General features: G+C 42.1%; 9 protein-coding genes across 18 annotated transcripts; 3 read left to right on the top strand and 6 right to left on the bottom strand.

Moving 5' to 3' along the window:
- Positions 1–8243: 8243 nt before the first annotated feature.
- Positions 8244–54027, bottom strand: fam49al (family with sequence similarity 49 member A, like). Of its 3 annotated transcripts, none has more exons than XM_012870904.3 (12): positions 53678–54027; positions 32983–33076; positions 26618–26697; positions 18596–18717; positions 17202–17307; positions 14694–14830; positions 14522–14599; positions 14172–14288; positions 13214–13293; positions 12760–12886; positions 12085–12155; positions 8244–10072 (listed from the first exon to the last, which is right to left on the bottom strand). In XM_012870904.3, exons 3-12 carry the CDS (start codon positions 26688–26690, stop codon positions 10009–10011), a joined length of 975 nt encoding a protein of 324 aa, XP_012726358.1. In that variant the 5' UTR covers positions 26691–26697; positions 32983–33076; positions 53678–54027; the 3' UTR covers positions 8244–10008. The 3 variants fall into 3 exon arrangements, with proteins under 3 accessions (XP_012726358.1, XP_012726362.1, XP_012726359.1); XM_012870908.3 differs by lacking the exon at positions 26618–26697 and adding an exon at positions 29088–29167 and having other exon boundaries at positions 53678–54026; XM_012870905.3 differs by lacking the exons at positions 32983–33076; positions 53678–54027 and adding an exon at positions 29088–29169.
- Positions 54028–72086: 18059 nt separating this feature from the next.
- On the bottom strand, positions 72087–73637 carry txnl4a (thioredoxin-like 4A). The gene is made up of 4 exons (XM_012870910.3): positions 73467–73637; positions 73071–73250; positions 72676–72779; positions 72087–72583 (listed from the first exon to the last, which is right to left on the bottom strand). The coding sequence occupies exons 2-4, from the start codon at positions 73221–73223 to the stop codon at positions 72412–72414; spliced, it is 429 nt and encodes a 142-aa protein (XP_012726364.1). The 5' UTR covers positions 73224–73250; positions 73467–73637; the 3' UTR covers positions 72087–72411.
- A 1080-nt stretch (positions 73638–74717) lies between these two features.
- LOC105931963 (E3 ubiquitin-protein ligase znrf2) lies at positions 74718–88038 on the bottom strand. Its single transcript, XM_012870909.3, has 4 exons — positions 87190–88038; positions 82536–82631; positions 78740–78845; positions 74718–75617 (listed from the first exon to the last, which is right to left on the bottom strand). Exons 1-4 carry the CDS (start codon positions 87518–87520, stop codon positions 75560–75562), a joined length of 591 nt encoding a protein of 196 aa, XP_012726363.2. The 5' UTR covers positions 87521–88038; the 3' UTR covers positions 74718–75559.
- Positions 88039–89629: 1591 nt separating this feature from the next.
- Positions 89630–101161, bottom strand: mturn (maturin, neural progenitor differentiation regulator homolog (Xenopus)). Its single transcript, XM_012870936.3, has 3 exons — positions 100473–101161; positions 94952–95074; positions 89630–92710 (listed from the first exon to the last, which is right to left on the bottom strand). The coding sequence occupies exons 1-3, from the start codon at positions 100629–100631 to the stop codon at positions 92603–92605; spliced, it is 390 nt and encodes a 129-aa protein (XP_012726390.1). The 5' UTR covers positions 100632–101161; the 3' UTR covers positions 89630–92602.
- Positions 101162–105116: 3955 nt separating this feature from the next.
- LOC105931967 (SH3 domain-binding protein 5) lies at positions 105117–122149 on the top strand. The gene is made up of 9 exons (XM_012870914.3): positions 105117–105275; positions 105541–105603; positions 110270–110398; positions 117415–117579; positions 117691–117821; positions 118085–118127; positions 119035–119251; positions 119375–119737; positions 120967–122149. The coding sequence occupies exons 1-9, from the start codon at positions 105195–105197 to the stop codon at positions 121137–121139; spliced, it is 1365 nt and encodes a 454-aa protein (XP_012726368.2). The 5' UTR covers positions 105117–105194; the 3' UTR covers positions 121140–122149.
- A 6031-nt stretch (positions 122150–128180) lies between these two features.
- Positions 128181–140990, top strand: zgc:110239 (C1 family peptidase). 2 transcript variants are annotated; one of them, XM_021320656.2, is made up of 11 exons: positions 128181–128351; positions 128799–128852; positions 128933–129025; positions 130398–130570; positions 132580–132841; positions 132930–133125; positions 133230–133423; positions 133508–133599; positions 135928–136089; positions 138312–138501; positions 140452–140639. In XM_021320656.2, exons 1-11 carry the CDS (start codon positions 128306–128308, stop codon positions 140637–140639), a joined length of 1650 nt encoding a protein of 549 aa, XP_021176331.2. In that variant the 5' UTR covers positions 128181–128305. The 2 variants fall into 2 exon arrangements, with proteins under 2 accessions (XP_021176331.2, XP_012726367.2); XM_012870913.3 differs by having other exon boundaries at positions 128182–128351; positions 128793–128852; positions 140452–140990.
- Positions 140991–144073: 3083 nt separating this feature from the next.
- si:dkey-166k12.1 (solute carrier family 22 member 13) lies at positions 144074–161103 on the bottom strand. Its single transcript, XM_012870875.3, has 10 exons — positions 160503–161103; positions 153895–153998; positions 150655–150809; positions 148784–148952; positions 148537–148651; positions 146517–146623; positions 146217–146428; positions 145224–145332; positions 144923–145135; positions 144074–144739 (listed from the first exon to the last, which is right to left on the bottom strand). The coding sequence occupies exons 1-10, from the start codon at positions 160860–160862 to the stop codon at positions 144643–144645; spliced, it is 1641 nt and encodes a 546-aa protein (XP_012726329.2). The 5' UTR covers positions 160863–161103; the 3' UTR covers positions 144074–144642.
- Positions 161104–168764: 7661 nt separating this feature from the next.
- On the top strand, positions 168765–193200 carry LOC105931980 (trafficking kinesin-binding protein 1). Of its 7 annotated transcripts, none has more exons than XM_021320674.2 (18): positions 168765–168871; positions 171291–171485; positions 175619–175695; positions 177277–177393; positions 177475–177575; positions 178577–178682; positions 178765–178843; positions 178951–179081; positions 179194–179268; positions 179354–179491; positions 179577–179653; positions 179732–179980; positions 180064–180326; positions 182622–182740; positions 184237–184444; positions 185433–185538; positions 186488–186613; positions 188163–193200. In XM_021320674.2, the coding sequence occupies exons 3-18, from the start codon at positions 175645–175647 to the stop codon at positions 188743–188745; spliced, it is 2529 nt and encodes an 842-aa protein (XP_021176349.2). In that variant the 5' UTR covers positions 168765–168871; positions 171291–171485; positions 175619–175644; the 3' UTR covers positions 188746–193200. The 7 variants fall into 7 exon arrangements, with proteins under 7 accessions (XP_021176349.2, XP_021176348.2, XP_036000817.1 ...); XM_021320673.2 differs by having other exon boundaries at positions 180061–180326; XM_036144924.1 differs by lacking the exons at positions 168765–168871; positions 171291–171485 and adding an exon at positions 174633–174984 and having other exon boundaries at positions 177475–177608; positions 180061–180326.
- Positions 193201–200807: 7607 nt separating this feature from the next.
- Positions 200808–204904, bottom strand: LOC105931947 (cholecystokinin). Its single transcript, XM_012870873.3, has 4 exons — positions 204802–204904; positions 204030–204150; positions 203788–203943; positions 200808–201213 (listed from the first exon to the last, which is right to left on the bottom strand). The coding sequence occupies exons 2-4, from the start codon at positions 204148–204150 to the stop codon at positions 201077–201079; spliced, it is 414 nt and encodes a 137-aa protein (XP_012726327.1). The 5' UTR covers positions 204802–204904; the 3' UTR covers positions 200808–201076.
- Between the last annotated feature and the right edge of the window lie 28728 nt (positions 204905–233632).

The following is a 233632-nucleotide window of genomic DNA, read 5'->3' as shown; positions in this document are numbered from 1 at the left end:
GTTTGGTTAGAAAGAAAGAGTGGTTAAATGACACACAGAGAAGACTTAATTTGAATATGTTAAAATTACAGGCCCTCTTTAAGTAAACAGAGTGTGATTAAAGGGTTGCACGCCTGGGCAGAGTGCCCTCGTATTTGCAAATCAAAATCCGGCCACCCCTACGTAAAACAGGGCTTTGTATGTAACTGTATTCACCGGGGACGGCACACCCTGAGGTGTGCGACGGGTGTCTCCCGAAGCGAGCGCAGGCCGTCGTTTCTTGATGCGTCTGTCTGTGGGGACGAGCGAGGTTCGGCGAGTTCATGCAGCGCCTTCTCCCTCCCTCTCCCTCTCTCTCTCCCTCTCTCTCTCTCTGACTCCTCGTCTCGCTGTCTGGCTCCTGCAGCGGCTTTCTGTACATGAAGGTTGCTGCGGATGGGAGGGCAGAGATGTGAGAAGCCTTTAAGGCAGAGGGCCGTAGGTGCGGTGTGAGCACGGCTCCCTATCGTCGCTCTGTCTCCGGGTTTGCGCGTTTCCCGCCTGCTTATGTAACGCGGGGGTCTGCACCGCTACTTTGCCGCCTCTTCCGGCCTCCCAAAGCCAGAGCGTTGGCACGTCTTCCTGTGTTTCCAGAAACCCGGCGAACTCTTTCCCGGGGCAGCACTTTGGAGACTTGGCTTCCAGCCACCCATTTAATTGTCACGTACTGGATGCAGGGAGCTTATTTTAGCAAAAAAAAAAAAAAAAGCTGTTAACCCTTTGTGTTTTTTACGGCTGCAGGGCTAAATAAATGCTATCGGGTTGCTTCTGCCTTCATAGCGGTCATGTCACCCACTAGTCTGCAGAAAGTGTCTCTTCTAGCTCATGAAAGGACGAATGCAAACACCTGGTGTGTGTAGGCATGCAAGTATGTGTGACTGTGACTGCAGTCAATGCTCACTGCAGTGAGCTCTGTGTGTGTGTGTGTGTGGGTGTGTGTGTGTGTGTGTGTGTGCGTGCGAGCATGTCTGCATCTGGGCCTCTCCATTGTCAGGGAGTTGAGCCGGCTTTTTTTTTTTTTCCCGCCAGTGCGGCGTTTGGTGGGTGGGGTCTTGGCTGGCTTCAGCAGCAGCAGCGCCACGGCTTCCCGCCCGATATGTAAATGAGTCCAGGCTGGGCGGGGTTTGGGAGCCTCCCATAATGCGGCGCTTAACGCTGTCGCTGCCAGGGCCTGCTAGCTGCAGAGCAGAATTACACTGCAAAAAGGGAACTAAAAGTAGGTGAAATCATCTTGAAATTAGTGTATTTGTCATCGATTTGAGCTGGTAAATCAGACTATTTGCCAATGGAATAATATTTTCACACTTAAAATAAGAACAATTCATCTCCATCATCTTACTTCAAGTGCAGAATGTCTAATTGTCTTATTTAAGGGGTAGAAATTCTCATTCCATTGGCAAATAGTCTTATTTAGCTGTTCAAATCAAGGAAAAATATGCTAATTTCAAGAAAATTTTACTTACTTTTAGTTGCCGTTTTGCAGTGCAACAGGCTGTGCGTGTCAGAACAGGCCCGGAAAATAAGGACGTGCAGAAAATTGGGAGGCCTGGGACAAAAAGAGGAGTTTTAAACGGGCGAGGTGATCTGCAGCGAGCACAGTCCCTTCTGCAGTGTCCCGTAAAAGTGTTCACGCCCCTGGAAATCGATCAAGAGATCCATGGTGGCTCTGGAGGAACCGCAAAGGATCCACGGCTCAGGTGGGAGAAACCGTTTCCAGGTCGGCTGTTAGCGGCGCACCGAGTAAATCTAAACTTCACGGAAGAGTAGCAAGAAGGAAGTCATGGTTGAAAGGACGCTACGAGAAGTCCTATCTGCTGTTTCCCCAAAAACCATGTGGGGGAACTAGGAAATATGAAGAAGGAACGTGCTCTGGTCAGGTGAGACCTAAGGACAAGTGTGGAGGAAAAAGAACATCACTGCACATCACCCTGACAATCCCATCCCCACAGTGAAACATTATCGTGGCAGCATCACACCCTGGGAGCCATGCTCAGCCTCCTCCAAAACACACTTTTTTTAAACCATGTCGCCTATTTTACTATCACTGAATCCTAAAAATAAATTGCGGCCACTGGGAGGGATTTCGACACCACATAAAGTGGACGAGCCAATCGGGATCACCGGGCGGGATGTGGCGTATCAGAGAAGCGACGGTTTGGATTCAGACAACGATGGCGGCTCACAGCGGTAACATTGATGCTGATATTTCACCAGTGTCCTATCTACTGAATATTAATTTGTTAAAAGAACACCAGAGAACGGCTTTGAAGGCTTTTGTTAGTGGAAACGATGTTTTCGCCCTTCTCCCGGTCACGTTTGGCAAGAGCTTGATCTTCCCTAACGTCAGCGGCACGGGTTGGTTTGGATGTGAAGGGTTGAAGTAGGGCGTCGCTAAAGATGGTCAGGTGGTTTATCCAATCATATGCAAGGATGTTTGATAAGGAGCCTCCTTCTGATATACATCGCTAATGGAGCGATCCCAGATGGACGTGTGGAGCTGTGCGGCACGAAATCCAGCTGGCAGGAGTCAGGTTGAGCAAAGTAAGGGTTTATGAGAAGAAGAAGATGCAAGGTGTGAAATACAAAGTGCTGAAACGAAGGGCTTAACACAAACGCTCGCCAAACTTTTCAGATATGTGGGGCAGGGGGGGCAATTGTAAACCTATTTTTCTTCCCTATAACAATTATACGCTCTATGTGCCAGCCTGTCACATGAATCCTAATAAAACTGAATGAAGTTTGGAGGACCTGTACTGTTGGAGGAAGTTGGAGTAATTGGAGGGGACCTAATGCCGACAGAGAGATTACGCAAACCCCTATTCAAGCCTGCTGCAAGGCACTGTTGCTGGAAAACATATTAAATAAAAACAGCCCCATTGTTCAGCCCAATACTGACAAGATGAACAATTAAAAGTAACATTACATAAGAAAGAACCTAACGCACCTGCAGTTTAAATGACTCACCCCCCCCCCACACACACACACAAGTTATTTTTATTTAATGCAGAAGTTTGTTTCTGATGATCACTATAGAATGTGCAAAGGGTGTCATTAAAAAAAGATTTCTATGTTTTTATCAACATTTTGTACAAAAACTTTAATGTCAAAAATGTATGATACTCTTCTCAATATTCAATAGAAAACCCTTCTCTGGTATCACCGCACCTTCTTATAAATTGCTGATGATTTATCTTTGATGATCTCCATGTCCACCTCACCATCATCCTGTGTTTTAGGTTCCTCAGTAGATTCTCTATCAGATACGGCGTTCTGTGGCTGGGTCACTCCACAACGTTAACATACAAGTCAGAATAAACATGTTGGTAAAACTAAGAGGTCATTTTATGTTAAATCTAAATTTGCCAGAGGTAGGAATAGTTTCTAGCTCAATTATGGATCTGCCATAATTAGCGTGTAACAATTCAGATGATATTCAGTTGATAAACAACATTGGTTTCACAAGTACAGGATGATATTAGCACTCTTTTTTGGGAAAGTAAGAATTCAAATTTTAGCCTACTTCTGAGCAAGAAGGTCTAAGGGCCTCATATTGATCCAGTCTGCGGGGATCGAACCGAGTTATTGCAACCTGGTCAGAACGCACGGCCGCTGATCCGGAGTGGTGGCCTTACTAGTTACAGAGTATAAAAACTGGTTCAAGGAAGGGAGGATTTTCTACACATGTATTTTATAAGATTTTTCGATTATTTCTTTCTTTTTTCTTCTTTTTTTTTATCATTTAGGACCTGGGCAGAATGTGCCAAGGTGTTTTTTTCCCCAGTGTTTTTGCCAGTGGATTTTTTTTTAGTTGTTGTTGCTGTTTGTTTGTTTAAATTGACATTAACAGCAAGTCACTCCTGAGGTTAGGCATGACTCTGTTCTACTGTTAGCAGCTGCACCATCCCGGGTTTACACCATTTTTTCCCAGGCGCTAACTGACCGGTCTCTAACCCTAAAACATGTACCTCTAAGAGGACAAGAGCCGGCGGTAGAATCCTGTCAAATCAGACTACGTTAAATCAACTTTCGTCTCCCTCTTTATTCCACTCTCCAACACCTCTTGAATCTACTCGGCCAGTAAAAAACGTAGACCCTCGGCTCAATTTTTATTTTTTTTTCTCACAAATATTTGAAACAGATGTGTGGCTGTTTTTAGCAAACGCACATGGCTCTCTCATGTTTTAAACGCGTTATGCAACCCGTCGTAACATTAGATGGCCTGTGGACCGCTGGCAAGTGTTGTGCGCACACGTGCGCTCGCCCACACCCTCTCATGGCCGTTTCAAGGGGCCCATTATGTGAAGCTCAAACAGGTTCAGCTGGATGGAGCACACCTCAGGGTCTCCTGCATCTCTGCGCCGAGATATTCCAAACGCTAAAAGTATGCAGAACCCATTGCCATTGCAACGAAGAGCTTCGGTCTGTCCAACACTGAAACCTTTACAACAGAAGCTGCATTAAAAAAAAAGAGCAAAATAAAGAAGGTCAGCATAACTTTGCTGAAACGGCGAGAGAAATTTAAGCAATTTCAAACCGCTTGTCATCCTTGGAGTGACATGCAGCTCAAACAATGAAACCACGCATTAGATGTCCGGCCAAAGTTGATCAAAGTTTAGAAAAAAAGTAACCAAGAGGCCTGCAGCAATATTAAAGGAGCATATACTGGCTAATTAAGACTCATTGTGTCAGTTTCTAATACTATTTTAAGTACTGGGCTATGATGTAGGTGCTTTTTTTTTCTTTTTCAATGGAGGAAAACATTCCCAGCTGGCTGAAGTTGCAAGAACATGCTAAGCAAAAACTCCCCCAAAAGAAATAGTGCAGGAAAAATTGTCGAAATCCGGCAAAGCAGAGGTTGAACTTTTTTTGGAAGGAAATCCCATAAAACATGCAAGAATGCACGTCACCAATAGAACACCGTACCCACACCGAGGCACGGTAGAGGCAGCTGCATGCTGTGGGCGGTTCCTTTCTTCATAGTCAGAGGGAAAGATTTGTAAACGGTGAGAGATTTCAAGCTGTCTTTCAATTGAGTTTTGCAGCTTATGGGTCCCATTAAAGGGGGGAAATGTTCTGGAATGATCTCGACATCCCAAAAACCGAGTACTTTACCAGGGCTGCGCATACTTTCTATGTCCACTTGGTGTTGTTCTTTTCCATTTTGCTCTGCAGACACAGTCAGAGGTAAAGTGAAAGGCGGCCGGCGGAGGGAAGCCGTTGTGTTTGTGTATCAGTCTCTGTTTGGATGATAAGGCGTTCCCTCCTCGGGGCGGTTAACGGCCAACTCTGGATCCGCCTGCTGCCGTGGCGGGAAACGGGGGGGGAGAACAACAAAGCGAGAGGTGGATTTGGAAAGCGTTTCAGGGGAACTGCGGAGTGGCCTTAGATAACGTTTGACTGTTAGGGTAACCGAAGCCGCTGCTCGGGTTTACTCTGAGCCATGCAAACATCGGCTCGTTTGTGGTTGCACTTTAAAGCCCTTTAAAGTCAACAATAAAACCCTGATTTGCATATTTTGACTTCCTCTTTTCATCCACGAATAGTGACGGATAGATTCCGAGTGGAAATACCCGGTAGTAAAAGTCAAATGAGGTTTAAACGGCGTGGAGGTGTGATGGAGACACGCCCACGCATAGAAGCCTTCTGTTATGTTGTAGAAAACGCTCTGCATTCAACGATGACAAAACACGCAGATTTACAATAATCATGCCGCGAGGGAAGTAAACGGAGAAAATAGTTCCTTGTTTGTGACACGGCAGTTGGGGACGCCAACAGGTTTATTGTTTCCAGCTTGAAGCTGAGGTTTCTTTTACTGGTCTAGGTTTCTGTTACATAAACAGTGTCTTGCAAAAAGTATTCAACCCCCCCATGGCATTTACCAAGTGTTGTTGTTCACAACCTGGAATCCACATGAATGGTTTGAGGGTTTGCTCCCACTTCCGGAACACACCTACGACCTTGAAGATGATTTTTTTTTTTTTATTGTAAAGCAAACAAAAAGAGGAATCTTCAAGTCTAACCAGAGATTCTTAATTAGATCGAGGTCTGGACTTTGGCTCGGCCATTCCAACACGTCTAATCATTTCCCCTGAAACCCTCCTGTGTAGCTTTAGAAGTCAGCTTCGGGTCATTGTCCTGCTGGAAGGTGGATCACCTCGATTTTAGTCTCATCTATTCAGAGATAAGATTGGAAAAACAAATTGTAACAAAACTGCTTTAAAACTGGGCGGTGAATAGATTCACAAGGCATTGCATTCCTTCTGACCAGTTCCACTAAATCTCCCGCCGCACTTTACGCCTCTTATGACAGACTGGAGTTGAAAAACCTGCAGTAATCGTCACGTTCTACAGTCTAAATGCATTTTTTTTTTTAAATAACGCTGATAGATTTTTATCACAGTCTCTCTGTGATGTTCTCCTCTGCTGATCCAGATTATGCAGGTTAGTGGGTCATGTATTTTTCCGACCTGGTGTCCTGCAGACCCGTTTACAATGATCCTTTGCTGCCCCCTGGTGGTAGGATGTAGCGCATACTAGAGGACGTTCAGGATGGTGTGCGAAATAAATAAAAATCAGGTTTTTTAAATTGGAATCAAAAGCTTTAAGGGTTTGAACAGAAGAGTATCAGTAATAGCTGATTAAAAAAGCTTTTTGGTTTTTACTGCCTTTCAAAAGTGCTCAAGTATCCTTTTTACATTTTCTCACTTCACTTTACAAACTCCAATGTATTTTACTAGGAGCTTTTGTGAGACCGACGCAGAGTAATGTATAAGTGTGAAGTGGAAGGGAAATAATCCAGGGTTTTCAAACTTTTTTGGCCCGTAGAAATCTGAAAAGCGTGCTTGTATTTTTAGTCGGTGAGTCAAAACTTTGTAGAACTACCTTCTGCTGGAGTTAGCTGCAAGGTTCAGGTTTATGACCAGCACACCATCTTTTGGATTTGGGGAGTGCATGACCAATAGTGGTCCTCTGGAGAGGGTCTCCCACCTGAGTTGTGGATCTCTGTAGCTTTGGAGAGTAAATGGGGCCTGAATACAAATGCCAGCCACCCAAACTGTTTTGAAAGCCGTCTCATTTTCCCTTTACTTCACGGCTAGGTCTATGCACTACTTTATGCTGGCCTATTTGGTAAATTCCTTTCATTAGTTTACAAACTTTTGCCCATTTTTAGAATTAACAGTTCAGCTGTTGCACAATATAGTTTGAATATATATATATATATATATATATATATATATATATATATATATATATATATGTATGTAATTTTTTTGTTTTTTTTTTGGGGGGGGGGGGCTTGCAAAATACCCCTTGAGCTTTTGTATTTTGTATTAATTTGTATACCACATTGTGTTGATCTTTCATTTAAAATTCCAATAAAATATATTTGTTGTGAAAAGGTTCAAGGGGTATGAATATTTTTTTTTCAAGCTACTGTATTTCTTTTAAAAATCAGCCAGCCAACAGAAGTTTTCTAAAGCTGATTCTATAGATTTTGTTGGGAATCATATCACAATTAACTACATGGGGAGGAGTCGGCAAGTTGTCACTTTAGCTACCTTGCAACTAGCTTTCACCAGTTATGGGAAAGAGGGACAGAGCAGCAGTGAATGGAAGCAGCTAAAGGTCTCACTTTTCTACTCCGTCCATAATCAGTCCATGTTTTACTTGGGAGGGTTTAATTACAGAAATGTCACTGTCTCCACAATATTTCTGCAACACGGTCAGTCATGCCTCACCGAATTGCGTGGTTTTCTTTTAAAACCAAATCTTAAATTGTCACTTCAAGCAAATATTACACAAATGGTGACTGGAAGAGAAGTCAAAATACTGATATACAATCAGTTGTCTATAATCAGACACTGAGGAAATAAAATGAGTTGCTCCTGCATTTTTGCCAATGAATTTCCACACAGCTCAGTAGATAAATCTGTTTTTGTCAAGAAAACAACCTTTTTATTATTATTATTATTATTAATAATAATAATAATAATAATAATAATAATAATAATAATAATAATATTTTTACAAGAATAGGCGGTCGCTGTCTGGTTCTGGATGAAAGTGCATCCCAGTTTCAGGCAGCATTCCTTCAAAAGGGTTATTTATTTTTACTTTCAAGATGTTCGGGTCTCCCTGCTCTAAAGGATATTTCCCCTTCCAGAAACAGGCTGTACCTTTAATTCCCAGATACGAGACACAGACGCACAACATCTGCGTTTGAATGTAATAAATGACAGCTTTATTGTTGCACAAAATATACAAAAGAACAAGCAAATGGAGAGCCCCTCCCCCTCCCTCCGGTTCATTTGCCTTAATGAAGCTGAATTTCTGAAACCTATGACTACGGCAAGTCCGATGGTCCAAGCCAAAACGCATGGTAATTCTGAGAGACAACACATACCCGAATTCAGCGTCACTGAACAATTAAAAATGAATAGAAACACCTTATTTACACACTCTTGTCAGAACTTTTACAACATGCCATCTATGTATGCGGTACAGGGCGCGGCCGGGCACGCACCCCTGTATAGAAAATATATTATAAATTAAATCCGACTAATGTCTATAGACATCCAAGGTACAGCACTTCTTCTCAAGCTCCTTTTTCTTTTTTTTAAAAAGTTTTCTTTCCAACTGGCTGAATGGCGTCGTCGGGTTCGTACAAAAAGAAAGAAGTCTAGTTGGGTGGAGGTGGGAATGTTGGCTGAGAATCCAAGACGAGTGTGTGAAGATGTCGGACAAGAGAAGCCTGGCTTATTTACACTGGAACGCTCAGATCTCCCTAACAACGCCTGATCTCTCCCTGCTATTTCTTCTTGTAGTTAAAAAAAATGACCGGTGATGTGTCAGGACTACAAGACCCCCATGTAGCCCGTTTTGATGACGTAGCGCGAGTGTAAACGAGTCGGCTTTTGGCACTAGGTGAGGAAGTGTGCTGTGGATTCCCAGTTTTCCCCTTGGATCTGCTTCCTTTAGCGCTAGCTTGGCAGCAGAGGTAACCTGAGAGCAGATCTGCTTCTCTCGCCTCGTTTCTGGGTATAATCCATCAGGAAAACATCTTTTCTTTTGGGGAGGAAGGGGGGATGGGGGGGTGCGTCTCTTATTTTAACCGGATGATATCTCTAAGAAGCTAGGGCCGTGAAATCTGAGAAACGTTAGCACCATGGAGAGGAAAATGCAGATGTGAAGATTTTCAAGTAAAGCCAGACGACAGCTCACAACGGTTTTTGTGCTGGAACGGGATGTTTGGTTTCTTTGTGCCAAAGGAAAACGGATGGATGGATGGATGGATGGATGGATGGATGGATGGATGGATGGATGGATGGATGGATGGATGGGAAGCAAATGGGGGGGGGGGGTGTCCTGTATCCCGCAGCTGTACTGATGCGGGAAAAGAAGGGACAGAGGCAGAAGCAAATCTCCGGAGTGGATCCATCACATTGCTTCGCTGGCCTGTGGGTGGAGATCAGTGCAGCTGAGGGATACCAAGAGGCCGAGCCACGATCCCCACGGGAACAGCAAAGTGTCCGGGAGCCAGTGTTGGACTTCAGGAGGAAAGAAGATGGCATTGTTTGTCAAAGGGTGTGTAAAAATACTGGTCTGACTACAGCGGGAACATGGAACTCTAGCTATTCTTACATTTTGGTTCGGACCTTAAATTTTTCCCAATATAGCTCCTTTCTGTTATCCTACCTACCGTTAATCTGCGTCTTTTAATAAATATCTATAATCTTCATTTCTGGCTTTTTTTTTTTTTTTTTTTTCCTTCTTGTCTTACTTTACAAAATGAGAGACAGAATGATTGACAGCTGATAATATATATAATTAAATTCTTCTTCTTTCCCATCGTCAGGTTGCTCCTGACCCACAGGTGGTTCTCCCCGTCCGTTGTAAACAAACAAGCTTTTTCAGCCTCCGGCGACCTTTTCTTCCCCTCCGTCTTCCAAGAGCGCGCCAAACGTTTTCTCCCTCTCCCCTGGAGTTGTTTCATTGCAGCAGGGCTCTGATTTGTTTGGAGGTGCTGTCGTCGTTTAGATGCCGTGTCGTGTACCTGAGGAAGGAAGGAAAAACCATTAGACCAGAGTGAGCTGACGGAACCTTTTCTATTACAGGACCGCCTGCGTTTAGTGGCACACATACACAGAAAAAACTTGCTCAATTAGGGGGTGGAATTAGGGATGCACAATTAATCGCATTTTTAATATAATCGCGATTTAAAAAAACGCAATTTCCAAATCGCAGAGGTCTGCAATTTTTGGCTATGTAACAATTAGGGAATTAGACACGTCCATTAGGTGTTGGTAAAATGTTTAAAGTGGGTTTGCTCCACATGGAAGGAAAGACAGTTGCAGCAGTCTAGATAGATAATCTAATTTTATTACTTGTTTTAGAGTTTATATAATCATACATAGCATTAAGTACTGGTCAATGGTTTAATACATTGACGTGCATGTTGGTTGGACTTTATATTCAACAAGGATTGATGTCCAAATCAATTAAAAGCTGTTCTCTTGAATAATATTCTGATCAATAGAAACATTAAAAGTTCATATTTAAAATAGTCCTTATTTACAAACATCTTTATTTAGAGGCCATTTTTGTTGCTTGTGGTTAATGCAGAGAAAAGTCAAAATTGCAATTTTGATTGAAATATATTGTAGGCAGAATGCAATCATTACTGCTCTGAGTTTAGATGCTGCGGGTCTTTTAGCAACTTATATGCACGGCGAGGAAACAAATTGATTTGTTGTTTGTATATGTTTAAGAAGACATGATAAATTAAACTGGAAAAAAATCACATTAAATCGCAATATTAAGATAAAAAAAAATTGCAATTAGATTTTTTTTCCAAAATCGTTCAGCCCTAGGTGGAATCTTGTTAGGACATGTTTTATAATTATTAATACACATGAAAAGTGTATCTGAAGCATTTTTGAGTTATAGTTTTAAGCTTTCTGTCGACAAACGCTCCACGTGGGTTCAGTGTGACACGAAGGGGGAATACTTAGAATGACACGTCATGGCCACTTTTAGGTACGGTGGAGGATCTGTGACGCTGAGGACCTATTTCTCTTCCAAAGGCAATGAGAAACTTGATGCAGGCCATCATGAAATCCTTGGAATTCCAGTGGATTGATGGCCTTTAACGGAAAACTGATGATGAGTCTCATTGGGTCTTTTTTTCAGGACGATGACTGGAAACATGTCGCAAGTTTAAAGCAGAAATTGTTTAAATTCTTGCAGAAAAGAGTTCTGTAAGTTATTGTACAGCTGAAAAATAAAATAAAATGTTTTGTATGTTTGTCTTACTAAAAGAAAGGCAAAGTAATTTCCAATTTTTTTTTTCAGTCAATTGTTTCTATTTCTTGGTCCAGGATAGTTTTTAGTGTATTCTCAACTAGAACAGAACCTGGCCCGGTCTTTCTTTGAACATGCTCGCTTTATTTAGCAACATATAGTGAGCCCGAATCTGCTTTAGGGTAAAAGTTTGTCGGTGACTGTGTTCTCATTAAGATAAAATCAAAATGCAAGCAATTATCACGTTTAAAAACAACAAATCCCTTGTTTTGTACCTAAAATGTTTTATTTTCAGATAAAAAAAATTAAAAATATGCATCATTTTCAAAAGGCTTTGCAGCAGTAAAAGAAATGTCCCTTGAATAAACCTTTAAAAAGGATCGGTCTGCATAAACCGCCTGAGCATGGCGGCCTAATATTGTAAATTTTTTTAATTGAACCATGATCCGAACTTTGATCATGCCAGATCTGGAGGGGTTGCTCAGAGAGGAGTGGTCAGGGATCATTCTCCCAGTGTGAATCCTACATGTGAAATGTTATGGCAGACCGAATCAAGTCCTTTATACTGACCAAAGGGAGACTGACAGAAGTTATGCAATTATGCGTGCCACAGGTCATTTTCATCTCTCAGCTTCACCCAAATATAGTATGTTACTTTTTCTAATTCAGATGATGCTACTGCAGTAATTACCATTAAGACTTTTTTAAAAAGACTTTACCAGAGGTGCGAGTAAGCTCGCCCCCCCCTCCCATATCCGTACTCACCTCAGTGCGTTCAGAAGTCCCTCCACGCTGTTGGACGGCTGCTCTTTCAGCACCTTGATGCAGCCTTTCATCTGCCGGAGAACAGAGACGACGCAGGACATTAGAGGACAGCATGGAGTAGGTCAGCAGCCTGGGGTCCACCTCTTCTCCAAGCTGCTGCTGATGTCTACCTGTTTACATTCTGGGGGGCCCCGGCACAGTTGAACTGGTCTCTCTAAAACCGTTTTCGATCTTTATGATTCCAAAAAAAGGTAAAAAACAAAGCAACTGGACTTGTATTCCGTAGTTGAAGACGTTTCGCTTCCTCTCCCGGAAGCTTTCTCAATTCAAAAAGTCTGGAGTAATGATGAGTAACAAGCTTTATACCATTACCAACCAAAGGCCTGTAATGGCTTAGATAACATGCAAATTCAATTTGCATGTTATCTGCATGTTATTTTGCATGTTATCAGGTTCTCTGATTAATGCTCTCCTTCTAAGCTTAGGATACTGTTTTTTTATAACCCAACCCTGCTTGGACTGCCTCCACTCCGGTATGTTCCTTAATCACCGTTGAACACAGCGAAGTTCGTCGATGGGACAAAATGTGCCATTTTGGCCTAATTATCCAAGTCACTGTATGTTTCCGCGGGGTCCGGCCACGTGAGTAATCCTGAAAGCGTGTACTGCACTCACGTCGATTTTGGAGGTTTTGGCGAAGGCTCCGACAGGATGAACGTGGTCGTAGAGGATGATGACGCCCACCATCACCCTCATGCAGAACAGCATGGTGTCTGTGTTGGTGAACCGGCAGCGGTACTCCCTACAACGCAGAGATGTCACAGAGAAGAAAGTGCTTATCGTCTGAAAGCAGGTATTACGTTCAGATTAAGGAGCAAGAAAGGGACATGGGGGGGCCAAGGTGACCCCCCCCCCGATGACAGAGAGCAAGAGACAAATCCAATTAAAAGGCGTTTTCGCAATCAGAATCTGTGCAAATTAGAGCGAGGTTATTGGATTAGCTTCTCACTGTTAGGATGGCCTCTTTGATTCACTTTGAAAGCCTGTTAATTAGAAATTAGTTCTCTGGCAGAAGAGTGAAAGAGAACGAGGAGAGAAAGTGACAGATTTGGAGGAAAAAGACACTTACGGAGTCTCCAGCATTACGCGGCACACACAGGCCATGGTGCTCAGGCAGTCTGTGGTGTCCTCTATGGGGAGGGTCTTATTCTGCACAGACACAACCACAGCACTTATGACCCTTTATTTGCACGTGGACCTTTTATGTGTGAAATCCTCTGACATGTTGCTCCGTTGTGCTCTGAAGTAGGGAACGCTTTAAATACTAGAAGGAGACAAAGCTCCCTCGAAGAGTAAATTATTAACTGCAAAGCGTTTTGGCTAAATGACAGTGGTGAGCAGCCTGCCCCCTGCATTTTACATGAGGCTCAGCGCCGTTCGTCAGATCCACGTCCCGTCAGCAGACACGTGTTTCTTTCTAGTTGATCACTTCATCCGACAAGAGACAACATCTTATTTTCATTCCAAGAGCGGCATGACACTGAAAAATACGTTCTTTATGATCTTTAAAATGAAATGAAAACAAAAACTACCAACTAACGTAGAAAGGGAACAAGACTGGGTTAAAACTAAGGTCCCAATTAGGCAGGGTTTGTTTTTAAGCAATATCACCGAACACATACTATGTCACCGAAAGCATGGGGTCCCCTGCCCTTAGACGCATGAACCGTTTGCACATTTAACAACTTCAAGTCTTCCGGGTGTGTTTAGAGGAATATCTCACCATGCATTTCTGAGGTCAGACATTGATGTTGGACGATGCTTGATCTTTAATTAATGGCATTGCTTGAGTCAGCACCATAATTCTTAAACAATACCTGGGTTTGTGCCCTGAAAGTCCTTGAAATCAGCTTCTTAAAATCCTTCCCCTGCATTTTGCATGTTAACTTCAACATATTTTGCCATTTATATATATTTTTTTGTTTTTTTTACTCACTATTCCTGCATAAAAAAAATCACAATTACTCACTTGACTTGTTTTTTTTTTTTGTTTGTTTTTTTCAGAGTTTCACCTCTGAGAACTGTACCTCTGAAACGAACTTGGTGGTGGCGTTGCTCAAGGTCTTCAGCATGGGTGTTGCTTCAGCGTAGAACAGGGACATCCGATTGGCCATCTCGTTGTTGACCTCGTTCTCTGCGTCCAGCTGCATGGACCCCAGGAAGAGATGCAACCGTTTGAGAATCATGTCTGGCAACAAGAGCTGCATGATTCTGCCAATCACGACTCCAGTGTTATTACTCAGTTGTCAGAAAGGATATTGATTGTACGTGTCTGTGTGTTGTTGGGAGGAAAAGCAGTGCTCCCGCTTTATTCATCAATAATTAAAAGGGAGGAAGTAAAGCCATTCTTCCTCGGTGAGCTTCGCTTTGATCTCACCTGCTGGTTGTTCAGCCTGTTCCTACTTATGGTCCTCCTGTAGTAGCTGAAGTCATTCTGAATGGCCGGATTTGTCATCTGAAAAACAGCAGGAAATGGGATATATTTGACATTAGGACTTTTTTTTTTGTGCAGTAGAGGTGATTGTCAGAACAAAAGGGATTCTTTTCACCTTCAGTTCATCAAAGCTGAGTGTAAAATGAAGGATCTCAGCAAACTGTTTGGCCAGGGCCTGCTCCCGCTCCAGGTGCTGCATGGGAGCGTAGGGCGGGCTCGTCAGCGCCTCCAGCAGGCTGCGCAGGGCATTCTCTGTGGAGTAAAACACGCCTCAGACAATCAAAACGAGCAACTTCAAGTCTATGTCTTTTTGTTCAGATTGTTACAATGTTGAGACCCAATGCTGTCACTTTAAAGCAAATATATAAACGGCTTTACAAAGTGGAATAAGCATTTTACGCTGGGAATCAGACATCAGAAAAAGCGGATATGATCCGATTGCCCAGTGGGGCAACCCCACATGCAACCACGTTACCAGCAGACCCCCATCTTGAATTCATTTCATGGGCATTTTAGGGGTTTACAGACCACCAGAGAGTAAAACAAAATGGTAAAGCAGAAGGAAAAAGTATACAAGGTTTTCAAATGTGTTTTATAAATATAGGACAACTTAAAGCTGTAAGTCCAGTGAAACTTGGATCCTCAAAGTACAAATTCAGAGGGAATGAATGCAAATGCAATGCATAAACTTTGGTTTGCAAATGTTTACACCGGTGTAGCATTTTTCTTCCATTTCATTATTATCCACTGCGTAGCATTGATCTTTGACACGGCATCACAGTAAAAAAAAGTGAAAACGTTCAAGCTATGTGGATTTGTAAGACTCTATGTTGAAGATGCATATAATTTGTATATATATATATATATATATATATATATATATAGATATATATATATATATATATATATATATATATATATATATATATATATATATATATATAGTTCTCCCCTTTTGTCGTGAATGACATTAAGCTAACCCTTCATCAGGTGTTGCTGCTTAAAGGAAACCTGACACCAGAGCCCGACCTCAGAGGCTGCGTGGTGTAGAGATGCATCAAAAGCAAAGCCTCCTGTGACCCCGTCTCTTCCTCTGCATTAAAAATGCATTATGTCCTTCTATAAATACAGCAGTGAAGTGTTTAATCTAAAGGGCCAGGGCAGAAGCCCCGGTCTCCCTCCCGCTGCTACCACAAAGCACCTGCTCTCCGATCTGTGCACTGACTCTAACTTGTTGGAGTGCATAAAGTATGGCTTTGCTGCAAACTGATCATTTCAGCTTTTTGCACAATCTAACAAGACGGGAAAAGGGACGTAGTTCAGGGTGCAGGAAGATGTAGGCGGAACCCTCTGGATCACGAGGATCTAATCCTTCCCGCTCCATCATGGTGGAGGTTGAGCAGATACATTCTCATCAATTATTAGCCAGTCCTCACTTTATGGTAAGCTGAGAACACTGTGTCCCTGAAATGGAGGTATTATTGGAAGGCAGCGCAGAGGCGGCTGCTGAACTCTGTTTTCACTCTCCCTGTCTCTTTCAGCACTGGACCAACCATGCACCGCAGTTTCCGTAGCAACGGCTACCTCGCGGCTCGGTCAGGATGCTGCAGAGATGCTGGCGAGGACGCGGCTGCGTTTTGAGTGTGCATGTGTGCTTAGGAATGCAGTTGTATTAAAAAAAATGGCATTATCAATGACAACGAGGGCTCTTAGTAGTTACTAACCTATTTTCGTCTCCCTCAAAGGAATCTCACAGCGAATAGATTGCATATTGCATGACAGTTCTGCCATCTGTCTGTTTTGTCCTCAAAATTAGGAGACAAAAGCTTGATTTCCTGTGCCCTGCAAGTTGTAGACGTTTCCCTCTTTGAATAAAGCTGATTTGAATGAATGGGTCATTAGCAGATCCTCTGTTGGATATACGTGTTTTAGAGCATGGACACATCTAGAATGTGCAGAAAATTGGCCCCTGAAGATGCCAGGATTAAATAGGGGGATGTCTTCATTTATTCTTCTGCAGAAGTTATTTCTTTTTTTAAATCACATTTTACAAAATGATGTAATAAGCCTTTTCTTTAGTCAATCATGAGTGTTGAGGAAAACACATAGGGTGAACATAGATGTTGTTAGCAGTTTGATGGCTTTTGGAGGAGTTGAACTAAATCTCAGCCTGGTGTTGCTGTTTATCTACATGCTAGTGTTAGCACTGCAGCACAGCTAGCTGCCGTAGTAACATAGAAAAGTAACCGATTAAAACTCCTGTCAGCGACTGCCTTCAAAGCCGTGGCATTATTTGTCATTGCTTTGCTAATTTATGCTTTTACACAACTGTGTAGACAGATAATCCTTGTGACAGTAATATCCGTAATTAATAGCAATGATTATGAAGGTTCCCTCAGCAGAACCCTTCCCATCACAGGTCACACGGCTCAGATTTTTTGCTGTATGCCCCTCCTGCTGCAGTTTTCTGCACATACGGCTTTGCCTCCTTTTTTACAGACCAGCAAAAAGCAGAAACTTTCTTCCTAGGTTGAGCTGCGGATAAGGCAGCCAGAGTGTGTTCTGTCACCCTCTGAGAGGATTTTTATTTATTTATTTTGTTGGTCTGAAGAAAATATCTCACCCAATCGGAGGGAGAACTCATAGAACCTCTTCAGCTTAGCCACCAGGGGACAGACTGCGTTCCAGGCCTTCTCCTGAAGAGCAAGGTCGCCTGGGTTCTGGATAGCCTGCAGGAAGGGGCACAAGAGCAGATGTCAAAATCAAAAACCGCTTTCAGCCCCTCGCCGTACCCTTCATCTCACCCATCAAGCCATATTTTGCATTAAAGAATCCTTTTTTTCCCCATTTCTGTCTTTACGGTACTTTCTTACCACAGCATCACCCGCTGACGGGTCACATTTCTAGATCTGACAGGATACAGGAATAGTTTGCAATACAACGAAGATACAAGAGGAGTCATCATTCCTTAAACGAGGGACATAATCATTTTAGGGATTTCAACAAATCCAACTAAATAAGTGTTACTTGCAGTAAATCAATCAAATTCTGTGGCATTCCTTGAGCTCATTTGGTACTTAATACTAGGTGATATTTAAATCTCTTTCTAATGAGACATAGGCAGGAATGTTTAATTATATTCATACTTCTGATCAAGAAGCCGTTTTTTTTTTGTAAAAAAAAAAAAAAAAACTCACTCGGAATAAGTGGAATTGGTAAAGCAATAATTTGCCCCAGTCTTTGCTCTGGTTGTAGTAGTAGCTGTATGTGCACAGCGCCGCTGCTGCAGCGCTTTGCTGACTGAACGTGCAATGTGAAAAAGAAGCCAGGTCCAGTGAAGCATGGATTTAAGGAGATTCTTGTGCTTAAATACATTTTCCCAAGGTCTTCTTTTGGCATTTATGCATGTACGGGACACTGTACACGTGTGCTGAAAACCTGAGAAAAAACTCTTGAATACTCCATCCCCAGGGTGAAACGCGGTAATGACTTCATTACGCTTTGGGAAGGCTTCTTTTTAACAAGGATAGGGAAGCTGGTCAGAGGGTTGGTGAGAAGAGGGCTGGAGCTAAACCAAACCAAAAAAAAAAAAAAAAAACTGCAAAAGCCTTGACCCTTGGGCTGAGGTTCACCTTTCGGCCACGCAACAACCCTGAGCTTACAGGCAGAGCTGCAACGGACGGGTTCACATCAATGAATATTCGTATGTGAGAAAGGTTTAGTTAAAGGTCGGATCTAAATCTAAGTGGCAAGACTTAAAAATTGCCGTGCAAAGACACTGTCCATGCAAAGTAGTTTTGCAAAAAAGAGAATGGGCAAATAAGGAGTCTTTAGATGTACAAAGCTGGTAGAGAGATACCCAACATACTGGCAGTGGTATTAGCAGTGGGAGAGTATAATTGGCTCACTTTGCATGGCTGGACCACATGAACTTGTTGTTGGAATGTAACCGGATGCGAAGAAGAACAAGGGGGTTGAAAACTTTTGCATAGCACTGTCGATGTTGTGCCTCCTCACCTCTCGTATCTCCTGCCCCGCGCCGTTATAGGACTGCAGCTCGGCCAGGATCCCGTGGGCCTCCTCCAGCACAGCACTGACCTGGTTCCACACGGCCGTCTCTGCCTCGGTGGGCTGGGCATCTGCCGCGGTGGGGGGGGGGGGGGAGAAGAGTGTGATGTAAGGTGCAGGGTAGGGATGAAAGTGTTCGCAGAGAGAAGACCGACAGAGAAATAGGGGCGGTAAAAAAAAAAGAGGAGAGAAGATCGGAGGAGAGAAGGAGGTTAATAAGGAAGAAAGAGGTGAAATGATGTTTCCCTAGAAAGAAGCTGAGGTGACTCTCTTTGCATTTCATCAGATTGGTGATTTAAATCTGCTCTGGGAACTGAAGATTCACTCGCTGACGTTTAAAAGTGTGTCACGAGCTTTTGGTTGGGATACCCTCCGTCACACAGCGAGGTCTGAACGCAGAGAGCGACTGCCTGAAAAACTAAATGACAGCTCTGTTTTTACTTCATCAGAGGAACGGTAGCGTTCAGAAGCCTGGAGCGCAATACCTGGGAAATGTGTCTCAACTGTTCATTAGGTCATAAGATCTGCTACTTTAATTTGCCTTTAAGGTTTAATTTCTGAGAAACGTTAAAGCAAAAGTCCTCCAGGCCCGCTCTGTTCTTGTAAACATAATGTTTTTGCTCTAAATTATCCAGCGTTGGTGAGGTGTTTACACGCGCGGGATTAGCATATTCATCTGGGGATTTTAGATGTTTATTTGAACCTTTCTGTTTTCCACGTTAAATCGACACAAAGCACACAACTTCTAGGAATTGTAAAAACAAGAATTGGGCGCACAAGTTTGAATTTATTATTGAATTTCTGCATGTTTACCTCAAACACAGACATAATGTCCCTTACCAAGTTGTAGAGAAATTATGCACTTTTTGCAGCCTGTTAGTCATAATCTTCTTCAAAGACCCATTTGAGTCCAGGTTTTACCCATTTTACCCCAACCGACCCCCTCCAATAAAGGAAGTTGGTAGGAATTAGGATTCAGAAGATGTCCACCAAGTAAGAAAGAAGGAAGAACCTGTCACCGAACCGACACCTTCCTTTGACAGAAATTTGCAGCGGATGGAAACGGCAGCTGCTTTCTGGAGAAAGGATTTAAGGTGCGAGGAGACAAAGTCTGAACTATTTGGCCACAGTGACTAGAAGTAGGCTTGGGCGATGTCAAGGGGATGCTTTCAAACCTAACATGACTGCATGAACTGCCCAGCATGGTGGTGGCAGTATCATGCTGAGGACCTGCTTCACTAACACTTGTACTAACACATCACTGATGCAAGCAAGTTTAAAACTTCACCTCAAACCGACAACTAGAAAGTGGAAACTTACATCCAGCTGTGTGTTCCCACAAGACAATGACATCAAACAACGTGTTTTTGGAAGGACCGAGGCGGACTAAGCTAAGCTCCTGTTCTGGTCCCAACCCTGTTAAAACTGATGCGGGCTGTACTGAAATGTCTTTATCTGCAGACCAACCAACATAAAAAAACATCCTTCTGTCTTACTGATGGCTACAAGAGGATGTGATTTCTCTGTAACATGTTGAAGTATACGCATTTATCCACATTATTAGTGGAGGTAAATGATTAAATTTGTATGTTTGATGTTGCCTCTGTATGGACAATAGAAACATATTCTTCAAATTGTTGTTGGAATAATTTGAAGTAGCTTGTGTGGGGTGCAGTGTGGAACATTAGTTTGGACTCTTGGCTGGCATTAAGGAGGTCCTGGGTTCAATTCTGGTCGGGGGCCTTTCGATGTGGGGCGTGTATGCTCTGTGCATGAGTGGGTTCTCTCTGGGTACTTCCCCACAGTCTAAAAACCTCACTCTTAGCTTAATTGCTGAATTGCAATCAGGTATGAGTGAGTGTGTGTGTGTGCTTAATTGCTTGACCTGCGTGACTCTGTGTTGCTCTGTGATGGACTGGCGACCCGTCCAGGGTCTACGTCGCCTTTTTGCCCAATTACTGCCGGGGGAGCCCCCTCAGCAAGGATTGACGGGATCTAAAACATAGCTAGACGTTCAGCGTGCAATCCCCCCTGCTCACAAAGCAGAAGGTTTAAAACTAGCCACTGAAGGAGCAGCGTTATTATGACCTTTATCTCGGTGATTAGCGGATGTAAAGTTCAGGACGCGTGCCGTCACGGTTCGGTTTTCCTCTTCTTGCCTGTCTCTGTGACTCAGGTGGGACGGGAGGGAGCGTGGGAGTGTTCCCGGGCAGCTCTCTACGCGCAGCAGCACCGCCGATGATTTCTGCCCCCCCCCCCCCGGAGGCGCCGCCGCCCTGCAGAGAGCCAGTAATCATGGGAAATGCGCTGTCCTAGGCGCACACCGGCTGCCCTATTAGGCACTGCAACCTTTTCTATTTTTATAACGCCTCATTAAAGCCTCCTTTATTCTTTGGATAAACAACATGCCATTTTAACTAGGTATTAATTAGGGAATGATAACAAACCAGTCTCAAGACCTGAATGGGAGGGTCGGTCACCCTCTTGTGAGCTATTAATACGCAGTGAGGGGAGGGTTAGTTTAGCTGGGATAAAACAGAAGAAAACAACAAGCAGCCTGACTAAGCTCCCTACAGGTTTGCTCCTCTCTCTTAGTCATCGATTTCCTGCAGCATAAGGTTCCATTTTATTCTTTCTATCAGATAATCACGTTTGCATTATTGTTATTTTCTGAATGAATCCAGTTGCTTGGTGTCTTCTACCACAACGTTCAGAATAATCCTGTTCCTACCATGGTTGTTTCTTTTTGTTTGTTTGTTGTTGGTTTTTTTTTTTTTTTTTTTGTAAAGGCACAAAAGCAATCTTCAACTTTGTGGTCCTTCAGAAATCTTAGAGATTTTTTGGCACAGCTCCGGGCAAAGAAATGCAGCAATGGAACTGACACTGGAAAATTGCTGAAACCCAGTCGTGAAGACATATTAGATGTCGATACAGGCAGGAGTTCATGGGGAAATCACCCTTCCAGGAGGGCCTGACGGTGCATTTGAAACCAACATCCTCTATAATAAAGTCACAAACACTTCCTATGCTCATAAATGTTTTTATACCCTTTAAACCTGTTCACATTTTTATATAGATTTCATTTTTTTATCTTTCTAATATTTATTTCTCATCAACAGGTTTTCTTCCAGGATGGCGCCAATATTCACGACCTATTACCTGGGTAGGATACCTGAAACAGTCCTCTATAAAGATAAGCACCTCCTTAAGATTCTTTTGGCAAGGAGCAGAGCGGCTATAACCCGAAACTGGCAGCAAATTGGACAAATGATGTGGGATCGTAAAAGAAACCTTCGGTAGGGAGAGACTTACATTTACTCTGAAAATGGAGCTAGAGAAATGTTCCAAATGCCGGAGAAAATGGATTGTGTACGGATTTATATCAATTCATGTTGAATCAAATCATGTTTAATGGAAAACATACTGAGAGTAAATCTATGAGCTAATTCTGTTTATAATGTGTGTGCATTCATACATATGTATAGATGTATTTTTCTTTTTTTACTGTAACACCCATGTCTCCATGTTCTTTGTCTTTAAATTTCAAAATGCATCAATATAAAGTAACAACAACAAAAAAGGAAGGCCCTGTATTAACATCCATCTATCTCACTATCTACGCTGCGCTGAAGAGAAGCGTCCCAGCAGCTTGCCTGGTGCTTGATGCCCGGGACTTTAAACCGCTTCACATAGCCTTCTGCTGTTAGGCCAAAATGTTCAACGTTGGTCTGGTCTGATGAGAGAAAGCACCGTCTGCCACGTTTGCTAACTTTAATGGCTTTCCTCTTGCTGTTCTTCCACAAGGTTTAGGTTTGTGGAGGCCATGGTTTGCATTTGTTTGCAATGTAAATCTGACAACACGTGAAGGGGTGGAATAAAAACTAAAAGGGGAATAAAAAGTAACCCAGGAGGCAAGGATGTGTCGTGTTTATCATGGTGATTATTCATTGCCTAAACAATCCCTTAACCCCCGTAAGTCATGGCTAACAGGAATTTTAACCACTGCTTTGCTAACTTCCTTTAGCCATTAGCTGTGCTGCAGAGCTAACACTAGTTTGTAAACGGCAATCAGTGAAACTTGTTACATTTTTATATTTTCTGTATCTAGCCATCTTTTCCAGCAACTGTTTCACTGTTAAATGAGGTTTCTATACCTTCCAGCTTCTTACTCCTGCACTTGCAGAGCTAATTATTATTACAAGTCATTCTCAAAACAGCGACCACGTAAGCTAGGTATATCACACCATGCCCTTGTCAGACCACTAATATTTTAGCCGATGCAAACACAGGCCACCTTATTAGTTACACCTTACTAGTACTGAGTCCTGCCATCAGAACTGACTCAATTCTCTGTGACGTATAGTTTAGACAGGCTGTTGGAAACAGTCTTCTGGTTATTAATGACAGCTTCACACGGTTTCTGCAGCTCTGTCGCGCATCCGTGATGCGAGTCTCCTGTTCCGAAGGAGCTCAGCTGGCAGTTCAGTGTTTTGAATGAACGCGTTCTTTCTGACGACAAGAACAATAAGAAGTTGGCCTTTATAAAGCGCCGTTTATGTGAACGACAGGAGAGAATAAACCAGGTTGGGGGGAGGGGGGGATTGTAAAGAGAGGATAACAAAACAAAACGCCTGTTGGATTGAGATCCGGTGGCCGTAGAGGCCGTTGGCGAACATTGAACTCATTGTCCTGTTCCAGAAAGTGGTGGGAGACAATTTGAGCTTTGTGACAGGGCGCGTTTTCTTAATGGAAGTATCTTTTAGAAGATGGATACATTACAGTCATGAGAACATGGTTAGCAGCAACACTTGCTTACTTAAACCGGGGTCGAATGCTACGTAGGGGGCCACACACCATCACCACCATCAATCTGAACTGTTAACACGTGGCTGCATGGGTCTATGCTTTCACTTTCACACCAAATTCTGAATCTACCATCTGAATGTGATTTGCTCCCATTTGATTGGCTGATTTGTTTTTCGTTTTTTTTGCGCATGTCTGGTCCCAAGAAACAGAAGATGTGTATCAAACAAAGTGGTTGGTTGGTCTTTTGTGCAACATTAAACATTCTGAAACTACTTAATTGTCCAAAAGGATGCTATTTATCCTTTAATTTTAAATTTCCATATACATGCTAGACTCTCTGGACGTTAGTTGGTTTTAGTAAAAGCCAGTTTGATGCAATATTTATGCAATTTTGACTTTTTTTTTTTCAAAAAATTCTATATTTAGGCGTGATGCCGTCATGCTGGAAACTTAAATAAATATAAAAAAGATTCCACACTTTGTTGTGTTTCATATCCCTAAGAGACTGTAGTTAACTTTTCAAGCAGAGTTCGCCTCGTGCGATAGCCGAATGCAGCTCAAACCGGACTTGTGTGACAGAGGTGAGCGCGTCCCCGCGGCTCAGCAGAGAGCTCACAGATGGCAAAGAGGTGGATGAGGAGGGGAAGGTCTTCTAAAGCTGCCATTCCCGACTCTGACTCATTCCTTTTTGCTTTTGAAGTCGAGTGAATCACCTTGCATAATGAAACGGGGGGAAATTCAGCCTATTTGACAGTTTGACGTCTGGAGCCAGCAGTGAACTCCCCCGGCTCTCACTCTAACACACAGCTGGCAAAGGAGGAGGAGGAGGAGGAAGAAGCCAGCTGTTTAAAGGGGGAAAGTGGCAAAGAAGGGACAGGATGTGAGAGGATACAGTGCAAATGCAGTGCAGTGAGAAAGTATTAGCCCCCTTACAGACTCCTTCTTTTTTTGCTTTCCAGTGTAAAATGCAAATTTCAAGATCAGAACTGAGAAACCTGAGTCAACCAAAAAAAAAAAAAAGTTTTAATAAGGGGAGAAAAGCTGTCAAAACCAACCTGACCCTGTGCGAAAAGGTTATTTCTTCACAAACCTACTGTTTATCCAAGCCTTAATGGTAAACGCTGCTAACAAGCGATAGCAGGCGAAGAATCTTGTGCATATCTTTGGAAGAACTGTGGCCCACTCTTCTTTCCAGATTTGTTTATTTAATCTTTAATAGAAGCGTTTAAGAGCATGTAGACCATTCAGGGGAGAATTTATGTCCATACTTGGACTAGACCACTTAAAAAATGTTTGTCTTTTGCTATTCAGAGGTAGACCTGCTGGTGGGCTGTGGATCATTGCTCTGATGCCTTAAAGTCAAACTAATGGTTAGACATTTTGATTCAGGATGTTCTGCTGGAAAGCAGAATTCAAGTCTCCATCAATCACAGCTTGTCCCGCAGGTCCTGAAGCAGCAAAGCATCCACAGACCATGGCTCCATCCGAATACATCTAGCTATAGCTCCTAGCTCCTGTTCCTTGGTCTTTCGTGGGGTCCACAGTAAGAACTCTCTGGTGGGGAGAAGAGGAGCTTCAGACTGCTGCGCTGATTTCGGACAGCCTTTAACTCTGACGTGATTATGTGACAGAAACGCACATGGATGATGCGGGCCTACAGGTTTGTGAAAATGTGCACGTTTTACTTTCTACGGACATTTTCGTTAATTACTGTGAGGTGGGCTATGCTTATATGTCATGTCACGCAAAGGATTATGGGATTCCTTATAGCTCCTTAGTGCCAGTAAGGGGCTGGAGGTTCCTGTGCTAAATTAGCTGTGAGAGGAAGCATCCAGGCTCCTTTTCATACCTCCTTCCTTACTGACTGGATTATTCGGACAGCACTCATCATGGCAACCGCTGACCCACTTCAGCTTTGGCTAAAGAGTCCTTACCCAAAAGACGTACTCGGATGGAGCCCATGTTTGACTGTATGAGGTATGATGTTCTCTGAGATGCTTTTAATTTTAAACACACCTTCCAAAAAGTTCCACTTTTGTCTTTTTAGTCCATCGTATATTGTCCTGCAGAACACTAATCTTAAATAAGGCAAGTGAGGCATTGCTATAGTTTAGATGTCATTTTTATCAATGTTATAAGTTGTCATAGTCCTATAACAAACATAACTGCAGTTAATTCATGATTTAACACACGGAGCAAATAGACTGACATGGGGTCAGGTTGGTTTGTTTAGCTTTAACCCTCATAATAAATGAAATCCTCATTTTAAAACTGCATTTTTTTACTTCCCCAACGTCTCTTTTCATGGCATGCTTGATCTGAAATTTTTAATTTGGGCAAAAAAAAAAGATAAATGAATCTTTAAGGGGGAAAATAGTTTTTTACCACACTGAGTATCCATCCTAACAGGCTCTTTGGTCTCGTAATCAATCTATGAGCTACCTCTGGGTAATAAAAGCGAGGACCGCTACAGAGGACAAGAGGTGTTTGATCAATAAGAATGGAAATAACTAGACAAAAATCTTTGCTTTGTCAGTTTCATTCGGTTTAAACCTAAAACCTAAAAGATCTTGTTAGGATGAATGATTTATTGTTTTTGCACTGCAACGTCTAAAGTTGGAGAGGGAGCACAAGGGATCATATTGACGGGTGTTTTCTCCACAATCACTCTCTCCCTTCCAGTCTCTTCAACACACTCTCATGCACGCGCATTGGTTAGTGAAAAGCAAACACGCAGGTAAGCTCCCACATCCAGCAGGGGAGGAGGAGATGAGGATGTGCTGGGATGACGATAGACGATGTGTGCGTAACATCGTCATCCGTGAGCAACACAAACCCACGCAGGACTGACATTTGCTGTTTATTTCTTCTCAGCTTTTTTGGCTGCCAAGATCAAAGCGCATTGTTTCCCCCACTTTGGAGCAATGTCGGCGTACTTTTTTTGTGAGGAAGACTTTTTCAGAAGAAGCCAAATGACTCAAAAAAAAAAAAAATGCCAGTCCCTGAAAGAAAAGCCAAAAAGCGGGGAGGAGGAAAAGGAACAGAGGAGAGGGGGAAACCAGGACGTAGAGATGGTTAGCGAAGATGGATGACGGGATGTCAAAATAAAAGGGGAAGGCAACAAAGAGAAAGGGATAACTCAAAAAAAGAAGCTGATGGTCTCACGTTCAAAGTCAAGGAAAACTATTGGCCCATGCTCAAGTTCGGCGCAAGCCAGCACTTTCAGGAGGTTTCCCATGAGCCCCCTGGAACAGAGAGAGGGGAGAAGTCTGTGGGTGATGAGGGGATGGCCGTGTCGGGGGGGGGGGGCGGGTTGTGCGCACATGGGTGTATGGATGTGTGTGTGTGTGAGCCGTATATGCGTGTGGCGTGCGGGAGGCGACGTGGTGGAGGTGGGCGACCGGATGAGAGAGTGGTTTGTTGGAATGGCATGGTGGGAGTAAGGCCTGGGTGATGCATGGCAACACTGACAGCAGAGCGTCTTCAGTCCCGCTCTCTAGTGTGAGGCTACATCCCTGCAGCTCTATCTGGCCACAATTACAGCAACTATGTAAGCGAAACAACAAAAAGCTGCTCTTTTTTTACATCTAACACGTTTCTAATCACCCTCAACTTAAAGTTTCTATAATTTTCCAGGATGGGCACAGGCTGGTTTTAAGGTACACCAATGTCTTAACGAGCCCTGTTTTTGAATTTATTCATATTTTTTGGATCGTAATGTTTGTGCAGTTTAAATCTCCTTTAGGTAAGATGCCTTTCTCAACCTGGAGTTTGCTCCTAATGAACACATCATACCGTTCCCCATCCCTCACCTGTCGCCGCCAACGTTCAGCTGTGTATGATGGTTGGAAGGAAGGGACTTCCCTTTAACTTTAGGACAAAAAAAATCAGGTCTAGTATGTTTAGCCTGTTGGTCAAAGAAAAAGTCTATTGTAGGGATGCTACCTAAGTAGATCACATGACTAAGATCTTAACCTTAAATGCAATAAGCAAACTTTTTTAAATAAATGTAGGGTGTCCCAGTACCTTCCACCCTAGCCTGCTAGCTCTGGTATGATGGCTAACTCACTACTTAAGACCAAATTTGGGTCTCTTCATTTGTTCTCTTTAAAAAGCTACCCCACCCTAGTGTTTTTATCTTCACATTCTGAATATCCATGATTGCAAACTGCACTGGTTAGCAACAGCTTGTGATGTTAGCACTGAGGAGAAGCAAAAAGTGTTGCTTTCCAAACAGATTATGATAAAGTAGCTGTTTGATGTTGCTGCATTCATATTCAGTGCAGATGGAAATGCTAGCAATACGCACTCAGGACATTTTTTTTTTTAGGACTTTTTCTACTCCCTGAGACTTTATAGCCTACTCAAGACAATGAGAAGTCATTTTGACGTTCTCATTTTCGATTTGACGTTCTAATTTTTTTTATATAACTCGGGAATGTGCAGAAGGTGTTGCAGTCAGAGAGGGATCTGTGGATGAGTCTTGATATGTATCAGCGCCCCCTACAGGTAGGAACTGTTGAGTTGTTTCTTGGGTTATTTGTAGATTTCATGACTATGAGGAACGAAGCTTTAAATATCGTCAAAATCCATAAGTATTTGACATTAAAGGTTCACTTAGCTATGGCTCTAAACTACATGGGTACAGCTATAACTACCAGGGCAATTAGTACCTGCTCAGGTGATCAGATACCAATGAAAACTATTTGATCTAAACATGAGCTGAGGAGATATTTTACATCAAACCAGTGACCAGCACATATTTCATGTGGATAGGCCCACCAGAGGGCTGCTTCACTGAACAGGTGAGATGGGGAAACAACTACAAGCTCTATCGCCACATTAGGATTTTAGTGATGTAGAGATGGGATTAATTCACTAAAATAAGCAAATTAAATGAAGTAGACACAGGTGACTGGGATCTGAAAGCGAGTCATCCACGTGTCTCTGCTGAATCGCTCTCTGAATACTTTTTATATCGATTGTAGGTTTGCAGTTGTATCAAAATCTGAATAACTAAAATGATATCCATAAAACTTTGCCTCTCAATAAAAAGGTCCAGGGTTTGGAGCCCAGATCAGGACTTTCTGTGTGGCATTGGCATTATTCTCTCTGAGCTCTCCCTGAGCATGTGTGGAACATTTCTGGGTACTCCAGTTTCGTCTTACATGTCTGGCCTGCTGCCTGAAACAGGCACCTGTCACCCCACCATCCCAAACAGGAAATACATGCATTTTTAATCTGATCACAGTAGTCACTGTGCATGCTTTACTTTCTTTTCTTTTTTTGTTTTTGCTAACGATATAATACCAAGGTTATCATGCCTATAGAGAGTCGTACCAGCCCATGCCTAGCCTGCTGCTGATAATAGAGAAATGCCAATGTCTAATAATGGTATCTACAGCATTATCTGTGTGAGAGTGGGACTGAAGAGCATCTGATAATGAGAAACAACACCCTTAACGACACTCCATCACACCATCAATGACTCAGCAGCTCGCATCCAAACATTTGCCCCTCCTACCCACCCCACCCCCCCCACCCCGTCCACCGACCTCCCACGGCGCCACCTTCCGCTCCACACTCACAAGTCAAGCACACAGACACGTGCACACGTACCCTGGCGCTCACTTACTTTCAAAGTCCAGGAAAAAATGCGGACAGTTCTCTAAATCCTTGCCAAGGACCTTAATGAGGTTCCCCATGGCCAGCGACCTGGACAGGAGGAAACAACAGAATGCATACAGAACCTGGCAGCCCGCGTGAAAACACACACACACACACACACACACACACACACACACACACAGCAGACACATGGAGAACGCCTCTGGCCCGTTAACCCGTCCGCATCGCTCCCCTCCGCGTCGTCTCCTCCGTCGTTCTGTTGAGGCGGCATCTCCAGAGCGGAAGCGGACATTCCAGCGATCGGTGACACTGATCACAGTTTATGGCCGATACGCTGTATCCACTTGCAGCCGGGTCTGAATCCAGCGCTGAATCATTTAGCTCACTTACTGGGAGCCACTAGAGCTGGACAGTGGTTTAAATGCATTTACATCACTATAGTAACCTAATAAAAAGCCGCCATGCACAGACTGCTCCCATCTAATGGTTTTTATAGACAGGGGTCCATTGATGCTTTCTGGAGATTTTTTTATTTTTTTTAAACCCTCGAACCAACAGGGCAGATGCCAGAGCTTAAGAAGCCACAGATTAAAATTATTAGAAGTGCAGCACTTTGCAAAAGTATTCCTGTGCAATGAACGTCCACGTTTTACCATGACAGACTCACAACGCGTATTTCACATCAGGGTTTTGTGTGATAGACCAACAAAGTAGTCCGTATGTGTGGTATCAGCTTTAGGTATCGAGAGACTTCTTTGGAGAGAGATAGAAGGTTTCCCTCATTCTTCTTTGTCCAACAATTCAAGCTCCATAGGGGCGGATGGAAAGAGTCTGTGAGCATTCATTTTAAAGTATTTTCAGGAGATTCTTGATTATATTTAAGTCTGGATTCTGACATGGCCGTTCTTAAACGTGAATATACTTTGATCCAACCCACTGCGTCGTAGCTCTGGCTGTAGATTTGGTCTTTGTCCTGCTGGACGGCAGACCAGCTGCCCTGATCTTCTGCATGCATGTGTGGGTTTTTAGCTTCATCCATTTTCTCATCAGGTCTTCCTTGATCCAATGGCCTTTTTTTTTCAACAATGGCTTCCTTCTTGCAACTCTTCCATAGACGCCAGATTCCCGGGCTGCATGACTAACGGTTGTCCTGTAAGGATCCACCTGAGCTGTGGATCTGTGAAGCTCCTCCCGAGTTACATAATTCAGCCGAGCCTGTCTGTTCAGCTGAACAGCCTTGTCTTGGTAGCCATGCTCATTCCGTGTTTGTTTGGATCGTAGCTTGCCCAGCGCTACCTGGGATATTGAAAGCTAAAGATTATTGTTTTATACCCTAACCTTGCTTTAAACAACTCTATCCCTGACCTTTCTGCTGCGTTCCTTAGTCTTCACGATGCTGTTATACTTCTCTAGTGTTGTCTAACAAAACTGGTTGGATGAATGTGAAATAGTTTTAAAGTCATGCATGTTTTAAGCAGACACTGTAGGTATTGTGTCACACTAACCCCAAACACCGGTTGTGAAAAGTGTGCTGCGATTCCAAAGGTTTCCCAAACAGATTAAGCCCGTTTGTTGGAGAACTAAGGAACCCTTTAGAACATCAGGAGGAACAGGAGAGTGTACGTGTATACTAGTTCGTATTCACTCTCACTAACCAATTACTAAGTTGTGAACCGAGCTTGGACATGTACAGTAAAAAAAAAAATCAACTCAGCTTTGTGAGTGTGATATCATTTCTTCCTATGGAACAGCAGGAGGACCTTGGCAACAGAAGCCAAGTTTTACTTCCTCTGCTGTCTTTATTTGCTACGTTAGCACTCAAGAGGGGCCTATTGGTTCCTGCGGGGAGGATTTATGGGCAGCATTAGCATGTTTAAGAGATGCCCGCGACACCGCGTGCAGAAAAAGAACAACGGCCGGCCTTGTCGTTGTTACTCAGCAAGAACGGCCGTTGCAATGCAGCGCCAGGACGCAGGCGGAAGATGTGGACGTTTGCTATCGGCTCCAGTGGTAAAAAAAAAAATATCCTTCCGCATCTACATTAGGAAAAAAGTACAGCTGGATGCAGAGTCCTGGCTGGAACATATGATCTTAGCCCCACACCTTGTACAACTTTGCCTTCTAACCCTGGAGATTTCGTGAACAGGAGAAGCTCTCGTCAGTGCGACAAGCGAGCCACGATGGAGGAGTCGCGCTGAGATTGGGACTGCGGCGTTGTACGAAGCGATGAAAACCCGGTGACGCAATGGTTTCTCTTTGTCAGAGGTAGCCTAGCGTCAGGCCGCATCCACACACACACACACACACACACACTTATCAGCGCAGATATGAGGAGCTGAGACTGGAGCAGCATGAGGTCCATGTCGAGAGCGGATGGTTGCCAGGATACTGTTGGCCTGGTAATGATGTCTGCTCGCCGCAGCTGAAGATTGAGGAAAAACGGTATCGAGCTCGCACACACGGACGCAGTCACCGCCTTGGATAGGTCTTTGAAACGAAACCGCAACTCGCTTGTGGCAGACAGGAGTGCACGACATGAGAATGAGAAAACTATAAAACCTTCTCACATGCACTCGCACCTCTGTCATCTTACCCTCTTTTGTCTGAATAGCTGCTCTTCTTCCTCAGTCACTTCTCTCCAACTCTCCTCTCCTCCGGTCTTCGTTCTCTGCGTGCCTCCCGAAAGCGTCGCAGCGAGTAAATCCCCAGTTATTCCAGCTCCCAATCCCACATTGGCTCAAGTTGCCACTCGCCGCCTCTCTGGAGATAGATGTAAACTCACGCTCTCGGTCTTTCTTCCTCCCTCTGTTTCGGGTGCGAAGTCCACTTCACACTTCTCTTTTCGGCGTCTATTTAAAGCGCCGTGGCTTTCTCTATTAGCTTCGAAGCAGATGCCACTCCGTTCTTTCTTTCTTTACTCGTGCTGTGCTTCTAAAAGGGGGATGCTCTGCAGGGTTGAGGTTTTTCACCACACTCAGACCAGACGCCGAGCTAGTGTCTTTGTATCTGACGCGTCTGTCGCCTCTCCCGTTGTTCTGGCACAGATAAACAAATTCTCTCTTTTAGTTTCTGATATCGGAATGGGTTCCTCAAGAAAAAAAAACCTCTCCTTTCAGCCTCACTTCTCCATTTCATCACTGAGCGGCGCTCTCCCGACCCCTTTGGCCTTGTTTTGTCGAAGGACATCTCTGTCAGGGGGGCCATTCATTCTTGCTGGTGGCCCTTGGGTGCAAAGCGGTCTAGTAGGGGGGAGGAGAGCCGTGGGGCCATGCATTGCATAATAGTGATTGGATCCATGACTGTTGGGAGCATTGAGGCATGGCTTTCTTGGAATCAGGAAGTGCGATCTGTAGCTTCTGGTTGCAGTTTCTCACGCACGCAAACAGACACAACGTTCACACAGCCAGTGTGAAAGTGGGGGCAAATAGCTCCTCTTATGCAACTTGGGAGCAAAGGAGAGAAACCAAACCAAGGGGCTCCTTGAGTCTCAATAAAGTCACATCTCTGCGACCACATGGGCCTGAAAAGGGGAACCTGGTTTAGACCGGGAGCCAAGCAGCTGAGCTAAGCCTTCCTGGCCCCTTTCAGCTCCCACTGAAAGAATCCTCCTGTTACAGCTCGGCAGCTGAGCAAAGACACAGCACGGACTCTCGTTGCCAAGTCTAACTTCTATTAACTCACCAATCTGAGCTTCCTCTACCCTCAGAGAGTCTTGCTGGAAACCACAAACTGCTCATAAGTAATGGAATACTTATTGGCTCGTGGATAAAACCCATTCTGCAGCTGCATTGGGTAAGCCAGATGAAGTATTTGTACACTCTCGGCTCTCGTCTATTCTCCAGCCAATTTAACTTTATTTTCTGCCGTTGCATATTTGCTCACTCGCTCCTTCATCCCCCTACCTTCTTTGCTTGTGTTTGTCCCGCTGGAACACTTCACTGCATCAACCAGGGCTTCTCAGCTCCTCACGCTGGTTACAGCATCCGCACCCAACACCTGGCAAAGACGGACAGAGGGAAAGACGATCATCATCAAATGCAACACCAAGGTGACATGACGGATGCTGCGCGGGCAGGAAGGGAGAAAACCTGTGTTTGCTACGCTGTGGCTAAACAACATCAATACATATATATATATATATATATATATATATATATGTGTGTGTGTGTGTGTGTGGAGCTAAATATGACATCATTATCAGGTGACATTCACACACTTCTCAAAGTGCAAATATTTTACAGGTTGAGGACTGTGGTATAAGACAGCTGTCAAGATTCAGTTCAATTAAATTTTTATTTATATAGCTCCAATTCACAACACATGTCATTTCAAAGCACTTTACAAAGTCAAATTCAATCAAATCATCCAGATTGGTCAAAAAGTTTCCTATCTAAGAAAACCCAGTAGATTGCATCAAGTCTCTACAAGCAGCATTCACTCCTCCTGAAAGAGCGTAGAGCCACAGGGAGAGTCGTCTGCATTGTCCATGGCTTTGCAGCAATCCCTAATACTGAGCAAGCATGAAGCGACAGTGGAGAGGAAAACTCCCCTTTAACAGGGAGGAAAACCTCCAGCAGAACCAGAACCAGTGAGAATGGTCATCTGCCTCGACCCCCTGGAAGTAAGAGAAGACAGAGCAGAGACACAAAAGGCAGAGAAGTACACATTGATCCAGGATCCAGATGATCTGCCTCCCATGGATGGTGTCACAGCTAACAGAACGTCAGACCAGCTGTACTTACTATGAACAGAAAAAAGACAGAGAGAATATACGGTTAAAAGTTGAAATAACAAACAATGCAAATTGGAGAACAGTAGGAGAACCCAGCAAAGTGAGAAAAATAGATGTTGATGTCCTCCAGCAGCCTAAGTCTATAGCAGCACAACTACAGAGATAGCTCAGGATAACCTAAGAGGTCCTCCTTTTTTGGTCCTCACTTTACATCAAAGTCCTCACTTTAGTAGTAAAATGAGCAAAACAAATTGTAAAGTAAACACACACACACACACAGACACAGACTTGCACACACTCCACCTCTCTCCCAATAGTACATACAGCATGCACCCATGCATGCATTCATACAGCCCACTTGTAAGTTCAACATACATGATGAGGACATACGCTATTAATTTCTGTGCATTGTTCATTACCTACATTTTACTCTTAATACTGACATTTCTGCTACAAGTATTCATGCATATTTGCGCACTTACCCTTATTTGTTGCTGTTCATAACTTACTCTACTGCAACTAAATCTAGACAAGTTATGTACAGTATCTCTTCTTCATGGCTTTGTATGCACTCAACATTGGCTTAGTGAGGATTTACTTGGAGCCTTAATTTTGAAATCAGGTCTATAGCTAAGTGGGTATATACGTTCACATTGGTGCAGGTCATGATGACCAGCTTGAGCGATTCACTCGGTGAAGGGTCTAGGCAGCTGAAAGAGGGGCTTGTCTTGGTGACCAATACCCTGATGGGGAGCAGACTCTAACACTGATACACTTTAGTTTAAATATACACAAGCGTCCAAGACCCTCTGGTTGGTTGACTTCAGGATCTAGTTTAAGAATGGTGATGGAAAGTTTCGCTATATTCTGTGAAGGCCAATAAACTCAGAGCTTTTAAACATTTATTAAATCAAACCTGATTTTATGAGGAACAGTAGTTCCCATGTCCTTTCCCTCTTTACATGTTAACTTACTTGTAGTAGGTGAAGACAATATGATTGCTCTGTGCTTAATTTGGTGGCAGTAATCTGGCCAGCAAAAACTTGGCCAGAAATTTCAACCATCGATTTGAGTCCTGTACTCGTTCGCAAGGTAGCTTCGATCTATCCCAGCAGTCAATAGTCAAGGGACCTCAGGGTATGCCCTGGACATGTCGCCAGGTTACCTCAGGGCAAACGGAGACCACTGGCATGAAGCAAAATATTGTCGGAGAACAGCATGCACTGGATAAAACGGGCAAATTTCACTCAGAAAGATTCCTGAGGTTATAACCAGTGGGCTTCTACCTATGAAGCAACAGAGCTAACACATACTGGCTCCAAGCTGTCAACAAACATGATCTGTTTATGCAAATGAAATGAGGTAGGTCATAATACTAAACAGCACTTTTTTTTAGCAAGCAGAAATTTGCTAAATTACGCTGAATCACAAAAAAAAGCTGCAGTCTTGTCATGCTTATCTGAGTCTAGCACTATGAGCTAAGAGCTCAGGTCATTTGGTGTAGTTGACCGGTAAAGAGAGTCTTCTATAGGTCTCTTGAAGAGGAAATGCTATTAAAGCTATAGTTCTCATAAATCAAAACGAGAACATCAACTGTGCAACTTTATTTCCAAAGTATGTGTGAAAACAATGCCTGGAAAGCAGAATGTGCATCCGTCTCTGTGCTTCTTTGAGCTGAGTCTTACCTGCTGACTGGTGTAACTATTAGCACTGCTGCTGCCGCCCTTGCATCATCGGAGCTCATCGGCAGAGAGTGCAGACTGGAGAGAGGTGGGATATTTGCAGAGGGGTTGCTAGGGAAACACAGCCTCTTATTCTCATGGCAACGAACAGTCGGGCATGGCTTGCTGCGTTGGGTACAGTGCATCGGTTGGATAACGGTTTGGTATTTTCTGTGTTCGGGGCGCTTAGAAAAGCTTCCACTCCTGGAATTCCACATGCAGTGCTTTGCAGCGGGAGCTTAACCATAACTGATCCAGGTTAAGCCCTTCATGACCGCTAATCTTCTCTGTGAATAGGTAAAATCTGCATCACTTTCAGAGGCCAAGGTGAGATCTTGATCTAAAGATTAAGGCACAGCAGGTCCCCCTGTGGACAGAGCGGAGGGGAACGTCATCTCTTAAGGGACATTTGCATGTTTCACATTTTTGTTTTCAGGAGTTATTCGAACATATGTTCAAAATCTATCATCTTCTGACAACATGCAAAGCCCGTGTTGTGGTGGTCTTTGGGACTTTAGCTTCATTTTAGTATTTCATGTCTTTTTATTCTGCTCTCTCATTCCCTGTGTGCTCTATGAGCCATTCCTCCCATCTCCTCTGTTGGAGCTGTTGCTTTTGCTATTAACGTATTCGATGTATCAAACTGAGTGCGGGTTTCCAGTTTTATCCCAACCCCAGGGCTCTTACTCCACTGATGGGAAACTATTTCCATTTCTTCTAATTAGTTAAGAGCTTCTGTTTGCTTTTTGAGCTCCAAACCTTCTGTTTGCAGTCTCAGCACTTTTTTTCATTTCAACCGTGAGCTATAGTTAGCGTCGTTGCACTTCCCATATACATTTTTATCCTTCGTGTGCAGAATAGTTTGCATCAGTGGCCTCTTTTTCTTCCACCCATCTAAAACGTTCATGCTTAAAAGAAATGTGTCTTTGTGGTGAAGTCTTCTTTTGAGTAAGGATGTGGTCCAAGGCGACTGGTAAAGACTGCATGATCATGTTAAAGCATCATAACTCTGAGAAACTTAATCAACAGGTTGGACGGGTGGACGCACTGATGAAGCTATTGCTGTATTAAGTATGTGGATGCTCCTAGTTTTTTACTCATGCAGTAAGTACTCCTGGCCCAGTGGTTCCGGGTTTAGCTGTGTCTCCTTCTCCTTCTCCTGGATGAAATTGTGGAAGGGACTTGTTTTTGTTTCTATTTCTTCTCAACCACCAGTCTTACTGGGCTTGGTTCTGCTGGAGGTTTCTTCCTGTTAAAATGGAGAATGGTATTTCCACCGTCACCACATGTTTGCCCAGGATAAAGCATTCCTGCACAGTCGCTGACTTGATGTCATTGGCTGAGCTTAACGAATAATGTGGGAAACCACAGATGATCCACTATACCATTGCTAAATCTAACTGCATTGCATAGTAATTTGGACTAATAATAAAATAATTGCACTGTGCGTACCCGGATTTGAAATCAGATTATGGCACTGGATCGTTTTAGAATGAATTGGATGAATTTGTGTCGAATGCGGACCAAACAGAACTGGACCTTTTCACCTTGCGTGAAGTTCTTTGAGATTTTTGTTGGGAAAGTATGGTCATGGATTCATCAAAAGTAAAAAATAAAATTAAATATTGCCAGTTATCCAGAAGGGAGGACCATATTCGGTCCATCAAATCCATCAATATACAGGACTGTCTCAGAAAATTAGAATATTGTGATAAAGTTCTTTATTTTCTGTAATGCAATTAAAAAACATGAAATGTCATACATTCTGGATTCATTACAAATCAACTGAAATATCGCAAGCCTTTTATTGTTTTAATATCGCTGATTATGGCGTACAGCTGAAGAAAACTCAAAAATCCTATCTCAAAATATTAGAATATTTCCTCAGACCAAGTAAAAAAAAAATTATAACAGCAAAACAAAATCAAACATTTGAAAATGTCCATTAATGCACTGAGTACTTGGTTGGGAATCCTTTTGCACAGATTACTGCATCAATGCGGCGTGGCATGGAGGCAATCAGCCTGTGGCATTGCTGAGGTGTTATGGATGCCCAGGATGCTTCAATAGCGGCCGTTAGCTCATTTGCATTGTTGGCTCTGGTGTCTTTCAGCTTCTTCTTCACAATACCCCACAAATTCTCTATGGGGTTCAGGTCAGGGGAATTGGCAGGCCAATCAAGGACAGTAATGCCATGGTCAGTACACCAGTTACTGTGAGAATCTTATGTCGTCTCTTAACCACTACCATACTTGTGATTTAGTTTACTGAACCAAGCTGAGTGTTTTTCAAGGCTCAGGAAACCCTGCAGTGTTTCGAGTTAATTAGACGATTCAAGTGATTAGTTGAATAGCCTACTAGTATACTTTTTCACGATATTCTAATATTTAGAGATAGGATATTTGGGTTTCTTCAGCTGTACGCCATAATCAGCGATATTAAAACAATAAAAGGCTTGCGATATTTAAGTTGATTTGTAATGAATCCAGAATGTATGACATTTCATGTTTTTTAATTGCATTACAGAAAATAAAGAACTTTATCACAATATTATAATTTTCTGAGACAGTCCTGTATAGTGTACAGCTTGTCTGGGCAGCAAGTGAAAAATAAAAACAATCTGCACTGTGCAGCGGCGGTATCTATGGGGTTAGAATGTATTTCTGAAGTCAGCAAAACCTAATCAGTCAGATCCCCGGAAGACTTTGATATTGACACTGCACTCATGAGCGCCATCATGAATCAGTGTCCCGTTAATCAAATATTAGGCCGCTCTGCTGTCTCCGGAGAGCAGACACCGTCAGGAGGGTCTGGTCAGCTGGAGGCGAGAAGCGATAACTGTACAGTAGCTGAAAATCCACATTTACTCTTGCTATGCGTATTTTTTTTATTCACCTCATTATGTTATTTGTTGAAAAAAGGGGAAAAAATCACTAGGAATGTACTTTTTTGATCCCATCTGTAGTTGAGTCTTTCCACTCCAGCCACCATTGATCTTGAAGCTCCTCTTTCATGCATCCTGCTTAATCCACCTGCTCCTCGCGCACCTGTTGGACCCGTTCTGATCCTCCGCCCTCGTCAGCATATTCTCTTCTAAAGATAGAGACGATGGCAGGGGGCAGTGGCTGTGTCATGGATGAGGCCAGCGCTATAGTCAGTTGTTTTACCATGTAGTGGGATTTCTTTGAACAAGTTGCTGATATTTTGGGAACTTAAAGGGTGATTACATAGGGAAGCTCAGGTTAGTTTGACAGAAAGGAAAGGAAGAAAAAAAAAACAGTATGTGTGACAAAGAGTGAGTTTCTGTATTAGCATGGGAGCTAACGCTGTCAAATGCAGCTAACCCATCACTGCTAATGGCATCCTACAGCCATCTGGCCTCCAGCCAAAGACACACTTGCACACTGATAAGCAACTCAAACAAACATCCTGAAGAAATGTTGGAGATGCCTGCCACTTACAGTGTTGCTCTGTGTTTTACCGAAATGTCTTTCCAAATCTGATTTAGACCAAATAATATCAGCTTTAGTCTTTAAAGCCCAAAAAGGAATCCAGAATCTTCCTTTATAACATTAGAGCAACGAAAATACATTTTTTGACTGGTCTCTGTGAGCTTTAGTTCGAACAGCCAGCATAATCATATTTGTATAGCATGGTTAGTTCACTTACTAATAGTGAGGCATTTATTTTGAAGTATTAAACTTTATTTTGAAAGTCCAAATACTCCCCCTGTTGGTTTAAATTCATAGGAAATTGGAATATTCCAACAATTTAGCGCATATGTGAGATTTATTTTAAAGGGTCAACAGATTTTGTTTTAATGCCAAATTTTCAATAATCTATTCCATTAAATGTTGAGGCTTTTATTTTTCAAAGAGTGTTTGTAAAATTAAATCTGTAACTCCAAATGGTTAACCTTGATGAAAAGCTAAAAAAAACGATTTTCCTCATGTTTGCGTTCCTTTCTTTTGCAAAGTGGAGCCTACTAATATAATAAACTAATCTGTGAAACATGAGGTTTCAATTTTTAAGAAAAATATCTAGAAAATCTTATTATGAAAGTCCAAATTACTGGTTCCAACTAGATATCTGAAGGTCAGCGAGTATAAGGTTGTGTCTCATATTTCAAAGAGTAATTGTGAGCTTTATTTCAAAAGGTGAAAAAAAAAATAACTTTACTTCATGACTGAAAATGTAGAACTTGCTTTGCAGGTATGGATCCTATGAAATATTTAGGCTTTTATTTTGAAAGGAGCCTACATTTTATTTCGAAAACCCAAATTGCTAACTTGGTTGACAACTGTGAGCTAAAAGGTAACTAAAACCAACCATTCATAAATGAATTAGCTTATGTTTAAAAATACTGTAAAAGATTTTGCAGTGGCTTAAGCAACGAAGGATCCTTCTTTTCTTTTAATTTCATCTTCGAAAGACCAAGACTGTTATTTTGAAGAGCACACATGAGCTTTACTGTGAAAGTTTCAGCGTTGTCCTGTTGGGGAGCAATAAATGTGACTGTCTCTCAATGAAGGAAAGGGAAGGAGGGTAAAGGAGATGGTAACGAAAGGCGAAGCCTACGATGCTCCTGCACCGCCCCTCCCCCTTTATTCTGCCTTCCTCTCAGCCACACACACACACACACACACACACACACACACACACACACACACACACAAACACACATGCACGGTCCAGAGCCATGCATGCATGGTGCCTCCTTAAAGGGCGATTGCAAATCAGCATTGAGTCTGTGCTGCGAAGCTGACAAAGAAAAGAGGAGAGGATGCCGCGAGAGACTGAGAGAGACGTCGTGGCATGTTTAAATGCAAAAGCCCGTTGCTCTGTAGTCATTTTTCCAAGCAAACTATAAACTGGCTTAACAGTTGGAGGAGGGTTATGGTTTAAATATATGCACGGATGCCATCATTAAGTACATGAATCCATATTTGTTTTTGTTTTTTTGCAGCATTCTTTTTCTTAGGCTCATAGGCGATTATTGGAAAAATAACAAAAGTGTAATGTGTTATCTTTTTTTTTTTCTCACCTGAGGTAAAATATATGCTTTTTTTCTTAATCTAACCATGAATATTTGAATACCGCGATATGGCTTGGGGGCTTTTAGAACCTTGGGAAAGCAGAAGCACTGCTATAGATTTCAGATTTAATCGTGCTTGAGCTGTCAGAGGCTAGCCGGATGTGCAGGAGCTCCTTCTATCTCTATCTGAGATGTGGGATGTTGCTCATTAGCGTCTATCTAAGAGAACGCACATGGCTCCTATGGTTCTGCAGGGGCTAGGAGGGGGTTCGCGATACAGTCGCGCTTTTATCGTTAAACACCGTTTCCCAGAAGCCCCGCTATCTGTAAACAAAGACAGACGAGATGTACGTCTCTGCAGGCAAGCTGCTCTTTGTCCTTGATGGGATGCTTACACATTGTTTTATACGGGTCAGGGAATGACTGCATGTGTGAGGGCCTTTATGGACTCAATTAAATGCAATGGGACGAAAACAAAAGGACATTTGAGTTGATTTGAAGCGACGGATTGGTCCAAATGCTTTCACGTGTGTCTGATTTAACCCAAATTAAAGACAAATGTATTTTTAATTTAGTCAGTGTTTGCATTAAGCATGACCTGGATTGAGATTTTTTTTTAAGCATACAGCCAAGACTCACTGTACTTACACAACATTTTTAAATAAAAACGGATGGGACAATCTAACAGCTTTTTATTAGAATGAAAATAATCTAGTTGTTCCCGCTATTGCTTAGATAATACAAAACACTAAATATTGGTGTTTTACAGAAGTTATAGACACCTTTTTGTATGTTTTTTATATTTATTATATAGATTTTAGCAACATTGTTGTCATATTCTTTTTTTTTTTTTTTTACCTTACGCTGCAGGTTATTAAATAGAAGGGATCAGCATTTTAAGCAACAATGCCAGTATTTCCCAGTAGCTACTTGATTTTTTTCTGAATATTCAAATTTAGCGGATGTGCTAATCCTGGTAAAATTAAATATTAGTAATTTCTTTACTGATGCATTATCGGTGAAGCTGATCGTTGTTGGGGTGGGTTGGAGGGGTGAACCTTTTAAGGTTTGAGCGTACAAAGCGGAGAGAAATACTGTTATCGCCTTGTATTGCGACAAGCAGTTAGCATCCAAATAATGATCAAATCCCACAGATTATCCACATGGCAGCAGGAACATGTTTAACTCGTGTGTGATATGATTCCTGGGTCTGAGATCGAACATCCAGGACAAATCAAAGGCAGCAAAAGACAACAAAAATTCTAAAGTGCAATGCTACTGATAATGTTTAGGTGCTGGATCCAAAATATGTCTGACTGAGAAATTTAGTAGGTGAAATGAAGGAAGGAAGGAAGGAAGGAAGGAAGGAAGGAAGGAAGGAAGGAAGGAAGGAAGGAAGGAAGGAAGGAAGGAAGGAAGGAAGGAAGGAAGGATCAACAGTGATTTTTGTTGATTGAACTAGAAAATGAAAATATAGGGGTGCATATTAGTAGTGTGGAAAAACACATGCTGGTGTGAGAAGCAGAAAACAGAAACAAAGTTAAACCTAATGGAATACAACTTAAAAATATTTAAGGAAAAGAGAAGCCCCTCCTTAAATAAAGACATAAATGTACAGCATTAGACTGCATATGATGGGTACTCTACATGAACAGTGCCTGTAAACTAATTTCTCGACGTATTTGTGCGTTCACAAACTCACGACAGTCCATCTTGTACCGCTCCCATCTCTACTGTTCTGGGCCAAACTAAAAACGGGTCAACCCAATCATGTTGCTGTATTATGGTTTAAGGCGGGACATACAGCTGTTATGAAAGCAATCGTTGCCAAGCCCACAGCAGAACCAACATGGCAGCACAGGAGGACGCACGCGTAGCTGCTGCTATCATCTGTTTTGTAAGAATCCATGATTTCTTCTTTGAAAGCAAGAAGCGCCTTTACCAGCACAACTTGTTGTGCTATCTCATGACGTCTGCTGAATTTGATACCGTGATTGGCTTAAACCAACCTTTGGTATGCAGACACTAGGGGTCGCTTCACCCAATCAGCTCAGAAAGTTCTACTGCAAAGCCCTCCTTTCCCCTAATGGATTGGATGAAAGCAGACACATATTGATAATGTGCAGAATGGAGAGTGGTACACATTATCAATCTGGCTTGCTAGGTAAACTCTATATTCCACAGCTACATACAAACATAAATAAACATTTGTTTACATCCCAGCAGCTGTTAGACCTTAAAACTTGTTCACTGCAAACACGAATAGAGTTTACATCCCTGCTGTTATTACAGTTTTTTTTTTTGTAAATACTCTGTTGGTGTTTTGCATGCATAAAAATAAATATATGTTTTGCAAAAAGAAAAATGTATTTACTCTACTCAGTTGCACACTTAAAAAAATTAGTTTATGCCATTTTAGCAGCTAATAACTGTACAATATTCTTCTTCTGTAACGCTGCCCTTTCTGTACAGTCTCTTCTATAATTTTTTGTTTTTAATTTTTGTTTTTCTTTGTGTGTGTGTGTGTGTATGCAAGCTCCATTTGCCGGTCACTCTGCTGCTGGTACACCTGAATTTAACCCCCTCTGGGACAATAAAATATATTTCTATTCTATTCCATTCTATTCTATTCCCCACGAACCAAATAAAGTGCAGAACTGGGCCATATTGTGTGTTTAAATCCGCAGTCAGCAATCCACGACCACAAAGGAAGAGGGAATGAGTTTACCCCTGACCCGGGTGCAACCAGCAGTCTATATTCAGCTCTGTGCACTGAAGCCCACCAGAGAGAGCTAGCCTGTCCTTTACGGAGGCGATGCTCCATCACACGTCTGACATGGCAGAGGATGCAGTGTTAGACCAATCCCTGCCCCGCTGGGAGGAGAAGAATAGCAGCGGCAGCACCTTCAAACACCTACAATTGGCTTCAGTGGAAGGTACAGCTGATCGGGGGGTGAGAATGGACTGAAAACGGACGAAGTCAATCCCTGTGAGAAAGTGTAACATCCTGGCTGTTATTCAGGTTTATTCCGGTCTAATTATGTATTTTCTATCCCTGTTGTGCTTTGGTCCTTTTGATGGACAATAGGAATGGGAGCTCACTAGATGAGGGCCTATAGTGATTAAGAAATAAATTAACAAAAAAATTTAAACAGCAGAAAATAATACTTCTTAAAAAAAAAAACAAAGAAAGAAAAACTGGTATTGTCTCACAAGCCTGATCAAACATGAAAAGAATGGGGAGGTGCCAGCATCCTGGTGTGTCCATGGCTTGCTAGGTTCTGGCATGCGTACATGCAGAAACACAAAAACTCCCCCGTTGTCTTAACTTCACAGAGTTGCATCATTAAGAGAATGTGGCTCAGAGCCACTACTGAGCACATTCACACAGTGAAACCTACACATGGACTGATGAAGAACTGTAAGGAGAACGGCTACGCTACGCTATGCCTGTCACTACAGAGCTTCTGTAAGCTGACTGAGAACTTGTGCATAGCTTGGAATGAAGAAAAGACTAAAGAGTCCACGCGTGACATGACATGGTCATTAAATGAATAACGCACACGGAAATAGAATATCGATTCTGGACTTTAAAGAACATTCTCCACATCTGTCATAAGACTACTGTATGATGAGGACCAATCTGGAAACCACGCAGCCCGTGGATTTATGTCTCTGCTTCATCTTCATCAATTCTAATACATAATACTGCAAACCTGACTTGGATGAGGAATAAGGGATATTTCTGCTATGATGGTATGTTGAAAAACGTAGACTGGTGCTTACTGGACTATAAAGCCACTCAGTAACGACTGCAGATATTTGCCATAGGCATGTACAAAAAAAAGATCCTGATCTCACATTACACATCAACAACCTGCAGACCCTAAATGTAGGTTCCTAAGTCTCTCATCTTCTGCTCTGATCAACACACAGCTAGATGTAATCTTCTATTGGGGAGGGACCATTTGCATCTAATACGTTTCTCTTTTTAAAAAAACATTTTTTTAGACATGTTTTTTAGACACAAAGATCAGAGATTTAATATGTAGAGAGAATCTCAACACACAATGCAGGCAAAAACCCATAACAGACGTTATAGATACAAGTAAAAATCCTTTTTCATTGTATGAAATAATCATTTGACGGTCAGCAAAGCATGATGTAGAACAGGTCTTCATTTTTAGCCATTTTGTTGTCGTGGTGATATGCTTGGGTTGACATTCTGGAAGAACCATCCTCACTGTTTTGACCGTGGGAATAAAGGTCATTTTGGAATACATGCCACCGTTTTATCAGCCAATTCGTGCGGTGAAGTCCTCCTGTACCCTTATCAGACAAACTGCCCCAAAGTGGGATGGCTCCACCTCTGTGCTTGTCTGTGGAGAAAACGTGCTTCAGGTCATATTCCTCTGGATTTCTCTTCAGATCTAGCGGGTCAAGCTGATGCCAAAGAGCTCAGTCTCATCTGTCCACTGCACTATCTTCCAAGAAGTCTCTTGATTATTTACAAATTCAATGGCAAACTTCAGGCAGAACCCATACATGTGCTTTCTAGAGCAGGGGGCTCCAGGATCTCTACCCAGCACAGCATAATGTGCTAAAATATTGGTTTCTCGATTAACTGGGGTCCCAACTGCTTTTAAATCGAGCCCTTTCTGTGTGGCTGAGAGCTGATCCCTCACATTTCTCATCATCACCCTCACACGGGAAAGGTCCTGCATTGATCTCCAGATTGAAGGCCATTGATATTCATCTCATCTAGTTCCAAATAATCCCAGCAACAGCTGTCACCAGGCAGATGGTTTTATGGACCAGTCCAGACTCTGATGAAGCTACTATCCTGTCCTTGTGCTCCTTGGGTCTTACACGTGGTGATGGTTAGGTTGGGAGGGAAGAAACTGAATCTATGGACAGGATATTCTGTCTCTCAAGATTACTGTAATTATACAATGAAGATGATAGACAAGTAATTTCTTTGTGAGTAAATTTACAAACCGGCTGTAGATCAAGAGATGATCTGTGGTCTAACTCACTGAAAACCAGTTGCAGAGCAACAAATCTTCCTCTCCTCCCACTCTGCTCACTTCAGCCTCCCACTTGCTCCCACTGGCTTCAGTTTCTCTGGATCCGGGGTATTGATCTCAAACATGTCCAGAGGGTGAACATTGAGAATATCTGTTGACGTTAGCGGACCACGATTGATCTCATCGACGGACCACAGGCCACGATGCAGTCTGAAGTTCTGCGAGGGCAGATCTGAGGTAAACTGATTGCTCTCAGAAATGCGTCCACTCCTCTCTTTGCTCAGTGCTAAAGAGGACGTCTAGTTGTTTAAGTGTGGTTAGAGGCCAGAGAGGATTCTCTGTGGCCTGTTTCAGGGTGACACCTTTGACTACATTTAAATGTGGGCACTATGATTAAATATTGATCAGATCTTGACTCCTTCGCCTCTCTCCACATCCATGGGTTGCCTCACAGATCTCTCTTACGTTCGAGATTCCTTCATCACAGACCTGCTGGAGACATTTTGCTATCTAAACCCGTTCCAGTTAAAAGCAGGTGATTTTCTGCTCTGCTTAATCATTCTAAAGGCCAAAATATATTAAAACATACGATGTGGAGTTCTTTCTTGTAAATGCATTGCTTTTGACCTTTCCATACAACTAGAAAATCAACATCTGCAACATGGATTTTGCAAAACATTCATTAAAACGCTTTTACTTCTTAGCACTACTGTTTCTGCATAAACTTAAAGTCAAATATGAGTTAGAGTTCCTCGTAAAAATATTTATTTTGCACATTATTATCAGTATTAGCAGTACTATTATTGTTGAGTCTATGTGATTCATGCAGAACCAGTAAGATTACAATTAAGTCACTATTTTGAGCCTCCAGGCCAGCAGGAGGCCCCCAAGACCACTTGACTTGTCGTATAGGTGACAAGGGTTTGTTCTATTTGCATTAGGGAAGTTAGACTTTACAGAGTTACAGGTCAGAAATTTAACAAGAACTCCTCCTGTAGTCAGAAGTCTGGCTTTAAGACATCAGAGGACTCTATCTCTGTCTTCAGGATCCAATATGGCTGCCACGCACATAAAATATGGATATTTATTAGCACATCAGGCAGGGGTATCTCATAAAAGCAATCATACACATAGGGTCTAACCTTTAATGGTGACCATGTTGCATCAACGTTGGTCATTCAATTTTGAATTGGTCACACCATTGGAATATATCTAATGAAAGTGTCTCCAAGATGTAGAATCACAAACAAAAGGGCAGTGAAGAGACTAGTGAGGAGAGCTGTATGGGTCATTGCAGCATCCCTGCTGTCTTTCCAGGATCTGCTTCAGATCTGCTGCAGGAGCAGAGCTCTGAACCCTGTCAGAGGCTCCTCACAACCTCTCTGTGAACTTTCAGAGCTGCTGCCATCAGACAAACAGTACAACAACACCCAAAGCAGAGACAACAAAGTGCTACCAAGCACTCTGCCTCCAGCTGTTTAAATACCAAGCAGCTGTTAGGATTCAGCATGTTATGTCACAACAGATATTTTATGTGTTATCGATTGTGTTTTATGTATTTCTGTTTTAGTGCATCGATTTTTATACGATCAAAGATACATACTATCTCATTCCAGCATATGCTATTAGTTTAATGATAGAATTAGAATAATCTGATTTGATTTGGTGTTATAAAATACCTTTTCTAATCCTCATTTTAAGAATTAGAACTAACCCTAACCCAACAGCAATCCATCACTCGGTATGATTTAATTTTAGTAATGTTTGGTTGTTGGTTAGTGATGTTAAGAAAATGCGTCATTACCAGATTTCTATTATTATTATTAATTATTATTATTATTATTATTATTATTATTATTATTATTATTATTATTATTTATATTATTATTTATATTATTAGCAAGCATTAGTTTTAATTAAATTTCCCTCCGACAGCATTCCAGGATTTTACATTCTAAACGCATTGCAGTCAGGAGAACTAAAAACATCTGTAAAAATGGTTAAACATTGTCAGACACACTTTATCCTAAATGTTTAGAGGGTGAAATGCAGTTTATTCCTCTCCCAAAACCTAAAGGGAGTCCAGAAAAATACAAGATGGATAAAGGCAAGAGGCCGACTTCATGACCAGTTAAACACAAAAGTGATTAATGTGACCCTACCTCATGTCCGTCTGCACAAAGGTAACTTGATTTATATTCATAAACGGCGTATGCTTAATGGTCAAATCAAAGGGTAATGCTTTATGCTAGTTCGGCTGTGTTTTATGTGTTTTAGATACATGTATGTTGCAACTTCTGGTTGCATAACCTGAATCTCTGTCAGCTATGTTCAATTAACAGTTTGCACAAAGCATTTATTAGGTAGTGCAATGCAAATTTTGAACTCCTAATACAGAATTTCCCTGTGAACTTTTGCCTTGGATAGCTCGAAACGTCTACTGTAGTCTCCAGTGCCTATTTTAAGTTACTAATATATATATTTAAGTTGGGTATGAGTTGGTTATTTAAACTTGGGTTTTAAAGTTGATTTGTCCGTAGTTACCCTAAAATAAAAACTTATTCTGTCTTCTTTGCCTTAATATTAGTAGATAAAAAAATGCCTGTGGTAACGCTAAGCGCTTCACTATCACTGCCATTACACCTTCTATGTTGTCAGAGGTAAGTTCAGCCTGGGGTACATTTCCGCATGGGTGGCGTGATCTTATGGTTAGTGCGTGTCAATTGTGTGGGTTAATGCACGCAACAACCGAACATTTTGACTTATCCCCTCGTAACCTCTGCATCCTTGAGCTTGCGAGCGAGCAATAGAAAATCGCAGCGAGCAATAGAAATGGTAGTGTGATGGGGACGGTGTAATGAACAACCAAATATTTTTGACTTATCTACTTATAGCTTTAGCATCCTTCAGCTTTGACCCTGGATCCTCTCAGAGAAATAAAAATGGTGGATTCACGAAATCGTTAATCTGGAAGTCCATGACCTTGTCTAGCAGCAAATACTATGATGTAATTATCGAAATAAATGTTATAGAGAATAAAGAAAAGTAAACGCCTTGAAAAATATGACCCAAACAAAACAGTAAGATATCCCCCCCAGCTCTGGACAGACTACATTCAACTTTTCACACAACAAAATGTGTTTAAAGGATTTTGCATATGTCCCCAATATATTGAGATTAGTGTGTTTCTTTTGCATTCAGCCTTCATTAACCCCCTTTTCATCAGATTTAGTCTAAAGGGGTTTTATCTGTATCAATTGACTGTCATCCTGAAAGCAAACAGATGTATTTGTAAAGGTATGAGCCTAGTCTATAGAAGCCAATTGAAAGAATCAACATAAGCATTACCCTCTGTTTCTTTAACCCACAGCTGTAAGTAGTAAGCGTTGTACTGTCCTATTCTAGAGGAGATAAAGTCTCCCCCAGCTTTCTATTAGCGGAGTCGCCCTCACTGCGCTGACCTTCGCTGCTGCAGCCCGTGGCCCTTTTAACGGGATCATCATCAGCTCTCAGGAAGTAATCCCTAAACCCCGACAACACTGGATTAAACACACACACACAATTACCAGGTGAAGACGGATCACTTTTTTGGCTTCTGGTATTATTTCAGCTCTGTAACTGATCTAACTCACGTGAAAATCTAAAAGCCCCGTATGACATATAATTCCAACAAACCGGCGGATGGTTCTGTGTTTCGTTAAAAGGATCGCACAAAAAAACGGTGCATGAGTCAGAAAACGTCTCCTGTAAAAATTGTTTTTCTTCGTGCTCTGGTGAGGAAAGACCAGTTTGTTCATCGTAGTTTTGTGATTTTGGGGGTAACTGAACGACCAACACCTTTGTGTTACTGTTTGAAAGCCACTTTTAGATAAAAGGATCTTTTTAAGGATCTATGCCGCGCTGTGTCTGCGAAGGAAAACGGTTCAGACTGCCTTTGTCGCAGCTCCTCCACGTTTGAACGATTGGCAACATTGTTGGGTTTAATAGATTTCAAGCGTGGAGTGTCGCTGCTGGATTTGGCGGCACGCGCTTTCATCTGCGGCTGGTTTTGGGAAACAGTCAAAATAATTTCCCGTCATTTTTGCCTGACAGACAACGCTTTTAATGACCAAAGGCGAACAATCGCATCTTCTCACCGTTCTGCCGTACTATTTGTCCTTCCAGCTAACCTCATCCAGCCCCGTCTTCTGTTTCAGCTCTCTCAGCACCTATCAACAGGCAAGCCGGTGCTGTCAAGCTGCACACCTCCACAGCAGGACCTTCCAAAAGTATTCACACCCCTTGAAGTGTTTTCTTTTTTAGTTGACAGCCTCAATTCTCAATTTGACCAACAAAAAAAATAGCACAACTGTGAATAGTAAGGAACACTATTCAAGGTTTTCATAACTAATTCCAAATAGAAATGTGAAAAGTGTGGCGTGCCTCTTTATTCTGATACCAATTTAAAACTCCTCTGCCACCTTTTGCCTTCAGCAGTCATCTGAATAATCCACGTTTGCATAGCTTTAACCTTAGTGTAGACACACGTCAACCTGAACACACCGTCCCACAGCATGATGGCAGCTTCATGCTGTGGGGAAGGGTTTCTCCCAGCGAGGACAGGGAAACTCATCAGACCTGATGGGAAGATGGATGGAGCTTAACGCGAGGGGAATCCTGCAAGAAAACCTGTTTGCGGTTCAAGCCGACCCGCATCAAACGAATCCACGGCCAAAGGATTCAGGCCAGCTGCCGTAGCCCTGCTAGGGACGCAGCAAACTTGTGGAAGACGGTGCTTAAAGGTATACTATGCAACGGGGTTGATTTTCCAGCGAGGCTCCCCCCAGAGGGCGAAAGTAAAAGTGCACTGTCATAAGCCTCGACCCAGTCGGTCGAGGCAGATGACCGTTCATACTGAGCCCGGTTCTGCCGGAGGTTTTCCTTCCCGTTAATGGGGAGTTTTTCTTCCCACTGTCGCTTCATGCTTGCTCAGTATGAGGGATTGCAGCAAAGCCATGTACAATGCAGACGACTCTCCCTGTAGCTCTACGGTTCTCCAGGAGTGAATGCTGCTTGTCGGGACTTTGATGCAATCAACTGGTTTCCTCATATAGGACATTTTTGACCAATCTGTATAATCTGACCCAATCTGTATAATATGATTGAACTTGATTTTGTAAAGTGCCTTGAGATGACATGTTTCATGATTTGGCGCTATAAAAATAAAATTGAATTGAAAATTGAATTGAATAAAGATGCTCAGCTGTTCTGGTTTCTCCGTCAAGCCAGGCGTGGTTGTTTTGAGCTTAGCAGACAGGCGAACGCAACGAAAAGTCGAAAAAACGGCAGTACAAACAATGACTAACACAGTGAAGGTATGAACATCAAGCTTCCCGCAGCGCTATCTTGGCAAGGCTACCGCCTCGCCAACATTCAAAAAAAAAAAAAAAATAAAATAATAATAATAATAATAATAATAATAAAAACTCGATATGCTTGCATGTTTATTTGAAGTTAACACGCGGTTCTTTGTTGTTGCTTTCGCGCGTGCATATAGTGAATGGCAGGGCAAAAACACATGGAGTTCTCGCCGTAAAGCAAGACCGATTCTCGTGGTCTTGCACGAGACTTCTGAGCCTGTGGGTGCAGGCCGAGAGCTCCTGCACTGTATTTCCCCCACAGACCACCAGGGCGGCCGAGAAAACCTTTGTTCGACCTGAAATGACTCATTTAATCATCCAAAATGGTATGGAACACATTAATTGACTGAAAAATGTTGCATAGTATGCCTTTAACAATGAAGTTGGAAGACTGCAAAAAGGTTGAAGAGCAACATCCGTAGCTGGGATGAACTGTCTCAGATCAAAGCGTGTTAACGTGTCGCAAAGGTCTAGTCAAAGTCCGGCTGCGCTCATGAAATTCCAGCGAAACCCGCTGAAGTTTGCGAAAGCGGGATACTGCATGGGGAATCTAAAGTTTTCTCCTCTGCGACTCGCCAACCCCGCGCCCCCCGTCTTCTGCCGTGTCAAACCTGCTCGCCCTGACTCATGGTAAGTCAGGCTAATCAGATGCCTCACCCCATGCGGACGCAGGAAGCGGCGCGTGGTGGGACGCAAGAAAGCCGTAATCCTCCGCAAGGACAGCGGGAGAAAACGATTGTGCAGTCCCACATGCTGCTAATACAATTTAGCAGCAGGCAATTAGACTTTATGAGGGGGAGAAAAGTGACACAGAGCACCGGGTTCATCAAGAGTGATGCGAGCAGACTACTGAAAGCAAGAATTAATCAAATGTCGGGGCAATAATGGAGAGGTAAAAAGAGCAGGGGAAGAAAGTGGACGGTGAGATTGCTTCGAACTGGTGGGAAAAAAAGAGAGAGAGAGCGCTAAGAGGAGGAGTACAGGAGGAGGGGGGGGCGTGAGACAAAAGAGTGACAGCGAAGGAAGGAGCGAGGAGGAAATGCAGACGGGCATGTTTCTATGGGCGCTCAGGACAGATTTGGGGTGAGGGAATCTTGCATCACTACGGCGGGCCAATCAAAAGGCTCGGTTAAGATGTTCAAAGGGAGTGTCCTAGCAACAGAGGAGTAAATACCATAGCAGCAGCTGAAAAAAAAAAAAAAAACCTATAGGCACGCACGCATGATTCACAGACTTGTGCGCCTAATTAAAGACAGTTGTAGTGATCTAGGCAGATACGCAGGAGACAATTCTGTCCATCGCTAAATATGAATGAACACGTTTGTGTTCACCTATCTATATTCACCATTAGCTATCTGTGTACATCGTTATAAATGTACACAGATATGCACATTTACCACGAGGACAGTGTTATCTTGGTGTGCACCATACACCAACGGTGTCATCCTCTGTCGTCGCAATAATGTAGTCCGCTGCCTCAGTCAGTGGATCACAAGAGGAGCAGCCACGTTTTATCTGAACTTATTCCAACCCTCTGCCGACAGGTGACACCCCTCCACATCATCTCCTGTTCTATCTAAAAAAAAATACTCCAACTCTAACATTTCCAAGTTGTTATTCCTGCTGGAAATGTACTGTCATTGTAATTGTGATTGGTCATAATTGAAGTTGTCAACACTAGCATTACTTCAATAAACGTTATACTAAATGTTTTATTTGTTTATATATGTGTATGTGTGTATGTATGTATGTATGTATGTATGTATGTATGTATGTATGTATGTATGTATGTATGTATGTATATGTGTGTGTGTTTGAGTGGACAGCACCTTTATTTAAATCTAAATGAAAATGTTCTTCAGTGCTACTTCTTTCTTGGCTCCATCCCTTCATCCGCAGCATCTTTCGGCCCCCCTCGCACACAAAGACCTGCAGAGTCACAAGGCGGCTCGCAGGGGTTCTTTACCCTTTCTGCGCCCCTCTCCCCTCCTCACATATTTTTTTTTGCCACAGCAGAACTCTCCCTGGAGAGCCTTCACTCTCATTCATTCGTACCCACCATTCCCCACCGCCTCCTCCTTCCCCCTCCTGCAGCCACAGCGCTCGCAGTGGCGTTGCAGCCCTCTGTGGGGGCTATTGTTTTTAGCTGTTTGCAGACCCAGCCTGCGCTCACACCTGGTCTAGGTGTTTTACATGTGAAGTGACGAAGCAGAAAAGGGGGGGGGGGGGGGGGGGGGACACGGCGTTCATCAATGTGCATCGGCTGTGTGTGACATTTGCATGTGCTGCAATGGTTCTTGCTGTGTCCTACATCTGCCTGGGAGAATAAAAACCCACACAAACTTCGGTCGAGCTGAAAATATGGGTAGATCTCTGCTAAGGGGTCCGATGTGAGCACGCTGGTCCGGATGAGAAACCGGGCTGACCAGCCCTGTGGGGTTTACATTTAACGCACTCCTCCCCTCTCCCCACAAGGGAGATTCGGACACACTTTCATCTATCCATCCACCCACCCACCCGCAGAAGCTAAGCACCAGTCACCTGCCGCCCCCCCCCCCCCCCCCCCCCCCCCTCACCGACCATGACCCACATCCTGCATCCCTCAGCATCCCCTCTCTGATGCTGATGCTGCAGGGTGGGACCGAGAAGCGAGGCGAAGAGCGAGGAGGAGGTGTCAGCTTACCGGCTGGGCATGCAGGACGGGGAGGACGGTGCCTCGGACTCCGGTGCTCCTTCCTTCTTTCTGGGCTGAGGTGGAGGCAAGCAAAAGGGAAAGAGGAGGACGGAGACGAACAAAAAAAAAACGCCGGCAGCCAAAATATACAGAGGGAGGAAGGGAGAGAGCGAGAGAGAGAGAGAATGGAAACAAAAAAATAAAGCAGGAGGAGGAAACAGGTCCCTGTGCTGCTGCCGTGCATGCACTCAGTGAGGCTGCTTTATGGTTGTGAGGCACAGGGCTGTAGATTCACCTAAGCATCGAGCGCACGCACTGCCTCACGCCACGCAGCCCTCCCTCTCTCTCTCCCTTTCTCCCTCTCTCTCTCCCTTTCTCTCTCTCTTCCTGCACTAAAGACAGCAGCTGCTGCTCCATGAGAAATAGAACACTGTGTCCCCCCTCCCTCTCCCCTTCTCCTCCTACCTCGCTCGCTCACAAAGACCCCCATCTCTCACACACATTCAGAGACCCCCCCCCCCCCCCTCTCTTCTTTGACTAACATCTCCCACTAGCCGGCTGCCAGCGAGGCTCTGTGTGCCCTGACATATATATATATATATATATATATATATATATATTTGTGTGTGCGTTTGCATCCAGGGTTGCGTTGCGTTTGACTTTGTTTCAACTGCAGGGTGACTTTTTTTTTTCTGTCCACACAGTGCTGAAAGTGAATCATGGTGCAGCGGGTGTATTTTTTGCTAAGCGTGTGGGTGACTGTCGAGCATCGTGGTTTTTGATGAGGGGAAGGAAATGTGATGTTTGTTTTATCTCCTGCGGTTATCAGTTGTGTAGGTGTGAGTATTTACTGTTGGACTCGACTGGAGAGAGAAACTGTAAGCAGAGACTGTAAGAGGGGTCCATAAAACTTTGCTCTTGACGTGCCTTCGCTCACTTCTGAGTGCATTCAAAAGTGTTGAATGCGTTTGTGTCCAGCCCCCTTCCCCTCTGCCACCCCTAAATGGAGACTTCATGTCAGGATAAATACGGCTTTCTCTGTAAAAGGCTTCAGAGGTTTTCAGCTGAAAGTTTAAGTTATGGAGAAGTTTAAAGCAGCTTCATGTTATAAAGTACCAGTATACCACGCTTTGACAAGCTAAAAGACAACATGTATGCAATCTACCCCCTCCTACATTATGAAACATGGAAGTGGGAGCAGCATGCTGCGGGAAATCTTTCTTAATCGTTCTTCAAGGATGCTCTCTAATTCTGGCCGAGCTTGAGCTGTTTTGCAAAGCAGAAAGGCAAAACGGTTTTAAAGACATACCCCTGAGGACCTGCAGCTTTAAAGGTGGACTCAAACCGGGTGCACTACGCACTTTTAAGATTTCTAAAAGAAGAATGAAGACCATTTATCGCTTTACTTCCAGTTCACAACCAATACGCAATGCACATGTCAGTCTATTGCGTAAAACCCGACAAAACGGTCTTTGTGATTGTAACGTTTCGAGGGGTTTGAAAACTTTTGCACTTGAGTCGGTAACATCGTCCGTCGGGGACACCTACTTTCGGGGTCGGAGCCTGGACAAAAGGGTGACACTAAATGAGCCATGCATGAATTGTCACTTTATCCGGGTTTATATGTGTTTCACGGGAACAGAATGTCTTTTGTCTGGAGGTCTTGTACCCAGACCAATGTTTGTGGCAGCCCACCGGGGGGACTGGGACCCAGTGGAGGAGCTGAAGACCAAATGCTGCCGTGCCGTGATTTCCACAGTTTATTACGGTGCCACAGCTGGGCCAGGAGGGGGTCACAGGGACGTAGAGCTCTTTTATGGTCAGGTCATGGGAGTGACTCTCGGGGCAGTCCAGTTGATGAAGTCTTCCCACTGTGGCCATTGTTAATATTTGACTAGGCTGATGGTTTAAAGAGGACACCATCTTGCATTCAGGTGCTATATGGCTTTAAGCAGGGTTGGCACTATTCTGCTAAGCTTCAAGAAAAAGGTCAATCTTTATCTGTTTTCTTGTAAACCAGCAACACCCATCTCCACTGATATACATTGTCTTGTAAAACGTTTTTTACATTTTGTTGTAATTGTTAAAAAAACAACAACAGCACAATGTTTAGAGCCTTTCATTGGGATTTTCTGTAATATACTGTGTGTGAAAGTGGTGCACACTTTCACATTGAAAATGAAATTAAGATTTTTAGCTTGTGATAAGAATTTTAAACCAGGAATCACAAATTCAAAATTCAAGGAATGGTCTAATCATGTTAGCCAAATTGAAAAAAAAAGAGGAATTAAAACCTTTCTAACTCTAAAAAGAGAGTTTAACTCGGGGAATCAAGATTTCTACATGTATCCACAAGTTTCAGATCAAAAGGAAATAAGATCAGGGGATCAAGGGAAACAAACAAAATTACAGAAATTTTAGGAAAGCTGATAAGCTTGTATCAAAGCAAGGACTGATGGCTAATGAGAAAAGGTCAACATTTTATGTAAAGAAATGGTGGGAAAAAGAACTGAAGGAGAAAATAACCGATGACATGTGGTATGATATTTGTGAAACTCAACAGAGCACAATTAACTTCAGAACATGGAAAATATTCTGTTATAAATATATTTATATATATATATATATATATATATATATATAAATATTTATAAATATATTAAGATTTTTCATTACACCTAAGACAAAGGGATGATCATTAGCAGTGCAGCAACCATGTTGGAGATTATGAGGAGAGCAAGATGTTTACCATTCACATGTGTTTTGGCAATGTACAAAGTTCAAATGTTATTGGGAAATATGTGAACGGCTGAAGGAATTTCTAAGATACGAGATGCCAAAAACAGGTGTAGTTCTATATTTGGGTTATTTATCAGAAGGTAACATTCCAAGCAAAGGCCGATACTTGGTTAAAGTTTTATTTGCAACGACAAAGACATATTTGCAATCACACGGAAATGGGGTGATGCATTCATTTTGCTCTTATTTGTTGTTGTTGTTGTTGTTTTGTACTGTATGATGCAACACAGGAAAATAAAAATCAAAAGTAAAAAAAAAAAGAAAGTGGTGCATATCTGTGAAGCAGGAGAAAAACGATAAACGGCTTTCAAAGTATTTTACAAATCTGAAAAGTGTGGGGCGCATCTGTGTTCAATGTCCACCTCCATCCCGAGGCAACACTCAGTAAAACCAACTTTGTCTGTCTCTACTTGACACATCAAGAAAGTAATGTTTTTGTCTGTTAGTTCCATCTTCGGGTCTAGCCATATATTTAAACCTGGAGTAGGATTTAAGTCTGGACTTTGACTGGGCCATCCCAACACATTCATTGGCTTTGATCCAAACCATTCCAGTCGCTCTAGCTGTATGTTTAGGGTATTTTGTCCTGTCAAAAACACGAACCCCCACCCCAGCCTCAATTGTTTGGCTGTCTAACAGGTTTCCTTCAAGAATGAACTGTATTTTGCTCTGTTTACCTTTCCATCAACTCTAACTGGACTAAAGAAGAGCATCCCCACAGCATGATGCAGCCGCCACCATGTTTCACAGTGCATAGAGGTTTGCTTGTAGGCCATACACTTCTGTTTTGGTCCCATCTGACCTGAGCACCTTCTCCCTCACGTCTGTACCCCACGGAGCTTGTAGCAATTTTTTTTACAGGACATTTTATGGAGTTCTTTCAACAATAGCTTTCTTCCTGCCACCCTGCCCATAAAGCAGGCTGTATATGTTACCTGAGCTGTGTATCTCTGCAGCAACTCCAGAGTTACCCTGGGGCTCTTGGTTCTTTCTCAGATTAGTGCTCCCCTCCGTCATATAAAAACCCAATAAGATAAATTAAAACCTTCATTTGAAAAGTGACAAAATGTGGAAAAGGGACTGTACAAAAGGATATTTCTATGTGTTAATCCCAACCCACTAATGGCTGACATTAGGGGAAAAGTTAAATGTGAATCAAAGGGACAGCCCAGCATCACATTCAGCACTTCCTGTTTCTGTGGTTGTGTCTGAGAAGTGGGTTTTCTGACGGCTACTTTCACATCACCAAATGCTGTCCAGCATTGCTTCACCAACAGCACGTAAGCAGCTGGTAATCTCACGCGAGCCTTACAACAGTTTCTTCCTAACGTCAGTCTGATTTCATACAGCCACTCACATCAACACTTTTTACACAAAACACGGTAAAAAAAAAAGCCTGAACCTCAGAATCATATACAGTATGTGCTAGGGCTGGACGATATAGGAAAAAAAAGCATATCGATAAAATAAAAATCATATTGATCCATATTGATAATTATTAACAAATTCAAAACATTTATTTTAAGTGCATCCCTTGTCATTTTCTGCTGTTGCTTAGCGACCTATTTTTAGATACAAAACACACAAACACTGAAATCAAGCTCAACCCTTTATTCAACCAACTTTTTACCACAAGAGCAAGTAAAAAAAATAAATTAAAAAAATTAACAAGTGCTCTTTGAAAGGGGCAGAGCTTGGTTCCTGGGTCTGCGTTGTGATTGGTTGGGAGGATGTAACGACTGTAACATTAACCTGAATGGCTAGAATGCAAAAGGAAGGAAAACTTTTTTATTAATCTTTTTTTTTCTATCATCGATATACGTCTATTGATCGATATATATTGTTATTGAATTATCGTCCAGCCCTAGTAAGCACACAGTAATGGTACGTGGCCTCGCCACAAGCGTCTCCATGATTTGGTGTATTTAAGCACGCTAGCGTCGCTCTGGTAAAACTGCAGCACAGCAACAAAAGGGTAACAACTTAGCAATCGCCTAATCAGCAGAAGCTTCCTCAGCATCTCAAACTCTAAGAGGGAGAACATTTAATTGGGAGTACTTTGCTATTTTATTTGAAAATGGAGCCCATAAGGTGTTCAGACAACAGAACGCCACAGTTTCACAGTTTCTCACCAGGAAGCACCACCGGGAAGCTTGGTGTGCTGGTAAAGATCGTCTTTGATGCGCTGGTGTATGTGTGTGCGTGTATGCAGGGGTGTCTAGGTCACAAGGCTTAGACTTAGGCAGACTCTGTTGTCATTAAACTATCATTCAAATGCTGTTGCAAGGCTCAGAGTAAAAAAAAAAAAACAGAGGACAAAGGAAACATTAGAGATCCAAAAGTTTCTGGCACAACTTCACCAACTTCCAAGGTGCATGAAGAGGGTCAACGAAATGATGAGAAGAAAACTTCAGCAACACTCGTGGTGTAAGGAGCAGACTTTATTTGCAGACCAAAGTCAAATAAAGTCTGCTCCTTATACTTCAAGTGTTACTGGAATTTACGTCTTACTAGAAGAAACAAGATAAAAACAAGTGTTTGTCATTTATCAGGAAAGTAGCAGCAAACCAAAAAAGACATTTTATATGTACTGAGAAGTAGTAATAGTGCAAGTGTATGTAGCAGCAGGATGTATTGCATTATTTTAGGGATTTTTTTAGCGGTCCTATGACGTGTGGAATGGATCTGTTCTGGAATCTGCATGTTTACTTACATATAAAGCTGCTGATTTATTTCCAGAGGGCAGCAAGGAGAACAGTCCATGGTGGTGGTAAAAGTTTTTTTTATGGTTGTCTGAGCCCTTTTCAGGCAGTGTCTATGAGCAGTGTCGTGGACGAAGCACTGTCCCGATGGTTCTCTCTGCTGTCCTCACCGCTCTCTCTACAGATTTCCAGTTTGAGGCGTTGCAGGCCCCAAACCGGACAGCGATGCAGCTGGTCGGTGCGCTCTCTATTGTCCCTCTGTAGAAAGTGGTGAAGATGGGAGGAGGTTTGCTCTTCTCATCTGATCCAGAGCGTACAAACGCTGCTGTGCTCGCTTCACAAGAGCAGAGGTGTGGATGGACCTGGTCAAAGTGTCTGTGATATCTGCACCCCCATTGAGGAAGGGTGTGCGACCCGGCTGAAGTCAACCACGATCACTTTTCTTTTTGTTTTTTGGCGTTCAGGATCAGACCGTTCCAACAGGTGTTTCACCTCCTCTCTGTGGGCCAGTTTGTTGTTGTCCCTGATGAGACCCATCACTGTAGTGTCGTCTGACAGGGTTCGCACTGAACCTGGCACGACAGTCCAGGGTCATCAAGGTGAGGAGCGGTGTGCTCAAGACAAATCCCGGGGGGGAGGTGTTATTTTTCCAACCTGGAGAGATTGAGGTTTGTCTGTGAGGAAACCCAGCAGTCAGTTACACAGGCGGGTGATGATACCAAGGGAGGCGAAGTTTTTCAGCGGGTGCTGGGGGGAGGATTGTGTTGAATGGTGAGCTAATGGGTGTACATGGGTGTTGTCGTTCTCCAGGTCTTCCAGGTTCAGATGGAGTGCAGAGGAGATGCCGTCTTCTGTGGAGCGTCTGGAGAGGTGAACAGACTGGAGCAGATCCAAAGGAGGGGGGAGTTTGGAGATAATGTGGACCTTCATCGGTCTGTCAAACCACTTCATCGTGATCAGAGTGAGAGTGTGACGGGGGTGGTGATTGTTCAGTGATGAAATTGCGGGTTTTGTGGGGACTTGTATGATGGTTGCAGTCTTGAAACAGGGACCTGCGAAGCAGCAAAGCTCCTGCTTTACAAGTCGTTCTATGTTTTGGCCTTTGTTCATGGTTCCGAAAAAAAAAAAAAAATTCATGGCAGAAAGAATTAATTCTCTGATATTAGTTGCCCTAACAAACATTTCTTAACATGTGGTCAGGGTAAGCCTCAAAGATAAGGTGAGGAGCTCCATCATTCAGGGGAAGCTCTGAGAAGAGTCCTGTCTCCTACATATCAAAAGTACTCAGTTGAGATGGGTCATAAATCTGATCAAGAGACCTTCTGGTAACCCCCTGTTGGTGGTTTTACTTCATATCCCATGGGGAGGAAAGTTTGGAAAGTCTAAGATCTCACAGGAAGTACTGTACGAGTGCCACCTGGAACGACACCTCTTAACTTGAGTGAAAAAGGATGGACGGACGGACGGATGGAACTCGATTATTTTACGGTTTGGCTTTGTGCATTCAGTTGAAACAGTCAAGGAGGCGGGCATGCACTGTGGAAATGAAGCTTCACCATGAGGCCACTGACACAAACGTGTTGGTGCACGTGGCTGTGCAGACCCCCTTCTGAGGCACACCATAATGACCTAACGTGGGCACATTGTTCTAGAAGATAACAGCTCTGCTGCGAACCGGTCCAAAGTGGATAAATTCCTTGTATCCAAGGAGACCGCTGGTGGATGATGAGTAAGTCAATTTGCATAAGCTTCTGGGGAAAGTTTGCCTGCAAAGATAACTACTGTACACGGCTCTTTGGGAAATGAAGCTGAGGTAATGACTGCTAAGCCTGCCTAATGGGGAGCCGCTCTCAAGCTCTGGGTCTAGTAATCACCGTACTCTGTGTTTCATTACAGTCACAGCTGTTGTGGAATTAGGTTGTTTTACCTTTTTAGTGAATAAAAAGAGGTCAAGCTGATGTTTTTTTTTTTTTTTTTTTTTTTTAGAGCCAGATAGAAATAGAGAAAAGTGAAGCTGAAATATTAATATCTGCACATCATTGCCAACCAGGGTAAGGTGGAGAAGCTTGGATTATTTATACAGTCGCTATGAATTTTTTTTTTTTGGTCCATTTCCTCTGACTGGTATCTATTTCGTGAACAGCAGAAGCCGTCTGTGGTGTTCGTGTGTCTCTTTAACGAGCCAGGTCTCCATTAAGTCATGCTTTTTGAATTATGAGACGTTGTCAGGTGCGGCTGTTGCTGTTTGGGCAAACGACTGAGAAAGCTGAAGAGAATCGAAGCTCGAAGTTTATTCATCTACTTGGTGAAGGATGAAAACCCAACCCTGACCAGGAATAGCGAAGCGCTGCAGTGCCAAGGGACTTGTTTTATTTTATTTTACTTTATTTTGTGGCCATCACCGTTGGAACTATAATACAGTCGAGAATTGGAGGCAGTTTTCTCAGGACCAGCTGGCATCCTCCATCTGTGCAGAAATGCACATTTACAGTGGGCTGTGGATGCAGAGTGAAACATCCAGTCATCATTTACTAGAACTGCCTAATCCTCGGAGGGCAATGCTGTTGCAACAGTGCTTGTAACTGTCCCGCTGTGCAGGGCGGCATGACTGTGCAGCACATTACAATCCATCCTCCCGGTCATTATCCGGACGTTTGGTCGGCTGGTCTTTGGATGTTAGGTTGAGAATGATCCCAAATCCAAGCAACTTGTAAATGAAAGCTAATCAAATTTGTTTTAGCAAAGGGAAGCAGAGGATTTAGTAGATATTGGCTTGCTCTTTTGATTTGCTCTGACTGGGTGTAGTGTCAAAGAAAAGCTGCTTTCAGAGCCACTTTCAGGAAGTCATTAAACCTGAAAGACCAGCGTACTGAAACTAGCAAATAGTTCATAATAGGCAGATGTGAAACAAACAATTTCTAAAAGGCCAAAAGAAGCATAGCATATTAACATACCTTCGTTAGGAATGATCAGAATTGGTCCTGCCCTTAGTCACCGGCAGTGGTTAGATGCCGTCTACGAGGACATTATGGATACAGATCATTGCAAAAGTATTAAAACAATACATGACATGACAACCAGAAATGTAAATGTTTCCTATTTCTTAAACTGGGATTGGATTTGAGTGAAGAACAACTGCTTTCAGAGCCAGCCTCAAAATATTTCAAATAAATATCTTATATTAAATATATATATGAATATACTTATATTTCCCCTTCTTAAGTCAGTTCTTTGTAGAACCACCTGGGGGCATGTTTCTGCCAGCTTTGCATGGAGATGTCTCTAAAGACTGTCATTTTTCAGAGGATGGAGAGCATCTGTAAACTTCAGTTCTCAGGTGTTGTCAAATATTCTCAGTTGGATTTATGTCCGAACTTTGACTAGGCCTTTCTAAAACATAACTCCTCTTTGACCCTAACCTTTCCATTGTAGCTCTAGGCTTTATGTTTAATGTTTTTGCTCTGTTGGAAAATGAACCCTCATCCAATCTCAAGTTTTATGTAATCCTGTGTATGCAACATTTTCAGGATCGCCTTGTATTCAGCTCCACTCATCTTCCCATTAGCTCTGACCAGTATCCATGTACCTTCTGAAGAGAAGCATATACAATTTTAGTTTGAAGCCTTGCTCGGACTTTGCCCGTAGGGCGCAAAGTTACATTTTGGTCTCATATGATCAGAACACCTTCTTCCACATGTGTGCTCATGGATTTAGAATTCAATTGCTCTTTAACAACCATCTATGTTTTTTTTGTTTTTGTTTTTTTACATAGAATCATATTCATATACTATGTTGTGTGTAAAAGCATATGAGCTTTGGGGTCCACACATCTGAACCGTTTCTTTAAATTCTTTTCTATTAAGAAATAAAATCACAACAGAAATAAATCTGTAGTTAATGAGGTGTTGGCCTGTTCATAGAAAGCCCACTTTTTGCTTTCACACGTCCGTTCATTCCAGCTGAGCCCATTTTCTTCTCAATGTCCTTCGTCATCTGCTCTCTCTCACTATCTTCATCGTTCCTTGTACCTCGTCGCTGCTTCCTCTTCATCACGTGTCTGTCTCTCTCCTGCTTGAGCCACTGTCCCCCTACCTGCCTGCCTGAGCTGGCACAGCCCCCTCGCTCTGCCTCTGTCAATGCATTTTTCCCTTATAAGGAGAGACTACAGGCAGACTGTACTAACCGTGCGAGCTCGGCAGGGGTGTTGCAGGGTCGGGGAGACCACATCCACAGTAGCAGCGGGGTGAGGTGAGAGGGGGCGGACGGAGGGAAAAGGGTGGAGCGGACGGATGAGCTGCCACTTTTCTGCCGGCGAATCCCCCCCCCCCCCCTCCTCCTCCCTGAAAACATGAGGCAGGGAGGTTAAGTGAGGGAGAAAGGCTTGACCAGAGATGATGGAAAGAGGCAGGTGGATGCATTTGGCAACAGAGCTGCTCGTATCCAATGCTGACACATTTAAAGACAAAATACCTGTTAGAAAGATTGGATTTCACTAGAAATATTCACACCACAATGAAAACATAAATTCAATTGTCGATATTCATACTCAACTCAGCAGCTGCCCACATGCTCATCTACATACGCAAAGCCCAACATTGTGCTGGTGAGAGTCATGAAGTGAGAGTGTGGGATTCAGTGTGGAGGCTTTTATCGTGCAGTGTAACCGGCCCGGGCCTCCTTTGAATAGAAAAGGGTTCTCAAAGACCAGCGGGACCGTACCGCTCAACAAAGCACTCTGGAAGCGCATCCTGATCAAATTCATTTATGTATGGCACATAAAATTTCTGACGCAGTGATTTCTGAGTCGGTGTCTCGCTAAAATTGTCATTATGGTTACATAATGACGACAACGACTCTTGGTTCTTAAATCTGTTTACATTCGTTGAGGTAAAACACATTTTCTTTTACTTTAGACTGTTGAATATTGTTACATTTGTTCCCCCGGACATTGGTCTAATAAAAATCTGAAACATTTTTGTTCACCTCTTCTTTTCCCGATACCCATCATGCAGTTCAGTGTAACAAGAAGCCTTCCGAAGCCACTTAATTTGTAAAAAAAAAATGTGCGCAAATTGAATCTCATTGTAAAAGCAAACGTTCTGTGAAGGCCTGAGGTTTGTCAGAGAGCATTAGTGAACAACAAACATCAGGAAGACTAATGAATCAGACAAGTCATGGTGTGAAGTTTAAAACGGGGTTAAGTTATAAAACTATGGCGTAACCTTTGAACATCTTTGCAGCATTGTTCTCTGTCACCCCAAAAAGGAAATCCTTACAAAGACATGAAGGTAAACCTAAACTGATGGGTCGGACACGGACAGCGTGGGTCAGATAAGCAGCCAACAGGGCTATGGTAACTTTGGAGGAGCTGTAGAGATCCACAACTCAGGAGGGAGAAGATCTTCAGAGGACAGCCTCCACTAATCTTGCCTTTTTGGGGACAAAAAGGGGTCAAAAAGAAAACCTTTGTTGAAAGAAAGACAGAAGAATTGTCTTTTTGAGAGAAACCATGTAAGGGACACAGACAGCTTGTGGACCAAGATTAAACACTTTACCCCACATGCAAAACACTACATATGGGAGAAAACGAACACTTCACATCAGCGGTTAAACAGCGGTGGGAGCCTCGTGGTGTGGTTTTTCAGTGTGACAATAAACCCCTAAAATTTACAGATTCACAAATTTATGGTGCGGATCATAGACCGTTACCTCACTCGATAGACTTTTCACAATTTTACTTCTAAAACAATCCTAAAGTCCTGCAGTGATGCTCTGCGTTTGTGGGTCTAGCTCATAAAAAAAATCCCATTCAAATATAATAGTGTGGTTGTAGCCTGACAAACTCTGAATACGTTCAAAGGCTATGAATACAGTTCAAGACACTGTAAATGAATCTCTTTGAATCTGTGGAAAAATCAGCCAAACCTAAAGCTCAGCATTAGATTAAAACACCAAGTGGTTAACATTTAATCTCTTGTAAAGCATTGCATTAAAATCCTTAGCGTTTTACTCGCAAGTTGGGGTATTCAAAAGACACTTTGGTGAACTGGATGTAATAAAGCTTGCAGGACAGCATTTTATTCTATTTATTCATTCTTTTGGAAAATCACTGGATTGTCACTTTAAGTCCTTTTAAGCCTGAGGTGGGCCAAAAGCTGCAGAAATATGACAGATCACCAAATAATAAGAAATAAAACACGACGACGAAAGAGAGAATGCAGTTTTGCCGGCCCTGAGCTTATTACGAGAGTCTGTACACGTTGACACCTACTGGCTCCGTTGGTTCAGCTGCAGCGTTTCTCAGCATCACACCTCCCATGCAGCAGGAGGGCTGGCCCGCCTGAGTACGGGACAGGTGCTAATTGGGTCTGAAGCTTCTGAATGGAGAAGCCTGCCCTCAGATGAGGATGAATGTGAAGAGCGAGGGGCCCTCGTGTGTTTGTTCGCCGTGTTTGTCCAGGGAGTCCCTTATTACCCCGGCCTGCGTGAAAACTCCTCCTCACCGTGTTCTGGTGGCTCTCTCTCTCTCTCAGTGGACCCGTAGCTTTTGTCGCTTATGGTGGAATGGCACCCTCTTGGGAACAGTGTAGAGAGAAAGAATCAAATCCATTTAGTCACAAGTCCCCAGGTGGAGAGAGAGGAAGGCTCTAAAACATTGGTAGCAGGTGTGGAGGGGGGTGGGCGAGGTGCTAAAACAAACATACCACTGATCTGGTAAGTGTCTCAGCATCTGTGGAGAAGTGGGTTAAAAGCGGAGCTTGTGTTTGATTCAGGATAATATCAGCCTGAAACATCCATGCTCGCTAATCTCTCCCAGCCTGTAGGCGATGGTTTGTTTACTCTGAGTTCTTCTCTCAGCGGGGCCAATACTCGAAGCCACCCTACAGCAAACGAGTCCATCTCAAAATACCGAGATCACACGCGCTACCCAGCGTCTTGATTCGGGAGACATTCAGCGATAAGCTCCGGCTAAAGCGGAGCCACCTCCCCTTATCTCAAGTTTTAATCTATTAGCTGACATTCCCCTTGAAGTAATTAGAAAACTAAGAGACAGGAACGAGGTTGGAGATCGCTCCCGGCGGAGTCAGTTATGTAAAGAGGATGTGATATAACCCAAATGAAGAGTTAAAGTTTACCGAACGAGGGCCGTGCAGGAACCAGGTCAGCACAAACAATGATGGAACTGCCTCAGACATGATCTCTATATGTGCAGATACGTGAACACAGAAAAGGGCATTAAAGTGGAAGAAGCAGCGGTTTACAGCAAAAACCTAAGTCTCATTTTACTTTCTATGCACCTATCCCATGAAAAGCTTATAAATGAACACTCACTGGCCAACCATAAAGCAACCTTAAGGCCAAACCAGTCAAGCCAATCAAAATATTGTTATTGGAAACGGAGTCAGACACCTTTGAGGTTTTTCATGTGTTACAGTACAAACACTGACATTGCAAGCACGTAGAAGAAGGTGCTCTGGTCAGATGAAACCAAAATGTATGTTTCAATGACAATAAAGATGATATTACTATTACATATTACTAAAGATGAAACAATATGTGTGCCTATCACGTTCAACATACACCACCCCTTACTGTAAAATATGGTTCAGAAGTTGGAGGCTGATAATTTTTTGAGACTTGGTTCCAGTCTTGTAACAGCACATCAACAACCCTAAACTGACGACCATAGTTACAATGCAACTGTACTGTGGTCCTTTAGAAACTGGATTGTTTTTCCGTTTCCACCATTTTGTGCCTGGCAGTGGCGTTTTGTGGGCAGGGAGGGGGCAGCTGTTCACGTGCACGTGCATGCACATACGAGCATGCGCGGCCGGCCCCGCTTTGTAAACAAGAGATCGGAGAACAACACAGAGAGATAGTGTGTGCTGTTTCACCATGGTCCATTTAAAAAAGATACCTTCTGTTCTTCTCAAAACCACTTTTTAGTTGTTTCCATCTGAAATACTGAAAGTTCGCTTATTGCTCCTTTAAAGAGTACATCCCTCCAAATTCAATTGCAAATGGAACCCTTCTGTCGGTTACATTTTGAGCTGAGAACGTTTGAATAAGACATTAAAAGCTTATAATCCACTCTATGAGCGCTGCAAACCTCATTAATAAAGCTACTCAGCGGAAAACCCTGCCTTGCCGTATGCCTCACTGAATCTCGGACCGCTTCCTTTAACACAAGGAGTATTTCAGTGTGCTTTAATAGCCTCGTCTAGATGCGCCGGATGACCCATAACTTCAGGGTGTTCTGCGTTGTCCCATCTAAGTTATTTATAACTAACAGAAAGTGTGTTCAGTAGGCAGCATCTCCTTCCACTTTCACTCATCAAGGATGTACCAGGAAAACCACTGGTCTTTGTCCCAATTGAGCTGAATAACCTTGTTGACCAAACTACTGGAGTGGATGGGTGGGATAATGTGTCATCAAAGCTTACTCACATCCATGGGTAGCATTAGACTGCATGAAAAGAAGTCGTGCCTCATTAAATAAATATCATTTTTAAAACCTCTCAAATCTCTGCCTGAAGGGGGAAATCATATATCTCAGGGACCCTAAATTGCAAACTTGATGAAAGAAATGAGAGCAATTTATTCTTAAAATGTCTTTATTCTCCAGAACCGTATAACACTTCAACTGGAAATTCAGTATTTAAATTGTATCGAATCAATTTAACTGCCTGTAATCACACTGATATAATGATTAACTAATTAACAGGGAGTATCCCTGCTGAAAAGAAGCATCCCCCAGCATAATGCTGCCAGCACCGTGCTTCATGGTGTGGGTGGTGGTGTGACCAGGGGGATTTATGATTAGCGTTAGTTCTTGGCCAAATTTGAATGGAGAGATAATCAATCAATCAATCAACCAATCAATCAATCAATCAATCAATCAATCAATCAATCAATCAGTTGTTTTTTGCATAGCCCTCTACACAGCCAATATGTGTAGATAACCAAATCAAAGCATAGACCCATAAGAACATAAAGATTAAAATCAGTAAAAGAATTTAGGGTGCTACTTGCTATTAAAAGCCAGCCTGAATAAATGAGTTTTGAGGTGTGAAAAAATAAAAATTTAGATCAGAGGTGGCTCACAGATCTGGAGGGTCCCAGAATCTGGGTGCTGCCACCCAGAACGCCTGATCACCCCAGTGTTTGGACTCGGTCCATCCGAGAAAACTGATGTGAAGACCTCCTTCAAAAAAATAAGGACAAGGAGGATGAGGGGAAAAAAATTAAGACGAAGAAGAAAACTAAAGATTGGAGTTATTGTGTTTGTTAAATAATTGGCTTTGTGACAAAGCTGCTTTTTATTTCTATTATTATATAGAAAAGAACAGAACAGTTACACGGAATAGCTGTTTTCTCAAAACATTATATCTGATTCTTGTTTATTCGTCCAGTATGACTCAAAAAGTGAGCTATTATTGCAACAGACAGCCTCATTTTCTAAGACAGTAGGGACATTGTTTCTATCCTTATTTAACTCTAGAGATTTTCAAGTCGTCGTTGTACTTGTTGACCAATAAAAGACCATCTGAAGTTTGTTATTTAACTATTGCTCCGTCCTAACCACACAGAAAAGGGATACTTTACATATGTTAAAACTATAGGCCTCCTCTGAGTAAACAGAGTATCCTTACAGTCTTTTCACAACCGGTCTGTGTGTCCTCTTTTTCTTTTTTTTTGCAAACCAAAATATGGCCACACTCCTCTGGGGATATTGGTTTAAAATGTCCCGGATACATCTAATAAAAACCTTGCCTCTGTTTTACTGTCACCTTCACAACTATGCGCTACTTTGGGTCCAACATGTAAAATCCCCCAAAATTACAGCGAAGAGCACCGATGCTAGCGACGAACATGCACTAGTTAGCATGTTTGATGCTGCGTACTGCGATTGCTGGGCTTGCTTCGTCTGAACGGTTGAAAGATTCTGACAAATGCCTCATGTGACGCGTGTTAAGGTTGGGAGCAAACAGTTGCTGGGTAGAAGCAAGGGGCCACGACATTGTGCGTGCATCTGTGTGAGTGCCAGTATGGAAGTCTGCAGGGGGGGACTGGCAAATGTCCTGTACCCCTCCCCCCCCATGCTGGGTATACACATGGATGGTGACAGACCTGGAAAGCAAGACACAGAGGGGATGGCGAGATGCCAACGTATCTTCCCCCTGGCGCCCAGATCATCCTCGCAGTCGGCCTGCAGCCCCCCCCCCCCCCCCCCCCCCCCAACACTATCAGTTGAAAACAGATTAAGGATTAAACAGCTTTGCTGCATGAACATGCATTCTCCCCATACGGTCCATAGGAAACCCCAACTCTCCTCCTCCTCCTATGTGTCTTTATACAGAGCCTCTCTCTCTCTGCCTTACTGTACCACAACTCTTCTCGCGTCTAGACTAGAGTTAGTCACTATCCCTTAGTTGTCTAGACTGGGTTCCCCTGAGGCTGAGCTGATTAACGCTAATAGGGAATAACAATGCATGATAATGTGAATTATAACGGACCAGTGGCAGCGGCCTCGGCCCCGCGCTCCATATGAAAGTGGTGGCTCTGAAACGCCGTACGTGAGTCCTGCAGGGGACAGGGCAGACAAAGACAAAGCCGTGCCAGAGCCCGGGGTTAATGTAAGTGGTGGGGGGGGGGGGATGCCTGGAGGAGGGCGTTGCTGTGCCTTCAACATAGTGTACACACAGACAAACACGAGGAAACGACTCTGTCTTCTGCTGCGGATGTGCTTCTGACTGTTGTGGTGCAACAGGTCGTGGTGGAGCTGGGCAGCTTTCACTCGCCGTGACTAAAAATGGATCAACCCTCTTTATTTGAATGATCTTTGTTTTTATGTGAGCAGCCAAGTGTGTTAAAAGTTTGTTGCTGCAGCCACAGCGGGTCATCGTCTGTTCTCCTCCACTCAAACGCAGCTCATTTGCCAGCTGATGATCAGTCACATGAGCACTCAGGCGTCCTCGGTCAGGCTGCTGGTCAGCACGCGCTGCCCAAGTCTCAAAGGGAAAACTGGATTTTTACTCCAGGTCTGTCTCATGAAACACAGAAAAACCAAAGAGTTTCTTCTTCCTCAATAAACGGGAATCAGATTATGGCGTACTCATCTTGCATCTAATGTTCTAATCAGTGTTCCTGTTTCAATGGATGCTCATATTTCCAAACCGGTCCTAAATATATCTGTTTAGAAAAGTGAGTCCTGGCGTGGTCTCAGCCCAGAAATAACCAAATACAACAAAAGTTTTTCTCTATAAGGCACTAAGTTCATCCGTGTGAGTTTGTGCCTGCAGAGGAGAACCTTTAAATCAAGAAGTGACACTTTCACCGCAATCTTTAGACTTGCCGTTATTTTAGAAACATTTGTTCCTAAAACATGCTTCAAGATAGAAACATCTCAATCTAATCTGCTTTTAATTTGTGTAACGTTCCTTTTTTCCAGACTTTACAGGTTGTCAAATAGCAAATCTGGCACCGATCAGTCAGCAATAGTTTTTTTCTTCTTGATGGGCAGATCAGACACTGAATAATGGGTTTGATTTGTTGTTCATCAAATGCATCAAAACTATTAATTCTCCACCATCTTTAGAAGACAAACGCATCGACGAGCAGCAGGTGTTTTAATGCAGGTTTTTATTTTTTTAAGCGCAACCAAAATCCAATGAAAGTTAAGGGGGAATACCATGATGTGTAAATGGTCACAATCTTGTAATTCCTTCATTTTCTGTTACATAAAAAAATTCCCCCCTAGCAAAGAGCCCGCAGCTTATTAATTTATTTTGTGTTTCAGTACAGCAAATATGATCTTGCAAAAACGGCAGAGCAGACGTCAAAGAAGAACAGAAATCCTTTTCAGCCGGGAGAAACCTGATGGTGCATTTATCAGCTTTGAACAAGATCATCTCAGTCTTGTTTGGTCCAAAGATCAACTCAACGACCGTTCAGCGCTCTGGCTTCACCTAGTGGAGATTGTGTTGAGGCACATGCTCCCTTCCTCTGCAATGTTTCTGCTGGGATAAACTTGTTAAAGGTACTTTCTATTCATTTTAGCACTGATCCAGTGAATTTTAGCCTGCACTAATTCAGGGGTCTGCACTGTGAGCTCTGACCCACACGTGGCCCTTTAGAGCCTCAACATAACAAAATAAACAAAAGATGTTTTTATAATATAAAGGAAATGGGAATTATTAGTTGTAAATGTTTTCAGCTGTTTGATAAAATATCAGTTTACGGAAAACATAATGAAACCGATGACAGTGCTGTTTTTTTTATAAGAAAGTTGCAATCTATGAGCTTTATTTCTTTTTCCATTGAGATTACCCTTTTTCTCTCATTTCTAAAAATATTAAAAGGGCATAAATGGCCTCTGTCTTAAGAAATGTCTTGTTTTTAAAGTTTTTTTTCTCTCAGCTTAAAAATAGAAATCAAACTGTTTTCATTCCACAATAAAATACATTTTAAAAAGGATATACTGACAAAACCTGATCTATTCCCCAAGGTTCAAGTAGGTTTATTGCAACAACTGCTCCTTAGATTGTCCGGGTTTCTGAGCTAAAGGATTTTGTTTGCTAGATTTCTAGATTATTTTACTTCAGTATCAGGAAAATAAGCATGAATGGGTCCAGGGCCAAAAACAGCTGTCTGCCTTTTAATGTTTTTTTGTAAATGTGCAATCATCTGAGGAGCCTGTCTGTAACGAAATAAAGAAGTGTAGTTACTTAAATGTGGCAAAATATAAATGATTCATTTTTAAACAGGTTCCTCTAATTTTATATGGAAATTTAAATTCTGCTTCTCAGAAAATTAGAACATAAGATAATAAAAATATGATTCTTAAAACAGAAATGCCATCTTATGTCAATTTTTTGGCCCAAAATCAGGAAGAAAAATCAACAGACAGAAAGCGCTTTAAAGTAGAAATCAATATTTATTACAACAGTCAGATGAGGCCCAGAAATGTGTGTCTGATCTGTTTTACTCTTATTTCACAGAAATAACTCTTAGAAAAACACGAGACACAAGCTAATATTCATGAAATGGTGTAAAACATAAGAGACGAACAGTAACACACGACCCTTGATAAGGATCCTCTCCTCCATCGGCAAAGGAAACATAAAATAAATAATTATGTTTTTTGCTTTCAGTTGTTTATAGTCTCTCGGTTGACAAAGTAACAAGGAAGGGAAGCAAACAGTGAAAAAAAAAAAAAAGGAGGCAAGTGAAGGAGAAAACTCAATATCTGTATTTTGTGGAGTAATCCTTGGGAGACACCACTAAACCTCGTCCTTTGCGCGCTCCTCGGTACACCGTTTCCACAATGTCTATCATCTCCTGCTTGTCCTCGATGATCCAGTTGATCTTGTTGTTGTTTCCGGTGCCCAGATCAATCATGATGTGTTTGTTCCTGGGAGACAAAGAAACACGAATGCATCACCCCGTCACGCTGGTCAACATCCCCGCCGATGCGGCGGTGTGCGCATGGAAAGAGCGTCTTACCTGAAGAAGAACATGACGGTGCAGGGGTCGTACAGCTCGTACATCTTATTGAAATCGGGCACTTCGGTGATGTCCACCAGGTAAATGACAGCAAAGTTTTTTACCTGTCCAGGAGAAAGAAGCTTTAATAGCAGATTGGGCCCAGCATGTTGATTTATATATATATATATATATATATATATATATATATATATATATATATATATATATATATATATATATATATATATATATATATTGGATTGCCTTTTGTGTGAATGGTGCTGTAAAAATAAACCTGCCTAACTATTTCGTTTTTGAGAAGTCAGTTCTGTGCTAAACGTATTGATCTGAAATGTGAGAAACAGCGACCTCTGCTGGAGTTTGTGAACCTTGCACAAGCGGACTAATCGAACCTTCTCAGCGATGCTGTACAGAACCTCGTCCATCTTCATGCACGTCGGGTCCCAGTCGTGTCCGAAGCGGATGACCAGGACTCGGTCCTCCTCAGACAGGATGGCTTGGTCCACCTGCCAGCCATTGTGGAGATGTGGTAACATGTACGACATCTTGACTCAAAGGAAGCGAGTTTCTACCTGAAAACCAACACAGCGGAGCGTTAAGACCGAGGGGAGAGGAACACGAAGCAAGCACAGAGCATCGGTTCGAGGGGCGCGATACTGCTAAGAGCAGCCAGGGTGGCGACGGCTCTCTGAGAGGTTGGCGACGTTAGCCGAGGAAAAATCTGGAAGAGACAGGAAAGTAACCCCCAGAGGAAGCACACACCCGACCGAATTCATGAAAACGCTTACCTTAAATTAATAAATGCGTATTATATATCCGAATGAACGCCCAGCTACCGGGTAAAGTAACTCGCTACTCGTAAATAAGAGTATTCTTTGTTGTTCAACGTTGCTGCACTTGAACGTAGCGTCGCGCAAAACAAACGTTCCAGAAACCTCCGCGTCATCAAACTCGCGACAAGGTAGAGGCGGCGTGATTGCGTCATTTCCCTTATAGTCTTGTCAAAAAAATGTAATAATATATATATAATATAATTTTATATATATAAAATGTGTTATATATATATATATATATATATATATATATATATATATATATAGATAGATAGATAGATAGATAGATAGAGAGAGAGAGAGAGAGAGAGAGAGAGAGAGAGAGAGAGAGAGAGAAATAAATATATTGATATAGATATATGTATCGCTGACAGTGGGAAAGTTTAAGCATATAATTTCAATAACGCTGGAACTGTATACACATAATTATTAAAATGTTTTAAGAATATATGAAATCTATAATTAAATACAGAAAGCATTCAAATAATGAAATTCTCATTTATGTCAAAAATTTTACTTTTTGGAGCTGATATGTATGGTAGGCTGACCACCTTTGTTTGCTCCACTGGTAACTATGGGTTGAAAAGCCTAAAATAAATTCAGCTTTTACTAACAATAATCTCCAAAGAAATGAAACTTTCAAGTGGAGTAAATGTATTCAATGGGGAAAAATTAAATCCAGGCGATTTCTTTAAAAAAAATAAACTCCCCAGTGGCACAATTAAGATCACAAAGACAGGTTTAGTTTTAGTGGTGGACTATTTCTGTGTTGTCCTAGTCCTAACGTTTGGATCATTAGAGAGACCCAGTGGCGAATTATAATTTTTTATCAGTGGAGTCCACCAGATTTGGATTTAAATGTCCTAATACATCACACCTTTCCAGATAATCTGAACTCTGGCAGGATTCCCAGTCCCTTTGGGAGAGATGCACCCTGCATTTTGGCTCCTCCACCATACATGTGAGATTGTGCTACTGAATTGAGAGTTGAATTTATTCCATTTTTAGCAAAGGTGCCAGAGAATGTGTCTGCATCAGTGAATCACATTATCTCAATTACTTTACCCTGTTTGGAATATTTATCTTCTTTCAGCAGACAAAGAAGAATATTCACTCCTGCAATTTTTTTTTAAATTAAGAGGACTTATTTTATTCAATGTGTAGGCACACTGAAGTCTAAAATAGTTGGTTTACAAGAGAAAGACACAAAGATAAAAACATTTATTGTTGTGCAATTCATTACAGTACAAACAGAGAGAACGACAGACAACAGACAGGCTCAAAGGTTAAAGAAAACTTTCCAGTCTATGACATATAGCAGCACATTATGGCACTCCTTAGAGAGAGTAGAAATCACCATTAGATATGTCTGAACCTTTCTCAGGCTTCAACACTAGACTACATAGTCACGTTACTGTGCTACTAAATGGCCACGTGATTAATGGAGTTTAACAATCTCATGTTAGACAATTTGGTTTAGGAGACGTGATTGTTTAACCAAACGACATTGGTAGCCATTTTGAAAAAAAAAAAAAACATTGGATCTACTCACTGACTAGCATCGACACAGCAATCAATGCCTTAAAGCGGATAAAAGGCTTTTGTTTTTAGAAATTCTGTTTGGCTATTTATCATATTGCACAACATCGACATTCTGCCCGAGTTTCTGGGAGCAGTCGCTAAGCCTAAATTCTCCTTTCCGACCTGTTGGATATACAAGTTCCTCTGCTGCAAAGCCAGACCCGGTCCCACACAGCTGTCTGGATCAGCGTCCGCTTCAGGCCAACAGGTCAGCATTAGGAGCATTCACGGAAATCGGAGAGAGAGAGAGAACAGGTCTCCGGCAGGGGCTCGATCGACATCACACAACATATGGAGAAACACATCCAAAGTCCATCGGTGTTCGGCGAGGCAAAATGAAGAAAAGAAAAAAAGGAATCCTGCGTGACGTGATGTCCCGCAGTCCCTGAGGAAAACGTGATGCTCAGCTGGACCAGGCAGCGTTGGGATAAGGTCAGGGTGTCAGCCTCAGGGGTGAACTGCAGCTCCTAGTCGGCAGGATGCTCTGGACAGGAGCGATTCACCACAAACCACTCGTCTATGCACCTGAAACAAAACAACGGGGGGGGAAAAAAAAAGGAAGAGGTAGTTAGTGTCCTCTGCTTTAAGGGAAAACTGATGATAATGAAAGTTAGAGACTCAGCCATTGTTTTAAAAATGTCTTTAAACCCAAATGTTTATTAGATGCCCAACTGCTCCTGGAAGGCCTTGCTAGCGGCTAGTTAGCTAGCCTGGGTAAGCTAACAAGTGAGGCAGGAGCCGATCAGAACAATCAGAAGATTTCAGCCCTCAGTCCTTACGTTACCTTCACCAATAAAGAAAAAGTAACTGTAGCCTACGTGTCCTATTTCTTTCACATCTTGTCGGTGCAAACACAAACTTTAGTGTGTTTTAATTTGATTAAATGTGACACATCCAGTGGCAGGAAACTGTGCCTGGTTAATATTAGTGGGGGGGTTTTTAACAAAAAATACTAAGTTGTGTGAATTTTGTTTTTAACCCTTTAACTGTTTTACACCTAAATACTGTGCCATTAGTTGCTTTCAGAAGTCATCTAATTGAAGTCTACCTGTGTGTAATTTAATCAAAGCACTAGAGAGGTCAGAGATAAAGTTGTGGAGAGGGTGAGAGCAGGATCTGAGTCTACTAAAGTATGCCAAGGTTCGAACATGCATCATGGCGCATTTTTTAATCGATCATCGCCGTACGTTTAGCAAGATCTATCTCTCAGCAGGATAACAACAAACACATAGCTAGAGCTACGGAAGGATTCAGATCGGCACATGTTCATGGGTGTGAATGGCCCAGTCAAAGGCCAGCAGCAACAGACGGCAGCAGGTATGATTTCTGTAGTACGTCCACCGCTACGGTGGCTTGTTACGTCCAAAAAGACCTATGTTTTTGGTAGTTGATTCGGACCGGGCCCATTTCGTATTCACACTAGAAGCGAACTGCACCATGGTCTGTTTGGAAGCAGACCGGCACCACCTAAAAACATGGATCTCAGTCCCATTCCCAGTTGTATATAAAGTACATAGAATTTTTAAGAGTATAAGGAATGTTTAATGTATTACAAGTCATAGTTAACTGTAACTAAATGCAGCACAGGTGTTTTTTTTTGTCCCATTCACTCTAACATATCTTTAATACAGCAAAAAAAGAAAATTTGTTTCACATTGCACACCATTCGTTTATTCTTCCTGTGAGGTGAAGAGGTCTTTATAACATTTCCTGCAGATTATGGCCTCTTTCATACCATGCAAGCAGGTTTTATTGACTTTTTTTTTTTTTTTTTTTTTTTGCTTTATAGCCTGTTTAGGTGGAACAAACCCAGTTCTTAAGCAGACTTTTACATTAATTGATTCTGAATCTTGTGACTGAAAATGCTAAATAATTGCTTGTCAAATCGCGTTTGCTAAAGATGGACTGAAAGACACAGAGAATTCGGTTGATGTGACTCCCATTCTTTTATGACGCTACCCTAACATAAAGATTAGAAACGTTATATAACAGGAGGTCTGATTCGGATCAAGGATGATCTTAGGAACCACATTTGGTCCTTTTTTTTTTTTCTTTTCTTTTTTGTTTTTCAAATAAACTGTACTGTCTACATTAATTAGCAGATTCTTCAACACAAGCCAATCTACAAGCACAGCAAGATGATGCACTGTTACTTTGCAAATCAGTGCAAAGGCCCCACCTCACAGGTTAAAAGAGGTGAATCCAGATACACAATCATATGTAACGCGTTAATGTTTGACAATGCTCAACATCTACTAAAGTTTTATGAAATTACATCAGGGCGGTTTTGCATAATGTTTGCTGTGACAATGGTGAATCATGTGCTTCTGACAAGTGTAGCGCTCAGGCAGAATTACGTGTGTGTGAATAGAGCGCCACGATATTAGGAAATCATCCAATGAAGAGATTATTGGTAAAAAAAATTGCTAAATCATTTGTAAGAAATTCACATTTCAATAATTTTTGTCTTTTTCAACTATACTTTCCAATAATGTTTCTGACCTTTAGAGTTTTGAGCACTGTAATCTGCATCAAGCATCTACTCCTAAACAGCTATGTCTACATAAGCAAAATTTCACAATCGGATTGAAATGTGTTTGGACTCAAAAAGAAAAAAAATAAATCAGATTGTACCGTTTATATGGGCACCCAATCAGTTAATCTGATCACGATGTGCTTTTATATACACATGGCTTTATTCTGAATAAAATCACTGACATGTGCAGAGTTAGCAAATTTTCTTAAAAAAAAAAACAAAAACATACAAACAGGAAGTACTTCTGTCTATGCTGAACAAAAAAAAACAAAAAAAGTAAAAGCAGCAGTGTACGATTTCGTTGGTCTTCTGAGCGCCCAGGATGTTCTTGCACCAGGTTCTAATTATGATTGAGACGTCGCCAAACTGCCTAATTAAACTACATCAAGGCGTTCAATAGTTTTTAGTTCTTTTAATGTTTCTAATAGAAAGACAGCATCTCGCCACTCAAAGCGGAAATACATGGGGTGCACATGCGCACTCAGGTCAGCTTGTGCCACATTCACAATGACTTGGTCCTGACGAGCATTTATGTGCGTGCTGATCGGATTGTCAGTCGGCATGAACCACCCGTCCCAGTCGGTTTACAGTTTCATTTCGATCCTGCCGAATCTGATCAGAATATTGCAACTGGCAGATTTTTTAGTCTGATTGCTTGTGTCCATGTAAACGTAGCTGGAGACTCTCTTTTTGACATGTAACGTGAGAAGTCATCATGCTACAAGATCTTAGCAAACAACTGCTGCTTTTGAAATTGAATGTGCATGAAAGGTACACTGACAGTATTTTATGCCGCCCTATTTGTGTATACAAGGTTTTTAAAACGTGGCCTAATGGTTCCTGGCCAAGTGAAAAGGCTGGATTCTGCTTGAACCACGCAATATCATCTTTTCAAATATTTACAATGCTTTACAGACCCAAACACAACACCTTTCAGCTCACCTAAACGTCTGAAAAAAAATGTTAATTGCCCACCTAAAGCAAGCTTTTCATTCCAAAAAACATGCATTTGTCGTGCGTGCAATAAACCATCAAACTGACTGAATCTTACTCCTTTGACTCTTTCTCCTTTTCACTTCCCCTCATGGGTCTTGTTGAGGGTGCAGCTTACCCTTTGTGATAGATGCAGAGGCATGGCAGCCTTGCAATGGTGTCTCCCTGCTCCAGCTCATCTAAGCAGATTGCACATTCCCCAGAGTCTCTTGACAGGATGTCCTCTGAGAAACAAACAAAATGCACATGAGCAGACTGAGCAAAGAGCGTCGTAACACAACAACAACACAATCACCTCCATGGCATTCTTTGGGCTTTGTTATCTTATAGTCTGGAATATGAAGGTACTCTTAATGTTATGATCATGAAATGGTCCATTACAACATACTAATAAACTTAAATGATGATATAAAGCTGAATTTTTAGGAGGCCTAAAACTGAAAAGTGCAGCTTGCAGAAAATCCACCTAAAGGAAAACTATAGCGGTTAGGACCTCTGTTAAAATGACAAAAATTAAGACGCTGATAAATCACCTAAAGACATTGTCTACATACAAGGTGACATATAACCACGATTTAAGTAAACAAAACAAAAACACAATATCCATAGTAACACACTGTGGAGATGACCACATGGTGGTCTGAGGTTACTTTTGCTCAGCAGGTTTTTGTCAAGTTTAACGGGATTTTGAGCGGTTCTAAATATGAGTCAATTTTGACCTAATTCCTTCAGACGTCTGAAGTTAAGGACCTAATCGTTTTTTTCTTTCAGAATCACATTGGGCTCAAGTGTACATTCAGATAAAAAAAGGAATGACTTAATTAAAAATAAAAAAGTGAAAGGTTTCGGACTGGCCTTGGCAGAATCCAGAATAAAATCTGCCAGAAAGTCTGTGAGATCACCTGAAGACGCCTGTGAGCAAGAGGCTTCCTCTCATTCAGAGAGATCTGCGAGGCAGAGTGGGTAAATGATGTTAAGTCCAGATGGTTTCCTGGCAAAAGGACTAAATGCTTAAATTAACAGCATGTTAACCCTGTTATTCACCTATTTTTTTTTTGTTCTACGAGATTTTTTTCGCTTAAATTATAAAGGATCCACCTCATATTTTGTGTTTAAAATGTTTAGAAATGATTAATTACATCACAAAAAAATGGCCTTTTTAAACCTGAGTAGTAAGTGTCAAATAATCTCAGCCATCCTATTAACCCTCAGAATTAACACCATATAAATAGTAAGACCTTTCACCAAGCAAGGGACAGCATGAAGGCTTAGTAGTGCCCCACACAACTTATCGGACAATACATACAGAAAATAAACAAACAATAAAATGGACTGGGCCACCACAACGAACCCAACAAGAGAATCTGGTCACTAAAAGTGACAGAGTTGCTGGCCTTCATAGTGGACTGGCTTGGAAGAAGGCCAACACCATGCTGGGAGCCCCATCTCCACAGTAAAGCAGGGTGGTGGCAGCATCATGCTGTGGGGATGTGCATCAGCAGGGACTGGAACTAACCAATGTCTGAGAATGGCCCCGTCAAAGCACAGACCTCAGCACAAGCAAGAATCTCTGGTGATTTTTTTTAAGATATATTTACAAATGAAAAAAAAAAGTAAAGTTTTGGTGTTTATATCCCTTTTTTAGATAACAGAAATAAAAATGGGGAACAGCTCTATTGAAGGAACCGAATATTCAGTTCTGTGTCCTACTTTTTTCACACAACTGGGATTTGTTTGAATTAACTCAGGTTAAAAAAAACAAAACAAAACAAAAAAACAGCGAGAACCTTAAAGGAAGGAAAATAGTTTTACAACACAATATAGTCTCTAGTATCCGATCTCCTGATTAAAAAAAAATAGAACAAAGAATACAAATTTTGGAATAGGCTCCATTATGTGCAAACTTTATCTTTACTTTCAACTGTATTATTTATATGAAACTCTGATTCATTTTTATTTTCATCTGTATTTAATTCTGTAAATAAACTAAGGCATATCTGTTAGAACAAAAAGGGTAGGATTTTAACAGTGCCTTTGGATTTGATCAAAGTGAAACAACAGGCAGGCTCAATCAAAACTACTTCTCCACAGAAAGTCTGGGCTGGGTAAAGAAAGGAGCAGTAGTTGTGCAGATCCTCCACATCTGCCTGGCTGTGATAAGCTACTGGACACTGTTCAGCTGATGGCCTGCATTCACACATTTATCAGCAACACGCACGCTGCTGATACGCAAATGCAGCACTTGAAAACAAACTCATCTCAACCTTTATTCATACATCATTTAAAATACCCCGGCTGGCTTTTCATGCAACAGCGATGAGTCGAGATAGAGGTTCGCACCGACTATGGATCATGACACCGTTCTGCCGCTTCTGATGTTTTCCTCAGATCTGTAGATCCTTCCTGTGTGCCTGTTTGGTGTCGGTGCTGCTTAGACGTGCAGCTGAATCACACATTATATTAGGCTTTATAAATATATATATATATATATATATATATATATATATATATATATATATATATATATATATATATATATATATATATATATATATATATATATATATATATATATATATACACACACACACACACACACACACGTTGATGTTTTTTGTGGTTTTGCAAAATGCTACCAGTAGGTTTTAGTGACCTTTCTTCTGAAAGGTAAAGTATGCCGGTCAAGTTTCTTCTCAGAAAAAGATGACGCCATTTGTGTCATTCTGAAGAGAAGAAAAAGTGACGCTATGTGTATTAAAAGGAGTGTCCAACTTGAGTGTTTCCAAATGTGTTGGCCTTGAAAGAAGTCAAAAGACGCATCGAATTCCACATACGCAGGTGACCAGCCACGACGCACGTAAAGACGTTCTTTCAAGGTCCTGCTAACGAACGCTAGCCTGCAACTGCCTGAGGCTACAAACTGGACTGCATGACAAAAATATCTTCAAGGGGGTTGGGGGTATTTGCTGCCTTTTCGACAATCGTGCACCCATCAATCTTTATGTGACAACACTGGGTTGAGCTCTGGCGTAAATCCGCCTGTTGTCTCGACACCGACCCAACAAAACTAAATCTGTAGCTATGGTAGGTTAAAGGTCACATGTGCTTTAGTGTCAAAGAATAACTAGCCTTTAAGGGTTGTTTTTTTACATTCTGTAGTGATGGGGGGAAAAAAATCTTTAAATTGGGTCTGAACATTTATGGCAACTTCCTTAAATTCTGGAGGAATTTGGGATGTTGGGAAGTGTTTATTTTGAAATTAGTATTATAGTAGTATAGAAGTATTATACTGGTGACATTAGAGGTGTTTTAGGGGCCCTAAATAGCATCTACAGTGCTGCAGCCACTTTCTTTTTCTGCCCATATATTATTACAATAGAACCACTTCACTCCCTTATTGTCTGCAGCCTCCTTCTGCATTTTTATATTTCCGTACAGCGGAGTTTGTTGCTGTGCCCTCTAGTGGTTGTCTCTGATACTGCGGTACGAATATCAACATTTACAACAAAAACAAAGTTGGATCTTCTCGGGTTTGACGTTAGGAAGTGAATCTGAAACGGTGCCGTTACAAGAAAACTCACATATTTGTGCTAAAACGTCTTCGCTGACAGCAAAAAGGAACCAGAGTCAAAAACCTTGTTGTATGAACTAACTTGTGGATTGAAAGTGAATCTGATTATCTATGATTTAAAATGCATTCAGACGTCACAGTTACCGTGTTTTCATTTAATTTGTCTCTCAAATAAAACCAAAAGAACAAAGCTATTGATTGCATAGGCCTTACAAAACATTTTTAATCGCCTTTGCCTTTTCTCGGTTTGCAGGCCTGGTGTCCTTTCTTACAGCATAGTTTGCTAAATAATATCAGGAAACAACTTTCAAACCCCTCGCTCCCCCCCAGCACCCAGTCTTACTGTTGTAGGTAAGGCGTGTTTTGCTGAAACAGACGAGCAGGTGCTTCTCTATTTCATCCGCCGCCATAAACTTGGAGCAAACGGGACAGTGGAACCCTGGAAGTATAAAGACAAAAACACAAAGAACATCAGGATCCAGGTTCTAAAAGAAAAGGTATATTATTAATCCCCAAGTGAAATTAAATATGACAGCAGCCCAGATTATAAAAGTTCCTTCAAAGTGTCATTATAGCCGATGATGGCTGCGAGCAGGAAGTGTCTCCTGTAGTGGTCTGCGTTCCCGCAAGTCTGAAGGAACCTCCGACTGAAGACCCTCTGTTGGTGTATGACAGTCTGATGAAGACGATGCTCAGGATTGTGGCTTTCTTGCGGCTCTATACCCAGGTGACGTGTGATAGTTAGCATGTGCTGGAGCTATGGCTGCGCCATTCTAATAGCTGTTTGATCCCAGCAGAATATATTCTGCCTGTATATTTAGGGACGCTGTCCGCTGGAAGGTGATACTACTTCCGAGATTGCCCTGAATTTAGCTCCATTCTTCTACCCATCTACTCTTACCTGTGAAAGGCATTCCCACGGCAGGATGCTGCCATCACCATATTTCATTACGGGGGATGATGTATTCGGGGCGATGTTCAATGCGCTTTGCACCAAGACTGCATTTGGATCTGAGCGGACCAGACGGCCAACGTTCCCTCACAAAGCTCTGAGGCTTCCCAGCCACTGAGCTATATAGTACACTGGAGTGCTGATTTTGCCGAAAAACTGAAGTCACTGGCCGCCATCTTGCTACTCCCTACTCTCACAGAATCCCACAGGATTTGGTTGCAACAACAAGCAGTTTTCTGGCTGAGTGAAAACGTTTCACAGGTAATTCTACAGTCAGTGGATGTACTAACACTATCAACTACTAGGAAATTAGGTGCTGAAATATTTTACATGTTATTCATATTAAATACATATATATGTATATATAAGTATGTGTATATGTAAATATGTATATATATGTATACACATATGTAAAAATATGTTTTTGTATATTGTTATTTATATATTTATGAATGTTAAACATATATATTTAAATGAATAAAATGCAAAATATTTCAGCACATGACTTTCTCAGTACTTGATATTTTTAGTACATAACATAAAAGTATATGGCATTTGTCATTTTAAAAGTCTTAAGCCCCCCCCTGAACATGAGAAAATCCTCGTTATTCGATGCTGTAGCGCACATATTCCCTAGTTACTGGGGGGAAATAGGGAGTACCAATATGGCGGCTGGTGGCTTCACAGCGACTCGTTCAAACAGACGGTGATTAGCACTCCAGTGTATTATATAGCTCAGTGTTCCCAGCACATCTGTGCTCAGACTACTGACTTCAGCTGAGTTCTAAAGGCAATAAATTGCACTGGAGATTATTTCGGGGTAGGAACTTCTCAATTACACAGTGTTACTCTGTCACATAAAATCCATATAGAATACAATTAAGTGTCTGGTTTTAACGTGACAAAACCGTCCGCCAGCTCAAGAGGCATGCCTCTTTTTGCTAGTTACTGTACGCTGAGCTATCGCCTCAGATCCCAACTAATGAAGGCACACAGACACCAGCATCTTCTGCACCTCGCAAAGACGTCGAGGCCAAGAGCCGCTCCACCTGACGTTAACTGGCCGCCTTCCAAACCCGGCGAGAGCTCGGCCTAGAATGAAAGATAAAGAAAGGCAACCTATCTCTGGAGCATGCGCGCGGCGTGTGTTTATGAGGGACTCTTGTGTGTCACATGGTCCTCGTGGTGCAAAGGTTACAGATGTGGTTATCAGTGATTAGACTTCCTCATTACCTCTACCAGTAACTTCAAAGAAAGGGGGAGGGAGGAGAGTTCAGTTGGATTTTATACAGATCCCGTTTATGAAACTGCCTCAGTGTTTCCTCTTTCAGCCCCGTGACCGTTTGGAGCTGTCCTTCCCGCCAGCCGCCCCCACCCCCCCCCATGCCTGTTGCTCCCACTCCTGTTTCGTTGTGCTCGGATCTGGTGACTCCCACCCGTTTAGAAGAAACAGCTACACTCGCAGATTCAGGAAGTCTGAGCGAGCCCTGCGCGTTTCACTCAGTGTTTGTGTGTCCGTGTCAGGCAATGTGTAACCAGTAGGAAGCGCTTATCTGTTGACCTACATAGGGCACTCTTCCCTCTCAGAGGAGCAACAAAAAAAAAAAAAGAAAAAAAAAAAAGCAGGCCTGTTTTGCACAACAGAGAAGCAGAATAAGGAAGACAAAGGGCAAAGCAGCGCAGCGGCAGCGGAGCCACCTGTGGCTACGATAAATGTGCAGGAGGGCTAAACAAAGGGCTCACTCATCATACTAAACATATCCAGGTATCTCATGTCAAATGGAAAAATACTAAGCGGCCCTGACTGCAGCTGCAGCGTCTAATGATCCCGAGTAAGGGTCACAAGACGAGACAATAGACGACAGTGTGACTTTAGCTATATTTATGGGTGAACTAAGAACCCACCAGCCATGTAATACCAACTATAATCTGGTCAAGGGTCTGAAACGCCTCACTTCACCACGCAGGCCGGAATCGCCAGGTTTGCGTTACACAAAAACAGAACGTTCTCCGTGGAGAAAGCACACTCGCATGCAAACGGTGTTGAGATTTTTTGGGCCTTGACTTGCTCAAACACGCAACGTTTTAATTACTCGACAAGTCCGATCATCGCAGAAACGAGCTCTGTGAATCTCTCGCTCTAACCTCGTCCGAGGAAAGGGGTACAGATTTGAAATTTTGTTGGTCTAAAAGATATTTTAGGTCTGTGCTCAGCAACAAGAACGGGACGTTGTCCACTGTTTCCTCAAAAACAGTTTGCCGCATTTAGTAAAGCTTCATAAATGGCTCCATGTCTGCTTTTGAGTAAAGGTTAGTGCATCTTTGAGGTCTTTTAAAATGAATATAAAAAACAAAATAGGTGCTAAATAAAAGACAAATGCTTTGTGTTGTCGCTTTATTTTGTTTCCATGGCTAATGTTAGGCAATATAATGATCTCAATATTTAATGAGGAATTAAATTAGTGCAGCAGGGGTAAAGGTATGCTATAAAAAAAAAACAGTAAGATAGACAACACACGTGTTTAATCAGGAAATACATGGGGTTGACGTAATGCCCCAAAAACAGCCAATCACAGTGGAGATGGTGCTCGTTTCCCAGAAAAAAGAATCATTGCTAGTATTAGCAGTGTTGTCTTGTGATTAAAAAAAGATGTGGAAGTGGTTCGGGTTTTTTTTTGTCTTTGTTCTGTTTTTACTAATCTGATCTGGTACAAACATAGCCAGTTTACGATTTGTACTGCGAACAGGTCCAGAGAAAGTCCGGTAACGCAACAAACTTTTTGTATTTTGCTGTTACTTCTAAAGCACGAAGTCCTGCAATGTTCAAAGGAAATGTGTGTTGAGCGCATTGCAGCTTTTGAATTAATTATCATTAATGTTTATTTAAATTAGTTGTTTTAGATTGTACTAAAACTGATGCTATATAAGGACTTTATAGTGATAAAATCTTTCTAAACAAATTAAAAACTACATATACTGTCCGTACAGCCCTGCTTGATCTTTGACTGTCTAAAATGCTTTCAAATTAAAGGAGACTTCTTTGATCTCTTCATAAATGAGTGTTGATGCTCATTATTTCAACATAAGGGGGGTAACTCAAGACCTCAAGAAGTACTTCCTTTCTATTTTTTTTTTCAAAATAAGAGTCCTAAATATAACAAAGCTTAATGCACTCATCTACATGTCCAAGGCCCGTAATAATAGATTATACTAGCTTCACCAGATGAAGTCAGATGCTGAGAAAAACTGAATAGCCCTTCCTGAGGCAGGATTCACTTTGACTAGGAATACAATGCCGTTGAAATATAACAAGTTTTTGTGGCATGAGGTCTTGTTACATCACATTTGCTTCCCAGGGGTAAAGCACTGCCCTGATTTCCAAAACCGTTTCTATGGTTTAAAATCCTTTCAACGAGATGACCGAGAGACCTGGCAGCTGCATGGAGCTTTGAATAAACACAGTCCTGTCCCTCCACCTGTTGCTGCGCACTGCCGGGTCAGCAGGCTGAGACAAAGGTAACCCTTTTCCCTTCCTTACAAGAAAGTCAAATCTTGGCGGTTTGGAAATATTTGTAGAGATTCAAAGTGTGGAAATGAATGAAGCCCACCCAGATCGTTTTTATTAAAAGGTTATGCTCCGCAAAGCTACAGTCAGTAAAGTGCATTCTGCCTGGCAAGCTGTTTCCTATGAAACCAGTTACAGGATGCTATATGTTCTTGTTTTAAATCTTTTGTGTTGAATACTCGTAAAATCACCGACAGAATCTCATTCTAATATAATGTATTGATTCTGCAGTCATCATTAGTCAGAGTAAAGGCAGGAAATAAATGCAGTTCTACCCCATGAAATAGAAATAAAGAAATAAATAACAGTGCTGTGAGGTGAGTCTGCTGAAAGCAAAGACTAGAAGGGGTAAAATATCAAATAGATCAAGTTAAATTATGTTCAGTAAGCTACGTAACATTGATTAAAACAATTGCATACAAATATACATCCAGTACACCCTGTTGTTATGGTTGGGTAATCCGTGCTTCAGGATCTTACCTCCCAGCAGGCGAGGGGACAGGTGAGACGGTAAGGACCCTATAAACAGCCTGTGTGCCTCTGGGGACAGCTGGCCCTCATCATCATCATCATCATCATCTGGGCCATCCAGACCCTGGTTGTGCGACCCTGACCTTCCGCCGGTCGGGATCCTTAGCCCGGAGTTGGTGGGCCCTCCGCCCGTGTACCGGATCCGCGGGCCGTCGGGTCCGTTTGTGTATCTAAACCCGGCGATCCCGTCCGCAGCGGCGGAGTTCCTAGACGGGAGGTCTGAGCTGGAATAAGCCCGAGTTCTGCCGTCAAACCCCGGGCTGCTCTGCTTGGCCCCCATGCTGACTCTTCCCGGCGGGCTTTAAGGCTTTGTTGCTGCTGCTGTTGTTGTTGTTGTTGTTGTTGTTGTTGTTTTAAGCTGGAAAGTTTTGGTGTATTTCAACCACGACACATGATCACAGTGAGTCCCGGAGAGCTGACACCAACAAAGGAAATAAAGACGCGCTGGAGCAGGGCGAGACCGTCGAGGTGATCCAACATTTCAGAGTTTTACGGGGCGCTTTGTGCGTAAAGTGCGCACTCTCAGCGCACAAACTTGATATTCAATTGTTCTGTTTTTCTCCTCCTCAGCGGAGCCCTTCCCTTTTTTTTTTTGCAACAAAGAAGAAATGAAGAAGAAAAAAAAGCTCTTCTGAGCCCCACTCCTCCACTCCCTTCGCTGCAGCCGAACGCGGAGACGCAAATGTTTGCGTAAAGCTTGTCTGATCCGAGTTTGTTTTTTGAGCTTAACTGCGGCCGCCAGGAAGGAAAATAAAAGCAGGGATTGCCCCCCCTCTCTCCTCCTCCTCTGGCGGGGCGCTTAGGTCAAACGTACTCGTGTAAACCAGATAAACAAGCTCTGCCCTTTCAAAGTAAAAGCATGGAAACCCGAGGGCTAGGTGAAGGCTTTGCTGCCGCGTTTTCGTTTGTATTTAGCTCTCTGAGTAAATCCTTTGTATTATCACGTTTCTCTTAAGTTACAGCTGCCAGTCTTCTGGGATTATGTCTCAGCGTCTTGTAGATCCAGAGACTGGAATGTTTGCCCTTTCTTCATATAATAGCTCAGCCTCACTCAGACTGGATGGAGAGCATCCGTGGACTGCGGTTTTGCTGTCCTGCCACATAATTCTCATGAATGTAGATCTAGACATTGATTGGTTTATTCTACCACATAAATATTCTTTGATTCAAACAATTATATTGCAACCATGGCTGAATGCTTAGTTTTTTTTAAGTCTTTTGCAGCTTCTCATCAAGCAATTACATCCAAGAAAAGATGCTGCCAGCATCACCATATGGGCCAGATGTGTGGGAATGCACAGTTAGGTGTTGGTGTAGCAACAGATTCTCACACCTGAGCTGTGGATGTTTGCCGATTCTCTGGCCAGAGCTCTCCTTGCCTGACCTGTCGGTTATGATGGACGGCCAAGTCTCTGCAGGTTTGCAGCTGTGCCAAAGCCTTTCCTTTGCCAAACGACGGACTGAAAAGTGCTCGGTGAAGTGTTGTCTTCTAACATAACCCTGCTTAAAATTGTGCACAGATGCACCCTTGAAGGCAGTTAGTTGCACTGGATTTTATCTTGGGGAATCAGAGTAAACGGGGCAGGATTTTCTTATCTTTCGATTTTTTTATTTTATTTTGAAAACAGCATATTATTCATACCACCCTGTCCACTAATTCCTCCAGCGTTCTGCTTTTCCTCAGACCTCAGTCCATGTAGGTTGTAATTAAGTCCTCATAAAGGATGGGTTTATCACATCCCATTTATAAACAGCATAGCTGCTATTCAAGCGTTTTTGTGCTTAATGCCCACAAATGTTGCAGAAAAGGGATGCTACTATAGGAGCGGACTATCAAAGTTGGTTAAAGAGTGATGAGTAGAGTTACAAAAAGTACTGTTCTCTCAAATGAAGCATGACCTCTTGCACATAAAAATAGCTTAAAAATGGATGTTAAGCCATTTTAAATGTAATCATCCAGAGCCCCAACTGTGGTAAAAGTAACACCACTTTAAATTTATGTGTTTAATTTTTGTTATGACTGAGAGCTTATCGCCTAAAGTAATAATTATATACATATTTAGTTTGAAAATGTTTAAATCTGTGCAAATTAAATAAATAATCATGTATGCACTGAGTTAATTGGATTAATTGCCGCTATCCTTCCAGGCTGTATGCCTTTACTCTGAAAGCTAATCTTTGCATCCGGTTTTTGCTCCACCTTGACGCAGATCTGCGAGGAAGCACGTCAGGTACCACGTGACGTCAGCTCCATTAACACCAGCAGCCTGTTAGCAGAGCAGCAGGTCGAGGGTCCACAAGTGAAACCTGAAACAAAACAAAAAAAAAAAAAAAAAAAAACGTGTCCCTGGCCCGTTTTGGTCCGAATAATTTCACACTGGCAGGAGACTCTCAGTTCACACCATTTATTGACCAATGTCGCACACGTCAGAGGACAAACGGAAAATACACTGCATGAAAAACATTCAAATGGGCAAATTATGACGATGATAACGAAACATTTACAAGGCAAAGTAACTTGGCGGAGAAGCAGTTAGTCCTTTATGGGGACGTGGCTATAGAAAGCAAAAGGAAGCGTTGCAGTGCATTGACTGAGATTTGAAAGGAACATTGCATTATGGAAGGCCGGAGGGGGGGGGGGCAAAAACCCAGGACTTTTCATGTGTCTTAGGCACGCAAAGTAGGTGTTGTTCGCATGAAACGGGCTGTTTGCACATTGTCAGCACATTAAGTACACATTAAGTACACATCAACGACACTTCCCTCCAACCCACCGGCATAGAAACATATCATTGCACCGGGTTGGACTTGAGAAACTGCTTACTATGAAAGCTCAGGGGGTCCCCTGGTTTTGAGGTCACCTAAACATTTTCTTTCCTTGAATGAATGCATATTTGTAAACACAGTATTTTCTAAATTGTATCCCAACTTACTGTGCGATGTTTAATTTGATGGTTACGCATGTGGAAAACCAATAAGCGTATGTGGCCCCACATTTAATGTAATCCTCAGCCCCATGCTTGTCACACCTAATGACTCCTCCCTGTATGCTTGCTTTCTTGTTTTAGGTGTATTTTAGTCACCTTCCAACGTACAGGCCTGACATGTTGTGTCTCTGAGGGCAAAGTTATACTAGCGGGTTGGGTTGTCGCGCAGGTCTGTGTGGACAGCGCACAAGCCCGTAGATGCGCTGCAGAATTGTTATACTTAAAGCGGACGTAGGTGCAGTATTGTCCAAAAACCCGGGGGGGTGGGGGGGCTGAACTCAACACAACCGGTGGAAATCCTGTACACAAGAGAAGAAGCAGCTGACGTCACACACCAACACTTTCTGCGCGCAGTGTTGTTAACAATCCTGAAGAATAGTTGGTGTGTATATGGCAGGTAAAGAGAAATAAATGAAGGGCTAGAGACGTGAAAGAAGACGGTATGTTCACCCGCTGCATACTGAAAGACGTGGATATGGGGAATACAGCCTGTCTCTGAAGCCCATGGGGACCTTTTTCTTTTTTCTTTGAAAGGTTTAAAAAACATTTTGCTTTCCTAATTAAAGGCTGGTTGCTTTACATACTGTGGGTTGTTGTTTTAGACCCGATTTACAGAAGTCATAATCCTTGTTTGGCCAATAAGCTCACCCCTGAAAGTCTGCCAATACATTTTTTTTTAGAAATTTGGACATACGAAGATAATGTCAGGAAAAGAAATGATAAAGCCCAAAAACCTTGAAGTTGATGTGTACCTGACTAGTTATCTATTGTTATTATGTGTAGATTGGGTCACCAGACTGGCTTTTGCCCCGGGAGCCCGCGTCCTCCTAAACCCAGCCCAGTAAGCAACATACGAACAACACGGATCGAAGACACATGAAAGTCCCAGGTCTGATAGCATTCAACGAAGGGTAGACTGGGGGGGGTCAACAGCATCTAGTTCCCCCTTCCTCCCATGCACTCCAGGGGTGTGGGTGTGTCCCTTTGCAAACCTATGAATAAGAAGAACTCCTAAATGAGACAACAGATTCAAAACATTTCATGAAAAGAGGGATTTTGGCAAGCTTTACAATAGTATCTCCTCAGGTGGTGCCCAGGAAGAGAGGCACACCTTGGACCAACAGGAAGACTACAACATTCAAGAGGCAGGGTGTCGCGTGGTGATAAGACACCCCCCAAAAAAAAAAAAAAAAAAAAAAAAAAAAGGGGAGGATTAAAGCTGCAGCGTGGGCTATTATTGTGACGGTCATAAGATAGCGACGGTGGTTAAAAGATCTTCATGGGGTGGCTTTTCAACTAATTCTCGATGCACAGCTTTACAAACATTAACAAACACTTTTAAAATGGTTCATGCTACTGTAAAAGCTGCAGAGTCTCTATTCCACACGAGGAGCGGTTGCATTGAGGGATTCACTGTAACCTATTTGACAATAAGTATGCTCGGCGTTGCTCAGGTGATTCTGTGCCACAGCTAACTGCACGGCTTTACTCACTTCCCTTTCTCTTTCCTGCACCTGCTAGAAGTTGCACTCTCAGCTGCCTCGCGTAGCCACAAACTGTCAGTTTTTCCCCTTTGTTGTTTATTTGTGCGTCATTTATATCAGACAGGCAGGGAAAGTAAGCAATCTGCCACATTCATCTCCACGGAGGGTTGGGGGAGGGGGGGGCGGGGGGAGTTGCGTATTGCCTTAACATCTGGATGTGTTTCTGCATAACGAAGCCGATGTAATATTGCTGTGGAACTTTAACTAACCGGATGGTGGATGATTATAACACTTATCGCCTTGTACATGGCCACAGCTCACGTAGCCCCAAAGTATGAGTGTAGTGTGTGTGTGTGTGTGTGTGTGTGTGTGTGTGTGTGTGTGTACTTGTTTTTGTTGTCTTATCAAGACCTTGTCTGTTGTATTCACCAGCCTTTTGAAGACCGACGGGCCTTACAGGGACCTAATTCGGCGAACGCTACTTTTTAGGAATTAGGGTGTTATGTTCAGAGGTCTGGTGTGAATTTAGCTTTGGTTAAGCTCAGCTCTAGGAATATACTGGTAAAGGTAAGAGTTAGTGTTGGTGTTAGGCAGAAAGGCTATTACTACAATGAATAGAAGTCAATACAAAGTCCCAATATACGTGTGGAAATGTAAATTTGAATAGGTGTGTGTCTGTGTGTCTTTGATAAAAAGGAGGGAGGGGGAGGGTTCAACAAGGTGCACTCTTTGGAAAGCAAAGCCACTGAAACATTCAAGAACAAGGTGGTGATATTTCAGCATGTCAACTATAAGTTTGCAAGAGTGTGCGCTGTTAAGTGAGCTAAGGTATCAAGGCCCAAGTCTTCCACAGCAGCTCAGCCCAGGCTTGGGCGTCCTCTCGGCGGATCATCACTGCTGGCTGACCCCCATCTGCTGGTGGTCGGGCCCAGGCTCCCCCTCCATGTCAGCGTGGTAGTGCTCGAAGCTGTCGTCTTCAATGTCTGGAAGACCTAGGAGCTAACAGAGAGAACAAGAGTGGCGATAGAGCATGAGCAACAGACACGGGCCAGTGTTAAACTCTTGCACTGTGAACACAAACTTTATACACACACAAAAAAAATAATGTTTAGCAAGATCTAATTGCTTTTAGTTAAACCCAGAGAACTATTCCTGTTGCAAAAATAGTTAGACTCATTTGATATTACAGTTATATTTGTCATCCATAACATTAGTCTGTGGCTCTTTAAAAGAGCAAAACTGCCAATGCATTGTGGATCGATTTGTCTTTGTAATGAGCTAGGACTTATTTCAGCTAGATAATAAAAATCATCAGTTGTGGACAGCTGGACAAATTGGGAGAACAACCACAAACAAAGGACATAGGTCCAATGCATATCACTTTTGAAAAAAAAAAATCATACAAAATTGAATTCAAATATGAGTGAGATATGAGCTTTCTTATAATTGCTTATCTCCCCAATTTATGAAAGTACACACAAGTATGAAAAGGTAATGCGAACTGATGAAGGGTTCATTCATAGACTCCTTCAGATGAAAAGCTTCAACACCTTCCCCAGCCTTCCACAAACATTTTGGGCTATAATCAGGTCAGGAATAACGTCATTACAAATATGCAGTCCAGGCCAATCCAATTCTATCTAAAAATCTCTCTAAGGGCATTGAAAAAAGTGCTGTGCAGTCAAAATTATCCGCCAGCAAACACTAATAAATATTACAACAAATAAATACAGACATTTAAGATAATTTGGAAAGAACAACTCAGGAGTCTAAAAGGTGGCAAAAGTCAATGTATAAAAATGAGTGAAGATTTAATGTTATCTGTAACGGAGAGTCACCCCATGACTTAGGCCCCAACACCGCAAAGGACATTCAGAAAAGGCTGATTAGCAGATCTGGGAGGCTGGGAAGGTGTGTGAAGAAGTAGCAGCTCCGAGAGATATGAAGGGACAAGACAATTTAAAGATTTGAAAACAGATAAGATTATTTTTAATTGGATTCTAAAACGGATTGGCAGCCAGTGCAGGGATTTTCAAACAAGTGTAACGTGATCAAAATGTTTTGTTAGATGTGCTGCAGCATTCTGCGAATTTGCATTCTGCAAATCTATGACCGTAAAGTCACTAAACCGTAGGAAAAAGGGCATAACATTAGTCCAGCCCAGTGGTAGCAAAGGCATCGACTTGTGTTTTAAAGATACAGCAGAATGATGGGCCTTAACATAGCCAAATGCTTTAAATTTAAGAAAATAATACATTTCAGCACTGCCTTTATCTAGTTATTCAGTTTAAGGTCAATTTAAATATTACATTTGTAATAGTTGGCTTTACAAAATGAACAAGGTAACGGAGATCTAGGGAGGTAGAGGGGGTGGTGCCACTGTAAACCATCACCTCAGTTTTCTTTTCGCTGAAGGTTAAACAATCTTAAAGAATTATCCTTGATTCTGCACACATTCGAACCATGACTGAGGAGAACAGTGAAGTTTGAACTGTAAACCCCGTCTCAAACCGATTTTTTCCCAATGAGAAATCCTCCTTCTCTCCCTCCTGGTCTCCTCCTAGTCGACATTGCACAGGACTAAATTCTATTTTCCTATGTGAATGGCCAACGGCCCTCGTTGTGCCATTGGCAAAGAAAAGTTGTGCCGGGCTGTCCCCTGTTCGCTGCTTATTCCTACAAAAACGCAGTCAGTTGTTAATATCAAATGATTGATATTGATATTTGGTGAAGACATTAGTTTATGCTAACTCCAAGTAGTTAATTTAGAACTTCCCTATCAAGTCCCTTTTAACACCATCAGGTTGACAACTCAGGAGAGTTAATCAGCTTGGTTTAATGTTACCCCAGTACATTCAAAATATTACAAAAACGTCCATCTCATTGTACCCATTTCAATAAATACAAGATAATAACAAATACAAAGAAAAAGAAACAAAATGAAAATGTCTGTCTGTACAAAAATGTTGCAAAATTGAGAAAGCATCTGATTTCATGCAGATGATATTCTAAAAGTTCATAAAAGGCCTTAGTTCAAAGCTCTCAGTGAGTTCCTCTAAGATCAGGTTTCAAAGTCAACCCTATATATCTCATTGCTGAGTTTAGTGCACCAGGGTGTCTTTTAGGGGCAGAGAGAGCCGAATGTATGAAGTCTGTAACTGAGCAAAAGTAACTGAGCTGTGGCTGAAGCAGCGAGTCAGAAAGCAAACTGTGACAAGCTCATGCTTTTGGTTTCCTTACAGGCCTGAAGGACGTGAAGACCTTCTCCAACACCTCCAGTAGAGTCTTTTTCCCGCAGGAGGAGATGTAGTCCTGGGCCAGCTGCAGAAAAGGAAGGCAGTCCTCGCTCTCACTCCAAACATGCTGCAGGCACACAGGCAGATTCAGATTAATGACATATGTCACATCAGGCGCAAACAAAGGAGGCAGAAACTTTGGGTGCAACACAGCATTTGTTCTAAAAGCAAACACTGGCAGAAAACAGCTGTCGAGATATTAAATGAAATGTGATGGATATAAAAGTTCAATAAAAACTAAGGATATGCTATGTCCTAATTATGAAGTGTTATTTGATAAACATCTGCATTATGTACAATAGTTACAATAGCCTTTTCTTGATAAATAAGCAGGTATCCTTTGTATTATGAAATGCACCTTTACTTCATAATTGTCTTTAAATAGTTGTTTTTAACTTAATTAGGAATCTGGCTTACTTTATAAAGCCAACCTTTATCATACACAAGGCTTTTTTGCTCCACTTCTAATACATATACAGTGGATATTAAATGTATTAATACGGACGGCATAAACATTCTACAGTTTGTCCCTTTAAACCAAAAATGTCAGTATATTTTACTAGGATATCAGGCGGCTGGCAAACACAAAGTTGTGCATAATAATGAAGTGGAAAGAAAAGGATCATCCAATATAAAAAAAAAAAATTCTTCAAGAATAAGAATCCAAGAAGCGTGGTGTGAATAATCCTCTCCTTTACTCTGATACTAGTAAATTAAATCCAGGCCGCAGAATTGCCTCAATCAAAAATAAATTAGTAAACAGAGTCCTTGTGAGTTTAATTTCAACCTCGATGTAAATGTGTCTGTTCTGTTCAAATTCTCAAATGTTTGTTAGAGAACATTAGTGGACAAACAGTTCGTAAAGACTGAGGACATGGCGGATATGTCAGTGACAAACTTGTCAAGAAATTTAAAGCAGGTCTAAAAAAAAAACCATGAATAGTTTGGTTTGATATATTTCCCAAGCCATGCCAGGTAGGAGACACAGCAGACACGTGGAAGAAGGTGCTCTGGTCAGATAAGATCAAAAAGGACATGAAAAACACGATCTGTGGTGGGAAACTAACTTTAAACAACATCCCTGCTGTACAGGGTGGTGGTGGCAGCATCATGCCGTGGGGTTGCTTTACTCAGCATGGACTGGGAAGCTGATGGGAAGTTGGATGGAGCGTAAATACGGGTCGATTCTTGAAGGAAGCTTGTCAAAAGCAGAAAAAGACTTCAGACGGGGACCGGAGTTTACTTTCCACAGTTTCAAGCAGGGTGATGAAAACCCAAAAGCAAACAGCCAGAGCTGCAAAGGAAGACTTGAAAACTGATCTTCACTCCTCCATAGAAGAACGGGCAAAGAAAATCTGCCTCTAGAGGTGCTACAAGGCTCAGGGATTGAGTCGATTTCACTGTTGAGATAGATGGGCCCCATTCCACTAAAACACAATGAATCAGCACTGACTAATAAGCTGATATCAGATCCAAGACTTCTGGTGTGATTAAACAGAACTTCCTCCAGAGGCTGGTCAAGGCTTTTATGGAAATTGCTGCGTGCAATGGGCCACTGGAACAATGCCACTTTGCATAATTCACTTTCCTTAAATCAGAGTCTAAAGGCCACACTGTTTGGTTATATATTAGTCAACGGCATTACGGGTGTCCAGTCAAGCTTGCAGGGGTGAGCCATGCCATAGGTTACCTAGTACTGAAAATCATGACGGCTGAAGTTTTATTTTAGGCTAATCTGATGTAGGTCAGCAGGGCGACCTGAGATGCTCTCCTGGGAAATGTGTTTTTATTACAGGTAATTATTAGAAAATATATAAAAAGGCAAATATTCCAACTGGTATTTCAAAACTATTATAATGTGTAGATAGCATGTTGTGATCCATGGCTATATTTTATGCTTTATCTGACATTTTGGTGATGTTTAGCGCTGAAGATATAATCCACCACAATAATTAAACAAAGTAGCTACTAGGTCATGTTGGAGGGAAGTTAAAGAGTTGGAGACAGGGGTTTGCTGTTTGATTGTCATAAACCTATGATATCATTAAACTTTATTTGTATTTTTGGATCACAGTAAGATTAAGATCAAGACTATGACAGTGTCAGGTTTGTCCATCTTAAAAGGTAATCAGCTACAACATTGGTTTTAAATGTTCAACTTTAATTTTTTTCCCCATTGTGAAAAAAAGCTTAATGTCAGCTCTTCGTGAAAATAAGGTGGTCACTTTATCAGGGGCTGATAAAGTGAATGTTGTTTGGTGCTCCTGATCGGCCCATAATCTACAGTCTGAACATCGGGTCACTTTGAAACAGACTTATAACCTAACTTTAACCTTGTGACTGATGCATACAGTGACTCAAAAGGTAGAAAATAACATTCCCTCATTCAAGAAAGCTTCATCTGCATCTTATGCAGTCATTAAATAACTCAAATCTGAAAACAATTTCCCTAAAGCATTTAACTTAATCTAAAAGAGAAAGAGTGGGGTACATGACAGAGTATGAGTGGTGCTCTGCTGATCCATTGAAAAGCACCCAGGGCTCAAGCGCCTTAGGCCCCCCCACACCAGCAGGGGGCCCTCAAGTGTGCTTGAAGTTTCAGGATAATAAGACAACATTTGTGAGGGGTATGATTTTCTAAGAAATATATATATAGATATGCTTTTATATTTTAACAAAAATAACGTTGGCACTATTATTCGCATTTTGGCTGTCAGACCTTCCTGATAACTGCTGAAAAACATTTTGAATGTATCCACAGACATTTATAAACATCCCTCACATGGTATCACGCATGTACATAAAATATTGTAGGAGATTTAGATTTAGGCAACAGATTTGGTTGTGGTGTCAATAAATGTACTGTATATTTTTGCTTTATGTGTTCATTTTCAGTTGTTAACTACTTTTACAACATGATATTTATAATGCAAAAATATACAAAGGTGGATTAGGGGTGTAATGAATTATTGGCAACAAAACGTCCCAGGTAAATCTGCCTATCCGGTTACTGTCAGCACGCGTCTCTGTCTGGTGTGACACGCATTAAGCTGCTGCAGAGCTGGACAGCTCCTTCTGTGATAGACTGCTGCATCCTAGGTGCACAAAGGAGCGCTATCGCAGATCCCTCCTCCCAGCAGCTGTTAGACTTAAGGACCGTCGCTGCTCCCAACAAACAAACAAGTGTTTACATTCTTGTAGTTTTTGCACAGCTTTTCATTCTTGGTAATATTTTAATTAATCCATTATATTATATATAAGCACAACCACCTTGGTTGCACACTTCTTTGATTTCTAGCATGCTGTTTCTAACCACTGTGCAGTCATTTCTCTCATGTTGAAAATATTCTATGTGCTGCTGGTACACCTGAATTTTGCTGCTGTGGGTCAATAAAGTTTGCAGCAACCTGCCTGTAGAATGGCAGGTTGCTTTTGCAGCAATATCTGACTGCGCATGTAGCAGAGGATGAGTGCATGAGAGGATGAGACGCAAAAACATCTGACACGGATTAGATTACAGAGCAGCAGAAAAGCTGTAGGTCAGGAGGGAGAACCCGAAGAGTGAGGAGAAGACTGGGAAGAAAAAGTGGCCCTGAGAGACCGCAGATCACCGGGAGGATCTGCTGTCGTTTGGTTTGTTTGATCAAAATCGGCTTCTTGAGAGAGTTTGATAACGCAGACAAAAGAGTTAGCTGAATTTCATCAACGGCTATCTCCACGTCCCGCTGTGGCGCTGCTGTGTTTTCTGTGGAAGAGTCCAGACGAGGCGTGCAAACACAACAGAGGACGGTCTGTGTGACATAATGTGTTATTGACTGAACAGACGCCTCGACTCCTGGGTCATCTCCATCTGCTCCCGCCCTATTGGCCGTGTCACTTAGCGGGGGGGAGGGGAAAGGGAGGGGTGGTGGTGGGGGGGGGGGGGGGGGCATATCAGGCCTCTGGGACTTTAGGGCTCATAACTCCACCACTGCATCACATGGCTCCAGGATACAGTGAGCTCTTAGAAAACAGTTTGTCGCTAATGAGGGCTCTGCTGCATCCACCGTTAGGATATTTAGTTTAAAGAAGATTTGGGCATCTGCCTAACTGTGTATCAAGAATGTATTTACATAAAGGTATTGCAGAAGAAATTATTATAAAAGTGGAGTACCTTCTGCAGAAAAGACGTGAAAACAAATAGCATGTTTTAGACAGACAGACAGACAGACAGACAGACAGACAGACAGACAGACAGACAGACAGACAGACAGACAGACAGACAGACAGACAGACAGACAGACAGACAGATAGATAGATAGATAGATAGATAGATAGATAGATAGATAGATAGATAGATAGATAGATAGATAGATAGATTCTTTCAAATGCTAAGCTGTGTGCCTGATCCATTTAATCCAATGTTATGTTACATTAATAACTGTCTTATTATGTAGAAATTAGCACAGACATGAGAACCTTCTTATATAAAAAGCTAAACTTGATAAAAAAAGTTGCCATTGCAGGATCATTTGCAAGGCGGTCTTAGAACAAACCCTTTTGAGTAAGCAGTTATAGTGGATGCCAATAAATAATACTCTTCCTGACTATACATTTTTTTAGTGAATGGCAAATGCAAAAGCAGAAAAGGAAAGAGCACAGTGCACAGTAGGTGAATTACTACATAAAAAAAAAAAAAAAAATGTGTGTCAAACTGCAAAAAAATTAACAAAATAGAGACCGATAAAGCGGAATAAGTACATGTGAAATTTGAATCTCCTAACGCCTATGGGTTGATCTCTTAAAGAAGTAATCTCGACAGGGACCATATATGCCACCTGTCCTGGGAATCCCTTGGGATCGTCCAGAATAAACTGGAGGATGTCGTTGGGGAGAGGGATGTCTGGGGTTCCCCCCCTTGACCTGTTGACCAAACGACCAATTTTGGATAAGAAGATGACAGTGGATGGATGAACGTTGATGATGTTATCATCATAAAAACAAAGCTGTTTTTCTTCAAATTGTGCAAAAAAAACAAACCAAAACTGGTATCCCATACCCACCCCCACCCCCCCCCCCCCCAACCTAACCTTTGTAAAACGTAGGATGGCACCTTCTTCCTAGTGAATGCAGCAAACTTTCTTGTGCTCCCTGCAACCCCCGGGGCTATGCCAGCCTGAGTGGTGAGCCATATCGCATAGACCAGAACTGCAGCTATTTCTATGTGGATTTATTTATTTATTTATTTTTGCAGGTAATTATATGGAAAGAAAATATTATTGACACTTGTATGAAGAGCTGCAAAAGCAGACTGAAATGACATCATACCACTCAGCTCACCCTCCCCGCTCATCGCGCTTCCATCACCACCATCTACCCAGCCCATATACACCATCCAGAACACACACACACACACACACACGCACACACACACACACACACACACACACACTAGCCAAGTTTAGGCCCTGCAGAAGCTCCCTTACAAAGCTGTCGGTGCCGCCGGGACACAGCACGTAGAAAGAGACGCCGGGCTCTGCGTAAAAGTCAAGCCGCCTCTCGTCGTTCTCCTCGGCGAAGATCAAGTCGAACGGGTTCCCGGAGCACCACTTCTCCGCCGCCTCCACCAGATGCTTGAACTCCATCCTCCGCCGTCCTGTCTACCGAGTCCCTTAGTGGCTCCGGAGATCGACCCCCCCCCCCCCCACCCCCTCCTCTTCGCCGCCTCGCCTCTCTCTTTGGCCGTCGCGGCGATGATGCTCAAGACGCAAAGAACCGCAGCATCAGCAGCCTCCGCTATGGCGCATCTCCTCTAGAGCATCCTCTGCGTGGCACCGACGTGCAGCGGGGAGAGATGGCTCTGCTGCAGCCGCTTGCTCTGCACAGGGCTCTGATGTTCAGCCGTTTCTCGGAGCCTCGTTCCTCTCTTCCTCACCGCGGCGTTATGAAATCAGGCCGTCGCATTTATGCACACGCAGGAGGACGCTCGGAAGAAAGAAAAAAAAGAAGAGGCGCGATGACGAACAGCAAATGCGGGTCAGCCGTCCAGTGCCACGCCATCTGCCAGCTTCATGCCGACTGACATTTAACCTGCTGACACCATGTTAAACGCGGACTGAAGTGGTGAAAATGCGCAGGAGCTAAAACATAGGCTACACCAAAGGTAGATATGACATCCTGGGAGATGATGTCACTGGATCGCCAGTGAGTGAGGGCCCCCTTTTTGGTTGAAAAGTCAGCCCTATGAGGATTGATGATATATTTGAATCCACAATTAAACCAAACATTGGCTACACCTAAAAAAAAACAAAAAACAAAAAAAAAAAAAACAGCTGAGGTACACCTAAGGTTCACCAGCAACTCATTTTTTCCAACGTGCAATGCAAATTAGTTGAGCTGAAACGTTGGCTTAAAAAAAAAAGCCTCTTCATACCCCTTAAGCATTTTTCATATATTAAATGTAGATGGTAAACCAATACGAGGTTGTATAACACTGTAAAGTGAAAATAAATAGTGAATGGGTTTCAAAATTTCTTATGGATAAAAATCTGAACTGTATGCCCTTCACTTTACTTCAAATCTAATCTAACTGTTGCCTTCAGATGCCACCTAACTAGTAGATAGTAAGGATGTAACTGTACATCCATCCACATCAATTAAATAATTTTAACGATCTAATTACATTGATGCAAAATGAAAATATCGATCCATGTCGACAATTTTAAGATGCATCTTTTTTAATTTACGGGGCATGGGACTAAAGTGAAATGGTGATCTATTATTAGTAGCAGTAGTATTTTAAAAATAGAAGAATGTTGTTTTTGATATAAATGCCTGCTTAGAAATAAAATAGTCAAACCATATTTGGGTTTTAATGTGAGTTAATATCAATGTAAATAATACATAGTTAGATGTCATAGATAGATAGATAGATAGATAGATAGATAGATAGATAGATAGATAGATAGATAGATAGATAGATAGATAGATAGATAGATAGATAGATAGATAGATAGATAGATAGATAGATAGATAGATAGATAGATATGCATCCTATCGATCTCGTCGATCATAAATGCAACAGATTTTGTGATATTTGCAACTATTATATCGTCATCAAAACAAATCAATAAAACATTGTATCGTGACGCCTATAGTAAATTGAGTCCATCTGTGTGTAGTTTAATGTCAATCTAGGTCCAGCTGTTCTGTGATGACTTTAGAGGTTGGTTGGAGAACATTAGTGAACAGGTGGCAACACAAACCTACCAGGACCACCAAGAAACCCATAGTAACTTTTGAGGAGCTGCAGAGATCCACAGCTCAGGTGGGGAGAAACTAACGACAGGATAATTATTTGTTGTGCGCTACAAAAATTGGCGCTTAATGGAGAAGCAGCAGGGAGAACAAGTTAGAAGCAAGTTTTAGATTGTAGTGGAGTTTCACCTTTCAGCTGGACGTTGGCGCTACACATACTTCCAGGGATACAAGGGAAGGGTTTAGATCATAGCTTCATCATGGGAGTAGAATGGCCCAGTCAAAGTACGGACCTAAAACGACAGAGAATCTATGACCAGGCCTAAAAGTTGATGTTCGTAGATGCTCTTAATCCAATGTCTGACTGAAGTTGAACCATTTCACAGTTATGTAGGACTTTCCGTCAGTCAAACACATAAAATACCTTGATTTTAGCAAAGCACTGCATACAAACAAAAGCACCTTGCTGCAAAACATTTATCTGCTCGCCTTAAGCTTTCTTTCAGTTTTGTTGAATTAAACAGACACAGACAAAAGTGCTTTAAAAGTATTTGGCATGCTTAAATCACTTCTGGAGAAAACCCCCATTTACAGGAATCCAGACTCTTTCCCATGCCCCACCCTGCTCCCTGGAGTCCTGGCCACCAGATGGCAGAGAGAAACCATGGAATAATCCCTGGGTCCCAGAGCTCCAGCAAGTTGGAAATGTTTCAGTCCAAGTGCACTCTTCAAAATAAAAAGCACAGTGAGTTTCAGACGAAGGAGAAAATCTCTGCTTTCTGGGTACAGGGTGACAGACCATCCTGAGAAGAAAAGATAAACCAAAGCAGATGCATTCTCGTTGATTTTGTGGCATCTGGTTAAGCTTTAGACAGAGATCAAGCAGTCTTTTGTTACCTTTTTATTTTAATCAACACTATTTAAGTATTTACTGTTTTTTTTCTGCTTGGTGCCACATAAAAATTTCAGCTCTTTAGACAAAAGTTGATTAAAAGCAGACATGGCTTGAGTGATTCTAGGGAAAACAACTTTCCAACCAGCTTGGCACTTTATAAAAATTTATTTGTCCCTACTGTTAGATCATAAATGAACTGTGATTATAAGAATTAAATAATAATAATTTAATAAGCAAGGCCCAGTTACTGCCGGACCTGTAGAATCAAGAGGTCACTTAAATACCAACACCTTGTGATTTGGAATGACACAAATCCTAGAATAACAGTCAGATTGTTATATTTACCCTATGTCCCAAACTTCAGGACTACAGGAAGATGGTATTTTGGACATCGTTGGAGTACAGGTGTCATGTGATCCAAAGCTCTGCCTGCTTGATATCTACCCGAAGAACCTTACTCCCTGACTTTTAAGTGATTTTGGACTGTTACAGGTTAAAAGGATCACCATTCTAACGTGAAGAATAATGGGCTCGCCACCAACAAATGTGTGAGTGGAGTAGATGTCATCATCTGCTTTATTGGAACCTGGGCTGTATTTACTTATTACTTTATTTATTATACTTATTTACCTTTTTTTTGCATGTCTGCGTCTGTGCATTCAAGGGAGTTGTTTTTCTCCTTTATTCTCTGTGTTTAATAATGTTCAAAATAAAATGAAAACAAATGAAATGTTGTCAGACAACACGAAGGAGACAAAAGGGTTGTCTGGTCCACTAAAAGTTTGAAGAAGCACAAAATGCACTGCAAGCGTCACCTGCCTCAGTCAGTGGCGATGATGGGGAAATAAGAAAGAAACAGCACAAACGGTGATGGGGACGTCTTCTTTCGGTTATCTTGTTCTGTTGTTAAAGTTTTGATGATCCGAGTCATTTAAGTGAGACAAAGCAGGCAAAGTAGGCAAATAGTTTTTTCACATTGAGGACAGTGTACAGAACGCACATCCAGCAGTAGCTAATTATTATGGAAATGATCATGTTCCTCAGGATCCCTGCAAGGATGAGTCGGTAATGATAATAGATGGATGGATGGATGGATGTTCAAGTCTGTTGTTTTTATCCAGGCCGTCTGAAATCTTGATACTTGTGTAAATGTGTTGATTGTATCTGCTAAAACTAACAATGTGCGCTGCTGTGTAGAAGACGTGCTTTCCGTTTGACCTATAGTTCTTATCTCAGTCTGCATGTTGCACAAGGGCTCACCTCACAGTCTGCAGACTCTTTTTTAAACTTTCAAACAAATACATAAAAGTAGTAAGATGGGTATATAGTAAAAAATAAGTAAATTAAAAACAAAATTACATATATATATATATATATATATATATATATATATATATATATATATATATATATATATATATATATATATATATATATAAACCCTGAAATTTGTAGTACCCATGCGTATTCAGGCCTCCTTGTTTGTAGCCACGTGTGAGTCACAAACATGTGAAAGAAGACGCTGCGGTCAGTACGCTTTCTCACATTGGGAAATTATGACACTATCATTACTTTTAATGATTAATCGTCAATATGTATTTTAAAGTAACGACAAGGCAGTAGAAAAAAAAACGTCTTTGGAAAGATGTGAAAATTGAAGAATAAAAAAATCATTTCTTTATTGCGCAATGCTTGACTTTTAGTTTGAAGCTCCAAAACCGGAAGTAGTCCTTCAGATGATCAGAATTGGTACTTTTCTTATTTTGCCGTCCGCCCGCTGCTGAAGTTATGGTCCTTTGCTGGCTGCTTGTGGACGTCTCCGCGGCCGGACGCGGCGCTCTGAGGGCACCGCGGTCACCTCTGCTCCTGCGCGCACAGCAGATCCCCCGAACCCGCTGAGAGCGCGCAGACTGCGGGGCGCTCCGTGTGAAGGTTAAACAGGGCGGATCAGCAGTCGCTCACCAAACCTTTTTTATTGTCTTGAGACCCATCGTCTTTTTACCAAAAGAAAGGAGGGGGGGAGAAAAAACGAACACATCTGCAGATATTCCCAAGGATGGAGCGGAATGGGAATACCTGCGAGGATGACTCTCTGTGCGCTGAAGAGGAGGAGGAAGAAGTGGATCCAAGAATCCAGGTGAGAGATGTCAGGAAAAGTTGCAATGAAATCCTCATGTAAGGCTAGAGCCTGAATGGAGTGTAGCTTATAGTAATCATATGGGCAGAATTGCACTTTAGTACCAGTGTAATATACTTTATTAGAGTTCCTGGGTACTATGTAGCCCTTTTAATGCTTTCTTCGCACATGCAGCGACACACAGTTAGTAACTGGACTTAACAGGAGGCGCACACTACGGTACTCAGGCTGCCTCTCTTTGTCCTCCCATGTTTTCTGTAAACAGGGAGAGCTGGAGAAGTTGAACCAGTCCACAGACGCCATCAACCGCTTGGAGAGTGAGCTGGAGGTAAGCCCCCCCCCCCCCAAAAAACAAAAACAAAACAAAACAAAAGAACAACAGACACAAAAAAAAAGAAACAGCAGAAAGAGAAGGCGTGGAGATCTCTGTCACCACTGGATCTGTCCTGCCGGGGTAAACGCTCTCAGCCCAGGCCGAGCTGAGGGAGCCTTCCAAATCCACCGTCTGGGTTGAGATGTCCTCCTTTAAACAGACCTGGGTTGTTTTTCTACGGCAGCTTGCAAAAGTGTTCGCACCCCTGGAGCTTTTTCACATTTCGCCACCTCATCAGAACCACAAGTACCTTTATTGGGATTCTAGACCAACACAAGTTCTGTATAGTTGTGAAGTGAAACGAAAAATAATGCACGGTTTTCTGAAGCTTTCAAAAAAAAAATCGAAGCCCTTCCGAGTCAATACTTTGTCTTTTTCTACAGATTCCCAATTAGATTTAGGTCTGAGCTTTGACTAGGCCAATATAACACATGCACGTGTTTGATTTGAGCTGTTCCATTGCAGCTATCCCAGGTTCTCTTTTAGGGCTCTTCGTTTTTTAGCTCCACCCATCTCCCCTTCAGCTCACACCAGCTTTCATTTTTTCCTGCTCGAGAAAATCATCCCCACAGATTCTACCACCTCCATGTTACACAGTGGGAAAGATGTTTTCAGGGCAAGGTGTTTGTTACTTTCAGCTGCATGTTATTATATTAAAACACGGTCTATCAGTTGATTTCTAAATCAACTAAAGGGCGTGCCACTCCATTCAGATCTGTATTTGGATAAAAATCATGAAATTTGAAACACGTTATTTTCCTTACAGTTTCACAACTATACAGCTTTATTACGCACTACTGCGTGTTGCTCTATCACATGAAATCCCAGTAACAGACATTGAAGATGGCGTCGAAATCGCGCCCGAAGAGGCACGAAAACTGCTGCAAGGCGCCGGACGCTTTGCTTGGCAGCAGCGTCTGGGCTTTATAGCGCCTGGTGGGGAATGTCTCGCAAAGATGGAAAACTCTCACACAGTGTGGACCCTTTCTGAAGAAAAACTTGGAACGGCGACTTAATAGCTGCTCTGTAGAAACTTCGATCCCCAGCGCGCTCGCCATTGCCCTGCAACTCCCTTCCCCTGATTGTGAAGGCAGAAATTAAAAACGCTTCAACAGAGAAAGGAAGCTGTAAAATCAAGTCAGGAACTCTAGAAAGACTGATTGTTAGAAGAAAAATAAAGGATTTCTTCTTATTGCTCTGGCTTGTTTTCGGATACGCTGGTTGGCTCAGTGTTACAGCAAAACCTTAACATTCCAGAGCGAGGCCGCGGCTTCTCACATCCTAAAAGTAGGCCTCTTCTGTTTCTCATTAGAGCCGCATTCACCCAAACCCCACAACCTGGAGCCGCGATGAAAACACGAGACGGAGGGGGGATTTGCCTTTTTTTTTTAAATCCCTTCTCTGTTTTCTGAAAGAAAGAAAAAAGAAACCTTCTCGCTTTATTTATATTGCTTCAGCAATCCTGCGGTTCTGAATGACTAATTACTTGTAGCGGAATCACAGCGTTGACGTCAGCAAACAGTAAAAGAAGGAAAGCTGTGTGGCTAAAGCGTTCATACTGAGACGAGGCATGTAGGATGTGCTGCAGCCAGGCGGTTTTCTTGCGCTGCCAGGAAATGATTAAGGAAGATGTGCCGTAGATTTAGAGGATTTGGGGGGGAAAAAAACGTCAGGCAGGGAAGTAAAATCCTTGCTCACACCGTGTGCGACTCAGCCGACCCAGTCCCTAAAGCTCTCTTTTCGCTCAGATAAGTAGAAATGGAATATAAACACACACAAAAAAAGATTGAAACTACCATGAACGAAGGTTGATTTTATGCCTGGGGAAGCATTTGTCTGCTGACTGGGCCAAATGTTCTTATGAAAACCCCCAAAGAGTCTATGCCGCCGTCGCGCATTCTAACGAGGCTCTAAAGGCCGTAGGAAGAGAAGGAGGTCCACGGCCTCATGCGTCCTCCCCTCTGCTTAACAGTGAGCGTGGGCTGCGTTTACACATATTTTCTCTCTTTGTATTACGCCAGACCCACCTGAGGTGGCTGTTGCTGAAAAGCTCGCCTCGTCTGACCACAGCTTTAATTAAAGTCCCAGTAGGGGTTTTCGCAATCTCCACATGTTTATATTTGCGATGCCAGGAAAGAAGAGGCTTTTCCTGGGAGGCCTCCTAACCAACAGGTTGGGGGTGTTGATTGAATATTACATTTGATACGGAGACTTAGGTGGCCCAATATGACACTCTTTGCAGCTTTGGAGATGATTTTAGGGGCTTTTCTCATTTCGTACTTCAGAGGATCAAAAGACATCTGGCTTATCTGAACAGCATATTCTCTTGTCTTTCCCATTGTGAAAAATGGCTTAGAGAAATGACCATCTGTGTAATGTCATATTTACACCCCAAGGAACCTGGGATTTGTGGATGACTATTTAAAAGGATCTAGATACTCGTATCGTAACTTGGAGAAAAGTGCAGCAGTTCTGTGTAAGTTACAGGAATTGTTATGGGTACCATTAATTGTGCTACCGGTGATTTTGTTAAACTAGGTGTATTTCAACACGTGGTTGTTTTCCCTCTGAATAAATGTACTCACATCAAAGGTTGGCTGTGCCTGAATGTCTCGTTTTGAGATTTGCATCGATAAACGTAGCATTTTTATATCAAAAAAGGGTGAGTGGTGGCCTAGTGGTTAGAGCACAGAGCTTCGGTCCCAGAGGTTCTGTGTTCAAATCCCACAAGCTGCCATGCTGGGTCCCTGAGCAAGACCCTTAACCCCCAATTGCTCCCCAGGCGCCGCACAGTGGCAGTCCACTTCTCCCCAAGGGAATGGGTTAAGATGCAGAAGTGAATTTCTCCATTGTGAGATCAATAAACTTCAATTATTATTATCTTTTTTTACTACCACAACACGGGCCGGGCCTGTAAATGCTGAGGGCCCTGTGTGTGTGTGTGCAGTAGCATGCAGGATTTACCTCCTGGATTCGAAGCTGTGCCATTATCTCTGCGCAGGAATGGCTTGACAGGAAGCGCTCTGATGTCACAGGAAGTGTACTTCCTGCGGCACCCTCTCCGTTTTCCTTCGTTAAGCTCTCATTTGCTGCTCGGTCAGCTTGATGAACAGGATGCAGGTGCTGCCTTTTTTTTGTACCGCTCCAAATTATGGTCTGCACAGGCCACCCGAGGCGACGGCATCTCACACACACACACGCCACCACCGATAATGCAGACAAACAGATGCAAATCACCTGCCGGTTGCATGATAGAGAAAACCTTAGAACATCCAGTGTTCAGTCAGATCACCACTCATGCGTTATCCTCAATGGCGTACTGTTCCTGAGGAGGCCAAGAGATTAAAGCGCCTCTGGTTTTAAAGATTCGTCACACACATTGCTGACGGGTCATGAATGCAGGCAGTTCAGTCCAGTAACCTGAGCCTCTCTTTTTTCCCCACTGCGGTCATGGTTTTTATTTGTCACAATGAAAAATGCTTGGGCGTTTCTGCAGAAGACACTGTCCAGCGAGTAGGAAAACAGAAACGCGCCTCGCCGCTTCACTGCTGCCAAGACCCGCGATACAAGCCCACACCGTCACAGAGCCTGGCCTTTAGGCACCGGGGGCTGTTTTAGTTTTGGTTTGGAGTGCGCAGCCTAAAATAAGGTCTGGAATGCTGACTCCAGATGCCCGCAGGCTTGGTGAAGTTTACATCTCCTCTCCGCAAAATTACACCCAGGGCTTCATTTTTGCATGGTGCAGTTTTGAGGTAGGGTGCATATTGTAGTGGCTGTCTAAGGTTTTCCACTCACAGGGGCAGAACAAATTTGGTCTCCGTAACAGCCACTGGATGGTAATTACATGTCAGCTGGTTGTTTTGCAGGCGTGCCAGGAAAAAGCCAATTCGGTGCTATCATTACAACATGTGTCGTTTGCTAAGCCCTCCTGGGACTTTAACTACAAGCGTTTAGTTTGGTCAGGTTGAGCTTTTGCAGCTTCAACTACTCCAGGTGGACTGGTATGCCTACTGTTAAGCATGGTGGGAGCCTGTGGTGCTGCGGGCCACTTTCCTTCCAAACTCCCTGAGAATCTAGGTGAAATACATTTTATTCCATGATCTGCATATGTTGATTAGGCCTTGTGATCAACAGAAAGGTCCCTACGTTGAACAGGGGCTGAAATTGAGCCCCTAGTATTATGCCCCTGATCCACCTCGGGAGTTGGCAACCAATCCATAGCCCCTATATGCTAACTATAATTGTTATAGATCTGTTTTCAGATGTGTGGAGACACATACTGATCCAAGTGATATTTTAGGGTGTGAAATAGTGGATTCTCCACATCCATACAAGTAATTTACATACATATCATTGGCAGGCGACAACAGAGAGGTTCAAGGTACTTAAAGTCCAGAAGAAAAAGGTTTATTGAAGTATAATGAACACATCTCTACAATGTCCTGTAATTTTCCCCATTAAAGTCTTGTGTTTGTCAATAGAAGATCAATTTTTTTGATTCACAAAAAAGCACAACAGAGGCCTAAAAGCTGACACTGGCCTGCTTTTTTGAATATGGCAAACAATGCCATGACTTGAAATGCTTATACGTGCTGCTTTGTGCGTCTCATCACACCTGCAGGACTTCCGCCAAAGGTTTCGAGCAGTGCTGGTGGAAGCGACAGTGAAGCTGGACGAACTGATAAAGAAAATCGGACGGTCTGTGGACGACTCCAAACCTTACTGGGAGGCCCGCAAAGTGGCAAGAAAGGTCAGCTTTCTCTCTCACACACACACACACACATCTTTGTTTTTAATACAAAGTGAGGCCTTTGCCTTGACTTCCATTAATTCTCAATCCTTTTTATGGCCTAACCCCAACCTAAACTTAATAGACACCTTAGTAAATTAACTTGACTAACCAACTAAGGTTAATTACCTAACCTCTTGCCCCGCAAAAAAGTGAGGACCAAAAATAAGGTCCTCACTTTACTAGTAAAATGGGCAAAAATGTTCTCACTCAGCTGCAAGTACAAGAACACACACGCACACACAAATAAAAGGCTAAAGACAGCTTTTGTCATGCAAATACGGGTCCGATCAACAGTCAACCCCCCCCCCCCCCCTGCTTATTGCTCACGCGCTGCCATCAGAGCTGCTGCTGCTGCATGTCATATCACACACAGACATAAGCAGGGACACACACAGAAACACACACACACACAAATCCCCAGTCTATTTCAGCTCAGCTGTGACACACCAATGTCAGCCGTCTGAAGTATGAATCATAGGATCCTGATTCCTCGGCCAAGACGGTGAGGTCGTGGACTCCGCATTTGTGGTAGTAACCAGTCGGACTGAGGCATCAATATTGGCCGTTAGACGTTGAAAGTACTCTGCTGCATGAGAAAAGCAGAGTTTGGGGTTTTGAACCACAGGGGAAGCCGCTCTACCCACCAGCAGCAGTGCAGGAAGCACCAAGAAATTGTAGTAGAAGGATGCAGAAGATTACATTTGTTGCAGGTGCATCGTTTGATTGTAAATATATTATATCTGTGCAGCGTTGGCTCGGAGCAGCAGAAACAGACCTCACGTTGTGGCTCCCTTTAAGTAGATATGAGCCGAGCGCTTTAAACTTGTCATTAATCCTCAGTAAGCTTTCCCTTACAGTGTCTGTCAGCTTCAGACTCAATCCAGCTTGACTGTACTGTGTGCGCGCATGTGTGTGTGTGTGTGTGTGTGTGTGTGTGTGTACTTGTTTATGTGACCTATTTAGGAGCATTTCTGGTACATTTACTTACCTTCTGAAGACCGGTGGGCCTTATGGGGACCTAAGCCCATTCCTAATGGACCCTAACGGTGTAAGGGTTAGCTATAAATGTAGCTTCCACAAAATGAAGGGAAGTTACGACAGAGCCTTAATATGGGTAGAAGTGCTAATTGTGTGTGTTTGTGTGTGTTTGTTTAAATAGACCAAAGCCAATAAAGGCCTGAGGTGAAACTGGAAACGTGTGCGGGCATGATTTATGGAGGAATATTTAATATTTAATAGCTGACCCATTTCCAAAGGTTTCAGAAATGTCCTCTTTGACCCTACAGCGAAGAACGTCAACAGTAGTGCACCGAGCCCCACTCATCGGCCAGCCTCATCCACCACAGCCCCCCATGCTTCACCCCCTTACATTCCAGCAGACTGGGGCGGGGGATGGGGGGGAGTGTAGGAATTTGTCCGGGCCGCTCTATCTTTTGTCCTTTTTTTACCCAGCATTCTCTTCTGTCTCGCTGGCTGTCGCTGTGAATGTTTGTGCCAACCCTCACCCACCTTCACCTACTTCGGCCAACCACACCCTTTATCCCCAGACTCCATCAGAAGCAGCTTACTGGACAAACGTCTGGAGGTGCCAGACTAAGTGAAAAAAAAACAAACCTGTATGAATCAGCTTAGAGTGACACATCAGACACGAGAAGCATGTAGGATGGGGTGAGTGGTCATGGAAAACTATGTCGAGCTGACAACGTGTTGTAGCCTTCTTTTGAGTGGCACAAAAAAAATCATGAAATCCTAACGAAGCTTGGATTAAATTCACCTTAAACTCATGTTTGACCAGCCACAAACTACAAAGTATTTAATTATTAAACAAACACAAAGTAGTGGATTATAGTGAAGTTGTAGAAAAATTATTTTCAACCTTTTTTTTCATATAAGGGAAAACGTGGTGTTCACCTGCAGCCCCGTGAGTCAGGACCCATCTATCACTGCTGTTACAGCTTTAGAGTTATGCTTCTACCACCTTTGTACACTGAAAGAATGCCTTGTTCACCCATCCTTCTTTGCCAAACAGCTCAAAGTTATTGGATGGGTAAGTAAATAAGACTGGAAATACATATTTAGCACGTCTGATCCTAGATCAAAAGCCTTGGCCGTTCTGGGGCATCAAGGAAACGACACCAACGCTGCCTAAAGGGCCTTTCAGACAGGACGCGATTTGCGCTGCGCTGGCCGCGGGGTTCAGCGCAGCGCATTTGCGGTTTCTATGGCAACGCGTGCATTCGTCACGGCGCGCCGCGCTCGCCGCGCTCAAAGTTCAACTATGTTGAACTTTGAGCGCGGCGCGCGAAGCGGTGCGCTGCGCTGTGCTTGCGCTTTGCTCGACGCAGCGATAAACCGCCCTGGCGCGGCGCAAGCCATTGAAAAGAATGGGTTTCACAGCGCAGCAGTGCGGTCGTCGCAGCCTGTCTGAAAGGCCCATTAGAAAACCCACCTCCGTCTAGGAAGTCCTGGAATTCTGCTGTGAGCCTTGATCTTCACTTTGACATGAAAACAGCGATGATGGACGCAGCTTTTAACTCGTATTCCATCTTCTGTTTGTGCTGCACAGTTTCCACCTCATCAAATATCCATCATCCTCCGTCTGTTGTCCTCTTCTTTTACACTCTGGGAAATGGGTCATGATGAGAGTCGAAGGGGCGGGATTCCCTTTTCTAGTTACATCTCTCATACAAATAATTGTTCTAAAAAAATGCCAGTTTTTACCTTTTCCATAATAACTAACCCGAGCATGAGGTACATTACCATATTACATTTCCAGCGTTTTCCAGTCACTTGCTTTCTTTTCTACGCCATATTTTACTGGATGGACCACTTTAACTCGCAGGTAAAACCACCCCCTGTCCGGTTCTAATGTTGTTGGGCGGAATTGTGAGAAAGCCCAACTCGGTTGGATGACAACCAACCCCACCCAGTGATGGTACTCGGATGCTTCACTGTTGGCACAGTCCAAGGGCGACGGATGTTTCTCCTTCCCTTCTCTTGACAAATGGTTTTGCAGATGTAGGAGACAATTATTCATGGGCGGATATAGCTATGCACCGATCTCCTGCTGTTTCTCCTTCTGCTGCTTCATAAAGCGTTTCAGTCTGTCCTTGATGTTATTCTTGGATACAAATGGCTTCTATGCTGCTCTTCTCGTAACAAAGTTTTTGCCCATAAGTATTTACCTTGCTGTGTACCAAACTCAAAACACAGGGAACACTTCAATGCTTCTGAGGATCCAGAGAAATGTGCTATAATGCTATAGTGCTATATATGCGTTCTATGGAGGAGACTAATATTTTATCTTAAATAAAAATGATGCTCATCAACCCGTCTTCTATAATCCGTCTACCAATTAGAATGCTAATAATTTAACCACAATTAGGGTAAACATCTGCTCATATTTGGTTTATTTTGATGCAGTTTTTTTGCAAAGCCAACGTTTTAAGCAAATATACCTATTTGCAGTGAATCATTCTGCATCAGATTCCATGTGCAATTCTTGCTAAGCACACTATCTATGTCCCTGCGGAAACATTTGGACCTAAATATAGGATGTAAAGGTGGCAAACTGCTGAATATAATACCTAATGTTTACTCTCCTAGTCTGCAGTTAAAGCTGCAGTAACATTCTACTTTAAATACACTGGAAAAGACGGGGTTTTTGTTTCTGTGCCGTTGTATTTTCTTGCCGTCTGGTTCTTGTTTCCAGGTTTGGTGGGGTTACTGCTGTTGTTGCTGTATCTCCGTTTTCTCCGCAGTTCTTTTTTGCCGTTTCACTCCAGAGTAGTGGGTATGAACGCAGTGCATGATAGGAAAAGCCACGCTGCCTTGGCTACACTTCAGTGACGCCAAGAGGAACCTTTCTCCAAACAGTCATGGTAAATGTTCTGAAATCCCCCGAGCGACGCTGCCATCTCCCTTTTGTCTTTTTTTCCGAGCTAAACCTCTCCGCTGGATTTTAATGCACATCCACTATTCGGTAAACTTAGCTAAATTATTTTTAGCTCGAGCAAAAACAGAAATTTCTAACAGTTTCATCGTGACCTTTAAACTATTCGACCGAAGCGAGTGGGTCCAGATATGTAGTGGGGGGGCTGACAATGATCTCCCTATTGACTGTGACCGTGGGTCAGAGGAGCCCACTGACAGCGCGTCAGATCTCCTCAGAGACAAAGTGTCTGTCTGTCTGCTGGATCAAGGCTCGGTTGTCTATCTCAGTGAGAGTTTATAAAGTAGCAAACTCTCTTAGTTTTTCCTTGCCTGTCACAAAAAAAGCATGTGTAGAAATGTAAAACAGTCACTCAGTGTACGACTACTCTTTATTTAAGGCGAAACACAGCTAGAAACTAACGGTTTTATGTAACCTGATGTGGTCATCACACTGATGGCTTAAGTTTCCTGTGTCGGTGTCACTTACAAACTTATACAAACCGCCTAGTATTTGGGGTTTATGCGTGCCTACAGTGCCTTCGCTGTATGGACTCTAGGCAGAAACTTGTGTCAGGGAGCTTAATGGGAACGAGTTGGACTCCTGTAAACATTGCGGACAGTGTTTTCAGCCAGAAGTGGTTCCCAGCATGCTAAAAAAAAACAACGTTTTAAGCTTCTTTTTTTCCCTACGTCTGTTTATTTCTGACACACGGCAAGAAGTTTAACGGCCAGTAGACAGAGTTTTAGTTGTAGGCTCAGGCTGTGCCCTGCTGCTTAGACAGTCCGTTGCCAAAGTGTTCATACCTCATGCACTTTTTCATGTTTGGCCTCATTTTACACAAACCTGAAAGTATTTTCTTGGCCTTTCATGTGATAGATAGACGCAAAGTAGTGAATAATTATCAAATGGAAGAACAGTCATGCATGGCTTCTATTCATGTTTACAATCAATTATATGAAAAATAAGCCATGTATTGGTATTCATCCACCCTGAATACTTTAAATAACCAACTTTTGCAACAGTTCCAGCTGCACGTATTTTGAGGTGTGTCTCCATCAGTTTTACAAATATAGAGACTAACATTTTTTTGAGTCCTATTGGATGGAGGACGCCTGTGAAACGTAAACTTGCCACAGATTGTTAGTTGGTGCGAGGTCCAGACTTTGACTGGACCGTTTTAGCCTAACAATATGCTTCAAAATTAAAATTTTTTGTTAATGTCTGATGCTGTTTTCTTTTGTTTGAAGGCAGTTTCCCATGTAAGCTGAAAGTAAAGCCTTATCTTTATTTTAAGGTTTGTCTTCTGTTGTAGCCTGTTTTTCCTCTCCCCGATGAGGCGGTGCCGTTTGCCAGGCCACCGTTCTAAATAAGAAATTGTTCTTAATGTTTTTTGCCCGGTTAAGTAAAGGGGAAATAATCAAGTGAATTGTAGTTCTTGACCTGCTGTCTTTTTCTACTGTCCTATCCTCTATTTAGCTTCTTAAACTCTTCTTTACTCTGACTGGTTGTCCAGTTCCTGCTGAAGAAAAGCATCCCCACAGCATGATGCTGCCACTACCATCCTTCAAGTAACAATTATTGCCACAATTGTTACTTGTGACAATAATTTCCTTTTTTAACACTCTTCCAGGACCAAGACCAGATATTCATTCCAGACAGCGCAACCAGTTACAGATTGTTCTGTCTATGGATCTCTTTAGATCAGGGGGTCCAATATGTGGCCGGGGGGCCTTTTGTGGCCCTGTGAACATTTTTGGTGGCCCTCGACCACACTTGAAAAATGGTCTAAATTCAGTTTTACCATCTCAGGCAGTTGATACAGATACACTTAAAAATAAACAAACAAAAAACATTAAGGCGCAATTTTCACTGATCTTAGACCTTTCAAAAAAGAGAGACAAATTAAAATATTGTTACAATAGAAAGCATAAATAGTATTCAGCTTTTATCAAGCATGTTTTTGCTTTTAATGTAGGTTAATAGTAAATGGGGCCAAAAATGTCCAGCGACATTTACTAAGAAAGACATACATTTTTCTTGGCTAAATAAAGCAAGAGTGTGCAAAAATCCTATTCTCGTAGCTGAAAAGACATTAAAAAATCTAGAAAAAGTTAATCATCTCAAAAAATTTCAGATATTGTTTCCTGTTTTTTTTATTTTTTTTTTATACTGGGTGAACTAGCAAGACCCTTTTTTATGTTTTAAATCTACAATGATTGACAGATCCATTTTTATACAGAAATCAGACTAATATGCCTGTTTCATTAAAATGTTGTGCTTATTGTTGAGCAGGTAAAAAATGTTGATATATATATATATATATATAAATTTGATAAAATCTGATCGTTTTCAACATTTTGTGGACCCTGAGTACTTTCAAATTGCCATTTTTGTTACTCACGTGGACCTCCTGGCTGCATCTCCCCTGACCTGACCTGCCTGTTTAGGTTGTCAGCCATATAAAGATGGTTCTCTAACGTTCTCTAACAAACCTCGCAGAACAGTTGGATTTACACTGAGAATAGATTACACACACAGGTGGGCTCAATTTAAAACATAGGTGACTTCTGAAAATGGTTAGCACTGAGCTGTATTTAGGGACATTGGAGTTAACGGGACGGAATACAAATACCCAACCTTTTTTGTTTGTAACAGACGCTGACAGAATGTATAATTTATTTTCCACTTCACAGCTGCCTTTCTGCTTAGTGTGGATCCAGCACATATGATAATTAAGTTGAAGGTTGTAGCATGACATCATGTGGAAATCTTCATGTGTATCAGCTCTGACACCCCTAAAACCTCTTTGTAATCACTGCTACGCAATTAAAACTGCTCGTCCTACTGTGCTGAAACACTGAAACAAGAAAATTCTGCCAAACATTATTATATTATTGGTTCCTAATCTATCTTTAAGAAGAAACCCCAACACCGTTGGTGATATCAGTGCAGCTCTAAAGCTGAATGAGATCTCTGAGTTGGACTCTCCGTTTCCAGTGAGATAAGTTGTAACTGGGAGCTCCTCTCTTTTGAACCACAGGCCCAGATTGAAGCCCAAAAAGCCACCCAAGAGTTCCAGCGTGCGGTGGAGATCCTGCGGGCAGCCAAGGAGACCATCGCCCTGGCAGAGGAGAAGCTTCTGGAGGAGGACAGTCGTCAGTTTGACTCTGCCTGGCAGGAAATGCTCAACCATGCCACCCAGAGGGTGAGTACATGCAGCTCGACTCCGCCGCAAACAGGTCAGACCTGACACCCTGCTAACAGCGCCGAGATTAAAGTTCGCTCTCCATTCGTTTTTTTTGGGGGGGGTTTCCAGGTGATGGAGGCAGAGCAGGCGAGAACACAGAGCGAAGCTGAATACAAGAAAACAACAGTCAACTACAACTCCAGCATCTCCCTCATGAAGCAGCTGGAGAAGAAGCTGAAGCGCTCCATCAACAAATCCAGGTCAGTCCCTTCCTTACGACTGGTTGGAAATGACGCTAACAGGGTTCACCCTTCGTTGGGCCCCGTATTATGCAAGCGCGCTGAGAAATAGAGGGCTCTTTAAACGTCGTCTAATGCGCTCCAGATGTTCCATGTGTAGGCTGGACAGCTTTGGGGTGTGCTCCCTTTTTGAGAGCCAAGGAATGTGACTATTTAACGGAGGAGTTTTGTGTTTTTTTCCCTTTTGCTCCCTTAACTTTCTCTCTGTTTTTCTTCTTTTGCAGACCCTATTTTGAACTGAAAGCCAAATATTATCTACAACTTGAGGTATGTATGTAGAGGGTGGTAGACTTTAGTGGAACTTAGAAACATCCAACCATGAACTCTGGTATTAAGACACCAGCACACATTGCAATTGTGTTGTGTTTTAAATCGGTAATAAAAATGTATTCATTATCTTCAATGATAATAACTTTTAAACTGACGTACATATGGAAGAGTTGATAGACGGAGCATGTTGTGGCTTTGTTTAACACATTTATTCTTGAAGGACAAAGGTGACATCTTACTTGAATCTCAGTTTGTAAGATGAAATCTAAACTCTAAATACATCTAAAAACAGATGCACGTTACAACGGAGAGCTTTAGTTCCAGTCGTAGGTATTTTAAAACACGCAGTTTAAATCCTAACCTAATCTGAAGCGTTGAGATGAAGTTTATAGCCGAAATCCACTGAGACACCACTTTCCTGTTAGCTGTCTGCACAGATATTGGGAAATTTGAAAAGCAGATGTACGTAGCTGTAGAAGACCTTAACAAACACAGAAAGCTCAAATCAGACAAACGTAGTTGTGGTGCTAAATTATATGTGGTTGTTATCCAGTGTCGGTTAATTCAATAGTACTTCTGTGAGTCTGAAAAACTCCCACAAAAATCCCCAAACAGGTGACTTTCTTCATTTGGGAAAAGGTGTCTTTTTGTTTTGTTTGATATTTCTTTTTGTTTTACCTTCATGCTTAGCTGAGGGAAATCTCAAAGCAACAAGTGGGGGAGGGGAGTACCACCACAGATCACAAGTTAAGGCCTCACAGTGTCACTGTTTGAACCGGCATACCTTTTGAAACGGAAACGAGGCCATGCTTATTTTGTCCGCTCTTACGAAAACACGCCTCGTGTCGTGTACGTAATTGTTCCCGCTGCCTCTGGCTGAAGTGTGCTTCTGGACGTCTCGCAGCAACTGAAGCATCACGTGGACGAACGACAGGCCAAGCTCATGGTCGCCAAGTCCGAGTACCGCACGGCGCTGCGCAACCTGGAGAGCATCTCGGAGGAGATCCATGCGCACCGACGCTCCCATGCCATAGGAACCAGGGAGCGAGGCGTCGGTGCAGAGGTGGACGAGGCTCACGATGACATCACCAACTTCAAGATGGAGTCCGACGGCCTGTCGAGTAAGCGTTTGAGAACCAGCTCCCCTCCCCCATTTTTGTCAGTCCATGTTTGTTGTTTCGGTTTGTCGGTGCATCTCGCTGCCTGCTTAATGGTGTGCTTGTGTGTGGACACGTTTGTTTCAGTGGTGTCCGTTTCCGTTGACGAAGAGGGCAGTCACAGCTCGGAGGAGGAGGAAGACACCCCCGCCACCTCCTCATGCCGAACGATGCCCTCCTCGCCCTCCCCTCCATGCTCCCACCCTTCCACCTCTGCCTCCACCCCCTTGGGCACGCCGTGCTCGTCTGGCTGCCCTCCCTGCTCTGTCCTCTCCGGTTGTTCGTCCTCCTCCACCCTCTCCTCCTGCTGCCCCGAAGGACTGGAGTCAGAGAGCCTCTGCGGCTCTCACGGCCCAGACCTGGCGTGCAGTTCAGGTCACGTCTCGCCCCTCCTGGGCCCTCGCAGCCAGTGCAGCGGAGCTTCCTCTCCAGACTGCGATCAGGAGCGAGGTGCGTGTCAGAACGATAGCCGGCCAAATGTTGTAGGGAGTCTTTAAATGTTGTAAATGTCAGGAATACGCTGTCAGGTGTCAGAAATGTTTGAACAAAGCATCCAAACTATACATCAAATATTAGGTGTGGGCTGCCATACCCAGCTAGGCTTGGCCTGGTGAGATCCTCATGGTCTGGTTTAAACACCATGGTTTGAAGAAAAACACCATTGTTTTTGGTAATAACACAAAGGTGTGAAACTTAAATTGTGTAACACTATCTAACCAACCTCAGCTTTAATGCAGCGCTAGCCTAATAAATGTGAAGGTTGGAACTCCTTTTAGCTTCCACGTCGTGACTTTTGGTGTCTATTGGCAACTGGAAATATCTCTGAAGCAGACAGTTTTCTCTTGTAGGTAGGCATAGTGGTTAGCTTCCCAGCAGTTTGCAGAAACAGGTGGGGGAGGAGCAACCACGTTAATCTGTGCTCCATAAGGCCGGAGAAAACTCTAGGATTTTCTCTGACACCTCATTAAAATGTCTTCAAATTGTAGAAAGAGCCCGATGGCAAAGTTTCTGAAATGTTTTAAAAGCTCAGTATAGGTGAATGCCCGTAGCTGACTTATGCCGATATTTAACCAGAGACTGAACAATAGTGCTGTACACCAATAGTAGCTAACTGATATAGGGAGAACTAGTCTATTGTGTTATAGAGCTTGCCTAGAAAATATTGCAGTAAATTATGTGTGAATAAAGCATCAAAATAAAGCTGCGTTGGAAACAGAGTCCGTTTTCAAAGCTACTTTTCTGAAACGTTTTGCACCAAATACTTTTTTTTTTTTCATTAGAAACCAGATCTTTGTCTAAACCCCAGTCATAAAACATCTGCTTTTTGGTAGAAATCACTTACCATGGCTCAATAAAAGCATCTTTTCTACATTTTGTTAAATTACAGTTATTGTAGCAAGATGTGGTTCTACAAGCCTGAAAGGGCCTGAAAGGGAAATGTGTGCTAAACTTTTCAGATTTTTATTTAAAAAAAAAAAAAAACAGAATGAAAGAAATAATAAAACATGTATCAGTTTACTTTCACTTCCCGTGCTGCTTTGTAGTGGTTTATCTAATATACATAGACTATGAAGGGGGAAAAAAAGCCATGATTAATGCTGCGGGGCTCTGTAGACAGCGTTCCCCACCTCCAGCCGGCAGCTTGTGAACCAGTTTTTCCTCTTCCCGCTGTGTTCCAGGCGACAGAGCAGAAGGAGCCGAGGCCTCGGTGGAGGGCGGCCTGAGCAAGCTGACCTTGACCGGCTCCCAAAACCCCGGGGACTCCGAGGATGAGCAGGACCCGCATTACATCAACCCAGAGATTTCCTCTCCCAGCTCCGCCACCTCTATCCTGCTTCTGAACGGCGTCTGATAACGTCTGCGTCACGCCTTAAACTCTGACTGGGCCCCTTTTTCAAGCCCCGACACGGACTCACTGACGGAGCAGGATGCTGACGTGTGACTGAAAGTAACGAGCGGGACCTGAAGCTGTCCTCCTGCATGACTCCCTGTCTCGGTGTTGTGTAAACATCAGTGTTGTCACATGGAAGCCGGTGTGTTTAACATCATTATACCCTCGTCGAATAAATCCTGAAGCTATAAAGGACATGCTTAAACGATAAGACGGTAGAGAATCTCCGTGGTATTAATGCTGGTGTTATCAAAGGGCATTGAGGTTGTTGTTGTTTTTAACCTGAAGCTCCCACGGTTTCCTGATATAATAGTGTTGGAATGAATTTCCCTGCTTTGCTTTTGCAAAGAGACCTTCTTCCTTGGCCTGCGTGCCAATACACCTCTCTATGTTACACGGGGGTGTCAGATTTCCTCCTAAACGCTCTGACGCTGAGCAGCGACGTGTCCCTGTTGAGGCAGCAAGGAGCAGACATGTCATTTTGACGGTGTTCAGAGATTCCAGTCGCTGGTTCCACAGGAGGATCAAAAACGGGACTGAATCGAGCCGCCCTGTCTTTTCGTATTTTCAGCCTAGTTTTTCGGCATTTGGAGCCGATTTTGGAGAAATGTGAAGGAAGGGCCGCAAGAAAAGTGAGCACTAAAGTAACTCGGAGCTTAACCTAACCCTTTAGCTACATAAACAGTCTTCCTGTAGGACTTGTGAAAGAATGAGTGAATGTGTCACTAAGTGCAAAGTTCAGAGAGGAGTTCGGAGGTTTCTCTGCCCGGCCGAGTGAATGATTTTGTTTTTTTGTGTCGTCTGTGCGCGTGTGTGTGTTGTGTTTTTCCGACTGGTGTTCAGCTATTAACCTGTTGTAGAGATGTTCTATATTTATACTCGTGTATTCTCGTATATGAAATATGTTTTGTGGTTACTGTTGTACATGTCTAGCAAATGATTAGCATTAAACATGGGCTTCATGTAACGTTTCAGTGAGTGGAGATTGTTCTTCTTCGGTGTAACGGTTGTGATCAGGTGAGGAATCATTGACCTTAAACGCTTCTGCGCAGATTTTCCCTCCCCTCATGTGAATAGGTCTGCTCACATTTGGCTTTAAAATTCTAACTTTTAACTCGTTGCCTTGTCAATGTGCTTCCGAGCTAAATGGCAACATAACAGGCCCAAACCATGGTACCACGCTCCTGTACAGAGATACAGATCTTCATTTAAAATAAAATATTGACCTGTATCTTTATTAGTATTCTCATTTAAGAGTTCGTATTTGTCCACTTCCATCAATTTATTTGTGGACTGGTCTTTCCTGTTTCTTCATAATGTTTGAAGATCATGGGCACCAATAGACAGTGGCTTGCAAAAGTATTTATACATTTATAATTATAACCTTTTCATATTTTCTCTCATCACAGTCACAAGCCGCTGTATGTTGTATTGGGTTTTTATGGGACAGACAAACACACAACAGTGCATGATAATACAGTTTTGAACATTTTGGATCAATGAGAATGTAAAATTTCATGTGCATTTTGGGAATTTTTATTCACCCCCTAAGTCAAATCAATTACAACCAATTGTCTTCCGAAGTCACCAAATTGGTAAATAGAATCGTCCTGGGTGTAGTTTAATGTTCTGCAAAGGCCTCAGGTTTGTTGGAGCGCATTAGTGAACAAACCGATTCATGAAGGTGAAGGAACGCTCCAGATGGTCAGAGAAAGTTGGTTAGCTTAGGAAAACATTTCCCAGGGTTTGACCTTTAAAGGAGCATTGTGCAATCCACCTTCTGAAAATGGAAAGAGGCGTGGCACAACCCCAAACCAACCGAGGTAGGAGCAGAGATCCACTGCTCGGGTGGGAAGATTTGGTGACAGGACAGCGATCGGTGGTGCTCTTCACAAATCTGGCCTTTGGGGAAAAGCAGCAAGAAGAAAACCATGGTTGAACTTTTTAAAGCTGGTCACGGGTCATGTAGGCAGTACTGAACACATCATCCCCACTGTGAAACATGGTGTTGGCAGCGTTATGCTGTGGGGATTCTTTTCTTCAGCTCGACAGGCAGTTGGTCAAAGTTGATAAGAAGATGGATGGAGCTGTTAGGAGTCCTGGAAGAAACCAGTCATTTTCCAGGAGGACAGCAGCCCAAAACATACAACCAGGGCTGCAATGGTTTGGATCAAAGCCTATTAAACACACCACAGTTTGTGAGACTGAGGGGTTGTGTGTCTAACCAGGTAGTCAGCAGCACAGGAGCTCCACAGGGGACTGCACTGTCCCCATTCCTACTCACTCTTTACACCTCAGACCTCCAGGACAAGACAGACTCCTGTTATCTGCAGAAATACTCTGATCACTCTGCAGTCGTTGGGTGCATCAGAGATGGACAGGAAGCTGAGTGCAGGGAGCTGGTGGACTGCTTTGTGGCATGGTGTGAAAGCAATCATCCCATTCTGAATGTGGCTAAAACAAAAGAGATGGATGTAGATTTCGGGAGAAAGAGGAATAGTTCCAACACAATTACCATGCTGGGAGAAGAAGTGGAGGCGGTGGAGGAGTACAAATACCTCAGTGTTCACCTGGACAACAAACTGGACTGGAGACGCAACTGTGAAGCTGTCTACACGATGGGACAGAGCAGACTGTACTTCCTGAGGAAGCTTAGGTCGTACAACAACAGCGTGTTTTCAGTCAGAGGCTTCTCCAGATCTGCTGTAAGAGAGACCGCTGCAGGAGATCCTTCCTGCCTGCAGCCATCAGCATCTACAGCAACTGGTTAAAGAAACCCCACAACACGAGTTACGACAGCAGTTAATGTCCCGTTGGGATTTGAATTTTAATTTAATTTGAATGTATTTGTCCGAATAGTCCATTATGGGTCCAGGCCTAAATCTAATCAATAAAGTGTGGTCAGGCCTGTAAATTAATGTTTACGGGTGGTTTCCACGTAATCTGATTGAGGTTGAGCTGTTTTCCAAAGATGGATAAGAACGGTCCTTCTTTTGATATAAGCAGCTGTCAAAGACGCCCCAAAAGACTTGCATCTGTAGCAAACAGTGGTGTGGCAAAGTACTGCAAAAAACTGCAATCTCATGTTCTGGTTCACAGTCAGGCACTACTTTGTGTTACCATACACAATCACAATAAGGTCTTCACAGTGAGACACAACGTGAAGATGCTTTTTAGAACACTGTTTTAACAGAGCAGTGGCTTTTTCCTGCACTGTCAAAATGTACAAAATGTGTGTGAAGACACAGAAATAATGCAGTAAAAAAAAAGATGTTTAAGTAAAACTAAACCTTCTAAAAGAAACTCTATGGTCCGAAATCCTATAAGCCGTCCATGAAGAAACCAGTTTAAAAACAGAGAGCAGAAAGCAGCAGCGTGGTGGAAGGATTACAGCTGACAGCACAGAGAACCAGCAGTGACCTCGCTAAAGGAAAATCTAAACTGAGCAGAGGTGACGAGGGAGGAAAGAGACATGAGGCAGGCAAGGTTACCAGGATGAGAGCAGCTGAGTGAGGAGACCAAACGCAGAAACTAAACACACAGACACCCGAATCTAGAGACGGTGCAAACCGAACGTATCTCAACGCGAGTGAGACTCAAAACACAAAAGCAAACAGGTGATGACAGGGAACCTCAGGAACAGGGGAGGAACACAAGCAGGAAGTGAAGACAGACTACACAGGACATCTGAACTCAACTAAATGGAATGGGAAACTACTCTTAACTTTAAAATTTACTTTATATATATATATATATATATATATATATATATATATATATATATATATATATATATATATATATATATATTCTAATGCATAAGTCTGGTGTCAACTGTGTGTTTTTGCCACTGTCACGCCTAAATTACCCCATTGTGGAACAATAAATGTATTTCTATTCTATTCTACTCTACAAATAAGAAACCAGAAGCTAATTTCTACAACTCTAAATGCCAGAAACCTTCGCAACACAACAGTCCAACTTATATTGACAATTATCACGACCCATCACATGAAAAGATTTGACATGGTTCTAACTTATCTTTGTTCTCTTTGACCACAAAGCAAAACAACCTCGTCTTCCGTGTTCTTCGGCTTTTCGTTAAACACTCTACAACCCTCAGCAGGCATGATGGCAAGTTCATATTCTGATAAACTTCACACTTCTGTGTCACTGTGGAGTCTGAAAACACCGTGTTTTATCTTCCCTTTTTTAAATCAACACAGATTCAGAGACTTTCGGTCAATGTTGCTCTCCCTGGGCTTTTCAGGGAAATGTGCGTTTGGTGTTTCTGGAGGCCATGAGGGCGCACCACTGGCAGCGGATAGTGATCCTTTGTGTGCGAGAGGAAGATCGTTGTGTTTAAACAGAAGAGTTATAGCATTTGGATCTCATTTAGAGGCGGGGGGGGGAAAGAAAGGTGCTTCTGTTTGTTTTTGGGGTTTGGTTTCTCTGGAGAGAAAGTCTTGCGTAACATCTCTGAGCTTGAGTCATCAGATTACACCCAGAAAAGTTTCGATGCTCTCGTGACATTCAGTGCCTCGTGCGCTACACCCCATATTTAGCAGGACAGAGTTTTAGACCAACAGATTTCTTTGTCTTTGTGCTTTTTCCGCCTGAGATGAAGGTAAATGTTAGTCCCCACTCTGAAGGGAACATTTGTCTGCACCGCTTTCTTGTAGTGTTCATAAAACACACACTCGGCTGCTGCACGCCCCACTAACTACTCTACCCTCTCATGACTTCACTTACTGCCGCCAGACTCCCGCCTGACTAAGTTAAATGTAGACTAATGTCTTTCATGTCCTGATTCCACACTATACTGACTGCAGGCTGGCCTTCAGGCACTTTAGAGAACCGAGGTCTGCAACATCTATGCCAGAATGACTCTGGACCCAGCTCAGGATTGTGTCCTGGAACATACTGACATCTAGTGTTGATATCACACTACGCATTTTCCTTAACGTCTCTGCATAATGACTGGACTTGTGACTGGACATCAAATTTGTCATTCATTTAATTAGTGTTTAGTATTTTACATCACTGGTAGTAGATGTCGTGCGACCATACAAGCCAATGATTTCAATCAAAGTCAAGAGATAAAATACAGATGCCGACACGAATAAGACTGAAACTTGTGTTTGTGATAGAATGCATCGTTGCATTTTGTTTCCAATTTGATCATCCTTTGGTACCTGTTTCATGATACGTTTCCAAATTTACTTAAACCCGTTTTTACTTTTTTTCCCCCTTGTTTTAGATTAATATTAACTCATGTATTATGCCACTATTACTACATTACAATAATTATTTTATACTCCAGGCTTTATTTTAGGTTTTAGCGAGGATCTTGAGTACATAGTGTTTCTAGGCTGTTGGCAATTTTTTATTTTCAAGAAAACTATGCTGATAGTAGGGCTGAGCAAGGAAAACCTGTCCCATCTTAAACTGGGCTTAATGATTGGGGCTGATACGTTTAGGGTCGTTGTCCTGCTGGAAGATGGCCCTCCGTTCCAAGGAATCTCAGAGTGCTACAATTTAAACACAAGAATGAAACAACACAGGAGGGAAATTAACAATTGAAAAGCTTTCCCAGAAGCTGTCTTCTGGCCAAAGAAGACCCTTTTCTAAGTCGTCATGACCTGGAGAAGGCCTTTCCTGCCTTTACCTGCTCCAGATTTGATTATTGGGATGTCTTGTATTTCAGCCTCTCTCAGTTATTCCTCACCCGCCTTCAGCTTGTCCAAAAGGCAGCTTTCCGTCTTCTAACCGACAACTTCAAACATGATCACATCACCCCGGCTCTTTCGTCTTTACACTGGCTTCCTGTCTATTTTAGAATAGATTCTAAAAAAAAAATTGTTTGTTTTTAAAGCACCTAATGGCCTGGCTCAACCTTATTTGGATAAATTACTAAACTATTGTGTGTCTGCCAGGACTTCAAATCCGTTTTATCACATTTACCAAGAACCAGAAGCAAACATTGAGGTGATCGAGCTTTCTCAGTGCAAGCAACCAGACTCTGGAACCAGCTCCCTCTGGATCTATGCTCCACCACTGATCTAAAGCTTTCAGCCATTCAAAACTCATCTATACAGGCTGGCTTTTAACAGCAAGCAGCAGCATCTATTCCTGATTTTAATCTTTATTGCCTGTTCTCATGGTCCTATGCTTTTAGTTTATCTCTGCATGCTTTTTGTTTTCATTTTTCAAAGTAGGCCCTTTTGTCACCTTTATTGGCAATGTAATTGATCTATTTACTTTCATATGTTTTATTGCCTTTATGACAGGTCTCCCTTGACAATAATAATAATAAAAATCATCATTTTAATGCTCTTTAACAAATACCAGAAACTTCACGGAACAGCTGCATTTACACAAAGATCCAATTAAACACAGCTGGACTCCATTTACAAGTTAGATAGCGTCTGAGGGCATTTGGTTACACTGGATTTGATCCAAGGGTAGGTATCCTACAGACTGTCATTTTCCTTTTTGAACACCACTGATTGTAAACATGTATTTTCCAGGGACCGTGAAGTTATTTTTACTACAAAAAAGAGATTAAAACTGTTGGATAAGACTAAAGCTGGAAGATACCGTGTTTACATTACATTATGAGGAGCATAATTATGGAATAGTTAACATTTTTGCCCAGTCTTTATTATTATCCCATCGATTCATTAAGGAATTGTTTACTTATTTATTCACATTTTCCCCAGTAAAACAGCAGTCAGGAAAGTCCCCCAGGTCACTCCTTCTCTATCTTGCTAAATCGTCTTTCTAAGCAGCACAGAAAATGCACCTTGGTCCGTTAAATTTGCAAAGAGCAGCAAAAACTTGCCCAACCGACTGCCGATCATCTCAGATCATATGACCCACGTCACGTGACTGTTGTACAAGAAGAACCCCGCCTCTGAAACCCAATTGGTCAACGCGTCTCCTCGCCGTGATGTGATTGGTCGAGACGGGACGTGGTGGGGTTCGTCTGGGTTTCGTGTTTATTTAATGAGTGTTTTGGGGGGTTACGGGAGCAGCTTTTATCGAGTCATGTGTTGGAGCGTCGCCTTGCTGTAATTTTCCCCTAATTCTTAACCCTTCTTTGTTAAACTGGGTTTATACACACAATGCGGCTGTTGTGCGTCGCCTCGGTTGTTTTGTGGGCTGCCAGCGGTAAGGGACGGCGTCGGTTTCCCCGTGAAATGTGTGCAGTCGACCCGTTTAAAAGGAGCTAGCATGAGGGGCTGTTGTTGTTGCGTAGCAGCTGTTTCTCGTAACCAGCTGCTAGTACGTAATAATAACGTAATAATAGCATTTGTAAAGTGCCTCGAGATGACATGTTTCATGAATTGGCACTATATAAATAAAATTGAATTGAATAGCATTTTAGTCCCATATTTAACTGTTTTTTTTTTTTTTGTTAAACTGTTTAATTCTCAGCTATGTGGCTAAATAGGCTAAGTTAGAACACAAGAAAACGGGTCTGCATAGTCTGTGTTGTTATTGTCGTTGCTGTTTCTGTTACATCGCCTGCGTATGAATTCAAAACAACCGATATTGTTTTAAATTCACTGTTTTATCCTGTTTTTCTCTGGTGGGGGGGGTTATTTGTAGCCGCAGAGGGGAAAGCAGTCCCTTCTCTTCCTGACTTTGGGGACACCTATCACGTCAAAGGTAAGCTTTAAAATGACAGGGTTGGTCCTAATGACAGGGATCTGTGGACTTTAAAGGCGTCTCTCTTCCCCCCCTCGCAGGAGTGATCTCTTTGCCCTATGCTGAGATTGTGGAGCCGTTTGAGGGCTGGTTTGACCTCCCAGCAAAGTCCAGCCGGATAGACTATTATCATGGTAAGGCAACTACTCTGCTTTAGTGTTAAGGCTCTTAAAGCTGGCTCTGTGTTTTTCACAGATGGATGGATGGATCCAAATCTGATATCCTGTTGTGTCGCTGAAAAGAAGGCAGACTGCAGACCTCATCAAATGTGAACAGGAAGTTATGAAGGGAGATGGAGAGTAATTGGAGAACTTGACCTGCTAACTCATGTGACACACATCACTGCAGGGCTGTTTGTTGAAACTGAGCTCAGATTTTATTTCCTTCTTGATACACCAAATATTATAATACCAAGCGTATACAACACATTTTTTAAAGTCAATTTCACACCGACTTCCAAAAATATCTTCCCATTTTTGTCTCATTACAACCACAACCTTCAACCTGTTGTATTACCATGTTATGCACTAAGGATAAACTCTGATGGGTTAAGTTTACAAACGCCGTTAGTGGTTGAGATTTTTTTACTTTTTACTTGCTTATTTACTTGCTTGAAAAAGACTTTAGTCTTAGCGAGCAGGACAACCACCCTAACTACAGTGAGATGGTTTTTAGATCATCAGTCTGCATTCATGTTTTACATTGTCCCAGTTCTGTGCCTCGCCCAAATCTGACTGATAGTCTGTGGTAGGATCCGAATAGTAACAATTCAAAATCTAACGCAGCTCGAGTGATTTGGTAAAGAAGAATGGATACATCGATCTCTAGAAATGCAAAGCTGCTAGAGACAGACGCCAAAGATTTTAATTGAAGCAAAAGTAGCTTCACAATGTTCGGGACAACTGTTAATGTAAAGTATGGCTGCCTGATGCTGGAAAACCTTGCGATGCCAATAATATTTGGTAAATACTGCGATGACTAAGTGACTCGTGATATATGCCTACTTTGTTTCATCTCATTCTCATCTGTGCCTCCATCTCTTTGTGACCTCTAGCATTTTGATTCAAAAATGCAAACTCATAAAACTTGGTCTATATTAGCCAACATTTTTCGCCCTCCAAATCGATATGAACGTTGCAAATTAGAAAGTTAGTGAAGTTTGGATCTGTAATTTGACAAAATGTGTAGCCGTATGTAAGTTTCTTTAAAAACTGAAACGTGGGCCATCATTTTACAGCAGGCAGCCCCGAAGTGAGGAGGCTAACTCGACACAGCAGGTAAACGGAGACCACCAGTTTTGGTATTGTAAGAACAAGAGAGAAACTAAGTTAGCGTCAAAGATGTCACGGAAACCACGGCAACGTGGGACCGATAGAATAGTTATAACATATGAACAGCGCATGATTCGCCGCAGTTTCTCTGCTTCACTTAAACAGCAGCGGTGCAGAAAGATCAACGGTGCTCCGAACATCAAGCGTCCCTCTTTCCTTCTGTCCCTGTCACCAGGTCAGGTCTCCACTTACCAGCTGGGGGCTCAGCAGCAGTTTGGTGTTTCCTACAAAATCACTCCGGAGACCACAGAGGCTGAGATGAACGTCATGAAGTGCTTTCAGGTTAACGGCACTAAGGACGAAGTGGTCAGACCGCAGGCTTCGCTGCCAGATGTGCAGGGCTTCCAGGTGTGTTTGTGAACTTCCTGCTGACTTTAAGACCACAATTCAGGTTATTTTTGGCTAGAAATGAAGCATCGCTTTTAAAACCATTTTTTTCCTTAAATCAAATCAGCATAGGATTTGAATTGCTAACAAGGAAGCATGTTTCATCTGTCGATAAGGCGGTGATGTATTAAAAATGGTGTTTGTGCACAAAGGTTTCTGACTGAGAGACTTGGAGGTATGGAAGCTGCAGCTATCAGAAGGTCTCTAAAATCATAAGGAAATCATCATAAGGGATCATATGGGACAAGTCGAAAGGGGAATTTTGTATCATTTGTTTTGCAAAGCTTGATCTTTCTGAACTGCAGTACTAGCAAGAAAAAAAAATAGTTGGAAGATGTAAAACCTTGGTTTAACTTAACAGACGGAGGGATCAAAGAGTTAAAATAGAGGATCTTTTGTTGTTGGGTAAGAATTGACGTCCCGTGGCAGATGGCTCCTTTTCATAGCTGGAAAAGTCATGTAGAAAACGACAACAAATGAGTGAAAGGAACAGCACCTACCAAAGGGTGGTGCTCGGTTACCGCAGTCTGAAAACACATTAAATCCTTTCCAGAATCCTTTGAAACTTCCTCTGACTTCAGTCTGAAACACCTCATGATGCTGAAAATGGCGAAAATAATAACTGAAGAGTGTTGTTTTTTGGGCATTTTCTTTCCATTAGAAAGAAATGGCTTTGTTTCTGCAAAGCCAGCGCTTTTTATTAGCCGGTGACTGAAATCATCTATTTGTAATGGACCTACAGTTCTAAAACTGGTTTCAAAAACATTGTAGTTACGTTTGGATTTTGATCTTTAGACATAATAAAACATAGATGATATGCATCTGCAACATTTTGTAATCAGACAAGTGTAGATTGGCTAATGAATTAGTTGGACGATCAGCCCAGGTTGCCAACCTGTGGTCAGCAGCCCTGCCGCATGCTGCTCACAGCTTGGCAACTGTGGTTACAAAAAACATTGTTGTCTTAATGAGAGTAATGAGTGACACCGTTATAGTTTACACACCCTGACTGTCTGCGGTTTCACCACCTAAAAATGTCCCTACCACTGAATTAGTGTTATTTTCTTTCTGGTCAAAGCAGCCACCTTTCAGCCAGCTGACTAGCAGTGTGCAGCAACATGTGGGGAAGCTCACTGTAGCGACTGTTTATCATTCAGAGCAGTTTAAGTGATTTTGAAGCTTTTTGTGAACATTGTTACATGTTTTCTAACATTTTTAAAATCTTGGCATGGCTTGATCCTAGGAACCAATCAGCATCTCCGTCACCGCTTGCTTAAAGTGTCCTCTGGGAAAGGAAGTGGATTACTATTAAGGTCCACAGTCAGGAGGCCGTATGAGGGGGAAAAGTAAAATGTCCTATATTTATGTGCTTTTGGGATGATTTATTTTTATTTCTGTTGTTGTTATGGGGCCCAAAAAGTCCTGCCGGCACCCGTGCCCACAGTTCTTCGCAGCTTTAACTCGCGAAGCGTTGCTCATGCAGTGGTTAAACAGATGAATCGCAACAGTAATAATTGCGTAATTTTAGCTGGGTTTTCGTAAAGCTGCAGCTCCGGCCACAGATGTGCATCACTGCTTTGCGTGGGTTGTGGTAGAGAGCCTTTTTTAGCCAGTGCTGTGCATCAGCAATGAGGCTGCAGCAGCTGGACATTCAGATACTTTGCTGCTGAATATCAGTGTAAACTGGATCTTTGTCGTTTATCTCAATGCTTTCAATGCCCGCATTTCTAGGACTGTAGGCGAAGGCACAGGTTGATTCTGAATTATTGTTTACATAAATGGAAACCTCATCCGAGCCCTAGTAGGTCTTTCAGTTATGTAATATTACAGTAATCATCGTTTGAGGCTGGCTGCCTTTTGGGGGGAGAGTTACTGGTAATTTTCTTTAATTGAGTCATTTTGTGCTCAACAAATGATTTATACAAACATCCTTTGACCCTGAGAATTGACCTATGGATTTTCCCCCGTAGTTCTTGAGGATGGAGTATTATGGCGGCTCCCTGTGCGAGGTTTGGCAGAACGTGACCACGGTGGGTCACAAGAAGAACACCTACACGCTGTGGGTGACAAACGCAGAGAAAAGCGCAGACGGACACAAAACGACTTCCGTACCCCTGCACTACGAGATGATGGGCTACAACACCCTGCTGGGCTCCCATTACGACAAGTACCTGGTGGACTACAAGGAGTTCAGCGCCCGATTTGACCCCAAAGTCTTCTCCCTGCCTGAAGGTTCGTGTGCGAGCTGCGCGTTTAGCGGAACCCTTTAGAACCTTCAAATGATGACAACAACCGGGTGTTTTTCTCTCTTTCCCTTTAGGGATGAGCTGTGGGGGATTTCCCGGCCCAGGGGTGGAGCACCACCTGCTGGCTAACCCAATGAAAGAGCTCATCCACACCTCAGCTTCGGGCCGTTCTCAGAAGATGTTCCTTCATTTCAAGGAGAAGTTCCAGCGTCGGTACAGCGACGACATGGAGCACGAGGAGAGGGAGCACGCTTTTCTTCACAACCTCAGGTTCAAGGAGCACGTCTGACCGTGACGCTAAAGCACTGCAACCATTTACCTCTCCCTGTTTATCGTTTTAAAAAAAAAGCCTTCTCGTCTTCTCGTTACTGTAGATACGTCCACTCTAAGAACAGAGCCGGCCTGCCCTTCTCCCTGGCTCTGAACTCCCTGTCGGATCGCACCCTGTCGGAGCTGGCAGCCATGAGGGGGAGAAAGCGGAGCAAGACGCCAAACAACGGGCTCCCCTTCCCATCCAAGCTGTATGGAGGGGTGAAAGTACCCGAGTCGCTAGACTGGAGACTGTACGGTACGCCTGAGACTCAACTCTGAGCCGCAGTTGCATTCGTCTGTCTGGGCATTTGTTGGTCAAACCGGACTCTTCCATGTTCAGGCGCTGTGACTCCAGTGAAGGACCAAGCCATCTGTGGATCCTGCTGGAGCTTTGCCACCACTGGGGCAGTAGAGGGCGCTCTCTTCCTAAAGGTGAAGCAGCTTTTAGTCCAGTCCCATCGCAGTGTTTTTTTCACTGAGTCCCTTTGCCTCTGTGAGGCCGCAGAGGTTCAGCACAGAGCTTCATCTGTTCATGTTACTTCACTTTCATGGCAGTTAAGTCTGGCGTAGATAAAAAAAAAGATCATCCTTTTGAAATCATCAAGAAGCAAGGTTTACTTATAATAGAATTTAGCGCATAAAATATAGTGAAATTTTGTAAAAAATAAAAAAAAAAAAAAAGCTCAGAGCTGTAATGGACAGGCTTAGATAAACGGGTTAGAATGGTCCAGTCAAAGTCCAGGCCTAAAGACAACTGGGAATCTGGCCCGGCTTGTCCGGCGTCTACCCTTTAGGACAGAATTATTTGGCAAACTTTTCAGATTTCTATTTGTTAGAAAGCTGGAAGACTACGTTTCCTTTTCCTTCTACTTCACAACTAGGCTCTACTTTGAGTTTGTCCATATCACACATCATACACCTGCGACTGGAGAGTGGAAGAAGTGACAAAACGTTCCATGAGTAGCAATATTTCTGCAAAGCACCATGCACCATACAGCAGAAACACACAAAATGAAACACAAACGGCAAATAATTTGTGGAAAAACTTGTTGTGAATTAAATATTGGCAGTATGTAAACGGGGTAATGAAAGTAGAGGTCTTTTTCTTTTTTCAGTCACGTTCATCAGTCCTTGATGCTTCTGTACAGAACCACGCTTACTGGTGTCCCCAGAGCAGGGGCTGCTCCACACACATTACAGATGCTTAACAGTCGGGCTGAATAAAGGAATAAATGGTGAACGCTGGCTTCAGTCGGTCAAAGCTCAAAGGCATTCCTCCCCCTGCGCTCCCTAGCAACTGATCCAAACGTCCAGGCGGTTTATTATGGGCTCTGATGGCCCCCCGTCGGACGGACCACATTCTTTGGCTCTGTCTGACACGCACGCCGCTCTTGATCACGTCTAGTGGCAGCTGTGTGAATGACAGGCTCCGGCCCGGGTGTGGAGTAAGGATGGGTTACTTTAGCTCAGCATTTAGCAGTTCCCTTCAAAGTGCAGTCTGAGGAATTGTAAAGTAAGCAAAGTAATCAAACCCCTTGAACTTTGTTGCTATTTTTTTTTCTCCAATGTGTTTTATTGGGACTCTATTTGACAGAGCAACACAGTTCTACGTATTGCATTTTATTTCGGGGTATCCTAGTAAAGGGGGAATACAAAGACATGACACACATCACAGATTTTATTTGTAAAAAGTTTGTAAAACAAGGATATCTCTTTAACGACATCCCACGTTTAGATTTGCTGATGGGCGCAGAGGTGGTCTGGTTCAGCCGACCATGTTGGGTTAATCTGCATCAGCCCTGGGTGAAAGCTCGTGTACTACTTCCTTTTCCAGACTAGTTAAAGTTATGGCGACATGTGTCGAGCTCCATCACGGACCTGTTCCGGACTCAGTTCTCCTAATTGCTCCGCGGCGATGGCAGGAACAGAATGTCCTGGCTTGGGAGGAAGCACTGTTGCGAGGGCCCCAGCACTCCGTCTTTGTACATCTGCCAGGATGTGGCGCCGCAGCGGGACGGCGACCTGCACAAATCGGTGGCCCCCGTCTTCGCCGGCAGCTCTCCAAATAGAGCCACTCCTCGGGGGCCGGTTTTAAATGTACTTCCAGACCGTCTCCCAGCATCTGTCTACAAATCTGAGGAAAGCAGCTGGTCCGAATGGTCTTTGTCTGTTTTAGTAGGATCACTTTGTGTGGTCTTTGGGGCTCTGAGCTTAGTGTTGGTCATGAGAGGTTTGCAAACCTGTTGTAAAACGTGCGCAGGGTAAGTTTGAAAAGTTCTGGAAGTTAAGTACTTTCCCAGGAAAGTGTGGAAAGACGTGCTTCTACACTCTGTGCGCTCTTCTGTATGAAAAGGATCTGAATTTCTATAACTAGTCTTCTCCAGTCAGAGTATTTTGAGTACTTTCTTTCTTTTTCTCTTTCTGTCTTTCTTTCTTTCTCTTAAGATTTTATGTAATGTGTCTGAAAAAGGAGAACTACACCATAACAAGCTCCTTATTTAAGTAATTTAACTAAATGAGACTTGTTTTTAAATACATTATATATGATTTTACTTTTTTGTAAAAAGTAAAATCAATCTCTCTCTCTCTCTTGCTCTCTTTCTTTTAAAAATGTGTGAAATGGATGAGAGAATGAGGACTTTGATGTTCTCTCTCTGCTGAAACAACAGACTGTAAATGTGGGATTGAACTTCTCATGTTCTTTTCCCCCAAACCACACAGAGCAGGACAGGTTGCTGACCTCGGCTCTTTGTCTTTCAGACGGGCTCCCTGCAGGTTCTGTCCCAGCAGATGCTGGTGGACTGCTCCTGGGGTTTTGGCAACAACGGCTGCGACGGAGGGGAGGAATGGAGGGCATACGAGTGGATTATGAAACATGGAGGCATCGCCACCACAGAAACCTACGGAGCCTATATGGGAATGGTGAGTGAAGTTAGTGGCAGCTTGGACCCTTTCAGAAAAACAGTCAGCAGCTGTGGAGGTCTTTCATTTTAGTTAAAGGTAGAGTGGAGGATTTTCTGGAAATGTAGCTAATAAATGCCAAAGTCTCTTTTTGAATAATAGAGCCTACCTGCTCTTCCACTCTTCATGTGGAGAAATCTCCCAAATCCACTCTGGTCTCATTTCTTTCTACCGAGGCCTTCCTCTTCTCATAAACTTGTAAGACAGTTCGCTTCTTGTGACTCTCAGCCATTTTCAAAGTATACGGGGAGAGCAGCGGCGCTACAATGAACGGCTAACACCGAAGCTAACCGGATACGTAAACATTAGAATTGCACATGGCAGCAAGAGGAAACTAACAAGGAACGAGCACGCACACTGGTGTTGCGTCACAATGATTGGTGTGTGGGACAACCAATAAATAAGATGGTCCTGCAGAACTTAAAGTCGGAAAAGATCTTGCGCTACACCTTTAAAGACCCGAAACCCTTTGGAGGTGGGACAGAAAACTGATCACTCATTTTCCACTCTAATGAGGTCAGCAAGATAGAGTAGGCAGGAAGTTTTCCAAATGAGGGCATTTTCAAATATTTCCCACCCAAGTTCCTTACATAAAAAGCACATTTTTAATGTTTTTTAAATCTGTCTTAAAGGGGACCTATTATGCATTATTCACTTTTTGCACATTTTTGTTCTTCAATTTGAATCTCTACTCCTTCTACAAACAACCCAAGCGCTTAAAATAAACACCCAGTCATTTTTTTGACAATAAGTAAGTGTTTGGAAAAGGAGCCGTTTCGACGTGGCCACGATTTGTCGTTTAGCACAGGCTAACGCTAACAATAGGCTACTGTTAGCCCTGTGTCCATTCAGACACCGCTTGCTGCATCTCTGCTGGTTGTGCAGGAGGCTGCACTTCTTCTGCTTCTGGGTCTGACTCAGGGTCAAAGATGTACAGCTGTACCGTTCTGCATCTGTTTTCAGCTGTTTTCACCAGGATAAAGTGCAAGTGTAAACATGGATTTATAAGTGTAAAATGATATAGATTCTATACATTGTATAGTTGTAAAAAATAATTAAAGTAGGGCAGGATTTTGTTTTTAGAGCCTTTTTAATTTGATGCCACTAAATGAAACAAAATAAGTAATTTAATCGCAGTAAAAAGCCAGCTTTGTCAGAGAAAATTTTTGAACTCAAAACATGATAAAGACTAAGGAACCCATCAGACAGATCAGAGAGAACGTTGTGAAGATGTTGAGTGCAGGTTTAGGAAATACAGCAACATCTCCAGCTTTGAGCATTTCACGCAGAGTATTTTAGTCTCTCATTTGAAAATGGAAACCTACCAGGGCATGGCTATCCACTGCTAGCTAGCAGCTAGCAAGAGAAGTCAAGAAAGAGGCCCGTGGTAACTTTGGAGGAGCTGCAAAGATCCATAGCTCAGGTGAGAGAATCTGTTGACAGCGCAACTACGGTGCACTTCACAAATCTGACCTTTACTGGAAAGTCTTTTCTGCAGTTTACCACGAGCCAATTAGCAGACATAGCTATAATGTGGAAGTCGGTGCCCAATATTCAGCCTTTTGGTCTGCACACAAATTGCAATTTGTGGTACATAACTTACACCTCAAATAACCTTAAACATGACACATGGTGGTGGCGTACACCACGGTAACGTCATGCTGTGTCCAGGTTTTTCTTCGGCAGGAGCAGGAAGCTGGTCAGAGCTGATGCAAAGATGCAGGGAGCTTAACGGAGGTGAATCCTGGCAGAAAGCCTGTTGGATGCTGCAAAGGGCTTGAAACTGTAATAGAGGTTCAGCTTCCAGCTGGACATGAAGCCTAAGCATACAACCAGAGACACAATCTGATGGTCTAGATCAGATCTGGTTCATGTGTCGGAGTGTATTTTTAAGCATTTGGGAAAAGCATGCATTCCTTTTTCATTCAGTTTCATACTATAACTACTTTGTGTTAGTTTATCACAAAAAATCAAATTAAAAGCCATTGAAGTTGGTGTTTTGCAAATTGACACAAAGCAAAATCTTCCAAGCGACGGCATTACTTTTGTCAGACGCTGTACTTTCTACATGAGAGCTAAAATAAAAGGCTTCTGAATTGTCCTTATGTGTGATCGCCCTCATTGCTCCTAAACATGTAATCGGATTAAAACCGACGACGCTTTCCCTTTGCCTCCCTGAACAGAATGGCTTCTGCCATCTGAACTCATCGCAGCTCACCGCACACATCAAAAGCTACACCAACGTGACATCAGGCGACGCAGAGGCCCTCAAGCTGGCCCTCTTCAAGAACGGGCCAGCAGCCGTCAGCATCGATGCCTCGCACAGATCGTTCGTTTTTTACAGCCACGGCGTTTACTACGAACCGGCCTGTGGTGAGTTCACGTCTCTCTGGTGTTTTTGACCTTGTTCTCAGTGTTGTATAAAGTACTGAAATCTCGGAGTCAAATAAAAGTATAAGTACCTCTCCAAAATATGACTTTGGTAAAAGTCCAAGTCACTGACTGAAATGTTACTTGAGTAAAAGTCTTGAAGTATCTGAAATGTCTTTTACTTAAGTATGAAAATTACTGTAAAAATAGATGTACTCAAGTAATGTAATAAAGAGTATAAGTAAAAGGTAAAACAAAGCAAATGCAGTTTGAATTACATTTTTAGATGTTGGTAAACCTTGAAAGTCAAATTCCCTTAAAATAATATTAACAACCAAGTGCAGGAGAAATTTAGACCAAGTTTAGACAGAAAATACAACCTTTTTGTAAGCTTTCAGTTTTCCTTCTTCAAGTAAGGTCAGTGCTATCCACTTTAAAATTGTACACAACCAAGTGCAGGCAAAGGGGGTGTATACTAAGAACTTGGTTAAGTGATGAAGTGATATCTAACCTACAGGAAGTGGTAAACTTGCTAATAGATACACCTGCGGTTGCAGGTATCATTTAGTTCAGAAAAGTAGGACTCCCAGCTCTACTAATAGATGCTCTACCTATACCACAAGGTTAATTTAACCCGCTTTACCACTGAACCAGCTTCTTATCCTGTTGGTGGTGATCAGGGGCGATTCTAGGATCTGACCTTTAGGGGTGCTCAGCCCCCAGTGTTGACTGTGATTCCTGGCATGAACAACAGGCTTTCCATTTTTAGTCCAGACGTAAGATTCTTAGAGTTGACACAGTTTTGAGCTAAAACTCGTCAAACAAGCAATAATATAGGCCCATCCAAAAGCAGTGACAAACAGATTGAAACATTTTCACTCGATAACATCTTGTGCATTTGTAAAACCTGCATGATGGCAATAGTTAGACTGGATATATTGATAAAAGTGAGGAATAATTGCTATTACTACATTTAATAGTAATTGTCTAATAGAAATTACACCTGCTATTTATGCCTGAACTGCCTCAAATGGTCGACAAAAAATGAAAGCAATAATAACAATGAAATATTGGTAAAAGGGGAACCCTCACCTTTTCTTTTTCAGGTGGCTGTGTGGCTAAGATTATGAATTTTTAATAACCTGCAGTCTTTGCTTTTCCATCTTTCCAGCAGTCTTCAGAACTCCTGCCTGGCACAGAATATTTAGTTTTATAAATGAGATTAGGTTTTTGTTGATAAAATGTGTTATACTTCAGAATTAAATGCTATTTTGAGATATTAACGTTGGTTACTTACATTTCTCAAGTTCAACAAATCAAAACTCTCTCTCCTGCTTCTGTTCAGAACTGCACTCAGCAGCCTTGCAGAGAATATTTAGTTTCTTAACTGGGACTTGTTTCGTAGCCTAGTATTAATTGTGGTAACCGCAGTATCTCAGTATGAATCAAAACTGAAATCTCTGCTCCAAGCACACATGTACATGCACGCACACACACGCAATAGATAACAGCCAATCAGGAAGAGGGAAGGGGGGATTTAAGGCAGCACAACCAATGAGAGTGGAGTTAAAGGGGGGTGTCACCATGTCAATCAAAGACCAGGTGCGTTAGTGATTGGCTGCTTGGAGCGCCAGGCCCCGCCCCCGCTGGCCCACAGCAGTACTTCGGGTGAACCTGTGCATGTACGCACATCTGGCACGTCTCTCTCTCTCTGTTTTTTTTTGTAACGAGTAACTAAACCAGACATTGAAAATGTATCGGAGTAAAAGTATGCAATTAAGTTCAGAAATATAGTAAAGTAAAAGTTATCAAGAAATTTTATACCCGATAAAAGTATAAAGTACTCCAAAATGTACTTAAGTACAGTAGAGAAGTATTTTTACTTCGTTCCTATACAACACTGCTTGTTCCTGTCTGCAAGCTAACTCGGTTCGGGTTCTGTCCTCTCTTCAGGGAATACCACGGATGACTTGGACCACGCCGTGCTTGCAGTGGGGTACGGCACTTTGAACGGGGAGCCATACTGGTTGATCAAGAACTCCTGGTCCACGTACTGGGGCAACGACGGCTACATCCTGATGTCTATGAAGGACAACAACTGCGGAGTCACCACAGATGCTACATACGTCACGCTGGCCTAGATGCGTCCTGTTTGTCGTCTACGTCAACGCCCATGTTTATGCTGTTTACCTGAAGCTGCCGTGTCAGTGCCTGGGTCTCAGTGACGCGTAACGTTGTGTGTGTGTGGCGATGCAGCTCCCGCATCAGTTTAAACTGCCTGAAAATATCGTTTTGCACAACTTGCACAAAGAATCAGTCTCTTTGTTTGTTTCTTTCAAACAACTTTATTGCTGGAGGCACCGAGGCGCGGCGCCTTTATTTCAGTTATGCAAAGTACATTACGTGACACATTTCTACTTGATCATTGCAGAAAACCGTAGCATTCAAATACATTTGACTAGAAGTCATTACAATAAAAATGCTGAAGGCAGTCCACCTGCTTCATCTCCACATTCAACTTTCCCACACGTTTGGTTACATCACAAGCTTGAAAATATGTATTTCTTATTTTATTTTCCTTTTTAGATTTTTAATGTGATAGACCAACACAAATAAGCATGTTTTTACGAATAAAAATCTGAAATGTGTGCTGTGCGTTTGTTTTTTGCCGCCCTTTAGTTTGATACCCTTCAATGAAATGCAGTTCCAGAAGGCACCTATTTTGTAAATCGTCAGCGTGTGTATTTTAAATCCGGGTTTAATTTATCATCTGAAAATGGAGTATGACAACAACTACTAAGGCAGCCAAGAGGTCGGTGGAGGTTCCCCTTCCAGCAGGAGAACAACCCTAAACGTAACAGTCAGAGTTACAAAGGATTGGTTCAGATCACAGCATGTTCGTGTGTTAGACTGGCCTAGTCAAAGTCCAAAACGAACTTCCTTTAGGAATTCTTCTAAGGGCTGCCAGTCGTCATCTACTTTGTGTGGGCCTATCACAAATCATCCCAGTACAATCCAGAAAAGGTTTGCGGTTGATAAAAGGCGATGAACATTCAAGAGATGTAAACATTCTTGGCAATGATGTGTAAGACTTCCATTTGATTGCTGTGAGCAATGATAGTTTTTAAAAAGATCCTAAAGGTTTGCCTGAGTAACAGCGGGAATCAGGCAGCTGCTGATGCGCTTTTCTCAACCGTTCAACTAGAAATGCAACAACAGCCCTTAAACTTACTTGTGATTGTTGTCAATAGATCAAAGTCACAGATTTACACATGATGTTTTAGTAAAGAAAAAAAAAACAGCATATACGATATCTACAATCAGTACTAAAGTCAAGCATCTTGATTCGTGGTGATCGGTTCCAAAAGGAAACTAAGTCTATCAAAGTCATCAAAAGGCTACACTGGCCATGACAAAAGTCACTAACGCATGCAAACTCATCTTGGCTGCAGTTACTTAGAAAAACAGCATTAAAATACAGTAACAATATTTCACCAACAACTCAGAGACATGATAAACATCGTTGTGTTTTATATGAATTACAAAAAATGCTCAGGAACCCTGTCCAGGATTGTCAGTAATTTCAGCCCAAAGGGTTCTATGTACAAGAACATTTAATCAAGATTAAAGGCCTTAAAATTGCACAATAGGTGTTTCAGATGAATAACACATGGATTACAGACATACCGTTTAGCAAAAACTAAGAAAGCTTTAATCATTCATTTATTGTTTTTTTTTTCATTGATGGAATAACTTTTTAGTAATAAGCAGTTTGAATGATCCAAATAAGGAGACCAAGAAGCATGACACTAAAATCCTGAAAGCATCTCAAAGCAATGCGTAGAAAAGTGGAAGCAGAGGTGGAACGGAGCCGCACATCAAATGCACTCGTCGGTCATTGTGAACTCTTTTATATAAAGGTTTAGTGAGTTTGCTGCTCTAAGCACAACTGAGCGTTTAATAAGTGAAAAAGGTCACAGCTGAAGGAGCCATCGTTCTACAGCGGCAAACGTTTAAAGGCGGAGCGACTTTAACGTGGCTGCAGGACCTCCATGGAGTTAACGTTCCAGAAACGTCAGACCGCTGATCTGAGATCCGGCTTCAAGAGACTTAAAACAACCTCCTCCACAATAAATCTTTCCTCATGGCATCCTCCAAGTGTTGCCCTCTGGTCCCTTCCTACTTCCACTTCGTACCAATATACTAAAAGTATGCATTTCATTTAGCTTCGATTGCTAGTTTAATATTTTGATGACTTTTACGGAGATAATAATATAATCCTCCAAGCTTTTAGCGATAGCTTATCGTCATGAAATATGACCTCCTCATCCATCAAACTAAGCAAACTCCAGGTGACCTGCTGATAGATATTATTTACTGGATTCACATAACTCACATCAGACTACGAGACACTATTTCAAACTTTAAAGATTTACTTTAAATCTTTAAAGCGGGCCTGGTATGAAAGGGAGAATGTGCAACACCTGAACTGATGCAAATTCATTGTTCACAGTCTTCTGAGAGCCTGAAATGTTAGGATATTAACACACGGTGACTTTTCTCACTCCTGTATTTAGTTTTAATTAAATTAATAATGACACTGTAAAATGTGTTGTACTTGTTATACTTGCTTATTCACGGACCTGCTTAAGACCAGACAACTTGATGTACTTACACCTAGAACCTGAGAGCTGAAAGGTGGTTTTGCTTTTCACCTAAACTCTAAATATACAGGACTGTCTCAGAAAATTAGAATATTTTGATAAAGTTCTTTATTTTCTGTAATGCAATTAAAAAACATGAAATGTCATACATTCTGGATTCATTACAAATCAACTGAAATATCGCAAGCCTTTTATTGTTTTAATATCGCTGATTTTGACGTACAGCTGAAGAAAACTCAAAAATCCTATCTCAAAATATTAGAATATTTCCTCAGACCAAGTAAAAAAAAAAATGTAACAGCAAAACAAAATCAAACATTTGAAAATGTCCATTAATGCACTCAGTACTTGGTTGGGAATCCTTTTGCACAGATTACTGCATCAATGCGGCGTGGCATGGAGGCAATCAGCCTGTGGCATTGCTGAGGTGTTATGGATGCCCAGGATGCTTCAATAGCGGCCTTTAGCTCATTTGCATTGTTGGCTCTGGTGTCTTTCAGCTTCTTCTTCACAATACCCCACAAATTCTCTATGGGGTTCAGGTCAGGGGAATTGGCAGGCCAATCAAGGACAGTAATGCCATGGTCAGTACACCAGTCACTGTGAGAATCTTATGTCGTCTCTTAACCACTACCATACTTGTGATTTAGTTTACTGAACCAAGCTGAGTGTTTTTCAAGGCTCAGGAAACCCTGCAGTGTTTCGAGTTAATTAGACGATTCAAGTGATTAGTTGAATAGCCTACTAGTATACTTTTTCACGATATTCTAATATTTTGAGATAGAATATTTGGGTTTCTTAAGCTGTACGCCATAATCAGCGATATTAAAACAATAAAAGGCTTGCGATATTTCAGTTGATTTATAATGAATCCAGAATGCATGACATTTCATGTTTTTTAATTGCATTACAGAAAATAAAGAACTTTATCACAATATTCTAATTTCCTGAGACAGTCCTGTAGCTGTTTATCAGGCATCAGGGTTGGAGTGGCAGTTCTCCTGGAACCGAACGCTGCTCCAAAAAAAAAATCTGTAAACATTTATAGAGGTATAAAAAATATGCTAAAATTGTAAGTTGTTATTTACTGCCCTCCGCATCTATAGGACACTCTGGGTCGTTCTCCTTCACAAAAGTGGGTAAAAGGTCGGCTACAGACGGGCATACAAAAGTGTAAAATGTAACTATTCCTGACTGTTGGTTCGTACCTGCGTCTGCTTAAACAGTGAGCGTTTTCTTGGCCTCGGCAGGAGCGCTGAATGCCTTCTTTGTGTGTGCATGTGTGTGTCTGTGTGTGTGTGTATGTGTAAACACCTTGTGTTGGTTTGGCCTCTGGAACGTGTCAGGCTTTCTTGCCTAGAGCTCATGATCACATCCTGATGTGCAGCTGCGTAGGAGATGACCGAGTGTGTTAGATGTCAGAGTTGAGGCCGTGAAACACTTGGTTGACGGAGTCAGCTCATCTTTGCCGCGCGAAGTTCTAGCTCGCTAGATGTTGCAGTTCCTGCTTCTCGGAGGGGCTCTCCGCTGGGCCGAAGTCTTCGTCCGCTTCAAGGGTTTCCAAAATGGGAGCCGACCTACCGGAGAACAGAATACAGACAAAAGGCTTTTTTAACAGGAACTTTTAGAAATTACAGCCAGAGACTTTGTTGAATCTTTCTATTGGGATGCAATCAGTCAGACCAACACAAAGCTGTGGAGCAGGTTTTATTTAAGGGTATTAAAACAAAGGGGTTGACCCGCAGTGGGATCGCAGTCACCTGACGTCCCAGTTCTCTACGTCCTCCAGAGTGTCCGGCAGATGTCGGTCAGCGGTCTCAGGCAGGGCCAGGGCGAGAACGGCTCCCAGAAGCGGAGACGTGCCGAAGATGATGAGCGGCGTGGCGGGGCTGTGGTTGTCCAGCATGTTTATGACGGGCGCTAATACACCTCCCATCCTGGCAAACATGCTGGACACACCTATTCCTGTTTGCCTGCAGGTACACCGAGGACAGGAGCTGCAGGAGCGCATCTCTGGGGAAAAAACCTTAGCTGTCTTGGCCAAAGACGTAGACGTCCTACCTTACCACAGTTGGGAAAATCTCAGCAGTGTATACATAGATGACAGCAAAGGAGGCCGTTATACCAAACTTCCCTACCATGGCAAGCCCCGTCAGGACATTGGGATGATCTGCAGACACAAGAATTATGCACTTACTCAAGAGCAGGGTTACTACACAGTTTTTACCCTCCACATTTCACAATTTTGTCAGATTAAAATTTCCAATATGGATGGATGGATGGATGGATGGATGGATGGATGGATGGATGGATGGATGGATGGATGGATGGATGGATGGATGGATGGATGGATGGATGGATGGAGGGATGGATGGGGATGGAAGGGTCTATTTTTCCATGCTGTTTCTCATTTTTTACATACTTATCCAGATTTGGAAAATAATTAAATCAAATTCCAAACTTTTTCAGAAGGCTTGGTCTCAAAAGTGAGATGATCCAAATCATCATCCCCATTTCTTCCTTTACAATATAAGAGATATACTATTTAAACACAGCAATTGTTTGCCTTTAAGTGTGGAAAATGTTTTTTTTTTCTTCCTAAAAATTTACAACCGTTTGACATTAGAAAACATGTATGATCCCTTATGAGTGGAAATATATTTAAAATATTTATTTTCTTTAATCTACAACAATTTCTTATGAGAAATTTAAAATATTTATTTTCTTTAATGTACAACAATTTCTTATGAGAAATTATGAGAATAAAGTCATAGAATTATGAGAGCAGGGTCGAAATATTTCGAGAACAAAGTCACACAGTTGTCTGCACATTTGTTTCAAAGTCCTGATACTAATAATAATTTGATGCCGATGTGCTGAAAATATTTTCCTTATTTGTGAAACGGATACCAAAGTAAAACTTTACACGATGCTCAACATTCCTAGTTTTAAACCAGGGAGCAGACTGCTTTGTTTTGGAAGAGTGAAATTACTACTCTATTCTCATAATTTCCAAAAACAGGAGAATATGTCCCTCCCCCCCTCCCCCCATACCTGCAGGGACCACAAGCATCAGCAAGCAGGCGAGACCCCCTACAGCCAGGAAGCCGCTCTGGGTGAGGCGTCGGCTGAAGGGCAGGACGACGAGGACCAGGGAGCGAGCTGGGATCTCGACCAAGCCAAACACAAACTGGGTCAGGTAGAGGTCTGTCCCTAACCGAGATACGCCCAGGGACAGCCCATAATACACCAGCACGTTGACAAACCTGGGATTGCAAGCAGATGAGAAACAGGGTTGTCAGAAAAGTGTGAAATATCACTGAAGAGGGCTGAAAAATGACAGACCCAACATACCAGAGGTAGAACAAAATGACGGATCTCTTTCTCATCTGTGGCGTCCGGACCAGATCTATTGGTGAGTGGCTTCGCTTTGAGCCGCCTAAAAACTCCCACTTTTCAGCCTGATGTGCAGATGAACACACAAAGACAGTCAAAAACTATGGGATAATGTTGCATTTCATGTTGTAAAAAAATATATCTCAGAAGATGGCTGGGAATGTTTAGACCCTCTATTTCCCAGTAGTAAATAACAGGGCTGATTGTCTGAAGTTCATTTCAGCTGAGGAGTTTCCATTTGATGGTTTTTTTATTCAGTGCGAATGATCATTGGACGGGAGGCAGGGCAGATCCTGGACAGGTCATGAGTCCATCACAGGGCGACCCAGAGTGGCACCGGACAACCAACCATGCACACACATTGACACCTAATAACAATAGTGATTTAGACAGAGCCGGTAACCTGACAGTCATGTGTCTTTTGACTGAAGGAGGAAGCCAGAGTACCCAGAGAGAACCCACACATGCACAGGGAGAACATGCCAATGCACTGTGCAGCCCATCCCATAAAATACATTTTATACAAATACAAAATTGGAGTTGCAACACCACATATTGTGAAAAGCATGAGAGGCGTGGCCCTGCGTTGGCATCCTCATCCGACCTGCAATTGCTTCTGTGAAACAAGCAGCACCGGAGCACTTACGGTACAAATGGACGACGATTGTTGGAGATCCTCTCCAGTCGATGAAATGCTGCGTTCTATAACGACTTAAGTAAGCTATCTCACCTTAATGCGACTCAGAGTGCTCTCCGCTTAGTGGAGGTTGAATAAAAAGACCCACAAACAAACAGCAGGCGGATTCCTCGGCACTAAAAGCTCAAACACCATCAGAGAGGCATCGGGCTGAACAAGATTAACCCCGATGAGCTGCAGACTGAGGAGGCGTGACACGACATCTGTCAATCATTCTGAACCAAGAAAGACATTAAATGAGCAGGGCTGTGATAAATTAGCCCTATGGAAAGACCCTGGAACTGTTCGCCACCGGTTTTGTTTTAAATTTGACACAACGTGACTATATTTTTAATTTGTGTTTATTAGGTATTTAAAATTTTTGATTGTTAACACCAGAGAGGGCTTAGCTCTACTAGCCCACTTATACCAGCCAACCCTGTGAGTGTCCAAGGCTTATTAGAGCTTTGCTGGTCAACTACTGCAAAGTGTTTCATCTCCAATTTCCTTGAACCGGTTTTTAGAACTACTAGTTCCTCCAGTTACATTTGAGCCAATGAAAATAGAGGAACTCAACACATAACATTCGACTTCTTGATTTTCTTAGTGCTAGCCGAGCCTATGTCTCAGCCCTCGTTTAGGACTGTTTTGAATTGAAATCAAATCAGTCCACAATTAGCTCATTTTCACAACGTGTTCCCTGAACACATAAAAACACTTCCCTGAGTCGGAGTGGATGCAATGAGCAAGCTGAAGACGGTCCCAGATCGGGTAAAGCAGGAATAATACCCAGAGGATTTCTCACTACTTTTTTGTGCTGAAACGTAAAGCTGCAAGTTGAAATAATAGGAAGGACGACAAAAGAGAAGCTGGCAGGATTCCTGTGCAAATTCCCCGTCAAATTCACATAGTTTTACAGCCTAAAATCTCTAGAACTGACCATTTTTGGCCCTTTTTCACACTGATATACAAGTTCCCCAAGACTTTGGGGGGATATTTTGAGAGTGGTCAATCTTTATATATGACAAGAGATGGATGGATGGATGGATGGATGGATGGATGGATGGATGGATGTTTGGACGGGCCAGATGGCTTTACATGCTAGATGAAGTAAAAGCCCTTATTATAGCCTAGCATGACTTCGTTTTGTAAAACACTACCATAAAACACACTTTGTGGAACAGCTTCTTTTCAGAAGTTCATCCAGTCTAAAAATACAAACGTGTGTGTTTCAGAAACTTTTGTGGGTTTCGCCAACAGTGATGACGACAGCGAATAGAACCTGCCTTGTTCAGCACCCACCTGGACAGCAGGAGGTAAGACCCGGCCGTTAACCAGAGCTGCTTTGTGAAGGAGTGCGATGGCCTCCTCTCTCCTGTCCTTGGCCAGCAACCACCTGGCAGACTGGGGGAGCACCCTGACATGATACGGGGCGCACAGAGGGAGATATGAGAGGAGAGGAGGGAGTGAGCGTCACAGAGGGAGGGCGCTCATGTATACCAAGAATACACAGCAAAGCTAAAGGTCAGATGCCGCTTGAACCTCCCACCGTATGTAGAAGATAAGCAGGAAGCCTGGGGCCGATATAGCGAGCTGCAGCTTTCTCCAGTCTCGGATCAGGTAGGCCACCCCTGCGAGCAGCATGTAACCCAGGCCGAAGGTGTAGTCTGTGAGGATGCCCGCCAGCATGCGCCTCTTGGTACACGTCCACTCGGTACCTGGTGGGGAAAGATTAGGGAGGTTATGGAGCGAAGGGGACAAGAGAGGAAAGGAGGAATCGTGGGCACGGGGTTTGTATGAGGTCTGCAGCTGTGAGGTGGAGGATAAAGTGGCAAGGATTAAACAGAAAAAAAATCAATGAATACTTGGACAGAAAGAATGATATACAGCTGACTTGGAAAGGCAATCTGTTAAAACCTAATTGCTATCCTGTTTCTGGAAGGCATGCAGCACGCTCCACACTTTTTGGCACCCCTGGCAGAGATGTGTGAGAATTAATTTATTGGTACAATTAAGTGCAGAAAATATATCAAACTAACATGTTTTTTTCTATAAAGTTCCCCGGGTCACGCTTATTGGCACCTCTGCTGTCAACGCAGCGTTTAGCCAATAGAAGAACACTTAATTTCACAATGTTTCAGTACATAGAGAGAGGGATCTTTAAACATCCCTCTTTGCATATTCTGTCTAGATTGTCCAGAATCATGGATCCTCTTTGATTCTCTATGCTCTCTGTGGACCCAAAGGTTTTCTACAGGATTGGGTCTTGGGACCGAGACAGTCATGAAATTATGGCTGATGTTGCATCCGGAGCACCACCTCTGTGTTGAGTTGGCCAATTGCTTTGCATTATCGTCTTGTCGAAAGACCCCAATTTAACTTGTACCCATGATAATTAGAAAATAGGAAAGTTTATTTATTGATATGTCTGTTATAAAGATTTAATGAGACATTGCACCCAAACAAGGTTTATAGGGCCTTTGGAAGATAAACAAGCCTACGGCATCACAGAGCTTATCCTTTTCCACATATTCCTTATTTATTTTATCCCAGGAGCATCTAATGTGTTTGTTGCCCAAATATAAAATCATAGGGTTATCTGACCAAACTAAACATGCTTACATGTATAACGGAGGCACAGAGAGGTGGATTCCCCGCCATGATTACCAAACGACCGGTTGGCCTCTCGATGGCGTTTGGTGGTTGTTATGGCGACTTGGTGAACCCAATATGCCACTTTGTGCTGCAGCCCTCAAACTGTAAACTTCTAATAGGTTGTTTTCTTATATACTCCACATACTATCCTGCTCAATGTGCCAGGTGACAACGGACATTTGGATCCCCATCTAGCCCTGTTTGTTCCACTTTCATCCATCCGTCCATTGTCTGTACCAGTGGTCCTCAATTCTGGTCCTCAAAGGCCAGTGTCCTTCAACTTGACCGCACACCGAGGAGGTAATTCAGCCATTTGATTCAGTTCTGGTGGACCAGGGACACATGTAAAAGTTTCAGGACACCGGACCTTGAAGGACCAGAATTGAGGACCACTGGTCTAAACAGGTGCAGGGCCGCGGGGGCCTAGTGCCTATCTCCAGCGGTTATTGGCCGAGACGTGGGGTACATCCTGGACAGGTCTGTTCCAATTCAACTTTTGAAAAGCATTCTTGCTATTGCTCTGACTGTAGATTTGTGTACGTTTAGGCAAGCAGCTATTCTCTGCCTTACTTGTATTACATGTTTTTTCTAATTCCCATTTTAAAGAATTGCTAATAGAAATGTGTGTTCTGTCATATCTATACCACATGGGAAACAGGAAGCAAGTGGTATCCATTGCAAATTCACAGACACTCTAATAGAGACGATTCTTCAATCCTATCCTAGGCGTTACTTTGTGTTTGAGTGTGATGATTTATTTAGTACCAAGTATAAAAGCGTTGATAATGACTCCAGATATGGTGGTGCCAACAGCGAAGCGAAGAATCACATAGACCGGGAAGTTGGGTGCAAAGGCAACAGCCACTCCGAACACAGTCTGCAGGGCGATGGACAGCAGCAGGACGAAACGCCGGCCGTACCTTCCACACAGATAGGAAAAAGATGGACGTGAGTCTGATGGAAAACCTCTTTCAATTGATAAACTGCCTCTCACTACATCATCACTATTCTGGGATGGTCTATCACATAAAATCCCAAAGAAAGACATAGGATTTAGGGTTAGTGTTAAATTCTGCCGCCCTTAATAACACATTTCTGTGTTGAGTAAGACAGTCTTCCAAAGCGAGGCACCCTAACCAAAGCTTGTCTTTGTGAGAGCTAACCTATATGACACAATCGTGGCTGCAGTGTTCAGTGTGATAAGGTCTTCAGGCAATACTGTACGGCTTTCAAGGTGTTTTTCCCACTTACTGGTAAAAAGATCTTATTTTATACTGATGATAAAAGTCCTTTGTTCCATCATATAGATGTTTCTAATATCATCCAGCCCTTATATTATGGAGTGTGCCAATAACTGATCCTACTAGCTACATATCTTTAAGTTGAAAACATTTGGTTATAATATGCAGTTCCAGTTGTGAATCATTTATCATAGGATCTGCTAAATTACTCCAGTTGTAGCACTGAAACATCTCCAAAACAAATCTGATTTTCAACGCTCCCAAATATATGTTCAGTATATAGTTTGCCTCTTTATCTCAACATAATCAGCAGACTGTGTGTCCCTTCTCTTTATTATGGGTATAATTTAAAAAATCAGGTGATACTTTTAAACCCATCTCTCTCCATACTCTTGAACAGGATGTTTTTTTTCAGATTTGTACACGTTCTGCCATTCTTTAGGGAATATTTCAGTTTTCATCTCTTCCTCCTCGTTGTTTTTTAGATATATGGCTGATGCTGATGTTTTCTGTCCTAAGGTTTTGAACAATGCTGACATTTATTTTAATTGTATTCTTTTGGAGGTTTTACCCACTGACTCAAGTAAGCCTTAGGATGTTAGGAGTCTCTAAGTTGCAAATATCAAAAGAAATCTGCTCTTTCCAGGTGACGTTACCTTTTCAGTTCCTAAAAAGTCATTCAATCGACTTCTTTAGATATAGTTCAAAGTGTAGTTAACCTGTTATGGTTTACATTTGTTTCTCATCTCTTAGACGGATACAATTAAAATGTACCATAGATTGGTAGAAAATACCATAGATTGATCAGGGAATTAGATTTTTGTTTGACATATTTAGGTTTATTATCAGGCTATTTGCAGTGTAAACTTATACAATGTTCTCTTAATTCTAATTCCTCCCACCTCCTCACTCTCATGCAAGGGGCTCAACATACAATGCAAAAAGAAGTGGTGAGAGTCAGCTTTCTTGGTGAGCAACCCGCTTTGCATCGAATCCAAACCTTTTAATTACATTATACAAGAAGGTCACGTTTAAGCTATCAAACCCCCGGTTTTTGGCTGTTTCTTCCAGATTATGCAGAGTTGATCATATGGAGGGTTATCCTGATTCAGTTGTATGTCCTGAAATAAAGATGAGTTGCACTTCATCAAACAAATGTATCATCGTTTGTTCATATTGTTTGGCAATTCTAAATGTATAGGTGTTCTAGTCCACGTTTAGGATAGATATCATGTCGGTCTATCATTGCTACACTATTCATTGCGTTTATCCTCCTTAGGAATTACAGAGATGGTCTCTTCTCTCCAGGAGTTTGGGTTGTGACCCTCCTTAAGTGTTTAGTTTAATGATAACATCATTGAGTATCAGGTCTTCTTTAAAAGCTCCTATACCACTCTGACTAGGAAGCTATTGATAGGAAATGATTCTAATGAAAGTGTCTCTTGATAACCCCCCCCCCCCCCCCCCCCCCATGCGCTGTTTCCTGTTTTGCTGAACTCTAGCTGTAGGCAGATCCAAAGAATTAAGGAAAGCAGGGTTTTTCAATATCAATTAAAAGATTGTAGTTGTTTCCACAGATGGACACAACACTCTTCAAAATTATTTTATTACACCATGATGGTTTGTGGAGGGGCTTCTGGTTTTATGTGTGGAATTTACAGCTTGTTGTCATCTGAGTCGCCTTTGCTCCATGGTCATATTGATAGTCTCATGTCAGGTGTCTGGATTTTTACAGTTAAATATTGTTAAAATATTGTTCTTTTTATGACTTTAAGTTCATAAAGAAAGCGGACATTATGGGCAGACCGATATCTGATCGTTCTCCATGACTCGACCTCATCATACACCACCCCCCTTTGACCTTTGACAACCAACGAAACATTAATCAGTGTTTTCATTCCACACTGAATCACAAAATGAAATAAAAACGTTACAGCTGGATCACGGTGGGCAGTCAGGTTTTATGGTTGCTTTTTCCATCTTCTCTAGCCAGTGTATAAGCAGGGAGGGTGGGCCTTTGCTGCTTAGCTGCTAGACTCTGGCTGGGATTGATTCATCCACGCTTTTATCCACTACATTTGTACTCTCACTTTGCTTTTTTTTCACTCAAATATTTTTATGGAGTAGGTTACAAATGTAGAAAATCTGTAAACAAAAGGAAAGAAAAAAGAAACTGGATTGAGTGTTAAGCGACTACGTGGAAGAGTTGGGGCGAGAGGCGGGGTACACCCTGGACCAAACAATTAAACCAGATCCCCAGTCAGTTCTATACTAGCCTTTCTTTAAAAGCTCTAAAACATGATAAAATTAAACAAATAAAATAAAAACTAATTTGTTTACTGTTGAACGAAGTAAAGAAAAATCACTTTCGATCGAGGCTTGCCAGAAACTTGATTTTAAAACCAAGAAACAGAATTGTGCTTTTACGTCGCAATTTATATACTTTCCTGAATTTTCTGCTTTGTTTTTCTTGGGAAGACACTGCGGCGTTTCGCAGAAGACGTCACGTGTCTGAATCACACGCCACCTACAGCACAAGTCGCCCCTTTCCTCCGGGTTTGAGCCGAACCGTATTTTTAACTCTTGAACTAACTCGCCGCGGTTTGTCAGCTGCCCTGCTTTGCAGATAACGACCGCATGCCAAAGGACTCCAGCCGCCCCCGCCCTTCTGACCACACGCTGATGCAGAAGATCAGCCGGGATCAGCCTGCATCTGCCGTCTGACGCAGAGCCAGAGACCGAACGACAGCTGCCAAAACCTTACCTGTCAGCCATGGCTCCGAACAGCACAGATCCCACCAACAGGCCCGACATGTAGACGGATGAGCCGAGACTGTTCAGTCCAGCCCTGCTGCACACCAGGTCCCACTGGTGGGAGAAGAAAGCACAACATTTCAAGCTGTCCCTGTATCCACTTTTGGTTTCTCATCTACAGATATGCGGTGGGATGTGTCTTCGTGCAGTTTTAACTTTTGTCAGAGAAATGCATCTTGTATTGTTTCATGGAACTACAGAAGGATTGACAGCCTGACTTATAGGAACACGGTTCGATTCTGAAGGGGATGCCTGCGAGGCGTTGGGTTTTCCCGTCTCCCAGCAGTTCTGCGGTGAGGTGCAAAATGCAGTTCAAAGTCTTCAGCTGATCCAAAATGCTGCAGCAAGAGTTCTGATGAAAATCAACAAGAGGGATCATATTTCTCCAATTTTAGTTTCCCTTCATTGGCTTCCTGTTAAATCAAGAATAGAATTTAAAATTCTCCTTCTAACGTATAAAGCCCTTAATAATCAAGCTCCATCATATATCAGAGCTCTGATTACCCCGTATGTTCCTAGCAGAGCGCTTCGCTCTCAGACTGCAGGTCTGCTGGTGGTTCCTAGAGTCTCTAAAGTAGAATGGGAGGCAGATCCTTTAGCTATCAGGCTCCTCTCCTGTGGAACCAACTCCCAGTTTTGGTCCGTGAGGTAGACACCCCGTCTACTTTTAAGACTAGACTTAAAGCTTTCCTTTTTGACAAAGCTTATAGTTAGAGTGGCTCATGTTACCCTGAGCTACCTCTATAGTTATGCTGCTATAGGATTAGGCTACTGGGAGACATCAGGGTCTATTACTCTCACTCTACTCTGATTTGTACTGTTCTCCAGTTTTGCATTGCATTGAAATGACTGTCGTCATTTCAGCTTTTAACTTTTTGTTCTCTCTCTTTTTTCTTCATAGTAGGTACACCTGGTCTGGCGTTCTGTTAAACTGTGACATCATCCAGGGAAGACGGCTCACCCGCTACTACCATCTAATGTAGAACAGATTACTAGATCAATGTGTGCTTCTGTGCTTTTTTGTCTCTCTTGTTGTGTCTCTGCTCTGTCTTCTGTAACCCCAGTCTGGTTCTGCTGGAGATTTTCCTTTCCGTTAATGAGGAGTTTTTCTTCCCACTGTAGCTTCATGCTTGCTCAGTATGAGGGATTGCTGCAAAGCCATGGACAATGCAGACGACTCTCCCTGCAGCTCTACGGTTCTCCAGGAGTGAATGCTGCTTGTCGGGACTTTGATGCAATCAACTGGTTCCCTTATATAGGACATTTTTGACCAATCTGTATAAAATGATTGAATATGACTTTGTAAAGTGCCTTGAGATGACATGTTTCATGAATTGGTGCTATATAAATAAAATTGAATTGAATTGAATTAAATGTTGCCAAGACACAGCAGCTTTCAAAGAGGACAGCGGGGGCCTTCCTGATGGTTTCAGCTGGCAGAAGTAGCAGAAGCCTTTTTACAGACGTCTAGCGAAGAACTGAAACATTAGGGTGTGAGGGGCTGGTTTACTGACAGCGGCTTCATACACCTTCTACATTTTCACATGTCACTGTGTTACAACCACAGACTTCAGCGTAGGTTACTGGGACGGCGTGTGAGAGACCAAACACATTTCGCTACAGCTACAGCTACATGAAAAGGGTTGTGGGGTTTGTCTCTAGCAGCTTTATACATCCAGAGACTGAAGTTTTGTCACATCCTATTTTGCAAAGAAGCTCAGGCAGATTTGGACTGAAGACTTTTATCTGTCTCCTTGGGGAAAATTCCTTCTTTACCACGGCACCGTTTCCTTAAAATAAAAAACAACCCCCTCACAGGTCAGAGTATGAAAACACTTTAGAAAAATAGACCCTCCACCCTTGTCTCAGGTCTTTTGCATCCCCTAACAGCTTTTCTTGCAGAATCCCACTGTATCCATCAACTCTTACAAGTTTCCTTGTCCTTGTTGAAGAAAATCATTTCCACAGCACGATGCTGCTGCCACCATGCTTTATCGTTGAGATGGTGTATTCTGAGGTTCATGTGCAGTGTTATTTTTGTGCGTCACAGACTTTTGCAGGTAGGCCAAAAAGTTTTAACTATAATCTGATCTGACCGGCGCACCTTCTTTATCATTTTTACTGTGTCCCCTGCATGGACTGCTTATGGCCTACTTTGAACAACGGTTTCCTTCCTGCCGCTCCTCCATAAAAGGTCAGATTTGTGGAGCGCACCAGTAACAGCTGTGCTGTCAACAGATTCTCCCACCTGAGCAGTGGCTCACTGCCACTCCTCCAGAGTTACTATAGTCCACATGTCAGATTTGGTGGGTGACCATGTCTTAGTATGTAGAGCAGTTGTGTTTCTCTTTTGAGACGATGGATTTGATTTGATTTACTTATGGGTCTCTGAGTAAACAGGGTGGAAGACACACTTTTCAGATTTTTCCTCATTTTTCTCCATTCTTACAATTCTAAACTACTTCGTATTGGTCTATCACATACAATTCCAACAAAATACACCAAAATGTGTGGCTGTAAATTGCTAAACTTTGTAAAAGTTCAATATTTTGAAAGCCATTACCGGTTCTATAACCCCTTGTTAGCAGAATCCAACCTGCCCTGAATTATAACGGTTAGAGCTTAATTCTGAAGTCTCCTCAATGTGTTCAAAACATATGTTTTGTTTTAAATCGCACTTTTAATTTATTGAGCTTTTCTGTCTCTATAATTTGTGTTTAAAAACTGCTGAGCTGACACAAAAAGAGGAGACAGACACAGAATTACATTACAAAACATGTCAAATATAAGATACTAAATGTCACAAATGTGGCCCAAGACGGAAAAGATGAAACGATTAAAATAAATGTGGCTACAAGTAGATCCCAAAGCGTTGCTGTGTAAATAGAAAAAAGGGCTACCAAAGTTTGATGGTTTTTCAAAAAGGAGGGTCTGGAAAGGAAATTTAAGAGCAGGAGAGCCAAACCGACCACAATGTGCTTAAAATGTTTCATACTATTTGTAGCAGGCCCTTATTGAAGTAAAAAAAATTAAATAAAAACAACCACAAGTCATATCTGTGTGGTTTGTGGTCAGTTTGTCGCCATCGGACAGTCTGTTGCGCAATTTGTGTGTGTTTGTGTCATAATCATACACAATGGAGTTTTTTGTCCTACATACTTGGTCAAATTACGGGGTAGTTCTATACTTGGTTCTATAAAGTAGCCATAATAAATGTTTAGTTAGCAGTGGTGGCTTTTGCTATGGCTCTCAACCCAGAGCTCTGTTCCATTAGTGGGTAGCATCTATCAGTTGCATTACGAACATGTTTCCTATTGGTTGTTTGCAAGCCCAACCCATAAGGAGTTTTGCAAAGAATGTAAGGCCTCATTCACGATAAAGAAAATGACTGGTCAGCTCTGGAACAGAAAAGCAAAATAAATAAATAAATGAACTATTTTGTTTTTAAGGAAACATAATGAAAAGAGCTCTACAGCTTTCTCATTGTTGATAGCTTAGCTGTCTGAGACAAAAAGGATAAAACACAAAAGGGAAAATTCTGGTGAGAATTTCATTCTTTCTTTTCGGCTGTTTTCTTCTTCGTCTGCACTGAAGGGACAGCGTAGAAACCAGTGCAATGCTGCCCCCTGCGGGACTGTAGGAGAAACTACGTTTCGTCTGACGTGAAAACAGTATAAATGGTAATGTGCCGTTTGTGAACGCAGAGAGGTGTGCCAAGGTGTCAGGCACTGTAAAGGCTCCCAGATACTTGCTCAGACATGAGTCCACAGACGTCCATGCATACTCAAAGTGACAGCTCTCAATATTTACAACCAGTGTCCGAAATTAACTTTGTTATTCACCGGCCAAGTTGGCCGGTAGATGTAAAAATCAACCGGCCAGGCATATTTTTTACCGGCCAAAATATTAATTTTGACCAGACCTCAACTTTTATAAAAATTAAGAGTGAAATTATGTTAATTATGGGGGGCGTGGTTGGGGGCGTGGCTGACTGGAACCTGGAAGAGAAATCTTTGTTTCCTGAATTAAAAAAATATATATATTGTAGTTGATTATAAAAGACACAATATGAATTATCAGATTCACATCCAGCCGATAAAAAACACTACAGATTATCATTATTCTATCCATGTTGGCCTTATTTGTGAATGAGGCAGAGTTTCATCAAGCCTGTACGGTCAGTGGGGGTTCTAGACCAAATTTAGCAGGGTGGGGCCAGTGTTTTTTCACAGGGGCACAGAACAAAAGATTGGGGGGGGGGGGGGGGGGGGGGGGGGAACTTAACAGGTCAACATTTCATCGTTTAAAATATTAAGTAAGCCAAAGAGCCAATTGTGGCTCTGGAACTGCAGGTTGCAGACCCCTGATCTTTTCTCAATACAGCGGGAGCTTAACGTGAAACAGCTTGATTTTAATTATTGTTATTTTTTTTATATTTATTTTTTAATTATTTTGTTATTTTATTATTGGGTAAAACCATAAACGAAAAAAATGCAACTGATCCAAATGACCAGTCAGTCACGGTATCTTTGTCAGCATTTATCATCCTAAGAAATTTAACATCATGTTTTTAGTACAGGGGCCATAACAGGGGCCGGGAACAGTTCTACATGGGCATAGGCCCCTGTTGGCCCCTGTTCAGAACCGCCCCTGTGTACGGTTCAAAATTTTCCCCTCAGCTGCAACACTTAAAGCACTCAGGGTTCACGCTGCGTCTTTACGCTGATCTAGCTGCTGGATTTTACCCTCGTGCGCTGCGCCCCCGATGTTACAGGTTACATGTAACGTAATTTTGCGCACCTGAATTCAAGCGCAACGCACCACGCCCACCGAAGCACCGCTGGTTCTGTGTCGTTAAAAACAAAAGAGCATGAAAAACAGTTACCGACTCTCCTACTGACTTTAATTGGGACATTTTGGTACGAGTGGAAGGACATTAAACGTAGCGATTCACGTTTTGAAGGCTGGCCGCTGATAAAAGCACCTTGCTCCGAGAGGGGGCGGGGGAGGCGCAGTAAGAGCGGTGAAGCACAGAGCCGCAGCGCAGGTAGTTAAAAAAAAAAAACAGAATAAATAAGAACGAAACTTATAAACAGACTAATTGGCGTTTTAGACTGTATCTGGTTAGCAGATCTGTTTTCTGATCCAGCGTTCAGCCATGACTGGTTCTGAATGTGAAAGAAGCTGAACCAGCACCGCAGAAGGCGGGTCTAGACTGAGCTCTGGATGGACAGAGCTGTGAACGGATCGTATGGGTTTTGTTATTTTTATGTTACTTTTATTTTATTTGGTACAAACACTTACTCGCCATGTGGCAGCTAGCCCTCTGAAATTCACTCGCCAAACGGGAAATTTACTCGCATTTGGCGTCTGGCGAGTGTTAATTTCGGACCCTGCTTACAACCGCGTACACGGAGTCCCACTGTAAACTGCTCGGCGGCAAGAAATCTTCACATCCAACTGTTTTATAGGAGACACCGAGCTTGATGCAGTGGTCGGTATCTGATTCGTAGCTACCGACTGGGAGCTTAACGAAAAGGTTATTTAAGCATTTTTTTTAAGTAATCTTGGCTACAGTTGATCATCACTAGTTCAGAATCTAGAGCATGATCAGTTAAAACCTTGTTTAATCATGTTTTACAAATAACAAACTGTGTTTACTTGTAGTTCTTAAAAAAGATTTGAAGTTCTAAAGCTTAGCCTTTCCAGGAATAGAAAAAAGTTTCATAAAACCTACACTGTATGTTGGAAATCCATTTTCAGTGTGGAGATTTCATTTTAAGTGTAATCATCCCAAGCATTTTTAGAGTTTGGACTGTAGATGACCAAATTTAGTCCATATTAATTAAAAATGGTGAGATAACTATTTACTTTACGATTCAGATGCCAAGTTTAGCATTGTTAGTGGCTAAACGTAGCAACATCAAGGATCTGCTTACAGATCATTTATATCACTTTCTATTGAGAGTCCAAACTGCTGCTACGGATACTATTTTAAAAGTGGCTGAAATTAACCCAAATACAGGATGAGGGTCGAATATCAATTTAGCTCCGGCTGTAGGAGTACTAAGTGGAAGTGTAGAGTATACACAACTAAAAATACAACCACTCTGTAGATCTAAGCTGGGTCTCACATGGGCTTCAAGAGAACCAGTTCACAACACGTCGGGGTTTCCACTATTTATCCAGTTGTTGTCCCACACTAAACCTAAGTAGGCAATTAACATGCGACCATAACCTGTGGTCGTTTCTATCAGGAGCCCCTTTTTCTTCATGTTACCTGCTGTTCGTATAAGTGGTTGTTTATCTCAGATTGTTTAAAACCCATTCTTTATACATTTAGCATTATGTGTTGAGCTGCTGCGCAGTGATTCACATGCTCGATCGCCCAGGACGCCATTTACGCAAGAACCGCCACTGCTTGTTGGGTATTTTTTAAGTGCGCCAGATCATTCTGTTCCCAGGCAGCAGAAATAATCCATTTTTCCCCCTTCTTTCATTTTTATTGTTATTATTATTTTTGGTTGAGCTGTTCCAGCATCTTATCATCCTCAGTACCTCGGTGACCGTGGTGCTTTGGAAAGTCTCCTTGCTGTAGACCCATCCGTGGCCACACGGGACGCGCTCCGTCCCGTTGTCGCCCTCCAGCAGCGGCAGCGCCTCCGAGGAGAAGCAGGAGGAGTGCGCCTCCGAGAGACTCAGGTTCCCTGCGAACGCATCGGAGAGCGACAAAGTCTGATTCCCGGCTCCTGGTGAGCTGGAGGTCTCCCGACAGCGAAAGGGCGGCGTGGCCCCGGTGAAGATGCTCACCATCATGTGGAAGGCGAGCAGGACCTGAGGTAAACAAATCCACACGTACAAAATCTTCTGGTATTTCCCGAAGCCGTCGATGGCTGAGAGGATCTGGTCGAAATGCATCTTCGGGCGGGCGATCCACGCCAAAGTGGAAGAGGGGCTCTCCTTAGAGTGGATCGGGAGGCTGACAGGGGCTTAACCTGCGCCTAAACTGCAGTGTGATGGATGTAAACAGGGGGGATCCTTTCCTCCGTGTGCAGCGGCGGCATAAAAAAAGACAGCGGGCAGTCCTCAAGCGATGTGAATCAGTCCCTAGATGTCACCTTCCCGCCTCCATCCCTCCCAGCTGCCAGCTTGCTTTGGCCAAATGCGCCCGAGTTCTCCTGATCCACGCGTGCTGACACGTTTCAGCAAAGTTTCTCCCCGCATCATCAGGAAGCAGCAGACTCTGCGGCCGCTGTTATTATCTGTCATTAAATGGCAGCGGAGCCTCGGGTGGTGTGACGTAGGTGATGCTTAATGTACAGGGCCGGGCCACGCATCGTTGCAAAACCCTAACAACCATATGGATTTTAAGCGCACCGCTGGCCGCTCTCTACATACATGCGCATCTATTACACCATATTTAATGTGCATTTGTTTTTTTGTTTTTCTGAATTATGATGCACATGCCGGACTATATCCAGCGCTGGTCCAATGTGTAATTACTGCTTTAGAGCATCTCATTTGCATAAATCTGTCGTGGAACACGTGCCTTTGGTCCACAGCAGCTCTCTGCTGCCATCTAGTGTTCGATCAGGAGCTCCCAGGGGAGATTTTTTCTAGGATGTGAGCTGCGAAATGAAATGGGTGTTGTGCTGTGGCGCTGTTTGTCCCACGATGTCTCAGAAACCCATTTAAACAGAAATAAATAAAGATTTAAAAAAGATGATGCCGTGTAATCTCGTGGTTTCTTTTTTTGAGACTTTCTTAACCTTATTCAATTCTGAAAATAATAATAAAGTTTTTGTAAACTTAAAGTTCCTTGAATAACTTGTTGGCACAAGCTGTTGTCTATTCAGTTCTCCATCTGTGTGAGACTGTACTTTGCAAACACACTTCAGTGTAATTTACTGGGATTTTATACAATAGACCAACACAAAGTAGCTAGTACATATACTGTGAAGTCTAAGGAAAAGTATATATGTCATTTTTTTATTAAATACAATTCTGAAAAGTGTGGTGTACATTTGTACTGAGTCGAAACTTCGCAGAACCACCTCATGCTGCAATTACAGCTGCAAGTCTCCCGAGATACCTCTCTACTATGTTTGCAAATCTAGACAGTTAATGTTTCCATCCATTCTTCTTTGCAAAATAGCTGAAGCTACAGCAACCTTGGATGGAGAGTGTCTTTGAATAGAAATGACCCAGTCTTGCCACACAGTGGGATTTAGGTCTGAATTTTTCTGGCCCAATTCAAAGGTTTAGCTTCTTCCGTCTGTCCATGGAGCCTGACCAGCCTGCTGTCCCCCACATGGGTATTCCTAAACTAAAAATAGGACTTCCTGTGGCTTTCTGTCAACAGCAGCATTCTTCTTGCAAGTCGTCCACAACAGTCACATTTGTGGAGCGCATAACTAATAGAGTACGAGATGTTCAAAGCTTGGTATAGTTCTCTAACAAACCTCTAAGGCCTTCACAGAACAGCTGGATTTGTACTGAGATCAAATTAGCATTTATCCTTAAATATTGATCATAATGGGTGTTAGTGTTTTTACATGGCACACAGGGGAGGTTTTTGTGGTAGCTTTTTTAATAAGAATTCACCCCCAAATCAGCTACTTTTGCATGAGAAACAATATATAACTGAAAAATGGCAATATTTATAGCTTCCTCTGGTACAATGTGTTTCCCATTCGGTCATACACACACGCCCTCTTATAGAGCTTCTTTTTTATATACAGCCGGAATCAGAAATTTGCATTCAACGGGAGCCTTAATGTCATTCTAATTCAGGGGTTTTAATGGTTCATTTGAATCATTCTTTTTCCTGGTTGGATTAACTCATGGAACAGGCTGCACAAGTTTAAAGTTTCTCTGAATGTTCTCCTGTCCACATGCCGTCGTCATTATAGTTACATGACCAAGTATATACATGCATTTATCTAAAGCTTGTGTGAAGTAGAGTCCTAGGATGTCTTTAGTCATGGATGTCCATGGATGTCCTCTCCTCAATAATAATTATTAGTTAGATCCAGTTGTTTGTCTTTGCTAGCATAAAAAAGATGCGTTTGACAGAACTCACAGGACTGACTAATACAACATAATCCCCTCGACCCGACCCCGGATAAGCGGAAGAGGATGAATGGATGGATGGATGGAATCTAATGAGGCAAATAAAGTGTAGGTTTGCACACATTTGGACAATTTGTGGAGTTATTCCAAAGGAGATTCCATGACATCCTTTCATCATCTACACTTACTTATCCGTGCAGGGACAAGGAGGAGCTGGTGCTCATCTTCAGCGGTTATTGAGCGAGAGGAGGAGTACAGCCTGGACAGGTCGCCAGTCCATCACAGGGCAACATAGAGACACACAGGACAAAGCATGCACACACACTCACACCTGGTAGTCGTGTTTTTGGACTATGAGAGGAATACCCAGACAGAACCATGCATGCACAGAGAGGACGGGATTCAAATCCAGGACCTTCTTGCTACAAAGCAACACTTCTACACAAACTGTGCCACCGATTCCAAGACAGTTAAGTCAAATAATTGTTCGTTAGCAGAAAATATTCGGATGTGTCACCACTGTCACCAAAACCAAATAAAAACCTATTAATGGGATGTTCAGGAACAATCATGCCTCAAGGTTGCCATGAACTTGAAACTGTAGGAACACCAGATTTATTTTTGATTGTGAAGTGGGTTCTACTCTGCCGTGGTTTGAAAAGGTACCAATCGAGAAACATGAGCCTGTAATTGACATCTTCAACATGGACTGCCGTTTGGAGCTGCCAACAGGGAAAAGCCAAAAGGCTTCTGGAGAACAGCTTGATGGTCAGATGACACAAATATTGAGTTCTTTGTCAAGAGGAGAAAGTCAGGGCAAGGCTTTTAGATTTAAAAACACTGTAGCAACTGTAGAGCATGGTGTATGCAGCATTTTGCTTTAGGGCTCTTTTGATATCTGTGTCTCTGGTGCATTGCTCAACATGGATGAAAAAATATATATATGAAGAAATAAGAGGAGTCTCACCAGCAACATTGAGAAACATAATCTAAGAAAAGAAACAGGAGCATTCATAAATCAGCGTTTGTCTTTAACGCCGCTTTTGATCGTTTCATTTTATTGCTACATCAGCGTGGAGCTTTTATTTTGAAAGCAGACGCCAGAAGTCCTCCCCTTTTCTGCATCCTCGCCGCCTGACGCCGTGCATGTAACCCCGGGATTCATAGGGGAAGTGCGAGAAAGGACAGAGAGGGGTGGATGAGAGGACGAAGGGGTGGAGCGGCTCAGGACGCAGTCTGGAAAGCGGTCGGATTTCTCATTGATCACCCAGATCTCCCAGCGCTCCGCTCCGCTCCTCCCGGCCTGGCCGCCTGCCTCTGTCCCTGCCCATCCCTGGAATATTACCCAGCATCATCCCGGCCCGCTGGCTGTCACGGTCCCTCTTGGATGTTTCACCGAGACGGGCTACCCGGACCTTTCGTCGTGAGAGTAAGTAGAGCGCCGCTTACGTTGTTGCCAATGCCAGCCACCATGAGGCCAGCTGATGGCGTTTATTGTGCCGCTGTGAGGACGCAGGGATTTTTGGCCATGACGCGTCCTGCTGAGGGGGGGAGATGAAGCCACGCCCCTCGGACAGCATTCAAATGACATTGTTTGTGGCGCATGCATCAGTGAACCCTGACCCATTTACTACCTGCCACACCGGCTGCGGAGGCAGATTTAGGTGCGTGTGTGTCTGGCTGCAGGACACCCAGTATTGCGTCAATAACATATGATAGCTGGTATGCACAACCCTAAGCATGCACTGTAAAATATACTCGCTGAACAGCCACCTCATATAGGTGGTTTTGCTCATAATGACCAATCAAGCCCTGGGTTGATTTAACACAACAGGTTTGGGTTCTGATCCAGCATGCCAGGCAGAGCCTGTCCTAAGGTGTATGAGGCCCTCTGCGGAAATTGATTTGGGGGGCTTCTAACTACCACCAAACCTGAAAGCTCAATTAATATTAACACATATTTAGGCAGTGTACATCTTACATAATCATTATTGTAGATTACATCTGGAGAAGTTATATCAATTAAATGCATTACAATAATTGGCTTCACAATCAAATGTGTGTTTAATTCAAGAAACAAAGACTATTGTTTTCCTAATACTGGATTGCTATTAAGAATTTTGTCTTTACTATGTTTTATGTAGCTGGACTGAGGCCAAACGTGGCTCTTTGGATTGTAAAGGTTACAGAGCCTTGGTTTCTAATATAGAAACTGCTGGGATAAAAGCAGTCAAACATGGACCTATTTAGCCTGGTTGTGTTAGGTTTTCACTTCATAAAATGGGTTTGGTAGATTAATACGTTAAGGCTACCACATCTTTAAGGCTATGTAATATTTAGATCAAAATTAATCATTTTTGGGTTAAACTAACAGATATAGTCTAAATAACAAGACGACCTCATCTTAAACTGTACTGAAACTTTTACTGGCAAACCCTGAGCAAAGTTTTGTTGCTTAGACATGGAATAGTCGACTGTAAGTGCTCTAACAGAAGACAGGGGGACCTTTTTCTCTTATTTCTTGAGACACCTTGTACATATGACCATGAAAACTCACACGTTGGAACAATTGATGGGTGACACGCTTAGCCTGTCAAGTAACAAAATCCCAACATTGAACCAAATGAAAGGTTGGGTCAGTGACCTTAACGGCCCCATAGCGACACTAACGGTCCTGTTAGTGTGATCAGGCTAATTGCTATGAGCACATGTAGGCTTTTCAAGTTTATAAAATGAAATAGAGCACATACTGTACAGTTTGTCGCAGTAAAAGCTCCGCCAATAGCTATGTCTAGGAGAGAAACAGGATCAAACACTAAAATACAGGGCCAAGTTTATCATCTAAGGAGAACGTAACGTCGTTTGCAGCAGTATCTATGTCCCAGCTGAATGGAACACCCAGCAAGTGTTGCTACTGTAAAGAGGAAAACTAGAGAGAACATAGAGTAAAAAGCTTTAGTAAAAGCAAATAATGCTAAATTGGAGAAAAGTAGGAGAATGTGGCAGAATGAGAAAAAGTGACCATTATGTGCTCCAGCAGCCCAAGTCTATAGCAGCATAAAGGAAAGTTTTAAACCTGGTCTTAAAAGTAGACAGGGTGTCTGCTTATAATGAACTACAGGAGAGGAGCCTGATAAATAAAGGATCTGTCTCCCATTCTACTTTAGAGACTCTAGGAACCACCAGCAGACCTGCAGTCTGAGAGCGAAGTGCTCTGTTAGGAACATACGGAGCAATCAGATCTCTGATGTAAGATGGAGTTTGATTATGAAGGGCTTTTTATGTGAGAAGGAGAATTTTAATTTCTATACTGAATTTAACAGGGAGCCAAAGAAGGAAAGCTAAAATAGGAAAAAATCTGTCAATATTCAAATGCATTCATTAGATTCCAATTTAAATCCTAAACCTTGATTATACTGACTTCGACCAATTATTTGGTTAAAGTGTAAATGTTGAACATAGTTAGCATTAGCTTGAGCTTTCTCCTTAGCAAATAGATCATTAATAAATTAGCACGACTATACATCATCATTCTACCTTCTTAACATTTCTTATTTCTTAGTGTGGAGAGAGTTCAGTAATGTCTGATCAGATCATTCTGTATTTCCAAATGGCTTCCTGTGAAGAAGTAGAAGACTGAGGCTCCTTCTTGTCTCTTTTCTAACTGGATCAAGCCCAATGTTTTACACCAACCTCTGTCCCAAACAACATAAACCCAGCAGTTATTTTTGTCTAGGTATCTATTTGAACAAGGATATACTTTATGAATATCCAACTTGTTAATCACTGCAATGTTAGTTTTAGTCAGGGGCTTCACATTCACTTCCTCTCCAAAGGTTTTCCACTTTACATGTTTGCTTCCAGTGGATTATTGTCATCTCGGGAATTGTGTTTTATCAGCAAGCGATGCTTATTGGAGCAAACGTTTGACTTGCACTTTATTGTTTTGTTTTTTTTCATCCAACATATAGAAATGTAGCCAAATGTAATATTGTAAAGGCAGCAAAGATGCTGAGTTCACTATTTAGGGTGATGCACGGAGAAAAATGTACCAAAAACAGAGCTAGTGTCTGCTTCTTGCAGAAACATAGCAAAAACCAGGCACTCATCCTCTGTTTCTATGAAACTAAAAGAGTACCCATGATTAACTAGGTCTGCCAGGACACATGCATGCAATAAGGATGCTTAGTTCAACCTCTGGGTTTAAAGCTTGTGGGCTTGTTGTTTGGTCTGACACAGTAGTGATATCAGGATTTCAGCCTGCAGTGTGTTCACTGACATTATCCGGCCGCTCTTCTGCAGCATTTTGGTGAATCCTGCAGAACTCAGACAGCACTGCAAGGTTGCAGAAACGGATACCACGGGACAGTCTGCGGCTGCGTGACATTTTCTTGGGTGACTCCAAGATCAGAAATGTTTTGTTTCCAGAGGTGGCTTCACATTTATGAGTTTATTCTAAACTAATTTGCACGGCCTTGCAGTAGTATTAATTCAACCCCTTTAATTCAATACTTTGCAGATTTAGAGACTGGCATTTTTGGCCAGTTCTTATTGGTAAACGAGTTCAAGCTCAGTTGGATTGGTCGGAGAGGATATGTGAACGTCAATTTTCATGTTTAGCCATAAATGTCATGACTGACCTTTGATCTAAAACCGAGGGTTCGCAAACTTTTCAGCCTGGTATATTTAATAATAGTGTTTTCAGGCTATCACGCTGTATTAGTTTTCTACCACAAAAAGAGCTTTGCTTGTGGGCCAGAAAGTTCAACGTTAGTCCCATCTGACCAGAGCACCTTCCTCCACATATTTGCTTTGACTCTTGACGGCTTGTGGTGAACCTAGCTCCCTATGGACTTTTACCACCAATGTCTTTCTCCTTGCTAATATTCCATGAAGGTCACAATTATGGACTCATAACTTGTAACTTGTAGGCGTTGACAGATTTTGTTTTCCCACCTGAGCTCTAGGTCTCTGCAGCTCACGCAGAGTCGCCTTTGGGCTCACTGTTGAATGAGTTGCAGTTGTGCGATACACATTTCGTTTTCTAATGATGTATTGAACAAACTCTGGAAGATGTCTGGAAACGCTCGGTTATATTGCTTTATAACCTAAACCCGTGTGAAAGATCTCCACATCTTTCTCCCTGTCCTCCATGATGATGGTGCTTGTATGTAAGTGAATGTTGAAGCCATGTGTAATACTTCTGTTTCTCAGTTATGTGATACCTTGTGTTGTTCTATTACGTGAAGTTCCAATGAAATGCATTGAGGATTTTGGGTGTAATGTGAAGTATGGACAAATTCAAGGGGTATGAATACTTTTTCAAGGCGCAAGGTGTTTTCTACATAGTGGCTCTCCAGAGGTCCCTCTGACCTTAACGAATGGTGGCGGTCTGCAGGCGGTGACTGGTGCAGCGAGCTGGCAGGAAGTACGCTGCAGAGTCAGCAGCGCCTCTTTAAATGAAAGACTCTGCGGGGAAAGAGAGGAGTAAAGTGATCAGCGTGGACTTAGAGTCACTGCGAGTAACTCCGTTAACATCTCTGCTTGTTTTCACCTCCCTCCTGTCTCCGCTGTCCTCTCCAGGAATCCTCGTCCCCCTACCTCCTGCCTCTGTGGTGGACCAGCGAACCCGGTGGAGCTCCAGCTCCAGTGGCCCATGGCCTCTGCTCCTCCTCAGCCCTGAGCCAAGCTGGCCTCCCCAGCCTCTTCGCCGACCCCGGCCCCAGACCTGGACCCGGACCCGGACCCGGAGCCCAGTCTCGCTCACGAAGAGCAGTATGTGAGCGTGGGCGAGTGCAGCCAGCTTGACGCACGTCTCGCGCCGCCTTCCTGCAGGGATGCTGAAACCATCACAGGTGCAGTACATGGATGATGGAGACGGTAGCGAGACCATCTTTTTTTAACTCATTTTGTGTCATCACATTAATATCCATCGCCAGGAAGAACAAAGTGCTGCAAACGTCTGAGACAGTTGTCTAAAAATAACCTCCCTACCCGTCTGCAGTATGCTGAGATTTAGTTGGACTTCTGCAAAAGTTAACTTCTAAACAGATATATTTATAATCAGAATTAAGTTTATTGCCAAGTAGGTTTGGACTTACAAGGAATTTGACTTGGTGTTGATGGTGCAGACAATATATATATAATTTAGTCTGTTTGTGTGTATCTGGGTGGAGATGTTATGTCAATTTGCTTGTGAACTCAACTGGTATATTGAGGACGATGTCTGTCAGAACCTGTGTCTGATGACTGAATTTCCAGTGAATGAGTGGAAAGACAGCATCAAGGAGAATGAGCTGGTTCTGTAAGAAATCAGTTCAAAGGATAGTGGGGTGCTGTGGTTGCAATATGCATGGGTCAGACACCAACGTTTTTTTTTACTTTTTTTAACTTTGAAATACAAATGCAATCCAGGTAGATATGTAGACATGTCCGCCCAATCAACGGGTCGTGAGACCTGCAGAACCATTTCCAAAACAACAGAAAGATTCACCCCTCTCTTAGTGGACCTATGGTACAATGAAAAAGTAATTGCGCCCTTACAGATTTCTTCTGTTCTTAATTTTGTGTCGCATTTAGATGCTTCTGATATGAGTTAATGCAGTTTTATATTGAAGGTTTAATTTATTGAGGAGAAAAAAGCTCTCCGAACCAATCTGACCCTTTTTTTAAAAAAAAAATAATTTCTCCACGAACCTAATTGTTGAACCTATAATTGTTTCACTTCAGCTTCATTGACAATGAATGGCCTTCTAAATGTCATATACCCAGCCATTTCAGCTGGATATAAGTCCAGTCTTTAAATATGCCTCTCCAAAACTTAATTGTTTTTTTTAACCATCCAGAGATGAAATTGCTGGTGAGCAACATTGTGATGTCAAATAAACCAACTGTGCTTGAACGCATGAGTTGATATCCAGACTTTCTGTCTGAGAACAGCGAGTCGTCCAGGTCCTCAAGCAGCATCACAGCCCCATGTTTGATTGTTTCTATGATATTTTCTAAATAACAGGACAGACATCTTCCAAAAAGTTCCACTTTTGTTTATTCAGTCCATAGAAAATTTTCCCAGAAGTCCCAGGGATGATTAGGATATTTGTGCCTTTGTGGATGTTTTGTCAGCAGCTGTTGTGGCTTTAGCAGTCTCCAGTTTTTAGCGAGTCTCTTTTATATAGTCGAATCATACACACCACTGTTTCATGGTTTCTCAGACACGTTTCACTGAAGCCCTTCTTGAAATTGAACCACAATAATGTGGTTGATAAAAGATAATTAATACGTTAACGAGGGAGTCAGTTTGGTTTTCACTAAGGGCCAGCTTGGTTTGGCTCATTTTACTCCTTTCAGAAATGACATCCTCATTTGTAAACTCCTTTTTCTATTTCCTCATACTATCTCTTTCTGACGTTAGTTTGATGATTTAAGACAAAAAGCAAAGACAGAAGAATTCTGTTGCCCAGTAACAGACTTTGTTCAGCGGAGAAAAAGGGGACAAACTTAACAGAGGTCTCGTGTGGAAGTGTAGATGTTTAACTTCTGGTAAAATAGTGTTCTATCCCAAAAATAGGAATTGTTCCAGTTGTTTTAAACTGCTCAAACCTGACTGTTAGTCACCCGAAGGATTTCTCCACTTTTCCACAAACTCACCACAGGACGACCTACTTCTACTGCACATAGGGAAACTAATGCTGATAACAGAATCTCTCTTCAAAATATCCAAACTTTGCCTTTAAAGGTTACAACATCTATGATCAGGGCCCGCTTTACACGGCGTGGCCTTCTGTTTTAGGAGGGGAAACAAACTATTGCTCCGGTTTTTAGAAGCTTGTTATTGCTGATTATATATCAGTCATAAAATCTGTCCATCGCACCCAACATCACAATATTTATGGTATGAATCCCCCAATTGCTTCACAGCACAGTCAGAGCCTCAAATAACAATTAGTTCTCTAAAAGTAAAAGGTACAATATCCAATTAATCACTTGTCTACAAAAGCTATGTTCTGTCTTGCTACCGGATCTCTAAATTGTAGACAATAACTGCATTCAGTTTTATTAAAACTTAAATATAATATGTAATGATGCTCCCACAGGTATAAACAGTCAAAAATAGTTTGTAACTACAAAATTAACAATTCCATATATAGTGAGTTGAGAAATACTATCACAAGATGATAATATTGATTATTTTTCACAATGATGAAAATAAAATGACACAATAACTCCCCATTTCGTAAAGTTCATCCGCTAGTTTGTGTTGTGTGTGTTGCTCAGATGTCTGCAACAGCACCGACCTGCCAGAGTTTGAGATCATCAGCCTTCTGGAGGAGCAGCTGCCGGTGTACCGGCTGCGGGCCGACACCGTCTACGGCTACGACAACGATGACTGGCTCCACACTCCTCTGGTGGCCCCGGAGGCCGGGCTTGACCTGACCACCGAACAGATCGAAGAGACACTCAAATACTTCTGTAAGTCTGACCACAGGGGAACGTGTACTGAGGTAAACTGGGAACGCTGAGACTGGGGGGGGGGGGGGGGGGGGGGGACTCAATTTTCCAGACTGAGTTAAACAGAGTACTTGTAATTGGTAATTTTATTTAAACTTTTCCCTCCTTTCCACTTCCATAGAGAGGTGTGAGATTAATCCTGGAACTGGGCATAGAGCATCTATCGAAATCTCCTGGGACACTGTTTAGATCTTTTTTTTTTTTTGTCTTAAATTTCCTAAGCTGACTGCATCTCTCATTACTAACTAAAATCATTTAAGATCCAAATTAATTATTGTGTTTAACTATGTTATGCAGCAACATAACAAGTTTTTTAACAAAAAACTCCAATATGATTAGTAGTCTGAACTCACTTTGTTATAACAGACGGTCAGTAGCAAACTCCACCCACTAGGTGGCGTTACTCTCTGGTATACCTCCGGTCTTGTCTGTTTTGAACCAGTTTGTGTATCGTTTAACTGAAACCCCCTCTTCATCCTTTGCTGTCATGAGGCAGACTGGATTTGTTTGATCTGATAGGTAATAAACAGAAGTTCTCTGTCTATAGGAGCATTAAGGTTGTTGTTAAAGGTCGCATATACACTCAAAGTTACAAATATGGAAAATACTTTTATTCTTTCCACAAACTGAATGTAGATTTGAAAATCTAAAAACATGAGTGCCGCCAGGAAATTTGGGCCCCGTGACAAAAATCTGAATCATCCCAAAAGCTCATATATTTATATACATTTTCTTATTTGTGGCCCCTCTCTGTCAGGGGGCCTTGGAATTGTCCTAACCTTCCCCCCCTATATGATGCCCCTGTTTAAAGAATCACTTTTGATTCAGTTGTTGGTACGTGTTGCCTTCAGCAATGAGGGCCTGGTTTTAAACTTCTTCCTGGACTCTTTCTGCACGCAGTCTACATGTTCTCCCTTTTCATGTGTGAATTCTCTCTGGGTGCTCTGGCTTCCTGGTTTTATACAGGATGACATTCTTTTTTAAACTAGGGATAAAAACATCTAGAAAATCAACTAATTAAATGCTGAAATAAAAAAAATCTGCTGTTCTATAAAAATTCTAATTTTGAAGCAATATCCCAAAAGAATCTGGATACCTGTTTTCCTCCACTCTTCTGTGACAGACTTTAAACTGAGAATACACGCCGGTGCTATTTATTTTTTTCCTCTAAGGGTTTGCAACATGTAACCATCTGGCTGGCAGTATGCTGTTGTAGAAGCTCTCTGCCTGATGTGCATGACTCTCACACAGCAGATCAACCGTCACAGATCCCTGTTGTTAAACTTTACCCTGGTTTTAAGCTGGGGTGTCACTCCTCTCTGTAGCTTGAAGGACTCAGTTTGCCCTTGCAGATATTTCCACTGTAGAGTCGTATCGGTTTTTATGGCTGCCTAAAGGCCTGTAGAGGCAATTCAATATGACCACTATATAGAGAGAGATGTCTCCGGATTTATTTAATATTCCTTCAACATCTTCACATTTTCAACAACCACAGACTAAATATGTGTTATTGAGATTTTACCTGATAGACCCAAATGAGAAAATACACAGTGAAAGGAAACCATATATGATTTTCAAAATATTTTGCAAGTATAAAATCTGTAACTGAGAGTCAGTTCTTTGTAGGAACCACTTTTCTCTGCCTTGAAAGTTGCAACCAGCTTTGCACACCTAGGTACTAACATTTATGCCCATTCTCCTTTGCGTTTGAGAAAAGCTTAGATTAGATGGAAAGCATCCGTGAGAAGTGCTTTCCATATCTTGGCACAGATTCTGAATTAGATTCAGATCTGGGCTTTGATTAATCCATGCCCATTCGTTTGTAGCTCTGGCGGTGTGTTTAGGGCCTCTAACAGGTCTTTCTTGCAGGATTGTCCTGTATTTTCCTCCATCCATCTTTCCATCAACTCTGAGCAGCTTCCCTGTCCCTCATAAAGAAAGCATTCCTACAGCATGATGCTGCCTCCAACGTGTTTTATAGTGAGGATGATCTATTTCAGGTGATATTCCACTGCTGGTCCATTTTGGCAAAAACGTTTACGATGGTGCAGTTGCTGCATTCAAGAAACAAGCTCCACAGTGGGAATCCTGCCCATGGTCTTTCTGCAATAAATGTGCATGTTCTAAACATTCATTTATGGGTTCTCTCCGGACCTGTCAGTTTCTGCCTACAGTCTGAATATTTGCATGGGATTGATTGATCTCTGTAAATAACCCATTGGAGTAGGTGTGATAGACTTGCGGCCTGTCCAGGGTGGAAACTAGAGATAGGCATCAGTTTCCCAGCAAACCGGCAAGTACAGGGGAGTATAGAGCATAGATTGAAGTTCAGTTTTCTCATCTGATCACAGAAGCTTTTTAAACATTTTTGCTGTGTCCCTACACAATTTGTATAAAAAGTAAGACTAATGGATTTTTTTAGGCTTTCTTCTGTGGAGTGCAGAAGTGATACCTGAGCTGTGGAACTTTGTAGCTCCTCCAGAGTTACTATCACCTGATTAAGGCTCTTTTTGCCTGACCAGCCAGTATTATTTGGTAGTCATGTCTCGGTATGGTTGATTCAATTTCCTTTCGATTCAATGTATTTATATAGCGCCAATTCACAACACGTCATCTTAAGGCACTTTACAAAGTCGAATTCAATCAAACCATCCAGTCAGATTAGTTTTCTATCTAAGGAAACCCAGTAGATTGCATTGAGTCTTTGAAAGCAGCATTCACTCATCTGCATTGTTGATGGCTTTGCAGCAATACCTCATACTGAGCATGCATGAAGCGACAGTGGAGAGGAAAACTCCCCTTTAACAGGAAGGAAAACCTCCAGCAGAACCAGGCTCAGTATGAACGGTCATCTGCCTCGACCCACTGGGGGTTAGAGAAGACAGAGCAGAGACACAGAAAAGCATTTTTTATTCAATTTTATTCAGGAGTGTCAGGGTAAAGGAGTAAAAATGCAAATGCACCCAAAAAAACAAAAACAAATGGAAACCCTGTGTTGTTTTCCTTTCTCTTAATTATTATGCATTACTTTTTGTTGGTCTATCATACAAAACCCCAGTAAAATATATATATACCTTTCTGGGTGTAACAACATGTGAAAAAAATCAAGGAGTGTAAATACTTTTTGTCCGGCTTTGTGGGAGCCATGTGGGAGTTCCTGCTTACCTCTGTTTGACCCCAGCAGACGGCAACGATTCCTGCCGTCTCTCCACCTCCCTCACGTTCGCTCTCATCCATGTGGGCGGTGGTTAATTGGGTTTCTGAGGCCACAGTCAATGCTGAGCAGAGGGACTGAGACAGGGGTAGGAAACGGATGGATCAGGATCTGGACCCTCGGTAGTCACGCCACCGTTGATCATCTTGAAAGAAATGGAGGACTTGGGTAGCAGGAGCGGCATACAGGGACTAGTTAGGGGTGAATGTGGAGTGAAGGACTGGTACTGTAAGGAAGATCAGAAAGGTAAAGTGGAATTTTACTACTCCTGGTATTGTGCCTGACTTTTACCTGCAAGCTGTCCCGCAGTTTATGGTGAGATGTCAGGAGATTGTTTCTGTTTTCATGTTTTTGACTGGGAGTGCTCCATCAGAAGGCGGGGATTTGGATCTGTTGTGACCCCTGGTTGTCTTTTTGGTCCAATTTCAGCCGAAATTAGTGAAGGGGCCTCTTTTCAAAGGCTTTCTAGTTCTGCTTTCGTTAAACAGGCCTGTGCTGGTTTTAATACTGTCAGTATTACAGAGGCTTACCATAATGCATTCAATAACTCTGTTCAGCGTGCTATCGACCCTAGCTCTGAAATCGATATCTGAGACACCCCCAGGGCAGCAGAGCCAACGGTCTGCACCATGGAAAACAACTCCCTCCACTTTAGCTCTGATTCCCATCCATATGACAGCTGGTGGAGGTGCTGCGGCCTATAACATGACGCATCAGTCCCTGCCTTCGTGCGTTTGCGTGTTACATAAACAGGCTGCATGTGGACAAGCTCTCACGTACCCCCTGCTTACTGTAGGAGACGTTGCCGAAGTTAGCCGGTTATTTCCTTTCCCTCCTACGTCCATTGCCCCTGTTTTCACACCGCTTTGTGTCTCCACAGTGCTATGCGCAGACAGAGTGGGCCAAATGACGAAGACCTACAATGACATTGATGCCGTCACCCGTCTGCTGGAGGAGGTAAGGCGGCGCTTTTTCTCTCTCGTGTGTCAGTTTGACTCAGAGCTGCTTTGATAGTTAAAGCTGAACTCAGATATTTCTATAGACTGTGAATCAGACCCAACATTTTCCTGTTTTAGGTCAGTTTAGAATTACAATAATGTTTTCCCTTTGCTGAATGCCAGAACGATATCTCCTTTAAAATTCTGAAATTCATCCCTTTTTTTCTTTTAGCATCATGGTGAAATGACCTGTTAAACTGCTCACTTAACTCAGAAGTTTTTGGTATCCTTCCACCACTTTAGGCCGTTTCTCCTGACAGGACAGGTGTAGCTGAGTCTGGTTTGTAGTCCTCGTTACTCACACGTATGTTTTTCATCGCTTTGACTATTTTGCCCTTAAAGGTATAATGGACAATCTTTTTTTCGGCTTCAATTTCCGGGGGGTTAATTTTATCTACTTTTTGTCCTACGCGTCAATCATTGTGACGTGTTTACAAAACGCCAATGTGCGTCCTCTTGCTAGTTTCCTCTTGCTAAGCATGCAGACTTCTGGTGTTTATGTATCCAGCGATACATGCATACTTTCAGCCGTTCATGGTAGCTCTCATCGTATACTTCAAAAATGGCTTAGAGTTGCAAAAAGCAAACTTTCTTACAAGTTCATGAGAACAAGCGGAAGGCCTCAGAAGAAAGAAATACGACCAGCGTGGATTTGGGTGTTTTTTTTTTTTTTTCATGCGATCCCCCCGAGCAGCGGAAGAGCAGGTAAAATGGTCTTGTGCAAGCACAGTTATTAAAAAAGGGACTTGGACTCTCACCTATATTTCCGGAAATATCGTCCACTCGTCCATTAAGCCACTTTGTAACTAATTTGGCAGGATGCTTTGAGCCATTTGGGGCACCCATTTTTACCCATAATTTTAGTTTGCTGGCTGTTAATCCTGAGACGATGCATTAATACTTCTCCATAATCTTCTTTTTTCTTGGCAATACTCATTTCAACCCTAACCCAGCAAAACATCCACATAACATGCTGCTGCCACCCCTGTGCTTCACACCACCATATTGATTACTGAGACTCAGAATCCTGAATGGTCTGATGGCTGGACATTCCCATAGCATTGATACGTGTCTGTAATGGTTTAAATATAAATATGGCACCCTGAATTTTATCCAAGGATGAACTGCTCTTCCCCCCTCCAAATCTGGGCGGATATCTTCTTATTTTCCCATAATGTCACACAAAGAAGCCTCTAACTCTCTGTCACAGAAAGAAGCCACTCAAATTGTGGATTATATAGCTTATTAGAAGCTCAGAAAATCATGATCCACTGACTATTTTAAAATGGTTTAAAAGTATAGTAATCTTAATTTATGAAAACCTCTGAATTTGTGGAAATGAAAATAAATAATCTCCGAACTTTGGGATTTAGTAAATAGAAATAATTTTGAAAACCCCAACTGACCTAAAATGGAAAACGTTTAGTCTGATTTAATGTCAGAAAATGAAATGCTTATGTCTTCCTTGTGTATTGACATCTTTTGGTCCCAACATTACTTAATCACTCGGCTCCTATCTTATCTGCCCTCCGTCTGACAGAAAGAGAGAGACCTGGAACTGGCTGCGAAGATCGGCCAGTCTCTTCTGAAGAAGAACCGAACTCTGACCGAACAGAATGACTACCTGGAGGAACAAGTGGGGCAAATCACGGAGGAGGTCTGGAGAAGCACGCACCGGTCCTAATGAGCTGTAATGGGGTCGGGCCCAGTTGTCTGAAGAACATTCTTCCTCCTCCAGGTGGCCCAGCTTCACCATGAGCTGAACCTGAAGGACGAGCTGCTGCAGTTTTACACCAACGCGGCTGAGGAGTGCGAGGACGAGTCCACCGGCTCCCCCACGTCAGCATCCACTGCTTGCTTTGCCTTTACCTGGTCTAGTACTTTACACCTGTACAGTTCCTGTTTATTCAAACCATGTTATATCGTAGGAAATCCCATTGGGAATTCTTACTGATTATTAGTACGAGCCATCCCATGACTATGGGAGTTTATTGATTTAATCAAGGAGGAAAGGGAACGAGGGAACAGATGGAAGAGGCTCACTTAGTGCCTTGGTTATTGCACTGCAAAAAGGGAACTCAAAGCAAGTACAATTTTCTTGAAATTTGTGTATTTTTCCTTGATTTGAGCAGCTAAACAAGACTATTTGCCAATGGAATAAGATCGTTGCCCTTAAAATAAGAACAATTTATCTCCATCATCTTATTTCAAGTGCAGGATGTCTATTTATCTTATTTTAGGGGTAAAAATACTCATTCCATTGGCAAATAATCTTATTTAGCTGCTCAAATGAAGGAAAAACATGCTAATTTCAATCAAATTTGACTTACTTTGAGGTCCCTTTTTGCAGTGTGGCTAAAAGGGTTCAGTGTGTCGGTTCTGTCTCTGAAGGCAAATGACTTTGCAAACTTAAAATGGATATTGGTAAGAATTAGGGAGGAGAATTTAAAGAAAAATCTCTGTGCTGTTAATGCAAATTGGAACGTCACCGTATACATTTACTGACTTCTTTACATGGAGAAGGGGATGAGACAGGGAGAAAAAGAGGCTGGAGAGAGGGATGAGAATGATGTGAGAAGGGTAAAGTGGGATAAGTAGGAATGAGGGATGACAAAGGAGGAATGAGGAGAATGAGTGGGACAAGGGGGGGGTCCATAAAGACAGATAAATAGAAAAAGAGGGCTTAAAGATAAACTGGTCTTCAGGAGGATGAATAGGAGGATGAATAGGAGGAAGAACGTTTTGTAAAACGGGATGAGTTGGAACAGAAGAATAAGGAGAGGTCAGAAGGAGGGATAATGCAGATGGATCACTCTCTTTATTCGTTTATTTCTCCAAAGGAGTAAGAAGAGCAAAGCGGAAACAGCTTCGGGAGTCTTTCTGAGTGACACACTTCAGAGGAAACTCAAAGAGCTGGAAGAGGAAAACCTGTCGCTGCGCTCCGAGGTGCAGCGCTAACCCCACTAACCACCCAGTGCACACGTAAGACATGCAACCGAGCCTTAGTCTCACCATGCGTTCTATGCAGGCCAGCCATCTGAAGTCAGAGACGGAAACCTACGAAGAAAAGGAGCAGCAGCTCGTCAACGACTGCGTCAAAGAACTCCGTAAGCTTTGCGTCTCCCCGGCTTAAACGCGTCTCGGTTTTCACAGGCGTTGCCGCTCTGCAACACTGCGCGCGTCCCTTTTTTCTCAAAACAACCTGTTCTTCCAGGACTGTCCAGTCTGCAGATCTCCACCATCGCCGAGGAGCTGGCTCGGAAAACCGAGGATGCTTCCCGTCAGCAGGAGGAGATCACGCACCTCCTCTCTCAGATAGTAGATCTGCAAAAGAAGGCTAAGTCTGTGAGTGCGCCCGCTGTCGACACGTTTCACATTTGCACCATCTTTGCTTTTTTTTTGCACAATCCTTCCTAAATATCGTAGTCCTAAGTCAAGCCTGTAAACGTGTGTGCAGCTGGCAGTTGAAAACGAGGAGCTATCTCAGCACCTAATAGCAGCAAAGGACGCCCAGAAGCAGCTTACAGCGGAGGTAACGTTCAGCTTCTTGCCGGTCGTACTCTGCTTTTTATAAACTTGTAAAGAGAAAGCTGAACGTGAGAACTGTGACGCAACAGCTGCAGGAGTTGGAGGAGAAATACTCTGAGTGTATCGAGATGCTGCATGAGGCTCAGCAGGAGCTGAAGAACCTGAGGAACAGGGACTACCCGGCAGGGACCCCCCGACGCTACCACCCGCTGGGACTCTATCCGATGGTGAGTAGGCGCGTGCTTGTTCAGGTCCGTGGACCGGCGGGCGTCACCGGAATCCACCGGATCCTTCAGAGTCTGGGTCTTTCAGGACTCTCTGGCGGCGGAGATCGAGGGAACGATGAGGAAGGAGCTGAGTCTGGATGATCCTGAGTGCGAGGAGCAGAAGTACGTGGGACGTGAGTGCACTGTTTATGACGTCTCTGAGCGCGGCGGTAGACAGAACGAGACTCTTGTGTGTTTCAGGATCCACCGCAAGCGGGTTTTTGAGACGGTGAAGAGCGTGAACCAGACGGTCCGCCAGCGCTCGCTGACTCCGACCGGCTCCAACATCCCCGGTTCCAACCAGTCTCTGTCGACGCGGACGTCGCCCCAGTCCAGCGGGCTCTCCACACCCCACTCCACCATTTATGGCGGCGACGTCAGCGGCGACAGCGTTGCCTTTGACAACCGGACACAGAGCATCCTCATGGAGACGGCGTCCCATCAGGACAGGTGAGTAGCAGCTTGCTTCAGACGGGAAGTGGAGGCTAAACTGGTGGCGCGGTGTTCACGTGTCGCTCCGTCTCTGCCAGCAGTTTGGAATGCCGAGAGAAAAAGGCGGGCGGGGCGGAGGACCTGCGGCTGGCCCTGCGCCGCCTGTCTCTGCGCCGGCAAAACAACCTGAGCGAAAGGCGCTTCTTTGAAGAGGAGCGCCGGCGGGGCGGAGTCCACGGCGTCCTGGATCACGAGAACGTGCTGACCCCTTCGGACAGCATCATGTCGCTCGGGAACCTCCACCTGTGGGCCTCCCGGGGGCCTTACCTCCCAGACAAGCTCCAGATCGTCAAGCCTCTTGAAGGTGAGGGGGAGTGCGGAAGCGGCTGCAAAGCGGGCAGGAGCTCAGAAGGCGAGCGCCCCCGGGGCGCCGGAACCAAGAAAGGGAGCAAGTGGGGATGGGGGACAGACGGGGAGAGGAGGGGCGAGGCTCGGCATGGGCGAATACTGGAGGGGGAGAGGGTGTGGGGGTGGGCCAGGAGGACTATCGCAGGGGTAGAGCGGGAGAGAGGAAGAAGGTGGGCCAGGGATCGAGCCGGCGGCAGGAAGAGGAGGAGCGCAATGGAAAAGAAGGAGAGGCCTATGCAGCTGACGCTCTTCAACTCCTTCTGGTCTCTGATGCATCACCACAAATATGGCAGCTATTACAAAGAGCCACAGCCCAGAGGGTGGCTGTAGACACACACACACACACACACACACACACACACACACACACACACACAAAACTAAACAAGTGGTATCAGAATATTTAATGTTCATGAAATCGTTTGGACCTGTAAAGAAACCTATCTTAAGCGCATACTGTGTGGTAATCACACATTAAATATGTTTTTTAGGCCTCTCCTGCTGTTTTTAATCAACAGCTGATATTTAATTGTTCTACTGTAAAGATGCTCAGAGCAGCATTGTATTATTGACCTTTCAGTTCAGTACTGATTGATCCTTAGAGCGGCCTGTTTGAGGTCTGTGCTGCCCTCTGCTGGTAGCAAATAGTCCTAATTTACACAGAAGTGTGGCGACAACCTTAGACCCCATTTATTCTGATATTATTAAAGCACCATTTCATGTTTCATGTTATGTTGCAGAACAAAGCTGCTGCACATTTTATATATACATACTGAACACATACAGCGGTATTTAGATGATTATGTGCACGACTGGTTTTTGTTTGAGTTGTGCTTTTTTATACCAAGGAATGATGATAATTATACAGCAGAAACAGAACTTTCTAGAGCAATCTGAAGCCAGTTTTTACCAGCAGACTTAGAGGGTGCTAGCCAAAAAAGAAGGGCCCGCTCTAAATTTGCTATGTCATGGACACGTCTTCTGGTGAATAGTTGTATTGCGACGACTGAGGCGTTTTACCAAGATAATAAGACTGTTTATAGGAATCAAGGTGAGGCTCTTAAACCTAACAATGTTGTACCAACTGTCAGGCATGGTAGTGGTAGAGTCATGCTTTGCTGCTAGTTGGGGTTGCACAAAGTGGATCAGACAATGAAGAAGGTGAACCACCTCCAAAGTCATCAAATTTAGTTGGGAGTTCCAGTTGGACAATGACTCCAAACATAAAACAGCTTCTGAAAGGCTCACATCAGGCATCCTGTGTTATCTTTTTTTTTTTTTTTTTTTTTACCAAAGTCCTAACCTCCATCATTTTAGAAGCTGGGGAACTTTGATTAAATGCAGTCTCTGTGCCAGAAACTGCAGCAGTTTAAATGATTAGTTGTTTTTGATTATGTTTGTATAATTTTGCCTAAATTAGAGATTGATTTGAAATAATTTAAACTAAATTCAAACCAGTACACCATTTTTTTTATATTCAAAAGGAATTTCATGGTTATATTGTCAAACGAAAAAGAGCCAAAAAAAAAGAACAGTTTCAACTCCTTAATCTCTTAATCACTGCATGTAAATCTCTGAGTCTATGCACAATGAACAAGTATGTACATAAGTACATAGTCAATTTCTGATGAATTTTCTGATTTTTTTCTGGTTTTCTTGTTTTTCATGTCTATGTGTTCACTCTGCCATTTTTCTCATCTGTATTTTTGTTTTGTTTTGTTATTTCGTCAATAAACTTATTGTTTCAGTCTACCTTTCGCTTCCATTTCACATCATTTTTATAATTTATCTGCTTTTCATTGTGTTTGTTTGCCATCTTTCTGTATCTGAATGTTGCCCTTTTCCCGTTCTCTTCACACCTTTTTATTATTATCATTAAATACATTGGTAATATGGCCTTATTGACTATATATGAACATTTTGGGGTATTTTTGATGATTTCCAAGAGTTTTCCAAAAATATCCAAGTAGCCTACATGACCTGTGATGAAAAACACAGGTTTGTATAAAGGTTTACATGGCAGTACAGGGTTAAGTACCAAGAATAATATTAGTTTAATCATTCACATGGTAAATGGCATGAAAAGAGACTTTTATGATCATTTCCACCATGAAGCAAAATCCATTCAAGTTCATTAATTGAACCCATGAGAGAGTGCGACGCAATTCTACGTATTTAGGAGAAATGGACCTCTTCCTCCAGCTGATTGTGTTTGTAAGGTATTGCAGTTTTGTTCGTTTCTGTCCATCAGGCTCGGCCATCTTGCACCAGTGGCAGCAGCTAGCGCAGCCTCACCTCGGTGTAATCCTGGACGCCAGGCCGGGGGTCGTGCCAAAGGGCTACAGGCCCCTTGAGCTGGAGCTTGAACAGGTATGAGTGGCAGGCAATGTAAGTGTTTACTTTGCGGGTTAGTGTATCTTTGGTATAAAACTGGTAGTTGAAACCAGTTTGATGACTTCAATTCAATTCATCATCTCTGGACAGCTTCCCTATCTCAATGAAAGGAAAGCATCAAGATGATGCTGCGACCACCATGGGGCAATCTGTTGGACCTTTGGTTGTTTTCTTGCCGCTGCTCTTCCATGAAGGACAGGATTGTGGCATGCATGACTAACATTTGTGCTGTTAACAGATTTTTCCACCTGAGTTTTAGACTTCTGCTTCTCGTCCAGAGTTACTATGATTACGATGGCCTCAGCTGTTTCTTTCATTGATGTTCTGTTTGTCAGGCTGTGCGTGTGGATTAAATGCGTTTATCAGTTTGAAACAGTCATTTGCTTTTCAGATTATAGACTCACTAACAGTGTGAGAGTTTCAAATCTTGGAATAACCTAACCTTTACCCTTATGAAACAAAAGTATATCACAATATACTAGAATTTACAATACATTAGGAAATATATTTGGATATATGAGAAATGTTGTCATATATTTGAAAATATATACCGTAATAATATACAGATCAACTTATTGCTGTATATTGATTCTTAGATCTTAAAATACATTGATGTGCAAACAAAACGGGATTACATTATTGCATGTATGGTTTTTACAACTAAGGCAAGCTCCAAATTACATTTTGCACGACATTTATTGTATTTTAGATTATATGGCCATATGGATGGACCATATATGGCTATGTATTGATTCATATATTGTAAAATGTAGATGACTAAGCATTATAAATTAGATCATTTACACCAGCAAAAAATACTTTTTTTTTGTTTCATATATTCGCATCAAAATCGAATTACATAATCCTGAACATTGAAGTATATTGTCTCATATATTTTCACATGCATTTTTACATATATTTACAATGCTTCTTCCAGCATACATTCTCATAATTTTGGACATATTTGGAATATATCTAATAATATATTGAATAGTATAAGATTATATTTAGTCAATGAAAATGGCAATAATTGCAGTATTTTCTCTTATATTGCCATATAACACTTTCATATATGTAATATATTATTAATATGTTTTAATATATTAAGATTTAATCTTCACAATATATGAATACATATGAAATATATTATCATGTAATATATTGAGAAATATTTTTTGTTCTCATTCTGTCTGCTGCGTTATTTGGTCTTCATGATGTTCTTGGTTCAGTAATGTTCTCAAAGAAGTCTGTGGCCTTCACAGAACATCCATATTTATATTAGAATTAAAACACACAGAGGTGGGCTATCATTACTAATCAAGGGACTTTTGAATGTGGAAAGGTTAAAATGCTTTTTTCAAGACACTTTATAACATTGTGAACATTATTCAGAAAGTAGAACTGATCATTTGCTAAAATCCCTGCACACTGCAACTGTTGTGATTTTAATTTGGACCCCTCTATCGCTTCAGGTGTACCCATGGGGCGGTTTTGAGGAAGATGAACCAGGAGAGCAATACTTCCAGAATCTTCCCACCTCCTCATCCACTGCCTCACCAGCAGTGCCCCCCATTTCCAGCACGGGGGATGTCAACCCGAGGCAGCCTCCAGGCAGCCTTGACCCTCCCTCCCCGCCTTCTCCATCCCCGTCACCGCATCTCAGCAACACTGATGCACTGGGTGAGGACAAACAAAACATTCACGGGAAAGATTAGAGTTAGTTGGACATGCACTTAACCATTGTCACATATTTCTTCTTTGTTTCTTAACAGCCATAGCAGGTTAAAAGTCTGCAAAAAAAAGGAAAACCAATTATTTGATTAGGATACGTCAGGACACTAGCTGCATTAACTCATTTAGTAAAAGTAACAAATCGGACTCTAATATTCATTTTTTTTTTTCTAATATCATCGGTTGTCATTCTTGTCAATGACACTACACTTGCTTTTTAAGGGAGACCACAATTTTTATCACTATAACAAATTTCCTGATAGCAATTGAACTGTAACTCCAAGCATTCAGCATGCCGAGGTGAGGAAATCTTCACTAGTGTAGACAGAGTGTTTGCATACTGTAGCATAATATTAAGTAATGTAACCTATCAGGATACTGCCTCGACATTTGTGTTACATTGACATACATATCCTAGCATTGAGGTATATGTGGCATCTCTGGCATCTTGCTCCAGTATTTTCAACATGTCTAAAATGACTGGTGGCAATTTAGCTTAGCTGGTGATCACATTATGTTTGGTAAAGAATCGGATGTATAGAAATGCAATGCAGGAGTGACTTTTACTTAAAGCCATGTATCTTTATTGAACGCAAGGAATATACATAACTGTGTTATGGGGGATTTAAACTTGAAACAAACTGTGAAGGTGTTTTAGATTGTGTGTCTATTTACATTCAAGCCCATGAAAATAAGGGCTGTTTTATGTTTTGGTTCTGGTATCTTTAGTAATTGTGCTCCTGTCTGTGTGTGAACACGGCAGTAGATAGTCAGTTTAGGCCAACATAAATAAAGTTGCTGTCACTTGAATAAGTTTGAGCTAATAATCAATTAAAGTAACAAAAACTGTCAATTTTTCAAATATTCTCAAAATACAGCCTGGAACCTTTTCATGGAGTTTAAAAATTAATTTGTTTTCTGTCTGTGTGACTTTTAGCTGCATACTATCCAGGAAAATGCATGGCCCACACCAGCTCTACCTACACCTTTACAACATGTCGGATCCTCCATCCAACGGATGAGCAGACGCGGGTCACACCGAGGTAAGAGACGTCCTCGGCTGATGTTACAGTGGATGCTGGATAATACAGTTACGTTGGAAATTATTCATACCACTGGCTGATTTACATTTTAAGTTAATTCCATTAAACCAATAACTTTGTTTCTGATAGAAAAAGGGTCTGGCTTTTCTCCAAAGACAATAACACAATGTAAGAATGTTGGTTTTGGGGGGGAAAGCTCTTTTTATCCACTTCTTTTACAGGAGAAATCCAGAATTATTCATTTCTTTGTCAATAACCAATAGAAGGATCTTTATTTGGGTTACAGCCATCAAACCCTAAATTGTTGAGCAGCTTATTCATGCGTCAACTGGTATTTTGTAGTTTATCTTTGGTGAAAGATGCTGAGGTTGTATGCCTCCTCCCAATTACTCTAATCTTTAGCACCCTCTGCAGATTGCTATCAGATTAAAGTCACAACTCTGGCTCAGCCACTCAAAAAAGTTTATATGACCTCCAATCAGAAGTGAACGCTTACTTCACACCTAAATCTGGATAGTGAGTAATTTTTGGCTTAACTGCATATGATTCATATTCTCTGTATGTATCTACAAATCTGATTTGAGCAAAGTTTTGCAAAGTTTTCCTTTCCTGTCCAAATGTGGGTAATGTCCTTTTATCATTCTAATAATGGTGCTGTTTTTGGCTTCCAGACAATGCTCCATGTCTTGTTTAAATCTTGTCTTCTAAAGAAGTTACCGAAAGGATACCTTAACTGTAGTTTGAACACGTTTTGCTGCTTAATGTAATTATGCTGCCTTGTATTACATGCTGCCAAGATTTAGTTGCTTAATAATGTATTCCGATGCTTACAGTTCACACTTTGTGCTATTAAGCTGCTGCGTGGGCTCTTGAATGCCAATAAAACAGCAGATTTTGAAAGTGTTAAATCAGTCTGATGTTGTTCTCCTCTTGTTTTCATTCCTGTTAGTCTAAACCCCGTCCCTGCATCCTCCTCCTGTGTAATGACCAGCAGCCTGTGGGGCACTCCTGCTGCTACTCCCTGCACGCCTCGCAGGCTCAGTCTCAGGCCCTCTGAATCATCGACCAACCTCAGGCAAGGCACCACATGATCCCATAAAACTAAACCTTCTTGCTACAGTACCCTCCATTTTTACCTGACAGCACACAACACATCGTTGTATGTAAGATAGTGGAGAGACAACGAGATATGCTTGTGGCATTTAAAAATATTTTTTTTTATTATTATTATTATTCCTTTATTTAACCAGGAAAAGTTCCATTGAGATTAACAATCTCTTTTTCAAGGGAGTCCTGGCCAAGATAGCGGCAAAAGATTACATTACAATTTACATTACAGTTTACAATAACATCTATCTAAATTAGAATTTCATAAAACAGTTACAAACCATAGATCTCATTTCCAAACTTTTCAGCAATCGTTTAAAATGTCCGATCGGAATCAAATCCTTCAACTTCCAGTCTTTCTGAAGATTGTTCCATGCTGTGGGGGCAGAGTACTGAAAAGCTGTCTTTCCAGCTTCAGTTCGGATACTAGGTACAGACAGAAGCAGAGACTCTTGAGAACGTAGAGAATACAGTCCAGCCGCTCTTGGTTGAATGTACTCACAGAGGTATGAGGGGAGCAGACGCAGAATACCCTTATAAATGATCATTGATTATGATGATAAATCTAAAAGACATGACACGCATTTAGATTTAGCCCCGTTCTCTTACCTGTCATTAAAATCCAGTGCAACCAGACGCTTTAGCACTCACCATAGTCTTAGGCTACTTCTGGAAACATCTAATTATAGCTCCTAGCTCCTGTTCCTTGACCTTTGATGGGGTCAACAGTAAGATTTCGGACAGCTTTTAACTTCGACGTCATTATGTGACGGAAACACGTGGATGATTTCAGTCAAACCCAGGCCTACAGCCTTCTGAAAATTAACGACAAAGTGCATGCTCTCTTCTCTCTATTTCCTTGAGATGGACTGTGCTTATAAGTCATGTCATACCAAGGATTGTGGGATTCCTTGTAGCTCCTTACCATCGCTAAAGGTAATCGCAAAGTTCCTATGCTAAAGGAGCAGTGATAGGAAGCATACATGCTCCTTTTCCTACCTCCCTCTTTACTGAATGCACTATTCAGATGGCACTTATGACGGCGAACGCTGACGCACTTCTGCTTTGGCGAAAGAGTCCTTATTACTTAAACCTTTTCGGACACGGCCTTAGTATAAATCCAGCCGTTGTGCACAGGCCTCAAAGGTCTGTTAGAGAGCGTCTGTAAAGAAAAAGCATTTTTAGGACCCAGGAACACTGCTGGAAGGTCGGAGGATAAGTTTTCGAGAAGATGGTCATAGTTGCTCTGGAGGAGCTGCTGAGATGTTGGACAAAACTAGTGCTGCGTAAAACATAGTTTCAACTCAAGGAGGACTCTTCAGATATTTTTCTTGCCAAAATAAATAAATAAATAAAAACATTTAGCATTTTCTTTCCACTTTGCTGTTATGCACAATCCGATGTGAAATATGATGAATACTATTGCAAAGCATTGCAAATTCGTCTGATTCTCCAAGAATCAGTTAACGGTCGAAACGTTGTTTTTCTTTGTCATGGTTTGATTCTTGTCTGTGCAGAGATGGAACGCGCACCACCAGCACTTCTCTGGGCTTAGTGCGCCTCCTACAGGAGAGAGGGATCTCAGCAGCCATGTATCACCAGAGCCAGGGGCATGAGTACAGTCAAGGTACCGGAGGAGTTCTGTTCAGCACTACCATTGCCCCCAACAGGGCATCCAACACCGAACCACAGCGCCCTGCGACCCCTCCTAATTCTCCAACCAGGCCTGGTGCCTCTGCTGCCCCAACCTCCGAGGGCTTCGACTTCAAGAGCCCGTCTTATGACAACTTTCTGGCCTCCAAACCGGCACGCTCCATCCTGAAGGAAGTGACGGGGATGAGAGGCAGGCAAAGGGCGCGGGACTGCGAAAGCCAAACAGACGTCAGCGTGGCTGTACACAACCTCAACCTGCTGGATAAGGTGAAGCGGCTGGGTGTGGCCGGGCGCCGGGCAGCCAGCCCGAGTCCCCTCCTGGGGCATCTGGGGGGTCTGCGGAGGTCAGGTTCTCCGTTTGGACCGGACGGAATGAGAAGGAACCGGAGTTACCCAGCCATGGTTGGAGCCAGCATGGCCATGAAAGCTCCTGGTCCCCAGGAGTAGTCTGGACCGCTGCAGGCTAGAAGGGTGAGGGTAGAAACAGGGACTGACTGCTGAGCGGTCACCTGGGGGGTGCTTTCCACCCACCAACAACATGGCACTGTTGATTTCACACATCTCTGCTGCTGTTCTACGTGATGCTTAAAGTTATATTAATTTAAAAGGTGACTGAAGCTTGAAATGAAAAAAAAAATGCACTTAAAGAGGTAAAAGGATATAGTCTTACATACATTTCAGCCATGCAATGATGTCCCTGGATTTCAAAAGGTTATTTCAAATCAACTGCATGATACCAAGGAGCTGAACAATCAGATCTCAAAAGGCTGTGATTCTATTCCAAGAATCATCAGGAACCTTTTGCTATTAGTCTCTCTATCCAGTATTTGACTGAAGCAGTTAGTTCAGATTTTGGATGCTGGGGTTCTGGTCAGAGGTTATGAATGATCAGTAAATCTCTTGCTTTTAGAAACAATCTATTTGTAATTTCTTATGTATTAAAAAATATAGAATGAAACAAGACTGCATTGCCCTTTTCCAAAGCAAAGCATATTGATAAAGCAGGATCTTCTTCAGATGTTAGGAGACTGAACAGCACGTGGGAGGGTCCACCTTCTACAACTTCTGTCGCTTAAGCATTGGATGGATTTTCCTTAAAAAGTATTTGTCTTTGTGTCCTGTGTACTTAGTAACCAACTTTTCTACCTGATGGAAGATAATCCATTTGGGTTGCAAAAGCCTCAACCATTAACGCTTCAGGTTTTATCTCAGATAGGCACCACAGCATCAGGGTATAGGTTTCAGACCCCCCCCCCCCCGCTTTATCATCTGCATGGAAGGATTACAAGCCATTTGCCTTTAAGCGTGTCTAGCGAGACTCAAAGACCTTACTATGGATATTTTTTGTCAAAAACAAACACAGAGGTCTTGCAGGCTTGCATGCTGCTTTTGTACCTCCAGCTGTAAATAGTTCATGCTATTATCCAGGGTATGAGCATTGGCAGGAAAAAGCAGTGGTGAAGTTATCTCCTGCAGGTCATCTGTCTCCAAGCTCACCCCATTCCCTGCATCCTTACTCAGTCAGCTTGTTCTGCAGAATACCTCCCCGCCCTGCAGCCATCCACGCAGTTTCTCATTTCTGGCAAGCTGTGTTATATCTTCCGTGCATCGTCAAATGTTTCCTAATTCCCTTTAGAAACCCCCTAAGAACATAGTGTCCCTGGAGCAAGACAGGCCACTCTGAGCATGTGCCCAGTCAATTCTTGAAGACGATGAGTCTCTTAATGGCTTCCCTGGGAAGAAACAGAGATTAGCTTTAGTGCTAACCGTTTATAAGAGAGAGATCAAGAACAATAAGAAATTTCTGCAGTTTTAAAATGCCTCGCGCCTGAACAAGTCTCTGTTTGGTCAGATATGTTGGGTGTTTTGGACATTCTACAGTGCCCTGATGGGTCTTTTCTTCCTACAGATTTCTTCTGTTTTTGATTGTTGTTTTTATTTGTCACACTTAAATGTTTAAGATCATCAAACACATGTTAATATTAGACAAACACAAGCTGATTACATACTCAATGCTGTTTTCAATTGATTATTTCATTTATTCAGGGAAAAGGCTATCCAAACCAACATTCCAACTTCAACCTTGGAGGCAAAAATTGCAATTAAGGGTTTGCTTTAACTGGCAGTGAGTCTTTTACAATGTTGTGGAGGATTTTTGCCCACTCTATTTTTGCCTTGTTATTGAAAATTGTGGCTGTTTATTGTCATTCCAAAGCATCTCAGCCAGATTTAGGCTTGTCTTTGACTAGACTACTTCAGAATAATTAATTACGCTTTGAGTTTTTTGGGGGGGGGCTGTTTAGAGGGAGACTTGCTACTTTGGATTGCTGTCCTATACTGCCTAACCCAAATGAGCTTGAACTTAAGGTAATGAACTGACTGCTGGATATTCTCCTTCACGACAGGAGAAATCCTGGTTTGTTCAGGTGCTAAAAAAAAGCAAAGGAGCCTCACACCATCACGATTGCTGGAGTGATGTTTTTTTTTCTTTCAAAAATGCTGTTAGTTTTGCACCAAATATAACATTTCATAAGTCTCGGGGATCCTCAAGAGGCACTATTGTGCTTTGAGATCCTTTTAATCTTCTTTATGTTGCCAAACAGGTTCTGTGTATTTAAGGAATCTCTTAATCCTATGGGTTATGCAGTAATCTACCCTGGGTGTAACTTGTGAAATATAACCCAGCGTTCCAAAAAGTGTGGCATGTTATTTTAGTTATTTCATAGTTTACTAAAGAAAGAAATTACTTTGTCCTCTAGACCCAGATTGGTTTGGATAGCTTATTTTGCCCTTAAAGGAGCATTGCACAAGTTTAAAGATTAAAAATTATTTTTTTTCTGTCCCACATGCCCTTACAGTTCCCCAATATGTAAAAATGAGTTTTCCTCTGTTTAACACAGTTGCCTCTATAGGCTCCATTAGTCAGTTCATGGGAAAGTGATTTGGGTCGTATTATCTGGGCGTGGTCATGGATGTGACATACTGTGCGCACTCCTTCACCTGGCTACTGTGTCGAGCCATTGACGCATTGGTGAGAAAACACAGGCTAACTTCAATATTTCTAACTTTCTTACCTCAGAAGACATTCAGCCACAGCAGCAGATGCCTTTCCTCTTCTCTCATGTGTGCACAACACTAGTGTCATTTCAACTCTTTGTCAGAGGGGGCAAACTTCAGCAAAAACTCTGGAACTTGCGCTATGCTTCTTTAATAATTGAAAATCATCTTTTCAAATAGCGTTTTGCATTTGATTAGTTAATCTTGATCTTATTTTAAAATTTGTTTGATGGCATAAAAACTGAAGAGTGTTTAAAACAACAACAACAACAAACAAAATAAATCTGCAAAGGGGGAAGCACTTTTTGTCACTGTACAATGACAGAGTTTGGTAGTCAACAGTCCATCACAGTGATATGTTGAGCTTATCTAGCCAGATTTACTATGATGCAAAGCTAACGTGGTGTCCAAATCAAAGCTCTATACATTATAGCTAAATTCTGTGTCCTTTTATTACCCTGTCTGTAAAATCAGTTGGTATTGTTAATCAGATCTGTTCAACAGGTTCTGGTTTGCAGTTTGTCTTTAACAATGTTACACGTTAAGAATCAACTGGGTCGTCTCTGTACATGTAGACTTCCCTGTTGACAGCCTATGCTGAGATAAGTTATTTTCAGCAGGTAAGATACTGACTGGTCAAATCCTCCTTACAGAACCCCAACCTTCAAAAATAAATTTTATCTGTTTGATACATATGCCAAATGCTAGTGAAATACTACAATCCTAATTAATCTATGGTATACTGTAGTGTAATACAACTGCTTCTGAAATCCACAATAACAACAAATGAACAGCTCCACTGTGAGGCCTCACCACCAGCCCAGCACTTTGAAGCCCCCCACCCATCCAAAGTTCCTCCTGGTCTGCGCTCACAAAAAAGTTCAACCGTCTTTACTGTCTGCTAATTGTAGTTTGTGGTTACGATTCGGCATTCTGGCTTAAGAGCAACTATTTTGGTACAGAGATATGAATTAGAAAAAGGCCTGGGATTGTTAGCTAGCACGTTAGCTTGCTAATTTTTGGATGTAGCGCACAGAGCTAATTGCAAAAGAATTACAGAACTACGGAAGAAAGACACAGAAAGTGTTTTTTATGTAACTTTAGTTTATATAACAAGATCAACCAACCCACAAGAGCAGAATTATAGACCCATCCACTTGCAGCCGTGCTTTGGAGGCTGAGTCTGCTGGCTAGATGTAATACTTCCACTCTTGAATCCACAAAAATCCCACACACATCCCACCATAGACAGGTGCACTCCCACTGTTTGGCTATCTCTAGCTACTGTAGCAATCCATTATGCCTTCCTTCTTCTTTACCACTGAACTGAGATGGATATTGTTTTGTTTTTTTATAAATGTGAAAACTTAATGAAAGGTGTTGCCTGGCTGTATCCAAGGAAGTTATCGGCCTACTTGAAGTGAATGGGTGCGAGTCTGCCAAGGCATTTGCAACAATTTGTTGGATCGATATAATGGCATTCTAAAAGATGCTTTTTCTTTGTTTAATTGACCATTAGACAGGAAATATGACGGCGCTTCCACTGAACTGGATGAATGAATGCACAGACGCCACAGCTCACAAAGAGGGCAGAGAGGAGATGGGGTAAGTGATTGTGGCGAGGTTCGTTCAGCCTATGGTTGGAAGCTATTGGACATTTATCAGAAGGTCTCTGTTAATACACAGGAAACAGTTGGACTGGTGTTTTTTTTTTATTGTTTTATCTTAATTTAATATTCCTTTTTGAGCTAAAAACACCTTCAGAACACTGTATAAACTTATTTGTCATAAATGACACACAATATGTGAAGAGTTCCTAATAAACATCAACAAATAAAAACAAAATATTGTGGGGGTTTTTTTTGCTCATCTCCAGCTTCTGCTGTTTTCCTCTCTGTATGAACCCATAAATCTACTTCCAGACTGAAGTAATCGTGACAACCCAAACATGAAATTATTTCTTCTTCTCCTCCAGCAGATGGAGCTAAAAAATAACACAAAGTAATTAGCTGTAGTACGCTGTGCATCTGTCTTTCCACATTGGATCAGTCATAAATCCAGACCCGTTCACCATCTGTTTCTTTGAGCTACGAGGGATACAATAAGGACTCTTTATTAAACCCCGGGCTCCCGAAAGGTGAATCGCAGGTGAGCAATAATCAAAAAATGCCACTACGGTTGGCTGAGAGTCTAATTGGATGAAAGAAAACCGTTTCAAATGTCACAGGCGTCCTTCATTGGTGGACTGTTGTCATATCAGAATGACATTTTGGCAATCTTATTTATCCTTGGTCCAGCTCCAGCCCCTTTAGCAGGTACAAACTCTGCTGCCACATTCTTCATGCAGTATTGCTAATACTTCATAATTCTTTGCCCTAACTTGTAAGCAGATTTAAGAAGAATTTTATAACTCGGCCAGAAGTTGGAAGATGAACACGTTGGAGAGTATGTTGAATTTTGGATATATGTCGAAAGGATTTGTTAGATGTTATTAAAACAAAAGTCACAGCAAAATGGTGATTTCCTGTATCAAGGGATAAATTGCAGTTGATTGTTTTACATGGCTGTGGAGGAATTTTGGCCCACTCTTTGATCTCTTTGTTGTTATTAAGCCACACTGAAGGATTCTGGAGCATGAACGGCTGTAGGTGTGAACCCGAAATTCAGCCGGTCACAGAGTTACTTATAAAAGGTTTATTGAAAAAGTTTGATGTAAACGGACCAGGAGTTGCTGACAGAACCAGACATAAGCAGGTGGAGGTGAAGCGCACGCGAACTGAAACTAGGGCGGCAGAGCATGAGTAAGGGGATGAGACGATCTGACAGCGAGTGGGTGAGTGAGGCAAGTACATGAAGGCAGGTGACCAGAGTTGAGAGTAATTACTGGCAGCAGGTGGAGTTGATGTGAGCTAACTGGAGACTGAGGTGTGGACAAAGCTGATTGGGTGGTGACAGATGACTGTTTACTGAGGGGAGTGGAAACTAATCAGTCCGGATTAAAGCAAACAAAAACTTAAATCATGGCAATGGGCTATTTAAGGTTCCAAACCAGCAATTTTAATTCAAATCTCAACCCTCTTTAAATTTTAAACTAGGCCAGTTTAAAATCTTTTTTATTTATTTTTTATTTTAGGAAATGAGCTTGCCGACATGCTTTGAATCACTTTCCTGCTGCATACCATATATGTGAGTTTGACTTTAAGGTCTGAGACCTGGGGTCTTGTTTATAAAACTTTGTGTTGAATCCATAAAAGTGTAAGTACGCCAAAAAAATAAAAATAACGTACGGCTAATAACAATAATATAACAATAATGATAATACTTTAGAAATCCACGTAGACACACACCAGCAGTCAATTTCCCTTTATAGATCCCAGCTGTGCCTCAATGTTTGCGTGCCAGGTCCCACCTAATGTCCTGCTTTTTACACTTCCAGGTTCACCCATAATGGTCAAAAACAAAGCACCTCATGAATGTTAATGTTTGTTTAAATGAGTTTGGTGATCATTGTTATACCGTGGTTAACAATGGCAACATGGAGAAAAAGCAAAGAAACTGAAAAAGTTCCTAGAAAGGCGTTTATTAAACGTGTAAGTCAGAGGTAAAAATCACATACAGTTGAAACTATGTTAAAAGACACATATGCTTTTTTCCCCCTCACTGTCAGACGTGAAATTTGAATAAACCTTGTCTGTCCTAGATCCGTTGGATTACCAAAACTCTATTTTCTAAATACCAGAATAATGAGACAATCATTGTTTAGATGTAGCTTTATTATTTTCTTGAAAGTCAGAAGTTCACATACATTTTTGTTAAAATTTAGTACCCTTGCCTTTAAAGTGCATACATCTTGGATATCCTTCCACAAGCTTCTCACAAAAGTTGAAGGAAGGATCATTTGTCCGGCGAGTTCAGTTCTTGCCAGGAAAGTGTCTTCAGGAAGGAAATTTAGGCTTAAGTTGTCCCAAGTGGATGGTTGAAAAAGGCTCGCAGCAAAAGAGTGCTCTGAATGGTTAATGGTTAAGATCAGTCCATTTATTATGATTTAATCTCTGAGTAAGAAAAAAAAAAGAATGCAAAAACAAAAAAGAACTATTGCAAAACTTGTTGTGGTGCCATTATTCATTTTGCCTCGCCACCAGCGGAAAGAAACTGTAATTTCTCTGATACACAATGAACTATTGATTTCTCTATTGTTTGCCAGACAACAACAGAAAGAGCAGGCTGTGGTTAGACTTTGTTTCTGAATTATCCATCATATTCCAGGGAAGTTGAATTTAGAAGATATCATCAGCACATTGTTATTCATTCAACGTTATTTTCAAGCAATGTCGTAAACATGGAACATTTTTAACAGATTTAACAATACATGAAAATATAGATATTATTCAACCTGAATCGTGTATAATGCAAATTATGTTTGCTTTTTATTGCATAGACCTGGCAGGAACTGTAGATTAAAATGAGCCTGTAGCCTAATGTCCTATATCACCAAAAATTCAGGTTGTGTTAATTTTTTCAGAACAGAAATCCAAACGTCTCTGTCATAATTTCCCCTGTTTCCAGTGTGCAACCACTCCAAGAATCCTCGTATTACTGAGAAATCCATGCAAGGTCTTTCATCTTATAAATGTCAGATTCTAGAGTAAAAGACTAAAACATAATAGATGAGATTATCTATCTATCTATCTATCTATCTATCTATCTATCTATCTATCTATCTATCTATCTATCTATCTATCTATCTATCTATCTATCTATCTATCTATCTATCTATCTATATCTAGATAGATAGATCTTTCTCAGATCTTCAAATCTATCTATCTATCTATCTAGATAGATAGATAGATAGATAGATAGATAGATAGATAGATAGATAGATAGATAGATAGATAGATCGTTCTTACTCTACACCCTTCATCACAATCCCCGCTGTTTCTGCCTCACTTCAGTTTGGAGCTTACTTTTGACTCTGAAGTATTCTGGCTTTAGAAGCATGGAAAATTTGATTGAGCTAAAATTTTAAAAGGACCCTTTTGGGAACAAAATTATAAACAGGATGTTCAGCCAGATTCGAGAATCATTTGGACCATCTGCCCATCACCGGTGCTGAATTTTCAATACAGCGACAAGCTTGAAACTCATGTTCCTTTCATTAAAGGAGTGTGTGCTTTTACCCAATACCGACAAAAACTGTAGCATTTATATATGGAGTTTTTTTTCACTCTACGTAAACATTTTAGGATTGTTGCACGTTTGTATTTCGGACCTTTCGTTGTCAATATTTTTGCAGGAATCCTCAGACACAGTCCAAACATTTGCCAACGGTTCCATGGAAGCCTTTTAAACCTTTGGTGAGCCTTTAACTCTGAACTCCTTCTTTCTCAGATCTTTAAACACAAAGTTTGGGTCGATTCCCATGGATCTCTATTAATCTCCAGTCTCTGTAAATTTCTGCTTCAAGTGTGTCCTCGCTCCAAGCCAGTGGCTTTAATGTCCAACACACACAAAAACATGGCAGACCTGTCGTTCCCCCAGGGCGCCTTCAAATCACCTCTCTGAATAATTCAGCCAACCTGCTTTGTTCCTCGATCCCCCTCTCTGCATTACCCTCCCACAGCCACATTTTTCACTTAACACACCCACACCGGGTAGAAGAGTAATAGGTACCATTCATTGCAATTCAACACAGCATCAATCCTGCGCTCTTTTCCTTGCCAATTCCAACAACAGGCTGTAGTTTGCTTTGGTTTTCAGATCATCGCAGCAAAAGAAATTAATTCCAATGAGTTGAATCCTTTGTGTATTGGAGGAATACACTCGCTTGATTCCCTCAGATAGTGCTAAAGAGTTAGTCGGTAGAGTCATGCATTTGTACACCAAAAACTATCTTACTTGGACTAAATCTGTGTAATATTCTGCATTCTGAATTTTCTGCTTGCCATCTCCCATGGTAAAAACGTGTTCATTTGCTGCCATAATTTTTAAATCAGTAGTTGGCCGTTACATAATAAATACATGTATAAAACCAACAATGTATACTAAATTGAACTTGATCCATACAAAAAAAATAGACATTTTCACTCTGATGTTTGTAAAATATTTGCTTAAATTGGACACACACTGACAAAAGTATTAAAATGTATTTTACTGCAGATATTGCTGTCTTCATTAATTCGCTGGGCCATTCTAACAAGGAAACATGTTGTCATATTAACCAGTCCTTCATATATTTGTGTTAAATTCCCCATCAACTCTGATTAGCTAACTTGTTCCTGGGGAAGATGAGTAGTGTTAAAAAAAAAATGGTATTGTTGTCTTTCTTCCTGGTCTCATCAGACTGTTAAGACGGGACCAGAAAACCCGATATACAAACCGGACAAGGTGTTGTGCCTAGAAAGTTTATTGTAAAACAGACAAACAGAAGAGTGGAGATGGCAGGCTAGAGTCCAGGGCGAACTGATGAGAAGCTGCTCACAGCGGGGATGACAAGCTGAACTGGCTGGTAGCAGGTAGACAGGACCTGGAGAACAGTCCAAAGGGTGAGACAGGAATCCAAAACCAGAAAACAGTCCAGGGTCGTGACCAGAATCAGAAGCCGATAGGGTATCCAGCGAGGGCAGGGTGAGCGGAGAGTCCACATAGAAAAATAAGCCAGGCACACAAACACTGGAATGCAGCTTACACATGGCAATGAGACGATCTGGCGCTGAGAGGCTGTGAGAGGCAGGTGTTAGTGGGTGGAGACACAGGTGGAAGGACTTTCAGGTAGAAAGAGTCAATGCAGGTGAAGCTCCTCCACTGGTTAGCTGAGTGGAGCAGAATGTGGAATACAGCCCGCTGTCACGATTTGGGTTTTTGTTTTGGTTTAGTTTTATATTTCTCTTTATTTTACCGGTTCAGCCAGCATTTAAGTCAGCTCTGTTAACCTGCCAGCAATCTGTCAGCTCACTTCTTTGTCTCCACCCAATCAGTTTGTTTGTCACTCCCCTGTCAGCAGTCACCAACCAGTCAGATCTGTTCACCTGTCAGTCTCCAGTCACCAACCTATCAGTTCGGTTCTCTGTCAGTCACTTCCCTTCCTTCGATTATTTCCACCTGTTTTCCTGTAATTAGTCTACTCCATTCACCTGCTCAGTTCCCTATTTATACCTGCCTCACTCCTCAGCTGGTGGCCAGATTATTACGAGCCTTTCGGCAAGTCTTATCCAGCGTTATTATTTCTGATTGACCTGTTGATACTGACCCGATTTGCCTTCGGAGATTCTGAGTCAACCTGACCCCTGTGTAACTGTTTTTCCTACCTGATTCTGACTGCTAACCTGTGTTGCCTGACCGTAGCCTGTTCCTGGACTATCTGAGCTTGCCTGATCCCTGTCTGTTTACCTGTCTGCTTGTGTACTGAACTGGATTTGCTACCTGACCATCGAGCCTGCCTGATCTCGTCTAGCCTGTAAGTCCACCCGTGTATCGTACCTGGATTTGTTTCCCGTCTCTGAGCCCAGATTCTGCTCTGGACTGTCTTGCTTTTCTGATTACACGTTTATTGACTTGGAACTGTTACTGACCACAAACTCTGTCTTATCCTGCCCGTCATACTGCCTGCCTGTAATCCCGGTTCAAACCCACAACCCGTCCTTTAATAAAACTTCTTAGATATACTTCCTGCTTGCCTGGTTAAATACTGGGTCCCTCTGTTCCGTTCATGACACCCGCCAGCCCCAAAACAACTGGGGAAAAAACCCGTTTTTCACAGCCTTCTCCCTTACCTTTCTGCTGTGTCCCTTGGTCTTCCTGAACCTGTTTAGTAACCAATGTCCACTAGAAAACCTCTGAGCCATTGACGGAACAGCTGTATTTACATTGAGACTACATGGTGCGTAGGTTGACTTTATTTACTAATTACTTGACTTCTAAAGGCAGCTTGTAAGTAAAGAGGCTGAATACAAATGCATGCCACACTTTTCAGATTTTTATTTGTAGAACATTTACCCCATCCTTAGAATTACCACCATAATACTCTTTGAGTACCCCTATCATCCTGGGGACTAGGTGTCCAGGGTTTCAGCCCCTTGTAAGACCTCGCTGTTCCAGGTCGCGTCGTAATCAGACTCTAGGGTAAGGAGTCTGAGCTGGAGTGTGAAGTTCAGCAATACTTGCTAGATCCTCTGCATACTATTTGGTCTCTGGAGCCCCACCCCTGGAGAAGGACTGCACTTTCTCCAAGTCTGAAGTTGCCCACGGAGAGAGACACTAGGTGGGTGTGGGGTTGTGCACAAACCCTTGGTGTAGCGCCTTGGTTATTGGAGTTCTCCATGCTAAGTGAGATGGTCACCTCTTCGTGGTTTCAAATTGTATGTGTTTATGTAGCAAACAGCTGCTCGGTAACCTGCGCTCTTTGAGTCTCTGGACGGTGTCCTGAAGTGGTGCAGTCCGGGGATTTCCTTGTGCTCCTGGGGGCAATTGGTAGGGTTATTAGAGGGAAGTGTTTAGAAGGGATTGCCTGCAATATCTGAATCCAAGAGGTGATTTGTTATTGAAGATTTATGCTAGGCATGGGACGTCTAGAACGAACTTTACAATCAAGCGCAAGGTAATTCACAGATGTACTTTTTACCACAAAAAACTTGGGCCTAAGGTCTATTATTGATTCTGTAATGAAATTACCAGACCTGGTGTGTGATCCCTTAGAGACGTGGGTGATGGGTGAGGACCAGAGCTTTCCACCTATTACCGCCTGGTTTTGACTTGGATCCTTCCTCAAGGTGTAATCACAGAGAGGAGGTGAATGCATTCAAGAGATGTGAATGTAAAAGCACTGTTGGCATTCATGTTTTGTTGCATGTTTGTTGCAAATAGCAGACATGTTTTTTTTTGCATGTTTGCACATTGTCTAACATTGTTCATCTTTTGGATATTTCCCAATGGAACTGGGTCGGGGGGGGGGGTTGAGACGTGAGCAAGTGAGATAATAGGCCTAGTCCATTGCTGAGGACATTTATGCTTCCAAAAGCCCCCCTTCTGAAAAATCTCTTAGAGTTGAGTTCACTTACTAAGTGTTTAAGGCCTCAGAGACCAGTCGCGTCAGCATACTTTTAAAGTGTTAAAAATATGTCCCTGGTTGGGTCAGTGCTCTGAAGGTAGTAATTTCAAACTCAGCTTTCAACATTCTGATTCGAAATTGGGAATTTTCACAGACATTATGCAGAAAAGGTTGTTGTTCCCTGATCAGACTGGTGTAGTTTGGGGGTTTCCACAACAGTGGCAAAACTTTTACCAGACGCATTTTTCAGCACCAGATCTACTCATATAGAAAAATTATTCAGCTTAAACACGAGCCATGTGGTCAGATCTGGTTCATAATAATGTACCATTGTAAATATTAGTTCAAATGAATGCTACTTTGCATTACTGTTGCATGGATCGTATTTCTGAAGAATTCATCTGCAGACGGGTATTTATAATCTTTATTCAGTCCAGTTAGTCTCAACAGACCCAAATCGTTTCACCCCGAATGATAAAGAAACCAGATAAACAAGAAAACAAACAGAAAGAGCTTTTCTGCAAAAGATTTGGCAAACAGAATGAATATTGCGTTATTACAGTTTTACAAACAAATGTACAACAAAGACGTCATAAATAGGCTCTTATTAGGTGACAGTGGGGACCCAGCTTGGCATGTTATTATTATTTTTTTCCATCAAGGAGAAGCTGCTTCTCCTTATGAGGAGTACTCAAACTCTTCAGCGCTGCGCCGGCCAAAATCCATCCACCCAACATAGTCCCTGTCTGCTATCCGGTGCTTGGTGCCCAAACCGCCACCTTTTTTCTGGGCCATGGAGTTTCTGCGCACGGAACCTGGAGGCGGGGATGGGAGGAGGGGAGAGATTGTGGGTGGAAGAGAGGAGAAAAGTCAAGTAAGTACTCCCAAGTGTAGAGAAAACATCTTTGAGCAAAGTAGAACTTTTATTTCACCGAGAACCTCCGACAGATCTGAGACAGAACATAACTGGCAAGTGGGACTCTAGAGATGCTTCTTCTCTCAAGACGAGCAATTCAAAGATATTTGCATTGGTTAGTTCTTTTAGGATGAGCAACCTAGTTTTTGCAGACATCCAGCTCAAATCCTCTGCCTTAAAACAGCACTTAGCAGTACGCTCTACATGCAAAAGATGTGAAATAGACCGAATTCATATAGCGCTTTTCTCGTCATACTCACCACTAGTATCGGTGTTACGTACACCGATAATCAGGTCGGTAGGCAACTTGGGGTTAAATGCCTTACCCAGGGGCACATCAACATACGACAGGGGAGAGCTGGATTCGCACCGACAACCTTCGGATTGCGCGACAACTTGTCTACCCACTGAGTCCCAGAATCATATCAAAATCACATAAAGAGTTTATCCATTCCATCAAGCTTCTGGCAATTTTTCTTCTCCAGATTTGAGTTTGAAATTGCAAAACACACACACACACACACACACACACACACACACACACACACACACACACTCACTCACTCACTCACTCACTCACTGACAGGTTGGATAAAAGAAAAGGGAGATGCAGTAGCAATGGCTAGATTAGAGCCTGCCAGAGCCTCATTAGCCTGTGCATCCACATGACTGCGTATGAATGTGCACGAAATCGTGCCACCGTTTCTCCAAATAGCTTCATGTCAACCTCCTCGTACCCTTTTGAGACCCCCACATCTTGTGCAACCTCTCTATCTCCGATCTCCTGAAATCCAAGTTTTCAACTTTTCCAATTCCAAGTGAAAGGGGAAGAGGAGTTGCTCTCTGTTTAGCGATCAATCCCGCGCTCACAGAGATGCACTCTTCACTCCACCCACATCCTCCCACGCACCACACACACACAAACACACACACACAGGGCTTCGGCTTCCCGCTGAGCTGAGGAGACCGGCTGCAGAAGGCTCGACAACGACACCTCCCACACCTAACGTGCAAGTGAACAGCAAGAACGCGAGCAACAGACACCCACAAACACACTGGGAACAGAGGCACGCACAGCCCCTTAGGTGTTACATGTTAATTTCAGTGTGCCCTTTTGACATTCTTCAGGATCTCTGCATCTGACTTAACAGGTTCCAAGTTTCTGATTCTTTTTTTTATTTGTTTGTTTGTTTGTTTCTCAATAATTATGCATATTATGCCGGAGAATCTTTAGCACTAAACCTGAGTGTTATAGTTCAGCTGCTTCATTGTGGTTTCATAACTATCGACTAAAGAAATATCATCATCCAGATGTACAAAAAAAAAATAACTTCCTTAGTTTTTGTTTCTCATTTTGTTTCTCAGTTTTTTTTTCCTCCTTTTTTGTTGGATGGTTATTTTTTATACCCTGCAGAAAAGGGGGTATAGAGAATAGACAGATGGATAAATGGTTATTTTTATATTCATTAAACTTCTCCAATTACTTTTATTTATTTGTCCTCCTTTGTCGTCTCTCTGTTTTTCATATGTTTCACAATCTGATGATCAAAAAACTGACTGGTAAGAATTGCCGTTATATAAGGGACACAAAATAGAAGAGAGAAATTAATGAATTAGTTAATTAATTTAAATTATTTGATAAAGAAAAAATCAAAGTAAAATAAAAATGACTGGCTTAGTGGGAGCACTCAAATAACCATGAAAATAAAGCCTTTGCCTTTGATTGGTCAGTTATGACGTGTAACTTAGGCAATTACTTTTTTACACACAGAGATTTTTATATAACATAAAAAACCTAATGCATAAAAAAGCTCCCAAGACAACATAATGAACCCTGCAGCTCCTCTAACTTTCTCCTCTTCTAACATTTATATCATTTTTTGTGGTCGACTACAATGAGCAAATATCAATGCTTCTACTTAGACAAAAAAAAAAAAACTCTTCCCTGATCAAAAAACATCTGCCTTGCAGCTTCAAGCAGAGTCTGTTTGCACGAGTTTCCCATGGTTCATTGTGTTCGACAGAAAGCCATCAAGCCACAGAGAGGTCAAGACATTTGAGATCATGATGTGCCAGAAAGATCAGAGTGCTGGTCAAGACACACAAAAAAAAAGTCAGATTTGGACTTAAACGATATGAGTGGAACAACCGGAAGGCCGTACACCCTAGAAGACCCTTTTTCAAACCACAAAAGCTTTTCAGAGCCTCTAATTCGTTTTACAAAGCAGCCTTTGCACTAATTCCAGTAATTAGCTATGACCCAAGGGAAGTGAATGGCAGGGGGGGGGGGGGGGGGGAAGCACTTGTGTATGGAAATCCACATGAGTTGAAAATGTTGCCAGATCTTTTTCATATACAGTATGCGCACAACCCCCCCCCCTCACACACACACACACACACATACATACACAAAGAGTAGCCAACCTCTACATCCTTTTTTATAAGATTTCAAATCCCCGTCCCTCGAACACACCTTTCCGTGAGGAGATGAGCCTTGCCAGCAGCTCGCTGAGGTTTGCACGGGAGTCTGCGTCCTCCTCAGCCTGAGAAAGAGATTTCAGCTGGGAGCTTGAGCGGCTGTGTCGGAGGTGGGTCTCTCCCAGGGCAGGGCTCTCAGCCTCAAAGACAGCTGCTCAGCAGAGAGAATAAATACACACACGAAATCAGACTCAGATGGGGAAAACCTTAACCGTATTTGTCGGAAAAGCCCCGTACCTTCAGAGGGAGCTGAGAAGTAGCGCTGCTCCTCTTCTTGGGGCTGGGGGGAGAACGGCAGTCCGAAGCAGCTTGAGCACAGGACTGCCAGCGCAGCACACACACACAATCCTACATTCATCTGAGACAAAGATAAGAGTTTTTTATAGAAGATGATTGACACCAGGGGTAATCTTCCACAATGAGACAGGTGGGACCACCTGCCAGGCAACCGCTCTTCCACGGATAAAGATCAGCGTGACCCCAGTGAGAGTCAGAATATTCACACCTCTCACATCCTCACAGCGAGTCAGGTAGACCCGGGGAGCCTGAGTGCAGTTTGTAGCCCAACAAGCTGACCCCGACGCTCAATTCAGGGAATAAAAATGCTCAATCGCTTGTCATCAGGCAAAATCTCCAAAAAAAAAAAAAGGACACATTTTTTGCAAATTAACACTGAACAGAATTTTTGTTTCATTCCAATCTAATATTGGTGGGACAAGGGAAACATTGACAGAGAGATAAAGATTGAAAGGGAAAAACAATGGAAACAATCAATTAATTTTGTACTTTGGTTGAAAAGAAAAAGATCAATTTCAATAGAATTGAAAGATATAGCCCATTAGTTACTATGCGATCTGTACTATAAAATGGAATTTCAAGACAGACAAGAATGAAAAAAAAAAACAACACAAAGCAAAAGAGAAAGTCGCCAACAATGGTGTAAACAGATAAATGACCAATAAGAATAGAAAATATCCTCTCACAAAGCACTTCAGGACCTCTTCCTTACCTTGAGAAAAAAAGGCTTGCCGTATTAAAGAAGTGTGTAAGAATGAAGTGAGCTCTTCTCTGATGAGTGGGAAGGATGCCCCTTTTATACTCACCGCTCAGCCCCTCTCAGTCTGTGCGTGCGTGTGTGTGTGTGTGTGTGTGTGTGTGTGTGTGTGTGTGTGTGTGTGTGTGTGTGTGTGTGTGTGTGTGTGTGCGTGTGTGTGTGTTCCATGTTTGTGAGGCTGGGCGAAGCATCTGTGATACAACAGCTTACTTCCCTTTTACTGTCTGTTTACATGTCATTAAATAGATCTGGAGCTGCATGTTTGCTATTGGTTGGAAATGTACTGCATGGCTGTCAAGAGGAAGGATGTTGTTCAAAAGCCTCAGAGAATAATTAAAATATTAAAAGTTGAGTTTTTTTTTAGTTTGTAGTCTTGTAGATAAGGTGTGTGCGTGTGTGTGTAGAGCTGATCCTGTTGGGTTGGGTGTAGGGAGGCATGGGGGATATGGTCTAGAGTGTGGGTTAGGGTTACCCTAGGTGTGAATATATGCACACACCCCCGCATGGATGTTTAAAAAGTGTGTGTGGAAGGGGGGGCAGAAAAGACAACTACACAGTTTCTGGAAGAGGTTGAAGCGTCGCAATCCGGTGGAAGACGGGTGTTCCAGCCGACCCTCCTGCTCTAATCACGCCGGATTAACCCGGCCCATCGATCACGGCTGAGTGGCAAATCAACGGGTCCCAGTCAATGGCTATCGATCAGCTGTTCTAACTCGATGTTTTTATTAATAGGGTTGAAGGTCCGCTGATGAACGGCAGGATTAGGATTTCCACTTGGGTAAACAGAGCTGTGTTTTTACCTGCTGCTGAATCAGTGGGGGGGCATTGTTGAAACTTACAACCGAGGCTACCATGGGCTGTAAATTCATTGACGGATTCGGACACCCTTTCATAATGGTAGTCTGATGAGGAGAAAAGATGACTGACAGATCAGAAGCGCTAAATTACACGGTGTCACAGTAATCGGTTTTTGACAGAGCACACGCTGAAATTAAGTGAAATATGAATGAGGAGTTGTTTATCTCAAAAACTAATCTCTAAACTTCAAAACTGTACATTTATGTGTTTTTGACAAACACCTTTCATACTTTTTAATTGCTTTGTGTGTTATATAACACTTTTTCCCCCGTCATTAAGCAAATGCGGATCAGTTGACTGACAGAGGCACGGCTCTACCTACCAGCAGATGACATTGCTGGTCCGGTCCACTGTAATTATATATATATATATAAAAAAAAACCTGTCAGTTTAATTCAGCTATCTGAACCAGAGTTATTCTGATCTAACGGAAATATTCATTTGTTTTTGTTTTGGCTGAAGAGTAGAAACACTCTCTAAGTTTTCTTGACACTTAGAGAGAACTCTTGTCTAAACTGTGTTTTGCCTTCAAAAATGGTAACTATTTCCTGTAACAAATAACACAATACCCCCATAACACTATTATCCATCAGCTTTGGATTTCACTTGCAGAAAAGCCAAAACCACCACACATAAAAATAAAAACAGTGTATACTGCACATATGCACCACTGCTACAGCAATTACCCAACTGATACTTAAAGAGGCAACTACATCACCGTATAAACTATTTCATGTAGCTGATATTGCTGCAAATGTAAATTCTCTTAGGAATTTACATTTGCGTCAGTTAAAAGACCCTGGTTCTTCTCATCATCATCATCATCATCATCATCCACTATGTTCAATAAACTCACTTTAAAGAACTTGCTCTGTGTGTGCGTGCTGTGTCCTGGTTCATCCTAAGACAAATCATGAGATAGATAGATGTAGAAGAGAAGAACATTTAGATATGTCTACAAATAGCATTGATGGTGAGGCTCATCAGGTTACATCAAGTATTTTACTTTATCAAATCCATAGGACAGCAGTGCTGGAACCTCTTTACCTAAGGCCATTGAAACATAAGGCAGATATGGTGCAGTGAGAAGGTAGTACAAGTCTAATCTAGAATCTTAAATATAACAATGTTTTTTTGGGATTTTAAAGGATACCTGATTACCTGGGGGAAGAAAGCAGACACATGCATTGGCTGAACATGCGGTCTAATCATCTGGAAATATAATAGAAACTTAACTGAGTCACTGGTGAAAATGAAAGACTAACATTGAGTGAGAAGGAACCAGAAGATACTGTCAAGGCACAATATTGCTGCTGTATAATCCTGTGGATTTACAGTGCTCCCTGTCTAAGTCTTTTGACCTGGAAAAAAGGTGGCAAATCATTTTGCTACTGCGTAGCTTCACAGTTTAAGTTGTTAATACCTGAGTTTTTTGTGGGGGTCGTTTGGAGCTGTCTGCCACAGTAATTGTCCAACTGACCATATGTCAATTTGTACCCTTCAGGGAGACTGTCATGAAGGGGCAGACAGGACCCAAATTCAGGGAGGAAGATGAAATCAATACTTTGACTTAAAGAAAATTCAAATGCTTAAAAGAAGCTAAGGTCCAGGGGGTAAATTCAAAATTAAGCTTTAGAAGTGTAACATATATATATATATATATATATATATATATATCCTACACACATCCGTTGTGGATTGTCTCACGGCATGTTTTGCGATGAATGAGGCAGCACACACAGAACGTAGCCTGTGTGAACCCAGCCTCATGGAAGCTACTGGGAACACAGACACTAGAAGAGAAACCTAGAAGGACACAAAAACTCAAATATGTGAACCAAGAGCTAACAAGGAAACAGCAAATATGGGGCCGACAATCAAATGTAGCAGAAATCTGCAACTCAGAGCAGAATTTAAATATATGCCAAACACTAAAACACATTACAAAAACACATTAAATCTTTAAACTAAGAAATAAACTGAATATGAAAAGCAAAGCCTTGACACCTGACACCCTAAAATTAAACACAACACAAGACCAAACTCCCAAAGACAAACAGGGACATTTTGCAACAGAATCTTTGACTGAATTCTGCTATTCTTCAGCTGTAAGGCTGTAAAATGAGCTCACTGTGAGTTGAATTAATTGACTCAATTGTTTAGGTCAATTCATCCCTGCAGATCAGAACAAACACAGATGAAATCAGGATGTAATATATTTTACACATATAAAATACATTTGATTTACTGTCAATTATACATGACATTTTTAGCATTTTTATGATCATTGATCCCCATGATTAATAAAAAGGTTTAACTACAATAAGGAAATGACACTAGGGTCAAGGCATGGCCGTGAAGCGGTTTGCTCCCGTGAATTCAATGGAAGTAGAAAGAAACAAGATGCCAATGAGTGGACACAAAGTGGGGGTAAAGATTGTCAAAGGGGTGAAATGTAACCCCCCCCCACACACACACACACACCTCAAAAACACAATAACTGCATTTTGTTAATCCCATTACAGACTACATCTACATGCCAGCATCTGCACAAAGCCACCCAAAAGCAGCCTGCTCCACTTTCCTCCATACGCCCTTGAATGCATCACCACTCCATGCCATGAACATGGATGCTTGTAGAGCACCACGATAAAACTGACATTACAATACTTTCAAGCTTCGTAAATTGACATTAAATAATAAGAAAACACTTAACACTGATGTCAGAGACTTTGCTCTTAGTGCATAGTACTGCGTTGGTTGGTGAATCAGATCAATGCCAATGGGTGTCTTCTGCATCGCAGGTTGTTTAAAAATCTGTTCTAGAAAAGTAATTCTCTATCCCCTTAATTACATCTTTTTTTCTTCCACATCGATAATTTTGTGTGCCGCTTCCTTCCTTTCTCCACACGGAGGAAACTGTATCATTTTCTCAAGGCACAATCACAAGGCATAAGTGTAGGAGGTGAGGCCACTGGCATTCAGATTAGAATTAATTAACCATGTGGTGTGGGAGGCGTGCATGTGTGTTACCTTATGTCTGAGGGATATACTTTTAGGTGTTTTCACCGTGTTTAAGTTTATGTTGTGCAAGCAGCCTCGAGGCGACCTGTTGAACATGATCAGTCTCTCACCTTTTAGGGCAGGCGATGAAGGTTACAGACTCATTGGTTTAGTGTCGATACCGGTTGTATTGTTTGATTTTTGACTGCAAAAATAAAACTGTATGACAAACAAAAACAAAAAAAATTTAATTAGAAATAGTTAAGATGCTCAATTTGTTACAGCTTTATTTTACAGTTCGTATTCCCTAAACGGCACTGGGCTCTATTGATGCATCCTGCTAAGAGCGAAGGTCTTGGACTCAAATCTGAGCTTTGTCAGACAAGTCGACGTTATGGGCGTGTTGCTGTTATACTACCGTGAACCTTTATCTTCCTGAGCTTAGTTATCGGGAAACTCTAATTTCCTCCAGGCTTTTTAGATACCTTGTGTTTTGCTTACCAGTCCATCACAGAGACAAACAACCACAAAAAGAAAACATAATGAATTAATCCATAATGCTTTTCTCCACAAGGTCCAACCCAGAAGGGCTGAAGGTAACTTCAAAACTACTGCCTATCAGAATCAGAATCAGAAATACTTTAATAATCTGCCTAATTACCAGAACAGTTTTCTATGGTTGATTTTTACCCTGGTAATCTATCTTTACATTGGTAGATACGGTGGAAATTGACATGGGTGGTAAAACATGCCCCCATAAAACAACTTGTGGTTCCTAAAAAGGGTTCCTGGTGAGGTTATGTGCCTAAGGGGTGTAGATGACCAGCGTTATCATGATGCAATATTATATCGATAGGTTTGGATGATGTTTGCCGATATCACAAAGTCTGTCATGATACGATTTCCATTAAATTCAATTCAATTCAAGTCTGCGATCAATATGATGTGATATCATCTGCCCATCTAACACAATTATTTACATTGATATCAACTCACAACAACAACAACAAACAAATTATTTGTCCATTTTATTTCTAAGCTCTTACAGGCTTCCGGCATTCAAATCAACAACAACATTCTTCTAGTTATATAATAATAATAATAATAATAATAATAATAATAATAATAATAATAATAATAATAATAATAATAATAAAAATAATAATGTTCCTGTTTGCCACAGTTTCATGCCTTGAGAATTTCGAAACAAAGGCGTATCTTAAAGATGACTATGTGGGTCAACATTTTCATTTTGCATCTGCTAATCATTTGATCAATGTGTCGACGTGGATTTGATGTATTGTTACACCCCTACTTACTAGGGTTGTACTTTGTGTTTTTCCTTTAAAGAGTTTCATCTCAATGTGTTCTAACATTTTTACAGTATCATTAAATGAAGTGCACATGTGCAGGATTTCAAAAAACTGCAACGTTGATTTAAAAAAAAAATAGATTACACTTATTGGATGAGCTCTTGTATAAATGGCTGATCAAACAATAGTAAAGAAAATTGCTGAAGTCAGTGTTTCAAAGGCAAATCTAAGTAATTTGATAATGAAATTAAACATAGGTATCTCAAAATCCACCTTCATCTCCAAATGTGTGGGCTTGTTCTATATTTGGTACAGCTGGCAGTCTTAGAACTATTAGAAATGGCTGGAAACATGAGACTACATGTATGCATATTATTTAGAAAAGTGAAACGCCGGCATTTTTCTCAATCAGTCATTATGAAACACTGCAAAACGGTCCAATTATTTAATTCTAAAGATCAGGAAGAGTTTTATGGAGTGTGAATTTCTCAAAGAACATCAGTAAGTGTCCAAGCTGTGAGAGATAATAATGGTCAACTAATCCTGTTTTGTAAACATCAAGAATTTCACATGAAAAATAAGTTTAAAGGATGAAGGCTTGAGGGTTCAGACCATTTCCCTTGGGGTTAAAATGAAGGTTTGTCTTTGACACACATGAGCCTCGCACATCTAAGTGTACAGGTACTAAATGTAGAAAATCTTAATAAATTCATTCAAAATTGATAACCAACATTCCATGAACTTTACCAATGGATGTCAGGAGTTAACAGGATCTTCAGTCATTTAGGTAAGTAAAAATGACAAAATAGACAACTGAAGTGCCCTGTTTTAAATCATCGCTCTTTATCATTTTGGTTAATTTTGTAACGTTTGATCAGGTTATTGCAGAGATGATACACAAGCGCAGACCTTCCCCAATTAGAAATCCAATACAACTTCCTTTGTGTTAAAATCAAACTGCTGCTCTTTGTACAGATCTTACTGGTGCGTTGTGTATTATGATGAGTGTATACGGTCAGTTTTGTTGGAATGACTTGAGACATCCAATTACATTTGAGTGCACCAAAATGCCTGGGTGGTAGATTGCCCCCGGTGCAATCAAACGGTTTGAGTCTTCGTAGAAAAGACTGGAGCTGTGGTGAAAATGCTTCAATATAGTGTCATTAGGAAGGAGCAACTCAGAGAACCATACTGAGCCAAGAGCTGATGGAGAGAACAAGAGAGAGGCAGAGTCTCTGTTCTATTTATCTTTTACCAATATCATAAAGCATAAACTACATTTACACCGTCTGACTCTAAAAACAGTGCTGGTAAAACTTTGAAAACACTGGCGACCATCCTTTTTCTGCTAATGTCCTTGGGTCATACTGACAATGCAATCACTCACTTAGACTTTTGTTTGTCAGTGGATCAGTTTTTCCTTTCAGACGTTACCTGATGTAAAGCTGCTGTCATCCTGTTTCTCATCTTGGCACATGTGTTTATGTGAGGGATGTGATTATGCATTCAGCTCCAGGTTTGACTAGTTGCATTTCTTTGTTTTCTAATCCTGAGGCTGTTCCAATCCTACAGAAAGAATCAAAAGTATAACTATATTGTTTTCAGAGTCTTGAGTTGTATTCGTTCTGTTTTAAATGCAGAATAGCAGATTCCCTTTTGATTGGTCAAAACATTTTAGATATTGAACTAGAAGCACACATATGTAAGTCCAGATTCTGAAAAAAAAGGCCACTGATTTTAGAAGCAAAAAGAATCATCGTTAACTTTAGCATTGTTAGCATCTAACTATTAGCCAGTCTCATTGTTGTTTATATCCATTCTCCACATCAACTTATCTTTGCAGGGTCATGGGGAGCTTGTGCCCATCCCCAGTAGGGATTTGGCAGGAGGAGCACATTCTGAGCAGAGCCACTCGCCATCACAGGGCCACACGGTGACACACAGGGCAAACAACAATGCTCACACAAACTCACTTCTAATGCTGCTTTCAGTCCAAATGAGATTTTAGCATCAAAAAGGCGTCCAACGCCCAAACTTGGATGCCTGTGCAGAGCGTTTTTGCCACTTTGAGCAAAATGTGTACAGATCTGTCTGAGCTACCCTGTTCCTTTCCTCAAACGTGGGGAAATATTTACTGTGGTAAAAGTTTTTCTAACTTACCTGAGATCAAAACGTCCTCGCTAATCCTCCTCCAGGCAAAGCCCTTTACCGCCTCTGTAGTGATAGCTTGACTGATCATAGATAATAGAATAGGCACAAACAGCAATGATGAGTTTGTCCGCCATTGTCGACCTCCATGGTCCTTCAGTCCCGTCCGAATATGTGCCACTACATCATGTCTCTCTGATTGTTTGTTCTGCATCCAGCTGCAAAAGTTCAGATTTTCCAACTCTAGCATCTGCCGCTTTGGATCTTCAGATGCTTGGAACCTTAAAACGTGCCACACCCAACGAGTTACCTCTCGACCTCTCAATACTCCTAGATGCACGTCCACCATAGACTTTGCATGTAAACCAGAAGCCCCTGGTTCATATTCGCGCATAATGCAGCATAAAGGTAATTTTCAGAGACCACTTAATCTAACATTCATGCTTTTGGTCTGTGGGAGAAATATAGAGTACCTGGAGAGTACTTGAAGAAAAATCCCTGGCTGGCATTGAACCAGAACCTTTTTGCTGTAATGCAACTGTGCCAACAGCTGCACCACAGTGTAAACGATATTCTTCAAAGTGCTTTCAAATCATTTCTAAATCATCTATCACTGCTTCTTTTCCAGTTACTCAAAAAAGCTGCCAAAGTGTTGATGGCTTTTTTCAGTAATAATGAAGTTTGGATTTTATTTTTGATAAACCTATGCATGTTCTGAATATTAAGTCATTTTTCAATATCAAAGATATTTAAACACAAAGGCGAAAATTGGGCCAAATAGTAGTGCAAAGGTGAAAAAAAAATATATGATGTCATGCGTTAGACAAAACAAAGAACCTGATATTTTGCCAGAATATTGGGCTAAAAAAAGGTTTATTAATAATAAACGTGACAGAAAAAAAACTCTTAAGGCCGGCGTGGGTCATACACGGGAGGAAAGACACAGGCAGGCAGATCTATAGGGCAAGTAGAGCTTCGTGGTGAAGAGATCAGTGCAGGTAGAGTCCAGAAAACAGAAGGCTGTGTAGATGTCCAACAAGCGCTTGGCAAAGAATGAATAATTTGTGAAGACTTGGTCGAGGTCAGAGCATGAAATCAGGAAGGGAAACCCTCTGCACAGCTACTGGCTCTTGGCATTCAATAATCTGGCACAGGCTGTCTGCTGAAGGTATATGTAGGCAGATGAACAGGATAAGGAGATGAGCTTGATTGAGCTGCCAATGGGAGTGGCTCACAGGTGCATCAGATGATCTTGTTTGCAGCAGCACAGGATGAGTGTGGCAGCAAGCAGACAGACAAACATGTGAGTAGGATAAATGTTCTCAAGTTGCATAGTTATACTGCACATGAACTTTTGATTTGACGCTTGAAATATTTTCATGTGTGTAAAAAACAGTGCAAAACATAACAGTAAACACACAAAAGAGCATCCTTAACAGTTATAAGTCACATAGGACTGAATGATGTAAGGGGAAAAAAGCATATCAATAAAATAGAATTGATTTTGATCGATATCGATAATTATCAAAAAATTCAAAACATATATTTTAAGTGCTGCCCTGGCCATTTTATGCAGTTGCTTAGCAACCTACTTTTAGATACAGAACACACTAACACCGAATTCAAGCTCAACCCTTTATTCAACCAACTTTTTACCAAACCTGCAAGTATTTAAAAAATGAAAAAGAACGCGTGCTCACTGAACTCTTTGAAGGGGGCGGAGCTTTGAGGGGCCGGGAGTTCCTGGGTCTGCGTTTGTGATTGGTTGAAATATTAACCTACATGATAGGCTAGAATGCAGAAGGAAGGAAACCTGTTCTATTGAACTTTTTATTGACTCTTTTTTGATATTGATCAAAACATATCTATTGATCCATATATATTGTTATTGAATAATCGTCCAGCCCTAAAGTCACATAAAAGCTATAGCAACAATAATTCAATCCCAACTTCATACTATCACCTAAAATAAAATATTACAAAACCTAAACAGCTTACCTTTGACATGGAACTGCTTGAAGCAGCTCCTGTCTGATTGCAGACACAGTGGTGCATTGCAAAATCTGCACATCCAGCTGGTACACTCTTTGGAAAGTTAACAAATCCACCAGCCCTTGGTCTAACGCTGGAAAGCTGGACTTCCACTGCTTGTGGAGTTGGGGTAGTGATGGGGGGCTGGCTGGATTGGAGGAGAGCATTTCAGGGTCGTTCCAAGTTGGTGTGCTGTCAGCTCTTCTTGAAATGACTGTCAGGCCACATATGGCTGCTGCTGGTTAGCACACACCTGCCAGTGGATTATGTAGCTGTCGGTCACACTAATGCCCAAAAGATGCTTGAAGACCGTGGTTTTCAAAATAGTCAAAATAGACTTTTTCAAATCACGGTTTGCCAGGAGAAGCCTGATTTTCCATGTTCACGCCACAATGTCCGGTTATGTTTTTGGAAATCTTTTTTAAGATCAAGGAAAACATATTAAAACACAGATTTTCCTGCAGAGATCTTCCTTCAGAGTGATGTGTGGGATTCATTTCCACTCATGAAGCCTCCCCGTCTTCTCTGCTGACCCGCGGGGCGGCATCCCCGTCGTGTGAATGAATCTCCCAGCAGATCAAGCACCGGTACGGACAGGACAGGGAGACCTATTACACTGTGTGCTCCCCATCAATTGCCTCGGCACTTGGGCTGATAAGCCCGATTTCAGCTCGCCACAGCAATGGACCCATTATGATGGAGACGGTCACACATATTATGATGTGCAAATTGTTCAAATCTTCTTTGCTCCACAGTGCCACTCCTCCCATAGCTTGTCGCAGACATACAGTACAAGGGGCAAGCCACAGGCCGACAGGTGGCAGCTTTTTAATTTGAATGTGATTCACTTCCATGGGTTGTGTTCATTTAGAAGTGAAGGACATTTTACTGATTTGTAGGTAAGCAGCCTGCTCAGAGGAAAAAAAGAAGAAGTCGATAAGAGCTAAAAGAGGAGCGAGTGACAGACGTAAGATAAGAGGCAGGTCAGCGTTGTCTAGATTGGATTTATTTAGTAATGTAGAGCAATGTGAGTTTAAAATCTATTCTTCATCCGAAAAATGTTGGTAATTTGTTTTTGTTATGATTTTTTGGATTTTTCCACATTATCAGACCAAAATTGCACGATGTTTGACAGATTAGCCGTCAAGCCGTTTGTAGTTTCTGTCATATAACCTAGTAACAAAAGACTTTTAATTCAGTTTGAAGTGTTACTCCAACCAAACCTGTTGTCGGATCGTCCGCCAACATCAAAACCCTGGGCCTCCCGCTGCTAAAACATCACCAGAGCTAAGATGCACTTTTCGTTGTGATCATTTAACACTACCTTCATTTGCAAATAAAATACAAATTCGCTATTTATTTTCGTCTTCTCGTATTAATACAGAAATTAGATTAATAGCCTCAAACCTGCTTCAGACAGTACACAGCACTGCTTGAGGATAAATTTGTTCTGCTATGTTTTGGATCGTGACATGAAAAGTTTGCTTATACCTTCATCATTGCATTTTGTGTCTTTTTTTTATCAAAAGCAACAAGGAATAGGACAAAAAGAAGGCTCTTCATTGTCAACACATGCTCCATTAAGTGATCAAAAGACGTTGTGATGTTCGGTGTCTGTCCCCCTTAGTGGACATGCAAACTGGAAGAACAGTGAGGCTGACAGATGAAGAGGAAGTTTGGTGAAGGAGGTCAGTGAGATTTGAGGGAGCAAGGAGGATGAAGGCCTTGAAAATGAGGGGTAGTATTTTTAAGTCAATGCGATACTTTAAGGAAAGCCGGTGGAGCTGCTGAAGAACAGGAGGGATGATGATGATGAACCTGTTGAACTTTAGTTATCTAGGATGTCGGTGTTGTTATTAGTGAGGGAGGGTCTCAGGCGATTGATGTTGCACAGATGGAAGTAGGCAAACCCAAAGACATTGTTAACGGGGGGGGGGGGGGGGGGGGTTTGCGTGGCTTTATTTATTTATTCTGATCCAAGGAGTTATTTTGCCGAGTTAAGACATTTAAACTGCTCAGCTAAAGTGAGCAGAAGAAGAGAATGTCTTTGGAGATGGAAGGTCAAAGGTCAAATGTTGGTTCACGTTACAAGACAGCGCCCGCTGGCTCAACTGGCTTCAAATAAAATGGTAAATAGACTGAATTTGTGTAGAGCTTCCTAGTCATACCGCCCACTCAAAGTGCTTCACAGTGGAGCCACATTCACCCAGTTGCACTGAAAAAATTAGCACACATTCATACACAGAGTTTTAGGTAACTTAGACTAAGGGCTTTTGCCCAGGAGCACATGGACATGTGGCAGGAGGAAGCTGGAACTGAACCCTCAACCTTCAGATTGCAAAACAATGCTCACTTCCCACTAAGCCACAGTCCTCCCTGAGAATAACATCAGTGTAGTACAAAGTGCAACAAAATGATAATTAGTCCATCAGGTCTGTTTTGATTTTTGATATCAGGTAAGTCTCCCGTCCCTGATTGGCAGGAAAACCAGGATCAGACTTCTAGTCAAACCAAAGTCAGGAAAAGCAGGTTTTGCTTGTGACATGAAAGGAAATTTGACAAACAGAAGCAGCAATATGTGCCGTGGAGGCAAATGGCCTAAAAGAAACCAATGGCCCCAACTGGTCATTTACAAAGTGCTAATCAGTCCTAAAATGTAACAATTGGATGAAGGGAAAAACAACTAACAGAAGCCCATCAGGATAATTTTTCCAATATTGTTTTAAAAGTTCTACAAAGCGGAAACAACTTCAAAGTTTTTTGTTCTTTGTTGGTGTTTTTGTTCTGTTGCGCAAGACTGTTCAGAAAAAAAAAACACATTATGGTCAAATTGAATTCAAACAGGCCTTTGATATCTGCTGGGGTCTAAAAAAGGAAAATGGTACTTGACTTCAAATGATCTCTTTGGCCACTTTTCTCTGCTGCACGGAGCGGTTCTTACCAAACGCGCTGTACATCTGCCTGCTGAGCCGCGCCGCGCGCAGCTTCTCGGCTTCTTCAGCACAATGACGCTGCTCTTGAAGCCGGGCTGGCGCCATTTATTTTAACCAGCCATTACGGCCTATTCAAAGGTTCTAATTAATGAGCTGGAAGTAATCTCAGGAACCATTGCCCTGTTAATCAGTAAGCTGCTCCCGTGCTGAAGCTCTTGATGCCGTGTGAACGTGCCGCGTCTCTGATTTTTTTTTACGTGCCCGGTGTAAAGAATAAACAGTGATGTTCTCCTAGGCACACAGTTCTTCTGTGTTTGTGGACACAGAATCAGAGATGTTTGCATTGGATTGTGAGACCTGCGGTGTTAGCCTAGAGCAGGCACTGTTAATCCATGTGGCCATGTGGGTGTCTGTTTGGTTTTTCAGTCCGTGTTTATTTTGAGCTGAAGTAGTCAAGGTTTTTTTTTCTTTTTTCTGTGTCAAAACGACATCCAAAATTGTTCCTTAGAAAGTTTAAGTTTTAGTCAAGGTTAACTTTGTTGCTCAAACCAGCTTCAAACCCCTTCTTTATCTAAAACACAACTTTAAGTATATGTTTTTCTGCATGTCTTTATTTGAGAGCTTTGGGGTTTGTTTTACCTCCCCTTACCATCCGAGAAAGATCAACTTTTGTCCTTGTCCAGCCTTTGTCTGTCAGTGGGAGTTTCTTTAAACTTCCTAAACATTGTTCTGGGTTTAGACATGGGTAGCTTTAGCCAGGTATTTTCTTGCAGTCATTTCCCAACCTGTGAAGATTAACACAGTTATTTTTTACTTGAGTAGTATGCTCTCATACCATTCCCGTTTTGAAGAGTATAGCTACGAGTGTACGGCCTCTGTGGGGCGAGATGTGTACCCCAAGGGGAGAAGAAGTACTGATTGAAGATTTCTGTAACAGTCAGATCAAGGGGATGTGTTTAAGAAATAGCGCTGAAGTTGGGGTCTGCACCACAGCTTCCCTGTCCTCACCAAATGAAAGGGCTAGTGTGCGTGTTTTTTCTGTTTTTTATTTTTATGCTGCATTTGATCATCTCTATTTTCAGTTCCCAAAAGCTCTTTTAATCTATATTTTTTGTTATTCTTTTAGTTCTCAGTGGGGTGGTTGGGTATTTTTGTATGTAGGATCTTACCGTCACCATCTTGGCGTTTCTTATTGCGTCAGGTTGGTGTATATTATAAATTGGCTGCCTGTGAAGAACGGTGAGGCTCCTTCTAGTCTAGCCCAAAGAAACTGGGTCACTGTTTTTGGCACATTTGGTAAGTCCTTCCACACGGCATCATTTATATTATCATATGATTAAAAATGTGTGGCTATGTTGAAGCATTCTAGTTGTTAGAAACCATTGTTATGTGTTGTAAATGAAACCATATATATGTTATACCTTTGAAAAGGGATTCTGGGTAATCTGAATATTTTTCCCTCTTCGAAGGAAAACATTTGAGAACTACTGGTCTAAAGGAACATACAACATTGCATTAAATCACCGTTGTTTGCTTCCAGAACTTTGTAAAAACCTTCCAGAAAATACTTGTTTGTCATTGAAGTCAATATTATTTTTGATGGTACGATTTCACAAGGCAATAAATAAGCGCAGGCACAATGGTTCTACATTTTTATTACATTCATTAACATGTATAAGAAAAGACATGCACCAGATCAAGTGGAACCCTGAACTAGCTGTGAATAAAATAAGCTAAATGACATTTAGGATTACAGTTCAAGTATGGACACTTCTTATCTGCTAATCACCAGGTTGATCTTTTCCACTACAAGAACATGATGCCTAACAAGGAGCATTAAGCTCTTTCCATATTGGATGTATTTGTGAATAATGGAAGACTAACTTTTCTTAGTCTATATCTCAGAGCCACAGGAGTCAGCACCAAGACTCTGGATCCTGAAATCATTGATTGATTTTATTTTTATGTTTGCTGCATTTAGCCCCAGGCTACATCCAAGCAAACCGCTGCTGCGTGTCGTGATCTCCAGCAAGTTCTCTCCTTCGCTTGTTATGCAACCGCATCAGTTTCACAGACACTCTGGTGTCGGGGGGACATGAGATTGTCTGTTCCCTCCGCCGGTTGTCCAAATACAAACGACTTTCACTGTGTATAAATCATTTTTCCAAACTTCTCTCAAAAAAAAAAAAAAAAACTGATTCAGCACGAAGGTCTTGCTGTGAAAATTAGCATCTGATTGCTACAAGTGTTTCTCTGTATCTGTGCAGTCAGCTGGTACATTGCCTCTGCACAGATACTTTGCCTCCAATTAAGCTGATGAGAGTTCATTAGATGCCGCCACATCTCTTAACGCGAGGCAATTAAAAAGCTTTTTGATGGAAAGACAGCTTGAGTCAAAAATAAGTAAAAGGTTTGGCGAGGAGAACCGGGCATTCAGGTGGCTCTTTGATTAAAATGAGTCGACGCCTTCTTAGTCCTGTCACAGACTGTGTGCGTTTGGGCAAGAACAGATGAAATTATGGTTGAGAGTCTTTTCGGGTCTCTCCCTACCAGCCTGCAACAGAATTTTCGTTTTTTTCCAGAATTGCCTGCTTCTAGCTCCGCAAATCTTCCCATAAGGCCCCGACCAGGCTGTCCTGTCTCTGCTGAATAATGCATCCCCACACCATGATGCTGCCACCACCATGTTTGACAGCGGCAATGCTGTAGTAAAGCCCGTGTGCCGGGTTCTGGTCTGATGAGTGGACCTTGTCCCCTCCGGCTCTGACCAGCTTCCCCATGTCTGGTGAGGGAAGCGTTTTCCTCAGAAAGGAGAGCCTGGTTATTGTTAAACTGCTCGCTTCACTTGGCCTCTGCACTGAATTATAAATGATCTTGTGGCATGTCGCTGCAGAGAAGAGTGGATATAGGTTACTCCCACTGAGAAAACAGAGGCATCACAGAGTGAAAAAGATATCCATTATGACTCTTTTCCTCCCCCTTCTACTTTTGCTTAATAAGGAGCCCATTGCAAAAGTTGCATCATGTCATAATCTTTTTCACACAAAAAAGGTCAGCCCTCGTTTCTTTATCCAACGCTTATGTTGAAATCCGTCTGCGGGTGGATGCAATTAATTGGTGAAAAAAGGGAAGTAAACCTGTCAAAAACAGGCGGCCGATGTGCCTCGTTCCCATGCGTAACATCAAAGCTGGGCTTGACATCCAGCTGGCGTACATCTCGCCTTTTCCTTGTAACACAGAACTGCATTTGAAGCATCAGAGGAGGTTAAAATGTGCAGCTTTCATTTTACAGCTCACAAACAGCTATTAACTATTATGTCCAGTGAGTGAAGTAGTTTCTAATTTCCAGATCTTCCACATTTCCCCGTGGGATTATTCCATGGAAACCAATGCATGGTTTAGTTGCCTCAGTTGACGATTCTTCGGCCACCAAAGCTCTCTGCAACATCTCAGTCGTGTCATGGATGTTGCTTTGTGGGCTTTTCTCCCATCGTCATCCAATAACGTTTCTCTGATTATTCAGCAGTGCTGACAGAAGCGACTTGTCTCCCAAAATAGCTTTTGGTTAGACAAATGGTAAGGTACTGTATATTAGCTGGCTCTTTTTCAGCATCACTACGTTTGCATAAACTGCATTTTTCCAGTCAGCTCCACAACGCAGACTGAATTCTCACTGACCTATGTGCGGTCCGGTGGTGCACCTTTACTTAATTCAACATGTTTATGATCTCTAATGTGAGTTTTTCATATCTTTAATTGGCCGATCTCCTCCATCTTCACACCCCCTCTCGCTCTCTCGGGTCTTCCTCTTCCATTTGTCTCTCTGTCCCCTCCATCCGCCTGAAGACCATGGGTGGAGGAGCTGTTTCCCATTCTGCCCCCCAGCTCTGGAATCAACTGCCTCCTGACATCCGCAATGTTGACTCATTCCCCCCTTTTTAAAAGTCGCCCCAAAACGCACATTTTTAAAGCTGCCTACTCTCTATAAATGTTTTATTTCGCATTTGTTTTCCGTTATTGATGTTTTGTCGTATAGCCATTTGTTTGGCTTTAATTTTGCACAGTGGCCTTGAGTGCTATGAAAGGCGCTTTTAAAATAAAATGCATTATTATTTTAGTTTTTTTAAGGGAGCAGAAGACATGCATTACTGGACCTCAATACCCTACGTCACTGTAGTTGAGTATGTGTTCGATAAAATAACAGATCAATCGTCCTTCGGTCGGAGGAAATCCTGCTGTGTTTGTGGGTAAATTAGGTCTCTACCAATGCACACTGTAATATTAGTGTTTTGCATGCAATACAGGAAGGAGCTGGCCAGGAAAAATCTAGGAATTAATGAGCCTGATATAAATCTGTATTGGTCTCTGCAGGCGTAGCTGCCAAACTGACATAAAATAACCAAACACTTGTTTCTAGTGATGACATCATCTTTTCATTTGCTGAGAAAAGCAAATAAACTATGCAAAAGTGTTAAGATCATGCCCAACTGGAACATATTTAGATGCTAGAATCTCTTTGAGATTCTGACTGAGTGAAAATGTGTAATGAAAATAAAGGTATTTTTATTCTGTTCTAAAAAAAATACCTAGTAGCTAAGGAAATTGAGTACTAGGTAGATGTTTGAGATGTTGGTCAAACAATGAGCTGAGTCATCAGCCCATGGTGATAACCGTCATAATCTGGGTGGCTGATCATGGGTAGCAAGGTGGGGAAGATAGGAAATACATGAAAGTAATATTCAATTCTCAAAACTTCAAATTTGGGATGTAACGGGATGCATGGCTTCAAAAAAGAAGTTCCACATTTGTCATTTCAGTCCACAGATTATTGACACAAGAGTCTTTGGGCTCATATGTGTTTTTGCCAAACGTGAAATGAGCCATCGTTTTTTTGTTTGTTTGTTGTTGTTTTTTCAGATGCAGCGTTTGACCAGTTTGTTTCTTTTTGTTGGATCATCAACACTGCCCTTAACTGAGGAAAATGTGGTGGTTGTTGTTCTGGGTTCTTTTGAGAACAGCTGAACCTCATGGATGGGTCAGAGATGCCCTTTTTAGGTTGGAGTCTTTCGTATTTACCTTTGGCCTTGGGTCTCGGGTCTCTGGGCCCATGGCTGGATCTGCTCTGGCGCTGCAGCCCTCAGGGGTTTCTGTACTGCAGCCGCTGGGGAATTTCCTGGGTCTCATCACTGGGATTGTGGATGCTGCTGCCCCTGTGTTGGTCCTCCTCTGGCTCCTCATAACCTCTATGGAGCATTTTTCTTATGGGGAAACCTTACAAGCATACTCTGAAACACCGACTGCTGATTGGATCCAGGTGTTTGCAGATGCACGTCCATTCAGATAAGCCCTGTATTTAGCTTTTGCTGGCACCAAATACATCTTGTATTTTTCAGTGATGTTATCATAGGCATAAGATGTTTGTACCTGTGATACGTTTTTTGGTTGGTTTTGTGGTGCTTTCTGTATCTCTTTCTGCAGTTGGAGAAGCAGATTCCAAGGACGTCATCTTGCACTCTCTATTCCCTCTGCTCTATTTTTTGTCACCTAGTCTCCCTTTTGACATTTTGTCTCATCTTTCTCTCTACCTTTCTTTCTCTTTTATCTTTCCGTTTCTGTGTCCATTGACTTTAAAATATGTTTAAGTTTTTTTGCACGAGTATCAAGCCAAGCAAAAGCAGTAACACTCCACTTGTGAAAGTAAATCTGTTGGTGTAATGAATTAGATGAAGGTGGACCCAGAATTCAGCCAAGACAAGCGAGGTACTTAAAGAAACCAGGTTTTAATAAGCAGAACTTATTAGAACAGGAACAGGCAGTCTCAAAGGTCATACAAGGAATCCAAAAGTCGGTACACGAGAAGGCAATCCAAAAAAAACAGGCAGGAATCACAAACAGGGGTGATGGCAGACTTGGACAAACCTTAGGTGGATCCAAAGGCTCTAAACACAAACTAAGGTTTGTCAACAATGGAGAGCATTCAAAAAACCGGGACAGGAAAAATCAGACAGGAACAAAAACACAAAAAGGGCAATTGGGTTAAGTCTACAGGCTTACAAACAAGATGCTGGACAGAAACTCACCAAAAGCTCAATAATGATCTGGCAGGGAACTGAACACTGAGGGAGGACTATATAGTGGAGAGAGCAGGTGAAACCAAGTGAAGCTATTTACAATACAGGCAGGTGGAAACGATCAGAGCAAGTGAGCTGACAGAAGATGAAGGTGAGCAAAACTGAGCTGATAACAAAACTTAGGCTGATAATGTGACAAGGTAAAACAGGTAACCTAAACAGTACATAAGCTACTATCAAAACCAAACCGACAGAACCCATAACCAGAAACTGAAACAACTAATCAAATAACAAACATGAACCAGAACAGAACTCAGAATATTACAGTTGGGCTCTCTTTGGCACAAAGAAAGCAATTTTGAGAGCTACATAGCCAGACATGACACATAAGATAAATAAATAACATTAACATTTGCTTGAAGATCTTAAATACATGCAAGAGTAAAAAAAAATAAACAATATTTCATAATATGTATTATATTTGATACATATTATCTCGTAATTATGACATATTTTCTTCTAATTATGAGAAAAAAATCTCATAATTACGAGATAAGATGTCATAATTACGAGATCAGGATCTCGTAATTATGACATCTTATCTCGTAATTATGAGATTTTTTTCTCATAAGCTGTCTGACTTTTTTTTTTCCTTTGCAATACGCTTGCGTACATATATCTTCACGAGAAAAATTTAAAAATTAGATTTTCCTTTGCATGTATTGACGGCAGTTCAGTAGCTCAATCCTGCCAGTGATATGATGCAGACAGAAAAATCTACTGAACTAAGCATCCATTTCTGTTCATTTTTATTTATTTATTATTAAACCCCAAAACAACACCTGGACTGAAATTATAAGTAAACACATATAAAAAAACAGGTCCAGCAATGAACTGCGACCTGTCCAGGGTGTACCCCGCCTCTTGCCAAATGACGGCCATCATACTGGACAAAGTACTACTGATTGACAGCACACATCAATAGGAGTGTGAAACTTTTAGTCCACACAAGCAGAGCAAAGCCACCGCTTTCTCTGGGTTTTCATCTAAAGGAGTTTAAACGGCATTTGATGACGCAAAACCTTCAATTTGAAAGCACACTTTTGTAAATTATGGAAACCGTTTCTGTTCACCCACTGCCATACAGCAGAACAGTTTAATACACCTCAGTGAATCCAAAATGGAGGTGTACAACATCCAGAAAGCCCACAGGAGAAAGCAGTTTAAAATGTTCTCTGGACTGCAGCAGAGTGAAAAAGTAATAATGCAGCAGCCAGTGGATGCTGTGTTATGTCACTGGTGCTCTGTGTCACACTGTTTTTCCTGTCAGCTGTGATGAATTTGAATGAATGACAGACGTGGGGACGATAGGCGGAAGATTCTAACATGTTTTTCGCCTGTCTCACACCCCATGTTCCGCAAGAAATTAGTGTCATTTAACTAAACTCATCACACCAGGCAAACGCTCTTCCTCTCCTCGTTTCATATTGCTGTCTTGGCTTGTCACCCATTTCTGAAGACTTATTGAATGCCGGAGACATCGGAGGATTTAATGATCTACAAACACACAGTCCATCCTTTCGTCCTCGCTCTCTCCCTCCTACATGATGTATAATTTATTAGACGTTAAGTGGAGTTTAGCAGCGACAGCTCTGTGAAAGTTCACAGTGGTTATTTGACACGAATTTGGCAATTACCCAAAGAAATGTGTCCAAGCAGATTCCGCGGAGGGGAAGGGTTCCTGCAATATTCACAGAGGGAAGGTGAGCTGTGGTGAGGTGTTAAACGGTGGTGAGGAAGTCAGAACTGGCACATCAAACAATCACCAAGTTACATTTTTCAAGCAGAAGTTCAGTGCGTGATTATCATCCTTCTCTGTTTTTCTCATGCTCCATCTAGATCTAAAGTAAGAACTCCAATCACTTCGGTATGCACCTTTGAAAAAAAAACTGTGAAAATGGTAACACCTGTCACACTATTGTATATCAGTCTTTAATTTCAGTGGTGCAGGAAAAGACAATGACCAAGTAAAATAATACCCCAGGATCCCCTTTCCAGTCATTGGACATAGTGGCATACACAATTTGATCACCAGTCAAGGCAAGCTGCTAGAGATCTTTTTTTTTCAGGGACACGGGGCGTATTCCCATGCTATTCTACAATCTTTGCACTAATGAAGATTCACTCACCTCAACATGTGGGGCGCTTGAAACTGAAAATGAAACTGAGCTTTGCCTAACTTTCTGATATCTCTGCTAAAAATATCCTCATAAAAAATTTTACATTTCATTACCAGACAGTTAGTGGACCCTTAAATTTTGAAGCAAAAACATGAGAGCCAATAGCATTACTGCAAATGTACCCAACACCAGTTTGACCCCAAAGAAATCTCCAAATTCCCTAGTCAAAATACACTCACACTATTCAATAGAAAAGTAAAACAAAATTCATATGCTTTGAAAATATGACCAATTGTATGTATTTTCTTGTGTTTAGGCCCATATTTCAACACACTAGTATACATATTATGAAGGTGAACAGCATGATAGCAGCTTTAGCCAAAGTGGCAATCAAACCAAAGAATTTATTAGTTTTAATTCTACCTTATCTAGAATAACTAGATAAGGTAGGTAGAGGCTAAGCATATATCTACACCTCCAAAGATAGCACTGACAGAGAAGACCACTTTATTATTATCCCCAATGGGTGTCCAATAGCCAGGGTGGGTATGAATTGCATATCATAGAGGTGAGCACTGACTGACAGATTAGGTCTTGTGAAGGCTCAAAGGAGATATTAGTACAAGAAGGAGGAATAAAACTGACAATGAAAAAAATTGCTTCAAGCACTAAGCTGTGGGTTTGTCTACCACATTGTCACCATTACTGTGTTGAATCTTGTTATTGTGATATCTGCCTTCTGGTGCTATTTGAATTATTAAGTGAAAATACAAAAACAGGGACCCATGTAGTATTTTTCCCCCTGGATAAATAAAGAACATGCATTGGCCATACTATGCCCCAGATACTTCTCCTAAAATCAATGCAGTATAAATGCGCACTGAAAATACAAAATAGATTTCTTCAATAATACATGGTCTGTATGAGTGCTTTGAAAATGTTCAAATTAACACATTTACTTATGATAATCAGGATGATGTAGTATCCAACAGATTTTCTGTCCCAACTTGCAGGCGTTCCTGCAAATATATCACCAAGTCAACACATTCAGCTGTAAACGACTCTACAGTCACGTGTTTCTCCGGCTGAAGGTGTTTCAATGCATAGATGTAAAAACAATACAATAAAAATCCTGTAAGAAGTTTTGTTTTATAAATGTAAGTTTTTATAAATTTTCGCCATGTTGTTTATGTTGCAATGCATTCTGGGTAAATTACATATACTAAGTCCATTAGTGCTATCTCCATCCTTTTCAGTTTGAACGCTTTGAAATTCATGACAACGTAGTAGTAGTAATAGTAGTAGTAGTAGTAGTAATAATAATAATAATAATAATAATAATAATAATAATAATAATAATAATAATAATAATTAATAATAATATAATAAAACCAATGAATAACACTTAAGTGTAGGACTGTGTATTCCCGGCAAGTTGTGCTCTGTGTCCAGTGTCAGTTCCAATAACACTTGCTTAGGAACGGATCGGTCTGGTCTTCGGTCTAGGGGCTGGTCTTTGGTCCGTGATTTCACGTTTGGTACCGGCAGCAGTGGCAGTACCTTCCGTCTTTAAAAGGGCTTTCAGTGTTCCCTGTCTCTGATGTTTCTCCCAACGACTTTTGCTTGTAACACGTTGGGGTTTAGGTGCTTTATGGATAAAAAGAGTCGGCATGGACGTTGGTTTTAGCTTGCGAGGGTAATGCCCACCTGTTAGCTCCTTCATCAATTCATTTTGTTCGTACGAATGTTCTGGAGAGAATGTTCTGGAGAGAAGTGTTCAGAGAACAAATGTGTGTCCTTTGGAAATTGTGTTTTTCCAATGGCTTTTTCTCATTGTTCTTTTTTTTTTCATGAGGGAAGCGATGAAGACTCACCTCACCTTTTCTGTTGTTTTTTGTTTTGAAATTAGAGCCAACAGCGAAACAGTGTGGCATTGTCTAAATTTACACCACGAAATTTACACAACGCAATTAAATAAACAACTTGGGTAACTGTGTAGGTTCCGGTCCAGTAGGACCCAGACTGATATAACTGAAAGCGCTGATAGGATCTAACCACGTCATTAACCCAGCATGCATTGCACAGGTAAAATAAAAATGGCGACCTACATGGGTGAAACACATAACAAAGTATGTAACATTTTTTAAGTATTTATGAGTTTTTACCAATTACAAACAGCAGTTTTAAAGTTAATAGGAAAACTATAAAATATTTAGGACAACATTGTCAACTAATCCTGGATCCATTTAAAGGGCTACAGAAATGTTTCAAACAGTTCTTGAGTCAGCTTCTTTGATCAAAGGGTACTTTGAAGAAAGGTGCTTTCGATCCTTATTTAAAGAAGGAGTCTACATGGTTCATACTTGAGAAGCAACTCAGAAATGCATTTCGGTCACAGACCATTAAGTGTTTTATAGACCAAAAGGAGAATTTGAAAATCTATTTATGGGCAAACAGGGCGCCAGAACAGCGATTTAACAACCAACATTAAATGGCCCCCTTTACTGGTGTTGCTGTAACTCTACCATGCACCTTCTTTAGATATAACTTGTTGATAACCCAGCTTGTAGTGTGGTTTTGCAGTTAAAATGTATTAATGATTTTCTCCTGCTTTGATTATCATAAATGCAATGACACTGTTTTAGCTAGCAGTTCACGTGACACACACAGACAGGTCCCAGTAACAGCCAACCCAGTCAACCCAGTCAGTTTTCATTGGCATCATAATGAAAGATTGTGACTGTTATAGGAAATCCAGATTTTCTAGATCAACACCAATTTTTGCAAGCCGTCCATACGGAAATGTGCTAAATGCTAAAGGTTCTGGGTTGTTTTTTGTTTTTTTTTTACTGACAACATTAGCTGAAGCTGTGGTATCACTAGTTTAATAAGGGAGAGAAAAAGGTTTCCATGTGATATAAGGGTAGATGAAGTAAAGAACAGAATCATTTTGCTAAATAGAGATTACTTGATAGAAACCCAGGGTAGAATTAAAATAGAGGAGGGGGAGAAAACTACATACAATCCAATAGGCTATAACAATAGATAACATCAGGTCAGTCAGAACACAGACAAGACTTTTAAATGAAACTCTAATTAGCACCGTATGTAAGTATATTATAGTTATTAATCAAGAATAACACTTTACATTTTCCAGCAGGTTTATGTGGATATGGCAGTATTGTACAGTGTCTGACTGTACGTTAGGCTCTCCAATATTTGAATGGTAGCGGGTTTTAAATCACTTCCGTAAAATCATTAAAGAAAATTATCACTCCGTCACATATATGTAAACGTGAACATTATGCCTGGACCGTTCAGACAAATGTCACGCTGATGACAGATTAATGGGACATTATTTCCTTTCTTTATTAACACAGTTCTGTTGAAGCACCAGAGGGGAGCAGGGTGCTGCCGGAGTCTGGAAAAGAACGAAATTTGATTATAACATTTTCCAAGTCTGAATGTGAGTGAATGCGTAAGAGTATAGAAAAAGATTGGTATTTTTCAGCTTTTGTCCCCCATTACACAGCATTAAAGTTGATTGGTGTAACCATCCACACATCAATACATACATAAATCCATTTGTTGTGCCTTTCATCCATCTCTTTGTCCATCTATTTTGTAGCTTTCTTATTAAACATGTGACCAGAGTAGAAACATATACCACAAGTTCACGGTCAGGTCAGCCTATCTATTTAAATGTTATTTAGAAAATTTGAGCCAGGGATAGTATAGACATAAAAATGCAGATAACTTTAAATGATGCTAACCAGGATTAGTCACACCAGTGGCAGCCACACTGAAGTCCATGCAGTCATCTATGTGGGCAAACATACTACTAGACTGTCTTATACACAAACACACAGACGCACACACAAACTGACTGCTGCATCCGGCTCACTGCATATGGATGTATGGAGCTCCAGGCCAAACTGAAATGCAGTAGGCATTCCTATGTGCCTCTGAATCATAATGAACATGTTGTATTTGGCATGCCCTGTCTGGGTAAGCAGATGGTCCCTCTTCTCCTCATCTCCTGTACACCTGGACCCGTTCACAAAATCAGCACTTAAGAACGTCTGGTTCCTCTCTCGCGCTTTCCACGTTGCTCATGTCTCTTTATCCTGAAAATAACATGCAATGCACTCACTGCTCCGATAACGTCTGATTAGTTTGGTCTGACAACATAAGATCAGCTGCGCAATTACTTCCCAATTTCCACCATGTTTCGTTTCATTTCCGTCTCAAGTGGGATGCTGTTCTTGCTGACGAGGGCCTTGTTGTCACTGACAAACACCAGGCAAAAAAAAAAAAGAGAAACATACAGTTTATGGAGAACTATTAGTACCACTCGTCCCACACAAAGTAGCACAGAGCTTTGAAATGGAAGAAAAATCCATCCATCATCTACAACACAGCCGTACATCCACACCCTTGCAACTAACATGTTTTTAGCCTGGGGAAGGAGGCCAGAGTACCCAGAGATAGATAGATAGATAGATAGATAGATAGATAGATAGATAGATAGATAGATAGATAGATAGATAGATAGATAGATAGATAGATAGATAGATAGATAGATAGATAGATAGATAGATAGATAGATAGATAGATAGATAGATAGATAGATAGATAGATAGATAGATAGATAGATAGATAGATAGATAATTACTTTATTGATACCCGATAGGGGAAATTCATCTGCCCAATAGCATAGATAAAAACATGTAAAATAGGATAAAAACATAAAATTGGATTAAGAAAAAACACAAATAAAATGCTTCTCGTGGAGATCAGTCTTGAACTATGGCTGCTTTCCTGAGCAACCATAGTGCTGTGCAATGGATGGCTCCCATTGGCCCCTATGGACTTCATCATTGCCCTAGTCCTTTTCTCCAACAGTTCCTCCATAGAGATTGTGCAAACTCCATACCCCATACAGAAAGTCTTAGTATAAATACAGCTTTTCTATGATTACCACAGAGGTTTGTTAAAGTAAAAAGAACATTATACCTAATGTCCTTTGTTCACCAAGGATCAAAGTAGACAGGTCAGGTCTGTCCCAATTAAAGAGTATGCACAACTGCAAACCTACCAAGAAATTGCTGTCTACCCCGCCTAAAAAGACCTTAATTGACAAGCTAGAAAAGCAGAACAATAATCATAAAGCAGCCATAGGCCCATGGTAATGTTGGAGGAGCCGCAAAGATCCAAAGGTCAGGTGGGACAATCTGTTGACAGGACGAATATTAGTTGTACACTCCGCAAATCTGAACTTTATGGGGAAATGGCAAGAAGAAAGTTATTATTAAAAAAACAAAAGAAGAAAGCTGTCCCATCAGCTGTTTGCTGCAAGTCATAGTGGGTGAACTAAGAGGTTTTGAGAGAGACATGTCTGCTTTCCCTTCAGAAGAAAAAAAATTTAATTGAATGAGAATAATTATAAATCAAATTCTGCTAAGAGGATGAACATCAAGGGCTTAACCAGACTGCAGCCATCTGACCCAGGTACGTTGGACATGGGTCACATCCAAACCTTGCACAGGCTGAGCTTGAGGCTGCTGGTTTACATCAAAGCAAATAAAGTGCAAGAAAGTTGTAGTAAAAAAAAAGTCTAGACCTAAATCAACCTGATAACATGTGAAAGCATATTTTCACAGATGCAATCTCGCCGAGCTTGAGCTATTTTATAATTTAGGGGGTTGAATCAATAAAGCCGGCACAGCTCAGTATTTCCCATCATGTCAGTGACTAGAGCAGCTTTTTGTTTCAGAAAATCTACCAAAGTCTCGATTTCCATGTTCTCAGCACAAAGGACACCAAGGAATATTAAATGAGACATGAACTGGTGTAAAGTCACAGTTATCCATTGAGCAATCGATCCATTAGTCAGCTTTGAGGCAGACTGGTAGCCAGATAGAAAAAAAAAACATGAAGAGAAAAGAAACCTGAATATACAGAGAATCCCGCAGAGATGAAGCCGAAAGCGAGAGGCAGCACTAAAGCTTGACAGACCATCGCAGAGCCAAGCCGCCCATCTCCCAGATGGCTCTATCTCAAGCAATCAGGGGGGTGTATGCTTCAAATTGCATGAAGAACTAATGGTGCTGCTGTAGCTGTTAGAAAATCTTTTTAAAAGTCATTACAGCCAAGTCTATGAGAGAGTGTACCAGCAATTAGATTGGGTAAACTCTGATCAATTGACAATGAAAGTGCTGTCTTCCATCGCTGTTTTGCTACTGAACTTAAGAAAAGTCTTGTTTTGATACATTTCTTTCATGATTGCATAGGTTTTCTTGAGTAAGTCTTGATAAAATACACACATGTTCTGGTTAATGGATCATTCATTTCTGGCAGAATCCCATCGAGGCTTTCACCGTCCCAAACTTAAAAATATAACAACTAGATGGCAGAAAATGAGACGGAGCTGACGGGATCCGCTGCTCCAGCCCAATGTGAGCTCCCAGCAGGGCGGTAGTTTCTGTCAGGAGAACTGGCACAACACCTGGGTCCATGTGAGCCGCTGACAGAAACACACGTTCCTTCAGCGGGGATTGGGGGTTGTCTGATTCATAAACACCATCCTGTGTTTAAAGCCACTCAGAGCTAATATCCTGCTCCAATCATACATGTACTCTAACCCTTGCTTTCAGGCAGCACCTGGCCTTCTCTGGATCCTCTTTAGAAACATCTTTGGAACTCCACTCATTTAAGATTGCAGTTGATCAGAACACTCCCACGTTTTTGGGTAGAAACATCGTTATCAATTGATTTATAGTAAAACTGGGCTCCAAAGAGATACACTAGATAAACAACATAATTGCCTTTGCAAACGTTAGATGACGCTGAGAGTGGAGGCATTTGGTTGTGTGTTTAACTTGTGCATTATATAACCTTTTTGCACATGCTGGACACCAAAGTGGAAAACTATACAGTATATGTGAGAGTTGTTGAGTATTTACTTGCACATAAGCCACTCTAGTTCACCAGCTATTGGCCAATCAGTGCAAGTTGACAAAAAAAATGTCTAAATCCTCAGCTCTATTCAGGCAGCAAGAAAGGCCTGGGACCCTGCCAGCCTTTTCACCCTAGGGGAAAAAAGATCTTGGAAACATCAATCAATAACTGATATAACTGGTAAAAGTTTGAAGTATTGATTTTATGTTTGGGGAAAATAATTATATGTCCATTACAATGGACATGATGCATCACTGGCTATATTTTAACTGATATTTTGGCAGTTCTTGTAACCTTATATTTCTTTTAAAAAGTCTTCAAAAGCAGAAAATTGCTTCAATTATGCAATTAAGGGTGAGCGTATTTTTATTTTGTAATCCCAAATAGGGCATAAATACCTTCAGGTAGGGTAGAAATGTTAATATCTATGTTTAAATGGGCATGGCAGTGAAAATGAGGATTACTAGGGGGGTATCTGCCCTAAGGATAATGCAGTCCCAAAGTGACCTGTGTCCAATTTTGGACTGGTCCAAAGCCTGAATAAACACAAAGGCTTGCGTTCGGAAGAGCATACTGCATAAAACCTTTGCTATATTTACCGTGCAAGTCAAGAACATGATTCTCGTATCAGATTGGTTGAGGCCAGGGTTAACAACAACAGTCACTGGTGCTGGTGACTGACAGGGTACCGGTATGAATTGGGTTACTGTTGGAGAGCAAAGTAGAAGACGAGGATGACATATGCATAGGCAGAGAGAGAGAGAGAAGAGGAAAGGCAAGAGTCTAGGACTGAGAGTAGGGACTTTGAATTATGGCACTATGACAGGAAAAGCTAGAGAGGAGACCAAGTGGAAGCTTAGGAGCAGGGGATCAAGCTGTTCTACCATGGTGTGGATGGGCAGAGAAGTGTGGGAGTTATCTTAAAGGAGGAGTTTTTCATTGATGTTCCAGAGGTAAAAAAAAGAGTGTCTGATAGGGCACTGAAGTTAGTGGGTCTGAAGTTAGAAACTAAAGGTGAGATGCTGTTAGTGGTTATCAGAAACAGAATTATTTTATTGTCGTTGTGCAAGAAAGCACAGCGGAAATTAAAGAATAGCGACTCTCAAAGGCCGTGCAAATCAATAATACAAATAATAAGTATATCTAAAAATGTAGTAGAAACAGAAACAGCTGGGATGTTAAGGGAATAGTAAATAAATAAATTATCCTGGTTTGGATGAGATTGCGTTGTTCAGGGAAACAACATCTCTTGGGTAGAAACTGTTTTTTAGTCTGTTACTTTTTTGACT

This window comes from Fundulus heteroclitus, chromosome 13 (assembly GCF_011125445.2).
Source record: "Fundulus heteroclitus isolate FHET01 chromosome 13, MU-UCD_Fhet_4.1, whole genome shotgun sequence".
Lineage (NCBI taxonomy): Eukaryota > Metazoa > Chordata > Actinopteri > Cyprinodontiformes > Fundulidae > Fundulus > Fundulus heteroclitus.
The sequence above is the reverse complement of the archived record's forward strand: the minus strand, read 5'-3'. Positions and strand labels throughout refer to the sequence as shown.

What these genes read in the sequence shown, in the direction of transcription:
- fam49al (XM_012870904.3), bottom strand. Translation starts at nt 26,690, where the DNA reads ATGGGAAACCTCCTGAAAGTGCTGGCTTGCGCCGAACTTGAGCATGGG. An exon ending in ACAGGCTGAACAACCAGCAG is followed by an intron (nt 14,289 to 14,521) that starts GTGAGATCAAAG and finishes GGGTCCATGCAG; the next exon opens with CTGGACGCAGAGAACGAGGT. An exon ending in CCACCAAGTTCGTTTCAGAG is followed by an intron (nt 13,294 to 14,171) that starts GTACAGTTCTCA and finishes GTGTCTGTGCAG; the next exon opens with AATAAGACCCTCCCCATAGA.
- txnl4a (XM_012870910.3), bottom strand. Translation starts at nt 73,223, where the DNA reads ATGTCGTACATGTTACCACATCTCCACAATGGCTGGCAGGTGGACCAA. An exon ending in TGTACAGCATCGCTGAGAAG is followed by an intron (nt 72,780 to 73,070) that starts GTTCGATTAGTC and finishes TCTCCTGGACAG; the next exon opens with GTAAAAAACTTTGCTGTCAT. An exon ending in ACCGTCATGTTCTTCTTCAG is followed by an intron (nt 72,584 to 72,675) that starts GTAAGACGCTCT and finishes TTTGTCTCCCAG; the next exon opens with GAACAAACACATCATGATTG.
- LOC105931963 (XM_012870909.3), bottom strand. Translation starts at nt 87,520, where the DNA reads ATGGGGGCCAAGCAGAGCAGCCCGGGGTTTGACGGCAGAACTCGGGCT. An exon ending in GTCCCCTCGCCTGCTGGGAG is followed by an intron (nt 82,632 to 87,189) that starts GTAAGATCCTGA and finishes TTATACTTCCAG; the next exon opens with GGTTCCACTGTCCCGTTTGC. An exon ending in AACACGCCTTACCTACAACA is followed by an intron (nt 78,846 to 82,535) that starts GTAAGACTGGGT and finishes TTTGTTTCTCAG; the next exon opens with AGGACATCCTGTCAAGAGAC.
- mturn (XM_012870936.3), bottom strand. Translation starts at nt 100,631, where the DNA reads ATGGAGTTCAAGCATCTGGTGGAGGCGGCGGAGAAGTGGTGCTCCGGG. An exon ending in CCGGCGGCACCGACAGCTTT is followed by an intron (nt 95,075 to 100,472) that starts GTAAGGGAGCTT and finishes GTGTGCCTGCAG; the next exon opens with CATGTTTGGAGTGAGAGCGA. An exon ending in TCTTCACGTCCTTCAGGCCT is followed by an intron (nt 92,711 to 94,951) that starts GTAAGGAAACCA and finishes TCTCTCTGTTAG; the next exon opens with CTCCTAGGTCTTCCAGACAT.
- LOC105931967 (XM_012870914.3), top strand. Translation starts at nt 105,195, where the DNA reads ATGGAGCGGAATGGGAATACCTGCGAGGATGACTCTCTGTGCGCTGAA. An exon ending in CCCGCAAAGTGGCAAGAAAG is followed by an intron (nt 110,399 to 117,414) that starts GTCAGCTTTCTC and finishes TTTGAACCACAG; the next exon opens with GCCCAGATTGAAGCCCAAAA. An exon ending in CGCTCCATCAACAAATCCAG is followed by an intron (nt 117,822 to 118,084) that starts GTCAGTCCCTTC and finishes CTTCTTTTGCAG; the next exon opens with ACCCTATTTTGAACTGAAAG.
- zgc:110239 (XM_012870913.3), top strand. Translation starts at nt 128,306, where the DNA reads ATGCGGCTGTTGTGCGTCGCCTCGGTTGTTTTGTGGGCTGCCAGCG. An exon ending in CCGGATAGACTATTATCATG is followed by an intron (nt 129,026 to 130,397) that starts GTAAGGCAACTA and finishes CCCTGTCACCAG; the next exon opens with GTCAGGTCTCCACTTACCAG. An exon ending in CAGATGTGCAGGGCTTCCAG is followed by an intron (nt 130,571 to 132,579) that starts GTGTGTTTGTGA and finishes TTTCCCCCGTAG; the next exon opens with TTCTTGAGGATGGAGTATTA.
- si:dkey-166k12.1 (XM_012870875.3), bottom strand. Translation starts at nt 160,862, where the DNA reads ATGCATTTCGACCAGATCCTCTCAGCCATCGACGGCTTCGGGAAATAC. An exon ending in CTGCTTATCTTCTACATACG is followed by an intron (nt 148,652 to 148,783) that starts GTGGGAGGTTCA and finishes GTATCATGTCAG; the next exon opens with GGTGCTCCCCCAGTCTGCCA. An exon ending in ATTTTCCCAACTGTGGTAAG is followed by an intron (nt 145,136 to 145,223) that starts GTAGGACGTCTA and finishes GTGTACCTGCAG; the next exon opens with GCAAACAGGAATAGGTGTGT.
- LOC105931980 (XM_036144922.1), top strand. Translation starts at nt 174,894, where the DNA reads ATGGAGGACTTGGGTAGCAGGAGCGGCATACAGGGACTAGTTAGGGGT. An exon ending in ACCTGTCGCTGCGCTCCGAG is followed by an intron (nt 178,683 to 178,764) that starts GTGCAGCGCTAA and finishes CGTTCTATGCAG; the next exon opens with GCCAGCCATCTGAAGTCAGA. An exon ending in AGAAGCAGCTTACAGCGGAG is followed by an intron (nt 179,269 to 179,353) that starts GTAACGTTCAGC and finishes GTGACGCAACAG; the next exon opens with CTGCAGGAGTTGGAGGAGAA.
- LOC105931947 (XM_012870873.3), bottom strand. Translation starts at nt 204,150, where the DNA reads ATGAATGTAGGATTGTGTGTGTGTGCTGCGCTGGCAGTCCTGTGCTCA. An exon ending in CTTCTCAGCTCCCTCTGAAG is followed by an intron (nt 203,944 to 204,029) that starts GTACGGGGCTTT and finishes TCTGCTGAGCAG; the next exon opens with CTGTCTTTGAGGCTGAGAGC. An exon ending in GCTCATCTCCTCACGGAAAG is followed by an intron (nt 201,214 to 203,787) that starts GTGTGTTCGAGG and finishes CCCCGCCTCCAG; the next exon opens with GTTCCGTGCGCAGAAACTCC.